At 46.8% G+C, this 287,388-nt stretch overlaps 4 protein-coding genes, 3 long non-coding RNA genes and 1 pseudogene across 32 annotated transcripts; 3 read left to right on the top strand and 5 right to left on the bottom strand.

Moving 5' to 3' along the window:
• Positions 1-26,819: 26,819 nt before the first annotated feature.
• On the bottom strand, positions 26,820-27,670 carry LOC125118712 (40S ribosomal protein SA-like; annotated as a pseudogene).
• Positions 27,671-28,917: 1,247 nt separating this feature from the next.
• IQSEC2 (IQ motif and Sec7 domain ArfGEF 2) lies at positions 28,918-113,119 on the top strand. 10 transcript variants are annotated; one of them, XM_047764338.1, is made up of 17 exons: positions 29,052-29,868; positions 56,142-56,171; positions 69,364-69,459; positions 90,071-90,332; positions 91,207-91,608; positions 94,012-94,907; positions 96,609-96,770; positions 97,245-97,367; positions 99,217-99,383; positions 103,113-103,252; positions 104,275-104,400; positions 106,496-106,595; positions 106,815-106,943; positions 107,201-107,362; positions 109,474-109,647; positions 110,155-110,204; positions 110,808-113,119. In XM_047764338.1, exons 1-17 carry the CDS (start codon positions 29,162-29,164, stop codon positions 111,771-111,773), a joined length of 4,692 nt encoding a protein of 1,563 aa, XP_047620294.1. In that variant the 5' UTR covers positions 29,052-29,161; the 3' UTR covers positions 111,774-113,119. The 10 variants fall into 10 exon arrangements, with proteins under 10 accessions (XP_047620293.1, XP_047620294.1, XP_047620291.1 ...); XM_047764335.1 differs by lacking the exon at positions 69,364-69,459 and having other exon boundaries at positions 29,064-29,868; XM_047764336.1 differs by lacking the exon at positions 106,815-106,943 and having other exon boundaries at positions 29,065-29,868.
• An 8,461-nt stretch (positions 113,120-121,580) lies between these two features.
• Positions 121,581-156,267, top strand: KDM5C (lysine demethylase 5C). 11 transcript variants are annotated; one of them, XM_047763927.1, is made up of 26 exons: positions 121,581-122,248; positions 126,431-126,508; positions 128,755-128,877; positions 129,186-129,356; positions 129,889-130,023; positions 130,749-130,872; positions 130,982-131,163; positions 132,404-132,562; positions 134,335-134,454; positions 134,587-134,745; positions 135,624-135,805; positions 135,905-136,067; positions 144,546-144,665; positions 144,775-144,969; positions 149,342-149,523; positions 149,613-149,737; positions 149,864-150,011; positions 150,596-150,701; positions 151,413-151,771; positions 152,380-152,518; positions 153,009-153,188; positions 153,347-153,484; positions 153,669-154,268; positions 154,553-154,631; positions 154,762-154,961; positions 155,067-156,267. In XM_047763927.1, exons 1-26 carry the CDS (start codon positions 122,099-122,101, stop codon positions 155,430-155,432), a joined length of 4,683 nt encoding a protein of 1,560 aa, XP_047619883.1. In that variant the 5' UTR covers positions 121,581-122,098; the 3' UTR covers positions 155,433-156,267. The 11 variants fall into 11 exon arrangements, with proteins under 11 accessions (XP_047619883.1, XP_047619892.1, XP_047619893.1 ...); XM_047763928.1 differs by having other exon boundaries at positions 121,771-122,248; positions 129,892-130,023; positions 154,550-154,631; XM_047763925.1 differs by having other exon boundaries at positions 121,771-122,248; positions 154,550-154,631.
• Positions 156,268-177,251: 20,984 nt separating this feature from the next.
• On the bottom strand, positions 177,252-204,156 carry LOC125118772 (uncharacterized). Of its 2 annotated transcripts, none has more exons than XR_007132888.1 (4): positions 203,834-204,155; positions 203,641-203,714; positions 200,704-200,815; positions 177,252-177,863 (listed from the first exon to the last, which is right to left on the bottom strand). It is a non-coding gene; the product is annotated as an uncharacterized LOC125118772 (long non-coding RNA). The 2 variants fall into 2 exon arrangements; XR_007132889.1 differs by lacking the exon at positions 177,252-177,863 and adding an exon at positions 188,882-189,729 and having other exon boundaries at positions 203,834-204,156.
• A 5,113-nt stretch (positions 204,157-209,269) lies between these two features.
• TSPYL2 (TSPY like 2) lies at positions 209,270-216,477 on the bottom strand. Its single transcript, XM_047764983.1, has 7 exons — positions 215,527-216,477; positions 214,136-214,213; positions 213,896-214,007; positions 213,652-213,797; positions 213,427-213,524; positions 212,314-213,125; positions 209,270-210,038 (listed from the first exon to the last, which is right to left on the bottom strand). Exons 1-7 carry the CDS (start codon positions 216,328-216,330, stop codon positions 209,869-209,871), a joined length of 2,220 nt encoding a protein of 739 aa, XP_047620939.1. The 5' UTR covers positions 216,331-216,477; the 3' UTR covers positions 209,270-209,868.
• Positions 216,478-220,196: 3,719 nt separating this feature from the next.
• On the bottom strand, positions 220,197-245,761 carry GPR173 (G protein-coupled receptor 173). 5 transcript variants are annotated; one of them, XM_047765308.1, is made up of 5 exons: positions 244,755-245,761; positions 244,063-244,150; positions 234,248-234,334; positions 222,170-222,266; positions 220,231-221,721 (listed from the first exon to the last, which is right to left on the bottom strand). In XM_047765308.1, the coding sequence occupies exon 5, from the start codon at positions 221,622-221,624 to the stop codon at positions 220,503-220,505; it is 1,122 nt and encodes a 373-aa protein (XP_047621264.1). In that variant the 5' UTR covers positions 221,625-221,721; positions 222,170-222,266; positions 234,248-234,334; positions 244,063-244,150; positions 244,755-245,761; the 3' UTR covers positions 220,231-220,502. The 5 variants fall into 5 exon arrangements, with proteins under 5 accessions (XP_047621267.1, XP_047621264.1, XP_047621262.1 ...); XM_047765306.1 differs by lacking the exon at positions 244,063-244,150; XM_047765309.1 differs by lacking the exons at positions 222,170-222,266; positions 244,063-244,150.
• A 132-nt stretch (positions 245,762-245,893) lies between these two features.
• Positions 245,894-258,670, top strand: LOC125118676 (uncharacterized). The gene is made up of 3 exons (XR_007132872.1): positions 245,894-246,069; positions 249,525-249,632; positions 258,580-258,670. It is a non-coding gene; the product is annotated as an uncharacterized LOC125118676 (long non-coding RNA).
• LOC125118675 (uncharacterized) lies at positions 249,176-273,879 on the bottom strand. Of its 2 annotated transcripts, none has more exons than XR_007132871.1 (4): positions 273,447-273,879; positions 271,243-271,320; positions 254,027-254,122; positions 249,176-249,754 (listed from the first exon to the last, which is right to left on the bottom strand). It is a non-coding gene; the product is annotated as an uncharacterized LOC125118675 (long non-coding RNA). The 2 variants fall into 2 exon arrangements; XR_007132870.1 differs by lacking the exon at positions 249,176-249,754 and adding an exon at positions 250,513-250,879.
• Positions 273,880-287,388: the final 13,509 nt, after the last annotated feature.

The following is a 287,388-nucleotide window of genomic DNA, read 5'->3' as shown; positions in this document are numbered from 1 at the left end:
CACTTACAAATAGTAACTATAGTATGATTTTTTTTTTTTTGGCTAAAGGAAAATATTTATTTTTTTTTCCATTAAAAAAATTTTAGGGGAATTCTCGTCGTGGCGCAGTGGTTAACGAATCCGACTAGGAACCATGAGGTTGAGGGTTCGGTCCCTGCCCTTGCTCAGTAGGTTAACGATCCGGCGTTGCTGTGAGCTGTGGTATAGGTTGCAGACGCGGCTTGGATCCCGCGTTGCTGTGGCTCTGGCGTAGGCTGGCAGCTACAAGCTCCGACTAGACCCCTAGCCTGGGAACCTCCATATGCCGCGGGAGCGGCCCAAGAAATAGCAAATAGACAAAAAAAAAAAAAATTAGGGAATTCTCCTGTGGTGCAGTGGGTTAAGGATCTGGCATTGTCACTGCAGCAGCTTGGGTCAGTACTGCAGCACAGATTTGATCCCTGGTCTGGGAACTTTCCCATGCCGTGGGCTTGGTCAAAATATATAAAAAAAAAATTAAATTAAAGCATAGTTGATTTACAATGTTATGCTAATTTTCTGCTGTACAGAGAAGTGACCCAGTTACACACATACATATATTCTTTATTTTTCCCCTTTCCATTATAGTTTATCCCAGTGGACTGGATATATATAGTTCCCTATGCTATACAGTAGGACTTTGCTCTCTATCCATCCTAAATGTAATAGTTTGTATCTATTACCCCTAAGCTCCCAGTCCATCCCTCTTCCTCTTCCCTCCTTGGCAACCACAAATCTGGTCTCTATGTCTATTTTGTAGATAGGTTCATTTGTGCCATATTTTAGATTCCACATGTAAGTGATATCATATGCGTATTTGTTTTTCTCTTTCTGACAATTCATTTAGTATGAGAATCTTTAGTTGCATCCATGTTGCTGCAAATGGCATTATTTCATTCTTTTTTATGGATGAGTAATATTCCATCATATATATGTACCACATCTTCTTAATCCATTCATCTGTTGATGGACATTTAGGTTGTTTCTAGCTATTATAAATAGGGCTGCAATGAACATTGGGGTGCATGTATCTTTTTTTTTCTTTTTAGGGCCACACCCAAGGTATATGGAGGTTCCCAGGCTAGGGGTCAAATCAAAGCTACAGCTACCAGCCCACCCCACAGCCACAGGAACTTGGCATCCAAGCTGCATCTGCAACCTACACCATAGCTCACAGCAATGCCGGATCCTTAATACACTGAGCAAGGCTGCATCCTCGTGGACACCAGTCAGACTTGTCTCGGCTGCACCACAGCAAGAACTATGCATGTATCCTTTTGAATCATTGTTTTGTCCAGGTACATGCCCAGGAGTGGGATTGCTTGATCATATGGCAATTTTTTTTTTTGTCTTTTTTAGGGCCGCACCCGTGGCATATGGAGGTTCCCAGGCTAGGGGTCTAATCGAAGCTACAGCTGCCAGCCTACACCACAGCCACAGCAACATGGGATCCGAGCCACGTCTGCAACCTATACCACAGCTCACAGCAACGCCATATCACTGACCCACTGAGTGAGGCCAGGGATCAAACCCGAAACCTTATGGTTCCTAGTCGGATTCGTTAACCACTGAGCCATGACAGGAACTGCTGGTAATTTTATTTTTAAAATTCTGAGAAATGTCTGTACTGTTTTCCTCCCCCCGCCCAACATCCATGGCATCTGGAAGTTATTGCGCCAGGTATCAAACGCCAGGTATCAAACCCTTGCCACAGCTGTAACCTGAATCACAGCAGTGACAATGCTGGATCCTTAACCTGCTGAGCCACTAGGGAACTGTTTTCCATAGTGGTTGCACTAACTCACATTCCCACCAGCAGTATAGGAGGGTTCTTTTTTTTCCATGCCCTCTCCAGCATTTGTTATTTGTAGACTTTTTAATGATGGCCATTCTGACTGGTGTGAGGTGGTACCTAATTGTAGTTTTGATTTACAGTTCTCTAATAATTAGGGATGTTGAGCATCTTTTCATGTGCCTACTGCCCTCCATATGTCTTTGGAGAAATATCTATGTATGTCTTCTGCACGTTTTTTGATTGGGTTGTTTTTGTGCTGTTGAGTTGTATGAGTGGTTTGTACATTTTGGAGATTAAGCCTTGTAGGTCACATCATTTGCAAATATTTTCTCCCATTCCATAGGTTGTCTTTTTGTATGTTTTTTTCAATGTCTTCCTTTGCTGTGCAAAAGCTTGTAAGTTTGATTAGGTCCCATTGGTTTATTTTCGTTTTTATTTCTATTTCCTTGGGAGATTGACCTAAGAAAACATTTGTATGGTTGATGTCAGAGAAAGTTTTGCCTAACTCTCTTCTTGGAATTTTTTTATGGTGTCAAGTCTTTAAGCCATTTTGAGTTTATTTTTTTGCATGGTGTGAGGGTGTGTTCTACTTCATTGATTTACATGCAGTTGTTCAACTTTCCCAGCACCACTTGCTGAAGAGACTGAGTATGATCCTATTTGTTGATGTTACTATTAGCATAGAAAATGTATAGAGAAAGACTGTATAAAAAACTATTAATAGTCATCTCAGGGGTGTGAGATTATGATGGGCTTTTCACTGCTTATATTAAATGTTTAAGTAATGTTCAAATTTTAAAATGTGTATGTATAACTTTAATAATCAGGAAAAATGAAAATTAATATATATATATATTTTAATGCCCTAACCACCTATATCCTTTACTAGTAATGGTTCTTGATTGCAAACAATGCATTGTATCAGCAATGGCTTTGGTTAACTGTAGCATAAAATGAAATTACTGGAAAGTGTGGCCGAGTCACTTACTGTTTGCTGAATATCCATGTGCTCCCCCACATTTCCAGTCCTTTTAGCGTTAGATGGGACCATGTGACTAGTTCTGGCCGATGGGCTGTGCATTTAAGAACTGGTACTCAATCCTGCTCTCTCTTCTTCTGCTATGGCAACCAGGGGGCCTCAGCTGCTAGATGAGACAGTCACAAGGTGTCAGCCTGTGTCCCTGAGTTACCTCTTAGAGAGGGGCCGTCTTGAAAAGCCACTGGACTTGCAGTAGATTTTACAAGAGCAAGAAATAAATTTGTATGTATTAAGTCATTGAGATTTGGGATTTATGTATTATCAAAGCATAAGCCACCCTATCATGACTAATACAAAACGGCATAAGGTAATCCACAGGATCCATGAGAGGCCTGGAGAACCAGGCAGGGTCAGGAACCGAGTGGCATGATATGACACAGCAAAGATTTTGCTGCCAGAATGGTTTGATAGGATGACGCTGTTGCCTCCATTGCTAACTTTACACCACAGCTGGACTCTGATATCCCTTGACACTACTGGTACACTATCAAATTTTTAACTCTGCAGTAGTAGGTTGAAAGTATCATTAATTAACCCTGCATACCTTTGTATGCCTCCTTCAACATTGAAAGTTCCAGGCTGTATCATGTAATTTGCCATGCTGAGATCATGTGCCCATTCACTAGCCACCTGGGGATGGGGAGAAGAAATATAAGCCCCCTCCACCTGGTTTAAGTAGTGCATGGCAGGGCCCTGCCTCCAAAACTATCTTGGGATTCCACCCAGGTAGGAAGAGTGTTTGAATGCTGAGCAGCCAAAATACAAATGTTCACTCCAGTCTTCAGATCCTTCACTGACCAACTTTCACCTCCTGACTTAACTGAAACTTGCCTCCCTCTCCTGAAAAGTGGAAATCTACCCAATCTGCCATTCTCCAGCCAATAATGTCCTCAGTCACATGCCTTGTTGTTTTTCCAGCACATCCCTAGATCAATACAATTCTCCACCTCTCGCTGTCAATCCTAGGCTTATGCAATTGCTCAGATGAACACCACTTAAAAATCATGGTCCCCAACCTCTACTGGGTCCTGAAAGTCCTATTTCCTTGCTCTGTTCTCCAAGTCTCAACAGTAGGTTTGCTAATTCCTCATTTCCTCAGTTCTCCTACATCTTCTCCTCTTTTTCCCCCATCACTTCACCTCCTACTGCACTTAAAAATAGAAAACACCCAAAGCAACATTACCACTCCTCACCACAAGCTACCTGCAAACCCATGAACATCACCACTTGACCTATCCTTGCTCTTTCCCTCCCATCACAGTGGAATAGATGCCTTTTTTCGTGCTGTCTGACACTTCCATTGGTACTCTTTGCCCCATTCCTCACTCAGGAGAACCTCGATACATGTTTCCCCTCTCCCTCGTGTTTCTTAAGTCTCTCTCTTTCTCAATTCAGCCTTTAAACATGTTCAAGTCTCTTGTACCATAAAAAATTACCATATTTACAATAGTATCAGAAAGAATCTTTAGGAATAAATTTAACCAAGGATGTGCAAGACTTGCATACTGAAAACTACAAAACACTACAGAATAAAGAAGACCTAAATAAATGGAAAGACATCCTATGTTCATGGATTGAAAGATTTAATATTAAAATAGCAATACTACCCAGAGCCATCTACAGATGGAATGCAATTCCTATCAAAATCCTACTAATCTTTTTTTCAGAAAAGGAAAAGCTGAACCTATACTCATTTGGCTATGAAACTCACATAGCCAAAACAGTCTTGAAAGAGGAAAACAAAGTTGGACTTAACACCTCCCAGTTTTAAAACTTACTACAGGAGTTCCCGTCGTGGCGCAGTGGTTAACGAATCCGACTAGGAACCATGAGGTTACGGGTTCGGTCCCTGCCCTTGCTCAGTGGGTTAACGATCCGGCGTTGCCGTGAGCTGTGGTGTAGGTTGCAGACACGGCTCGGATCCCGAGTTGCTGTGGCTCTGGCGTAGGCCGGTGGCTGCAGCTCCGATTCAACCCCTAGCCTGGGAACGTCCATATGCCTCGGGAGCGGCCCAAGAAATAGCAACAACAACAACAACAAAAGACAAAAGACAAAAAAAAAAAAAACTTACTACAAATTGACTAGTCAAAACATGTGGTACTGGCATAAGGATAAACATATAGATCACTGGACTAGAACTTAGAGTACAAAATAAACCCAAACATCTATGGTCAATTGATTTTCAACAGACCTGCCAGCACCATTAAATGGAAGAAAGAACAGCCTCACAACAATAGTTCTGGGAAAACTGGTTAGCCACATGCAAAAGAATGAAGTTGAATCTTTTACCTTACACCAGAAACAAAAATTCACTCAAAATGGATCAAATACCTAAATGTAAGAGCTAAAACAATAAAAATTTGGGGTGAAAACATAGGGGTAAATCTTTGTGGCCTTGGATTTGGCCATAGATTTTTTTGTTGTTGTTGTTGGGGGGGGGCTACACCCATGGCATGTGCTAGTTCCTGGGCCAGGGATCAAACCCACACCACAGTAGTGACCCAAGAGTGTTGCAGTGACAATGCCAAATCCTTAACCATCTGTGCCACAAGGGAATTCCTGGCCATGGATTCTTATATATTACACCAAAAGCACAAGCAACAAAAGAAAAAGGATAAATTGGACTTTATTTTTAAAAAGTCTTTTTTTTTGCATCAAGGGACACCATCAAGAAAGTGAAAAAAATGACCTAGGAGAAAATATTTGTAAATCATCTATCCAATAAGGGACTTGTATCTAGAAAATAAAGAATTCCTGGAGTTCCCATCGTGGTGCAACGGAAATGAATCCAACAAGGAACCATGAGGTTGTGGGTTCAACCCCTGGCCTTGCTCAGTAGGTTAAGGATCCCACACAGACGTGGCTCGCATCCAATGTCACTGTGGCTGTGGCTGTGGTATAGGCTGGCAGCTGTAGCTCTGATTGAACCCCTAGTCTGGGAACCTCCATATGCTGTGGGTGTGGCCCTAAGAAGCAAAATAAAATAAAATTCCTACAACTCAACAACAAAAGACAAACAACACAATTGAAAAATGGGCAAAGAGCTTGAGTAGAAATTTCTCCAAAGAAGATATACAAATGACCCTGAAGCATAGGAAAAAAAATGTCCAGTATCAATTATCAGGGAAATGCGAATTAAAACCACAATGAGATACCGCTTTATACCCACGAGGATGGCTGTAATAAAATAAAGGAAAATAAGTTCTGGTAAGGATATAGAGAAATTAGAACTTTTGTACATTGCTAATGGGAATGTAAAACAGTGTAGCCACCATGGAAGTTGGTTTGACATTTTTTCTAAAAGATAAACATACAATTGCTACATGACCCTGCAATTCCACTCTTAGGCATATGCACAAAAGGATTGAAAAAAGGTATTCAAACAAATACTTGTACATAAGTGTTCATAATAGTACTATTCACAATAGCCAAAAGGTGGAAACAACCCAGATATTCATCAGCTAATGAGAGGAAAACAAAATTGTGGTATATCTATAATGAAGGAATATTATTCAGACATAAAAAGGAATATAGTAGTGATATCTTCTTAAATGTGGATGAACCTTGAAAGCGTTATGTGAAGTGAAATAAGCCAGACACAATAAACCATATATTGTATGATTCCACTTACATGAAAATGTCCAGAAAAGGTAAATTTTTATAGACAGCAGAGTTTGGGCACGGGGAGGGAATGGGAAGTAACTGGATAATGAATATAAGGTTTCCATTTGGGGTGAGAAAATGTGTAACTAGATAAAAGTGATGGTTGCACAACATTATCTATGTACTTTCAGCGAACTGTACACTTTAAAATGGTTACTTTTAGACACCTACGGTCAATTAATCTTCAACAAAGGAGGCAAGAATATAAAATGGGAAAAAGACAGTTCTTTTGAGAAAGTGGTGCTGGGAAAACTGGACAGCCGCGTGTAAATGAGTGAAACTGGAACACAACCTCACACCATGCACAGAAATAAACTCAACATGGCTTATAGACTTAAACATAAGACAAGACACCATCAGACTCTTGGAAGAGAACATAGCCAAAACATTCTCTGACATCAAGCTTACAAATGTTTTCTCAGGTCAGTCTCCCAAGGCAACAGAAATAAAAGCAAGAATAAACCAATGAGACCTAGTCAAACTGACAAACTTTTGCACAGCAAAGAAAACCATTAAAACAAAACAAAACAAACAAAACAAAAAGACAGCCTATGGAATGGGAGAAAATAGTTTCAAAAGATGCAACTGACAAAGGCTTAATCTCTAAAATATACAAACAACTTATACAACTTTTTTGCTTCTTATACAACTCAAAAGCAAAAAAGCCAACAACTGAAAAACGGGCAAAAGACCTGAATAGACATTTCTCCAAAGATATACAGATGGCCAAAAAGCACATGAAAAAATGCTCAACACCACTGATTATTAGAGAAATGTAAATCAAAACTACTATGAAGTACCACCTCACACCCGTCAGAATGGCCATCATTAATAAGTCCACAAATAGCAAATCCTGGAGAGGGTGTGGAGAAAAGGGAATACTCTTGCACTGCTGGTGTGAATGTAAATTGGTACAACCGCTATGGAAAACAGTATGGAGGTACCTCAGAAAACTACAGATAGAACTACCATATGACCCAGCAAGCCCACTCTTGGGCATATATCCGGACAAAACTTTCCTTGAAAAAGACACATGCACCCGTATGTTCATTGCAGCACTATTCACAATAGCCAAGACACAGAAACAACCCAAATGTCCATCGACAGATGATTGGATTAGGAAGATGTAGTATATATATACAATGGAATACTACTCAGCCATAAAAGAACAAAATAATGCCATTTGCAGCAACATGGATGGAACTAGAGACTCTCATACTAAGTGAAGTAAGTCAGAAAAAGAAAGACAAATACCATGTGATATCGCTTACATCTGGAATCTAATATATGGCACAAATGAACCTCTACACAGAAAAGAAACTCATGGACTTGGAGAAGAGACTTGTGGTTGCCAAGAGGGAGGGGAAGGAAGTGGGATGGACTGGGAGTCTGGGGTTAAAATATGCAAACTATTGCCTTTGGAATGGATAAGCGATGAGATCCTGCTGTATAGTACTGGGAACTATAACTAGTCACTTGTGATGGAGCCTGAAAATGTGATAATGTGAGAAAAAGAATGTATGTATGTGTGACTGGGTCACTTTTCTGTACAGTGGAAAATTGACGGAACACAGTAAACCAGCTATAATGGAAATAAAAAAATGGTTACTTTTGTGCATTTTACCTCAATTTTTAAAATAATTTCCTCTATTTCTTAAAAAGTTAAACATAAATTTACCATGTGACCCAGAATTTCCACTCCTAAATATTACCTAAGAGAAATAAAAACATATGCCTGCATAAAAAATTGTACTTGGATGTTCATAGCATTATTTATAATAACTCAAAGATGGAAACAACCCAAATGTCCACCAACTGGTGAATGCAAGAACAAAATGTGATATATCCATACTATTCGGCAATAAAAAACAATGAAGTGATGATACATGCTACTCTGTGTATGAATCTTTAAAAAATTTGCTCAACAAAAAAAGTCAGGCATACACACACAAAACCATGTATTATGAGTCCATTTATATAAAATTTCCAAAAGTTGCAAATCTATAGAGGCAGAAAGTAGATTAGTGGTTGCCTGGGGCTGGGGGTAAGGATGAGGACTGACTATAAATGGGCACAAGATACCTTTCTGGGGAGATAGAAATGATCTAAAAGTGGACGGTGGTGATAGTAGTACAATTCTATAAATATGCTAAAATTAATTGAATTATATACTTAAAGCAGGTGAATTTTATGCTATGTAAGGCTGTTTTATTAAAAAAACAATAACAATACAATAACATTCCATCCAATAGAAGTGAAATACATATTCTCCTCAAGCCCACGTGGAACATTTTCCGGGATAGGTCATATGTTAGGCCACAGAAAAGACTTGATAAATTTAAGATGATTGTAATCATATCAAGCATCTTTTTCAACCACAATGGTATGAAACTAGAAATCAATTACAAGAAGAAAACTGGAAAATTCACAAATATGTGGAGATTAAACAACATGCTAGTGCTTGTTCTCTTGTGGCAGGGCAGGTTAAGGATCTGGTGTTGTCACTGCAGTGGCTCAGGTCACAGCTGTGGTGTGGGTTTGATCCCTGGCCCAGGAACTTTCACATGCAGCCGGCACAGCTAAAAACAAAAAAAACCCACCGTGCTGCTGTATAATCAATGGCTCAAAGAAGAAACTGAAAGAGAAATAAATGTCGTGAGACAAATAAAGTGGAAAGACAACATACTTTATGCGATACAGCAGTTCTAAGAAGGAAGTTCATAATGATAAACACCTCCATTAAGAAAAAAGATTGTGGCGTTCCTGTCATGGCTCAATGGAAATGAATCTGACTAGCATCCATGAGGACGCAGGTTCGATCCCTGGCCTCGCTCAGTGGGTTAAGGATCTGGTGTTGCCGTGAGCTGTGGTGTAGGTCACAGACACGGCTCGGATACAGAGTTGCTGTGGCTGTGGCTGTGGCTGGCAGATGCAGCTCTGATTTGACCCCTAGCCTGTGAACATCCATATGCCACAAGTGCAGCCCTGAAAAGACAAAAAAAAAAAAAAAATATCTTGGGAGTTCCCATTGCAGCTCATTGGTAACAACCCCAACTAGTATCCATGAGGACATGGGTTCAATCCTTGGCCTCACTCAGTGGGTTAAGGCTCTGGCATTGCAGTGAGCTGTGGCATAGGTCTCAGACATGGCTTGGATCCTGTGTTGCTGTGGCTGTGGTGTAGGTCGGCAGCTGCAGCTCTGATTTAACCCCTAGCCCAGGAACTTCCATATGCCTCGGGTATGGCCCTAAAAAGCAAAACAAGAGAAAAGAAAAAGAAAGAAAAAAAGATCAAAGATTGTAAATTTTAAAATCTAACTTTACACCTCAAAGAACTAGAAAAAGAAGAACAAACCAAGCCCAAAGTTAGTAAGAAGGAAGGAAATAACAAAGACCAGAGTGGAAATACATGAAATAGAAGCTAAAAAGACCATGAAAAGAACCAATGAAACTAAGAGCTGGTTTTTGGAAAGATAAACAAAATAAACAAACCTTTAGCTAGACTTACCAAAATAAGAGAGAGAGAAAACTCAAATAAGTAAAATTAGAAATGAAAAAGGAGTCAGATGTGCACAGGATAAGTGACTACTATGAACAAGTATATGCTAATAAATTGGACAACCTAGAATAGATAAATTCCTGGAAACATACAATTTACCAAGACTGAATCAGGAAGAAATATAAAATCTTAACAGTTTAACTACCAGCAAGGGAATTGAATTAGTAATCAGAAACCTTCACCAGACCAAACAGCCTCACTGGTGAATCCTACCAAACATTTAAAGAAGAATAAATATCAGTCCTTCTCAAATTCTTCCCAAAAATAGGAGAAAATGCTCCCAATCTCATTTTATGAGGTCAGCATTACTCTGATACCTGTCCAGATAAGGACACTAGAAGAAAAGAAAATTATATGTCAATACCCTGAATTCAACACTACATTAAGAGGATACTACATGCTCAAGTGAGATTATTTCAAGGATAAAAGGATGGTTCAACATTCACAAACCAATCACATTAACAAAATGAAGTATACAAGTCATATGATCATCCTAATAGATGCAGAAAAAGCATTTGACAAAATTCAACATCATTCATAAATAAAAATTTTCAATAAACTGGGTATAGAGAGAATGTCCTGCAACATAATAAGAGCCACATATGACAAGTTCACAGATAACATTATATTCATTATACTCTTACAGAAAAAGCTTTCAGTTTTTCCTCTAAGATAAGGATGATCACTTTCGCCACTTTTATTCAACATAGTACTAGAAGTTGTAGCCAGAGCAATTAGGCAAAAAAAAAAAGAAAGAAAGAAAGGGTATTCATATTGGTAAAGGGAGAAGTAAAACGGTCTCTATTTGCAGGTGACATGATAGATCCAAAACCCTAATGATTCTACACACACAACAACAACTATTAGAATTTATCAGCAAACTCAGTAAAGTCTCAGGATACAAAATCAATACACAAAAATATTCAGCTATATTTCTATACACTAACAATGAACTATCAGAAAAGAAATTAAGAAAACAATTCCACTTACTTTTTTTTTTTTTTTTACACCATGCCTGCAGCAGGTGGAAATTCCTGGGCCAGGGATCGAATTCATACCACAGCAGTGACCTGAGCTAATTTAGTGACAATGCTGGATCCTTAACCTACTGCACCACAAGGAAACATTCTCATTTACAATTGCATCAAAAAATAAATAAATAAATAAAATACCTAGGAATAAATTTAACCAAGGAAGTGTAAGATCTGTACCCTGAAGGCTATAAGACATCTATGAAAGAACTAGAAGAAGACACACAAAGAATGGAAAGATATTCCATGCTCGTGGATTGGAAGAATTACTATTATTAAAATGGTGATACTGGAGTTCCCGTCGTGGTGCAGTGGTTGATGAATCCGACTAGGAACCATGAGGTTTCGGGTTAGGTCCCTGCCCTTGCTCAGTGGGTTAAGGATCCGGCGTTGCCGTGAGCTGTGGTGTGGGTCGCAGACAGGGCTTGGATCCTGCATTGCTGCGGCTCTGGCGTAGGCCGGTGGCTACAGCTCTGATTGGACCCCTAGCCTGGGAACCTCCATATGCCGTGGGAGCGGCTCAAGAAAAGGGAAAAAAAAAAAAAGTGGTAATACTACCCAAAGCAATATACACATTCAGTGCAATCCCTATCAAAATTTCAATGGCGCTTTTTTCATGGAAACAAAACAAACAATCCTAAAATTTGTTGGAACCGCAAAAGACTCTAAATAGCCAAAGCAATCTTGAGAAAGAAGGACAAAGCTGGAAACATCACCCTCTGTCATGGGCAAACAACTTGAGAACATTGTTTGCATTCCTGTCCATATTTCTTGTTCACTGTTTTCTTCTTTATCTTTTTTCCCTCTGGTCACATCTTAACTCTTGCATTTTGCCATCCACTCCTTCCTTCTTAACCCATTGTAATTTGCCATCCACCCCCATCACTCCATGTTCTCTACAAGACTGCTAGTGTCCTTGTTGCTGCATCAGCCTTATTTTTATGTAATATTTGGCACGTTGACCACTCCTTCCATTTTGGAAGATGATTTGCCCTTGGTTTCTATGAAATTACACTCTCCTGGTTCTACTCTTTACTCTGTCTCAGTGAATTGTTCCATCATTCAGCCAGCCACCTCAGTCAAAATCTAGGCTTTCTCTTTGACTATTAACTACCACATGCAATCCATTCACTAATCATGCTGATTTTCACCTCCTAAATATTCTCTTATTCAGAGATTCTACCAGGGGTTCATGGACTCTGGAAGGTTTCAGAGAATTTACGAACATACTGAATTTTTAGGCAAAATTTGGTAAGACTGTGTGTGTTAGCATTTTTCTGGGCAGAATGTGAAAGACATAGCTTTCATTACATTCTCAGACAGGTCTGCGACTCAACAAAACAGTTAAACACCATTGCAATAACCTCATTCATTTATCTTCACCCATATCCCCTCCACTCCACTCTGACCAAATGTAGTCACTACAAAGAACTGTTTTTTTGCAACTAGAGATTTTCATACTAAGTGAAGTAAGTTGGAAAGAGAAGGACAAATATCATATGATATCACTTACATATGTGGAATCTAAAACATGGCACAAATGAACCTATCTACAGAACAGAAACAGACTCACGGACATAGCAAACAGACTTGTGGTTGCCAGGGGTGGGCGGGGGGTGGAGGGAAATGGACTAGGAATTTGGGATTAGTAGGTGCAAACTATTACATTTAGAATGGATAAACAACAAGGTCCTATTTCATAGCACAGGGAACTATTTACATTCTCCTGGGATAGACCATGATGGAAAATAATACAGGAGTTCCTGTAGTGGCTCAGCGGTTAACGACCCCGACTAGCATTCATGAGGACCTGGGTTCGATCCCTGGCCTTCCTCATTGAGTTAAGGATCTGGCGTTGCCGTGAGCTGTGGTGTAGGTTGCAGATGAGGCTCAGATCCCATGCTCCTCTGGCTGTGGTGTAGGTTGGCAGGTGTAGCTCAGATTCAACCCCTAGCCTGGGAACCTCCACATGCTTTGGGTAGGGCCCTAAAAAGATAAAAAAAATAAATAAATAAAAAGAATTACTTAAAAAAAAGAAAATAATATAAAAAAGAACGTATGTATATGTATAACTGAGTCACTTTCCTGTATAGCAGAAATTGGCACAACATTGTAAATTGACTATAATAAAAATATTTTTTAAAAGAACTATTTCTCCATATAACAGTCTCTCTGCTCTCTTTGGTCCACAAATAAGGAGGGAATATTGCTGAAGACATGGACCAAGGCTAGCAGGGATGGATGCACTCTGTTTCAGGGGGCTCCTGTGTGCCATTGTGGCCTGCTCCTCTCCCATCTTTCTTCCAACAGATCATTTACTCTTTGTCTTTTCCTCCCTTCCCCTCCTCCTTCTTCAACTTCTCCTTTTCTCTTTTATGCATTCTTTCTCTTCCCCAGATTCTCCCTCATGATTTATTAACCTGTTAATTATAGGATAATCATATCTTTGACCACAGTGCTTGAAGCCTCTTAAAATCAAGACTAGAGAGGCAGCATTCACCTTGCTCATTAGCTCTTACATGCAGAATCCCCAGCACACTCTCCATAGATGAGGAAAGGGGAGTTGAGGTGGGGAGTGCTGAGCTTGGAGATATGAGGTCAATAAGTAGGGAGATCCTAGGAGTTCCCGTCGTGGCTCAGTGGTTAACAAATCTGATTAGGAACCATGAGGTTGTGGGTTCGATCCGTGGCCTTGCTCAGTGGGTTAAAGATCCGGCGCTGCCATGAGCTGTGGTGTAGGTCGCAGATGCAGCTTGGATCCTGCGTTGCTGTGGCTCTGGTGTAGGCTGGCGGCTATAGCTCCGATTAGACCCTAGCCTGGGAACCTCCATGTGCCTCAGAAAGGGCCCTAGAAAAGGCAAAAAAAAAAAAAAAAAAAAAAAAAAAAAGACAAAAAAAAAGTAGGGAGATCCTAGCCCCAGGTATAGCTGTAATGAGTTAGGAGAAATATGTGGGCCAGGTCAAGGAATCATAGACCTTATAGCTTTTTTTTTTTTTTCATAGAACTTATAGCTTTTAATTCAAACTTAAAATCTGGAAGAAATTTTAAAAGGTATCTAACCCAATCTTCCTCTCATCTCATCCTTCTTTATTCCTTTCTTTTCTTCACCCCATACATCCATCAACAATTTTTTTGCTCTATCTTAAAATTTATTCCATTCTGTTCCTTTGATTTATGTGTCTATTCTTTCTTTAAAACCATTGTCCTATGTACTGTAGTTTTATAGTACTGTAGCTATCTTAAAAATTGGGTAGAGTGAATCCTCCAAATTTGTTCTTCTTGAGTATTGCTTTGGTTGTGCTAGGTATTTTGCTTTTCCATATGAACTTTAAAAGTATTTTGCCTATATCTACAAAATAGCTTAGTGAGGTTTTGACCAAAATTATGTTGAATCTGGAGTTCCCGTGGTGGCTCAGTGGTTAACGAATCCACCTAGGAACCATGAGGTTGCGGGTTTGATCTCTGGCCTTGTTCAGTGGGTTAAGGATTAGGTGTTGCCGTGGCTCTGGCGTAGGCCGGTGGCTACAGCTCCGATTCAACCCCTAGCCTGGGAACCTCCATATGCCGCTGGAGCGGCCCAAAAAAAATGGCAAAAAGACAAAAAAAAAATTATGTTGAATCTATAGATCAAGTTGGGAAAAACTTATATTTTTTTTGTTTTTGTCTTTTGTTGTTGCTGTTGCTATTTCTTGGGCCGCTCCCTCGGCATATGGAGGTTCCCAGGCTAGGGGTCTAATTGGAGCTGTAGCCGCCGGCCTACGCCAGAGCCACAGCAACTCGGGATCCGAGCCGCGTCTGCAACCTACATCACAGCTCACGGCAAACACCAGGTCCCCAACCCACTGAGCAAGGCCAGGGATCGAACCCGCAACCTCATGGTTCCTAGTCGGATTCGGTAACCACTGCGCCACGACGGGCACTCCGAAATTTCAAATTATAATTTTTATTATTGGCATATAGGAGAGCAATTGATGTTTGTGTATTGGCCTTGTATTCTGTAGCCTTGCTATATACACTCTCATTAGTTGCAGAGAGGTGTTTTTTCATAGATTGTTTGGAATTTGCCATAATCCTACATATTTTGATAAATTGCATTTTCATTTAACTCAAAATATTTAAAAATTTCTCTTGAGACTTCTTCTTTGATCCATATGTTATTTAGAAATATGCTGTTTAATCTCTAAACATTTGGGAATTTCCTGGAAATTTTTGTTACTGATTTCTAGTTTAATTCCACTGTGGTATGAGGGCATACTTCGTAAGATTTCTGTTCTTTTAAATTTGTTAAGATATGACCATTTCCGTTGTTGCTCAGTGGTAATGAACCTGACTAGTATCCATGAGGACACGGGTTTGATCCCTGGCCTTGATCAGTGGGTTAAAGGATCTGGTGTTGCTGTGAGCTGTGGTGTAGGTTACAGATGCAGTTTAGATCTAGCATAGCTGTAGCTGTGGTGTAGACCAGCTCCAATTCTACCCCTAGCCTGGGAATTTCCATATGCCATGGGTGTGGCCCCTCCCCTCCAAAAAAGACAAAAAAATTGTTAAGGTGTGTTTTATGGCCCAGAATATGGTCTTTCTTGGTGAGTGTGTATTACAAGCTTGAGAAGAATGTACATTCTGCTGTTGTTGGAGGGAGTCTATAATTGCCAATAAGATCAAATTGATTGATAGTGCTGTTCAGGTAAAAATAGATACCAAATCTTTCCTCTTATCTTTCTCTATCATCACTATCCTAGCCCAGGCTATCATGGTCTCTTGCCAAGACCTCCTAACTGGTCTCATCACTAGCTTCCTAACCTGTTTCCAGTTTTGCCCCCACTATAATCCATTCTCCAGACATCAGACAGAATGATCATAGTCAAGTCACTCTCAGTTCAGAACCCTCCAAAAACTTGTTATTGTACCTAGAATAAATACCTTGCCATGCCTGACGTGGTCCTACACAGGCTCGCTCCAGAATTTCTCTCCTACCTCATAGTACCCGTCTGCCCTCTTGCTCTCTCTAGTCAGACTTCTTGAAATCCTTGAATACATCAAACTCATTGCCACTCTTGGGCTTTTGCTCTTGTGTTTCACCCTCCCTGGGATGGTGTGCCTCTGGATCTTCCTGCCTTCTTGTCATTCAATCTAGCCTTAACTGTCACCTCAGAGAGACCTTCCTTGACTACTCTATTTAATCTTCTAGCCTATAAGTGCCAATGCAATCAAGTTGATTGATAGTGCTGTTCAGGTAAAAATATATCCCAAATCTGTCCAGGGATTTTCCCTGACTATTCTATTTAATCTTGTTCCCCAGTCACACTACCTTTGTACATCTTTTTTTCATTCGTCTTCAGAGCTTTCTGAAATGATCTCATTCCTGTCTTTGTTGGTTGTTTGTATCTGTCATCTTTCTCTAAAATGTGAGCACTGGAAGAGCAGAGACCCTCTTCAACACTGAATTGTCAGCACCTAGAACAGTCTGGCACCTAAATATTCACTGAATGGCTGCACTTCTCTTTGAACATTTCCAGTAACTTGGAGCCGATTACTTTGATCCATGAGGCAGCCAACGCATCTTTGGATGATTTTGAATGTTAGAAATTGTGTCTTTCTACTGAGCTAAGTACTGGATTCTTGACCATATAAACAGATTAGAAGAGGGGGAAAAACGTATGATCATTACAAAAGATGCTAAGGAAGCCTCTGATGAAATTTAACATCTGAGAGTGACTGAAAAAAGCTCTAAGCATATTAGGAATAAGAGGGAACTTCCTTAAGCAGATTAAAAAGCATCCTCTAAAATCCTACAGCAAACATATGTAATGATTAAACATCGAAACTTCTCCTTTTACGATAAGCAACAAGACAAAAATACCCATTATTGGCCCTTTTGTTCAGCATTGAATTGGAGATCCCTCATATTAAAGGAAGGAAATGAAATAGCAGGAATAGGGATTTGGAAGGAAGAAACAAAACTCTCATTTTATTTTATTATTTTTTTTTCTTTTTTAGGCCTCACCCGCAGCATATAGACATTCCTAGGTTGAATCAGAGATGCAGCTGTCAACCTATGCCACAGCTACAGCAACTCGGGATTTGAGCCGCATGTACGATCTATACCACAGCTCATGGCAACACCAGATCCTTAACCCACTGAGCAAGGCCAGGGATCGAACCTGAATCCTCATGGATATTAGTCAGGTTCTTAACCCGCTGAGTCACGACGGGAACTCCAAAACTGTCATTTTAATCTGCTTTCTCATATCTTTCACCCACTGGTCTTTGGTTTCCTGGAGGCCCACAGACCAAAGCTGTCCCTTCTTCATGACAGTCCAGGTCTTCTTCTGGCTCTGGGCCTCAGTCACTTCATCTTGAAAATGAAGGGTTGGACAAGGTTATCCCAAAAGCTCCTTGTGGTTCCATCTTTCCATAATTCTTTGAGCCCATACCGTCTCTCCTGCAGGCTAAACATCTCTGTTTTCCTCAACAGTCACCAATAGTGATGACTTCCAGAGCCCTCCTTTTCTATCAACACACTCCATCTGGGGGAGGGGACAGACACCCGGAGGCATATGGAGTTCCCAGGCCAGGGATCAGATCTGAGCTGCAGTTGTGACCTATGCCTTAGCTGCAGCAAAGCTGGATCCTTAACCCACTGTGCTGAGCTGGGCATCAAACCTGCATGCCAGTGCTCCAGAGATGCCACCAATCCTGTTGTGCCACAGCAAAACCTCCACAATCCATTTTTAAAAGAATATATGGTACCCAAAACTGGGGCAGAAAGTGAAAAAAGGATAGGGCCCATGAAGATTGAAGTTGAGGGAGTTAGATTGAAAACACAGTATAGGAATGAAATGGTAGAGAGAGGCAGCAGAGGGAATGGATCAGGATGTGGGGGTGCAGAGGACAGCATCTGAGGAGAAGTTACCTGGTTGGGGGAGAGCTCCTTGACCTCTTTCCCTGGGGTAACAGGAGGATCCCCGGCATGGTTTGGGGGACAGCAATGGGAACCGAACTTGTGCTTCTGTGGCACTTGGTGGTTCTGTCAGTCCTTCCTTCCAGCTACCCTTGGGCTCCAGGACCCTCCCTCCCCATAGCTGGGGCAGAGGGAGAAGGAATGACAAAAGCCAGCTCAGGATGGGAAGGGAGGCTGCACAGAGCCAGGTCCCTGTCCAGGAGGCAGGAGCAGCCGCCACAGTGGGAGGGAGCAGCAAGCCAACAGCTGAGTGAGACAAGGCCTGGGTTATTTTTTTTCCAGTTTGTTGGCATGTGGGTGGATTTTTCTCCTTTTTTCTTCTCTCCTGCTCTCTGCCGTTTCCACAGAGATGTGGGAGTTTGCAAATTTGTCTCAGTGGAGGGTAGAGGCAAGAGCTGATTTGGGGGGTCCTTGTTAGGGACCAGGGGAGCAATTCAGGCAGCAAGAAAACTAGGATCCATTCCCTGATGATATCACTGGGGCGAGAAAGGCTCTCACTCCCTCTCTCCTTTTCCCGTGAAGCAGCAGGGGTGGCTTCTCACCTCTGTTCAACTCTTGGCTCTAAAATCCATCCCACTTGGTTATTGCAAAAGGCTCTCTCCACTTCTTCCCTTGCTCTGCAATGCCAAAGGCCCTTTCCCTCAGGGCCTTGGACAAACTATGGGCACACCTGCGACTCTTCTGCCTCAAGGTTCCTTCCTTTCCAGTATGACCAGGGATTGGGAGTGGGGGCTGAGGAGCTTTCCTTTCTTCCTAGTTATACATTTAAAGATTAAAAAAAAAAAAAAAGTACTTATAGCACATGCTAAGTGCCAAATGAGTGTTTCAGGCTTTCAGAATTAAGGGCTGAAAGAATTGAGGTCTGGGTAATTTACGAAAGGCTTCTAGAAGGATGCAGGACCTAGAAAAACTGAGACAGTATGTGAGGGCATGCCAGGCAGAGGCAAAGAGCACAGGGCTGTGGGTCTGGATACCTAGATGCTGATCCCGGTTCTGCCATTAACTTGTGATGTGATGTTGAAAAAGGAAGTTACTTCTCTTCTCTGGGGCTGTCTTTCCTCATCTGGAAAACAGGCTGAATCTCTAAAGCTCTACAGATTTGTGGAGTCTGAATCCTGATTCCTGGCTTGGGGGTTATGCGCCATCTAATGAGATCATGTGTATCCAGAATGTGTTGAACACTGTCGAGGGGTTATACGACCAATGGTCGCAGTTTGCCTGGGACTCAGAGGGTCCCTGGGAAGCAGAACTTCAGTGCTGAAACAATCCTGGGCAAACCAGGATAGTTGATCACCCTTGCTAGGAGACCCCATCCACTACCTGTTAGGATCCTTATTGCTATCAGTATCATCATTATCATTATCATTACCACTAGAGGGCAACACTCTCTTATGCCTGAAAACAGGTCTTGCCCCCCCCCCCCCCCACCGCCAGCCAAAAGGTACAGAACTATCCCCTCATTCCAGGACCGATCAAATCCTCTCAGTCCTTCTCCTGCAAAGAAGAACACGGAGGAACAGAGAGATCTGTGACCCTTGAATCTCAGGAGTCTCCTTTTGGCCTTGCCAGCTGCTTGTGCTCTGATTTTACCAATTGTGAGCTGGCTTTCTCCTTCCTAAAGAATTGATTTCCATATTAACCTTCCAGCTATTATTACATCAAATTGTAGTTACAATTTACCTATCTACGTACTCCATTCAATTGTTGATTCATGCATTCAACAAACTTGGAGTGCTTATTGCTTACCTACCATTTTGCAGGCTTTTCGCCAGACTCGTGGTACTGTGTGTGGGGGGCGGGGGGAGGGGGCACAAAACAGACGGAATATCTGCCCTTGTAGAGCTAACAGTCTAGTTGAGGGAGGTGGGAGGGAAGCAAACAAAGAACCACACAAATCAATACGTAATTACACGCTTGCTAAGTTCAAGGAAGGAGAAGGACTCACCGAAAGCGTATATCAGAGGGATCTGCCTCATCTGGGAGTGAGAGAAGGTACCGCTGATGAACTGACATTTGAACTGAGATCTGAAGAATGAATAGGCGGTAAGTAGGCAAAGGCAGCAGAAAAGAGCTTTCTATGCCAAAAGAACAGCAGGTGTGCAGGGCCTGAAAGGGGAAGAGCCCAGCTCCCAGGAGGAGCTGTTTGCTTCTTGAGGGCACAGCCTGTCTCTTGTTCATCTCTTGTTATAGCTCCAGGCCTGGCATACAGACATGCCAAATAAATGTCTGTGGAATTGAATTGGATGAAATTTTGTCATGGAAATTATCATAGGTTGGAGGTCAAAAGATGTAACCTCTGGTTCCACCTGTTCTGGGCAATTTGATTTTCCAACTGCTTACGGTACACAAACCGTGGGCTGGGACCTGGGTCCAGTCCAGGTGGGGGGACTGAAAGGCAAACGAAAGGGTTTCTGTCCTTCAGTAGACAGGCTCCTTCCACTCTCTGGGCCTCTTTTTCTTTGGTTCTAAAATGAAGGGTTGAGGAGTTCCCGTCGTGGCGCAGTGGTTAACGAATCCGACTAGGAACCATGAGGTCGCGGGTTCGGTCCCTGGCCTTGCTCAGTGGGTTAATGATCCGGCGTTGCCGTGAGCTGTGGTGTAGGTAGCAGACTTGGCTCAGATCCGATGTTGCTGTGGCTCTGGCGTCGGCTGGTGGCGGTAGCTCCAATTGGACCCCTAGCCTGGGAACCTCCATATGTCGTGGGAGCGGCCCTAGAAAAGGCAAAAGGACAAAAATAAATAAATAAAATTCCTAGAAGATAACATAGGAGAAAAAACCATAAAAACTATAAAATGAAGGGTTGAGGTTATGGACCTCTAAGGCCCCTTCTAGCTGTCATAGTCTTGACCTGCCCCTCCCAGAATACCTGCCAGTTAGATGGGGTTAGATGGCAGTGGGAACAGTGGAGCAGATGCTTCCATTTCTCCTGCCCTCTGGGGTGCCACATAGAATAGGATGGGGGAAACACAGACTTGGGTTCTGTTTATGGATCATTCTCCCTTTTACAAAGCTCTCTTGGGAGCAGTTAGGGTTCACTGCTTTTGGTCAGAATGTTCCAGAATTCCATGAACTTTTGGTCCTTTCTTTCCTGTTTTCTCTCCCCATCTGCCCCCCTCCCCAGCCTTCTTTTCTACATCTAGAACTGTATTTTGCAGATGTCAGCTTATCCAACCAGTATTTACATTCCCTATGCAATAGACCCTCCAGATGAGGCTGTCCAGCCACTATTCGAAGACCTCCATTGACAGTGAACTCACCCTCCTCACTAGGCTTTGCCTATGAGAAGTTACTTCCCTCTGGGAATCTGTCTCCCTGTAATTTTCACCCAGTGCTTCTGGCTGTGCCTTTCAGAGCTAAACAGAATAATTCCTCTACATTGCCCCCGCTCCCGGACAGCCTATTGGACATTTGAAGCCAGAAATCACGTCTTCATAAGCCTACTCTCCTCCGGGCCAAATAGCATCTGTTCCTTCAAATGTTCTTCATTGGTTCAAATCCCCTTAGCATCTGTAAATATAGTTTAGTTTATGTAAGATTTATATCCCACCTACTTGATGGAGGATATTAGGCGACTCATCAGTTACAACATGAAAGAAAATTAGGGATAAAAATGTGGAAGAAAACAGATCAGAGACCATGTAAAGGAAGCACGAATAGATGTTGCCAGGTACCTAAAATGAACTGGATTATAATTGGACTCTGAATTTGGCTCGAAGTTTTATGGCAGCTAGGACAAAATTGGAAACACATTGGGTTATGTGGTTTTATGTTCTGACAGAATCGAGCTTACAAATCATCTTCAGAGAGAAATTTTTTCCTAAAACGAAACCCAGACTAGCCTATTAGGATTGCTTTCTGTGAGACTGTTGGAGACTGACAGGCACTTTGCGTACATCTTGCCCCTTCCCCCACTAGGGAAAAAGGGGCTAGAAGGATAATTAATTAATTAGTGAAATGCTGTCTCAGTTTTAAGCACCGCTCTCTTTAGGGATCCCCACAGGGATGAATCTTTCTTTTCTGTTCCTTTTTTCTTCTTCTATGTTCCTCACAGATGGTCACTTTCCTACCGTTCTGCTCTTTACAGTTGTCAATCTTAAGTCCCTTTGGAATACCCATCCTCAGGAAATAGCCCAAGTAAGGACTTGTAGCCTAGTGGTCACACAGCAATTATGTGCGAATCATTTCTCTCTGGTCCCAGCATCCTCATCTGAAAAATGAGGTAATATCTAAGGTCCCTTAAGCTTGAATAGTCTGAACTGTAAACTCTTCGAGGGAAAGACCAATGATTTTTTAAAAAATTTTATTTTCCCATCTTGTGTCTGGCAGCTAACAGTATAGGAGGAGATCTGCTTGTGGATAGAGCTGTGAGAATCCAATAGGAAAAACCAATTCGAACAGATGCCACCTTTGAATCTGAGGAAAATATTTCATGGCTTTCACCATCATGAGGAGTTCTTGTTGATTTGTTACTGGCAGCGGTGAGGTGTGGTTTTGGGGGTTCTTTCCTGCTTTAGCTCTGCATTCCTTGACAAAGCTGGCCCTGGGGTAAGGGAAATTGGAACAATCACACCGGGGGCTGAGGCTTCTGGGAAATGGCTCTGGGAGGCAGCAGGCAGGAAAAGAAGCCAGTGCCACAGCCTCTGCTGAACAACAGCTCACCAATACAAAAGTCACCGTATAGTGTGAAATATTCGGTACACCTAATATCCATGTGGAACCCCCATCTCCTCCTGCTCTAAAACCTTCCATGACTTTTCATAGCCTCTAACAGAAGGTCCAGATGCTCTAGTTTGGCTTGGGTGTCTTCTCTAAACAGAATCAACCCATCTCTTACAACGCACACACATGCACGCAGGCAGGCACGCATGCATGTGCTTCTCCTTCTCTCCTCAGCCAAACTACGTGTGGTTCCTTAAGCGCACAATTTTCCCGACTCGGTTCCTTTCGCATTCATGGCACATGGCTCCCTTCAATAAGTGTTTCTCAACTCTACCACTTCTACCTGTAGAAATCCTAAGCTCAGCTCAAATACCTTTATGTCTATAAAGACCTCCCAGCACCTCAGTCTTGGCGTCTCCAACACCTGTGCTTTGCATAGTCTGTCTCTTTGTGACTTACTATTGTAATTCTCTGACTAGACTGGGAGCTCCCTTAGGGCACGGGCTGTGTTTGATTCACCCAGACATCTCCATCTTCCTTCCCTGCTTTGTCTTTCTCCAGAGTGCCTACCACCATCTGGGTTAGTTTCCTGGGGCTATGGTAACAAAGTACCACAAACCGGCTGGCTTAAAACAACATTCACTCTCACAATTCTGGGGGCTATAAGTCCAAAATCAAGGTGTTGGTAGAGCCATGCTCAGGTCTATGAAAGCTGTAAGGAAGAATCCTTATTTTCCTCTTGCTTAGAGACCCCAGTCTTTGCCTCCATCTTCACATGGCACTGTGTGGGTGTGTATGTGGGTGTGTGTGTGTGCCCAAATTTCCCTTTTCTTTTTTCTTTTTTTTTTTTTGGTCTTTTTGCTATTTCTTTGGGCCGCTCCCTCGGCATATGGAGGTTCCCAGGCTAGGGGTCGAATTGGAGCTGTAGCCACCAGCCTACGCCAGAGCCACAGCAACGCAGGATCCGAGCCGCGTCTGCAACCTACACCACAGCTCACGGCAACGCCGGATCGTTAACCCACTGAGCATGGGCAGGGACTGAACCCGCAACCTCATGGTTCCTAGTCGGATTCGTTAACCACTGCGCCACGACGGGAACTCCCCCTTTTCTTTTAAGGACACCACTCATTAGATTAGGACCTATGCCAATAGAGTAGGACGTCACTTTAACTTGATTATATCTGTAAAAACCCTAATTTCCAGAATAGGTCACATTCATGGGGCAGACATCAAATTTGGGGAGATACTATTCAACCTGGTACATCATATGACATGTTCTGTGGGTCTTATTCTTTATTGTCTCTCTCCCCGACTAGAATGTCAGCTCTATGAGGTTCAGAACTGTTGCCTATTTTCTTCATTGCTAGAATACTGATTGACACATAGCAGGCAGTCAATAAATGTTTTGTGACCAAAACTTTGTACCTATCTGCCTCTGACTCTGCAAGGGTATCTGAGTGAGAGAAGCAGGGATAGGGACATGAATGCAGGCATTGCCTAGAACATCATAAATGCTCTGTAAATGTTTGCTGGATAAGAAGTTCCCTTGTGGCACAGTGGGTTAAGGACCTGGTGTTGTCACTGCTGCGGTTCAGGCCACTGTTGTGGTGCAGGTTTGATCCCTAGCCCAGGAACTTCCACATGCTGTGGGCTTGGCCAAAAAAGAAACGTTTGATGGATGAGTATTAGTATTTGATTGATATGTCAATTTAACCTTTATGGAGCACCTATGTTGTACAAGGTATTGGGGAAAGATACAGAGAAGTGAGAAGGAAACATCTGAGCATCCTGGCTATGCATATGTATGACCTCTGGGTTTCACTTTCCTCATCTGTAAGATGGAGGCAATGCCATTATCTACCTCATAAGATTCTCATGCAGATTAGGCATGTAAAGTACTTAGCACAGTGCCCAGCACAGGGTAAGCACCATAGATGTGATATTATTACTATAGTTACTGTTACATGCTAGACTCTATGCAAAGTGTTTTTAAAAATCAGCTTTATCGAGACACAATTCACAGACCATAAAATTCTCCCTTTTAAAATGTACAATTCAGTGGTTTTTAATTAACAGGGTTGTGCAACCATCACCAGCGTCTAATTTTAGAAAATTTTCATTCTCCCTCCTCGAAACCCCAGAGCAGTCACTCCTCTTTCCCCAACCCATGCCCTCACCCCTGACAACCGATACTCTACGTTTTGTCTCTATGGATTTTCTGATTCTGGAATTTTGTATAAATGGAATCATGCAGCATGTGGACTTTAGTGTCTCTTTTAGCATAATTTAGCATAAAGTTTTCAAGGTTCATCCATGTTTTAGCATGTATCAGTACTTCATTCCTTTTCTTAAAAATTGGGGTATAGTTGATTTGTAATATTATATAAGTTTCAGGTGTACAATACACTGATTCACAATTTTTAAAGCTTATACTCCATTTATAGTTATTATGAAATATTGGCTATATTCTCTGTGATGTGCAATATATCTTTGTTGCCTAGTAATTTTATACATAGTAGTTTGTATCTTTTAATTCCCTATCCCTATCTTGCCCCTTCACCCTTCCCTCTCCCCATTGGTAACCACTAGTTTGTTCTCTATATCCGTGAGTCCATTTCTTTCTTGTTATATTCACCAGTTAATTCTTAGGTTTTCTATATAAGCGACATGATACAGCTTTTGTCTTTCTCTGTCTGACATTTCACTAAGCACAATACCCTCCAAGTCCATCCATATTGTTGCAAATGGCAAAATTTCATTCTTTTTATGGTTGAGTAGTATTTCATCTTGTATATATCCCACATCTTTTTTTATCCGTGCATCTGTTGATGGAAACTCAGGTTGCTTCCCTATCTTTGCTATTGCAAATTACACTGCTATGAACATTGGGGTGCATGTATCTTTTCAAAGTAATGTTTTTGTTTTCTTTGAATACATACCCAGGAGTGGAGTTGCTGGATCATGTGGTAGTTCTATTTTCAGGAACTATATTGAGTTTTTTGAGGAACCTCTATATTGTTTTCCACAATGGCCGTACCAATTTACATTAAAGAAAAGGGTTCCCTTTTCTTTAAAATTTTTTTATTATAGTTGATTTACAATGTTCTGTCAATTTCTGCTATACAGCAAAGTGACCCAGTTATATGTTTATATACATGCATTATCTCCCATCATGTTCCAGCACAAGTGATTAGGTGTAGTTCCCTGTGCTATTCAGCAGGATCTCGTTGCTTATCCGTTCCAAATGCAATAGTTTGCATCTACTAATCCCCAATTCCCAGTTCCTCTCACTCCCTCCCCCTTCCTCTTGGCAACCACAAGTCTGTTCTCCCTGTCCATGAGTTTGTTTCTTGGGTTCCCTTTTCTTCACATCCTCGTCAACATTTGTTATTTGTGGTCTTTTTGATGATAGCCATTCTGACAGATGTGAGGTGATATCTCATTATGGTTTTGATTTGCATTCCTCTGATGATTAGTGATGTTCAACATCCTTTCATGTGCCTGTTGGCCACCTGTATGTCTTCTTCGGAAAAATGTTTATTCAGGTCTTCTGCCCATTTTTAATGAGGTTGTTTGGTTTTTTTGATATTGAGTTGTATGGGCTGTTTATATATTTTGGAACTTCATTCCTTTTTATGACTGAATAATATTCCACTGTGTGTCTATACCGCATTTTGTTCATCCATTCATCAACAGAGGAACATTTCATTGTTTTCACTTTTTGGCTATTATGAATAATGCTGCTATTAACATCATGTATAAGTTTTTGGGTGGACCTATGTTTTCATTTCTCTTGGGTATATTCCTAAGAGTTGATTCTAGGGTTACATGGTAAACCTACATTTAACATTTTGAGAAATTTCCAAACTGTTTTCCAAAGCAACCACACCATTTTACATTTCCACCAGCAAGGATTGAGGGTTCCAATTTCTCCATATGCTTGCCAATACTTCTCTTTGTCCTCTTTTCTTTTAACTATCTTTGTGGGTATGAAGTGGTATCTCTGTGTGCGTGTTTGTGTGTTAAGAAACTGATGTTTATTTTTCAACAGCTTTATTTCCATTTTCTGTTTAAGAACCTGTGGAAGACCAGCCTAAGACCACCCAGTGGTCGTTCCTACCCATTCAGTGGCTTGGGCAGCAGGAGCAGTCTTCAGTGGAGGGCTGAGCATTCTAATCTTCAGCAGAGAACTGCTGGATAGGCACAGAGGGCACTTACATGCTTTCAGACCAGCCTGTGCTCTCAGGATGGGTAGCAGTAAACTCAGGAGCTGGAGCGGTCCGTTTACCCTGAAAATCCTGCTCAGTCACAGCCATTCCCGCAGTGGCCTGTTTATCTTTTTCCATCTCTTTAGGGTCTCTGTAGAAGCTGAGATCAGGCTTGACCTCCTGTGGTGCTCACGGGAGATGATGCCACACACACGCAGAACTTCTCGGGCCACCATCTACCACATCAGACTCGCTGAGCGGGCTCCCTTGTCGTTGCATGGGGTGGCAGTGTCCACATGGCACAGAGGAGAATCTGTGTCACACAGAGCAACGGTGGGCATGGTAATATAAGACGCCTCTGTGAGAAGCTGGTGGTCAGCCGTGATATCAGTGACCACTGGAAATTGTGGCTCACAGAAGGCTGCCTGGATCTGGTTAAGGAAGATTCCAGGAGTGAAGTGGCCAGCAATAGGAATGGCCCCGGTGGCAGCAGCAAACTTCAGCACAGCTTGCTGGCCAGTATTCCTGGAGGATATGACACTGACATCAGCTGGGTTTTCAGTGGTACAAGCCACCAGCAGAACCTTCAGATTTATGATGTAGATGCCATCACTTTGCCTTTTGTATACATACTGTTCCATTTGTCAAAGTTGCTGCCAGCTAAGTGGGTTCCTGCTGCAAGGAATTTAAGGACTCCCTCCTCCTTCAGCTGCAGGACATCAAGGGCATTGGACATTGTGAAAGTTTCCCTTTAGGTTAGAACGGAAAGCTTGTGGTTTTGCTCTGCATTTGCCTGATGGCTAATGATGTTGAGCATCTTTTCCTGTGCTTACTGGTCATTTGGACATCTTGGAGACTAAATCTATTCAAATCCTTAAAGGGGCAACATTTTAAAAAACGGGTTGTCTTTTTGTTGTTGAGCTGTAAGACTTCTTTACATATTCAGATACCTCATTTGCAAGTATTTTCTTCCATTCTCCAGGTTTTCTTTTTTATGCCAAATGTTTTTGCATGCTTTTTTCCCAAGACCACCCCTGTGAGGTAGATGCTATTGAAAAGGAAATGGAAGTTCGGAGAGAAGCTGGAATTTAAATCCAATTCTGCCTGACTGAAAAACTCATGCTTTCTTGCTTTCTCTTCTACCCCGACCTGTTCACAAAGATGAAGGAAGACATGTTTCTGGCTTGGTCTAGCAGAGGACATGAAACAAGAACAAAAACGAATGCGCTATAAAGCAGAGTTCCACTTGTCCCACAAGCGTGGAGGAAGCGAGCACTTATGGCTAGGGAGATCAGGGCTGGCTTCAGTAAGGTGGCATTTAAATCTTGAAGGATGGGTACAGTTTCTTTGCATGGAGGTGAGCATTTCCAAAGGAGAGCAGAAAATGCGAGTTGAGCGAATGAAGGGAGCTTTGCTCCTAAGACTGGCTATGATGGGGAGTTCCAGGGCTTATTGGGGGGGGAAGATCCCGGGACTGCCTGTGATGTGGGCTAGAGAGAGGTCACCTGAGATAGGAGGTCCAGGAGTTGGACGGGATGGGGAATCTGACACTTGGAATTGGCAGAACTAAGGGATGGGGAGTCTGCGGTATGCCTGGACCTGGCATGGCGGTTCCTGGAATGTTTTAGAGGAGGATCTTGGGCCTGGTGGACCCTAGGGACATTGGAACAGAGTGGGATGGAGGGCTTCTTTAGGCTGCATTAAGTACGACCCTGGAACCGGTAGAATGGAGAAATCTCCCGCAGCCGCAGCCTGTGATGCGGCTGGCCCGGGTGCCTTGGGGCGGGTCCGGCTTCGAGTGCGGGCGGCGGCGGCGGCGGCAGGTGGGACGCGCGGGGGCGGGCCGGGCGCACGGGGTGGGGGCAGGGGTGGGGGCAGGGGCGGGGGGCGGGCCGGCGGCCGGGGCGGTCCCGCGCGGCCGCGCTGCGCAGTGACTCCGCAGCGGGCGGAGCGCCGTGGGCCGCGTCCTCGGGAGCCGCGGCGGTGGCGGTGGCGGCGGCGGCGGCGGCGGCGGCGGCGGCAGCAGCGGCAGCCTCAGCTCCTGCTCCCCGTGCCGCCGGCCCCAGCGCTGTCTCCCGGGCCCCCCCGGGCCCCCGGGCCCTCGAGCCCGGTGCGCGCCCTCGCGTCCCGCCGGCCCCCTCCCCCGGCTGGGCCCGGGGGAGGGTGGCGCCGTGAGCGAGCGGGGACCGGGCTTTCCTGCCCCTTCCCCTGCCCCTGGGCCGCCAGGATGGAGGCGGGGTCGGGTCCCCCGGGCGGCCCGGGATCCGAGAGCCCTAACCGGGCGGTGGAGTACCTGCTGGAGCTGAACAACATCATCGAGAGCCAGCAGCAGCTGCTGGAGACCCAGCGGCGGCGCATCGAAGAGCTGGAGGGCCAGCTGGACCAGCTCACCCAGGAGAACCGCGACCTGAGGGAGGAGAGCCAGCTGCACCGCGGGGAGCTGCACCGGGACCCCCACGGCGCGCGGGATAGCCCGAGCCGCGAGAGCCAGTACCAGAACCTGCGCGAGACCCAGTTCCACCACCGGGAGCTGCGGGAGAGCCAGTTCCACCAGGCGGCCCGGGACGTGGGCTACCCGAACCGGGACGGCGCCTACCAGAACCGAGAGGCTGTGTATCGGGACAAGGAGCGGGACGCCTCTTACCCACTCCAGGACAGTGCCGGCTACTCTGCCCGCGAGCGCGACGTGACCCAGTGCCACCTGCACCACGAGAACCCAGCCCTGGGTCGCGAGCGTGGCGGGCGGGAGGCCGGGCCAGCGCACCCGGGCCGCGAGAAGGAAGCCGGCTATTCGGCGGCGGTGGGCGTGGGGCCCCGGCCACCGCGGGAGCGGGGCCAGCTGAGCCGTGGCGCATCCAGGAGCTCCAGCCCGGGGGCCGGCGGCGGCCACAGCACGAGTACCAGCACCAGCCCGGCCACAACCCTCCAGAGAAAGTAAGGAACGCGTGTTTGTCTCCCCCGGCTCTTCCCCGCTAGTTCCCTCTCTAACTTGTACGGCTGGTAAAGTAAGAACCCGGTGCCTGATTCCATGTCCACCTCTCCTGTCCCAGCCTGTCGGGAGAAGCCAGGTCCCTCTCATGCAGCCAACACCCCTTAGCTCTTCCAGAGAGGGTTGGCCCGACGAGTGCAGGCATCTCTTCTTTCTCAAAACCGTGGCCAGTGAGGGCCAGGAGCAGTCATCACCCCCTCCACTTCTTCACCCTCTCGCTGTATCCTTGCCAGAGGATGGCTTTTCGTTTATTTATTTATTTATTTAGGATGTTCTGGTCGGGATTTTTATTGTCTGCGACGGTGTAGGCTCAGAGCCCCAAGGGAAAGACACCCCCCTTCCCCCCCCCCTTCCGGTTCAGGTCTCCTCTGCGGGTCCTGAGCACAGGCCTGATCTTATCTCCTCGGGCGGCTTCAGCTCCATCCTTGCCCAGAGAGGCAGGTGGGGACTAGAATGGCTGCTGGAGGCTGAGACATCTCTCTGAGGGGAACTGCAGCACATCCTGGCTGGGGCGGGGGGAGCAAAGATGGAGGCCTGGCCCTTGGCTAGTTTCTCAAAGACCACCCCCTCTCCACCCTCAAGAAAAACACCACCCAATTAAAAAGCGTGCCAGAAAAGGAAGTCTACAGAGCTTCCTTCTTGTTGGATCAGTGCCAGTTTCTGTGCTGGGGTCTGCACGTCTGCCTATTTGGGACACCTTGGCAATATCTCTTGTGTTGATGGGGCATGGGCTGGGTCCACTTCTTCCATGCAGATAACCGTGGTGAGCTGGTTGGGATAAATGTCAGGTTGAGAGAGTCAAGGACATGCGGGCTCACAAGACTGCCCCAAAGGCTCCCCGATTTCTCTTCTGCTGGATTGGAAAGAATACTGAACTGGGAGTTAGGAAACCTGGGTTCTTCTTCCAGCTCTGCTGCAGGTTGGCTTTGTGACCTTGACTGAGTCCCTTCCTCGTTCAGGTCCCTATCTTTTTAAAAGGCAAGGTCTGCCTTGAATGCTCTTTAAGGGCCCCTCCAGCTTAGATTTGATGGTTCTGTGACTAATCCAGCCACACTACAGAGCAAGTCTGAAGTCCTCTAGCGAATGGACAGCTTTCCCCCTCCTCTCACGGCTCAGCTGGTCCTACCATGTGCCACAACCAGTGGAGTGTCTCCTGGAGGCTGGGCTGGGGGTGGGGAAGCCTTCTGCCTCAGGAAATCTGCCGGGAGACAGCTCTCTGCAACTCCCCCGTGGTGAGGCAGCAGGCTGGGGTGCTGGGTTGAGATGGCTGGGCCCCAGGAGCAGCAGCTGCAGCTCAAGGGCTCGGCTGGGCTTCACTGCAGCGCACCCTCAGCTGAGGTTTGGTGTGGGCTGCCCCAGAGGGAGATGGGCTCTTCTGCCCAGGCGGAGGGTTGCTGGGAGCCCATTCCTGAAGGACTGACTGTGCGCAGCTTGGGGCCCCACACTGGAGGGAGGGGCCAAATGGACCAAGCAAGGCTCTTTCAGGAGAGGGCCACGGTGGGGTGAGGGCAGAGGGAGACTGGATGGGCATTGTGGTCCTTGAGCCTGGCTGCAGAAGACTTTTCTAGAGTGGTGAAGCCTGTGACAGAGGAAGCAGCCTCATTATGGGTGGCTCCAGGGAGCAGAACCAAGAGCAATGGGAGATTTGGGGGGATATAGCAGGAAGAACTTTCCAACCTGGCTGTCTGGTGATGCAGTGGACTGCCTCCAGGGGATTGGGGAGGGCTGGAGAAAACATCATTCTGGAATCAGTGTAAAACCCAATGAAATGACCTGGGTCTTCCTCAATTCCAGGATCCCATTCCCCTCAGATTGCTCCATCCTGCAGACATGGGTCTGAATCTCTTGGCTGGCTGGAAGCCTGTTTGCTCTTGAGCTCTATGTTTCTGCCATCCGGGCAGGCCTGCCTCTCAGTCCTTCCCTCTTTTTGTGCATCCTTCAGGCTGTTTGTTGCGTTTCCTTGCTTCGCATTTCCTACTGGATTACGAACAGGATTGAGATAGTACTTTGAATCTCTCCTAACCATATATTAAATATTTGTATGTCCATTGTAATCTCTTTTGGGTCCTCACAACAGGCCCTGTGCAGTGGGCACTGGCAACTCCATTTTAGAAATGGGGAAACTGAGGCCCCCCCCCAAAAAAATTAAGGGACCTTGCTCAAGGTTACACTGCCAGTTCCTAATGCAGCTGGGACTAGAACCCGAGTCCACCTGTCTCTGAGGCCTGTTATTTTTCCACTTGAGCTTTTCCAGCCCACAGGAGTCTCTTGGCCTCAGGACCTGGCCAGGTCACCCACTGGGAGAGGCCAGGAGAGCCTTAGGTATCTAGAGGATTTGAGCAGGGGGAGATGGGTCTGGGATGAGTGATAGAGGGGGAGTGGACAGGGGAGGGCAAGAAGCCTTGTCCTCCCTCCTTTCTGCACCCCCCCCCCCTCATTCCAAGGCATCAGGAGGGCCTGTTGATGCAATAGCCATTGTTGTCACCAAAGCTGCTGCAAGTGACTCCCCTGCCAGGCCTGTTCTGGGTTTGTAAGGAGTGGGTGAGAGGCTGCCGCTGGAAGCCAGGGCAGGCAGGGTGGGAGTTGAACAGCAGAGGCTGCAGCATTGGGGGAGGATAGGTAGAGCTGGTACAGGCTGGGCGCTCCTGGTCCCCCGGCTCCCTCTGGTGGAGGAAGAGGGGAGAGAGGGGCCTGGGCCCAGCTGCCGCTTGTTGAGGGGCCCCTCTGCTCAGGGACTTGCTCCCGTCCGCCCAGTGACCCTGTGCATCTGTCACCACCATCCACATTTTATAGCCCAAGCAACCGAGGGCTCAGACGAGGGAAGTAACACACCAGAGGTCACAGTAGCCGCGAGACAGACTCCCTGAGCCTGGGAACTTGTCCTCTACCGCAGTTGATAGCAGCTGTCACGTCCACCCCCACCCATGTCATCCCCCCAGGATTCCCACATCCTCCAGCACTGTCTCTTCTGGACAGGTTCCCGGATGCCAGTCTGCCTTCTGCTGTGCTCTGGGTGTGGCCTTTCTAGTGCAGCATAGAGCAAGATGAGGCCCGACCTCCTTCTGGCCGCTGGACCTCGGTACATGAGGTCTTTGCTTATTTGTTTGTTTGTTTGTTTGTTTAGCAGCTGCTGGTCTCTGCTGATGCTCAGATCTTTCTCCCTGAAATTGTTGACACCCCCCCTCCCCGTGATTAGCGAAGAGCTGTGTTTTCCTTGTTGATCTTGGCCTGCCCCCCCGCAACCCCTTGCGGTTCTGGCGCCTGGAATGATTTATAGGCGTGCTGGGGGCCACTGCCGAGTGGCTCCACACTGAAGAGAGCTGCATTTCCCACGCCTTTTGCCTGGGCCCAGCTCTGGCTCTGCCGTAGGCGATGGTGGGCTGAAGCTGGTTTGGTGGTAACTCTCCATCCTTGGCCCACCTCTTCCCCCCCCCCCCCGCCCCCTGCCCCCGGCCACCCACCCCAGCAAGCTGGCTTGCGTTGGAGGATAGCAACTAGCAGGGCCGGCCTGGCGTTCTTGACAGCCAGGGCAGTGCGTGGTCTAGGCACAGCTGCCCGGCTGGCTTCCTGTGCTGGGGTGTCAGTGCACTCCCTGCGGGGGGGATGAGGGCCCTCGGAGGGAGGGAGCCAGCCCAGGGAGGGGCTCTGGGGAAGTCTGTCTCCATTGGGGTCTTGGGTACTTTTCTCTCCCCTCCAGTGTGTTGGGAGCATTATACTCGTGTGGGAGGCAATGATAATGTCAAGTTGAATGAGAATTAGAGGAGTCTTGCTTCTCTGTCTAGATCTGGGGCAAGAATGGGGCTGTTGTCATCCACAAACATTTCTTGGCTGTGTGCACGGAGCAGGAGGGGCCACCAGCCTGAGCAAATACCATACTCTCTGGGCTTGAGAGCTCCCCCACACCCAGCTAGAGACATGGGTCAGGGGCAGGCCTGACCCACCATTGGTGCTGGTGCTCAGGACAAAATGAGTAGCAGGGTTTGGTGAGGAGCTGGGAGGGGGGCCTTGAAGAGACTGGGTATCTCCTGATGTCCGATGGAGGGGGAGGTGGGAGGAAGCCTAGATTAAGTCCTAGGCTTGCCCTCTGCAGCTCTTTCAGCTGTCCCACCTCTGCCTCCCGTGGCTTCTGAATTTGTTAGGAGCACGGGAAAGGTCTGGAGCATGGAGAAGGGGCTATACATGTGCTGAGTGAGCCTCAGCCTTCTATGTGCCAGGCACCACCCTGTGTGGCTTTATGTAACAATAGCTAACATTTTTTTTTTTTTTTACTGCATTTACTGGGTGCCAAGCACTATTTGTTCTAAGTGCTTTCCATGTATTAATTCATTCAATCTCCACACTAATCCTTTGATGTTTATATTGTTATTAAGTCCATTTCACAGATGAAGAAACTGAGGCCCAGAAAGGTTGGATAACTTCCCCAAGGTCACTCAGTGAATAAGTGGCAGAACTGAGAAGGGGCTAGAAGGAGCCCCGGTGGCTGGGCTCCAGAGTCCATCCACAGCACTCTCACCCAGCCTTCAGTACTGCCTCTTATCTCATTTGCATAGAGTCACTGCCAGGTGGGTGTTTGTATTATCCAAAGAGGTACGGTGACCTGCCCAAGGTTACACAGCCATGTGGGGCCCAGAACTATCTGGCTCCCGAGCCTTTCGTCCACTGTTGCCTCCTGCAGGCAGGCAGGGTATGAAGATGTTAAAGATGCTCTGGGCATGGCTCTCAGCTTTCTCCAGCAGAGCTCCTAGGATCATGGCTGGCGTCCGGCTCCCTTTCCTGATCCCCTCCTAGATTTTGACCACAGTCTTCTAATCCGTGTTCTCCTGCTCTCATTCCATCAGGCCCTTGATGAGACACAGCCAGGCCAAGCTTTGTGCAGGGCGCCCCCAGCACTTTCCCTCTGTCTTGGCCTGCAGGAGAAGGTTCAGACTCCTCTGCCTGCCACGCACAGGCTCCTTAGGATCTCACCTTTCTCCTTTCATTTTTTTACAGTCCCCCTCACGCAGGCCGTGTTCCAGCCAGACTGGTCGATTGTGCCCCATTGTCAGCCCACTCAGCCTCCTGAGAGCCTCTGGGTCTTTGCTTATGCTGTTCCCTTCTCCTGGACTATTCCATCCAGTGCCTGAGCTGCACTCTGCTGTCACCACCTCTCCCGGGTTTGCTCACTGCTCTATTCCTGACCCTTGAAATGAGCACTTTGTCCCCCTTTTATACCACTATTTATTTCCATCTTGTGTTGTGTCTACTAGCTTGAGGACTCCTCCAGATGGAGTTTTCATGCACATCTATCAAGTGCATGTTGTGTCAGTCCCTCTGCTAGGTGCTGTGGGCATGAATGAAGGAACGAGAAGCTTGGAAACACATAGCACAGCACACAGTGGCTGCTCAGTAAGTGTTGCGTAGACAGATGAACGTCAGATTAAGTCCTGGTGTGTTAATGGTCAGGGGTGCCTAAGGTTTCTTCCTTCCAGGACTCCTGTAGAGAGACATGACTCAACCTCAGAGTTCTCTTGGCTTCTGCATGGCTTTTTCCGCCTGTTCCCTGGAGCTGTTTTGGCCTCTGCCCTCTGTGATCCTCCCACTCGCCAGCCTCCCAGTTCACAGGATGTTGGAGTAGCAGAGTCAGATGAGACTTTAGAGACGTTTAGGCCAGTCTGCGCATCATTACCTGTCCTTCCCATGCCTGGCCATGTCGTACCATGGTCTTCTCCCTCCATGCAGGATCTTCTGTCCTGAAGGGAGCAGAGAGGGGTGCGTAGGACCTGTGTGTCATCAGCCCCATCCAGTGGGAGGTTACTTATGTATCCATCAAATCTTTATTGGGCTCTGACCCTGGGCTGGGCACAGAGTCTTGGAGCCAGAATAAGAGGTGGTCCCCCTGGCTCATTCCCTGCTGTGTTTCCTGGCAGAAGAATCAACACTGGTCACGGGGAAGAATGATGAATAAATGACTTATTCCTCTTCTGTGATAAGTCATGTAAGGTGGTAAGTCATTTAGGGCAAGATCATTTGCTAGTTACTCTCACTTCCTTGTGAGTGACAAGGTCTCTCCAGGCATCCATATTGAAAGCACTCATACAGGGACGCCTATTCTTTTTTTTTTCATTTTATTTTTTGTCTTTCTCTAGGGCCGCACCTGCGGCATATGGAGGTTCCCAGGCTAGGGGTCTAATTGGAGCTGTAGCTGCCGGCCTACGCCAGAGCCACAGCAACGTGGGATCCGAGCCGCATCTGCAACCTACACCCCAGCTCATGGCAATGCCGGATCCTTAACCTGCTGAGCGAGGCCAAGGATCGAACCCTCAACCTCATGGTTCCTAGTCGGATTCGTTAACCACTGAGCCATGATGAGAACTCCAGGGGGATACCTCTTCTTAAGCCCTTAGGAGCTGAGCCCTTTGGGACATCTGCATTTGGAGAAAGAGGTGTCGTGGGAAGGAGTACTCTAGGCAAGACACTTAACATTCAGAGCCTCAGTTTTCTCAAGTAGTAAATGGAGGTAAAACTGTATTTCCTGATATGTAAGATTCCTGTTACCCATCCCACCCCCCGTCCCCCTTCCCCATAAAAATCTATCAGAAAGTTTCCCGGCTGCCTAGCACATCCAGCAAGGTCCTGATCAGGATGGAAAGCTGAGGAAGAAAGATGACAAATAATATGTGAGGCTGCCCTGCCCTCTAGAGGTGGAAAGTAGCTAACCAAACAACCCAGCCGAGACCTGTCGTTGTATCCCATCCTTTTCAAAACAAAGATGACAAGCCAGGGCCACATAACAGAGCAGGGTGATTTCTATAACATCTTAGAGAGAAATTTATCACAGTTATCACCTGATGTGTGCCATTTCACTAATATCAAATGTATTTCTGTGAAGCTACGTGATTTTTATATCTTTTGTTGTGGTTGTTGTTAAGGGATAATAAGATTGCATATCTGGGCTTTGTGATTTCCTGGCGGTTCTAGGATGTAGTATACTGTATTCACCAAGTGAAACCAATGTTTTCCTTTAGAGGACCACTTCAGAATGATTGCCATTATGTCTGGGATACAAAGTATCTAATTCCTTCCTTCCCCTAAGTTTCCTTATAAAAGCAGGAGGCATCTCACACGGCTGTACATCTGATATGCTAGACAATTCATAAATGACCCATCTTAGGATCGTCGGGAGATTTCAGTGAGATGACATATTTAGAAGTGTTCAGCAAAGAGTGTGTGTTTACTCAGTGATAGGCACTCGTGTTATTACTAATAACTTTGCAAAATTCTGTGCCATAGACAGGCAGGAGGGAGAGGCCATGTGGGAGCTCACTACATTTCAGAGCCAGAGGGGGGTCTGTCCAGGGAATGTTATGCCCCAGGGATGTTCCACGGCTTGTGCTGTTGCAGGCAAGGAGTTAGTTCTGTGATTGATACACACTTCCTGGCTTCGGGGTGCTCACGGTCGTGTGGGGAAGACACATGTGACGTGGTGTCCTGTGTGCTGTGCCCGAGAGGAGTACGACGGGCCACAGGTGCCCAAAGGAGGGTCATTTACCCGGACTGTTGGGGAGGGCTTCCCGAAGGGAGTGGCACCCAATCCCAAGGCTTGGAGGATGGGTAAGGGTTGGTTAGGTGAAGAAGGATGGCATAGGGAAGGATGTCGGTCAGTGGGAATTGGGAGCAAAAGGGAGGTTAAGGCAGAGGGGACAGCATGAGCAAATGAACAGCACCGTGGGACCAGCAGGGTGTGTGAAGCGGGTGGCTGGGGAGCATCCTTACCAGGTCAGTACAAATAAGAGCACAAACAGGGAGACAGGGAGGGTCCGGAGAAGAGTCTGAAGACTTGGCCAGCCCAGGTGGTGAGGACACTTGAGTAGCGAGATAAGGAGGTTTATTCTGTTGGGAATAAGGAACCAACACAAGAGTTTTAAGCTGAAGGGAGAGATATGAATCATAGAGTGTGGAGTGATACATTGAGAGCCATGTTTTGGAGAGATCCTGCTAGAAGGCAGTGTGGAAGATAGACCAGAGGGCATCCAGGGGTGAGGCCAGTGCGACAGTCTAGATGAGAGGTGATAAGGTCTGAACTCGGGTGGTGAGAGTAGAGCTACAGCAGGGAGAAAGACAGTGACCACACATTGTTAAGCGTTGTGACAGAGGGGAGTGTAGCCATTCGTGATCAGTAGGGTTTTAATAATACCCAGCATGAACGTCAAGAACCTACCAGCTGGAGGGACCCTTCAAAGTCACCCAGCTGAGGAGTTCCCTGGTGGCCTAGTGGTTAAAGACCTGTCATTGTCTCTGCTGTGGCACGGGTTCAGTCCCTGGCCCCAGAACTTCTGCATGCCTCAGGCACCGCCCCCCCCAACAAAATCACCCAGCTCATGCTGTTCATTTTACAGATGAGAAGACTGAGGCCCAGAGAGAGAAAGGACTTGCAGGAGGCCATGCAATGTGTGAGCAGGAGAGCTCTGATTAGAAAAGTCCCTCCTAGTGTTAATGCCAGTGTTTAAAGCATTGTTCCTTACATGTGCTATTTTATGCCTTGAAATTCTATGAAGAGGGAGTTCCCAGCTCAGCGGTAATGAACCCAACTAGTATCCATGAGGATGTGGGTTCACTCCCTGGCCTTGCTCAGTGGGTGAAGGATCTGGCGTTGCTGTGAGCTGTGGTGTAGGTCACAGACGTGGCTTGGATCTGGCATTGCTCTGGCTGTGGCGTAGGCCGGCAGCTGCAGCACCGATTCGACCCCTAGCCTGGGAACTTCCATATGCCTCAGGTGCAGCCCTAAAAGAAAAAAAAAATTCTGTGAAAGTTGTAAGGATCATTATCTTTGCCCCACAGATGAGAACACTGGGCCTCAAGGAGGCTGGGTGATTCTCTTGGGAAGGAAGCCAGAAAGAGGAGACATCACCTTAAATAAAGGATCTCTTGCTTCACCGGCAGCTAGATCCTCTGCTCTGGTTCAGCCCCTCAGAAATCAGATCAGCTAGATTCATAGCTGGGATCTATGGTTTACTTTTCTTGACGCAGGCCCAGCCTTCTTTCTGCTGCTTCCGCCTTTGAGGTCTTCATTTAATGTAACTGAGGCTGCTCAGAGGCAGTTTCTGGCCTAACAGCCAGGCCTGCCATCCCCCTTTATCTGTTTTCATAAAAGAGGGCAGGCCTGTGTCTGTCATCACTGTGTCTCCATTGCACTGGGCAGGGTGTCTCCAGCCTGGATGCCTTTGTTTGGAGGCCTTGTGGCATGATATGTAAAGAAGGAGCTTTGGAGACAGACAGACCTAAGTTTGAATCTAGGCTCTGCTGCAACCCACTGGATCACCTCAACTAGGTCATCTTACCTTCTTCTCTGAGGTTTAGTTTCTTCATCTGTAAAATGGGATGACAATGCCCATCTCTTAGGATTGACTGAAATCATTTGAATGGCATTCCCTGATACTTTTAGGTGCTCAGTAAACAGTTATTTCTGGGGGAAGAAAACCAACGACATAACCCATGATTTTTGCTGAAACATGTGCTCTTATACCTCATTCCAAAATCATATTACCTGGGATTCTTTAGTTTTTATAGGCGATAACTCATCCAAATATTTGGAGAGCTCATCATTAAAACAGGACAACTCAAAGTTTAACAAAACAAAAACAAAGCAAATCAAAACCAGTCATTTCCTCCTCCTTCAGGAAATCTCACGTGGACAATGACTTGAATAATTCAGGGCTCAGCAAAGGTTTGCTTCCCCTGAAAACCGGTGTATTTCCTCCTTCCTAATATGATGCTGTCATGGCTCATTGTATCTTGCTCTCTGCCTCAGCTACCAGTTAATTTGAAGTACAGCTCTAGCATCTTTGTTGATCTCTTTTTTCTGAGTGCCTATTTTCTAGTTCAATTTTTGTTCTTTCCTTATCCGTGTTATTAGAGTAAGCCACCTCAAATCCTTTGTGACTCAGGCAGGTATAAATAACTAATGGGTGTAAATAGTTGGCTGAATGGGAGGCTGGCGAGGCTGGACCTGTGATGATGGGGTTTGAAGACGACCAGAGGGTGGGGCAGGCTGGGGCAGCCGAGAAGGCATTTGTAATGGATGATTGTGGTACTGTGAGGAGTTGAGGGGTTAGTTAGGGGAGAGTTGGTCCTTCAGGTGCCTGTCTTTTTTTTTTTTTCCTTACTTTTTAAAAAAATTAAACTGTATAGTTGATTTACAGTGTTGTGCCAATTTCTGCTGTATAGCAAAGTGACCCAGTCATACACACACACACACACACACACACACACTCCCTTTCTTGTATTATCTTCCATCATGGTCTATCCCAAGAGATTGGATATAGTTCCCTTTGCTATACATATACAGTAGGACTTCATTGCTTATCCATTATTATTATTATTATTATTTTGCTATTTCTTGGGCCGCTCCGGCGGCATATGGAGGTTCCCAGGCTAGGGGTTGAATCAGAGCTGCAGCCACCGGCCTACGCCAGAGCCACAGCAATGCAGGATCCGAGCCGCGTCTGCAACCTACACCACAGCTCTCGGCAACGCCGGATCGTTAACCCACTGAGCAAGGGCAGGGACCGAACCCGCAACCTCATGGTTCCTAGTCGGATTTGTTAACCACTGCGCCACGACGGGAACTCCTCTTTTTTTTTTTTTTAAATGGCCACATCTGAGGCATATGGAAGTTCCCAGGCCAGGGGTTGAATCAAAGCTGCAACTGCTAGCCTATGCTGCAGCCATGGCAACACCGGATCCAAGCCACATCTGGACCTAAGCCACAGCTTGTGACAACACTGGATCTTTAACCCATTTGGTGAGGCCAGGGATCTAACCCACATCCTCACGAAGACACTATCCGGTCTTTAACCTGTAGGCATAGCAGGAACTCTGCTGATCCATTCTGAATGTAGTAGTTTGATTGCCTGTCTTGCTCCTGCTCTAGAAAGAAGCATGGATTGGAGAACAAGATCTCACATGGCCTAGAGTTATCAACCTCCCCATTTTGTATGGACCGTGCAGGAGACTCAGGTCCAAAGAAAGAGGTGGAACTTCTTTTTAATAACAAAAAAAAATTTTTAAATAAATAAAAAATAAAAAAATAAAAACTAAATCAGGAATTCCCATCATGGTGCAGCAGAAACGAAGCCGACTAGGAACCATGAGGCTTTGGGTTCGATCCCTGGCCTCGCTCAGTGGGTTAAGGATCCGGCCTTGCCGTGAGCTGTGGTGTAGGTGGCAGATGTGGCTCGGTTTCTGCGTTGCTGTGGCTGTGGTGTAGGCCGGCGGGCTACAGCTCTGATTTGACCCATAGCCTGGGAACCTCCATGTGCCGTGGGTGTGGCCCTAAAAAAGCAAAAAAAAAAAAAAAAAAAAAAAAAGAGGAAAGAAAGAAAGAGAACCTATCTGCATATCTCTGTGTAGACCAAATGAAAACCTACTTCTGCATAGACCAAGACAAAGTCCAAAGGGGGAAAAAAAAACTAAATCAAAGCAGTACATATACATAGTTTTAAAAGGGCAAATAGTACATAAGGACATATATAATAAAAAGCCAATATCTCCCTGATACTTCCCAGCCCCCAGAGGTGACCACTTTGAGCATTTAAATTTTCTGGTGGTAATTTCATATCTCTAAATAAACATACTTTGATGGTTATTTCTTCATTTATCAACTTTAAACATCATCTATCTGTTGACTTCTTCCCACTATGTCAAATGAGAATTTAGCTTATTTACAGCACTTGACTTTTTCTCTCCCTCCCAAACTTTAATAATTATGTTGGTATTTTGGTTCCTCTGTTAGTTTCCTTTGTAGCTCTGTTAAATACTATTGGGACTGTAATTTCTTATTCCATCAGTTTTCCATTGGTATATGTTGATCACTCAGTTTGTAAGACATAGTTATTAGTGCCCCCATCCTTCCCTCTATCTCTCCTCTACCTTTCCACGTTCCACTTTCTGTGTTCTGTACTCTTGAGTCCAAAAAGGTTGATTCCATTTGCATTCTGTTTTGTAACAATAATTAGGTCTTCAGTGCTTTATCTGGACAAATCGATTTTAAAAGTTGACCATAATACACGGTGTTTATGTGATTCTGACTGTGTCATATTATTCATTGCAGAGCCAAATAGTGTACTATAATCATACCTCACTTCCCGCAGGTCTACTGTCCCCACCTCTGTACTTCCAGGAAAATGTTCCTAGCATCAAGGTCAAGTGAATTTTCCTTTCTTAGGCTCTACACATTGTTCAAAATCATGCCCCTTTTTACTTTGTCTCATTTTTGGACCAGGACTTACTTTCTTTCCACCTTATTTATTTACTTAACTCAAACTTACTGTTGTGTGGAGTTCCTTGTAACCACAGGATAATCATAGTACATCTTCTGGGGACATTTTACTTGAAGATTCTTCAGGAGGGGGATTAAAAAAAAAAACCCACTTCATTCTGATATAGAATACGTATACAGAAAAGTGCTCATATCACTAATGAATATAGCTTGGTCAGTTTTTATAAGCCAAACACACCTATGTATCCAAGCACTCAGCTCAAGGTTTGTTTTTCATTCACCCTAGTGGGTACTCAGTGGGCCCTTTCAACCTAATGTACCTTGTCCTTCCTTATACAGTTTCTTTGGTGGTTTCCTCCTCTTCATTTTCTCTTTTTCCTCTTTCTGGGATGTCTCTTAATTGGATGTTGAACTTCCTTGATTGATCTTCCAGGCTGCTTACCTTTTCTGTCATATTTTCTATATTCTAGTTTGTTGAATGAGTGAGATGTCTGTATATCCAGCTGGCTTGTCCATTTGCTGGCTTTATTTTAGGTGGACCACCTCCTGGCAGTTGTTAATAGGGGCCCCTCAATGCCGCAAGGAAAAGCACTTTATTCAGAGAGCACCAACATCCACTAGGTGCCTTAAGTAATCCCAGAATAGTTTAATTCTTTTAGCTGGGAGTTCTCTGATATTTTACCTAGGGATGAATTCTAGGCAGTTTTGTATTTTGGATACAGGAGTTGGGGGGGGGAGGGCGGGAGGGCACAGGGGAGGATTTCATATGCTTGCCTTCAGTTTATCCTCCTATTTTAAGCCCCTGATCGCTCCTATCCTCCCTCTACTATCTCTAAGTCTGGACTCACTCTGGGCCTCTGCTGGCCTGACTGGCTCCCTCTCTGGCTGCAACCCCCTGAGTGGTGTTGCTGGCTCTCCTTTAACTGTGAACACTCTTCTCTTTGTTTTTTGCTCCCAGAAATTAGTTAAAAATCTCTCACCCTCTCCCATCCTCTTCACTGTTACCATTTCATCCCTTATTTTATTCCTTCACATTCATTTTAGTGGGGTCCGGAGAGAGGGAGGAGATAAACATTTATGCTCTTAAAGTCCAAACTAAGGCTAAAGCTACTTTTAAAAAGGGTTGTTTTGCTTTCTCAATCCAGATTGAGCATGGAAGTCATTAGTAAACCTCCAAAATACCCAACCCTATATGGCCTCATTTTGGAATGTGTTGCCTCTGGCTCCAGCCCTGTCCTGAGCATTCCTGTGGCAGCCTCGCGAGCAGCCCTTTTCCTCAACCTCTGCCATCTAGACCATGCAGCCAAGAGATCCCTCAGCTGAGGAACTGGAGACCTGTGTTCTGACCCCTGCCCTGCCACTGCCTCCATCTGAACCCTCCAGCCAGCCCCTCCACCTCTCAAGATGACCTCACCCTGGCTTAAGAGGGTCTGGGTCTGCTGTGAGCTGTGCTTTGGCAGGATTGGGTGGGTGCTTAGAGAATAGCCTAGCCTCCTTTGCTTAAGCAGTGGGAGCAAGTGGGCCCAGGACAGGCCCCAAGTGCACAGGAGGGGGCTCTGAGGCTGAGCTGAGGCTTCGGCAATAGCAGGCTGCTAGAGCTGCAACCCCTTCCACCCACTTTCTTTCCCATCATGGCTGAACCTCCATCCTTCTGCCTCCAGCAGAGGGAAGCAAGAAGGGAGGGCTGGAGAGCCAGTTCCATTTTCCTCCTCTTCTCTCTCTCTCCCCTCCTCTATCTCTGTGTTATAGTGCTGGGCTGCTTTGGCCTGTAGTACCTGTATCTAATGCCACCTTCCCTTTTTGGTGACCCCCGCTTCCATCCTTCAATGATTGTCTCCTCCAGCAGCATCCGCTGGATGCTTATGCTGTGTGCGTGGGGGAGATCAGAGCCGGGTGAGGGAGAGAGGCCAAGCTCGCGGGCTGCTGTGGGAGACGAAGTGCTGCCTAGATCTGGCATGACCAAAGGAAGCCACAGCAGGAGCAGTGAAAAGCATTGGTTTTGGAATCAGACAAGCCTAAACTTGAATGTCGGCTTCACTACTTATTGGCCATGTGACTCTAGGTAAAGCACGTTGCTACTCCGAGCTCCAATTTTCACATCTACGTGATGAGAAGAAGAAAAACGACCTTGCACAGCTATTATGAAGATAACACAAGTCCTGGACCTGGACTGTCGGTGCTTAATAAATAATCACTGAATTCTTTTTGGATTATGAGAAAGCAGAAATGCCAAGGACCAAATAAATCCTGCTTTGGTGATCGAAAGGAGTGGGAGGTTAGGAAGGCAGCATTTGACCTCCTTGGGCCGGGCCCCCCAGGGGCTCCCTGGCAATTATACAGTGAAGGTCACACTATTGCCTGGTGTTTCAAGGCTGTTTTTGCTGTAGTCTCTACCTGTATCTTTTCCTTAAAATAAAAGCATGAAGTGATACCTGCCTCTTTATTTTCTGAAAAAGACACTTTAAAAGCAGTGGGCAAATGTTTCCTTGGAAGTATGCAGCAGTCTTTATCATCATCATCATCATCATCATCATCATTATCATTGTCCTCCCAGGACTTTTCCATGAGTAGTGGTAATGAAGGGCTCTAGGACGACTAATCATCAGCAAAAAGATAACTGGCAACTGCAACCACCATGGCCTTCATTTTGTTTCCCCACCACCATCTTGGCCTGGGGATCATGTAGCTCCAGATCCATTCAATGCTGTGTGGATCCATGGCTGAAAATGGTTACATTATCCAACAAGGTTTCTGATTTGTCCTGTGTTTGATCTAGTTGTTCTTCTCTTTAACACTCATTGGTAAGATTTTCTTGGCTGTCACCCTTACCTCATCCGCATGACTTCTGGACCTGCCTGTTTGTCATTTCTAGGTCGGATTCTTGGCTCCATGGGCCCCTGAGGAAGGAGGCTTCCTCTCCATCTGAATTATCTTTCAAATGATTTTATCTTTCGCCTTCACATCATCATGACTGAGGTGGCAGTTGAACTTGGGAGGCATCTTTCTAACCACTTTATTCCCTTCCTGACCCTGCATTCAAGCTGTACTGAACTGTCTGCGATACCTTCGGCAGAGTGGACTTCTTTATGGTTCCATGCCTATATTCTGGCTGTTCTCTTGGCCAAGAATACCTTTCTTCTCCCGGTTATGTAGCAACTATATACTTGACTGTTGAGGAACATCTTCACTCTCTCACTGTTCTGGGCACTTGGAAACAGGGAACAAAACAGACAAAACATCTGCCCTGCAGAGCTGGCATTCTAGTGTATGAGTGTAGGGGGCGGGAACAGAAATAAACAAGAAGATACAAAATGTGTCACATAGTGGTAAGTGCTATGGAGAAAAATAAAGCTGGGCAAGAGGATGTGCAGAAGGCTCGGTCAGCCCTATCACAGCCAAAATTTGCATGGCGCTCTTATCAAGTAACCTTTTCTTACTTAGACATTTTCTGATGTTATTGTGTATTCATTATGGTCATAATCCTTCCAACAACTTTATCAGTTTAGTGCTATTATTATCTTGCTCATATTGGTGAGCAAACTGTGCCTCAGAGATATAAATCACATAATTAGGAGGGGCAGAGCTGGCATGGTCTGACCCAAAGCCTGTGCTCATAACCACTAAGCCACTGGGCCCTCAGCAAGGCTCACAACAACTCTCTGAGGTTGGAATTATTATACCTACATTATGTTTGGGGAAGCTGAGCTTCAGCGAGGGAATGGACTCATCCATGGTTGCACAGCAAATAAATGGATTTGAACCCAAATCTGTCCAACACTCAAGGCTAGGCCTTTCTAACAATGTTGAGACCTAGGGACCTACGGCTTTCCCTGCCTCTGTATTTGTGCAGCCCATGCAAGGTACCCCGTTGAGGCCACTGGCCTTTCCCCCTTCTCTTTCCACCTATAGTTCATATGGAACCTTGAGATATGTGTATGGACACCCAAGCCCACATTCAAGCCCTGTCTATTTTCCCTTCCCATTGGCCTTCCATCTGCTAGGATGGACCTGGATAATAAGATCACACAATTCCTGCAAGTAAGCTCAAGAACCATAGCCAGGGGAGTTCTCTTGCGGCACAACAGGTTGGGGATCCAACATTGTCCCTGTAGCAGCTTAGATTGCTGCTGTGGCTCGAGTTCAATCCCTAGCCCAGAAACTTCCACATGCCATGAGTGTAGCCAAAAGGAAAAAAAAAAAAAAAAAAAAAAAAAAGAACTAGGAGTGGCCAGGGAATTCTAGGTACTTGGAGTGCAATCTAGAAGGGAGAGGGCCAGAGATCCTGATGGTCATGTTCCCATGGCCCCACAGACTCATTACCTCACAGAGGGGGCCTCTAAAGTGTGGTGTCCAGGAATTGCCATTGTGGCTCAGCGGTAACGAACCTGGCTTATATTCATGAAGATGCAGTTTTGATCCCCAGCCTCGCTCAGTGAGTTAAGGATCTGGCATTGCCGCGAGCTGTGGTGTAGGTCACAGATGCGGCTCTGGTTTGACCCCTAGCCTGGGAACTTCCATATACTGCGGGTGCAGCCCTAAGAGTAAAAAATAAAAAATAAAAAAAAAGCATGGTGTCCAGCGTAGGGGTTGATGTTTCCCAGTACAGTCTATGATATTGCAATCTGTGATAAGCGGGGCTCAGTGACCCTCCTCCTTTGGCTTCCCAAGCTGGATCCTGCTTTGCAGTTGGGGTAGGGGCAGGTGCAGGGCTGGTGTTCCATGGGCCTGGACCTTCCCAGCACATGCTGTTGCAAATGTAGACAGACCCTTAGGTCTCCATCACAGTATTTTGCTCCTAAATACCTCAGGATACTTATCCTCATTTCTTAGGAACTTAGGAAAAGTTATACACTTTATGCATTCTTCCAGTTGAAAATTTAGAGAAACTTGGAAAAGTAGAGAAGAAACACATTACCCATAATTAGGACACACGGAGGCAGCTACTCTGAACATTTGATGTATTTCCCTCATTTTCTGCATTCTTTTCATGTAGTTGAAATGATACAGCACATATAATTGTTTCTCACTTTGTTTGTTTGAGCATTTCCCCATGTAATTGCATATTCTTCAGAAGCATCATTTTTCATGGCAACTGATATACCATAATGTACTTAACCATCCTCTCAACGTAGGACATAGACACTGCGCTCATTTTTTTCACTGGTTTAAATCATGCTGCAGTGGGCATCTTTGCACACATAGCTCTGAGGGAACTTACAGCTTTGAGGGAACTGACCTTGTATAGGAACAATTGTATTCAACTCATTTCCTTTTCTAGATGGTCCCTCTGGCTGGGTCTGATTCATACTTATAGTCATTCATTTATTCATTCATTCCATCACCGCTTGTTTACTCTGTACCTCTGTGGACCAAACCCTGGGAACTGGGGACACAGGCATGACTAAGATGCAGCCCCACACTGCCAGGAGGTTCCAGTCTGCAGGGAGAGTCAGGGATGGAAACAGACACGTTCAAGACAGTTTGATCAGGGCTGTGATGGGGGCAAGAAAAGGATCCTGTGGGAGAACAGAGGAGGGGCTCTTCATCCAGCTTAGGGACATTACAATAAGCTTCCTGGAGGAGGTCTTGCCTAAATGAGTCACAGAGGATGAATAAGAGTTGGCTGGAATAAGAAGGGGAACTTCCTGTTAAACACAACAAATTGAATAAACTTATTTATCTCTGCTGCTTCCCCAAATCCCACTGAAATATGAGTAAAGGAATAAAAAGGGTAGAAACACAAGGTCTGGGATGCTGACCAGAAGTAAGTGCCTTCCACCCATAGAGTCCCAGAAATGCTCAGGAATCAGAGGTATTATGAAATGCAGAAGGCACAGTGAGGCATAGAATCGAAAAGAAGGAGAATATTGAAAGTCTGTGAACAGATCCTTTTGGCCCCTCCACGATGAAACCCCATTCAGTCTGGGACACCCCTCCCTCCCTGCCCCCACCAGCTCTATTTCTCTAGATGGAGGTTGATTCTTTGGAGAAATCGAAGTTAAGAGGCTCCAGGCTTGGAGATACCAGGTACAGTGGAGGATGGAGTGAAATGGCTGCAAGCGAGGGGACTAAAGCAGTGGAACCTCAACCTCCTCCGGCTTCCCTACTTCTAGCACACCAGTCAGGAGGACACGGGAGAGAAAAGGATCCTTCTCTGGGGAAATGGAAAAGCCCCCAGAAAAAAGCCTCCAGAAAGCTGACATTTGGGAGTCTTCCAAGAAAAGAACAGGCCCATTAACTGTAGTGAGGACCACCACCTGGCCTGCTCCATCTATACACAGAGCTTCCCTTCAACTTGTTAGTGTCATGGGACCTGATCACCAGGGATCACCAGCCAAGGACTCTTAAGATAGATATGTTTCATTTTATGTAGATTAAACTTCAATGTTACTGGCATTTAAAAAAAAAAAAAACAACCTGGGCATCTACCCAGAGAAAACCACGACTCGCAAAGACACATGTACTCCGATGTTCATTGCAGCACTATTTACAATAGCCAAGACATGGAAACAACCTAAATGTCCATCAACAGAAGAGTGGATCAAGAAGATGTGGTACATATACACGATGGAATATTACTCAGCCATTAAAAAGAATGAAATACCAGCATTTTTAGCAACATGGATGGACCTAGAAACTATCATGCTAAGTGAAGTCAGCCGTACAATGAGACACCAACATCCAATGCTTCCACTGACATGTGGAATCTGAAAAAAGGACAGACGGAACTTCTTTGCAGAACAGATGCTGACTCACAGACATTGAAAAACTTATGGTCTCCGGAGGAGACAGTTTGGGGGGTGGGGGGATGTGCCTGGGCTGTGGGATGGAAATCCTGTGAAATCAGATTGTTATGATCATTATACAACTACAGATGTGATAAATTCATTTGAGTAATAAAAAATTAAAAAAAAAACAACAACAAAAGAACAAGCCTAGGTAGCCAGAGATGATCAGATAGTACAAGGCTATTTGGGGAAGGCCATCATCCTGCAAGAATGACCCAAAAAGCAAGGAAGCAAGCAAATAAACGAAAACTTGGAAGGAACAGAGGTAATGAAGGGAGGAGAAGGAACCTGGGGAAATTAAAGCTAGTGAGAGCCAGCATAAAAATTTTGTCACCAGGATTAGAAAATAAAAGGTCGTAGGATAACAAGGCGAAGAGATGGACAACAGAAAAGATGAGAACATGGGAGGATCAGTTGAGGAGCTCCACCGTCCAACAATAGGAGTCCCAGAAATAGAGAACGGAGGAAATGACAGGAAGGACAGGGTTAAAGACATGACACAAGAACATGTCCCAGAACTGAAGGAATGAAAATCCCACTGAGTAACCAGCAAAATAAATGATAAAGAGACCCTCACCAAAGTTCACCGCCGTGCAGTTTCAGCATACCAGGGATAAAGGGAAGATTCTAAAAGCTTCCAGAGAAAAAAACCTACCATACACAAAGGATCAAGAAAAAGAAGGGCATTGGATTTCTCAACAACACTAGAAGCTAGGAGACAATGGAGCGGTGTTCTTAAAACGATGAGGGAGCATAAATTCCAACCTAGAAGCCTATCCTCACTTGAATTATCAATCAAGGGTGAGGGCCTTATAAAGACAGTTTCAGACACTGGAGGGCTAAAGATTTTCCATCCTATGTCTTTCTCCCGAAGCACTTGGAGAGTGTGCTCCAGCAAAATGCCGGTGTAAACTCAGTAAAAAAAAAAAAAGGCCAGTGAATCTAGGAAGCAGGAAATGAATACGGAAGAGAGGTGAAGGAGAAGAGAGCAGATCTTAGGGCAACCATTCTGGATTGCATCGAGGATCATGTCTGGAAGGAAAAAAAAAATCTGATGGATTACCTGATATGTCAGAACTTTTAGGAGGGGTTGCACTTCTCGCAGGGTTTGGGGGGAATTGATCAGGTCTTTGAAGAAAATTGATTGAGCAAAACAAAACAAAAAACCAGTCATCAATATCAGGGAAAAGAAAAAGTTATATGGGAAAGGAAATGTATTTCTAGCATATGATGTGATTTATTTATTATTAGTATTGATGCAGTCATAATAATGTAAGCCACTAATATTGATTTAACCAAAACTTTATACTATAACTACAGTGGTAAGAATGAGAAGAAAGGACATGTGCACCTGCCTAAGAACTGGGGGCTGAAAGTGGTGGTGTGTATAAAAGAGCCTCATCTTCTCCCTGCATATAGGAATTCAGTACGTGATATACAAAACTAAAAAAATAAATCAAGAAATAGAAGTATGTATGTATTCTTTATTTTATTTTATTTTTGGCTGTGCCAAAGGCACGTGGAAGTTCCCAATCCAGGAATGGAACCCGTACCACAGCAGCAACTCGAGCCCCTGCAGTGACAACTTAGTGGGATCCTTAACCCACTGAGCCACCAGGGAACTCCATCTTTTTTTTTGCATATGTTCTTTAGAAATGAGGAGGCAGGAGCTCCTGTCATGGCACAGCAGAAACGAGTCCGACTAGGAACCATGAGGTTGCAGGTTCTATCCCTGGCCTCGCTCAGTGGGTTAAGGATCCGGCGTTGCTGTGAGCTGTGGCATAGGCTGGTAGCTATAGCTCTGATTAGACCCCTAGCCTGGGAACCTCCATATGCCATGGGGGCGACCCTAAAAAGCAAAAAAAAAAAAAAAAAAAAAGAAAGAAATGAGGAGGCAAATCCCCCCCCCAAAGTAGTTAAAAGACTTGAAAACAGAGTTCCTGTTGTGGCTCAGGGGTTAGCAAGCCCGACTGGCATCCATGAGGACGTGGGTTCGATCCCTGGCCTCGCTCAGTGGGTTAAGGATCTGGTGTTGCTGTGAGCTGTGGTGTAGGTTGCAGCTACAGCTCCAATTTGACCCCTGGCCTGGGAACCTCCATATGCCGCAGGTGTGGCCCTAAAAAGACAAAAAAAAAAAAAGACTTGAAAACAATTGTATGAGAGTGGGAGCTGAGGGTGAAGAAGGGTAGAGTGGGGAATTTGTGGGCGTTTTTTGTTTTAATCTTTGCAGTACTGTGTGACTTGAAAACCTATCTACATGTATTACTTTGGTAAAAAAAATTTTTTTAAGGGCACACAAAAATATTTCAAAAATGGATTAGCAATGTGAGCATATACTTTAGAAATATGGAAGAAAACTCAGAACAAAGAGTTGAAAAGGCAACTTTCATTTTTAAGATCTTTTCACGTTTCGACTTTTAAAACTATTTCACATATCCCTTTAATAAAATTTAGAATAATTTTTAAAAACATAAAGAGGGGTGTTCCCATCTTGGTGCAGAGGAAGCGAATCCAACTAGGAACCATAAGGTTGCAGGTTCAATCCCTGGCCTCCCTCAGTGGGTTAAGGATCTGGCGTTGCCGTGAGCTGTGGTGTGGGTTGCAGACACAGCTCGGACCTGGTGTGGCTGTGGCTGTGGCATACACCGACAGCAACAACTCCGATTAGGCCCTTAGCCTGGGAACCTCCATATGCTGCGGGTGCGGCCCTAAAAAGACAAAAGACAAAAAAAAAAAACAAAAAAAAACCAACCAACCAAACAAAAAAACATAAAGAGGAGGAAGAGTGTTCCAGGGAACAAATGTGCCAAGAAAGTGGATGGGAGGGCAGAGTGAGATTTAGACTTTTGGAGAGTTTGGGCTTGACCAGCATGGAAGTCAGTGGGAAAAGTATTGGTAGGAAAATTATTGAATGTTTGAAGCAGCAGAACCACATAAACTGATTTGCGCTCGAGAGATGTTCCCTTCAGCAACCAGGTGGTTGTCCCTTGAAGAGAGTTGCAGTTTGGCAAGTTGATGCTTGGGAGATAAGGTGCCTGGCTGCCCCCCGGCTGGGTCTCAGCTTTTAGAGAGACTTGAATGATGGGCCAGGATACCCACCTCTTAATCCTTAGGACACTTCCAGGAGGAAGCCTGTACACAGTTTCTCTTCAAGTTTCCTTGTAAAAAAATCTACTTTCATTCGTGTCAGATCCCTTTTCTGTTGGACACTTGATTTTGTAGACATGTTGCTCAAATTCGGGCTTGAAGACGTCTCTCTTTTTTCAGGTCACTTTGCATATCTCGTTTCTGATGCATTTTTTTTTGCTTACTAGTTTAGCTCTCAGAGGACAACCTCGTTTATCTAATTCCAGATTCTTGGGAGACAGGCCCCTTATTGTTTTCTCAGGTACTGTTTATAAGTGGCTTGGAGGATCAAAACGAGAGGCAGGGAATCTAGTTAGGAGGCAAGAGCAGAAACCCCAGTAGGGCAACTCGAAGGCCTGTATTCTTTTCAGTTATTCTGCCCTGTTGTCTGCCGAAGTCCCCCAAAGTTTTGAGAACTGTTGATATTTTACCATTTATTCTTCCATCTGCCACCATCTGCCAGATTGCCCCCCTTGTACCTGGAAGCAGCAATTTCAAAATACTTGGTCTCATTACATGTTTTTGGTTCAGAAAATATGGTCACTATACTCATAGGCTTGGATGGGCATAGGCATAGCCAAGGTTTTTGAGAACCCTGGGGTTCAAAGTGGCCTCCCATTAGGAGAGGCCATGGGAATAGCAGGAGAAAGGCATCTCCTCTCCTGACATAGATTGATAAAGGGAAGCCTGGTACTCTGGGCCTTTGCTTTTACCCATAGACAGCTGAACCTGGTTAGTAAAAGAGGAAAATTTGGTGTTTTGTTTTGTTGCTTTTTAGGGCCACAGGTGTGGCATATGGAAGTTCCCAGGCTAGAGGTCGAATCAGAGCCACAGCCACAGCAATGTCAGTGTCTATGACCTACACTGCAGCTCATGGGAATGCCGGATCCTTAACGCATTAAGCGGGGCCAGGAATCGAACCTGCATCCTCGTGGATACTAGTCAGGTTCGTTTTTGCTGAGCCACAATGAGAACTCCCAACTTTGGGATTTTGAAGAAACTAAATATCTTAGGGCCTGAAGACTGGAACTCAGCTAACACAGCTGCCTTGTTTTATAGACGAGGAACCAAGGTCCAGAGAGCAGTGATTTGTCTATGTTGCCAGTTAGGGGTGAGCCATAACAGAACCCAGCATGCTTTCAACATCTGTGCTACCTCCCAGAAGAAGAGCGGCCCAGCTTCATGGAGTAACAGGTGGATTGACCATTGGGCATTAGTTCTGAAGTAGGATAGCACAGTGTCAATGATGATTGCTCTCTGGATGTAATTAATAATTTGTATACTAAGCACATAAGGGCCTGGAAAGCCCAGAGGTGGCGTGCATCCCCACGTTGAGGGTCATAGGATGCCTTGTACCATCAAACTAGTAAGAATCTGTCCACAGTGAGGAGAACTGGCTAATTCACTCTGCCTCATGGCTCGAGCTCTTTTGCTCCCCTTAGCTGCCATCTTGAGGACTGTAACATCATATAGAAGTGCTTTGGGGGAGTTTCCGTCGTGGCACAGTGGAAACGAATCCCACTAGGAACCATGAGGTTGTGGGTTCGATCCCTGGCCTTGCTTAGTGGCTAAGGATCCAGCGTTGCCGTCAGCTGTGGTGTAGGTCACAGGCGTGGCTCGGATCTGGTATTGCTGTGGCTGTGGCTGGCAGCAACAGCTCCAATTTCCAATTTGACCCCTAGCCTGGGAACCTCCATATGCGGTGGATGCAGCCCTAAAAAGACCAAAAAAAAAAAAAAAAGAAAAAGAAATGCTTTTGGGAGCAGAGGTACATATCTGGTAACCTCTCCTGAGAAAGAGCCTGGGCGGCAGGGTCTGTCTTGACATTGGAAATAGGGTAAGGGAACTCACCTTAATGGTGCACAAGTACCTGGCCCTGAGCTACTGGGGCAGTGGACCGTGGTGGTGAGCGCATGAGCTTTGGGGCTCAGGCCAAGCTCCCCTACTTGTGTGCTGTGAGGCAAATCATTTCAACTTCTCTGAGTCTCGGTTTCACCTTCTTCCAACTGGATGAGTAATTCCTGCTTTGCCAGGATCGAAGGAGGTAATGTATGGAGTTCCCTTGTGGCGCAGCTGGTTAAGTGTCTGATGTTGTCACTGCAGCAGCCCCAGTTCGATCCCTGGCCAGGGGATTTCCACATGCCACAGGTGCAGCCAAAACACCCCCCCCTCCAAAAATGAAAAAAAAACAAAGGAGATAATGTACAAAAAGAGCTGCCACTGTACCTGGTACATAGTAGTACCTGGTGGTTGTTCATGTCCTAATGGAGATGATTATATATGTGGCTTATGTTCTAAGGTAGATTGGGCAGTGGGCCAGTGTGAGCAACTGAAGGGTTTATATTTCTGAGTCAGGGCCTGGTAGAGATTGAATAAGTGTGTGCTGGGGGTGTGGGGGGTGGTGGTGAGGAGACCAGCCTGCTTGGAGCAGAGGGTTATCTTAGGGAAAAAGGCTGAGAGGCTTGGCCTCAATTCTGTGGACAGTTGGGGAGTCATCGAATTAGGCTCCTCTGATCTGGTACGTGCGCACTATTGAGCTAGGTCTCCAAAGCAATCTTGTTGCTTCAGAGCGAGATGGAAAGTTTTAATAAATGTGAAAAGGTGCTCTGAGGCCCCGGTCCCCTGTCCCTTCAGGGCCTGTGAAGGCCCACTGTCATTGGCTGAGCCTCTCAGCCACCCCACTCCCATGCCCCCTCCCATCCCTGTCATGTCATTTTGCAAGTGAAAAAGCTGAGGCCGGCCTTGGGCCATCCTTCAGGGAGTGCCTTCCCCAGGATTATATGGCTAGTAAGTAGCAGAACTGGAAGCACGGGCCTCACCCACTGTCTGCACTCCTGCACCCCATGGGCTGGGGCAGGGGTTGGGGTGGGAAGGGGGATCAGGGTGTGGGGCGAGATGGGGGGGGCACTCCATTCATTCTGAGCTCCACCTCCCCTCCCCTCTCACTTTGCGCACAGCATAGACGACTCCCCCGACTCAGGTCCCCTCACTAAGGTCTCTCCTTGGTTCTCTCACCTGAGGACCAAGCCTGTGACGTCTTCATCTCTGCTTCCTCCACAGTCCTCAATAGGGGAAAGGAGGAGGAGGAAGAGGACAGAGGGAACAGGAACGCTGCTTCACACGCTCTCCCCGCTCCTTCCAAGTGCCCTGGTCCTTCTTCCTCCCCTTCCCACCCCCACTCTCCCTCTCCTACACACACACACACACACACACGCACACGCACACGCACACGCACACGCACACCCTTTTTAGGGAGGAGCAGCCAGAGGGCTGTGGTTCTGATTTCCCTCATTTGCTCAGTCCCCTCAAAGCTGTCCCCAAAGCCATTCTGTTCTCTTGCCCTTCCTTTGCCTCTGAGGTAGGGGCTCACCATGAAGAAGGCAGACCAGTGTAGTAGAAAGGAGCCCAGCAGCTGACTCACTCACCCTCTCAGCCTCATTCTCTTCATCTGGAAAATAAGCAGGTTGGACCAGGCAATTGGCAAAGCCTTTTCTATGTTGTTAATAATACCTGGCATTTGTCTGCTGGGTTCCAAAGGGCTTAATCATCCCAACAGCCCTGCGAAGATTGGCCTTGTGTTACAAGCGGGGAGACTGAGGCTCAGATTCCAGGCAGGGAGGTGACTTACCCAGATCTGGTAAGTGGCAGAGCCACTATCTGAGCCGGGTCTCTCTGTGTTTAAACCTCTGGCTCTGCCTCTTCCCGCAGCTACAGGCTGCCTCTCAGCCACTCCAAGGAAGACCCCTCACCATGAGCCCACGAGGCTAGAACATGGTTGGTTCTTGGCACCTACTCGACCTCACCCCCAGCCACCCTTCCCCTCACTCACTCCACCCCAGCCACGCTGTCCTCCTCTTTGTCCCAGCAACTGGCCAGGCCCTCCGCCATCTCATGGCCTTTTGCACTGGCTCTTCTTTCTGCACGAAATGCCCTACCCCCTCATTTTCACGATGCATATTAGCTCTCAAGGCTGCTGCATAGGGCAGAGGGAGAGGGGGAATAGAGGGTATATGCTGACTCTTGGTTTTTTCCTCTATTTCTCTTTCAGATCTGATGGTGAGAATTCCAGAACAGTCAGGTCAGTACCTCCTTTTTTTGGTAGTAGTTGGGAAATGGGGCAGGGACTGGGGTGGGGACCTCTGGTTTGTCACTTCAGGATCCATGGGAGGGGTAGGGGGGCCAACTCCAGGGGTTTTGTCCCACTGGCATTAAGGGTGGAGATGGAGAGGAGCGGGAGGGCCAGGGTGAATGTGGCAGGTGCGGGGACGGGGTCGTAAATGGTTTCTTAGTCTTTCTGACCCTAGCCGACTCGGGGGCTTGGTTGGACACTGAAGAGGCTCATGTGAGCTGCCCAGATGGGAAAGCTGACCTGCAAAGAGGTCGGCTCTGGACCCAGGACCTTCTCCATCTCTCCTCCCAGAGGAAGAGGGCACGATAGAATTGCCGTTTCCCTGATCTGGTGTTTGCCCTCTTCCCTGAACTGTGCTAGCCCTGAGTAGTGCGATTCAGATGGGCTTTTGATGTGACACATTCTAGGCATTAGAAATATGCATTATAGTAACGAGTGCAGTTTTTTTTTTTTTTTTTTTGCATGCTTGGTGAAAAAGGCTTATAAGCTTCAGTGAGTTTACAGGGTGTGATCGATCTGCCATTTGAAGAGGTGGGGGTAAAACTGGGGTAGAGACAAGGGCTGTTAGTCGCATTTCCCAGGCCTTAACCCATCAGAAGCTTGGTGAAAACACAAGGGTCAAGGATAGGGACTATGTGGGAGTGATGGGGGGCTCAGGATAGAGCCCAGTTGGCCAGCATCCAGGCCAGGGGCTATGGACTGGGCCTGTGAAATGAGATGGGTCCAGGCAGCAGCAGCATGAGAAGGACACACTTGGTCCCAGCCAGGGCTGAGACCGAAATACAGCACCGATGTGAAGAGTAGAATCCTCTGAGTGGATCAGTTGGAGGCATGTTCCCTTTCCACCAGGCTCCTGCAGCCCCTCATCAGGGTTCCCCGGCTTGGTAAGCTGAGCACAGATTGAATTTCAGCCCAGACTCATGCCCTCTCAGCTGCAAACCCTTGTGTAAGGCACAGCTTGCCCGGCCATATGCAGCGGCCCAGGTCCTGGCATCCAGGCAGTGGATATGGGAGGGGGGCCGAGGAGCTCAGCATACAGACGGTGATGCGTGATGAGACACGCCGAGTCTTAGCATCCCAGGCAGAAGGGACGGGATGAGCACACCGGTGCCCTGGGCCAAGGTAGGGGCTGTGGAATGGGAAGCATGCTCTGTTAGGCCAGCAGGAAAGCAGGGGAAGCGTGATAGATGCCAGTCAGGCCCAGTGTTCCAGGCAAGGGGTAGATGATGGGATGTGATTAGTGTGGCCTGGGCACAGCCTGTCCTAGCATTTAGGAAGGCATTAACCTAGCAGAGGACACTGATCCCAATGTCCCACTGTGGGTTTGGAGAAAAGCAAGTTGAGCTGACTCCAAGCATAGGCCCCCAAGGCACCCCCGTTGACATGCCTGCTACTTATCCAGGAACTCGACTGACGATGTCTCTAGCCCTTCCCAGCAGAGGAGTTACTAGGACCTAAAGCTCAGGGTGTTTCATAATTATCATAATCCTAAATCATATGATGACATACTTTACAATTTACAGAAGTTGCCAGGGGAGTTCCCGTCGTGGCGCAGTGGTTAACGAATCCGACTAGGAACCATGAGGTTGCGGGTTCGGTCCCTGCCCTTGCTCAGTGGGTTAACGATCCGGCGTTGCCGTGAGCTGTGGTGTAGGTTGCAGACGCGGCTCGGATCCCGCGTTGCTGTGGCTCTGGCGTAGGCCAGTGGCTACAGCTCCGGTTCGACCCCTAGCCTGGGAACTTCCATATGCCGCGGGAGCAGCCCAAAGAAATAGCAAAAAAAAAGACAAAAAAAAAGAAGTTGCCAGGGACTTTCTTTTGTTTGATCCTCCCAGTGACACTGTAGGTGGAACCTGGACTGGCCTTATCATCATTATTTTACAGTTGGGGAAACTGAGCCCCGGGCTCAGTTTTTGGCGGAGGCAGGATTCAAACCCAGGTCTGCCTGGCACCAAGCCCAGAGCCCTGCCCACGCCCATCCCTGCAGGAGCTCTCGACAGCCTTGCAGATAAGAATAGTCCTCCTCATCCTCACCCTAATATTAGTAGTCATAGCAGTTAGCATCTCCTCTTGATATACTAAGAACTCTGAACATGATCTTATTTAATGCTCACAAGAGTCCAATTAGACGCGGATTGGGATCCCCGATTTACGAATGAGGAAAATGAGGTTCCCCAGAGGGTCAGTGTCTTGCCCAAGGAAGGAAGAGCAATGGGGCAGGGCGGCATCACTCTGACTCATACCCTGGACTGTCTGCTTCCAAAGCCAGCACTTGTCTCACTAAGATGTACTTCCCGACAGCCACCCTGGACTCCAGTCAAGGAGGCTACAAGGGGCCTTGAGGACACAGCAACTGCGGGGGAGCAAGTGTCAAACTTGAGCTGTGGAAGGGGCCTAAGATACCACTCATGGGGCAAAAATCTTGCAAACATGGTGGGATAGATCCTTTACCTTGGAACCAGGGCTGGGTGGGGTCTTCTGAGGAGGCTCTCAGGACCTGCATGGAAATTCTTGAGCTCACTTCAGTTAGGGCTCAGGGAGAGCTTTCTGGAGACAGTGGGTGTCTGAGCTGGGCTGTGAGTGACTGTCACGCAGACTTTGTAGAAGGAGGGTGTCCCTGGAAATGAAACAAGCAGGCATCGGGGGCGGGGGGGAAGGAGAGGGGGCCAGTCAGTCAGGCTAAAACAGATCTGGGCAGGAGAGGAACAAATGTCAAAATTCAGAACGCTGGTCTGGTCAGGCCTGGGCCACAAGACACCTTCTGTCATCAGTGAGAGCTAGGGGAGGCTGGGCTCTGCAGCACAGAAAGGGCAGCACCTGAATCTAGGCAAGGGATTCCAGGGTCCTCATCTAATAAACATCATGTGTGTGGAGGGGAAAGCTTAAGAAGGTAGAAGAAACACCAAGTAGGAGTTCCCGTTGTGGCTCAGCAGTGACGCATCTGACTGGTATCCATGAGGACGCAGATTCGATCCCTAGCCTCCCTCAGTGGGTTAAGGATCCAGCATTGCTATGGCTGTGGTGTAGGGGGGGCAGCTGCAGCTCCAATTTGACCCCTAGCCTGGGAACTTCCATGTGCCGTGGGTGTAGCCCCCCCCCCCCAAAAAAAAAGGACCAGAAGAAGAAGAAGAAGAAGAAGAAGAAGAAACACCAAGTAGAGGAGCTATCCCTCCACTGTCGTGGCAGTAGAACAGCAAGGAGTGGTCCCAAGCATGAGGGCTTCCAGGTATGGGGTGCCAGGGGAAGTGTGGAGTCTAATTAGAGCTGAACAGCTGGTATCTCGAGAGGACTGTGAGCAGAGGAAGGTGTCTGGACCTCCTATAGATCCATGAGAAGTTGTCAGACCTACAGGCACCTTAAACCCAGGTCCAGAAAGGGACTGGCTATGGCTCAAGGTCACACACTAGCTCTCAGCAGGGCCTGCTTCCCAGCTGTCTGTTCTTTGCCAAGTCACTTGGCTTCTCTGATCCTAACTTTCCTCATCCATAAAATGGAGTCAATAATTCTGACTTCTTTGGGTTGAGGAGAGAACTTAAAGCGATGCTCAGCATAAAATAGTGGCTCAACACACGGTAGTGCCCTGCCCTCCGCTGTCTCTGTCCACTAACCCAATCCTTTGTCATTTATGGGATAGTCAAGCTTGAGAAATGTGGAGAGGGGTAAAACTTGGAAACGGAGGGGCAGGGGCTTCTGCCAGCAGCAGAGGAGGTCAGTCCAGTCCTAAAGGCATTGCTGATGCAGTGAGAGTCAGGCTGGGGTGCTGGGGACTGGGCTGGGGTTGCCAGCCACGCAAGGATGAGAGCCAGAGGAGGTGGCCTGTTGCTAGGGAAGGAGGGAGGGGGTGGGGGAGCTGCTGACACCCGCAGAGCCAGGGACGTCCCCATGGCAACGGGAGCCGCTGCTGCCTGAGGAGAAGTGGGAGGAGGAGCCAGCGCTGGCTCAGTTCCCAGAGGAGGCCTCCCACTCTGGGCCTCAGTGCCCCCATCTGTCCAACGGGAGTTTGGATTCGATAGTCTCTAAGATTCTTCCTTGTTTTGACCTTCTGGCAATCCGGGGTGGCCGAGACCTCACGGACCTTCCGTGGCTCCCCCATCCACATGTCCAAGACACCACCAGTCCCCAGGGCTGCCCCAGCTGCATCCAGCTTTTCCCTCCCGTGCTGCCTCCTGTTCTGCGCAGCTTGCTTGCCCCTCCTGCCCAGCTCTCTGTTCCCACCTCTTCCTTTGCCTGGAATTTTGTCATAGTGCCTGCTGAATGCTCTCTGCCCCCCCCCCCGGGGGGGGGGTTGGGAAGGGAAGCAACCTGGGGAAGCCTTCCCTGAGTTGCCCCCTGTCCACCCTGACTGCTTCCTCCTTCCTGGGTTTCTTTGGCCCCACAGGTCTGAGCTCCTCCTGTTCTCCTCAGTGATCGTTGCTGCAAATGCATTGCGCTGCTTCTGAGAGCTGAGCTCCCCTTGACAGGCTCAAACCTTTACAGAAAATCTATGGTGTCACATCGCGAATCTCTGTTTTTCCATATGAGCCAGTGCTCTGGGAGCTTGTGTGGCTGGTCTGAGCTCCCTCAGGTCCTAGGTGGTGGAGCCAGGCTTGGAACTGTGTAATTGCTGCCTCCTCAGGCCTCGGGTGGGGTATGATATATCAGCGTCAGCAGCCATTTGCTTAGTGACAGCTAGAGCCCATATATGTCGGCCACTGTGCTGGGCACTTTACCTGTATCCTCTCATTTCATCTTCACGATAATCTTATAGGCTATATAATCTAGTCACTTTATAGGTAAGGCAACTAAGACTCAGAGAGTTAAAATAATCCTCCCCCGCCCCGATAGAACTAGGATAGGAATCCAGACCATTAAAGATGCGGTCATGGTCACCGTGCTATACCAGTGTTAACCCAGTGGTATTCCAGAAGCACGTACAGAGCATTCTCTCTGTACCAGGCCTGTGTTGGCTGATCTGTGGGGGAGGGATGGAAGCAGGCTACAGACATAGATGAGCCAGCTCTGGCAAGCCCAAATGGGAGTTTGTTGATGAGGAGAAGCCAATTGTAAGGACGAGAGGCTGGAGGGGGTAGAACTGGAATCTGACAGTGGGACAGAGGAGGAGGGAAGTGGGGAAGTGGCGGGGGTGGGGGGGAGATGGGTAATTTTCCCAAAGGAGGTACCTTTCCAGGAAGCTCATGAGGGGGAAGGGGGTCCTCCTTCCCCTTCCTGTTTGCATGCCCCTGCCCCTGCCTTGTCCAGCCCCAGGAAGTGGGTGACCCCTAAGCTGGCTGCATGCCTGGTTGGCACCAAAATAAACTTGCCTTCTCTCTTTTCCCCCTCCCCTCCTCTCTGTCCCCTCTGTCCTGGCTTTAATTAGCAGCCCTAGGGATGAGTCACTTGGCAGCTGGGGAGGGAGGCTGCTCAGAGCCCAGCCGAGCCTCTCTTGACTCCTGGCCCGAGCCTGGAGCCTCGCAGGCAGCACCACTGTGTTCTTGCCGTGGCTCCAAGTCTATGCAGGTGTGAGGAGCGCAGGGGCAGCTCTGCATGCTGGCGGGTGTCCATGCCCGGCTGGATGTCTGCATAGAAGCATATCCGGTTGCTGCTGCATTTGTTTCAGTGTCCACTGAATGTCAGTGTGTGTGCGTGTGTGGCTGTCGCATATGTCTGTGGTCGCAAGTGTCAGGAAATAAGGGAGCATTTGGGTGAACAAACACAACGCTTTATAATTGCATTCGCCACCCCCCCCCATAAGTGTTCTTTATGCGTTTTTGCTTATGCGAGCCCTGCACTTATATCCCCAATTTTCCTTTGTCTTAATTTGAGTACATTTCATTGCAGGGAACAGAAACCTACTCAAACGCACTTGAGAATAAAGGGTGGGGAGGGGACTGTCGTGAGGCCACATCTCACAGAATCTAAGAGCAGTAATGACGTGTAGCCAGGTCTCACGCCAACTGGAAGTAGGACCAAGAAGTCAAGGACCAAGATTGCTTTCTCTGTCTGCTGTCTCTCTCTCTCTCTCCATCCCCTGGACCCACATCTGTCTCTCTCCATCTTTCATGGCTAGCGCTAGCCTGGTCCCTTCTCACTGACTCCTCTCTCTAGACTGGCTTCCTCTGCTCTCAGGCGGCCTGATGTGGCCATCAACCTGGAAGTTACATGACCTTCCAGCTTTGGGGTCCACCTGTATATGACTGCAGCGTTTCTGTCCATCCTATGGTAACACAAGGCAGCAAGGGGCTTGTAGGTGGCAGTGGATTCTCCCAGAAGTGGGTGAGGGTTGGAGTTCCCGTCGTGGCTCAGTGGTTAACGAATCCGACTAGGAACCATGAGGTTGCGGGTTCGATCCCTGGCCTTGCTAAGTGGGTTAAGGATCCCACATTGCTGTGGCTCTGGTGTAGGCCGGTGGTACAGCTCCGATTAGATACCTAGCCTGGGAACCTCCATATGCTGCAGGAGCGGCCCAAGAAATGGCAAAAATACGAAAAAACAAAAAACAAACAAACAAAAAAAACCAAGTGGGTGAGGGTAGAGGTCAAATACTTAGTAGCTGGTGTTTCTTCTACAGTGATTGCAGCTTTTATGTGTTCACAAGTGAGGTCAGAGTCTGGGGAGCAGTCTGTTTAGAGGCCCACAGTTGTAAGCTTGCCTTGTCCATCAAGGTTTTTGTTCCTACTCTAATGCAAGCCGACCTTTGCTCACTGTGCTTTTAGGTTCCATGCTCTTGCATCAAAACATCTCATTTTATCTAAAAATTTCCCCTCATTTTGTGCCAAAATAGCTTTTAAGTGTACTGCGAATATTACCATCACTATCAGTGTGCGGTGGTTTTCAGAGCCTCAGAACAACTGGCACAATGCTATTCATGGTACAGCTGCTACCAAGTTCTTGGTTGTTTCAGGAATTTCCACATTTTATTAGTGCAGTGACCACATTTATAGTTATCTCTAGTATATAATTACAAGCACACATTATCAATATCATCAGCTTGACGCTTGAGCTTACTTTTCCATTAATACAAACCCTGCAGTTTTTACATTAATTACAGAGGGAATTAATGACCCCTTAGACAAATTTTCACCTATGAGTAAAGAGTTTGGAACCAGCTGTGCGCGTAATGACTATTCTCCAGACGCAGAGGCAATGCCCATGGCTCTGACCTCGGCCCTGGCCTCGCATCCTCTGGCTGGCACTGGAGGCTGCCCACCACCTCTTTGCAGAGCTCCTTCTTCTGGCCTGGCACATAGCAGGTGCTATTGTTATTTCTTAACACACATGATAATTTTCTCATTATCATTAAAGCCATCTTCCACATGTAGATAGCAAACCTGAGTGGGAGAGATCATCGCAGAGTCAGGGCAAAGCCTCCTTCAACTCTTTCAACTAATAATGGCTTTGATTCAGAAAATGTGTACTATGTATCAGGTACTGTTAGGGAGCAGACACTGTGTTATCTTTAATCTTCCTGGCAGCTCTGCCAAGTAGCAGTGATTGTATCCATTTTAAAGTTGGGGAAACTGAAACCTAGAGAGGGAAAGTGCCTTGTCTGAGGTCATCCATCCATCCATCCATCCATCCATTTAGTCATTCATTCATTCACTAAAGGATAATTTCTCATATGCCAGGTACCGTGCTAAACTAAATGTGGTTGATACAATGATGAATAATGGAATCCTGCTCTGAGGAAGCTCATCATCTGGTAGGAAAACAGATAAGGAAACAGACAATTACAGGGAAGTGTAGGGCATTGTGGGAGAACCTCAGAAGTGTACCCAGCCAGCCTCTGGGTCAAGGAGGCTTCTCCAAGATGACTTCTAAGCTGAGACTTGGTGGATGAGTAGAAGCTAGCCTGGTAGAGGGTGGGGCGAAGTGGAGGGTGTTGAAGGCAGAGTTAAAAAAAAAAATATGTGCCCGGGCTGTGGGGGCAGTGTTTGGTACCTGCATTCGTGAAGAACTAGCTGTATCTGCAGTGGGATGGGGCTGTTATGAGAAATAGTGTGGAAAGGGGGCAGAAGGTGAATTGGGAGGCTGAGATCAGGACCCTGGTCAGTTAGATGCAGAGCCGAGGAGCTACAGGATCCAGGAGCAGAGTATTCGTGCTTCCCTGCCTACCTGGTCCCAGGGCCTGCCTGGGTAGGCATGGCCAGCGGCAGACTGGGATTCCAGTGGCCACAGTGCCCTCTAGTGTCCACCAGCCCATCTTGCAGCCTCCACTTCAGGGTGGATTGTCTGACTACCAACACCTGCTAACCTGTGTGACTGGGTGCCCTGTGCCAGATGCTGGGGACCCTGGGATGCATAAGACACGGCCCCTGTCCCTACCAAGCTCCTGGCCCAGAAGGAGCAACAGCATGTGAACAGAAAGCACTGGAGAAACGCAGGGTGGGAAGGACACAGGGGAGGCATCCCAGAGGCAGGTCCCCAGAGGGCACCACCTCTGAGTAGACTCGTTTGGAACAAGGGGGAGCTAGTGAGGTGGTGAGTTGGCAGTGGGGCAGAGTGGTGGTGAAGGGCCTTTGGAGCAGAAGCAGAGATGAGGGTGGACAGCAGAATGTGGCAGAGAAAAGCAGACACTTCTGTCTGCGTGGAGCACAGGTTGAAGATGGTAGGGGGGCTGAGACCAGCTGGAGGGGGCTGAGGGGCAGCTCACAGAAGGTCCTGGGTTGCCTAACCCTAGCTCATAGTAGGCACTTGGTGAATGGAATCGCCCAAGGAGCTTTTGTGTCCTTTTGGGATCACAGACCCCCTCTGGGGATCTGATGAAAACAGTATTCTTAGAATCGTGGCACAGCAGAAATGAATCCGACTAGGAACCATGAGGTCGTGGGTTCGATCCCTGACCTCACTCAGGTTAAGGATCCGGCGTTGCCGTGAGCTGTGGTGTGGGTCGCAGATGAGGCTCGGATCTGGTGTTGCTGTGGCTGTGGCATAGGCTGGCAGCTACAGCTCCAATTGGACCCCTAGCCTGGGAACCTCCATATGCCACGGGTGCAGCCCTAAAAAGCAAAAAACCAAACCCCAAAAAACAGTATTCTCTCCGGAAATACGTTCTTACTAATATTTTTTCATACAACCTCAGGGGCTTCAGAGATACTCCCCGCCCTGGGCCTATCCACGAACCACAGGCTTCCAAATTCCTCTCATCAGGGCCTCCGAGAACTCCGTGTGATTGAGCCCCCGCCTACACCCCCAGTCTCCCCTTTGCTTTTTCCACTCAGCCATTTCAGCCTCCTTGCAGTTCCTGGAAATACCACCTCAGGTTCTTTGCCCAAGTTGTTTCCTCTGCCTGGAAGGCTCTCCCCCTGCCACCTCCACTTTTTTTGTCCAGCTTCATTCCATTAGCAGTTGAAGAACATCTGTCTCCCGTCACTTGGATCGGAGCTCCATGAAATCTGGACATTGTCTGCCCTTAGCCACTGCCCTGTCGGCCCCCAGCTTAGTACCTGACTCACAGTGCCTGCCCTGTGTCTGGGTCATGCTCCTCACCCTTAACTCCTTCTTTCCTTCGACCCCTAGTAGGTTATCACACGAATCTACCCAACAGGTTCAGATATGTCTGAATTCCAAGAGTGGCCCGGATGAAGAGATTATCTTCCTAGAAATCTTCCCCTGCCTGAAATAAACAGGCTTGCCAAGAAGAATCTCCCCTAGCCTCCCTGAGAGTGGATCCTCCTCTCTCAGGCTCAGCCGGAGGCTCTTCAACATGTGCGTATCTGTCTCACTGAAACCTCACGAGAACCCATGAGGCAGGAATTGCCACTCCCCTTTTACAGATGAACAAACTGAGCCTCAGAGGGGTTACCCAGCTGAAAAGCAGTAGTGCTGGGACTTGTACCCTGGCTCTGCCAGGTGCCAACGTGTGAGTTCTTTGCCTCACCAGCGAGGGCAAGCGGCTTGCCCGAGGTCACACAGCATCAGTCTTAGGGCCGGGCCTAAGTCTGTTTCTCGACTCTAGCCAGGCTGAGGTGAAGGTTTGGGCACAAGGTGCAGCTGCCCCAGGAGACAAGAGAGTTAGTGAGGGAGAGAGGGGGGGAAAAAGCAGAGGATTAGACCAACACCCTGAGGACCAGGGGGCTTTAGGGGGTGGGCAGAGGAAGAGGAGGCCAGGAAGGACCCACAGATGCCAGCTTTGTGGTGATTCAGAGGACCTATCTCTCTCAACAGCTTTGGCTTTCTTGAGAGGAACCAGCTGCCCCGGCAGGGAGGCAGGAAGACAGGAAGGCTGGCCTATTGCTTGTCAGCTCCTATTCCTTCTAGATCACTGGCCCCCTGGCCCCTCCCAGGGCCGCCTTCTGCTCAGAACCACCAGGGGCCGCCAGGGGCCGGGGCTCTGGGGCCATGAAAGGACAGGAGCCCTCTGAGCTGGATCTGGGGTACTCTTAAGGAACCCTGCACCCTTCAGATCCTCAAGCCTCTCCTTTCTCCAGCTTTTCACATAAGGAGGTGAGAGAGATTCCTGTGGTAGGTCGGTGGGGAGTAGGGCACCTGGATTCTAGTCTGACTGGCTATGTGAACTTTAGTAAGACTCTTCCCCTCTCCAGGCCTCAGTTTCCCCCCTCTGTAAAAATCAGGTGGGGCAGTTTCCTCAGAAGAACAGCCTCTTGATTGTGAATGGCGTTTCTTCTGATCTTTGCTTTTGTCTTCAGGGAGCATTTCTCTTAGCCAGCCCAGAAAACAAGAAGAGAGTGAGAGCTAATTGCAATGGTCAAGAATATGGGCCAGGGCCTCATCTTCATTTCCCAAACTGGGTGATTTGAATTTTACTTGATCTGGAGCATCCCAGCATAACCACCACACCGAGTTTCTTTAAACTGGGTGGGAGATGAGAATATTTGTGAAAAGCTTCTATGGAAAGGTTTCTATGTGCCCAAAGCAGCCATATGGCTGAGGGGGCCAGAGTCCAGATTTGAGAATGGCCAGACCAGGTCCCGATCTTGGGGTTCTGCTGTTTAATAGCTGAGTTGAGTTACTTAATGTTTCTCCGTCTCAATTTTCCCTTCAGGAAAATAGGACCAGTGACATGTCCTTGCCAGGGTGCTTGGGAAGGATCCAACAGAGGTGCATGTAGGGAGCCCAGCCTGAGGTTTGGCCCAGGGGAGTCACTTCGAGCTCTCAAAGCTGCTTCCTCTTACTAGGAGTTCCCAGCCCTCCTGGGGGAGCAGGGGAAAGAGCAAAGTTTCCAGTTGCAGTCTGGCGGGTAGCCCAGCAGGCCTGGCCCCGCCTCCTTGGTTCCTCCTTCTAGGGAAGGGCTGGGGAGGAGGGGGTGGTGACACGGTGGAGGCACCGCCCTGGCCAGGGGGCCTGCCCTCGGGACAGGTCCAGACCCATGGAGCCCCCCGGGAGGAGTAGCAGGTAGGAACCTGGCCCCCACCCCCAACACTGCACTGCAGCCTGACCCCCTCCTTGCTGCCCAGGCCTGGATCTGGTCCCTGGGCTGCTGATTCAGCAGCCTCCTGGCTTCCTGGTTCCTGGCTCCCCTCTTGGCCTCTTGGAGGCCTTTGGCTTATGGGAGGGAGCCAGCTCGAGTGGGTGAGCCCAGGGGCATCTGGGTGCCCAGCTCGGTAAGGACCCTAGAGCCCTGAGCAGCGCAGTCCGTGGCCCACAAGGGGTGTGATTGCTGGCTGCCCTGGCACCTTGCCTGGCTGCGAGGCAGCCCGAAGCAGCTGAGATTCTCTGATACTAACATTCCAGCAGCCTAAGGGTCTCGGAGTCTCAGGTTTAAATGAGTCAAGGACTTGGGCTGGTGACTGGCACCCAGATAGCACCTGAGAAACATTCTGCTGGTGACGATTATTCTGATAAGAAGAGTGTCAGATTCCAGCATTCTCTGTAAGGTTCTAAGATTTAGGCATCCTTCAGTTCGCAGCAAGTGAGATAGTGGGGCAGCTGGCCTGGCCTGCAGCCACATCTCCCAGCCTTTACTTGGGCTCTTGAATGGCCAGGCCCTGACCATGACTGCCTTCGGGGGTGGTGGTGGGGGGCTTGTGAGGGACAGGGTCTGGCCGACCTGGCATTCACTGCCTGCATCTGCCCTGTGCCGGGTAGGGCAGGGACCAGGCACTTGGCTTCAGCACCCTGTCTCTCCTCCTCCTTCCCATTCTGCTGGCTTTAATCGCAGGAAGCAGGAGGCAGAGGGGCCTTTGGACCCTGCACTAGGGGTGGGGGCACAGCGCTGGGGAGGGGGTGGAGCTTGGGTCCTGCCCCAGGCTGGGGGCGCAGCACTGGCCTTGGAAGCAAAGAACCACCCCATTCCTCTGGCTCGCTGGGCCCCGCTCGCCCACTCAGCCCATCCTGTCACCAAGACCACTGAGACCTTGTCAGCTCTCCTCCGCCCTCGCCTCTCCTCTCCTTTTCTGGCACTCTCTGCCTCTCCCCGTCTTCTCTCTGTGTCTTTTGTCTCACCCTTTCTCTGTCTTCCTCTTTCTCTGTCTTTCTCCTTTTCTGTCTCACCCTTTCCTTGTCTCTTTCGGTTTCTCTCTGTCTCTCTCTCTCTCCTCCTATGGTGTCTCCTGCACCCTCTGCACCCCTCACCCCGCCCCCATGCCTGGGTTCTTCCCCTCTTTGGACCCAGAGCGGCTTCCCTCCCCATCCTTCCCTGCCTTCTTATGAGGGGTCTTATTCTATAAGGGGGGGAGTCCCTCCCTGTACACCCATTCCCTTTCTCTTTCCTCCCTCTCCCCGCTTCCCTACCCGTGTGGCGTCTGGTGTGAGGAGGGCTCCCTTCCCCCTTCCCTACTGTGGTGTCCCAGTGTCTCCGTGGCCGAGCTCCCCACGGAGTCACCTGGAACACAGGAGGCCCAGCCCAGCTCTTTCGTCTCTGCTGCCCCCTGTTGTCGTTGTGTTCTGTTTGTGGTTCGAGTGCCGTCCTCTCTTTCTTGACTTTGTGGTTTTTTCTTTTTTTCTTCCTTCCTTCCTTCCTTCCTTCCTTCCTTCCTTCCTTCTCTCCTTCCCGCTCTCCCTCCCTCCTTCCTTCCCTCCGTCCTTGCCTCCCACCCCTCCTCCTCCCTTCCCTGTCCTCTGCCACCCATTCCTCCCAGTTGTCCCCTTTCCCCTACCCCATTCACTTTCACCTCCTTGTTCCCATTCCCCACCCCGCCTCTCCCCTCCCTCCCTGTCTCTCTCTCTGTCTCTCTTTCTCTCTCTGTCTCTCGCTGTCTCTCAGGTCCACAGCGTCTCATACTCTACACCAGTATTGCTGTCCTACTCAGGTCCTTGACTCCATGAAGCTTACCCCCTCAGGCAGGCTGGCAGAGAGCAGGTAAGAGCTAGACCCACCCCTCCCCCGAACCCTCCCCCCCTCCAGACAAATATGAATATCATTGCCAGCCCCTCCCCTGTCTCCCTCTAGCCCCTGGAGTGATTGTGGAATGGGTGTCTGAGCGAGTGAGGAGAGTGACTGGGGGACCAGGCCAGGAGACCAAACAGGACATTCATAGTGTGCTTTTGTAGTTTGTCCTTCCTTAAGAAAATCCTTGTCTGGATACCTTCCCCCCCAAAGAGGGAGTGGTTGGTCCTAGAATATGTAACATCTGAGGTTTTTCGAAGGATGAGTAAGAGTTTGCCAGTTGGATAGGATGGGGAAGGGTGTTGAGGCAGGGGGAACAATCTGCCTACACTCTTGGAGAATGAGATTATTTCCAAGTTAATTTGAAAACACATTTTACAGTTTCTTATTACAGTGCAATAAAATGAAATATTAATAGCAATGGCAAAAAGGCTAGGCCCATTTGAAAGTTTAAAAATACTTGTGTTAGAGAGGAAATAAGAATGGAATTTAGAATAAATGTCAATGAGAATATTATAGATCAAAATCTATGGGATATGACCACGGGGGTTCCAGAGAAAAGCTGGTAGTCTTAAATGCTTTTATCAGAGAACAAGACAGTTTAAATTAAATGAACTAATTATTCCACTCAAGAATCTAGAGAAAAAAAAAAAAGAACAACTGAAACACAGCAGAATCAAGTAATTACTATAGATAAAACCAGAAATGAATGAAATAGAAAACAAAAGGTTCGATAAACTAAGAGGTGGTTTTCAAAAAGACCAGTGGACTAGACAGACCATCCTCTGACAGATATGATGGAGAAAAAGGCAAGCAAACATAAATCAGATAAGGTATGATGAAGGGGATTTAACCATAGAGTCTGAGGATATGAAAAAGTCATAAGAAAATGCTTTGTGTAATTTTCTACCAATAAAGGTGAAAATATAGATGAAATGGGTGGTTTTCCAGGAGAATATACATTACCAAAGCCACTTAAGGAGTGGCAGCAAACCTGAATAGAGTAGAACAGTATAGGAGAAATTTAAAAAGTGGTCAAAGTTTTCTCCTCAGAAATGGTACCAGGCCCATTTGGTATCATGCAAGTTCAGGTATCATGGAAGTTCTATCCAGTCTTTAAAGATCAGGTAGTAAGAAAAGGTGGACAGCTTCGTAGTTCCTTCTAGAAGGCTGGACAGGTTTAGACAAAAAAAGGAACACTGTAGCCTAACCTCACATATTAATAGAGCAACACATATTTAAAATTACAGATTCTCCAACTGAATCCACCAGTGTATTGAAAGAAAACTGTATTGTGACAAGTGAAGGTTTGTCCCCGGAGTGCAGGGATTGCTCAACATTAGGAAAGCTGTTATTGTGATCGATTATACTAATAGTTATGCAATCTTTTCTTTTTAATCTATTTCCTTAAATATGAAAAAAATAATCTGATAAAATTGCACATCCAGTCTTGTTTTAAAACTCTTAGTAAGCGCCTTCGTTACCTCTTGTTGCATTGGGGTAATTTTTTTAGACAGCCGTAGATAACTAGCACAATAAGCTAGGAATGAATAAAAACTTCCTTGGTAAAGAATTTCTGTCAGAAACCAAAGACAATCATCAAATATAACAGTGAAGTGCTAGATAAATTTCCATTTAATTCAGGAACAAAATAAAAATGACTGCCATCACTGTCACTAACAAACGTTCTTCTGGAAGTTTTAACCAGTGGCATTAAAAAGAGAAATAAGTGGTATAAATATTAGAAAGAGTAAGAATTAGCATTATTTGAAGATGATATGGTTGTCTAGTTAGGTAATCAAAGAGAATAAAAGGAAAGGAGTTCCCAGGTGGCACAGTGGTTTAAGGATGTAGCGTTGTCGCTGCTGCAACAGTGACAACTAGGTTTGATCCCTAGCACTGGATGGAACTTCTGTATGCCACATGCACAGCCAAAAATAAATAAATAAATAAAGGAAAAATTATTAGAGCTAATAAGAAGATTCAGTTAGAAGGGTAGACACAAGATAAATATACACCCAAACCATTAGCTTCTCTGAATGCTATCAATGACTAATTAGAAGACATAATAGAAAAGGATTCCATTCACAATAGCAAGCAAGGAAGCAAGAAAGGAAATTCCTAGGAATTTATAAGAAATTTAAAATACTTCTCCATAGAAAATTATAAAATTTCATCAAAGTCTATGAGATGAATAAATCAAGCGTCATATCACATTCTTAGATGGGAAGAATTCAATATGGTTTAAAATGACATTTTCCCTTCAATTTGATCAAAAGATTTCTCATTAAAATTTCAGTGCTATTTTCTTTGGGAATTGGGAAATTGGATTTTAAAGTTCATTTGGAAGAGTAAATGCCCATGAATTACTAAGAAAATTTTGAAAAAGAAGAACAATGGGAGAGGGGACTTGCCCTATTAGATAAAGCTGTAGAAATTACAACTATTATATCATCACAGAAACAGAGGAATACATAGATGAGACAGAATAGAGAATTCAGAAACAAACCCGTATACTCATATGGGAATTTAATTTATGACAAAAAATACATTTTAAATCAGTGGGTGGTCAGTAAATGGGATAGGACCATTAGCTACCATTTGGGAAAAAATTAAATTAAACCCCTGCCTTGTACAAAAACAAATGCAAAAAATAAAGTCGTAAAAGTGCCAGAGGAAAATGCAGAATATTTTTATAATGGGGTAGAGAAGCCTTTTGGAGCATGTCTTAAAAGCCCAGGAGCCATAAAATAAAGAGCAATAATTTCAACTACATTAAATTTAAGAACTTTTGTGTGGAGAAAGATATTATATACAAAGTTAAAACATAAACAACAGGCTAGGAGAAAGTATTTGCTACATTGATATCAGGCAAAGGTTAATATCTCTATCTATGGCCATGTCATCTTTTGGAAATCAATAAGAGAAAGATGCACGACCCATTTAAAATGGAGAAATAGCCTAATTTGACAGTTTAGAGAAGAAGTAGCTAAGGAGTGAGAAAGGATACTCAAGCTTACAAAATAGCTAAAGAAATGTAACTAAAACAACAACGAAACAGTAATTTTAAAGTACCAAAATTTAAAAAATTGAAAGGGTTGTGAGGAAACAGGACCTCTCATATTCCTTGATTTGGGTGCACATTGGTCCCATTTTCTCACGGGACCAATTTGTTAGCTGCTACCAGAATCTTCAATGTGCACATCAAGCTGAGGGCTATGTCTTGGAGCTAGAGTTCCCTGGAGTTTTACTACCAGGATAGACCCCAATTTGGCCAGCCAGAGGCCTTTTCTGAAACACCTCAATCCCAGCTGCCAACATGAGCCATCTTTTATCACATGCCTTGTAGGATAGCATTCTCAACCAGCTCTTTTTTTTTTTTTTTTGCTATTTCTTTGGGCCGCTCCCGTGGCATATGGAGGTTCCCCGGCTAGGGGTCTAATCGGAGCTGTAGCTGCCGGCCTACGCCAGAGCCACAGCAACGCAGGATCCGAGCCACGTCTGCAACCTACACCACAGCTCACTGCAACGCCGGATCCTTAATCCACTGAGCAAGGGCGGGGACCGAACCCGCAACCTCATGGTTCCTAGTCGGATTCGTTAACCACTGCGCCACGACGGGAACTCCTCAACCAGCTCTTAATGAAAAGGTTGCATGATGTATGCTTCTCAGAAAAAGACAGGATTATATGAGTAGGAATAATCTTTATTTTTAGCTGGTCTATAAAAATGTTAAAAGCCACGGAAATAACTTTTGTCTGCATTTTAAACAAAATGTGCATTCCTTTGCCCGGCAATTCAACTTTTAGGAATCTATCCTTCAAACTACTTTCAGACATACGCAGCATTGTTTACAATAGCAAACAATTAAAGCAACCCGTATATCCATCAGTAGGGAATAGCTTTTTCTTCATGATCCACCCATACCATGGGTTGTTCTGAAGCAGATCAAAAGAGAAAGATAGATCTCTCTCTCTCTACTGTCATGGAAGGACCTTCAAGGCTTATTATATGAAAAAAACAAATTGCAGAACAGGTCTTATAGTATGAGCCCATTTTTTGTAAGGAGAAAAAAAAAATAAACCCATAACAACCCTGGAAAAAAATGTCATACATACCCTGTCACAATTTCAAAGTTACTGGCCTTTTTTCTCCGTCCCATTTCCTTGCTTTTATCCAGTCACTTCCCTCCTCTTCTGTACCTTTTTCCTGTATCCACCTGTTCAGATGTTGCTTTTCCTTTTAATAACTTGTTCAAATACCCCCTCATTCATCCAGCAATACAGGAGGGGACATGTACAGAGTCTTGAAAGAGTAATAGCTTTCCTTTATCCCCCAACCCTGCCAAAAATGGTTGCCTACTTTTTGGCTCTTCCAAGCAAGATGACCTAATGGGGGAAAAAATAGTTGGGTCAGTACCTTTATTCAAGTCCAAGTTCAGCTACTTAACAGCTCTTGATTTTCAGCAAGCCTCTGAGCTTCTGTTCCTCATCTGTGTAATGAGGATAATGCCTATTTACCTCTCAGGGCTGATTTTAGTATTGGAGATGGTACATGTAAAACTTCTGGATGACTATCAACTCTTGAAGGGCAGGGACTAGCCACGTCTTGTTTTCTTTGTAGCCAGTGTGTAGCCTTGGATTGGATTGGATTGGATTGGATCTAAAAGCTGTACGTGTCTGGGGATGGTTCTAGAGCAAAGGATGGGCCTGACCATGGTGGAGCTTTGGGATGAGGAAGCTTAGAGTAGTATGTGGGATGGAGGGGATTGAACCCTAAGAAGAGACAGCTAGGTCCCCTAGTCTTGGCATGAAGATGACACAGGAGGGAAGATAAGAATAGGTGGCACTGGGAAATGGAGCCCAGGCAGGGCATTCTGGCCCTGGTTCTTGGTCCTGTTCTGCTACTGATACCATCTCCCAGTCGCACAGTCCAGTGCAGGGAAGCATGGTGGATCAATATGTGCATTGGTGCCAACATGTCTCAATTTCAATCCCACCTCTGTCACCTCACTGACAGGGTGACCTTAAACAACTCTGAACATTTGAACTCTGAACTTAAACATCTCTGAGCTTAGTTTCTTTCCTATTATAAAAGAACACACTACCACCAACATCCTGGGGTTTATTTATTGAGTAGTAGAAGCAATCATAAATAGAAGGCACCTTGTTGAGTGACTGGTACATAATGAGTACTCGAGAAAGGGTAGCTGTTATTAGCATTCATTTCAGTAGACCCTTGGGGAGTTCTCCTGTGGCCAGAGCCTGTGCTGGGTAATGGCTCTTGCTTTCCACAAATTCCCAGTCGCGGAGACTGAGCAGGGCTACGACAGAGGAGAACATAGGGTCAGGGGCTGTGGAAGCCCAGTGGAAGGGATCTGGCCCCACCTAGGGCTGGTGCAGGTCAATGCAGCCCAAGAGCTGAGTCTTAGAGGATGAGTAAGAGGTAGCCAGAGATGGAAGGGTCAATGTGGAAGAAAGTTCCAGGCAGAAGGAACAGCATATGCAAAAGAACCTGAATGTTATAGAGCCAGAGGTTTGTTAAGAACCTGAGTTGCATGGGTCCCAACTGGCTTCAGGTGACCCATGAACCTCCTGAAACTGAATGCAAAATGTTGTGTGTATATACCTGTGTGCATTTTCTACTGGGGAGATGGCCCATGGCTTTCTTGAAATGCATAAAGGGTTTTGTGTTCCTCCAAAAAAGATTAAGAACCAGTGCTGTTGGTGACAAAGTATCATGTGAATGGATTCTTAAGAGGAGAGAAATTTGGTAAAATTTGTGTTTTAGAAACATCACATTAGTAGTCAGTAGGAAAAATGCATTGTATGCATGGAGGCCAGCTAGAAGGCCTAAACTGGGATATTGGCATAGAAGAAATGGATTGGAGCAGGGCTCCTGTGTTGGACTACTTGGGTGGGCATCATTCACAAAGAAGCATTTTAATTTCAAATTATGGAATCTAAACCCTTTGAGAGTTATTAATGAGATAGACCTAACAGAAGGTGAGAGAAAGGGAGGAGGCAAGGAAGAATCAGAGTTAGCAGAGGGCCAGAGGGACATGAGTCCTGGGTAATAGTGCAGGAGGAAAAGGGAGCCTCTGTTAATGCTCACCCAGTACCCGAAGCCCGTGGTCTCAGATATAATTAGCAACTTCCATCTTACTCCTGGTTCTCAGAGATCCTGAGTGACCCTGGAGACACTTATTTCTATATATTTTGGAGAGGAATTACTTCTGGCTTATGAGTCAGGTAGTTTCCTGAAGAAAGTAGTATTTGAGCCAATCATCCAAAGTCCATAAAGAGTTTGAGAGGCAGAGATGGGAGAGGATGCTCTGAGAGCAAACACAAAGGCCTGGAGGTGAGAAATGGTGAAACTGAACGCTGGAGGGTACAGCGGCTAGACATACCTCAAACAGCTGTCTGGGGAGCCCAGGCTCCTTTTTAAAATTTTTAAATTAGATGTTGGGATGCACCTGGAGATTCTCATATCAAGTGAGCTAAGTCAGAAAGAGAAAGACAAATACCATATGATGTCACTTATATGTGGAATCTAAAATATGGCACAAATGAACCTACCTACAGAACAGAACCAGAGTCAGACATGGAGAACGGACTTGTGGTTGCCAAGGGGGAAGGGGAGGAAATGGGATGGATAGGGAGTTTGGCAAACGATTATATTTAAAATGGATAAACAACAAGGTCCTACTGTACAGCACAGGGACCTGTGTCCAGTCTGTTGGGATAGAAAATGGTGGGGGATGATATGAGAAAAAGAATGTTTGTACATATATGACTGGGTCACTTCACTGTACAGCAGAAATTGACGCAACATTGTAAACCAACTGTACTTTAATTAAAAAATTTGTTTGGGGTATAGTTGATTCACAATGTTGTGTTAGTTGCTGGTATACAGAAAAGTGATTCAGTTATATATATATACGTATATCCATTCTTTTTCAGATTCTTTTCCCATGTAGTTTATTACAGAATACTGAGTAGATTTCCCTGTGCTGTGCGGTAGGTCCTTGTTAGTTATGTATTTTATATATAGTAGCATGTATATGTTCATCCCAAACTCCTAATTTATCCCTTCCCCCCAGGCTCCTTTTTTTGTGGTAGGCAGCTGGAGAGCCACGAGCAATTCTTGAGGAGGGAAAGTAACAAGGTCAAATTAGCATTAGAGGGAGAGGTAAGCTAAGGTAGTGGCCGTGGGGATGGAGCAGGGGAGGTGGATTTGAGAGGTGATTGGGAGGAAGAGAGGGCTGGAGTCAGAGACTGAGGAGATAATTGGGGTGAGGGTGGAGATGACTGAGGGTGGAGCTCAAGGTGAGTTGCCTGTGTTCAGACCTGGCAGTGGATTCATTCATTCAACAAATATTTGAGTGCTAGACACTGAGCTGGGCATTAGGGATAGAGCACTGAACAAAACAGATGCCTGTCCTGTTGGATCTTACGGTGGGTATGACAAATAACAAGCGATTAAATGTATAGAGTGTGTTTGATGCCACACCTCTCTGGAGGATGATGTTCCAGCAAGTGCAGAGGCCCTGAGGCAAGAGTGTGCTTGTTATGTTTGAGGGGCGGCAGGGAGACCAGTATGACTGGAGAAAGAGTGAACGAGGGGCGAGAAGAGGAGATGATGAGTAGCCTTTTAGAGCTTTTTAGGGGGTAGAATCAGCAAGATTTGGTGACTGACTTGCTAAGGGAGCAGGAAGAATCTAGGGTGACTCCCAGTTGTGTTTAGGGCTTGGGCCACTGGGTGGTGGTGCCTTTCACGAAGGTGAGAAATGCAGGTAGACTGGTTTGCAGTGGTGAGATGCTGGGTTAGACGTCCCTGTGAGCTCTGAGGGCCATCTTGGTGGAGTTTCCCGCAAGCATATTGGGCTTGATGGGTCTGGGACCCAGGAGAGAGACCCATGCTAGAGAGAGAGAGAGATGTGGAGGTCCTCAGCCATACCTGAGGTTATGGAATGGAATGAGCTCACTGACAGAGAGTGTGGGATGAAAGAGAAGAGGACCAGAGCAGAACTGGGGAAGAGGTACCAACACATAAGGACTAGAGAGAGGAAGAGGAGCTGGGGGTGGTCTGAGAAGTAGGAGGAACACCAGCAGGGAGTGGGCTCACGGAAGCAGAGGAAGGAAAGAGCCGTCTGCACACAGGAGGGGCTTGTTAAGAGTGGCAAATGTTACAGCTGGGGGAACCAAGATGCAGGTGGGAGAGAGTCTATTGGCTTGAACCAGTGGGAGGTCCTGGGCGACCTTACTAAGAAGAGTTTCTGTGGCATGGTGGGCGCATGAGGCAGATTGCTGTGGGTTGAAGAGCCCGTGGGAGGTACTGAAGTGGAGATGGCCAGTGTAGACGAATTTCTCAAGAAGCTTAGCTGTGAAGAGGAGAGAGGGACACAGTGATTTCTAGAAGGAGATGTGGGGGCAGATAGAGGGTTTTTTTATTCCCAGATGGGAGAGACTTGAGCTTCTATAAATGTTGGTAGAAAGGAGGCAACAGAGAGGGAGAGGTTGAAATACTGGAGGGAGAGGGGATGATTGTTATGGAGGAGGTAGCAGGGGTGGGCTCCAGATCCTGGATGGAGAGACAGCCCTTCATAGTATAGGGGCCCTTCCTTTCTCACAGAAGGAAAGCAGAGGTATTGGTGACTGGGGGAATAATACAAGGGCATTGAGGGAGTTGGTGAAAGAAATGCTTTGGAAAAGTTCAAAGCAACGAATGGAGATCCCTGACTGAGGGCATGGATGGTGGAGCTAGGAGGAAGTAAAGAAAACCTCTGGTTGGAAGTCAGGGAGGGCTTCCTGCAGGAAGCAGCATTTGAACTGGGTCGTGACGTTCAGACAGAATTTCAACAGGCAAAGCTCTGTACAGCAGGAAGAAACAGAGTCAGCAAAGGCATAGAGACATGGAAAGGCTGGACATGCTGATGGAACAACAAACAACTGGTTGGATGAAGGCTGGGCAGGAGTGAGCCAGATAACATGGATGCCACTGATACCGACAGTAACAATAATCGTTATGTTGTATCAAGCACCAAACCTACCCTGTGGCAGGTGCTTTACATACCTGAATTCATTTAAATCCCATCACACCCTGCAGAATAGGTATTTCCTCATTTTTTACGGATAAGGAAAATAAGTCTCAGAGAGGTGAAGACATGGACCCCAGTTCACCTAGCCGGTAGGTGGTGGGACTGATATTCAAACCCAGGTCTGTCTGACACTGAAGCCAGTGCTTTTTCCACCTGACAGGAAAGGCCAGGTGAGGCCATATGGTGGGGGAGCCTTGAATGCCAAGTTGAGGAATCTGAACTTTATCCAGGAAGCAATGGGGAGCCAAGGTGGGTGTCTGAGCAAGAGATTCACACTTGAAGGTGGACTTTAGGAAGTCCAGGAGAGCAGGGAGAAGAAATCAGGAATTGACTGCAGTGGCAGGGTGAAGGGTAGCAGGGGCCTGGCCTGGATACCAGGGGAGTGAGCAGAGGACTGGAAGATCATTCGTTCCTTGTGACGGCCTTGAGAGGTGTGGAGTTTCCTTCTCCTTTTATAGATGAGGAATGGGAGACTCAGAAAGGGGGAGGTACTTGCCCGGGACCTGAACCCTGGTTTTCACGTGGCTTTGCTGACTCAGTGACTCAGTGGAACAATGTGTCAGAGGGAGCTCTGAGTATGAGGAGGGTGTGCGTGCGTGCGTGTGTGTGTGTGTGTGTGTGTGTACGCGTGCGTGCGTACGTGTGTGTGCATGTGTGTGTGTGTGCATGTGTGCGAGCGCGTGCACGTGTGCTTGTCTGTCAGATGGACAACAGTGCTTTCCCTTGCCTGTCCTCTTTCCTTCCCTTGCCTGTCCTCTTTCTTTCCCATGTCTTCCCAACCCTCCAGTATCCTGGATTCCATATTTCCTGCCTCCCCATGAGCCAAGGGGGTCTGGGAGTGGGGTGATACTGTTTCATTGACTGTCTCCAGGAGATCAGCCTTTTCACTCCCAAGACATCTGATCCTGTCCCAGTCCTCCCACCCGTCCAGCTCCAGTGACTGCCACAGGCAGACCAGCCCCTGGTACTGCTCTGCAGGACCCTAAGAACAGGGGTTTGTTGCTGCAATGATTCCTCCCCGCCTCTGTTGGCACTTCTGTGTGGATGCAAAGGGTCACCTTGGTAATTAGGTCCAGTTCACGAGCAGTTAACAATACCCACTACCATGTTCCTGTGGCTTTTGTTGGCCAGCCACTTGACACGTGTTCCAGTCCTTGCAACCGTCATGTAGGGTAGGCATCATAAGCCCCATTTTTACAGATGAGGAAACTGAGGCTCTAAGAGGGGCATTATTAACATGCCTGGGGCATGGCCTGGAAGCACTTGTAGTGCTGGCCTTGGAACCCAGGTCTGTTTGCTTTCAAAGCTGTGGGCTTTTCACACTCCCTTTCTAAGCAGCTCCTATATTCCTTACCCTGAAGCCTTCAGGAAATACAAATCTTTGTCCTTCAAGGGCAGGGTGGATTTCTAGAGACAGTGCCTAGTTCACCCAAAGGACCTGCTGGGGTGAGTCCGAGTCTTGGAGCTCCAAGAACTCCGGGTTTAAATCCTGACTCTACTGCTTACCCAGTCCTGTGACCTTGGGCAGATAGCTAACCTCTCTGAGTTTCAATTCCCTCATCTTTAAAATGTTGCAGACTTGTTGCAGGAGTTAAATGAGATGATGCATGCAAAGTGCCAGCACGGAGCTGGTTGCTACTATTTAAATTAAAATGAAGGTTGGGCACCTGTCGGGTCAGAAAGGGAGTTTACATTCTCTGGGTGTAACCTTAAGCCTGAGCCCAGCCCTAGCATCGGGGAGGGCCATTCCCCAGGGGACCTGCCACAGGCTCCTTGGAGGCTGAGATGGGTGTGGCCCTGGATCATCAGTCACACTGGCCTCCCCATTCCGAACCCCATCCTAGACCCGCCTCCCTGGTTCCAGCCCTTCAAGTATCTCCCCTGCTCTGCAAACTAATGCCTCTGCCTCTCTCTGTCACCCGCCGCCTGTGGCCTCTACCCTGCCCTTCCTGGCCCCAGGGAAGAGGAGGAGGAGACTGAGGAAGAGGAAGAGGAAGATGCTCATCAGTTCTGCTGTCCGGCCTCCGAGTGCAGTAGTCCCTCCTCTCGGTAACTGAGAGGACAAGGGTCATTTTCTATGCAGAAGCAAAAGCCTTAACCAGCTCCCCCCGCCCCGGCCTTGCGATCCCCCCTGGGACCCCCTCCCTGCTTCAGGAATCAGACAGGCAAGCATCGTGCCCTGTCCTCCTCCACCCCCTTCTTGGAATCCACCCCCCGCTCCCCACTGCTGTCTCCCCTGGACTCCGGCCCCTGAATTATAAAGGCTGGAGTCCTAGGTCTGACTAAAACATGGGAGCAGCAGAGCTTGGAGCTTGGAGCTTGAAACCTGGACCCTCCCGCACCCGCACCCCACTTCCCAGGCACCCTGGAGCCTGCCACTCCTGGAGAGGTCTCCAGATGACATCCCAAGGACCTACCTCTGTCCTCTGTGAGCACAAACAGAGATGCAGGGTGCCTAGGGCCTAGAGGACCAGACGGGGGCGGAACCCAACCTGCTTGTTCCCTTGCTGTGGCCATCGCTGCCATCTCTTCCAATGCTTGAAGGCCTCATCCCTTGCCCCCTGCCACTCCCATAGTGCTCTGTAAATATGATCAGGAGGAAAAGGCCTTTCAGAGTGTGTGTCGCTGTGTACAAAAGAATTTCCATCAATAAAAGCTGATCTCTTCTCTCTGTCTGATGTATGTTCTACCCCATCCCACTTCCCTCTCCCCATCCCCACCAGGGCCTTACCTTCTTTCCTATCGAGGGCTGGGAACAGGGGCTGGGAGAGAGTAGGGTTGGATTTCTGATATTGTCAGTACCCAGGAGGCACTCAATAAATGAATGAATGGTGTGGCGCTCTCACCACGGGCAAACAGCGCCTTCTTCAGCTGAGGTGGTGCAAGATGGCCAACGTGGACACTTCGCTTGGCCTCTCTGCTACCCAGTTTTCCCATGTGCAAAAGGAGGAAAGGGGAGAGGGGGTGGACCAGAGGACCTCCAAGGGCTCCTCCAGCTCTGACATTCTGTGAATCTGAGATGCTACAATTTTCAGAAACTATGATTACATAATTTTAGGATAGGATAATTCCATGACACATTCCATCCAATTCTGCGGTTTCTATTTCGATAATGCTGTGATTTGGGGAGTCTACAATACTGCGGTTTTAAGATTTCATAATTCTACCATTTCAAAAAATTCTGATGGTGCGGTTTTAATATTCTGTAATGTTAAGAGTCCTTGACTCTATATGTTCAAGGATCTGAATGATTCTCCAACTTTTGAGCTCTCTGATTCTGAGGGAAAGCCATTGCCCCCAGATGCAGTGATGCTAAATATTTCCAGTGCCTACCAGAAGCTGTTTCTAAGCGTCCCTGGAGGCTGTCAGCAGGAAGGTCGAAAGTGTCCTTTATGGGCTGTAGGACTCAACGCCTTCCGTGATGAGTCTGTGTTAGGAGCAAAGCCAGAAGACTCCCAAGTGGGCTCATACCCCTGCTTTCCCTTTCTGAGCTTTTGGCATTCTGCGTTTACCTTCTGGTTCTGCCGCTTACTCTGTGTAGCACCTTGAGCTAGTCTTTCCTTCTCCTTGAGCTTCATTTTCTTCCCGAGGACAGTGAGACTATATCTACCTCTCTGGGTTGTCATGAAGACTAGCAAGAAACACACACGCGCGCACACGCGTGCACACACACACACACACACACACACACACACAAGAAGCCCAGCAAAGGGTCTAGTGCATGGTTGGCAGAAGTGCAATGACTGGTGGCTCTTGTTTTGATGAAGGTCCAGGTGAGAGTCCCTCCTCTCCTTTCATTCCCTCCTCCCTTCAGCATCCCCATCCTTTCCAGAGGCTCGCCTCACTCTTCACTTACTGCTTAACCCACTTAGGCACTCAAGGCAGCTACTCACTCACTCATTCAAATTCTCATTGATTTCTCCCCTCTGTCTGTCCTTCCCTCTTTCTTCCTCTCTCCCATATTTACTCTTCTAGAAGCCATTGCTCAAGCACCTACTGTGTTCCAGGCTTCAAGCTAAACGCTGTGAGGGACCAAAAGTAAGACAGTGGCTGTGTTCTCCATAAGTTCTCCGTCTCCTAGGGGAGATGAGAATTCCTTTGGGAAAGTAGGCAGGTGTGAAGGGCAGAAATGATTGAGCAGGGATGGTTTCAGTAATGAGCCAAATATGTTCCTGGCCCAAAGAGGAGGGAGATGTTCAAGATGAGCTGGGGGCGGGTGGTGTCCAAGGATCGCTGGAGGAAGAGGGGCACGAGTGGATGGCTGGGAAGGCTTTGAATAGATGATTTGAGAGGTGAGGAGGCGTTAAGGAGTCAGGGACAGCATGGACCAAAACCTGGTGGAGAGCTCCAAGATCGTGTTTGGGAATGGTACGTAGATTGCTCTGTTGCTGGGGGTTTGAGTCCAGGTGACCCGTGACTAAGGAGGGGGCGACCATTCTACTCTTCAGTTGATTGGAGATAGAAGGGAAGTTGGGCGGCACGGGGGCGCAGCTGAAGGTCAGATAGCCATCGTGGGAGGCACGGGGGCGTAGACTCCTGTGTGGGCAACTGAATTGGCTGAGGGCCTGCGTAACGGGAAGGGAGAAAGTTCCTATTAGTTGTGAGGGAAACATGCGTGCCTGTGCACGCATGCACCTGTCGGCGTGAAGCCGGTGGGTCGAACAAGAGGGCGAGGCCATGCTTTCTTGTGTATCTGAGGGAATGTGATTTTGTGAGGCTGGGCGTGAGGGGTTCTGAGTGTGTGAGGTGGCTCGTGTGAGGTGGTGACTTTCTGTGCCTGGCAGTTTCTCTGCATGCGCCCAGTGGAGATAATCACCAGAACATACATGAGGGGCTTTGGAGCATGTGGGGGCTCTGGCCTTGAGGGTGACAGTTGGCCAGGCAGGATGGTCACACAGGCACGGATGACTGCCACCTGTGCTCTTAGGGGACCGAGGTGGCTGCTGGGTCCTGGCCTGGCCACAGGTAGGGTTCCACAGAGATAAGTCATACCAGGCCACTACGCATGGGAAACAGAGCAAGGTAGGGAATGAACACTTCAAGAGAGAATGTCAAGTTGGCTAGGGCTGAGGATGGCCTGTGACGTGAGTGTGCACAAAACATAGAGTGGGGGCGGGTAGCTGACCCTGTCAGGTTCTGTTGGGGGTGGGAGTGAGTCAGAACCAACTTCCAAGGAGGACTGGCCTGCTCAGGGCACCGCAAGACGTCAATGAGCTCACCCAAACGGATGAGGGCTACAGGTGAAGGGGAGAGGAAGGACGTGCTGGGCAGAAGCAACCAAGGAAGAGTTTGGACACAGGTGTGGCGATGTGGATCAGCTCGCCATAGCCTGGGAGGCGCAAGGAGCCCGCTGTTGCCGACATCCAGGAGCTTAAAGGTGCCAGGGGTGGAGTGGCTTGGGGGACTGCACAGATTCAGTTGAAAAGCGACAAGTGGGACCTCGTTCTGGAAGATAAGGGATTGGGGTCCTGTGTGACCCTGGGGAAGTCACTTTGACTTTCTTGAGCCTTCATTTGGATCTGTGGGAGTAGATGGTTAATAAAATCCATCCCGGTTCTAGCCTTGGACAGCCAAACCCATGAGTCATTGCTCTCAAAGTCAGGCACTTCTCCCATCTAACCTCAGTCTTTCCCGCTTCCTCCTGGGTTGCTTCCTTGCTCACACACTCCACAGATATTTACTCAGCATCTGGCCCTCTGTGTGCCACTGTGGGAAGGCACAGGGAGCTGGAGAATGCAAGGACTTGGCCTCAAAGGGGCTGCTCAGTGCTGAGCTGGTGGTTATGAGCGTGAGTGGTGATTTGACTCCTGGCTTCCCCACTGCTGGGCTTTGAGACTTTAGGCAAATTACTTCATCTCTCTGCATCTCAGTTTCCTCATCTGTGTTTTCCCCTTCAGGGAGAACCACCCGGACCTTGCAGAGTTGCTGGGCCTCCCTAAAAGTAGGTCCTCGGTTAATGACAACTATTATTTTTAGGGCTGCCAAGAAGCAGAACCAGGATTCAAACCCAGATCTGTGTGCTTCCAAGCTTGTGACTGTCCGCTGGGTACCCAGTCAGCCCCTCTGATAGCTTTCTCTTCCTCTGCCAGCCCCTGTGCCAAGCTGGGCTGGCCTTAGGTTTGGAGTCTCTGTGACACTGGGATTGGGCAGTGGAAACAGCTTGCCAAAGAGCTATCAGAGGAGAGGGAGGTGACTGGAGTCCCTCCACCCCTCTGCCCGCCCCCCCCGCCCCCCGCCACCGGGTCGAGTCTCCTGTCCAATCTTCCCCCAGAACCCAACGTCCCTGGCCTCATCTAGGTACACTGACCTCCTCATCTTGTTTTCTTGTCTCTCACTTCCGGTCCCCCCCTTTCAGCCCAAGTTGTCATGGGGATAGTCCTCAGCATCCCTAGCTTCCTCTTGCCCTCATCTTATGGTATCCATAGCAACAGCCCCCATTCATTTCCATGGCAACTGCATCCTGATCCCATCCCCTGCTGGCTGCCTGGCTCCGGGCAGTGCCAATAAAGAGAAGGAGGGAGAGAGATCTCCCATTAGGAGCAGCAGCTGGGGTGGGCCAGTGCCCCTGCCAAGCGCAGGCCACCTTGAATCCCTACAGCCCATCCTGCCCCGCTTCTCCCCATCTTAGTGCCTTGGCTCACAAGGTCCCTCACTCCTCATCCCTACTTACCTCCTAGGCCAGGCCCCATTCAATAGCTCCCTGCTCCCCCCTACCCCGCAGGAAGCCTTCAAGGCAGCAGCGAAACTAGCACAGGCTCTGGGCTTTGAATCCGTGTTCTGCCACTTGCTAGCCCTGAGACCTCTGGCATCTCTTTTCCCCTCACTTCTCCTCACCTGCAAAAGCAGAATCCTAATCTTCACATTTGCCACGCAGTTAAAATAACGTGTGGAAAATGCCTGATGCAGGGAAGGTGCGCTTATAAGTGCGAGTTTATTTTTATTCTGCTCAGCGCCCCCCCTGCCCCTCCCCCCCCAGCAGGAGGGAGCTCTCTCCTGAGCACCCCCAGCACTTCTTCCGTTCCCCAGCCCTGAGAACTTGCAGCTTTATGCTGTGATTATTTGTGGAATGTGGTTTATTTCCCCCTCCACAGAGGATGCTCTCCAGTTTCCCTCACAGAATAGCCCAGCAGACGGTGCCCATGGGTGCTCGGGTGTGCATGCGCGAGTGTCAGTGTGCGTGTTTTCTTGGCTCCTGCTCTGGGCTAGAAGGAGTCCAGGGGAAGGTAGGTCTCCCCGGCTCTTTCTGAAGTCCAGGAATTCAATGAGGGAATTGTATTTTGAGCTCTACGCAGGTGAGAAACTGAGTTGCATAGAGGTAAAGGGATATGCCCAGGCTCACACAGCTGGTGCATGGCTGTCAGGACCTGAACCCAGGTCTGCACAACATGTTGCGTGTTGGGAGAGGGGAGAGGGAAGAGAGGTTTTCCATGTGGTCGGCATGTTCCTGAGTTGAGGGATTCCACAGCCCAGGTCCTCTTTCTTCGGCCATGGGTGTGATGTCAGGAGCAATGCCCTCAATTCTGACCTCCCTGCCACTCGTCCCTTTGCAGCCAAAACAGGGGGGAGAGCTCTTGAGGGGGAAATTGCCAACAAATAGAGAGCAGGGGGCAACACGGGGCCAGAAATGGGAAGAAGCCAGGAGATGTTATGAGAAGACAGCCCAGGCCCAGGGTTTGCGTCCTGAATTTCTCCGTTAATAGCTGGGTGACCTTGAGCGAGTTTACATCACCTCGCAGCCTCAGTGTCCTCATCTCTAAAACGGGGCTAAGTGTGCCTGCCTCAGTAAGGGCACACCTGAGCTAAATACTGAAGGGTGAGCAGGAAGTAGCCAGGTTGGGGTAAAGGGGCAGAGGGTATATGAGGCAGAGATTGGGTCAGGAGAACTATTCGTGGCTATGGATGGTAAGGAGTTGCAGGTTATCGTATGGATAATGATGCCTGTAAAACCTAAGTTAGATCACATCCCTCCTCTGCTCATCTCAATCAGAGCCAAAGCCAAAGTCTTTATCATGGGCTCAGTGATGCCCTTCAGGATTTTGCCCCCATCACCTCTCTGGTCTTATCTCCTGTCACTCCCCGCTTGTTCACTCCACTCCAGCTATGCTGGCCTCCTGGCCGTTCCTCAAACAAGACTGGCACAGTTCTACCTCAGGACCTTTGCACTGGCTCTGCCCTCTGTCTGGACTGCTCTTGCCTCAGATAACCACGTAGCCTCACTCCCTCACTTCCATCGCGGCTCTGATTATATGCCATGTATTCAAAAAGCTCTTCCGTGACCACCCCATCACCCTGCTGTATATTCCTTCCTAGCACCTCTCTCTACCTGAAATGATAGTATATATTTATAGTCTCCTTCTCCCACCTCCCTGAGGGAAGAAAGCTTATGCGTCTTGCTCACGATTATATTTCCAGCACCTAGCACTGTGCCTGGCACGTATAAAATGCTCAGCTGTCGTTTGCTGAATGAGTTATGAGGAGCTGTGGAAGAGTTTTTGCGGGGAAGCAAAACAATCAGATTTGTACTTTGGAAAGCTCTCTCTGGCCACAGGATGGAGAATGGACTGGGAAGAGGAGACTGAGGTCAAAGTTTAGGTGAGAGGGTTTACTAGTGCAACCTCCAGAGCTCATTCACTTACTTCTTCCCTCCAGAAGCTTTTATTGAGCAGCTACTCTGTTCCGGGCCTTGTGCTCGGTGCTAACTGGGAGACAACCAGATTCTCTTCCTGTCCTGGGATTCTGGGAGTCGTGAACACAAATAGCTGTCATGCTTTGCCAAAGCTAACCTGCTCCATAAAAAGAAGGACAGACATGTGCTGTGTGTGGGAGCCCTGAACGGGATCAGCAATCATTTTTGGCTGGAGGCGGGCTTCAGGAGGGCTTCTTAGTGGTGGTGTATGACCTGAATCTTGGGAACTAGGGTGTGGGGCGGGGGGTTTCTCAGATTTCAGATGGCAGCAGATGATAGGGACAGCATTCCAGGTGCAAAGTACTGTATGAGCAGCTTGGGAGGTGGAAAGTACAGGAGTGTTGGGGAGAAACAGGATTTGGGCCAGGCTGGAGGGAAGGGTGGATGGGGTGGGGGGCTGGCAGCCAATTCTGCAATAAATGGTTTAATGTTTAAGAGTCTGAGCTCTGGAATCAGAGTGCTTGGATTTGAATCCTGGCTCTGCCATTAATAGCTGTGTGACCATGGATATGTTACAAACCTCTCTGGGCCTCAGTTTCTTTCTTTCTTTCTTTCTTTTTTTTTGTCTTTTTGCCATTTCTTGGGCCGCTCCCACGCCATATGGAGGTTCCCAGGCTAGGGGTCCAATTGGAGCCGTAGCCACCGGCCTACGCCAGAGCCACAGCAACGCAGGATCTGAGCCGCGTCTACGACCTACACCACAGCTCACGGCAACGCCGGATCGTTAACCCACTGAGCAAGGGCAGGGACCGAACCCGCAACCTCATGGTTCCTCGTCGGATTCATTAACCACTGGGCCACGACAGGAACTCCAGGGCCTCAGTTTCTTGATGTGTAAAATGAAGATAAACAATACCTACCTTACAGAGTTGTTTTGAAGAGTAAACAAGTTATTAAATGTGAAGGGATAAGAACAGTGCCTAAACGTGCGAAGTGCTCTCTAAGCACTAGCTCCTGTATCTTGGAGATGCCTCAAGACACCACAAGAAGGAATCTGGGCCGTTTCGTGTGGGCAATGGGAGCCATGGATGGTTCATGAACGAAGGAGACAGTTGATCAGTCTGGAAGCCATGTGCTGGGGTGGGGGGAGAGGATTGAAAGGTTGGTGGGCAGGATCCTGTAGTCCCAAGGGGGGCACTGGGCTGGGTCTGACCCCCAAAGGGGGACTTCACAGCCCCAGAGACCCAGGAGGAGAGAGAAATTGGGGTGCAGGGCAGCCCCTCATTCTGTTTCTGTGCTGCTCCTGACGGTGTTGCAGATTAACACTGGGGAGGAGGCCAGTGAGTGGGAGCCCACACCAGGGTGGAGCCAGCACCAGCGGGCTGCAGCCCAGGACCCAGTCGTGGATGTAGCCTCCCCACCATACCCAACCCCCAGCCCAAAGTGCTCTTCCACCAGGCTGACAAGCCTGTTGTAGCTTAAGCTCCTGAAATGGTACAGAGCTCCCCCCTACATCCACCCCAGCCCCCCCAACATCCTTCCAGCTACCCCCCCACTCTCCCCACCCCTGTTCTGTGCCCTGGCCTCTGTCGTGGGAGTGGCCCTTTTACCCTTTCACCAGCCATGAGCCCCCTCACCACCGTGCCTGCCCAAACCCAGACCCTTCTCTGGGCCCCAGGCACACCCATTCCCCCCACAACCCCTCCATGCCTCCCCTGCCTGTCCCCCGGCTCCCGATACCCCCCTCCAGTGTTCCCGGCTTTGTGGCTTCTCACCGCACCTGCCTGCCGCCTGGCTCAAGGCGCCTGGGCTCTGTCGCCACCTGAGTTCCCTGGCAGCCTGGTTGCCATGGCACCGTGGGAGCAGGTCTGACAGAACAACAGCTCTGGATTACCAGGGCGGGCAAGACCCAGTGCTCAGCTCCTACCACTCTTCAGCCTCGAGACCCCTGGCCCCACCTCCCCCAGCTGAGCAAAGGAGGCCATGAGGAGAAAAAGGAAGTTGCCCCGCAGGGCAGCTCTTTACCTGTGAGGATGCTGGATGGGAGCTGCCTCCCACTGTCACTGAGCCCGTGCCCTGGCAGCTGGGGAACTGTGGGAACTGGCCAGGCTGAAAGTCCAGGCTGCTGAGGGCAGGGGCGGGGCTGAAGGGGGCAGGGCTGGGTGGCACGGGAGAGCCTGGCTGTGCAGGATGCAGGACTGGGCCTCAGGCCTGGGGACAGGGCTGATCTAGGATGGTGCTGGGGATCGGGCTGGGAGGGATGCACCTCTGGGGGACCAAGCTGTGAGCGGAAGAGGTCTGCGGGGAGGGGTGGAGGTGTGAGGGAACTGGTCCATCAGGGGAGGGAGGCTTTGAGGGTGGAGCTGTTGGGGGCTGGGACCATTAGAAAAAGGGGCTTGAGGGACAGGACTGGGAGGAGACCCGTCTGAGGATAAGGCTGTGAGGGAACATGGCTATGAGGGGACCAGGCTGTAAGAAGACCCAGCCTGAGGGAAAGGCGTCTAAGAGGATGGAACTGTGAGGGGATGGGGTCTGTGAAGGGGCGGGGGGGAAGAGGGCATTTGAGGATGGAACTGTGAGGGGACAGGGCTGAATGGGAGAGGATAGGACTGTGAAGGCAAAGGGCCTCAAGGAAAGGGACCATGAGCACAGTGAGGAGTCAGCTTGGTGCGTGGGGGAGGGGGGGAGGCACGGTTAGGACTCCCCTCTGGCTTTTAAGTATTGGGGCCCCTGTGTCTGTGAGGAGGCTGGGGGAGGATGGGGTTGTGGGAGGGAATCTGGTCCACCCACTCTCAGTCTGGCCTAGCAGGCCTGTCTCCTCTTCCCACATCCTGGCTCATCTTATCTCATCCCCACAGTGTGGAGGGTGATGCCCCAGGCAGTGACCTGAGCACAGCGGTTGATAGTCCTGGGAGCCAACCCCCCTACCGGCTGAGCCAGCTGCCCCCCACCAGCAGCCACATGGGGGGCCCCCCTGCTGGGGTGGGCCTACCCTGGGCTCAGCGGGCTCGCCTCCAGCCAGCCAGTGTTGCCCTGAGGAAACAGGAGGAGGAGGAGATAAAGCGCTCCAAGGCCCTGTCGGACAGCTATGAACTCTCCACGGACCTGCAGGACAAGAAGGTGCAGATGAGATGCTTCTGGCCGGGAGTGGGAGTGGGAGTGGGGTGTGATAGGACCAAGGGAGGGATTTGGGGACATGGCACTCGAAGGTGGTGGCGTCCAGGGAGAGACAGTGAGACTGGAACAGGAGAAGACTGGCTCCAGGACCCTTCACCCTCCTGGGGCCTCACTCCCCCATTCACCATCCATCCACTGAGCCTTGTATTCACGCTGCAAATATTGAGCTCTGTGCCGAGCACTGGAGATATGGAGATGAATGAGACCTGGACCCAGTTCTCAAAAATCTCAGTCTCATGGGAGAAGCACACACCTAAGTTGACAATTTCAGAACAGCGTGTACCATATATCACATATATCACACGATACTGTTTAGCCAAACTGGGGGACACAAAATATTATGTACAGAAAAAAAAATTGGGAAGACATTCCGAAATGGTAATTGGTAATTGCGCTTATGCCCAGGTGTTGGGACTTTAAACGAACCAATTTTCCCTCTTCCCTTCCTCCCTCTCTTCCTCCCTCCCTCCTTCCCTTCCTTCCTTCTTTCTCTCCCTCCCTTTCTCCCCCATCCTCTCTGTCTTCCTCCTTCTTCCTCCTTATATTCAATTTTTCTTCCTTCCTTTCTTTTTTTTTTTAAATACTGAACATCTACTCCTTGTCAATTAAAAAAAGAAAGGAAAGCCACACTCCAGTCCCGTGTGACACATGCTGTCTGAGCTTTGAGTGAGAACATGACACTGAGAGCCCAGCCTGCCGCATGCAGGCAGCTGTTAGCAGTTAGCTGGGACTTGGGCGGTGGTGTGGTTGAGGCCCAGGGAGATGAGGCTGTGGTGAGTTTCTGACCTTGTCCCCCGCCTCTGCCCTCCCCTGCCAGGTGGAAATGCTGGAGAGGAAGTATGGGGGCTCCTTCCTGAGCCGCAGGGCCGCCAGGACCATCCAGACAGCCTTCCGCCAGTACCGCATGAACAAAAACTTTGAGAGGCTCCGCAGTTCAGCTTCAGAGAGCCGCATGTCCCGCCGTATCATCCTTTCCAACATGCGGATGCAGTTCTCCTTTGAGGAATACGAGAAGGCACAGAATCCCGCGTACTTCGAGGGCAAGCCTGCCTCGCTGGACGAGGGTGCCATGGCTGGTGCCCGGAGCCACCGGCTTGAACGGGGGCTCCCCTATGGAGGCTCCTGTGGAGGGGGCATCGATGGTGGGGGAAGCTCCGTTACCACATCCGGAGAATTCTCTAATGACATCACAGAACTTGAGGACTCCTTCTCCAAACAGGTCAGCATCCCTGAAAGGGGCCTTGTCCTCCCCATCGCCGTGCTCTGGCAACTCCTACGCCTTTCCCCCTATACTCTGCAAACCGAACGAAGCTGCCCGACAAGCCTTTGATAGTAACAAATAGCTACCATCTGAGTAGGGACTTGTGAGGGTGATGGGGAAGAGTTGGCGAGGAAAAAAAAATGGTATCATATAAACAAGCAAGGTAAAAATCTGGGTGGATCGAACCCATAAGACCATCAATATTGTCACTCTTTGGAACATGAACCACTATCAGATTAAGGCCTAACAGGTGATGAGCTCCTACTCTGTGCCAGGTGCTGTATATGCTTCATAATGACCTGCGAGACGGGGGTCGTTATCCTGGTTTTACCGATAAAAGTGTGGCCAGGAGAGCGTGGCCCTGAGAGGTGAAGTGCCTTTTCCAAACTGGATGGGAACTCAGCTCTGTCTGGTTCCAAAGCCCACCACCTTTCCCCTTTCACCACCTCTCACACACCTCTGGGGGAGACAGATGAACCAGCCGGGATCCTGGTTCTCAAGGATCACCCAAGCCAGTAGGACATAGCAGGCATATGCACACGACTGTCTCCTGAAAGAGTGTGCTCAGAGTCGTGAGAAGGAATCACATTTGGTACCGTGGGAACCCAGAGGAGGGAGAGGAAACTTTCTTCCCTCCTTTCAGACTTTGTGAAAACAGCATTGGAGCTGGGCTTGAACAGTTAAGAGTTAGCAAGTTAAAGGTAGTCAGGAGAGTGTGGCTTGCATGGGCATCACATCAACAAAAGCAGGGAAGGGTGGGGATGTGACAGGCAGTGATAGTGGTGGGAGATTGTTCTAGCTTGGGGTGTGTTAGCATAGCTGATCAGGTACACATCCCAGTTCTGCTGTTTTCCGGCGGTGTGACCTTGGGCAAACTGATGAACCCCACTGAAACACAATCAATAGAATGGAGATAAGAAACCTTTTTAGAGCTGTTTGGAAGGGTCACTTCAGCTAGGCAGTATATCTGAAAGCACCTAGTACATGGTAGCTGCTAAGTGCATGATAGTTTCCTTCCTGAATCCAAGGAGGTATTTGGCAAAAATTGTTGAATGAGTGAATTAATGAAGGAAACCTTATAAAAGAAGAAATCATTCTGCTCTAATCTCTGTGATCTGGCCCTGCCATCAGCCTGGGCATGCTTCCCTGGAGTGAGTGAAGGGATGTGTGGGGCATGCGGGGGCAGGTAGAGGAAAAGAAAGAAGTATTAAAAGGAAGATCTAAATCACTCATCTATTCATTCATACAACACATTTAATTGAACATCTTTTCTGTGTCAAGAGATGTGTTGAGCTGAGCGCAAAAGAGAGAAACCTAGACTGGACCCATCTGTCAAGGGGGTAATGCAAGATTGGGCTCACAGTCTGGTGGAGACATCGGAGGAACCAGGCCTGGGCCCCACCATCAGCCTATTAGTTATCTACTGCTGCATAACGAATGATCCCCAAATTTAGTAGTTTAAAAATGAACGTAAAGACCGAACTTGAACCACAAAGATTTATTATCTCATATATAGTTTCTGAGGGCCAGGAATCTGAGAGCAGCTTGGCTGGTGGTTCTGGCTCAAGGTCTCTCACGAGGCTGCAATCAAGCAGTAGGGTGGGACTGTGGTCTCTGAAGACTTGATCGGGGCTGACTGGTCTGCTGCCAAGCTCACTCACTGTTGGCAGGAGGATTCAGGGCCTTACCACATGGGCCTCTCTATAGGACTGCTCATGGTGTGGCTTCCTTCAGAGTGAGGGGTCTGAGAGGGAGCGCAGCAATCGAGAGTGCTCAGGATGGAAGCTGCAGTCCTTCATCATCTAATCTCACCAGTGACATCCCATCACCTCTGCCAGATACCGTCAGTGCCACAGACCAACCTCGGGCAGGTGTGGTACAGGAGGGTGCGAGTACTGGGAGGTGGGGATTATTAGGGGCCAGTTTGGAGGCTAGATACCAGTGGAAGGCAGAGTTACCAGCTGTGGTCCAGATTCTCAAGGCAAAATATTATGAATTACCTAAGAGAACCAGACAGAGGACTCCAGGAGCCCAGAAGAAGCTGGAATTTGAGTTTACCCTGGTGAATGGCAGAGGCAGGGACGTGGATCAAGGAGGAGGTGGCATTTGGCTTGGGTCTCTATGGACATGAAGGAAGTATTGAGAGAAGGGAACTTGTGGGCTTTCCTCTCAGCTCCTGTGAGCTCGCAGTGGCTCCCTGGGAGTTATTTTATATCCTGCAGAGAATCTGTGGAGGTGAGGGAGGGGAAGCCATCTTCTTGGCTGCCTCACCAGGAAGCTTTCCCCTTTTGCTTTGCCTCCCTCCCTCATTCCCACCCTTCCACCATCCCACCATCCCTCATCTTTCCTTCCTTTACACAGGTAAAGTCTCTGGCTGAATCCATTGACGAGGCCTTGAACTGCCACCCATCGGGGCCCATGTCTGAGGAGCCGGGGTCAGCCCAGCTGGAGAAGCGAGAATCGAAGGAACAGCAAGAGGACAGCTCGGCCACATCCTTCAGTGACCTTCCCCTCTACTTGGATGACCCAGTCCCCCCACCATCCCCTGAGCGACTGCCCAGCACAGAGCCCCCACCCCAGGGCCGGCCCGAATTCTGGGCCCCGGCCCCTCTCCCACCAGTTCCTCCGCCAGTGCCACCAGGGACCCGGGAAGATGGTAGCCGTGAGGAAGGCACTCGCAGGGGTCCTGGGTGCTTGGAATGCCGGGATTTCCGGCTGAGGGCTGCCCACCTTCCCCTGCTTACCATCGAGCCTCCTAGTGACAGCTCCGTGGACCTGAGTGACCGCTCAGATCGCGGCTCTGTCCACCGTCAGCTGGTGTATGAGGCTGATGGCTGCAGCCCCCATGGGACCCTGAAGCACAAGGGGCCACCAGGCAGGGCCCCGATCCCACACCGCCACTACCCAGCCCCGGAGGGCCCAGCCCCAGCCCCACCAGGGCCCCTGCCCCCAGCCCCCAACAGTGGCACTGGGCCCAGTGGTGTGGCTGGGGGTCGGAGGTTGGGGAAGTGTGAGGCAGCAGGCGAGAACTCTGATGGTGGAGATAACGAGAGCCTTGAGAGCTCCAGCAATTCCAACGAGACCATCAACTGCAGCTCTGGCTCCTCTTCGAGGGACAGCCTGAGGGAGCCTCCCGCCACCGGCCTGTGCAAGCAAACTTACCAGCGGGAGACCAGGCACAGCTGGGACTCCCCAGCCTTCAACAACGATGTGGTGCAGAGGCGGCACTACAGGATTGGCCTCAACCTCTTCAATAAGTACGTGCTCCCATTACTAGCCCCTAGCCCCTTCCTCCTCTCTGCTGTGGGCACTTTGACCCCTGGAGGCAGTGATCCTGCTGCCGCCATCCTCTCATCTTCTGAATGGTGTTTCTCTCCAGCAGCTCAGGGAAAAGGATTGGCCACAGGGTGGCAGGAGTAGAAAGCTTCCCCCCAACCCATGAGAGGTAGTTCTGATCCTAGTACTGCTTCTGACTGGCTGTGTCATCTTGGGTGAGATGCTCCCCTCTCTGGGCCCTAGCTCGCTGTCTATAGGATGGATTCTGAATCTTAGGTTGCCTACCTTCGCTTTTTGGTGGGGAGGTGATGTGGTGGTTAAAGGACCCTGCTCTGAGAAACAGGAGAACTTGGACCAGATTCACTGGGTAGCCCTGGGCAAGGTGTGTTCCTTCCTTGGGTTTCAGTGTTTCTCTCTATTAACTCGCAGGATGTGGCTATTTGAGGTGCTGGGGGCAGGGTACTGTGCTGGACTAGTCAGTGACCGGGACCAAGGTCTTTCTAGGTACCTAGTCCTATGCCAGGTGCTGCTTAGCAGTGGAATGGAAGTGTGACATTTGATTAGAAAATGAGGAGTTCCTGTTGTGGCTCAGCGGGTTAAGAACCCTACTAGTATCCATGTGGGTGCGGGTTCGATCTCTGTCCTTGCTCAGGGGGTTAAAGATCTGGCGTTGCCGCAATCTTCGGCATAGGTCGCAGATGTTGTTTGAATCTGGCGTGGCTGTGGCATAGGCATAGGCCAGCAGTTGCAGCTCCAATTCGACTCCTAGCCTGGGAACTTTTTGCTAAAAAGGAAAAAAAAAAGATTAGAAAATGAATGCCTTACATCTTTGTAGCCTATTAGACACGGCCACCTATATTTAGATCTCACAATAACTCAGCAAGGTGGGTAGTAGTGTCCTATTTTATAGAGAAGAAACTGAAGCTTGGAGAAGTTAAGAGAATTGTCCCCAAGTCACGCATGGTAAGTGACGGATCTGAGACTCTGATGGCACCAAAGTCTTCTAGATTCTAGCCTCATGGGGCCCTAAGGCTCTGGGGTTCAAATATGGGACCACTCAGACCTAGATATAGCCTAGTGGGAAGTAAGGAGCAGCATGTCCACAGACACACTCACAGAGGCCGGGTGATAACCAGTCTGGGTGGTATGTAAGATGCAGACAAAGCAATCTTTTCATGCTTTCCTACTCTGAGGGTCTGTGACTCAGAGAGAAGAGCTTAGCCTGGAGCTGAGTCCTTCTCCCAGGGGTCCTCTGTGCCTGTAGGGAATATCAAAGTTCCTGGCGTAGAGCAGACTCTCATTAGATCTTAATTTTCTTTCAAAGGCCATGACTGGACCCAAAATTAGTTCAAGGAATGGGACAGAGGGAGTTCCCATCGTGCTCAGCGGAAATGAATCTGACTGGTATCCATGAGGACGCGGGTTCGATGCCTGGCCTCACTTATTGGGCCGGGGATCTGGTGTTGCTTTGAGCTGTGGGTGTAGGTTGCAGCTCGGATCCCGCGTTGCTGTGGCTCTGGTGTAGGCCAGCAGCTGTAGCTCCGATTCAACTTCTAGCCTGGGAACGTCCAGATACCGCAGGTGTGGCCCTAAAAAGCAAGCAAACAAAAAACCGGAATGGGTCAGAGGGCAGAGTTCCAGGAGGACAGTAGTCATCTCATATGCCTCCCCTCTTTCTGCAGGAAGCCAGAGAAGGGTATCCAGTATCTGATCGAGCGGGGCTTCCTGTCAGACACACCAGTGGGAGTGGCTCACTTCATCCTGGAACGGAAAGGCCTGAGCCGGCAGATGATAGGGGAATTCCTAGGGAACCGGCAGAAGCAGTTCAACCGAGATGTGTTGGAGTGAGGACCCCAGGCTGGGGCAGGCTGGGCCAGGGGTTCCTGGAAAAAGAAGGCAGGAGGGAGGGAAGGGGCAGCCTGTCTTTGTTGCTCAGATAAACTTTGCAAAACAGGATGAATAGACCTTCCTGCTCCCCTGTCCCTCTGCCCTAAAGAGATCTGATCTCTCTTGACTCTAATCCTAAAGTCTTCCGGGTAGCCCCAGGCAAGGCATACTTGTCCGATGGCCTGCTTTGAACCTCAGTTTTCCCATCCCTGATATGAATGGGTTAATGGAACAGACCCTTAGTAACCATGTGTCTGGCCTGGATTTTCTGGGATGGATGCCATTGCAAACGTTCCATCTTCATAAGTACCAAGCAAGTCCAGATTTTGGAGGTCTCTCTGTGGAGATATTTGTTCATTGGAGAAGATCAGGGTGGGTCAGAGGTTTTCTGCAGGGGAATTGAGTGTCACACCACCTTCTTTGGTCCTCAGCTGTGTGGTGGATGAGATGGACTTCTCCTCCATGGATTTGGATGATGCACTCCGGAAGTTCCAGTCCCATATCCGGGTTCAAGGCGAGGCCCAGAAAGTGGAGCGACTCATCGAAGCCTTCAGGTGTGCTTGCTACCCCATCCTGCAGCTGCCCTTCCTTACTTTGGGGGGCAGTATAGGATGTGTCTACAAGTCACCTCTCTGGGCCTCGTACTTGCCTTACCAGAAAATGGAAATTAGAAATCCCATCTTGGGAGTTCCCATTGTGGCACAGTGGAAACAAATCTGACTAGTATCCATGAGGATGCGGGTTCAATCCCTGGCCTCGCTCAGTGGGTTGGGATCTGGCTTTGCAGTGAGCTGTGGTGTAGGTCACAGATGCAGCTCAGGTCCCGTGTTGCTGTGGCTGTGGTGTAGGCCAGCAGCCATAGCTCCAATTTGACCCCTAGCCTGGGAACTCCCAAATGCCGTGGTATGGCTCTAAAAAGCAAAAAAGAGAAAGAAAGAAAGAAAGAAAGAAAGAAAGAAAGAAAGAAAGAAAGAAAGAAAGAAAGAAAGAAAGAAGGAAAAGAAAGAAAGGAAAAGAAAGATTTGGAGTTCCCGTCGTGGCGCAGTGGTTAACGAATCCGACTAGGAACCATGAGGTCGCGGGTTCGGTCCCTGCCCTTGCTCAGTGGGTTAAGGATCCAGCATTGCGTGAGCTGTGGTGTAGGTTGCAGACACGGCTCGGATCCTGCGTTGCTGTGGCTCTGGCGTAGGCCAGTGGCTACAGCTCCGATTGGACCCCTAACCTGGGAACCTCCATATGTCGTGGGAGCGGCCCAAAGAAATAGCAAAAAGACAAAAAAAAAAAAAGAAAGAAAAAAGAAAGATTGATTCTATCTTGCAATAGGATCAGAGACAATGTGCCTAAAGTATCCAGCTCATGGAGTTTTTGTCATGGCTCAGCAGAGACGAGTCTGACTAGCATCCATGAGGACGCAGGTTCAATCCCCAGCCTTGCTCAGTGGGTTAAGGATCCAGCATTGCTATGAGCTGTGGTGTAGGTCGAAGATGTGGCTCAGATCTGGCATAGCTATGGCTGGGGTGTGGGCCAGCAGCTGTAGCTCCGATTCAACCCTTGGTCTGGGAACCTCCATATGCCATGGGTGTGGCTCTAAAAAAAAGGACAAATAAAGTATCCAGCTTGGCATCTGGAACATGGGGATCCAATTAAGTGATGACAACATGAGCAACAACTAATGTTTGCTGAGCACTCACCAGGTATAGGGTACTGAGCTGGACACTTTACATGATTATTTTACCGAATGCTCACAACGGCCTGGTGAGGTAGGTGCTTGTATTATTACTCCCATTTTGCAGATGAGAAATTGGAAGTTTAGAGAACTTAAGTAACTTGCCCAGGGTCATACCAGGATTTGAACACAAGTGTATCTGACTCTATGACCTGGGCCCTTAACTATTATCCTCCTCTTTGACTGCTTCAGGGATTGGGCATTTCAGACCTGTGTATAAATCCTGGCTCCACCACTTTGGGTGTTTTTAGAGGAGAAGCAGAAGTTACTGAGAACTTGTTTCCCAACATGGGGGAAGGATTCGCTTTGTAGTCAGAAAGATCTAGATTTTCATCCTGGTTTCATCACTTAGCAGCTCTATTACCTTGGGTGAGTTACCTTACCACTTTGGGCCTCAGTCACTTCACCTGTAAAATGGGGCTGCTGATAGTCACCTTGCAGGACTGTGATAGGATGACATGAGGCAATGTCCATAAACCCCCTGGCAAAGCTCCGTGAAAGGTAACCGTTGTTATTTATACCTACTAGTCTTGAGGAAACTCTAAAGACAGAGGACAGACCCAAAGGGTTTGGGGGTATGTCTCAGAGGAGAGAGTTGGTGGTGTCAGGTGGGAGGATGGTGAGTAGGTGGAGATTACTGGTGCCTGACTGTGGTCCTGACCCTTCTTGCCCTGCAGCCAGCGGTACTGTGTGTGTAACCCAGCCCTCGTGCGCCAGTTCCGGAATCCAGACACCATTTTCATCCTTGCTTTTGCCATCATCCTCCTCAATACTGACATGTACAGTCCCAGCGTCAAGGCTGAACGCAAGATGAAACTAGATGACTTCATCAAGAACCTGAGAGGTGACCCTAGGCCTCCCCATCACCTTTTCCTCTTTCGCCTGGGAAGGGCAAGTGGGCTGGGTAGTGGGAGTGGGGAAGGATGAGGGAGATCACATCTGCTCCCTGGAAATTTTTTTTTAATTTATTGTTATTGATTTACAACATCCTGTCAATTTCTGCTGTATAGCAAAGTGACCCAGTCATACATATATATATATACATCATGGTCTATCCCAAAAGACTGGATATAGTTCCCTCATTGCTTATCTATTCTAAATATAATAGTTTGCACCTACTAACCCCACACTCCCAGTCCACCCCACTCCCTCTCTTCTCCCCCTTGCCAACCATAAGTCTGTTCTCTGTCTGTGAGTCTGTTTCTTTCCCTCTTTCTTTCTTTCTTTTTTGGCTGCCCTGTGGCATATGGAGTTCTTGGACCCATGATCAGATCCAAGCCACAGTTGCAACCTAAGCCACAGCTGCAACAACACTGGATCTTTAACCCACCGTGCCGGGCCAGGGATCAAGCCTGTGTCCCAGGGCTCCCAAGACACTGTCGATCCCGTTGCACCATAGAGGGAACTCCCTGTTTCTATTTTGTAGATAGTTTCATCTGTGCCATATTTTAGATCCCACATATAAGTGCTCTCATATGGTATTTGTCTTTATCTTTCTGTCTTACTTCATTTAGTATGAGAATCTCTAGTTCCATCCATGTTGTGGCAAATGGTATTATTTTGTTAATTTTTTATGGCCGAGTAGTATTCCATCATATATATATACCACATCTTCTTAATCCATTCATCTCTCAATGTGCTTGCTGGAAATTAACCTCACTTTCTGCCAAGGCTGGATAGTCCTACAGCAGTCACTTGCTAATTCACTTGAATAGTCATTTGTCCATTCACTCATTCCCTTACCGAATATTGACTGAGCAACACCCGAATAGGAGCTAAAAGCCCTGGCTCTCATAGAACTTACACTAATTCACTCAGTCACTCATCATTCCCTCTCTCCCTCCCTTCATTTATGCCCATAAAGACTCATTTAATTATTTTAGGCACCCTTTTCTCCAGTTGTGCATTCATTTATTCACTCCACCAACCAGCCATCCAGGTAGCTGACACTGAGTGCCTCATGTGTGCCCGTCCCTGTGACGGGTGCCGAGGACCATGGAGGGGCATCTACCGCAGTCTCTGCCCCAAGAGGGCTCCTGGTTTGTGGGAGAGACTGTCTAATAGTACAAGATAACCCAGCACAGACAGGAAGCAAATTGTGATGTCAGGTAGGCCAAAAGTACAGTCAGAGCTCAGAGAAGGGGGCGCCCACCTCCAACATGCTTCCTTGAGGAACCGGTATTTTCATTTTAAGGTGGGTCTTGAAAGCACAGATAATGTGACTGAATGGTGATAGAGGAGGCTTACTTAGCAGGAAGAATAACAAAGGCATAGAGGTAGGAAAGCGTAAAGTTGTTTGGGGAACAGTCCAGAGTGGGTGGACAATCCAGATGGGAAGGTCAGTTGAAACCAGCATTTGAGGGCCTTGAGTGCCAGATGAAAGATGTTGCTTTAACCTTTTTTCTCAGTTTATTGTATTGATGTCAAGCCCTGCCTCTCATCAAAGAGCAGCCTACTAAAAAATGGCACAGATGTTAGAATTACTTATTTATTTAGTCGTTTTAGGGTGGCACCTACGGCATATGGAAGGTCTCAGGCTAGGGGTCAAATTGGAGCTGCAGCTTCTGACCTATACCACAACCACAGCAATGCCAGATCCGAGCCATGTCTGCGACTTACACCACAGCCCACGGCAAGGCCGGATCATTTAACCTGCTGAGTAAGGCCAGGGATCGAACTCACGTTCTCATGGATGCTAGTCGGTTTGTTACTGCTGAGCCACATCGGGAACTCCTCGAATTATTTAAACCAAAACGAAAGGTGGAAGTATAATTGAAGAAAAACAAACAGACAAGGCAAATTTGCTGACTGTTGGGGTTTGCATGATTGGGCTATAAGCTCTCTGGCAGCTGAGGTGGAAAGGCTGTTCCTTTAGCACCTGGTGTCCAAGGAGGAGGCATGGCATTTCCAAAGGAGAAAACATTTTCTCTAGCAGAAGGTTAGAGAGAAGAGTGAGTGGGTTTCACTCAGCAGCCACTCAGGAGTGGAGAGGGAGTTAAACAGATCAGAGGCCATCTGGAGCTGTCTTTCAGAATCCTGCCATTAGTCATACATTTGTTCATTCATTCATTTCGTCCATTCTCCCTTCCCCTCCTCGTTTCTGTGTTTGTATGTGTGTATACATATTATTTATATACACACACATATACATATTTTATATGTATGTATGTATATCTTCCCCCCTCCAATTATTAAGTAAATAAGCAAACAAGTGAAATAAAAACCTGCTCATTCCAAAAATTTTACAAATATAAAAAATTATTTAGGAGTTCCCATTGTGGCCCAGTGGTAACGAATCTGACTAGTATCCCTGGGAATGTGAGTTCACAGCTGCTGCTTGGATTCAGTCCCTGGCCTGGGAACTTCCATATGCCTTGGGTGCATCTATTTAAGAAGAAAAAATAGAAAAAATTTAACCATCCAGGAGTTCCCGTTGTGGCTCAGCAGATTAAGAACCTGACATAGTGTCCATGAGGATGCAGGTTCAATCCCTGGCCTTGTTCACTAAGTTAAACATCTGGCATTGTTGCAAACTGCAGTGTGGGTCACATCTGCGGCTCAGATACTGTGTTGTTGTGGCTGTGGCTGTGGCTGTGGCCGGCAGCTGCAGCTATGATTCAACCCCTGGTCTGGGAACTTCTTTATGCAGCAGGTGCAGCCCTAAAAAGAAAAGAAAAAAAGTAATAAAATAAAAAATTTAACCATCCTAAATCCTGCCTCTTAGAGGCAGCCATGGTGGATATTTTGGTGTATTCTAGCCTTTTTTCCTGTGCATATGTAACTTTTTATTCAGTTAAGATTATGCTGTCCATGAAATTTATTATCCTATTCTCTTCATTTACTTTGTGACAGGAATTTTTTCATGATTTTTTCGGTAAACATCAAATCTTTAATAGCTGTAAATTATTAAATGGATATACTCAGTTTTACTTAACTATTCCTGTGCTGTTAGAACTTGGGTCATTTCAAATTTTTCCCATAAGTGCATTTGTACATATATCTTTGCGCATATTTCTGAATAATTCCATAGGGTGAATTCTTTGAAGAGGAATCACTGAATATTTAGGCTTGCCAAACTACCTTCCAAAATATTTATGTTAATATATATATGCCCACTTCCCTGAACTCTTACTAACACTGGATATTATCATTTAACGTTATTTTTACTAGTTAGAAAGGCCAAAAAAAAAAAAAAAAGTCTGTTTCCATCACAGTGTGCTCTAAGTTGTTTAGGCAAAATTCCCACCCAGGAGTTCCTGCTGTGGCACAGTGGGTTAAGAATCCAACTACAGTGGCTCGGGTCACTGCAGAGGCACACGTTCGAATCCCCAGCCAGGCACAGTGGGTTAAAGGATCTGGTATTGCCGCAGCTATAGCATAGGTCACAGCTGTGGATCAGATTCAATCCAGTCCCTGACCCGGGAACCTCCATATGCTGCAGGTGCAGCTGTTAAAAAAAAAAAAAAATCCCCATCCTGGGGTAGAAAGCAACTGAATGTGGGGTGTTGTGGAGAATCCCTGCCACCCCTCCCCACTTTTATGCTCTGTATTCCTGTGTATGCCCTCCACCCAGGAGTTGACAATGGTGAAGACATCCCCCGAGACCTGCTGGTAGGCATTTACCAGCGCATCCAGGGGCGTGAACTACGCACCAATGATGACCACGTGTCCCAGGTGCAGGCTGTGGAGCGCATGATTGTGGGCAAGAAACCGGTAAGTGCCTTTGGGAGGCTGCAGAGGGGACAGGGTTTGGGTGGGGAATCTGTGCCCTTCTCTGAGTCCCAGGCTCCCCTCAACTGCCAAATGGAGTGGGTGGTGATGCATTCCTCACGGGCGTGGAGGGTCAGATGGGGTGAGATGCTTTATGGGGATACATCTAGCACCTTGCAGGGCATATTGCGGGTGCTATATAAATATTAGCATTCTTCTCACCTCTAGTTTTGCTTGTCCATCCAAGTAAGCAGCCAAGATAATAGTTCACGGATGGCCAAAGCCAAGAACGCACTCTAATCTTTCTAATCAACAAACATTTATGGATGCCTTTTCACTGAGCCCAGCATTTCACTTGGCAGTGGTGACACAGATATGAATCTGATGTGGTCTCTGGCCTTAGAAGTACTCACGGACCTGGTGGGGAGTGTCAGACAAAGACACAATATCTTTGCCTTAGGAGTTCCCTTGTGGCTCAGTGGGTTAAGAACCTGACTAGTATCCATGAGGATGCAGGTTTCAATCCCTGGCCTCACTCTTTGGGTTAAGGATCTGGTGTTACTGCAAGCTGTGGTGTTGGTCGCAGACACAGCTCAGATCTGGTGTTACTGCAGCTGTGGTATAGGCTTCAGCTGCAGCTCAGATTCCACCCCTACCCTGGGAGCTTCCACATACCACAGGTGCAGCCCTAAAAAGAAAAAAACAAAAAACCTTTGCCTTAGAGTTAGGTTAGTTTAGGGGAGAGGTCATTTTCATTCTCCCTGGGCTGATCAGGAATGGCTTCTTGGAAGAGAGAACCCTGGAAGTGAGATTTGGAGGAGGGGTAGAGTGTGGCCATACAGAGCTCAGAGAGAAAGGCATTCCAGACAGAGAGAGAGCCGCAGGGACAAAGATAAGCATAGGCTCCTTGTCACGGAGTGACAGTGATATGGACCAGAGGTGAACTTCCTCTTGCAGTGAATGTTAAGATGCCTAAAGCTGGTGGGCTGGCCTTGCTGATACCTTATTTCTTCATGCCCGTCCAGGTCCTGTCTCTTCCTCACCGCCGACTGGTTTGCTGCTGCCAGCTCTATGAGGTGCCAGATCCAAACCGCCCTCAGAGGCTGGGGTTGCATCAGCGGGAGGTCTTCCTCTTCAACGATCTCCTTGTGGTATGAGCACTGAGGGGAGGAGAAGGAGGGAAAGTGATGAGCTTGACCTAGGGTCTGGGGTGAACCATGTTAACACTGGTAGGTGGAGGCGTGACGGGTAAGGAGCCCTGCCATGTGATCTGGGTGCCTCTGCCCCTCCTTTCCTTCGCCACTTGGAGGATCCCTTTGGAAGTAGTGACAGCCACACGAGGGCAGAAAATGTGAGGACCAGGGCTGATGACTGGCTTACAATCTGGGAAATGAGAGAAAATGTCCCTGCGCATCTCAGTAGCCCCGAGGGTTGGCTGGAGGAAGGTAAACCTGTATCCTGGGGTCTGTCTGAAACCTGCTGGTGGTCAGGATGCTTGAAGTGATTCTTAAAACCGAGCTTATCACCAGGGTAGATGTGTCTTTTAGAGCTGGGACTCTTAGGAGTCTGCAAGTGATAAGAGAAGTTTGGGGGTCTTCTGTTCAGCCTCTTTCCCAAGGCAGGAGCCAGCTTCCTCTGCTTGCACAAGTGCAGGCACAGAAGGCTGCCTTCCTCCAAGGAAGCTCTGACTGCTAGAATCTGTCTCCCAATGGTTTTCCTCCAATAACCTTCACTCAGCTGCCCTTGGGATCACTGAGACCAACTGTTCTCCCTCTGCTCTGAGACAGCTCCTGAGGGGTTTGAGGACAGTGACCTATCCTCCCTTCATCTTCTCTCCTTTTTTTTTTTTTTTTTTGCTTTTTAGGGCCACACCTGCAGCATATGGAAGTTCCCAGGCTAGGGGCTGAATGGGAGCCGTAGCCGCTGGCTTACCCCATCAGCCACAGTATCACTGGATCTAAGCCGCATCTGCGACCTACATCGCAGCTCATGGCAACGCCGGATCCTTAACCCACTGAGTGAGGCCAGGGATCGAACCCACGTCCTCATGGATACTAGTCGGGTTCATTACTGCTAAGCTACCATGGAAACTCCTTGGTCTTCTCTCCTTTAGAGCAGGTCTCTCAACCTTGGCACTGTTGACATTTGGGGCAGATAATACTTTGTTGTGGGAGCTGTCCTGTGCATTGGGGCAGGTGTAGCAGCATCCCTGGTCTTTACTTACTAGATAGCAGTAGCGCTCTTTCAACTAAAAACGTCTCCAGACAGTGCTGAATGTCCCCTGGGGGCAGAGTCACCCCTTGTTGAGAATTGCTGCTTTAGATGAAGCCCCTCCAATGCCCTGAGCCTTAATTTCCTTTTCTGTGGGGAAGACCTAATCCCTATCTCGGGGTTGTCAAGGGGATGAAATAAGAGGTCAGAGGTGGACTAGCTTAACCCAGAGGAGGACCTGGCCCACACAGGTGCTGAGTGAATGTTTCACCATCCATTGTGCGCTGACACCTATGGGTGTCCAGCCCTGTGCTAGGCTCTGGGTTCACAGAGATGAGGGAGACTTGGCCCTTGTTCTGGGGAGCCCACAGTCCAAAGGGCTAAGAAGATGCTTCACCTGTGTACTGTAAGCATCCTGAGATAGGATAATGTCCTTTGAAACAACACTTGCAGATGGTCTGAAGTGTTTATAACCCATGTTAGCTGAATCTGGAGTACCCAAGTACTTGATAAAGACCTTGGGTTGTTGAGAAGACTCGTTAACTCTATACATTGGTTTATTGGAGATTGCTAATGTCGATGGGTCTGGTTGAGGTGGGCGAGACGCATGAAAACTAGATTCCCCTGGGCACCGCCAGTCCAGCAATCACACACTCAGAGCGCTCTCCTAAAGCCTCATGGTGAAAGACACTGAACCAGCACTCTGGAAGCTCAGAGAATGGGGTGGGGTGGGAGAGGGTGTCTATGTGACATGTTAGAACAGGCTTCCTAGAGGGAGCAGCATTAAGTTAGTTCCTGTTAAAAATCCTAAGTGCCTGTTGCGCATCATCATTATATCAGGAACTTGCATTTTTCTCCCGTCTCTCCTGTTCTGCTCTGCAAGCTTCAGTTCTCCCCAACTTGTGGGTATGTGTGTTTGTGCGTACATGTCTGTTTGTGGTGGTGGGAGGGGAGGACAGCTACAAGAAATAGGTGCCATGTGGAAATTCCCCACCCCAAACCCTGCCTCTTGTCTTTTTCCCACCCCTGCCAAAGGTCACCAAAATTTTCCAGAAGAAGAAGATCTTGGTGACGTACAGCTTCCGTCAGTCCTTTCCTCTAGTGGAAATGCACATGCAGCTCTTCCAGAATTCATGTGAGTCCCTTTTTGGATCCCAGCATCCCAACAGTCTTTGCCTTGCCCCCCCCCCCCCCCCCCCCCCGCCCCACGCACCCCATGCTCATCCTTCCTCCACACCAACCTCTCCTTCTTGGACTCCTTTATAACTGGGCTAAGGTCTCCAAAGCACCTACTTGGTCCCGAGATGCAAGGCAGGCCAGGGTGGAGTATGACTTGGGTCTCTGCCCTGGGAAGCTCATGGTCTGGCAGAGAACCTCAGCACGTACGTTTTCTGGTGGGCCGGAGAGATGGTGATCCCGCGGCGCATTGAAGGACTGAGCCAGAGGAGCTTTGATGGGTGGCCTTCTGGGCAGCAGAAGCAATGTGAGTAGAGGCAGAGGTGTGAAGGAAGGGGTTCCAGAGAGCAGCAAGAGTTCAGTCTGCGTTTATACCTGGGGTGTAAGGAAGTACCAGGGCCATGACTCCCAAGAGTTTGGGGGCTTTGGAGCAAAGCGGAGCTGCTGCTGCTGCTTATGCAGAGAAGAGGCTGGATCAGAATTGGACATGAGAAAAATTATTTCACGTATGAGCCACTTTGCTTCAGTTCTGACAGAGGTACCTCACCTCCCCCTTCCACACAGATTACCAGTTTGGGATCAAGTTGCTGTCGGCGGTACCCGGCGGGGAGCGCAAAGTCCTCATCATCTTCAATGCCCCCAGCCTCCAGGACCGGCTGCGCTTCACATCTGACCTGCGCGAGTCCATTGCTGAGGTGCAAGAGATGGAGAAATACCGGGTGGAGTGTGAGTAGCCCAGCCACGTCTCCTTCCTCGTCGCCTGAGACCATGCCTTGCAGACACTGGGAATCTTGTCCTTTGTAAAGCTCAGAGTTGAGGGTTAGCTTGTCCAACCTTCCTGCCCTCATTCCAGGAACGCTTCAGCCTCTGCTTGAATACCTGGAGTGGTGAGGGGCTCATTACCTCTCAACCTCAAATTATTATTCCAAGCCCTCATTTTGAGCCAACTCTTCATTCTATTGAAAGGCAGCAGGGAGAAGAATCAGGGTATTGGAGGTAGGAGTCGTGGTTTCAGATCCCAGGTATGCTACTTATTATCTGGGTGAACTGGGGCCTGTTGCCTGACTCTCTGAGCCCCGATTTCCTCCTACATGGAATTGAGGTGGTGAAATCCTCTTCATAGAGATGTGGAGATTTCAATGGGATAAGGTGGAGAATTTATCCTACATGTTTTGTTTTGTTTGTCTTTTCTGCGGCATATGGAGGTTCCCAGGCTAGGGGTCTAATCAGAGCTGTAGCCTCCAGCCTACACCACAGCTACAGCAACGCCAGATCTGAGCCTCATCTGTGACCTACGCCACAGCTCACGGGAACGCCAGATCCTTAACCCACAGAGCGAGACAAAGGATCGAACCTGCATCTTCATGGTTTCTAGTCGAATTCATTAACCACTGCGCCACGACGGGAACTCCGATTTATCCTACATGTTCATTGGACATGTGTGTTGAACATCCTAGGTGTCCAACAAATGCCACTCCCCTTCCCAGCCTCTCTTCTCTCCACACATTCTGCATCCCAAACTGAGTTCCGGTGGACCCATCCTCCTGGCCTTCAGGGACTACCTTGAACCATTTCAATCCTATATAATGGAAATTAATAGGAGTTCCCATCGTGGCTCAGCGGTAACGAACCCGACTGGTATCTGTGAGGATGTGAGTTCGATCCCTGGCCTCGCTCAGTGGGTTAAAGGACCCAGTGTTGCTGTGAGCTGTGGTATAGGTCGCAGATGTGGCTTGGATCCTGCGTTGCTGTGGCTGTGGCGTAGGCCAGCAGCTGCAGTTCCAATTGGACAGCTAGCTTGGGAACTTCTATGTACCGTGGGTGCAGCCCTAAAAGGCAAAGAAAGAACAGAAAATAGGGATTACATCTCATTCCTCCCAGTGCCCTCTACGTTTTCTCTTCTCAGGCTAAGCAGTGGAAGTTAAGTAATACCGTATTAAGGAAAAAGAGGCAGGTAGAGAGAGACAGAGACAGAGAGAGACAGAGGCAGCTGACAGCTCCTTGGTGAGAGGCCTTCACAGCTTCAGGGTCTGCTCTGCTCCTCAGCAAGGCAGGGACACTCATTCAGCTCACCAGATCCTTGAGACCCTGGAGACCTTCTGAGAGAGGGGTGAGCATGCTAGGCTGAGGGGAGGGCGATAAGTAGAAGTCTCTGTGACCTCCACAGGGAGGCACAGGCTCTGACCTGCTTCCAGGGTGTGGGCTCCCCCATTTCCAGCTGTATGACTCTGGGCAAGCTCTGTGTTTCTTCCTCTGAAAGCTGTGGCTGCTCATACTTACCTCTGAACTGGTGTGAGGATTGAGAGATCAGATATGCATCGCCCCCAGCACACTGCTGGCACATAAAAGAGGATCTGATTCCTGTTGCTTTTCTGCTCCTGTCCTTCCAGGAGCCCCCTGCTCTGGAGCAAGGTATCTGAGAATGGAGCAGGCTCTGGAATGACTGACTGCCTCTTGCCATAGGCTTGAAGGGCCTTCCTGCCCCTCCTGGGAACAAAGCAGCCGCTGTAACACTCTGTTTTGAAAGGCAGGAGTGGTTTGGGAGACTAGGCAGGGGAGGGGAGATGCAAGGGGACACGAGCTGGAGGAGCAGGCACCGAGAGGGACAAGGGAAGATTGAACCAGAGGAGATGATGCATGAAGGGCTGGGCGCTGCAAGACTTAGGAGATGTAACTGAGGTTGGCTGTCCAGGGGGCAGAGCAGGACTCTAGTTTAGATTTTTGGCTATCTAGAGCGATTGAGGAGACGGGAGGCTCAAAGAGGGCTGGGGTCAGTCAGGTGGCCTCTCACTCCTGTCCCTGACCTTTGCTTCATGTCTCCCCCCACTGCCACGCAGCGGAGCTGGAGAAGCAGAAAGGTCTGATGCGGCCTAACGCCTCACAGCCCGGAGGGGCCAAGGACTCCGTGAATGGCACACTGGCCCGAAGCAGCCTGGAGGACACGTATGGGGCAGGCGATGGGCTCAAACGGGGCGCGCTCAGCAGTTCCCTGCGAGATCTCTCTGATGCAGGCAAGTCTCCCGGGGCCCCCTGCCCTGGCTGGGGAGCCACGGGACTGGGTGTCCTCTTTGCCTCCTATCACTGACTGCCAGCCTTCCTTGCACCCGCCACACATGCACACACCCTGCCTTCATCCAGAGCCCTGGGCACCACGCCGCAGGGGGCCTGGGAACCAGGTCAGAACAGGTGGAGCCCAGGGTTTGGGCCAGGGAGTGCAAAGTGGGGCCACAGTCTCAGCCCCCCTCTCTCTCTCTCTCTCTCTTGCCGCTCCACCTCTCCTCTCTTTCCTCTTCTGTCTCTCCTCCTCCTCCTCCTCCTCCTCCTCCTCCATCTTTTCCTCCTCTCGCTCCTCCTTCTCCACCTCTCCTCCTCCCCACCTCCCCCTCTTCAATGGGGGAAAGGGAATAGGGGTGTCTGTCCCCGGGAGGGGCCCAGACCTGGTGCCCAGCTCTGGAGCCCAGCAGGGTGGGGAGGGGGGGTTGCTGCTCTGACGCTGGGCTCCTTGCTTGTGGGTGCAGGGAAGCGGGGGCGGCGTAACAGCGTGGGATCGCTGGACAGCACCATCGAAGTAAGTGCCAGCTCCTGCCCCACTCGTCCTCTGCATGAGCCCTGCCCCCGCCACCCGTGGAGCCCCAGAGGAGGAGGGGACCAGTTGCTCCCCCCTCTTCCCTGCCGGGACCCCTGCGGCTGCCTCTCCCAGCCAACCACTCTCTCCATCTGTCCTCAACTCTGTCTGTCCTCACTCTGCCTGTCTCTCAGTCTGTCTTCCACTCTCCCAAGCCCCCTCTCAACCCCAGGGCCGACTCCGAGTAGTGATGTCTTTGGAGTTGGGCCGAGAGAAGCTCTTACCGCCAAGTCCTGCTCTTTGAGCCTGTGCAAGTCACTCTGTCTCTCTGGGCCTAACGTGCTCCCTGCCTGCAAAGTGGGGATGAGGAGGCGGTACTGCTAATTCTTCCTCTCCCAGCTGAGGCTCAGATGAGATAGTGGATGTGACAGCAGAGCTCTGCAAGCTGGGGTGCTCCATGTACAAGTACAGGACTGTGACTTGGTTTTCATTATGCCGTGGGGGGTCCTGTCTCCCCAGCTCCAGCCCTCAGGGACCGGGTGGAGTGTAGGGTTGGGGGTTTAGGACATCTAGACTGGCCTGACTTCCCCCCCTCCCCCCTTCCAGGGGTCTGTTATTAGCAGTCCACGCCCTCACCAGAGGATGCCACCTCCGCCCCCACCCCCGCCGCCAGAGGAGTACAAGAGCCAGAGGCCCGTCTCCAACTCCTCATCCTTCCTGGGCTCCCTATTTGGAAGCAAGCGGGGCAAGGGGCCCTTCCAGATGCCACCACCGCCAGCAGGCCAGGCCTCTGCCTCCTCTTCATCTGCTTCTTCCACCCACCACCACCACCACCACCACCACCATGGTCACAGCCACGGTGGCCTGGGGGTGCTACCTGATGGGCAGTCCAAGCTCCAGGCCCTGCATGCCCAGTATTGCCAAGGACCAGGCCCGGCCCCACCGCCCTACCTCCCACCCCAGCAACCCCCTCTCCCCCCTCCACCTCAGCAGCCCCCGCCCCTGCCACAGCTGGGCTCCATTCCACCACCTCCCGCCTCGGCTCCTCCTGTGGGGCCACATCGCCACTTTCACGCCCATGGCCCAGTCCCAGGCCCCCAGCACTATACCTTGGGCCGGCCAGGCAGAGCTCCCAGACGGGGGGCCGGAGGACACCCTCAGTTTGCTCCACACGGCCGCCACCCCCTGCACCAGCCCACCTCCCCATTGCCCCTGTACAGTCCTGCCCCCCAGCACCCTCCCGCCCATAAACAGGGCCCCAAGCACTTCATCTTCAGCCACCACCCACAGATGATGCCAGCAGCAGGGGCCACTGGGGGCCCTGGATCCCGGCCACCAGGGGGCTCCTACTCCCACCCCCACCACCCCCAGTCACCCTTGTCACCGCACTCACCCATCCCACCCCACCCCTCTTACCCACCCCTGCCCCCACCCTCACCCCACACCCCGCACTCGCCCCTGCCGCCCACCTCCCCCCATGGTCCACTGCACGCCTCGGGGCCCCCTGGCACGGCCAACCCACCCACTGCAAACCCCAAGGCCAAGCCAAGCCGGATCAGCACCGTGGTCTGATGAACGGAGAGTGTGAGCTGGGGACTAGGGAGGTCTGGGGAATCCGCAGGAGAGGGCCCTCGCACCCTCTCCGCTTCCTCAGTTTTTCCAAAATATATATAGACATAGAAATGTCCTCCTCCCCACTTCCTCCCTGCCTCGGGACCCCTCCTCTAACCCCCAACAGTCTCCATGGGGTTTCCTTCCAGATTCTAGGCTCCTTGCCACTTGAAGCCTGAATGCAGGGCTCTCGAGCTCTGGGGAGTGGTGAGGACCTTTCGGAAATCCTTGTCCTCTTTTTCCTCTCCTCACCCTCCCCCCTCCTCTCCCCAGAGGTCTAGTTGGGGTGGCCTCAGACCTCCGAGCCGGTGTGAGCTCCCCCGTCAGCTCTGGCTGGTAGGGAAGGGCAATGAAGGCGAAGGCTTCCCCAGGGCGCCTCTGGCCGCGTGGGGGCTAGGAGGGAGCTCTGTAGAGTTGTGGCCAAACCTCAGCTGGCTCGGCCCTCTCTCTGACCTCAGGGCCAGGCCACCCACCTCCTCCATGTGTGTCGTCGTCTCCACCTGCTGGAGGATGTGGAGTGTCAGTGCACTTGGTGGGTGGGCCCCCACTTCTGCTGGTCCCCAGGACAGGCAGGGCTTCCTCTTCTGGAGCCAATCTCTGCCCTGTCTTCCGTGGGCCCCAGCCCAGACCTCTTCAGCTTCAGGACCTTGCCTCTCCTTGCAACGTTCCTATCCTGATCAAAGTCCAGACAGGTTTGGGGTGGGGGGCTCAGGTCTGGGATGAGAAGGGCGCGCTGCCCTCCCTCACCCATGTTGCATGCCCCCCATCCCCTTACACCTACCCCCACCTACAGCTGAAGACAATGCACTTTACAGATATTGCCCACACACACCTCGCTGGGGCAGGGCACCCAGCATCAGCCCTGGGGAGAGGGGCTCCCAGAGGGCCACCACGAGCCTGAGATGTCCTTCCTGAGGCAGAGATGGAAGCCATCAGAGCAGGGGCTGGGAGCCAGGATGCCTGAGTCCTTCTGTCCGTCAAACTCTCCGCTGCCTCTCCAGCCCCTTTACAGCCCTGTTTATTTATTATAAATATATTTTTTACAAGCCCCAGCTCCTCTTCTTGCCCCGCATATCCAGCTCCTTTCTCAGCTCCTGCCTCCCTCTCCCCTCTCCACCATGGGCTGCAGTACAAACAGACAGACAGACCCTGGCTGTATGAAGGGCCAGGGACCCCAGGGCTTGGGGGCGGGGGAGGGCAGCAGTGGGAGGGGCTGTATGGAGAGGAGCTGGGGTTTAGGCATTGTCTTTTTTCCTCCTTGTACATAAGAATGTATATTTGATGCCTCATAAAAGACCTTGTGCTCACCTCCCGCCTCTGCCTCCTACTTGTGCCCCCTCCCCCCACAGCGGAGCCCCGGAAGAGAGAGGCCTTAGCCCAGGGAGGTGAAGTGCTGATGGTGGAAGCTCAGGCAGCTGGGTGGGTGAGATGCTGTGGGTGGGTGGGTGGGAGTTGGGATGAGGGACGTTTTCCTGTTTCATTAACGATCCGTGTGACAGAGTTGCAAGGGTCTGGGCGTTGAAGCTGATCCAATTCAAATTGTGGGGTTTTCCCTTCCTAGTGCACTCAGGAAAGGCACTCTCTCTGAGTCTCCATTTCCTCAGTTTAAAATGGGGTGATAAGCCATTGCCACACAGGGTTGTGATGATGGCGTGAAGTGACAAGTGTCCCGCAGCCAGCATGGGGTAGGTGCTCAGCAAGTTAGTTCCCTTCTCGTTCTTTCACAGGTTGGATACTTCCTCTACGCTTGTGGTATCTATTCTCACCCTTCCTGTGGCTGGCCTGGCTTTGCCCTGGAGCCCTCCCCCGCTCCCCACAGCTGGCCACATTTCTGTCCTTAAGGGCATGATGGGTGGGGGTGGGGGTGGGGGGGTGACCTGGGCCAGGAAGCTGGGGCTAGAATCATTCATTTTAAGAGCTCTGTGTAAGATGGGAGTTCCCACTGTGGTGCAGCAGAAATGAATCTGACTAGTATCCATAAGGATGTGGGTTTGATCCCGGGCCTCTTTCAGTGGGTCGGGGATCCAGTGTTGCCATGAACTGTGGCGTAGGTTGCAGATGGGGCTTGGATCCTGTGTTGCTGTGGCTGTGGCATACACTGGCACCTGCAGCTCTGATCCAATTTGATCCCTAGCCTGGGAACCTCCATATGCCGTGGGTGCGGCCCTAAGAAAAAAAAAAAAAAGCCGAGCTCTAGAGCTCTGTCTATGTATTTGGGATGTTAGATAACAAGTAGCTGGGCTCCCTTTAGTCTACTGAGGAGGGATCAGGCCCAGAGAAGGGAAAGATCTTCCCCAAGGTCACACAGCAAAAAGGCAGGTTGGGGGGATGGTTCCTGACTTCTAGTCCAGGCCCTTTTCCAGTCCCCAAAACTACCTCCCCGTGAAGTGGACATGTTCCCAGCACCACTGATCATGTCCTGGATCTCAGGAGCGCCTGGGAGGAATGGGGTGAGGGGATACTGGCTCTTGGTTAGGATCAACAGTGTCCCCAGAAGCAGCAGTCAGTAAATATCATGGGGTGGGGGGGAATGGCCTCTAAGAGGGAGCAGTTTGGATGGCCCCACTTTAGCAGCTTGTTCCAGTGCCTTTGTTTTCTCCCTCATGTGCCCATTTAAGCAAAAGCAGCAGCTGGGGCTATCTAAGCATTTGGTCCGGAATCAAGTCCAATCAGCGCTTTTTGTGTTTCTTCCCTGGTGGACCAGGCTGGACTGCCTTTGGTTGTTCCCACTTCTCCCACCTTCAGCTTGCTGCTGGTTTTGTCATCCAGAAGCTCAGCTTTTACTCAGTCTTGACTGTGTTGCCTTTGGCAAGTCACCTTGTCCCTCGGAGACTGGTCTTTCACCTATAAAATAGGGATAATAATCTTGCAGGGCAATTGTTTATCCATGCATTATGAAATGCCTCCCCCCTGCCAGACGCAGTCAGCCACCTACAGAAACGAATGCAAACTCCTTGCCTTGACTTTGGAAGTCCTCCAACATGTGGCCCCAGCCAATTTCTGTAGCCCCCTCATTTTTCGCCCACACTTTGGCCGTCTACTCACCATTCCCTGAAAAGACCTGTATCTAATTTCCAAGCTCAGTATTTTACCTGTGTCTCCCCCTTGCCAGATGTACTCCCCCCAACATCCCTGATTTTCTCACTCTGGTGAAATGGGCTTAAAGGACCTCACAAAATGTACCCTTGCTCACATTCTCTGAGATCCCACACGTCATTATCTATCTTCCCTGCTAGGCCAGAGCTGGCACAAGCATGACGCTGGTCTGAATCACTTCCGTCCAGAGTATTGCCCAGCACAGCGCATGGCACATCACAGATGACGCTAAAATTCTGTTGATTTGAATGAATGACTAATTCTTTCTAAGCTAAATCTCAAAGTTATCTTTGCCTTGGTTGATTTAGTGATTGATGCGACCTGCAAGCTTTTGGGCCCCTCTGGTACCTCCTCATGCTTCTCTTGGCTGTTTCCTATGTTCTCCTCCTCCTTCCTTCCTCACTGCGGTCCCAGCATTGGGCTTCCCTGCCCCACCCTCCCTCTCTCCCTGGAGACTCACCATCCAGACTGTGGAGGGATGTTTGGCTCCTCGGCTCCCTGTTTCCTGGAGGATCTGAAGACAAGAAGTTCATGTGCTATCCTCAGAGTTCTACTGCCAATCTCTTTGGCAATGTGGATGAGGATGGATAACATAAAACAAAGGACAAAAGTCCTAGGATCTCATGGGGTGCTTACCTTTGTCTTAGACCAGTGCTATCTGAGAAGTCTCTCTGTGATGGTGGAAATGTCCTAAACCTGTGCTGTCCAGTAGGGTAACCCCTAGCCACATGTGGCTACTGAGCACTTGAAATGCAGCTAGTTGCAAATGAAGAACTGGATTTTAAAGTTTAAATTTCAATAGCCACATGTGGATAGTGGCTACCATATTGGACAGTGCAGGACAAGACTCTCAGAAATAGACAGCCTGGGGGAATAATGTCAATACGATATAAGCATAGGCCCAGAAGGGGGGCACAAAGAAAGGGGAAGCCAGAGTTCCCATTGTGGCTCAGTGGGTTAAGACCCTGACTAGTATCCATAAGGATGTAGGTTCAATCCCTGGCCTCTCTCAGTGGGTTAAGGATCCGGCGTTGCCGTGAACTGTGGTGTAGGCTGCAGATGCAACAGGGATCCCACCTTGCTGTGGCTGTGGTGTAGGCCAGCAGCTGCAGCTCTGAGTCAGCCTCTAGCCCAGGAACTTCCATGTGCCCCAGTTGCATCCCTAAAAAGAAAAAAATAAAATAAAGGGAAAACCCCACTTAGGGCCGGTGGTAGGGGATCAGGGAAGTGTTTCTGGAACTGCTCCTTTATCTTGAGTCTTGAACGGTGAGTAAGAATTAGCCCGGTAGGAGTCCCCGTCGTCGCGCAGAGGAAACGAATCCTACTAGGAACCCTGAGGTTGTAGGTTTGATCCTTGGCCTTGCTCAGTGGGTTGAGGATCTGGCGTTGCCGTGAGCTGTGGTGTAGGTCACAGATGGGGCTCGGATCTGGCATTGCTGTGGCTGTGGTGTGGACCGGCAGCCGTAGCTCTGTTTGGACCCCTAGCCTGGGAACCTCCATATGCCGAGAATGCGGCCCTAAAAAGACAAAAAATAAAAATTAAAATTAAAATTAAAAAAAAAAAAGAGCCCAGTAAAGAAGGGCATTTGTCAGAGGGAGCAGCACATGCAAAGGCCTGGAGATATGCAACTATGTAATGCTAGTGGAATAATGAGAAAGAAATGGGAGAGGGCAGCCCAGCTAGCTAGTGGGCATGTCACATCCCAAAGCAGAGGCGGGTAGTCCTCATCCTCATTCCTCTGTTACTAACAGGGTTTCTCACCCAGGCCAGACCTCCGGGCCTGGGTAGGAGCTAAAGGAAGGCCAGGTAGGCACACATTGGGCTACATAAATGTCTCCATTGTAAAGTTACTTTTTCTCTTTGTAATTTAAGAGTGTCTTGAGGAGAGATGAATTGAAATTATGTAACTATCCTGTTACTCCTCAAACTTTCACCCACCAGTTTTAGCATTCGCTGATGATTCCTGAGGTTGCCAAATGGTGATTGTCAAATGCCATCATTCTTTTGACATGGATTAGTCGGCTTTTCAGTATAAGAGAGCTTTCCCTTCTAGGTTTATTTATTTATATTCTCATGAACTCATGGCTGTCTATCATATTCGATGGGTTATAGCAAGTTAATATTATTTATTTTGATATTCAAAATGTCCCAGATTTGGCCAGCAAGAGGCTCTCCAAGCTGGCTCTTTTTGGCAGGTCTCCATCTTTCCTTGAGTGCTTCCTTATTTTCTGGCACCACAAGATGCTCCAGGCGCATCTTGTACTTTCCTACCCCAGTCTGGAATCAGCTTTTTTTTTTTTTTTTTCAAGGAGCTCCTGTTCTTTTTGGTTGAGAATGGAATTTAGGGACCAAGATTTGGTCACCAGGTGTTATAGCTATGTTTTACGGAGAGTTGCTTTTTTTTTTTTTTTGCCATTTCTTGGGCCGCTCCTGCGGCATGTGGAGGTTCCCAGGCTAGGGGTCCAATCGGAGCTGTAGCCACTGGCCTACACCAGAGCCACAGCAATGCGGGATCCGAGCCGCATCTGCGACCTACACCACAGCTCATGGCAACGCCGAATAGTTAACCCACTGAGCAAGGGCGGGGACTGAACCCTCAACCTCATGGTTCCTACTCAGATTTGTTAACCACTGCGCCACCACGGGAACCGGAGTTGCTTTTTTATTTGGAAAAAGTATGAGCATCTATTGAGTTTCTAACACCATCATTCTTTCTAAGAAGAGCTTTCCCTTTTCCCCCATTTTATTTATTTATATCTGTGTGGAGTCATGGATTTTTATTTTAGTCAATGAGTTATAACCCACTACTACCCTAATTCATTTAGAATTGTTATTTTTGAATATATCATTTTATTGTTATGCATATGTATTAAGCATATAATATTCATATATATTCTCTCTGTACATATATATATTCATATAGATTATCTTGATATCTTGAGGAGGCTCTTTTAATAATCTAGTATAGAGATAGTAAATGGCTATCATGGGGAGCAGAAGATTAGAAAAAGGCACGGGGAAGAGGGGATAAATTCCAGAGCTCTTTAGGAGTTAGAACTCACAGCTCATACCTATTTCAGAACTGGAAGGGACCTTACCTTATTTTACAAATCAAGAAAGTGAGGCACAAAGTCACTCTCATCCAGTTCATCTGGAAAACTTGGGTGGGGTGAGCATGGTCGAGAGCACAGCCAAGACTTCCAATCCCTGCTCTGTACCGGTTCCATGCCAGACCCTCTCTCCCAGGTGGGTGAGTGAAGCCAACCCAGCTCTCAGTCCAGGGTGAGGTCCCTGCTGCTTCCCAATTCTTAACCCTGCAGTGCCCAGACTCAGGCTGGCCCCCAGAAAGATCCAAGGGTTGAGAAAGGAGCCCATTTCCTGAGCACCTTACTATGGTCGTGGGCAGGGGCAGCATCTGAGACTTTTACAGGCAGAATTGTACAGCGGTCAGACCTGGGTTTGAACTCTGCCACTTACTAGCCATGTGACTTCCGTTAAGTTTATGCTTCTCTGAACTTCAGTCTCCTCATCTGTAAAAGGGGATAACAATACCTATTTCATAGCACCTGGGCTTTGATGTATGGTAGTTATCATCATCCCTAGTCTTCATAACTACCCTGTCAGGAAAGGATTACATAGCCTCATTGGGTAAATGAGAAAATCAAGGTTCAGGGAGGTGAGGTACTTGGTAGATCTCAGTGGGTGAATGCCAGCTACAGGAAAGCAGGGATCATGTCTGTTTTCATCGCCATTATATTCCCAGGGTCCATCAAATTGCCTGGTGAATAGTAAGAATTTAGTAAATGTTTAAGAATGAATGAATTGGATCTGACTGGCTTTCAAAGACTATACAATTTCTATTTACCCTTCCAGGATGGTGGGAGTGGTACCTGGACTAAGGACCTCAGAAAAGGCTATGGGAAGGCTAAGCTTAGACCCCAAATCTGGGTCCCCTGATGCCTAATTCATGCTCTTTGCCCTTCACTGAGGCCCAACTTCTTTCAGCCTAGGATATGGCATATTCTCTCGCCTTCTTTATTCTCACCTTCTCCTGCCTAGTTCTGTTACTGGTGGGAGCAAATGGTAGGAAGAGCATTTAACCAAGAGTCAGCAACTTCTCATGTAACAGTGGGCAAGTCGTTTAATCTGTCTGGAACTTGATTTCTCATCTACGGAATGGGTAAATTGACCTACATCTTTCCCAAGGCAAGTATTAAGGGAAATAATTGGTATGAAAGAGATATGTGGGCTGTTAGATGCTTACACACTTGAGAGGGTAGTGTTACTGTTATTAGCATCACCTCATCTAGCTTTATTTCCCATCCAAACAGTTGTTCAATTGGGTCATTCATCTGTGTTTCTGGTGGAGAGGGGCTGAGGTTTCCCTGACACCTAGAAGACTAGATAGGAGATGTCACTTCCTATTTGTATTATTTGGGACAAGCTTCCTCATAAGCCAAGTAGGGATAAAGATTCCAAACATTCAAGACAATCTAAGGATTCAGGTGATAAAAAAAAAAAAAATCTGGGAGTTCCTGTCGTGGCGTAGTGGTTAACGAATCCGACTAGGAACCATGAGGTTGCGGGTTCGGTCCCTGCCCTTGCTCAGTGGGTTGACGATCCAGCATTGCCGTGAGCTGTGGTGTAGGTTGCAGATGCGGCTCGGATCCCTCGTTGCTGTGGCTCTGGTGTAGGCTGGCGGCTACAGCTCCGATTCGACCCCTAGCCTGGGAACCTCCATATGCCGCGGGAGCGGCCCAAGAAATAGCAACAACAACAAAAAAAAAAAAAAAAGGAAAAAAATAAAGAAAAAAATCTGAAATCATGGGGCACAATGCCTAGCACAAAGGAGATTCTTTTTTTTTTTTTTTGTCTTATTGCTATTTCTTTCGGGCCACTCCTGCGGCATGTGGAGGTTCCCAGGCTAGGGGTCCAATCGGAGCTGTAGCCACTGGCCTACGCCAGAGCCACAGCAACGCAGGATCCGAGCCGCGTCTGCAACCTACACCACAGCTCACGGCAACGCCAGATTGTCAACCCACTGAGCAAGGAAGGGCAGGGACCGAACCAGCAACTTCATGGTTCCCAGTCTGGTTCCTCAACCACTGCGCCACGACAGGAACTCCCACAAAGGAGATTCTTAATGAGTTTTGACATATTGTTTGTCAACTCTCAGAAATAAAAATAACAGTTTACAGATACTGAGGGCCTTCTCAATGCCAGGTTCTGTATGACAATCCCACAAGGTAGGTGTTATCAGCCCCATACAACATCATTCAGTTTCAGAAGTTGGGACTTACCCAAGGTCACATAACTAAAAATGGCAGAGCTGGTGGGACCCCAGGATGTGAGCTCCTACCAATGTTCCCTGCTCCTTCGGAGAGGATACCCTTACCTCAGTCCTGAGTTGGCAATATGATATATACCTAACTGGGAGGTGTACATGATTAGGAACAGTTAACTAAATGAAGGAATGACACTCTCCACCTTCTTCAAACATATTCAAGCTTACAGCAGAAGCTTAAATATACATGGGAAATGTTTGCAAAGAATATATAGTATTTTCAATATATACCAAGGCTGCTCAAAAATATATTCATTTTTCTTTTTTTTACTCAACATTAACTTTCTGCTTGCCATGCCAAGTGCTAAGGATGTATAAGGGCACATATTCCCTGCCTTTAAGGAATTCAGTCAGATGGGGAACACAAAATAAGCACTTAATCAGCATGTACACAAGCACTCTAATATGTGCACAGTAGGTGTTCGAGCTGTACACTGTAGGCCCACAACTGATGAATAACTTGATGACCCTCAAATGCAGTAGATGCCTGATGTATGAGCTAAGTACTGGTTTGATACTCAAAGTAGTTAATAATAAACCTACTCAGAAACCGCTCACAAACATGTACACATAGTAGGTACTCAAATTCACGACAGGAACTGTACACAACAAATAAAACCCCCTTGCCAAATATTTGCTAAGTACACTGTAGGCTCCCAAATGGGCAAACACTAAGTCTTCCCACGGTGGGCACTGGTAGGTGATAAATATACTGTTGCTAAAATCCGATAGTTAAAATATATATAATACTCTCAGACTATTTTGTAGGGGGATATGTCATAAATGCGGACACAATAAAAGAGCATACAGAACAGTTGAAAGTGTTCATTAAAATGCTGACAATGACTCTGGGGTTGAGAAATGGAAGCCCCATCTCTGAGAGCCCCATCTACACGCAAACTCGGACAAAATAAATATTTCCTTCCTCTCCTCGGGACCCAGGATTCTAAAAATCCGCAATCCCTGGGGAGGGAGCAGCCTCCCGGCTTTCTTGTTTCAAAGCCCTAGAGCTATCAGCGCCTAAAGCTGGGAGCTCTGTACGTTTTTCCCACCCTGCCGGCCGGCAGAAAGGGGCCTCTTGCAATCAGGTGCCCGAAGCCGCCCACTGGGGGCCACACCGGAAAGACCCGGGAGAAGGAGAACATGTTGGGGCGGGGCTCGCTCCAGGGCTGAGGTCATCGAGGAGGTACCAGTTTGGGTCCACCACCCACAAACGCCAGCTCCTCTTCCGGTTTGCTTTTATAACGCGCATGCGCACCACTGGCCTTTAAACGTGCACCGCCGGTCCATCCGGAAAGAGGATCCGGCAGTTATTTACAACTTTGCTCCTCCGCCGCTGAGGCGGACTATTTTCTTTCAGTCTGGGAGTCACTTTTGAGTTCCCCCTTCCCGATAGGGAACCCACGCCTGCCTATTCAGCTCAGTCCCCAGGAGATAAAGGCTTCCTAGGGCTCGGTCTCACGCAAGGTAGACGAGGCTCGGAGGGCCACCCCGCGGAGGGATTCGGTTTGTTGTGGTGAGGGGAGGGGGGGAGACGCTGACAAACCAAGATGGCGGCGGCGGCGATGAAGGCCCCGGCGGTTGGGAGGTAACTGTGGTGGTGAAGGCAGTGGTAGTTGGGAGGCAGCGGTACAGTTTGGAAGGAACGGAGCAAGACGAAGAGGCGATAGCCGTAGCGTCAGCCTGAGCCTCTGAGAGCGTGGCAGCTACACGCCCCCTGGGCCCTCGGCGGGCGGCGTCCGCCCCGCTTAGGGCCTAGTCTCCGAGCAGTGCCTCGGCTTCATACAGCGGTGTCCGCCATGAGCCCTTAAGGGCGGTCCGAGCCTTCCAGTCCTAAGACCCACCATGGAGCCGGGGTCAGACGACTTCCTACCGCCGCCGGAGTGCCCAGTGTTCGAGCCTAGCTGGGCGGAGTTCCGAGACCCTCTCGGCTACATCGCGAAAATCAGGCCCATAGCCGAGAAGTCGGGCATTTGCAAGATCCGCCCACCCGCGGTAAGGCCCTGGGCTGGTGGTTGCGGGCGGACAGGCCGGGGATGAAAAACTAGGATAGCGGGCGGAGAAGTTTTGGGGCGGAGGGCAGCTTGAAGTGTGAGGAGATAGGGTGGCCGGGACCGTTGTGGATGCTACGCAGGTGGGAGAAAGGGTACTGGGGCCAGGGGTCCTTTCGTGAGCTGAGGGCCCCTAGTCAGAGACCCACACCCCCACTCCCACCTCGCCCTTCAGAATCAGTGAGATTCAAGACAGGGATGCTTAGTGGCCCGGGGAGAGTTCACGGAGAGGCTCCCCGCACATTTCTTGGTTATCCCAAACTGCCTAGGTCAAGGCTGCACTAAATAAGGCTTTTTTCCCATTTACTGGTATCACTTCTCTTAAGGCAGGCAGCATGGTGTAGTGGGAAGATCACAGCTCTGAGTTCAAAACTCCATTCTGCGGCTTACCAGCTGTGTGACCTTGGACAAGTAACGTAATCTCTCAGAGCCTGTGAAATAGGTCCCGTGAATGCTTATTTCGAGAATTGGATGAAACTAGGTAGCGTCTGTGTGTAATAGGTACTAGATAAGTGGTAATTATTGTGACTGTGAAGGTGTTTGATGTGGTCATTGGTTTGCTCCTATGTGGGTTGACTCATATTTATTCAAACCGTGCCAGGCCAGTTCAGTCTATTTATGATAATATTCTGGCCTGGTAGACCAGTCAGGAAATCAGTCTCACAGGGAATATTCTGTCTGGCTCCCCTGAGATGGTTCAGGGAATTGTCCCCTTCTTTTCCCAGTTGAAGGTGCTATCTGGGCCCTTCCTGCACATCACTTCTCTAGGCTTGACTTCTATGGAGAGTCTTGGATCAGTCAGCTTGGGGTGGGGTATGATTTCTACTCGGATCTGTCCCAGGATGTAGGAAGTCCCAGAGGATAAGCTATTCTTGGTCTCCCAGAAACAGAATGGACCTATGGAAGTCTGCCTCCTTTAAAACACTTGATTCCCAGAGGTCAGGGACAGAGGGCATATCTTTGCTCCTAGGCCTGGCTTCAGGCCAGGAGGAGTCCCCCAGGGGCTAGGATAGGCTGCCACCTTGCTAGCATGGAGGGGAAAGGATATATGTTGTTCAGTCACCGCTTGGGGTTCCACCGGCAGGAATTGAATTTGTCTGGAACAGGGTGTTTTTGAGTGGGTGTCTCCTGGCTGAAACCGGATGGGAAACCTCACTGCCACCTGAGGAGGGCACCACAGGCCTTTTTATTCAGCTTGGTGCTTTCTGGTGCTCAGCCATAGATCTAGGCTGGTTTCAGATGGATCCTCTGGGAGGTGTTGGGTAAGCTAATTTCTTCCTTGTTGGAATCTGGCCACAGTTCTCTGAGGTATCCTTGTCCATGGTGAGGGAGTGGCAGTGGGTAGTGAGAGGTCAGTAAGGCTAGCAGAAAGGAGAGGCTGGAGTCCTGGGCAGCCTCAAGAAGGTACTCCCTGAAGTGGCCTGGCAGGCGTGTGGGAAAGAGGCATATCTGACACAGGGGACAGTTGAGATTTGAATTTCCTATCCCATTTTTCTATCTTGGACTTCTTGGGGCAGGCTGGCCTCATGCAGGTATTGTTACCCTTCCTTGGGGGACTAGGATTGAGAAGTGTGACATGTCCCCGGGGTGTGTGTGTTTGTGTCTGTCTCTGTCTGTCGTCCTTCCTGCAGGGGGCCATCCTTTGTTATGCTTCTCTTCTCTCCCAACACCGTGTTTCCCTCCAATCCTGGAGACCTGGCTCTCTCTCCGGTTTTGTTCTGTTTTCCCCTCCCGTGGGGCTGCTGCTAGGCCTCCTTTAGGCATCTGGGACTTCTGGCTGGAATTTAAAGCACTCACCCAAGTGGTGCTTGGGCCAGGGTGGGAACCTTTGTATGGGCGGGTGCTTGGAAATTGGAAGTTTGCCTGAGGAAGGGTGGGAGAAGGGTGATTGAGTTCTGAATTGCTGGTCAGGTGACTGCTACTCTTGAGGAAGATGGGTGCAAGGAGAGTGTTATTATCCTGGAGTAGACCCAGGGGAGCTTGGAAGGGCCTTGAATGTAGCCAACCTTTTTATCACCATTCTGATAATACTCACATACTGAGTATTTGGCACACAGGAGTATGGGACTAAAGGCCCGATGAGTGAACTTTAGGTCCCAGGAGAGCCAGGCAGGGAGATTTGCTGGACCTTCCCCAGCTGTCTGTTGCAAGCATAGCTCCTGCTCTAGGAGTCCAGTCCTGCCATTTCCTGTCAGGTTGCTTGGTGGTTGCACTCATTCTTACCTAGAATTTGATTCAGCAGTTAAGAAAGGTGCCTGGAGTTTTGGGTCTGAGCACCTCTCTACCTGTTTTACCTGTACTGAGGGGAGTGAGTGCCTTACTGATGGGAGGCGAGAGGGCATGGGGAGCTTGTCTGGGCTTGAGCCATATCATTTTAGGGTTTTATTTTGTTTTATTTTGAGTTCCCTGTGTTTGCTACCCGCTTTGGGGAAATGGGGGTGGGGACTATGTGTGCATGCAAGTATGAGTCCTCTGGCCCTTGTTCTAAAAAGTGTGCACACAGAAGACTCCAGCTTTTTTATTCTCTTTTACTGTCCCCCTCCCCCCTTCTATATGTATACATGTGTGCATGAACACTGATAGCCTGGTGTAGTGCAAAGAGCCTTGGACTGGAGGTCAGAAGACGGGTGTTCTAGTCTTGACTCTACCACTAACTCAACGTATGATTCTGGAGAAATCACATTACTTGTCTGGGCCTCACTTCCCCATTTATTAAATGAGGGCAGTAGGCTACGTTACTCCGGGTGCTTTTTATCACCCCATCAGGAGTCAGGGCTCTGGGGAGGAGAGGACTGACTACATGGGAGGTTGTGGGGGTGGGGTGGGGGACGGGTGGGGAAGGCATTGGGGAGGAGGCTCTTCACAGCTGCCCTTTGGGCAGGACACAGCAAGCTCCAGCTTGGCAGGGCAGAGTCTCCCTCACCTTTATTATCACCTGACTTCTCTCCTCCTCTCCAAATCTTCCCAGTCTTTATCATGGCAGTCAGTGGGGCATCCCAGCACTTAGGATCCCCCCCTTCCCACTTCTTCCCCTTTCTCTTCCTGTACTGGGCAGGTGTTTGAGAGAGGACCCCCAGGAAACCTTTCTGACCAGGCAAGTGGTGCAGATTCTTGCTCCTTGTTCCTTGCTCTTCCCTGTAGTGTCTGTCCCAGACCTTTAAAACTGAGAGAACAGACATTAAAGACCCAAACCTTTAAATCTTGCCCAAATTGGAGCTGAGCTACCCTGTATGTGTATTGAGTAGTGGGGTCAGCCTTAGATGTCAAGTCTTAGTGATGGTTCCTTTGAATAACATTTTCATTTGAAAACTAGTTTAACTTTTTCATATTAATCTTATGAGGAAACCAGGGCAAGAGTTCACATTCCTATCTTATAGTTGAGAAAACAGGTTCAGAAATGTAAAATTCCGTAACTAGTAAGTAGTGGAGCTAAAACATGAACCCAGGGAGTTCCCGTTGTGGCACAGTGGAGACAAATCCAGCTAGAAACCATGGGGTTGCAGGTTCAATCCCTGGCCTCAGTCAGTGGGTTGAGGATCCGGCATTGCTGTGAGCTGTGATGTGGGTTGCAGACGCAGCTTGGATCTGGCGTGGCTATGGCTGTGGCGTAGGCTGGTGGCTCTGGCTCCGATTGGACCCCTAGCCTGGGAACCTCCATGTGCCTTGGATGCGGCCCTAAAAAAGACAAAAACACACACACACACACACAAAAAAAACCCATGAACCCAGGTCTTCTGACTCTAGGTCTGTGTGCTTTCTGGTACTTCCAGACTGTGTGTCCTACAGCACATGCCTAGGGAACGAGTGGTTAATGTGAGCATAGGGAGAGTTTGAGGTCAACTGTTTTGGGCCCCATCTCTCTGTTTCTTAAAATCTTCGTACTGTACTGTGAGGAGGGACTCAGACATTTCCCATAGTATGTGTGTGGGATGTTGGGTATGGTCTTGAGGGGCTCCTAAAGCCCAGTTGTGAGTTGTGTGCTGGGGTTGAGTGTTTGCTAGGTTAAAAGATCTGGAGTGGCTGGAGGTCTGGGAAGGCATGAATGAATGCTGAGCTGCATTCAGTGTCCTCTGGTCTTGCATTGTGCTGGAATAACCCTACTGCCCTTCCTTCTGTACCCACTCAGGACTGGCAGCCACCGTTTGCTGTAGAAGTGGACAACTTCAGGTTTACTCCCCGAATCCAGAGACTGAATGAACTAGAGGTGAGAAGACTAGCAGCTGGTGGTGGGGTTGGGAGAATGGGTACCTGAGCTCTGATCCCACTTCCCTCCCACCTTCTCCAGCTACAGTACTTTCCCTAACTAGGCCTTTATTCTGTCTTCTGTGAAATTGCCTGGAGGGCATGGAGGAAGCTTTAAAGCTCTGAATATAACCAAGAACAGGGGCATTTAGCATCCCTGATCCCAAAGCAGAGTATGTACCTTTTCCACAAAAGTTTCCTTCTGACGTTCCCTTTTAAACTAACCTACCCTACTTGGGTCAGCAAAAGAGAAATATGGTTATGAGACTAGCTGAGACCCTTTCTTGCTTGGCCAGCTGAATGTGGCCTCATCTGTCCAGTTCATTTATAGCCTTCTGCTTCCTACCTTCCTTCCATGGTGTTTGGTAAGATGGGAGATGAGGTGGATGGGCGGGAACAACGTAAGAATTGGTCTGTCTGTGTGGAAGCTGGAATGCTTACAAACTTGGATAGAGTGTTAGGCAGGTAGGCTCTTCCCTCTCCCTTGTGTTCTGTGCAGGAAGTCCAGGCCCTTTGCATGGGTATGGTGTGGTTCTCCACTAAGGGCTTGATAATGCCACAGGGTAATGAGAGTAGATGCCCTTAAGCCAGTTCCAGGTAAAGTTCTGGAGTTTTCCATGGAAGATGTAGGTTAGAATTATGCTATCACTCCTCTCCCTCATTAAAATGTATTCACAAGCCTTACTATATGCCTGGGGATGTGTTTGAGTATTAAGCCCAACCGAATACCCATAACTTAAAAGTTTACTTGTCTTCTAAACCACAGTTCCTCAACTTTGGCACTATTGACATTTTGGGCCAGATAAGTTTTTTGTCGTGGAGGCTGTCCTGTGCATTGTATGATGTCTGTCAACATCCCTAGCCTCTACCCCATTAGATGCGTTGGTACCCTCTCCCGGTTATGGCAACCAAAAATGTCTCCAGGCATTGCTGAAGGTCCCCTGGAGGGTGAAATCACCCTTCATTGAGAATCACTGTTCTAGAGTCAGTCTAGGTGCTCTTCTGGTCAGGGCAAAAACCTCTTATAGAGGATACAAATTCCTAAAATAAATGTATTTGACTAGATCTGTTAGGGGTATAGCTAGGGCAGGGTGTCACCTACCATGGGCCAGGGACAGGTTTTCTAGAGATCATGCTGGCTAATGAGGGGGAAGGCCAGAAATGAGACCAGGGTTGGAAAGCTAAGGGGTTGAGAGAGAGCAGGGTTCCTGGCCCCTTAGGGGTTCACATAGCAAAGAAGCCATAGGATGTTTCTTTCCTCAAATAGACCTTACTTTTTCTCATCTGTGAAAGAACTGCCCCTGTTTCCCCCAATGGGATCAGAGCAAGGTAATAAATGTAATGACTTACTTATAAGTTCTCCCCAGAACTAAGACTTCTTGAACAGGGTGAGGTGGTTATAGACTTGGGGCCATGGGGAGCCCTTCTTGGGTCGGTCACTGAGATTTCAGAAAAGCATGGTACACATGCCTTGTTCCTAGGGACCTTTGGCCCACGTTGGGTCCTGGATAGGGCAGATGCCAGTGCTGCTTTGGTACACACTTTTAGTTCTTTAGGCCACTCTGGCGTTAGTATGCATTCCCACCCTTCAGCCACCATGGAACAAATTTAATGGCGTATATGCAGAGCTGAATGTTCTCTTTTGGAGCCTTCATTCTCTGAAACATGCAGAGCTTAAATACAGTTCTAGAGTTTTCAGGGGGCCTTCACTGTTCCTCTCATAAGTCTGCCCTTCTGGGGTAAGTGGACTGGACAGTTATTTTATTTCTCTTGTAATCAGAAAATGGTCCGAGAGTAGAATTGACTTACTCAAGACTATACAGCAAATCATTAGAAGAAAAGCAAAAACTTGAGGTATCTTAACATTCTTGGTACCTGCTATGTGACTTGAGGAAGCAAGGACTCTCTGTAAAAGAAATTGATGATACTCACACAGCCCCGTCAGGGAGATTGAAAGAGTACATATGTAAGGTGTTGGCTGTTGTGACCTGACCTGCTCTGTTTGGGGACCATGGGCTTCTCCTCTTGACTGGAAGGTGGCAGAGATGAAAGGTGGGCTAAGCACTGCCTAGAGTTGGGGATCCAGTTCACTGGGAGAGGCCCCGGGTAGTAGACTGCTCTGTATCTCTTCTCCTCCCCTAAGATTAGGCCAGAAGACAAGGGTCAGGTAAAGGGGAGGCCAGCCTCTCTGAGCCATTTCTTCTCCAGGCCCAGACGAGAGTGAAACTGAACTACTTGGATCAGATTGCCAAATTCTGGGAAATCCAGGGCTCCTCCTTAAAGATTCCCAATGTAGAACGGCGGATCTTGGACCTCTACAGCCTCAGCAAAGTAAGAACAGGTTTTTCTCAAACCCTTCCCCACCCCACACCTTAATATCCTTGGTATTCTGGGGGCCCCCTTGGTTTGGATATTGGATCTCTAGGCTGCAATGGAAGGGGCACAGCCCGGTAGCACACAAGCTGTCATCAGAACTTCTTGGCATCTCTTGCTGCAATTTGAGTCTGAGTGGTGGAGGTAGGAGGGGGTAACCCCCAATGAAGTGAGGGGCTGGAGTTGTTTTCATGTCCTTTCTGCAGGCCTACTCCCTCATGTACATACACACAGCACATCCATGTCCTTCCTGCTTGTCCTTACAGATCGTGGTGGAAGAAGGTGGCTATGAAGCCATCTGCAAGGACCGTCGGTGGGCCCGGGTGGCCCAGCGCCTCAACTACCCACCAGGCAAGAACATTGGCTCTTTGCTACGCTCTCACTATGAACGCATTGTTTACCCCTATGAGATGTACCAGTCTGGAGCCAACCTGGTGGTAAGGATGCCAAACCAGGGTGGGGTGGGAAGAGGCTTTCCCCTACTAGATGCAGATTTCCACACTTGTCCTTTTTTTTTTTTTTTTTTAATTTAATTTATAATATTGTATTAATTTCTTCTATGCAACAAAGTAATTCATTTATACATACATATTCTTTTTCATGTGCTTTTCCATTATGGTTTATCACAGGATACTGAATATAGTTTCCTGCCACACTTGTTCTTAGTGGAACTGGTTCTGTGGACTGGAGACCTGGAGAGGTCTGGGAAGAGATGAAGTTTGATTTAGTTGGGGAGATGGTTGAGGGGAGGTGGTTGGAAGGAGGGATAGCATAAATAAAGGCATGAGAATTCTCAAAGTGTGTGCTGGTATCTGTGGTAAACACCAGTTGAGTAGGACCTATTGGTGCAGGTTGTGGGGAGGAGGGTGAAACCAGAGCTTTGGTTGCCATTGGGCGAGGGTAGAAGAAGTCTTTGCTGTTAGGGGCTGGGGCCCCCTGCCCTGACCCTTACCCCTTACCTGTCCCCAGCAGTGCAACACACGTCCATTTGATAATGAAGAGAAGGACAAGGAATATAAACCCCACAGTATCCCCCTTCGACAGTCTGTACAACCCTCCAAGTTCAACAGTTATGGCCGACGGGCCAAGAGACTGCAGCCTGATGTGAGTATTTCCCTTCTTCTAACTTAGAACTTTGGAGGTAGAGTCCTTGCCCTCCCTGTGGCCGAGGCCCTGTTCCCTGGTCCACTCTCCCTTCTCTCGGTTCTAACAGTAGTGTGCCTCTCTCAGGCTTCCCTCTTGTTCTTCCTCTATTCTCAGCTGAGCGTCTGGGCTGGGTTTTGTTCGTATAATATCTTTTCTATGTCTGCTGTTCTTGCCTGTCTTGTTCCTTTCTTGACTCACTCTGCTCAGAGGGGTAGAATTCTTTCTCCTTGTACTATACCCTAGCTTCAGGCAGAAGCTTATGTGCCGGCATTCTTCTAGACACTGGAGATACAACAGAGAACAAGATAGACACTGTCCTTGGGCTCAGCAAAGCATGTAATTTACCAGATCATATTAGTCACTGCCGCTTAACTGGTAGCGTCAAGCACTTAGATTTCTTTATATCCTCAAATCCCCTTGTAACTGTAATGTGGGAGTTAATATTCTCACTTTACAGTTGGAAAAACTGAGATCCTCTCTTATTTCCTTTCCAATAGAGGGATGAGGAGGGAGTTCACTTATCCCAGTCTCCAAAAAGCAATCTGAATTCTTGCTCTGGCCCACCTATGCCCCATACCTGCCATGAGCTCAGGTGATATATGTAGTCCCAAGCTATTGTTCTTTTAGGATGGGGCAATCTGCCCCAGATAGCAGTCTTGATTCATCTCCTTCTTTCCTTACAGCCGGAACCCACAGAGGAAGACATTGAAAAGAACCCTGAACTGAAGAAGCTTCAGATCTATGGGGCAGGCCCCAAGATGATGGGCCTGGGCCTCATGGCCAAGGATAAGACTCTGCGGAAGAAAGGTGAGGCCTGGCAGGCTGGGCAGTGTGAAGAATGGCCTCTCATAGGGAGAGGAGGTGGCCCTGACTATTCAGACCTCCTGAACTGTAGAGTCATTTCTCTCTCTCCCAGATAAGGAAGGGCCTGAGTGCCCCCCAACAGTAGTGGTGAAGGAGGAGTCAGGCGGGGATGTGAAGGTGGAGTCAACTTCACCCAAGACCTTCCTGGAGAGCAAGGAGGAGCTGAGTCACAGCCCAGAGCCCTGCACCAAGATGACCATGAGGCTGCGGAGGAACCACAGCAATGCCCAGTTTGTAAGGACCCAGCCCTGACTTCCTAATGTTCTGCTTCTCATCCCTTCAACGAGCCTTTCCCCAGCATGGCATTGGACCAGGTTGCATTAAGCAGAAAAGTGGGCCTGGTGGGCCCTGCCCTCAGGTAGCTCACTTAATTGGGGAAACAAGGCCAACTCACATGGAACAAAGAGCAAGAAAGGGTGATCAAGTGCTGTCAACATGAAGTGCTGGAAGGGTGCGGAGAAGGAGACTCCCTCTCCATTGCTTCAGGATAAAGTCTAAGCTTCTCATTACCATGCATGATCCAGTCCCTGCTGACCTCTAGCCTCATTCCCCAGCACTGCCCACCTCACTCTGCTATAGCCACACTGAACTACTTGTAGGTATGTTTGTTTTTTTTCCCCCAAGATGTGCCATGCTTTCTTTTTCCCATCCTATGCACATGCTGTTTCTTCTGCCTAGAAGCGTTTCCCTTTGTGCTCTGCCCCATAGCCAAATTTCAGTTTACCATTAGGTTCCAGTCAGTTTCGAACGTCACCTTTTCAGTGAAGTTCTTCCTCGGGGCTGTCTCTACTTATTTCCTGCTGATTCAGATGCTTCCTCCTTTAGGTTCCCATAGTACCCTTTTGTAGGCTGCTATTGGCAGTGTCCACACTGTCCTTTAATTTTTATGAACGTGTGCCTCTAGAGTACTGCATGCCTTTAGAAGGCAGATGCTGGAGTTCCTGCCATGGTGCAGTGGGTTACGAATTTGACTGCAGCAGTTTGGGTTGCTGCGGAGGTGCAGGTTCTATCCCTAGCATGGTGCAGTGTGTTAAAGGATCCAGCGTTACTGCATCTGTGGCTTGGGTTCAATCCCTGGCCCAGGAACTTCCATATGCCACAGGTGCAGCCATTTAAAAAAGAAAGAAAAGGCAGATACCATGTCTTATTTATCACTGTACTGCAGAGTCTGGCATAATGTTGAGCATAAGTATTCAGTGTTTATTGAATGAATAAAAATGAGGGATTCAAGACTGAATGATAGACTCTGCTGTCAGAGCTCTCCCAGTTTATTTGGGGGAGATGGTACATGCACGTAGTTAAACTCCAGAGCTAGCATGACTGACCTGTATAGGGCCATGAATCAGCCAGCCAGCAAGTACAGTGGGTTTCTAATGGAGATCTCTGTGGACTAGGTTACTGTCTAGAGGAGTCTGGTGGTTGAAAGGCTGCGCAGGGCTTAGGTTAATGAACTGTTGCCTCCCTCCCCTGGCAGATTGAGTCGTATGTATGCCGGATGTGTTCCCGAGGGGATGAGGACGACAAGCTCCTGCTGTGTGATGGCTGTGATGACAACTACCACATCTTCTGCTTGCTGCCTCCTTTGCCTGAGATTCCCAAGGGTGTTTGGCGGTGCCCAAAGTGTGTCATGGCGGTAAGGACTTCCTAGCCCCAGTCTTTGCCTCATAGGCTGTCTTTGCCTTTCTTCATCTGGTCTTAGAGCAGCCTCCTAGCTCAGCCACAGGCTTCTGTTTGGGTCCCTAGGGTGGGGCTAGGATAGAGGCACAGCTTTGGGAGAAAGAAGAGGAGGACACTTACCCTGTGTTCTCTGGGAGCTCTCAGACCACCTGGGGTTGTGAGAGTAATGATTAGACATTGTATGTGAAGATGTATAATCAAATGTTAAGTTGTGTGTTCAAAAACTCAGGTGTAGAAGTCCAGAGGAAGAGGAAGATGACTGAGGGTAGTAATAAGAGAAGGTGTCAGCAATGAGATTTGGAGGACAGGAATATGAAGGAAAAAATGTTATTTTGATTTCCAAGTTCTGTATTCTTTGTTTCTTTTAGAAAGCTTGGAAAATAGACAAATTACGTATCATCACACCACCTAGAGACAGCCATTATTAATAGTCTGGTATATTTTCTTCTCATCTTTTCATTATTGCATATATATAACTATCTTATATAACAAGTTTGGGATCTTATTGCACATTTTCATTTGTTACTTTATAATCACTTTTCTGTATAATTAAATTATTCACGGGTATGATTTTTTTTTTTCCTTGTAGGGGTCCCATCATGTGGGTATAATGTTTAGTCGTTTTCCTTCTGTTGTGATAATTAGATTGGTTTGCAATGCTGTAGACTTTAACTACATGAGATGGGCAGGCTTTCTAGAGCCCTTGGTGGGTGGAGGGTTGCAAGAGCAAGGGTGGATGGGGAGAATGTACCTAGTACAAGAGAGGCAGCGGGGAAAGCAGGTGAAGCAGCAGTGAGGGCTAAGAGCCTGGGAAGTCTGCCAGGTCTGTTTCATGAGCCTCCTACCTTCCTTCATCCAAATTCCGGGTGCTCATCTCTATCTCTCTGGATTTCTGGAGAGTAGACATCGATATAGTCTCTTGCCCTATCTTAGAGAGACAGCTGTGGTCTTAGAGACCAGGTGTGCATGTGCATTCACACAAACACAGACAGATGAGGAAGGAGACCAGGGCAGTGTGTAATGGCCTTAGTGGTGGGGATTCCTTTAGGGAGGAGTTTGGATACCAGCAGTATCTTGACAACAAAGACTATCAGCTCTTCTTGGTTTTCTTCTCTAAGTGGCGGTGGGTCAGTGGACCAAATTGGCATTGTTTTCAGACAGGAGCAGGAGGTCTGCCTGACTCTGGGGTACACATACCTCTCATCTAAAACCGTGAGCTTTGGAACAATTGAGTTAGACATATCCTGTCTACTGAGACAGTAAAGAACAGGAATAGTGTGGAGTTTGACACTGGAAGCTAGTGCATTAGTTTCCCATCCTCCAAGCTACTAGAGTATTTGGTGACATGTTCCCAGGCCTGTAGTTCCAGTCTGGGCATAGAAAAACCTCTCTAAGCATTGTATAAACTCACATTTTATCTCGAAAGAAAAAGTGGCAGAAGAGCATAGGGTAGTATGTTTAAGTCAGAGCCCGTGGTTTAGATACTAAAACCCTGAAGGAAGAGTAAAACCATGGTAGAAATACGTGTGGGGAATGAAGAGACCGGCTACACAGAAGTGCTAGGAGAAAAAGGTAGAGCTATGACATGAGGCCTGCCTCAGGGGCCTTCAGTACAGACCTAGGGCTGTTCTCCCTCCTTATTCCTACCCCCCATATTCTAGCTCCGCTTTTGAGGATTCTCCACCTCTATGCCTCTGCCTTGGTGACATGTTCTCCTTTGGGTTTCAGGAGTGTAAGCGCCCCCCCGAAGCCTTTGGCTTTGAGCAGGCTACCCGGGAATACACTCTGCAGAGCTTTGGCGAAATGGCTGACTCCTTTAAAGCCGATTACTTCAACATGCCCGTACACGTAGGTGATGGAGGGCTGGGGTAGTGTCAGGGCTAGGGTCGTAGGTGTTTGGTGCCTGATGGTCTTAGCTCTCCTGGGTCAATGGGGCCAGGACGTGATGAGCCGTGGTCATCTGCTACCCTTGTTTCCTAGATGGTGCCCACAGAACTCGTGGAGAAGGAATTCTGGCGGCTGGTGAATAGCATTGAGGAAGATGTGACTGTTGAGTATGGGGCTGACATCCATTCCAAAGAATTTGGTAGTGGTTTCCCTGTCAGTGACAGTAAGCGGCACCTAACCCCTGAGGAGGAGGTGAGTAGATGATTCATGGTTATATGTGAGCTGTGTAAGCTTAGGCAAGTTATTTTAGTATCTGAAAAACGCAGTATCTCTATAGGATAGGGACAGTTATACCTGCCTTGTGTGGTTGCTGTGAGATTTAGATGGGATGACGTATGTAAAGAACACAGTCTAGTATCTAGTATAGAATCTCTTGATATGAGATTGGCTTTTTCTTTTGTTTGTAAAGTGGGGATAGTAGTCACCTCATGAATTTTATAACAAAAGAGGGAGTTGCCATTGTGGCACAGTGGCAACAAATCCAACTAGGAACCATGAGGTTGCGGGTTCGATCCCTGGCCTCACCCAGTGGGTTGGGGATCCTGCATTGCCGTGAGCTGTGGTGTAGGTTGCACATTTGGCTCGGATCTGGAGTGGCTGTGGCTGTGGCGTTGGCTGGCGGCTATAGCTTCGATTCGACCCCTAGCCTGGGAACCTCCATATGAAAAAAACCCAAACAAACAATTAAATGAGAAAGTATGCGAACGTGCCTGGCAGGGTTCCTGGCTCATTCATAAAAAGTGTTCAGGGACTGGGATTATAAATGCAGGGGAAAAATGAGGGCCTAGGCCTGTTTTAAGGGGAAGTGTGCATTTTTGTCCAGAGCAAGGGCTTTTAACTTGCAGGTATTTGGTGGATAGGTATATCTGTAAACCTCCCTAAAATTGAAGTAAAGTGAAGTGAATTGAAATTTTGTGTGTATGCATTTGAGAGAGGCAGGGAGAAAACCTGTAGTATTTCTTAGATGTTTCAAAAAGGTCTGTGGCTTCAAAATTAAGGTTCCCTGGGCTAAAGATCTCAGCATCTTAGCAAAACCCTCATCCCTTTTCCACAAATACCTCACCTGACAGGAGTATGCTACAAGTGGTTGGAACCTGAATGTGATGCCAGTGTTGGAGCAGTCTGTACTGTGCCACATCAATGCAGATATCTCTGGCATGAAGGTGCCCTGGCTCTATGTAGGCATGGTCTTCTCAGCCTTTTGCTGGCATATTGAGGATCACTGGAGTTACTCCATTAACTACCTCCATTGGTGAGTTGGGGTCCTGGGAAGCCAGGGAAGCAGTCAGGGTGGGGCTCCTTCTGTACCACAGGTGTGCCCACTCTGACTGTCCCCTTTCTATTTGGCCAGGGGTGAGCCGAAGACCTGGTATGGGGTACCCTCACTTGCAGCAGAACATTTGGAAGAGGTGATGAAGAAGCTGACACCTGAGCTCTTTGATAGCCAGCCTGATCTTCTGCACCAACTTGTCACCCTCATGAATCCCAACACCCTCATGTCCCATGGTGTGCCGGTGAGTACCCAGGAAACAGGAGCAAGGGGTAGGAATGAGTTAGTGATGACTTGTGGTGGTAGTGGTGGTGATTGTCTGGAATCTACCCCTGTCTCTTTCTCATTCCTGTTCTTTCTAAATTGGACTATAGGTTTGATGGCTCTAATAGAGACCCAAAATAATAGTGATTAGATATACAATGTGATGATGTGAGCTCTGGGCCAGGTGTTTGAGAGCAGCGCCTTAGGGAAGGCTTCTTATCACATCTACATTCCAGTCAGTGGGAGAGGGAAATGTAGGGGGGACCAGGCAAGACAAGTCGTCTTAACTTCTAAAGGCATACATCATTTCCATTCATCTCCTGTTAGTTACAGCTTAGTCACATGGCCACATCTAGCTATAAGGAAAACTGGAAAATCTAATTTTTATTAAGGATGGTCATGTACCAGCCACAAATTGGAAGTTATGTTATTATGAAAGAGGGTAAGAATAAATATAGGAGGACAACTACCAGTCTTTGCTGTACCCTCCATATTGTAGCCATTCTCCAAGCAGTAGGTAGGTCTTTTTACTTATTTAACAGATCACAGGTCTGTGGTGGTAATTATTTTGCAATATATAAGTGTATTAAATCAACATGTTGTATACCTTAAATTTACACAGTTATTATATGTCAATTATATCTCAGTAAAGCTGGGGTAAAAAAGTAACCTTTAAAAAAGTGCCAGTATCTTTCAGCATTTAAAAAAAGAAAAAAAAGCTGAACCCAGAGTCCTGGCTTGTCCTGTTCTCCTTCTCTATGGACTTCTCTCCCATTCAGGGTATACAACCTGGCTACCTATAAAGGGCTTTATATTCCAGGGAATTTCTAAAATTGAATAGCATCAGCCAGTTTTCTAGTATGAATCTTAAAACAACCTGATCAACAATCCTGTAAGAACAGGGGTGAGTACCTCTGCTTTGAGTCTTATTCTCTGCTGCTAATCCTTCCCCATCTCCCTCAAACATGCCTGCCCCAGCAGCCTTGGCTGTCCTGCCACTTAGTCTACTTAGTCTAATGCATGGGACATGGTAGATAGTCAGTACTCTCTGAATTAATTTCTCCTTGAAATCCCTGGTCATCTGTACAGTAGGACTGTGGACTAGCTCAAGTGGTCCTCACCTGAATTTCTTCTCACCGTCAGCTTGTTTTGGTATACTATATAATCTGTGAGTAGTATTTTTTATTACATATCTTAGTGTTACTAATCAAAGATTAGGGTATCTAGGTATTTAGAAGAAACAACATTCTACCACAGTTGTGGCCACCTTCCTCAAGAGGAAGTGAGGGGGAGTATCCTTTCCCTTTCCACCTCACTCCATTCAGTAATTACAGGGTTCGAGATGTGAAAATGATCAAGGACCATGAGCTTCTCAAAAATAGACACTGAGTCTGACCTTCCCTTAGACTCCTTTCTTCCTGACCCACAGCATAGCATCAGTTCTTTTCCACAATATCAAGGAGACTTGTAAGAGTAGAACAAGGTTCTCCTTAAGGATCCATACAGCTAAGATCCATATATTTATACATAATTATAATTATATAAATATGTAGCTATTTAATCCTTACCACATTTCAAAAAAACTTTTATCACAGACTTTTAGATATGTGTCCTTTGTTTCCACCTCCACAGCATTTCTCCTGCTCATGGCTCTAGCCAGCTGCTGCTTTACCACCCTACTCTCTGTCTGCCCTGCCCTTCCTATAGGTAGTTCCCAGCATCTCCAGGCTTTTTGGACCTCAGAGTATCCCCTCAATCCAGGGCATCTGATTTTCATATTCACATGTTGGCAGATTTCAATTTAGCCAGCTGGAGCTCCCTCAGAGCTATCTTTGGCCACCTACCCCCACCTCGCCTGCCTTCCCCTTTGGTGAGAGAAGGCCATTTCTTTTTATAGATATAGATATATGGTGTGGGTATTAATTTCAGTATCAAGGAAACATCCCTCTTTCCAAAAAAAATGGAAATAGATTATCTCTACTTCTACATATTGTTATGTTTCCATCTTTTTTATGTAGATTTTGACATAGTAGTGATCAGTGTATGGAATTTATAACCTCTTTTGTTAAGTTTAATGATTTAAAATGGCACTAGCCAATTGGTAGCCGCTAGCCACATGTGGCTCTTGCACACTTGAAAAATGGCTAGTCCCAACCGAAAGGTACTGGAAGTATATATAAAACAAATGTTGGATTTCAAGATGTAGTATGAAGCAGAGAATGTAAAATATCTCATTAATACTTATAGTATAGAAATTACATATTGAAATGATAATATAATGGATATATTAAGCTAAATAAACCATATTGAAGTTGGAGTTCCCATTGTGGCATAGGGGAAATGAACCTGACTAGTAAACCATGAGGCTGTGGGTTCGATCCCTGGCCTCACTCATCTTTAACCCTGGGTTAAGGATCCAGTGTTGCCAGGAACTGTGGTGTAGTTTGCAGGCGTGGCTCGGATCTTGCAGTGTTGCTGTAGCTCTGGCATAGGCTGGCAGCTGTAGCTCCGACTCAACCCCTAGCTTGGGAACCTCCATATGCCACAGGTGCAGCCCTAAAAAAAAATATTGAAGTTAATTTCACCTGTTCCTTTTTACTCTTTTGACGTGACTACTAGAGAACTTAAAAGTACATATGTGACTGACACTGTAATTTCTTTTGGACAATACTGGTCTAGAATGATTTTTGCTTCCTCTCCATGAACTGTTTATAACCATCTTTTTTTGAAAAACACCTTTATTGCAATATAATTTCTATACCGTAAATCACGCATTTTAAGTGCATAGTTCAGAAAATTTACAGTTGTACTACCATCACCACAATCCAGTTTTAGGACATTTATGTCACCCCCAAAAGATCCCTTTTGTCCTTTTGCAGTCATTCTCCATTCCAATCCCTGGTCCCAGGCAACTACTAATATGCTGACTCTAAAGATTTGCCTTTGATAAATAGTTTATATAAGTGGAATAATATGTGGTCTTTTGTGTCTGGCTTTTGACTTAGCATGCTTTTGAAGTTCATCCATGTTATAGCATCTTTCAGAACTTCATTCCTTTTTATAGTGGAATAATATTATGTTGTATGGGTATACTACATTTTGTTTGTCCATTCACCAGTTGATGGACTTGTGGATCACCATTTAATAGCTGCAGAATGTGAGTAGAGCTTTTTTTAAAAAAACTGCAAAGGAAATAGTAACATTGTCGAAATGAGGGTGCCAGGAACAATAGGTTCTATTTCTTGCTCTGCTACTTGAGGTCTCTCTAGGACTCAGTTTTCGCATCTATAAAATTAAGGCCAGGACTGGATCATTCACCACATATTGCTACAACTTCCTCTGTGTGCAAGGCCTCTGGTCAACACCCTGAAAGCAAATAAAATAATCCTTGCCTTTAGTCATGTATTGAATACAGGACAGAGGTGAGTAAACGACTGGAATAAAATGATAGAGGTGCTACAAAAGAACAACAGACTGAGTAATTAGGAAGGCGGGGGTGGAGGGAGGATCAGGAAAGCATTACAAATGTAGAGGTGGTGGCACTTGAAGGAAGAGTGAGAGTTTGCCTGTTGGGGCCATGACTTTTATCATGTGGACATGGGAATTCAAGTGAAGAGTTCTCAACAGGGGCATTACATGGTCAGATTTGTATTTTGGCGGAAGACAATTCTAGTGGTTGGTAATGGGGTCTAGTATGGTAATATAAGCAAGAAACGTTGATGTTGCTTCTAAGTAGGAATAGATTTGAGAAGAAAATATATTGGAGGTGGGAACTGATGCATGACCCGAATAAATGTGGGGATTGATTCATGAATGGGAAGATTCAATATTGTTAGGATGTTAATTGTCTCCACATTAATCTAAAATCCTAGCAGAGGTTTTAAATCAACTATATTAAAAAAAATGTAAAAAAAAAAATTAAAATCCTAGCAGAGGAATCATTGGGTTGAAGGGTGTGAATGTTTTAGGTTCTAGGCATATATTAGCAATTTTGCTTTCCAGAGAGCAGGTTATTGGTCCCCTTCCAGCACTGTACTTATTTCACTGTGTCTTCTTCAGCATCAAATGTTCACCTTAAAAAACTTTGTAAGACTTTTGAGTGAAGATGGCAGATTAAACATATACTTAGCTACTTGCATTCCTTACTGAAACTTAGTAAAATGGCACAAAAGGTTTTTGTTTTTTTTTTTTGTCTTTTGAGGGCCGCACCCGCAGCATATGGAGGTTCCTAGGCTAGAGATCGAATCAGAGCTACAGCTGATGGCCTACACCACAGCCACAGCAACGCCAGATCCGAGCCACATCTGCAACCTACACCACAGCTCACGGCAACGCCGGATCCTTAACCCACGGAGCGAGGCCAGAGATCGAACCCGCAACCTCATGGTTCCTAGTCGGATTCGTTTCTGCTATGCCAGGACGGGAACTCCGGGTTTTTTGCTTTTTTTTTTTTTAAAGGTAAAATAATTACAAGGTAGGGAAAACAAGAAAAGAAAATGATAAACATGATTCTTTTTTTTTTGGCTGTCACCGTGGGCTATTGAATCCAAGCTGCATCTGTGGCAACACTGGATCCTTAACCTACTACTCCTGGCCAGGGTTCAGACCCATGCCACTTCAGAGACAGTGCCAGAACCTTAGCCCACTGTGCCACAGCAGGAGCTCCCAATAAACAGAATTCTTGAAACTAGAAAACAATTCCTGCTATGGCACAGCAGGTTAAGAATCCAACTTCAGCAGCATGGGTTTGATGCCCAGTCTGGCGCAGTGGGTTAAAGGATCCAGCATTGCTTCAGCTTGGATTCAGTCCCTGGCCTGGGAACTTCCATAAGCCACAAGTACAGAAAGAAATTAGAAAACAGATAAGGAAACTAAATCTTAAGCCAGTACTGGAACATTGGAGAACCAATCTGATTTATACCTCAGAATCCTCCAAAGGTTCAGTTATCAGTGGTACCAGGCATTGGGGGAGTAAAGATGAAGGGGTAAAGAGAAAGATTTTACTTTTTTATCCCTATATAAGCTGTGGGATCCCCTCCCATTCTGGGCAGCTGGAAATGTGACCCTCCCTTACTCTAGCAAAAGACTGGAGGTTTATTTTTGAAGAGGTTAAAATAGAACATCTCTGGATTGAGGTCTTCTAGGTACAATTGAGGGTGGAGGTGTAGTGAAACTAATAGGATTCATCATTGTATACATACTGAATGCTGAGGTTCCTAGTCATCATCCTCCACTTGGCTCTTAGAACACTGGCAGCCAGACCTTTTGCCTTCAGGAAAAAAAAAATGGGAGAGTTTTTTTTCCAGGCAATCTAGCTGGCTCAAAAGGAAAGACGTTGAGTTTCCAAACTAAATAGCTTCACCCTATAGTGAAGCTCACAGTTGATAAACTTCACCTGTGTACTCAGAACTTCCATTTAGCCTTTTCATTTCTTACTCTTATATATAAGTAGACAGCCACAGAGTAACAGACAACTGAGAAGACTCTAGAAAACAAAATAGAACCAAACAGTAAAAAAGCAGCTTGGACAAACAGAGGCTAGGTAGGGAGAAGCAAACTTCAAGAAGAAAAGGAAAAGAAACCTCAATAATGCCTCCAGAAATGAGCATATATTGCAGACATGAAATAAGAACAAGATACTTGAAGTTCCCGTCGTGGCGCAGTGGTTAACGAATCCGACTAGGAACCATGAGGTTGCGGGTTCGGTCCCTGCCCTTGCTCAGTGGGTTAACGATCCGGCGTTGCCGTGAGCTGTGGTGTAGGTTGCAGACGCGGCTCGGATCCCTCGTTGCTATGGCTCTGGCGTAGGCCGGTGGCTGCAGCTCTGATTAGACCCCTAGCCTGGGAACCTCCATATGCCGCGGGAGCGGCCCAAGAAATAGCAACAACAACAACAAAAAGACAAAAGACAAAAAAAAAAAAAGAAAGAAAGAAAGAACAAGATACTATTTATTTAATTTTTCAGCCACATCGGCAGCATGCAGAAGTTCCCAGGCCAGGGACGTAACCTGAGTCACAGCAGTGACAATACCGAGTCCTTAACCGCTAGGCCACTAGGGAATTCCCAGGATACTTTTTTTCTTTTTAGGGCTGCACCTGAGGCACATGGAGGTTCCCAGGCTAGCAGTTGTATTAGAGCTGCACCTGCCGGCCTGCACCATGGCCATAGCAGTGAGGGCTCTGAGTCACATCTGTGACCTACATCACAACTCAAGGCATCGCCATATCTTTAACCCACTGAGCAAGGCCAGGGATCGAACCTGTATCCCCATGGATACTAGTCAGTTTTGTTATCACTGAGCCACAGCAGGCACTCCCTTTTAGTATTTTAGTATTTTAGAAGAACATACTAAAATCAAAAAAGAACTTTTGAAAATTTTGTGGTAGCAGAAGTGAAAAATTTTTTAAAAAGAGTTTAGAAGATAAACAATTAAGGAAATCTTCCCAAAAATAGAATAAAAAGATAAAGATGGAAAAAGGTAGAGAAAAAATTTGTTTGGGGTTTCAATATTCAAATGATAGGAAATCTGAGAAGAGAAAATAAGTGAAAACTAAAAGGATCAAATCCTTAAGGAAATTGTTCAAGAAAATTTCCATGAACTGAAAGTTTCCACAGTCAAATGGCATACCAAGTACATGAAAGAAAATAGATCCACACTTAGGTATGGCTGGTAAATTTTCATATCAAACACTGGACCAGGAAAGTCCTGCAAGCTTCCTGATAGAGAAAATAGGCTTAATTGAAAGCATTAGAAATTAGAATGGCTTCAGATGTTTCAAAAGCAACATTGGAATCGAAGAGTAAAGCCATGCCTTTGAAATGATTTTCAACTTAGAATTCTACGTGCAGTCAAATTACCAAGTTATGAGAGTAGAATAGAGACACTTAAAAACAAAAATTCTTGGAGTTCCCATTGTGGCGCTGTGGAAACAAACCCAACTATCACCTATGAGGACGCGGGTTTGATCCCTGGACTCACTCAGTGGGTAAAGGATCTGGCGTTGCCTTGAGCTATGGTGTGGGTCACAGAAGCAGCTCAGATCCCTCATTGCTGTGGCTGTGGTGTAAACCAGCAGCTACAGCTCCGATTTGACCCCTAGCCTGGGAATCTCCATATGCCCTAAAAAGACAACAACAACAACAAAAAAAAGAGTGTGGTGGTTGTCAACCGTTAGGAGGCCCGGAGGGAGGTCTTCCTGGATGGAAAAGCACATAGGGAGATAATTCAGATAGAGGAAACATACAGCCGAATGAGGCTGAAAATGTAGACTAAGATTTATGGTCTGAAGACCTTGGTTCAGGGGAAAATATAGAAAGAAGTCAGACTAGGTAGATTAGGTAGGCTCAAGGTTCTAATTGGTATACTAGTTGAAAAATGTCCTAGGATGACCAGATGGATCTTAAATGACAGTCTCTGGTTGGACCCCTAGCCTGGGAACCTCTATATGCCGTGGGTGTGGCCCTAAAAAGCAAAAAAAAAAGAAAAAAGAAAAAAAGAAAAAGTTCTTCCCACCGGTTCTCAGGAAGCTGTTGGATGATATGCTGAAACATAGCAAGGAATAAACCAAGAAAGAGGAAGACATGGGATCTAGGAAACAGGAGATCCATTGCAGGATAGTGGCGATCCAGGGAGGGCAGCTGGTCCTAATTGAAACAGATCATAGGACTCCATAAGAGACTGCTACAGAAAGGTGAAAAGTGATAGGAGAGAGGAGAGTTGGACTCTTGTCCAAAAGATTGGGATTAAATTACTAATACATGCATAGAAAACTAAGCAAGTTGAAAAATAGGAGACTTTTTTTTTTTTTTTTTAACATAGTCTAGAGGCATTTTAGAGTTGTTAAGGTAAATGCCAAAATAATCAGTAGAGGGGAAAGTGATTGGTTCTGGAAGTTCCTGTGGTGGCTCAGTGGTAATGAACCCAACTAGTGTCCATGAGGACACGGTTCAACCCTGGTCTTGCTCAGTGGATTAAGGATCCAGCGTTGCTGTGAGCTGTGGTGTAGGCCAGCAGGACACACCCCCCACCCCAAAAAAAGAGTGATTGGTTCTGGGCAATGGAGAATGACAGGACCTGCTGATTTTATAACAAGTCTCGTAGATCTGCTTGGCTCTTAAAACGACTTATATGGCTGGTAACAATGATTATTAATAAAAAAAGCTTGGCCAGCTTAATGAAGAATGATGTTTTGAATTTTTAAAAAAATTACTAAGAAGGTTGAAATATTTTGGTATGTACATTTCCTGCTTTTGACTCAGATTCTCCTATCATCACAAATCAAAACTTTGAGCGCAGAGACCACTGGTCCTTTCTCTCATAGTTGGAGGGTCTGAGAATCTTGTCAGACTGTTTTCCTTAAAGCTTTTCTTCATCTGCTTAAGGATGCTGCACTTAGATCAGGTTTTTGCAGACTGTGGAAAACCACTGTTTCAATGACCTTGGGCTTTCTTCCTCAGGTTGTCCGCACAAACCAGTGTGCAGGAGAATTCGTCATTACCTTTCCCCGTGCTTACCACAGTGGCTTCAACCAAGGCTACAACTTTGCCGAGGCTGTCAACTTTTGCACTGCCGACTGGGTAAGTCTGGAGTGTGGTGGGCTGGCAGGGAGAAGCAGGAGGGTTGTGAAGAAGCTGAGGCATCATGGCCTCAAGACTTGGCCATACTCAATCTTGAACCTGTCCACAGCTGCCAGCTGGGCGCCAGTGCATTGAGCACTACCGCCGGCTTCGAAGATATTGCGTCTTCTCCCATGAGGAGCTCATTTGCAAGATGGCTGCCTGTCCAGAGAAGCTAGACCTGAACCTGGCAGCAGCTGTACATAAGGAAATGTTCATCATGGTGCAGGAGGAGCGGCGTCTACGAAAGGCCCTGCTAGAGAAGGTAGGTGGTGGGTAGAGTGCCCTGGATTGGGCATCCTTGTCTGGCAGAGGTAGGGGGAGAAAGAAGTAGAAGATACAGTCTCTACTCTTGGGGAGTAGTGAAAAGAACTAGACACATCTGGATTGGAAACCACATTCCATGGTCTACCATTTACCAATAACCGTTAGCAAGTTAATTTACTTCACCGAGCGTGAGTAGTCTCCTCTGAAAAAATGGGGATTATAATAGTGCTTACCTTTTAGAATAGTTGAGTGGATTTAAGATATGATATTTGTTAAGTAACTGACCCATAGCAGGTGCTGGTATCACTGCTCTTCATCATTATTTAAATAACCCATCATTGTTTAAATAAATATTGACTGGCAGGTGTTCCTGTTGTGGGGCAGAGGAAATGAATCCAACTAGTAACCACGAGGTTGCGGGTTCAATCCCTGGCCTCACTCAGTGGGTTAAGGATCCAGCGTTGCTTCGAGCTGTGGTATAGGTCGCAGGCACTGCTCGGATCCTGCATTGCTGTGGCTGTGGTGTAGGCTGGTGGCTGTAGCTCCGATTTGACCCCTAGCCTGGGAAACTCCATATGCAGCCCTAAAAAAAAAAAAAATAGAGACATTGACTGGCATATGAAACCCTCACTTGCTGGTTAGCTGGATAACCTTTTCAAGTTACTTAACCTCTCAGTCTCACTTTCCTACTCTGTAAAGTGGGAATAAATATCTAACTTGCAAGGTGGTTGTAAAGCTTAAGTAAGGTGGTTTATGTCGAAGCATCTATTGCTGCACTTGCAGTGTAGCAGCTGTTGTTATTGGTAATATATGAAGAAAATGATTGATACATGGAGCATTTCTTAAGAAATGCCATTTTTTTACATTCATATGCTTCAGTAGCTCAAATTAGTGTAATATTACCAAATAGAATGTGGTCTTCCTTCAGTAGATTTCTCATAACATGTGTCAGTTGTGTTTGTGGATGAGTGCGACTGCTACTAATGTAATTCAATTACCTTCTTAAAGCGCCAAACTTGAAATTCTCTTGTGGCACAGCCAGTTATGGATCTGACGTTGTCACTGCAATAGCTCAGGTTGCTTCTGTGGTGCAGGTTTGATCCCTAGCCTGGGATCTTTCGCATGCCATGGGTGTGGCCAAAAATAAATAATAAAACCTGTACCTTTCCCCAACATTTAAAAAAAAAAAGCTTTAAACTTGCCCAGTTAGGGAATTGACTTAGTGAGAGTCCTACATAGGATTACAAAGGAATGCTAGTTCTGAGGGATCCCTTGCTGCTTGTATCCGGATAATACTTTCTTATTTTAAAGAAAAGCTCATTTATAACTTTTCTGTGAGCATGAGCTATAAGGAGAATTGCAGCTATGGTAAGTGTTGGAAGTCTGGGGCCTAGCAGTCTATGATATTAGTTTGTGAGCCCTTGCCTTTTTCCAAGGATCATTTTCTCTATTAAGTGCTATTATTGAATGATGACCCTGGAGCCAAAGCAAGGTGGGAAGAGTAGATGTTCTCATCCTGACCTTCAGAGGTCTCTACACTTGGCCCTTACCTAAGAGAAGGGTTCTGGACCCCCTCATCTTGAAACTCTGTAAAATATTGTGTGTGCATGTATGTGAGTACTTTTTCTGGGGAAAGGCTTCATAGCTTGCATCCATTTCTCAGAGAGGTCCATGATCCAAGGATACCTGGGGCCTTCATTCTTAAGAGCAGAATTCTCTGGCTTGAGAGTAGAAATACGCTGCAGTCATATTCTTATTTTGGGCAAGTTACTGACTGACTCTCTGAGACTTAGTTTCCTCAGTAAAATTGGCCTGTGAGATAAATATCCTGAGATAGGCCTGTGAAATAGATATCCTTATCTAAAAATTAGAGCTAATAACAATGAATATTTGTTGAGCACCTATCCCATCCTCCCCACCCCTACTCCCCAATAGTCACCATACTGTACATTAGATTCCTCAAACTTATTCATCTTCTAACTGGAAGTTTGTACCCTTTGACAAGCATCTCCCCATTTCCCTACCCCCCGAGCCCTTGGCCACCACCATTCTACTCTTGTTTCTATGGGTTTGGCTTTTTTAGATTCCATATATAAGTGATATTCTGTAATATTTGTCATTCTCTAATTTTGAGTATAATATGCTCAAGGTTCATCCATATTATCACAAATGGCAGGATTCCTTTCTTTCTTACAGCTGAAAATATTCTTAGACCACCCCCCACATCTTTATCCATTCATCTGTTGATGGACTCTTAGGTTGTTCCTATATCTTGGCTATTCTAAGTAATGCTGCAGTGAATGTGGGAGTGCAGATAACTCTTTGAGATCCTAGTTTCATTTCCCTTGGTTATATACCCAGAAGGGAGATTGTGGGATCTTAAGGTAGTTCTATTTTTAATTTTTTGAGGTACCTCCGTACTATTTTCTAAAGCAATTGCACCAATTTACATACCTGCCACAGTGCACAAAGATTCCCTTGTCTTCACATTGTCTCCAGCACTTGTTATCTCCTATCTTTATGATAATAAGCCATTCTAACAGGTACGAGGTGATATTGTGGTTTTGATTGGCATTTCCCTGATGATTAGTGATGTTGCACATCTTTTCATTTACCATTGGCCATTTGTATGTCTTCTTTGGGAAAACATCTATTCAGGTCCTCTGCCTGATTTTTAATCAGGTTGGCATTTTTTTTTTTTTTTTTTTGCTATTGAGTTGTATGAATCCTTCATATATTTTGGATATTAAGCCTTTATTAGATAGATGGTTTGCAGATGTTTTCTCGGTTGTATTTTCATTTTGTTAATCATTTCTGTTGCTATGCAGACACTTTAGTTTGATGTAGTCCCACTTATTTATTTTTGCTTTTGTTGCTTGTGCTTTAGGTATCAGTATAAGAAATCGTTGCCAAGACCAGTGTCAAGGAGCATTTTCCCTCTGTTTTCTCCTAGGAGTTTTACAATTTCAGGTCTTATGTTTAAGTCTTTAATCCATTTCAAGTGAATTTTCCTGAGTGATATGGGTCCAGTTTCATTCTCCTATACGTGATTATCCATTTTCCCCAGCACTATTTATTGAAGATGCTACTCTATTAAGTATTCTTGGCTCCCTTGGCAAATATTATTGACCATGTATATAAGAGTTTATTATTTCTGGGCTTAATTCTATTCTACTTGTCTATGTGTCTTTTTTTATGCCATTACCATAGTGTTTTGGTTACTATAGCTTTGTAATATAGTTTGAAATCAGGAAATTTGATGTTTCAGTTTTGTTCTTCTTTCTCAAGGATTGCTTTGGCTATTCAGGGTCTTCTGTGGTTCCATATCTAAGTGCTAAAATACTTTTCTGAGTCCTTAGTTGCTTTGCTTTTGTTAATCCTCATAATCCAGTGAAGATAATACCATTATCTCCCATTTTACAGATTGGGAAACTGAAACCCAGAGGTTTAAATAATTTACTCAGTATCAACACAGCTAGATTTGTAATGTACAGAGCAGCATTTGTAATGTGCAGTGGATTTATGCAGGTTCGGTTGGTATAGAAGACAAAAGCTGTTAGAATCAAAATTTCCCTCTAAAATCCCTAAATGTGTCCATAATGTATAGTATTGTATTATTTTTCAGTTACTCCAAGATAGCTGGCTTTTCTTCCATTTTTGGAATGGATTGCTTTTTCTTCATCTATTCAGCAGATGAAGTTATTGGCTTAGGTTTGGAGGCCATGTTTTTTGGGGGAAATATTTATCTTTAAACACTGTACACAAGGACATAGAGTTTTATTTGTCTAAGTTATAGGTGTGTGTGCCGAGTGTCCCACCTGCTAAGTAGCCAGCAACACTTTCCTGGAACACAGTGGGTGCTGAGTACCTGGAAGCCAGCATTATTCCCCCGTACATGACACTTTTCTTGGTCACTTTCACATATTGCCACCTTTTTGGTGCCCGGGTCTACCACTTTCCTCACCTTCTCTCACCTGAAGGCACTTTCTGATCTGAATCTTACCTGATTTTTCTTCCTCTCGGCCCACACTGATGTTGCCCTGTTTCATATGATTCCCCTAGTCTGAACTTCACAGAGGAAGTGTGCTCTGTGGAGTTTTGTCTCCCCAACAGCTCTCTTTTTTTTTTTAATTTAAAGAAAAGTTTTGGCTGTGCCTATGGCATAGGGAAGTTCCTGGGCCAGCGGTTGAACCCCCCACCACAGCTGTGACCCAAGTCATAGCAGTGGCAACACTGGATCCTTAGCCCACTGAGCCACCAGGGAACTCCATAGCTCTTATCACAGATTTGAGTCTAACGTGGGGCTCATTGGTGGCTGAGTTAGGGGTTTCTGCAGCCCTGTTCTGGTTCTATATAATGAACACCCCCAGGGCATCACGGAAGCTGAGCGAGAGGCTTTCGAGCTGCTCCCGGATGATGAGCGCCAATGCATCAAGTGCAAGACCACATGCTTTCTGTCAGCCCTAGCCTGCTATGACTGCCCAGACGGCCTTGTCTGCCTTTCCCACATCAATGACCTCTGCAAGTGCTCCAGTAGCCGGCAGTACCTGCGGTGAGCAGGGGGCCTACCTGGAGGAAGTGGGCTGAGGAAGGGGATGCAGAGCTGGTCCAGATGTGCTCTTCCCTGCCCTCTTCCTCCAGGTATCGGTACACCTTGGATGAGCTCCCTGCCATGCTCCATAAGCTGAAGGTCCGGGCTGAGTCCTTTGACACCTGGGCCAACAAAGTGCGAGTGGCCCTGGAGGTGGAGGATGGGCGGAAGCGCAGTGAGTGATGGGGGGACGGAGGGACTCCACAGGCAAGTTCTAGTCCCTTTTCTTCTGTACCCCCACCCCCTTCCTCTGCCTTTACTCAATACTGCCTACTCCTTGCTGTTCTCATTCTCTCTGCAGGTCTTGAAGAGCTGAGGGCACTAGAGTCTGAGGCCCGTGAGAGGAGGTTTCCTAACAGTGAGCTGCTGCAACGACTCAAGAACTGCCTGAGTGAGGCAGAAGCTTGTGTGTCCCGGGCTCTGGGGCTGGTCAGCGGCCAGGAAGCTGGGTATGGCAGCATGAGGTGTTGGGCACAGATAGCCTGCTGCGGAGCCAGCACCTAGGAAAAGGACTGTCGGGGGTGGACTCTGAGTACCATTAGGCAGGAAGCTGACAGGCACTGCAATAGGAAGTGTTGGGGAGGGCAAGGAGGCCAGGCAACTAGAATGGAGAGGAGCACCTCAGTGCTAAGAGAGCTAGAAATGTTTCTTTTTATCAGTATTTGAAGAAGAGTTCAGACAGGACGGTGGATTTTGTAGGCAGGGAGGAGTTGTGCAAGGTTTAGGGACAAGACACAGAAGCATAAACCTGATCATAGAGTTCACAGTAGAAGATGAATTAAAAAGTCCAGCTTCTGTTACCATCAGTTCTAAGCTTTCCTGCAAATAAGTCCTATGTTCCTCTCTGCTAATTCTTTCATCATATGAACATGCATGTATCTTAAACCCTCCCTCTAACCTGGGCATTTGAAGGGAAATGTTAAGTGTGAGAGATCATAGTGTACAGATATGAGGAAAGGTGTTGGGTCTTAGCACAGAGATGGAGGGAGGGGACTGAGTTTGAACTTGAAACCCCACATGTGAAACTCCATAGCCCCCACAGGGTGGCTGGTCTACAGATGACCCTGGCTGAGCTCCGGGCCTTTCTGGACCAGATGAACAACCTGCCTTGTGCCATGCACCAGATTGGGGATGTCAAGGTGAGGAGGGGTGGACTTGGAGTGCTGCTGAGGGATCAGGGGGATTGGGGAGCCTGAGCAGCAGGCCAGTCCTGGCTTCTTTCAAAAGTATCAAGTATTTGGGCAAGACAGGATGCACATGTGAGAATGGGAGGTAGGAAGCAAAGAATTTAGCAAACTGTTTGTTAGAAATGGGATTTGAGGGGCAATTGGCAAGGGTACAAGTACAGGATACAGAGTTGAGGGAAGGTTTCCTGGTGGAGATGGAAGAGCAGAAAGGAAGTAACAAGGGTGTTTATGGGCCTGGAAAGCTGAGTCAAGTTTAGGAAGGCAGAGAAGTGGGATGGAGAGGGCAGTGGACACCAGTGTGAGTGTAGAGATTGTGAGAAGGCCAAGAATAGAGCATTTTTAGGGCAGAGGGTCTCCTGATGCTATACATCAAAATCCTTTGGGGACTTAAACAAAGCACAGACTCCTGATTAACCTCTATTAAAAATCTCAAGGGGGTGGACCCAGTGGTCTTCATTTTAACAAATGCCCCAGGGTACTCTAGCAGGCAGTGAGTGTTAGGAACCGCTGCTTAGGGCACAGTGAAGGAGGAGAGCCCAGCCCATGCTAGGCTCTCTTCCCAAATAGTGGAGGGTAAGAAAGTAGGTAGGGCAGGGGTATGTGGTGGTGGGACCTTTATGTGGGCCCTGCTGAGGAGTTTGTTCTTCATCTATATCCTGGTAGGGTATTCTGGAACAGGTGGAAGCCTATCAGGCTGAGGCCCGTGAGGCCCTGGCCTCACTGCCCTCCAGTCCAGGGCTCCTGCAGTCCCTGCTGGAGAGGGGGCGGCAGCTGGGGGTGGAGGTACCTGAGGCCCAGCAGCTGCAGCGGCAGGTGGAACAGGCACGATGGCTGGATGAGGTGAAACGCACGCTGGCTCCCTCAGCCCGAAGGGGCACCCTGGCTGTCATGCGGGGACTGTTGGTCGCGGGTGCCAGTGTAGCCCCTAGTCCTGCTGTGGACAAGGCCCAAGCCGAACTGCAGGAACTGCTGACCATTGCTGAACGCTGGGAGGAGAAGGCCCACCTCTGCCTGGAGGCCAGGTAGGTCCAGCCTCTTCCCCTCTCTGCTCTACTTTGGCTTTCAGAATTTACTGGAGAGGCTAAAGGTGATTCCCATGGGTGCCCTTGGGCACCAGACTCTTGTGTTGGTGTATGATTATCCTCCCCTTTTTTGTCTCTTGTCTTTTTTGTTTTTGTTTTTTAAATCCGTGTTACACATAAAAGCAAAGATAGTCTTATGGAGAAGTAGAGATGGACAGACATAGGCTGTATAAAGGACTAGCTCTGCAGGCTGAGCGTGCACACACTCATGAGCAAGTACCAACAGACAGATGGACAAGTGTCAGTGGAAACACACCATGCATGGAGCATCCTGACAAACTGCAGCGCCAGATTAATACTGCAGATTGTGTGTTCAGGCACTGCCAGCAGTCAGACTGGTGAACAAGCAGAAGCATGGGGGCTATGGCAGAAGTTGGGTGCATGCAGTCTGGAGCAAGCAGGGACTGACAGCCACCTGTGGGCAGAATACAAGCAAATGGGCCCAAGTGGCAGGCCCAGGGGCTCATGTCACTTTATCTGATTGTCATGCTGGGTTTCTGGTCAGGTAGACCACCCTAGACTGAGGCCTCTTTTTTCCCTACTTTTAGGCAGAAGCATCCACCAGCCACGCTTGAGGCCATAATTCATGAGGCAGAAAACATCCCTGTTCATCTGCCCAACATCCAGGCTCTCAAGGAGGCCCTTGCTAAGGCCCGGGCCTGGATTGCTGATGTGGACGAGATCCAGGTGAGGACCTTGTTGCCCCCGCCCCTTCCCCCTGAGACCTTCAGTCCAACTGGGAGAGATGGCATACATTGTGTTTTTCTGGGTGGAGTTGGGTTGGCTAGAGAGAGGAGATAGGCACAGCACGTCATGAAGAAGCAAAATGTGCTTGGTGGGCAGTGTGAGGAAAGAGTGCAAGGCTGGCCTGAGGGAACATAGGATGCTGGTTAAAATGAGAATGGTGGGGTCAGGGAGGATTGAAGGCATGAACTGCAACAAAATAACTGGTCTGGTGGGCCTTGACTGGATATCTGGGGGCTGAGCCAGTGGATGTAGGAGTTGTCAGAGAGTCAGGTGGGCGGGTGTGCCTTCCTTAGGATGATCTCTGGTTTTTGTGGGGTTTCTTTGCTTCAAGACTGTGAGTCCAATCCATCTTCCCAGCTTAGGACCGGCACAGAGTAATATCAGTAGGTGTTGGCAAGTTGAATTGAGCTTTCTCTTGCCCCTGTCCCAGAATGGTGATCACTACCCCTGCCTGGATGACTTGGAGGGCCTGGTGGCTGTGGGCCGGGACCTACCTGTGGGGTTGGAGGAGCTGAGACAGCTCGAGCTGCAGGTACTGACAGCGCACTCCTGGAGGGAGAAGGCCTCCAAGACCTTCCTCAAGAAGAATTCTTGCTACACTCTGCTGGAGGTGAGGCCTGGGACCCTGACCCATAGCCTCCCTGCCTCTGGCCCAGCTGTTGTGAGACAGCTCATATGAGAACATGGGGGTTTTAGGGGGAGCTGGGGAGGGGCGGTGGTGGGAAATAGGGGAAGCCGGGACATTCCCCCTCTGTCTACCTGCCTCAGGTGCTCTGCCCGTGTGCAGACGCCGGCTCAGACAGCACCAAGCGCAGCCGGTGGATGGAGAAGGAGCTGGGGTTGTACAAATCTGACACAGAGCTGCTGGGGCTGTCTGCGCAGGACCTCAGGGACCCAGGCTCTGTGGTAAGGAGCTTGGGCCCAGATGGAAAAGAAGAGCCTGGCAATGATAGTGTCTGAGCCGGGTGATCATGGGCAGACCGCTTGCTCCCTGGGCCTCAGTTCTCCTCGTTTGGGAGTGGGGTGCTCATGGTGCCAGAGAAGGAGGGATGGGCTGCTGACCTCTTCTCCCTTGTCCTGGGCATGGCAGATCGTGGCCTTCAAGGAGGGGGAGCAGAAGGAGAAGGAGGGAATCCTGCAGCTTCGTCGCACCAACTCTGCCAAGCCCAGTCCGTTGGCATCACCGACCACATCTTCCTCTGCAACCTCCATCTGTGTGTGTGGGCAGGTGCCAGCCGGGGTGGGAGCTCTGCAGTGTGACCTGTGTCAGGACTGGTTCCATGGGCGATGTGTGTCGGTACCCCGCCTCCTCAGTTCCCCAAGGCCCAGTCCCACCTCATCCCCACTGCTGGCCTGGTGGGAGTGGGACACCAAATTCTTGTGTCCGCTGTGCATGCGCTCACGGCGCCCGCGCCTGGAGACCATCCTGGCACTGCTGGTAGCACTGCAGAGACTGCCTGTGCGGCTGCCTGAGGGCGAGGCCCTGCAATGCCTCACAGAGAGGGCCATCAGCTGGCAAGGTCGTGCCAGGCAGGCTCTGGCCTCTGAGGATGTGACTGCTCTGTTGGGACGGCTGGCCGAGCTTCGCCAGCGGCTGCAGGCTGAACCCAGGCCCGAGGAGCCCCCTACCTACCCTTCAACCCCTGCCTCTGACCCTCTCAGAGAAGGCAGTGGCAAGGATATGCCTAAGGTGAGCTGCGCAGCCCAGCTCTTTTACCCTCAAATTCCTGTCTCCTAGCCCTCACCCTTACCTAGGCACCAGCCCTGTCCCTGCTCTCTGACTTTTGGTCTCCTTTGGCCTGGCCTCCCTTCCCCTTTCTGCATCCTGTCCAGATCCCTGGAATGCTCCATGCTGGCAGCCTGTGTCTGCCCTCCTCCAGGAGGTGGAGGGTCCCAAGTCTGAGGTTGAGGGGAAACAGTGGGGCCTGGTTTTTCAGTTCAGTTACCACTACGTGTTCTTGCTCTCTTTGGCAGGTGCAGGGGTTGCTGGAGAACGGAGACAGTGTGACTAGTCCTGAGAAGGTAGCCCCGGGGGAGGGCTCAGGTAAGAGAGGTAGGTCGAGGTATGGGTAAGCTGTTTATTGGATCTCACCAGAGTGACCCATGTGGTCCTTGGCTCTGTCGTGGTGATGGGAATATGACTAGGAGTAGCCTCTAATCTGGCCTGTCCTTGCAACCCCCAGACCTGGAGCTGCTGTCCTCGCTGTTGCCCCAATTGACTGGCCCTGTGTTGGAGCTGCCTGAGGCAACCCGTGCCCCCCTTGAGGAGCTCATGTTAGAGGGGGATCTGCTTGAGGTGACCCTGGATGAGAACCACAGCATCTGGCAGCTGCTACAAGCTGGGAAGCCTCCAGACCTAGCACGGATCCGCACACTTCTGGAGGTGAGGAGAGGGATCGTGGACAGGGCCAGGAGGTCAGGCCAGGCCGGCAGGGACCCCAGGCCTGACCACTGTCCTGCACCTCTTTTTTCCTATCTGTGGTCACAGCTGGAGAAGGCAGAGCGCCATGGGAGCCGAGCTCGGGGCCGGGCGCTGGAGAGGCGGCGGCGGCGGAAGGTGGATCGGGGTGGGGAGGGCGATGACCCAGCCCGAGAGGAGCTAGAGCCAAAGAGGGTACGGAGCTCAGGGCCAGAGGCCGAGGAGGCCCAGGAGGAGGAGGAGCTGGAGGAGGAGACTGGGGGTGAGGGGCCCCCCCAACCCCTGCCCGCCACCGGCAGCCCCAGCACCCAGGAGAACCAGAATGGCTTGGAGCCAGCGCTAGGGGCCAGTTCAGGCTCCTCTGTCCCTTTCTCCACTTTGACTCCGCGGCTGCACATGTCCTGCCCACAGCAGCCGCCTCAGCAACAGTTGTGACAGTGACTGAGCCTAGCACAGACCCCAACAGAGACCCCTTGGCCTCAAGGATCCTCTTTCTGACCATCAAGCCTGCTTCTTGGGAGGTCGGCGAGTAGGGGGGATGGCCACCCCCCCACCCACCCCAGTCCAACCCTGAGTCCCTTGACTTTTATATTCTGACTCCAAGGTATTGTTCAGACCTCAGCTCCTGGGGGCCGGCCCCTGGAGTCCCCCTCCCTGGTAGCCTCTAACCAGCATTCCCAGACACCTGAGGCAGATAGATGGATGGGCAGGTGGGCAGGGGGGTGGCTGGGGCTAGGCCAGCACCATTCCAGAGACACGGCCAGTGCATATGCAAACTGGGGGAAATCTCCTCTCCCTTCTCTCCCCAGTTGTGGCCCTGGCCAGGCCATGCTACACTAACCTCACCTCCCTGTCTTACTCTTTCTCCTCCTTCCCCCTTTCTCCTGCCACCCTCTTCCCTTTGCCTCCTTCTCCTCCCGTCCCCTGACTATTCCACCCAGGAGGAGGAAACTTCACATAGCTGTGCTCACAGTTTTTTATTTTAAATGAATTTGGTTGGGGAGCTGAGCAGGGCTCCCTGTGATCTGAAGAAAGCTTTTGGTGCTTGTCCTCACTACCACGTTGACCTTCCCTCCCTATTCTGCCCTGTCTCCTTTCCTCCTCCTGGGTTCATGTTGTAATAAAAGAAGATTGTTGGTGTGTAATTAATTTGTTCAAAGGAAAAAAAAAAGCAAAACAAGAAACTTGGTTCCAACTGAAGCCTATTTTAATTTTATTTTATTATTTTCCTCTTGTTAGAAATAAAACCCTTAGCAACATTTTTTGGAAATACGTTTCTGAGTGAATTTCTCTTTGGAGGGGGTGTCTCCATCACCTGTCAGTGGAGCAGCTGCTGCACTGGCGGAAGCACACCCAGGGAGCTCTGCGTTCTGAAACAGTCCTACTAGGTTCTCCTTAACTGTGGGCAAGACATCCCTGAGTCTCCCCCCGACTCCACCCCGAGCCAGTTTCCCCCATCTCCCAATAGATAGGCCCTGGCACCACTCACCTGAACTCGGCAGCATAGCCACCTCCAACTTTATGCCCTCCAGTCTATCCTCTTCAAGCCCTGAGAGGGATTTTTTTCCCCCTCTGGCTTTATTGAGATATAATTTAACACACCATGAAATTTACCCATTTTAAATGTACAATTCAGTGATTCCAGAGGAAAGTTTCTATCCTGCTTAAAACTGTCCGTGATACTTCATTGCCCTTGAGACACACACACACACACACACACACACACACAGTTGACCCTTAAACAACATGAGTTTGAACTGTGAAGGTCCCCTTAAACAGTTTTGTTTTGTTTTTTTCATTAAATACATAATACTATACTATCCACGGTTGGTTGAATCTGCTGAGTGAAGTCTGGGGATGTGGAGGGACTGGTTTTAAAGTTATATGCAGATTTTTGACTGCACAGGGGGTAGGTGCCCCAACCTTGCATTGTTTGACATAATCTCATCCTGGAATGCTTTCCTGTTGGAACTATTTGCCACATTTGAGGACCCTTCCCTGGTTTTTCTCTACCCTAAAGGGTTCCTCCAGCCCCTGTGAACAGGAACTTAAAGGTAGGTGTATGGTCCTTTGCAATCCCTGAGTTCACTTTTTAGAAACAGCTTTATTGTAATGTAATTTATATGCTATACAGTTTACCCACTAAAAGTATGCAATTTAGTGGCTTTTAGTATATTCTACTTGTGTGATCATCAGCACAAAAGATTTTAGACCATTTTTGTCATTCCAAAAGGAAACTACATTCCTTTATACCTCACCTTCGTCCCCTGGTCCCGCCTCCTAGGCTACCACCTAATCTATGTGGATTTGCCTATTTCAGACATTCTATGTAAATGGAATCATATGTGAGTCTTTGAGACTGCTCTTTCAGTTGGCATAATTGTTTTGAGTTCACTTTTTCTTTTTTTGACCACACCCATGTCATGTGGAAGTTTCCGGCCCAGGGGTGGATCTGCTGCAGCGATGAAGCCAGGTCCTTAACCCACTCCACCACAAGGGAACTCCCCAGTTCACGTAAATGGAGATATAATGGTGCCTTTACATTGGACAGGTTTTTTTCACCCTCCTAGGCCCCAAAGTCTTTAAAATGAGGATGTCAGGGATCCTCATGAGGGTTTGTTTACATGTTTTTATGAAGGGATTTGTGTGCATGTATTTTACTGGCAAGACCAGCCAGGTTGCATCAGATTCATAAAAGGGATTCTTATATCTCCAAAGGCTTAAGAACCACTCTTTGTAGTCAAGAATGTTGTGTGTTCAGAGTCTGGCCATGATATGAGGATACAGAGGAGGAAGCAAAAATGCTGAAACCCGCCTAAGACAGCCCACCAGCTTCCCATCATGCCTGGCTCTGCAAGGGCTTTCGCTTCTCTCAAGGTGCTGCACTGAGGGCTTAAGGGCTAATGGCCAGACCCTGATGCCCAGCACACGGTCACTGTGCTTTTTCTCATCAGAATGCTCAGTGGGTGCATTTTGCTCTACTTCCCTTAAGATTTCCAGTTGATGGGAGCCTAGCCATGAGTGAGAAAGTCCCACTTCTGGCAGCTTTGGCGGGGCCTTTGATTTCCGGATCAGCCCTGCCGCCTCCAGTTTTCCAGTCAGGAGGTGCTGGGCTGTGCAAGTAAGGGGAGGCAGGGGCCTGTGGACACCCCTGTCCAGGGCCCAGTTCGACAACAGTCCATGGGGAATGGCTGGTCTTTTGTTTGCCTACCTATATGAAATTGAGCATGGGCTGGCGGAGACCACCTCAGAGACTGGGACAGGGACAAGGGACTCAGTCTCAGCACTTCACAGTCACTCCCGCCCTGAGGCAATCAGCCCCCAGAAAACATGGCCTGACAGGAGAGAAAGAGGGTGCCTATGACCTGCAGCAGCTCCCAGGCTTGAGAACTAGCCTGAGGTCCTCCAGGGTGAGGGGCTCACCAGTTTCCAGGCAGCCTTCCCCATTCGGGCACCGTCCTGCCCCATCCCTCATAGTGAGTGATGTGCATCCCATGAGCTCTGCAGAAGTGCTAGCCCCCATCCTGTAAGACTCAGCTCAAATGTGACCTCGTCCAGAGAGCTTGCTCTGGGTGCAGATCTGTCCCCCTTTCTAAGACACTTACCTAGAATGGGAGGAGTGACTGGCTCAGGGAGGTGGGGGGGCACAGATAAGTGGGAGATGGGGAGAAAGAGGATTGGGGAAGCACAGTATCTTCACTCCAAAGTCATTTTCTACTGTAGAGACACCTCCTTACTGCTGCATCCTCCCTGAGGTTGCCATATCCCTAAGAATGGCTCCTGAGTCTGCAGGTGACACAGGGATGGGGAAAAGACATCACTTTTACTAATGACTTTCCACAAAGTCCCTTCCCTTCCCTCGTGCCCCCACTGTGCCTTAGGTGGCACCTGAAATGCTCTAGGATTAATGGGTCTGTCTCTTCTACCCTGAAGCTCCCCAAATTGGGAGCTCCTAGAGGTAAGGTAAGGCCTGGGTTTGAGCCCTCTGCCCCTATTTCCAGCTCAGGCACCTGTATGGTCTGGGCTCAAAAGAAGGGAGTCAGGAAGAGCAGTTGGAGTCCCACTCTGTCCCCTCTGCATTGCATAAAGCTCAGTTAAGGGTGCTACCCCATGGGAGTGGGGCCTGGGGTTTGAGGTCCATGGTCATTGGGGCTCTGAAGGGGTAGACACCATGCTTCCCAGAAGTCCTGAAATCGTGATGATGGGAGAAGAGGGGTTGGGAGGCAGATGGGTTCCCTGCCTCTGGGGCTCTCACGTTCTAGGAAAGGGAGAACAGCCTCTTGCAAATCTTTCTGGGTGCCATCTCCATGTGAGATATTTCACGAAGTCTCTGTCATATACACAGGAAACAGATCTCACGAAGAACATGTCTTGCTTAGGTAATACCAGCCCCGATTCCTACCAAGTCTCTGTGACCCTTACAGCCTGTGCCACATGAGAGAAAGTGTACAAAGTAATAAGCCTGCCCCCTCAGGAAATATTCATAGCAGGGATTCAGTGTTACTCTCTCCTGTTGGCAGGTGGAACCTCAGCAGTGCTATGGCCAGATTGGCCTTGGTAGGCAGTAGTGCATATTGCCAAACTTTTACATAACTTCCATGCCTACCTGTATTAGTTATGAATTACTGCATAACAAACACTTGAAAAAACTTAATGGCTTAAAGCCATGACGTTTATCTCACAGTTCCTGGAGGTCAAGAATCTAGGTGCAGTTTAGCTGGATTTCTATTTCAGGATCTCTCACAGGCTGCAATCAAGGTGTCAACCGAGGCTACAGTCATCTCAAGGCTCGAATGGGGAAGGATCTGCTTCCACGCTCAATCATATGGCTGTTGGCAGGATTTAGTTCCTTGTAGGCTGTTGGACTGAGGCCCTCAGTTTCTTGCTGGCTGGTGGCTGGAGGCCATCCTCAGTTTCCTTGCCATGTGGACCTTTCCATAGCTCAACTTATAACATGGCTAATTGTTTCAAAAGAGTGATCAAGTGAGGACAGACAAGGAGGAGTTGGGGGAGCAGGGGGAGAAAATAGCGCACATGCAAGATAGAAGTCACAGTCTTTATAGCCTAGTCTCGGAAGTGACATGCTACCACTTCTGCAATATTAGTCACTAGGTCCAGGCCACACTCACAGGGAGGAGTTTACACCAGGATATGAATACTCGGAGGTGGAGATCACTGGGGGCCATCTCAGAGAGTCACTACTATAGTTTGTCCTCTGGCCCCCAATGATTCATGTCCCTTCCACATGCAAAATGCATTCACCCCTTCCCAAGGCCTGTAAAAATCTCATTCCATTCCAGCACTGCCTCAAAGTCTAGAATCTCCTCTAAATCAGGTCCAGGTGTGAACGAGGCTCTTTCGGTATATTCCTTAAGCATAACTCCTTAAGTACTATTTTTTTTTTCCCACCAATAGATCTGTGAGACTTGAGACAAGTTATCTGTCCCCAACACGCCCAACATACAACAGTGGAACAGGCACGGGATACTGCTATAGACATTCCATTTCAAAAATGGGGGAAATGGGAGACACCAAAGAGTCACTAGGTCTATAGCAATTGTGAAATCCAGTTGGGCAAATGGAAGTTCCTGGATTAGGTTTCAAGGCCTGGGAATACTTCTCCATGGCTCTCAGCTCTGCTTTCTGGGCTCTTGATCCCACCCTTGGTGCCCTTCTTTCTATGTGAAAGGTAGCACGTACTTGCAGCTGAGTAGTTTCCCCAGTCTGCTTCCTGCCAGGAAAGTTTTGGGGGACCACTGGTTTCTTGTCATTTGGTACTGTCTCTGTAATCAGCTGCCACTGGGAAATGATTCCAATAGCAGGGCTTCGTGGCCTCTGCTGTTGGTAAGTGGGGCACTCAGCAGTTGCTATAGCCGGACTGGCCATGGTGAAAGTCTGTATGGTGGAGCCTGTGAATAAGCTCCATGTGTGCTGCCATTTTATTCAGGAGTCCATTGGGTAAGGAACTGAGGTGGGCCGACATCCACAGGACAGGATGTCTTGTGCATCTTGTCGAGCTCTTCCTCCACAGTGCATTCTCTCGGGTGCTCATGTATATGGGACGTGAATATCTTCACATTCTGTGCCCATTTCCAAAAGGGACATCCATATGCCTCCTCCCCAGACCTCCTCCTTGAACAATATTTCAATCCTGTTGTTTCCAAGTCCTTGACCACCTAGCCAAATCATTACTAACTACTATAATGTAACAGTAGATATAATCAGTAGATATCTATACCTCTCACCATATATGTGATGAAGCTGTGAGAATTTCCCTTCCCATTGTCCTTCAGGATCAACTCTAAGTGGCGCTATAACACTGCAGCTAGCCACGTCCAGCTGGTGCCAGCATAGTATGCAAAACCATCTGTGAACTAAATTTGAATATTGTGTCTCTTAGTCACCTAATCAGGGGGAATGCCCCATGAGACTCAGGTATGAGTGAGAAAGGGACAGCAGTGCAGCCAGTGGGAGTATGAGCCACCTGCTCAGGCAGCTTGCTTTCTCTGTTTGGTGGTGGAGTGCTGTTGCACACAGACGACCTCATGGTTTGACGGGCCCATCAACACCTGCTGCCCTGGCAGCTCAGCTTGTGCAGATCACATGGTGTCCTGTGGTCAGGCATTCATTCACAAAATAAATTCGTTTTTCCATTTTCATCTTTCTCTGCGTCTGGGACTCCTATTATCACAATGTGGCCACCTCCAATTTTACCCTCCATTTAGTTTTTTTAAGAAAATGTTTTCTTTTTCTTTCTTTTTCTTTTTCTTTTTTCTTTTTTTTTTTTTTTTTTGGTCTTTTTAGGGCTGCACCCGCAGCATATGGAGGTTCCCAGGATAGGGGTCCAATTGGAGTTGTAGCTGCCAGCCTAGGCCACAGGCACAGCAATGTGGGATCCGAGCCGCGTCTGTGACCTACACCACAGCTCACGGCAATGCTGGACTTTAACCCACTAATCAAGGCCAGGGATCAAACCCACAACCTCATGGTTCCTAGTCGGGTTTGTTAGCCGCTAAGCCATGACGGGAACTCCTAAAAAAATATTTTCTATCTCTTTATTCTTTCTTGTTGATATCCACAAGAGGTCCTCAAGCTGATCTTTCCACCACTCACACATTTTTCTTCGTCTGTAGCCCTCATACCCTTTATGCCATCTATTCCATATGTATTCAATTTATGTGTCCAGGCACTGGGCACATCACAGGATGGGATTTTGGATCCGCTGGGCCCAATAGGAGAAGAACTCAGGCTGACACTTTATGTAAGGCTTTATCCCGCTCTGACCAGTGGACCATGATGACAGTCTAGGTCAAGGAAGTTTAACTCAGAACCAGTAGCCAGTCTATTTCAAAAGTTCTGGGTACTTCCGGGTCCTCAAAGCACAATTACGTTGGCTGCAGGCTCCTGTGGGAAAAGCAAGGTGGGAGAGTTCCCCACACACTCTTGTGAAAAGTGTAGCAAGGTCCTTCTACAAGCAGATCCTCCCCTTCATCCAAAGGGATCTAGTCCATGAACTGGGAGAGGGGCTGGGACTCTATATTTGGGGGACTAGATCAAGCCTCCATTTGCTAGACTGTTTTTTGCTTTGTTTTGTTTTGGTTACATAAATCAAGTAGGACCTTAGTAGGCTGTCCATCTATTTTGGCCCTAGGGTAACCACGTTTAATTTGCCACCACTACAGATCCACACAAGTCCAACCGTTCTGATTACTGCTATGGCTCTGCTGTCCATTATAGGAACCAGATCCCACTTGTCTTGGAAGGTAATCCTCTTATCGCCATTGGTGATAAGCCCAGCTCTCACCATGACCCCAAGTTGCAGAAAAAAAACCGCTGCGATGTTTTTTAAGGAGGCTGGTGCTTAGTCAAGTATTAGTTAAGGTAAAGTTAGCTTCTGGGACAGGACAAAAACATCTCCGTGAAATTCAGGATAATAAATGTACTTCTTGCTCCTGTAGTCGTCCAAAACATGTGTTAATAGCTGGGCTGCCCTCTTCTGAGTGGTGACTTGGGGTTCTAGGCATCTTCTGTCTAGACAGTCTGCCATCTTCAAAACGTGGTCACCATTGTACTATTGTCATCTCCATCCCAGCCGACTAGAAGAGGAAAAGACCATGTGGGAGGTGTTTTTCGTTGTTGTTGTTTTTTGTTTTTGTCTTTTTTTTTTTTTTTTTTTGCCATTTCTTGAGCCGATCCCGCAGCATATGGAGGTTCCCAGGCTAGGGGTTGAATCGGAGCTGTAGCTGCCAGCCTACGCCAGAGCCACAGCCACGCGGGATCCGAGCCACATCTTGGACCTACACCACAGCTCACGGCAATGCCGGATCCTGAACCCACCGAGCAAGGCCAGGGATCAAACCGGCAACCTCAAGGTTCCTAGTTGGATTCGCTAACCACTGCGCCACAACGGGAACTCCCATGTGGGAGGTTTTAATGAGCTAACTCTAGACATAGTCATATCACTTCTGCTCACATTCCTTTAGCTAGAACTCAGACAGTGGTCATATTCGCAAATGATGCCAGAAAATGTTGTCTGAATTTGTCCCAGAGAGGAAGAGGAAACAGAGATAATGAATATTTAGCTAGTCTCTGCCACAGCTCATAATGTATTTCTCAAAGCCCTTGTGAAAAGAGCGTCCACACAGTTAAAGGGTGATTTAAACAGGTTACGCGTGATGAATGAATTGAACCCAACATTCTTTTTTTTTTTTTCTTTTTAGGGCTGCCCCCACACCATATGGAAGTTCCCTGGCTAGGGGTTGAATCAGAGCTGCAGCTGCCAGCCTACACCATAGCCACAGCAATGCTGGATCCAAGATGCATTTGCAAACTTCACTGCAGCTTGGGGCAAACCAGATCCTTAACTCCCTCATCGGGGCCAGGAATCAAACCCGCATCCTCATGGACACTAACTGGGTTCTTAACCTGCTAAGCCACAATGACAATCATTCCTGATTCCAACATTCTTATTGCCCTAAACATGTGGAAGGCAGCTACCACCAACGCCACTAGCATTTAGATCCCTCCCTCTACATTGTACATCTGGCATCTTAACTTCAATTAACATATAGGGTACTGTTGAGTCCAGGTTTCAACCAATCAATAGGAAAAATCTCAGAAATACTCCTGGCTGTTTCTGCTAACATAGAACATCCAGGAATGCTGATAAGTGCAGGCATACTGAAAATCTTGGCGCAGAGCTCCTGCTGTGGCACAACTGGATGGGTGGCATCTCTGGAGCACTGGGATGTAGGTTCGATCCCCGGCCTGACACAGTGCGTTAAGGATCTGATGGCTGTGGGATAGCAACCTGGACTTGGATTTGATCCCTAACCCAGGAACTCCATATGCTGCGGGGTGGCCAAAAACAAAGAGAAAGATTAGAAGGGATTTGAAAAGTTTGGCCCTACCACACCCGATAAAGACATCACGAGGTAATTACAGACCAATATCCCTTATGAACATGGATGAAAAACTTCTCAACAAAATACTAACAAACCAAATCCAACAGAATGTTAAAAGGATGACACACCATGATCAAGTGGGATTCATCCCAGAAATGCAAGAGTGGCTCAACATCAGAAAATCAATCAATAAAAACAACAACAACAACAACAACAAAATGGTGAGCTGCTGCCTATCCTGAAAGGAGAAAACTAATCAGTGTGGGACTTGGTGCCCAGCTACTGCAGGAAGGACCTCACTCCACTGAGTGATCCAGTCCTCTGAGGTGGCCGAGGAGTAGAAGATGCTCATCCCTGGTTAATGCTTTGTGTATTTCACAAGGCTGTGCCAAGTGAATGTATGTGACTTTTTTTCCACCAAAATTAGAACGCAATAAACACCTTCAAGTTCAATTAAAAAAAAAAAAAGAGAGAGAGAGAGTTCCCGTTGTGGCTCAGCTGTTAACGAACCTGACTAGCATCCATGAGGACGTGGGTTCCATCCCTGGCCTTGCTCAGTGGGTTAAGGATCCGGTGCTGCCATGAGCTGTGGTGTCGGTCGCAGACTCGGCTTGGATCTCGAGTTGCTGTGGCTGTGGCGTAGGCCAGCAGCTGTAGTAGTTCCAATCAGACCCCTAGACTGGGAACCTCCATATGCTACAGCTACGGCCCTAAAATGACCAAAAAAAAAAAAGAAAAAAAGAAAAAGGAAAAGAAAATCAATCAAGTTTAATAGAACAAAGGAAAAAAACCTATGTGATCATCTCAATTGATGCAGAAAATAGCAAACATCAGAGAGGATGTGGAGAAATTGGATCCCTTCTATGTCGCTGGTGGGAATGAAAAATGATGCAGCCACTGCTTAAAAATAGTCTTGTCAGGAGTTCCCGTTGTGGCGTGGTGGTTAACGAATCCGACTAGGAACCATGAGGTTGTGGGTTCGATCCCTGCCCTTGCTCAGTGGGTTAAGGATCCGGCGTTGCCGTGAGCTGTGGTGTAGGTCGCAGACGTGGCTTGGATCCTGAATTGCTGTGGCCCTGGTGTAGGCCGGCAGCTGTGGCTCTGATTCGACCCCTAGCCTGGGAACCTCCATATGCCATGGGTGCGGCCCTAAAAATAAAAAAAAATTTAAAAAGTTTTGGAATTAGATAATGGTGATGGTTGTACAACATTGTGAAGCGTAATTAATGCCAACTAACTGCACACTTGAAAATGTTTAAAATGGCAAATTTTGTTATATAAATATATATTATATAATATATAACACATATATATTACTACAATAAAAATGTTTGGCCCTATATAAAATTACATTTATTTCTCTGACTTTCTCCTGGGGCATGCAGGAATCTGAATCCAATAATGAGTAGGGAGTCACCAAAGGGTGATAAACAGCCACACCTGCGGCATGTGGCCATTCCCAGGCTAGGGGTCGAATTGGAGCTTCAGCTGTCGGCCTACACCACAGCCACAGCCACAGCAGATCCGAGCTGCATCTGTGACCTATGCTGCAGCTTGCAGCAATACGGGATCCTTAACTCACTGTGCCAGACTAGGGAGTGAATCCACAACCTCATGGCTACTAGTCGAGTTCTTAACCTGTTGAGCTGAAACGGGAACTCCATGAATGGATCTTGAGAAAGATTCGCCAGATCATTAGAGGGTCTCCAAGCCATTCAGATCTAGCCATATTAGACTGGAGAGGAAGAGCTGCCTCTGCTGCCAAGGGAGGGTCAGTGGAGGCTGGGGTTCAGGGAACTCAGGGAAATCAACCCTGATGTTTCAATTTCCAGGGTCCCACTCTTCCTGCAACAGTGGACTTTTGGTTTCACATAAGAGACCTGGAGATCTTGTGCATTTAGCCTGTATTGTAATTCAGCAACGTGCAGGATTTGGCTTTATGTCTGATTTCAGGCTACATCAGTCCGGTGATTAGAAGAGATCCAGAGATCTCTTGTTTTTTGATACAGACTTTATTTTTTAGAGCAACTTTAGGTTCAGCAGAGTATAACAGGCCATGATGTTCTACATCCTTACCAATCCTTGGCACTGTCCACTTCTAACTTTTGCCAATCTGAGGAACATGAAATGGTTTAAATTGACATGATCTTAATAACTAATGAAATTGAGCACTCTTTCATATACTTACTGGCCACTTGGGTATTCTCTCATGATATGCTCATTCAACTCTTTGGAATATTTTTTCTATTGATTTTTTTTGTCTTTTTGCCTTTTCTTGGGCTGCTCCTGCGGCATATGGAGATTCCCAGGCTAGGTAGGGGTCGTAGGCCGCCAGCCTACGCCACAGCCACAGCCACGCAGGATCCGAGCCGTGTCTGCAGCCTACACCACAGCTCACGGCATTACCGTATCCTTAACCGACTGAGCGAGGCCAGGGATCGAACCCTCAACCTCGTGGTTCCTAGATAGATTAGTTAACCACTGAGCCATGACGGGAACTCCTATTTTTTTCTATTGATTATCCATCTTTCTCTTTCTCTTGTTGAACTGTAGGATTTCATTTTATAATCTAGACATGACGTCTTTGATGGTTTCAAGTGATACAACTATATCTTTTCCCATGATGTAACTTATCTTGGCATGGTTTATGGTGGTTCTAGGTAAAAAGAAGTTGCTTCCTTTTCTTTTTTCTTTTTAGGGCTGTACCTGTGGCATATGGAGGTTTCCAGGCTAGGGGTCGAACTGGAGCTGCAACTGGGCCTACGCCATAGCCACAGCAATGTGGGATCCCAGCTGAGTCTACGACCTACACCACAGCTCACAGTCATGCTGGACCCTTAACCCACTGAGGGAGGCCAGGGATCGAAACTGTATTCTCAGGAATACTAGTCGGATTCATTTCCGCTGCGCCACAATGGGAACTCCAGACTCAAAGATTTTAAAAACAAATTATGGTTACCAAAGGGGAAACGTGGGGCAGGAGGGATAAATTAAGGAGTTGGAATTGACATATACACACTACTATATATAAAATAGATGAGTAACAAGGACTTACTGTATAGAACAGGGAAATCTACTCGATACTGTGTAATAACCTATATGGGAAAAGAATCTGAAAAACAATGGTTATATATATATATGTATAACTGATTCATTTTGCTGTACACCTGAAACTAACACAACTTTGTAAGTCAGCTATACTCCAATAAAATCAGTCGAGTTCCCCAAAACAATGACTACCCATTAAGGCCATTTCAACCCCTCACCTACTGCCAGGAGGGGTTCCGAGTTGGAGTCCTTTCCTTTCTTTACCTGCTAATCAGTCCTCATTCTCTTCTAAGGACCTCTCTTCCAGAACATCCCTGTCCTGTGGACAATGGCATCCTCTGTGTTGCCCTGTGATCAGCTCCAGACAGAGGTGTAGACCAAAAGCCAGGTCTTTCCTTAAGACTGGGGCTTAGGGTCAGGCTGGACCAGGGGTTGGTGCATCCGTTCCTCTATTACTCAGCCGGGTCTGTCCTGCTGTGTGGTCACCCTGTTCAGCTTGTAGCTTGACCTGGGACAGCCTGATATCGATCCTTCTACACAGCCAACCTTTGCGGGTGAAAAGCTGAGGCCCCAGGGGAGCAGAAAGGGGCCCAGAAGAAGCAGGCACATTGAAGGATGCTTGGAGGGGAGGAGTCATCCACCCAGGGGCTGTTGAACTGCCTGGGTGCAAATGCTGCCTCCATCTATTACTGGCTGGGTGGTTTTTGGCAAATGACTTATTGTCTCAGGGCCCACATCTGAATTTTTTATTTTTATTTTTTGTCTTTTTTAGGGCCGCATCCATGGCATATGGAAGTTCCCAGGCTACAGATTGAATCGGAGCCTTCGAATTGGTGGAATCATTTTTATTAGAATCCATGTATAAGTGATCCCATATTTATATAGGCATGAAAAAGGCCAAAAATAGCCATGAATGCTGAAGAACAATGTCAGAGGTTTGGCCCCATCAGATAATCCGATTTTTTTTTCCTTTTTAATTCCACACCTGCAGGATATGAAAGTTCCCCGGGCTAGGGGTCAAATCAGAGCCACAGCTGCCGGCCTATGCCAGCCCAGCAACGCCAGATCCCAGCCGCATCTGTGACCCACACCACTGCTCACGGCAACACCTTAACCCACTGAGTGAGACCAGGGATCAAATCCAAGTCCTCATGGATACTAGTCGGGTTTGTTACTGCTGAGCCACTCAGGGAACTACTATTTTTTATTTTTATTTTTTATAGATGCACCTACAACATATGGAAGTTTCCAGGAATCTGAGCCACAGCTGCCACCTATGCTGCAGCCACAGCAACACTGGATCCTTTAACCCACTGAGCTGTGCTGGGGATCGAACCCATGCCTCCACAGCAACCCCAGCCACTGCAGTCGGATTCTCAACCCACTGCAGTGCAGAGGGAACTCCTGCTCAGAAACTTTTGAAAATATTCTTTCTTTGGATCAGCTCACAAACTCATGAAACAGCAGAGAATGATGTTCTTGTCTTTCTACAAAGCTGAAAACAGGTGGGAGGCCTTGTATTTAATTAGACTCAACAGACTGACAGGACCACTTCCCATGGAAATCAGATCAAAAGGCAAACTCTTAACAGATGAAGGCTCCTCTGTATAAAACAATAAATATAACAATGTATTACTTGAATCTCAGGGTGTTCAGAACAAACTCTAGATGCAAAGCCTTTACATCTCCCTATCACTGTGGCCTCACTCAATACACAAATTTATTTGTTTCAAAATATTCATAAGGAGTTCCACGGTAGCAGTGGCGTTTCTGCAGTATCAGGATGCAGGTTTGATCCCTGGCCCAGCACAGTGGGTTAAAGGATCTGGTGCTGCAGCTGTGGCATAGATCAAAACTGTGGCTTGGCTCTGATCCCTGGCCCAGGGATGCCATATGTCGAGGGGCAGCCAAAAATGAAAAAAAAAATTCATAAAAATGCAATGCATGATCTGAATTGAGTCCTTTTGCTATAGATTATAGGGATATTTTTAGGATAGTTGGTGAAATTTTAAACGGGATGTGAGGATTGGGTAGTAGTGTTTGAATCAACATGAACTTCATGTATTGTAGTTATTTAGGAAAATGTCCTTGTTGGTAGAAAAGCGCACTAAAATACTCAGGAGTGATGGGGAACGAGGCCTGCAACTTGCTCTCAAATGGTTCAGGAAAAAGTTCTATGGGAGTTCTTGCCGTGGCACAATGGGATCAGTGGCATCTCTGCAGCACCAGGATGTAGGTTTGATCCCCAGTCTGGCACAGTGGGTTAAAGGCTCCAGCTGCAGCAACACTGGTGTAGGTTGCAACTGCGGCTTGGGTCTGATTTCCGGCCCGGAAACTCCATATGCTGTGGTGCGGCCAAAAGAGAAAAAAAATTCTCTCTGCTCCTCTTGTAAACTTTGTGACTGCTCCAAAATGAAAAGCAATTCATGAAAGATTTGCTTGAGTATTTTTAACCTAGAATAATCTGTTTGGCATTGTTGCTTCTCTCCATCATTTTGCAGGCATATATCACTTTTTGCCATCTGCAGCAGGTGAACCATAGTTTGTGAAATTCTGGTGCATTTCAGTGACCCAAAGAAATATTTGCAAAAAAAAAAAAGTTGTCGTTTTGGTGGAAATTTTACAAACTTTAAAGAAATGTTCCCTCCCCATGATATCTGTCAAGATGCCATCTCTTTTCCAAGTATGTCAGACCGTGGATTATTGTGGTAGCTTAACTAGGTGGTAACTCCAACTGCAGCTGCTACACCAGATGTGGTTGAGCTTGAGCTAATTAACACATGTATTTAGCAAATGCTTTTGTTTCTGCATCCCTGTCCTTAAGGCCCACCAGAAATAGTTTGCTTTCAGCTGGCAAAGCCAGAAATATACCTTACACAGCCCTACCTAAGGGTTAGATCTAGCCCTATGTCATAATCTAGTTTGCATATTTCTTTATTACTTTTCCTTTCCACATGACAGCACACTGGTCCATTACATTGATATTATGCTGAGTGGATCTAGTGAGCAAGAAGTAGCAGCTACCCTAGACTGATCGGTAAGAAGACATTTTATTGTCAGAAGGTGGGAAATAAGTCTGACACAATTTCAGGGGCCTTCTACCCCAGTGAAATTTCTAGGGGTCAAGTGGTAGGAGCATATTGAAATATCCCTCCTAAGGTAAAGGATGCACCTTGCCCTCCTACAATCAAGAAAGAGGCACAATGCCTAGCAGTGCTCTTTGAATTTTGGAGGCAACATATTCATTTGGGTGGGCTATTCTGGTCCATTTGCCAAGTGACCCAGAAGGCTGCTAGTTCTGAGTGAGACCCAGAACAGAAGGCTCCTCAACAGATCTAGGCTTCTGTGCAAGCTGCTCTGTCACTTGGGCCATGTCATCTAGCAGATCCAATGCTGGAAGTGCTTGAAGTGTCAGTGACAGATAGGGATGCCGTTTGGAGCCTTTGGCAGTCTCCTATAAGTGAACTGCAGCACAGGCCTTTAGCAGTTTGGAGCAAGGCCCTACCATCTTCCACAGATAACTATTCTCCTTCTGAGAAACAGCTCTCGGCCTGCTAGAGAATGAACACTTGACCATGGGCCACCAAGTTACCATATGATCTGAGCTTCCTATCACAAACTAGGCATTATCTGGCCCAAGCCACAAAGTTGGGCGTGCACAGCAACACTCCAACATCAAATAGAAATGGCAAATACTCGGGAGTTCCCATTGTGGGTCAGTGGTAACGAACCCAACTAGTATCCATGAGGATGTGGGTTCGGTCCCTGGCCACGCTCAGTGGGTTAAGTATCCGGTGTTGCCGTGAGCTGTGGTGTAGATTGCAGACTTGGCTCAGATCCTGCCATTGCTGTGGCTGTGACGTGGGCCGGCAGCTGCAGCTCCGATTCGACCCCTAGCCTGGGAACTTCCATATGCCACATGTGTGGCCCTTAAAAAATAAGCAAAAAAAAAAAATGTGGCATATATGTGATTGGGCCCATGTAGGCCCTGAAAACACAAGTAAGTTACATAAAGAAATGGCTGAAATGTCCACGGTCCCCACCCCAGCTACACCACCTTCTCTACCCCTGACTGCACCTGTGGCCTCACAGGGCGCTCCCTGTGACCAGCTGACAGAGGAAGAAAAGTCTCAGGACTGGTTTACTGACGGTTCTGCACAACCTGCAGGTGCCACCCAAAAGTAGACAGTTATAGCACTACAGCCCCTCTCTTGGGCATCCTTGAAGGACAGGGGCAAAGGGGCACTTTGCCAGTGGGCAGAACCCTGCCCAGTGCTCCTGGTGCTTCACTTTGCCTGGAAGAAGAAATTGTCAGACCTGTAATTACATATCAACTCATGGGCTGTGGCCAACGGTTTGGCTGGATGGTAGAAGGAACACGATTGGAAACCTGGTGACAAGGAAATTTGGGGAAGAGTTATGTGGATAGACTTTAATAAAACATGAAGATAACTGAATCCCATGGCAATGTTCACTGGATCGTGACCCTAACAGAGGATTTTAATAATCAAGTGGATAGGTTGACCCATTCTGTGGATACCTGTCAGCCTCTTTCCCCAGCCACCCCTATCTCATTGCCCAAGGGGCTCATGAACAAAGTGGCCACGGTGGCAGCAATGGGGGTTGGGCATGGCCTCTGCAACATGTACTTGTATTCATTAAAGCTGACCTGGCCACGGTTACCACGGAGACTACAGCCAGCAGCAGAGACCAACACTGAACCCTTTATATGCCACCATTCTCCAGGGTGATCAGCCAGCCAACCTGGCGGCAGGCTGCTTCCCATCACAGAAGGGGAAGCATTTTGTCCTTACTAGATATGGACTTGCCTTCCTTACACACAATGCTTCTGCTAAAATCATTACTCATGGACTTACAGAATGCTTTACGCACCATGATGGTATTCCACACAGCATTGGTTCTGATCAAGGAAACTCACAAAAAGTGCAGCAATGGGCCCATGCTGATGGAATTCACTGGTCTTACCATGTTCTCTACCATCGTAAAGCAGCTGGCCTGATGGGACAGTGGAATAGCCTTTGGAAGAGTCAGTTACAGGGCCAGTTAGGTGGCGATACCTTGCAGGGCTAGAGTAATGTGTCGTGCTGTTTCTCTCATAGCTGGGATTCAGGGGTCCAGGAATCAGGGGGTGGAAATGGGAGTGGCACTACTCACTATTACTAGTGACCCACATGCAAAATGTTTGCTTCCTGTTCCCACGACCTTATGCTCTGCTGGCCTAGAAGTCTTAGTTCCAAAGGGATGAGCGCTTCCACAAGGAGACAAAACAATGATTCCATTGAGCTGGAAGTTAAGACCTGCCACTCTGGGCACCTAATGCCTCTGAATCAAATAGGCCAAGAAGGGAGTTACTGCACTGGCTGGGGTAATTGATCCTGACAACCAAGGAACATGGGGCTGCTACTGTATAACAGAGGGAAGGAAGAATATGTCTGCAATACAGGAGATGCCCTGGGGTATTGTATGTCCTGAGGCTAAAGTAAATGGAAAACTAAAACAACCCAATCCAGGCAGGATTGGTAGTGACCCAGACCCTTTAGGAATGAAGGATTGGGTTACCCCATTGTGTAAAGAACCACAACCACAGCTACCTGAGGTGCTGGTGGAAGGCAAAGGAAATACAGAATGAGTAGCAGAAGAAGGTGGTTAAAAATAACAACTATGAGAGTTCCCATTGTGGCTCAGTGGCAAAAAACCCAACTAGTATCCATGAGGATGTGGGTTCGATCCCTGGCCTCGATCAGTAGGTTAAGAATCTGGGTGATGCCATGAGCTGCGGTGTAGGTCGCAGAGGTGGCTCGGATCTGGTGTTGCTGTGGCTGTGCTGTAGCTCCCATGTGACTCCTAGCCTGGGAACTTTCATATGCCATGGATGCGGCCCTAAAAAGAAAAAAAAAAACTATGACCATTTACAGAAATGAGGACTGTCATGTCATGACTACTATGGTTTAAAGAGATGCCTATGAATGTCAACTTGACAAGGTGTAAACTTGTGATAATTAATTCTATGTGTCAGCTTGACTGGGCCACTGACTGCCAGCTGTTTAGCCAAACATTATCCTAGGTGTTTGTTTGTTTGTTTTGTCTTTTTGCCATTTCTTGGGCCGCTCCCGCAGCATATGGAGGTTTCCAGGCTAGGGGTCAAATTGCAGCTGCAGCCACTGGCCTACACCACAGTCACAGCAACACCAGATCCGAGCCACGCCTGCGACCTACACCACAGCTCATGGCAATGCCGGATCCTCAACCCAGTGAGTGGGGTCAAGGATCGAGCCCGCATCCTCATGGATACTAGTTGCGTTCATTACTGCTGAGCCATAACGGGAACTCCCAAAACATGCTAAAATTGGCACAAAAGCGAGGTCTTAAATAGTCCAGTGAGTTATTAAGGAAACTGAGATGGTAATCAAGGAACTCTCCTCCTCCAAACCCCAGTTGATTTGCAGGTGAGTTGTAGCAAACTTTCAAGTTTCCGATTTTATGCATGATAACAGAAGAGTAAAAATTATCCATTTAGTTTTTTGGGCTTAGTGAAACTGAGATTGCAAAAACAGATAAGGAGAACCCAAGAAAAGAAAATCCTAGGACCGTTTCATTTATGAAACAAAAATCCACAATAAAATGTTAGCTAAGACATATTAATAGTGTATTCAAAAGTACAGATGATGACCCAGGAATATAAAAATGATAAGGTTCAATATCAAGTCACCATATATGTGGCCTAAAGGATAAAAGTCTTAAGATTAGTTTGACTGATGCAGAATAATTTGCTATATTCCTTTTATGCTGAAGTTAGTGCATTTTCTTGATTTTTTAAGAACTGTGTAAGGTGGGTTCCATTAGTAGCGAATTCCATTTCAGAACAGTTAAAGGTATATTGGATGTGATGAGTCTCAGGTGACACTGAGGCATATGGAGGATCAGCAGAGCAGTCTAGTTTCCTTAGGGGCGGTGGGGCCTGGGAAGGCAGTCCAACTTATTTGTTGTTGATGATGGGTGAAGGGAGAGTTTTGAGTAATTGGGTTGCCCCAAGACAGAGAAAAAAGTGTTGCTCAGATCAACCTCAAAGAAGTCTGAGCTGGGTTCATGGAAAATGAAAGGAGTGACATATTCATTAACAAGGTGTGGCTCCTGAATGTGGTGGCAGACCTATTTGTTCTTTGAAATAAATTTGCTTTCCTTCCTTCCCTTCTTTTTTTCTTTCCCTCCCTTCTTGCCTTCCTCTCTTTGCCACACCTGTGGCATGCAGAATTTCCTGGGCCAGGGAGGGATAGAACCCATGCCATAGCAGTGACCTATGCCACAGCAGTGACAACACCAGATTCTTTAACTGCTAGGCCACCAAGGAACTCCACAATTTTTATTCTAATGGGAGTGTCCTAAGCAGCTGTCCTCCCTTGTTAAAGTCAGCTGTCTGCAAGTTGACTGGGATGCCTGCAGGAGCCCTACCCAGAAAGCTGGCTACTGTGGGTCAGATGAGGTTGTCACAGAGGGCACAGGGAGGTCCAATTATACTCCCAACAGGCTTACACCATATTACTACGCTTAATTTGAAAGGATTAGTTCTACCTGATATGTTAGTAGATACACAAGGGTTAGGCAGGAAGACACATACATACCTTAGTGAAGCATCCCACGGTAACAGGAAGCCATTTCACAAGATTAGGGATAACTAGTTTGATCTCAATTTCAATTCTAGCAAACAGACCTAATGAGGCAAACTCAGCATGAGGACACAGGGTAGAACAGGTGGCCTTGATGTCAGGGGGGAAATGCCCATTTGCCCATCAAAAGAGACAGGGCTCCTAGGATTGGGAAACAAAAGGAGGCAGTTTGGCTAGGAGTGATCTGAGTATACTCAGTGTAACCCTCATGATTCATTTCCAGGCTGAGGATGGCTGAGATTTACTCAAGCACTCAGTTTTCCAATCTCCAGGTTTTTGTTTGATTTTAAAATCATAAAGGCAAATTCCAAGACACGATCCAACATGGGACTGTGCTTCTTCAAAGTTATGAGGGTTTGATCTTCGGCTCTTTCATTTCCTGCTTTCGCTGCTGGTTTTTCTGGGGGTTTTTGTTTGTTCGTTGCTTTTTAGGGCTGCACCCGTGGCACATGGAAGTTCCCAGCTGAGGGTCCAATCGGAGCTACAGCTGCCAGCCTACGCCACAGCCACAGAAACTCAGGATCCCGAGTCACATCTGTGACCTTCACCACAGCTCATGGCAATGCCAGATCCTTAACCCACTGAGCGAGGCCAGGGATTGAACCCACAACCTCAAGGTTCCTAGTCGGATTTGTTTGCAATGCACCACAATGAGAACGCCTGGTTTTTCTGTTTTATTGTGAAATTGGCTGATGTGCCAAGGGCTGCATTGGAATCCTTCTGGAATGCTGGGCAGGAGCCCACACATACAACTTTGCAGAGATGACCACTCAGAGAGGCCTTCCAAAATCCTGCACCTTGGGAGACTTTCTGTAGTTTATTGTAATAATCTATTGGGTCCTTGTGTAACTTGACTTTGCACCTATTAGTTTTAGACAAATCAGATTTATAAGGCCCAGATGCTTAGTCACTATTCACTGAATAGTCACTATTCAGGTGAAGAAAGTAGAAGAAACTGTCCTCCACGGGTCATATCTTTCCTTATTATCTTTGACTATTAGAACATGTATTATCATTTATTATTATTTTCTTTCTACAGATGCACCTGCAGCCTATGGAAGTTCCTGGGGGACTAGGGGTTGATTTGGAGCTGCAGCTGCTGGCCTACGCCACAGCCACAGCACAACACCGGACTCGAGCCACATCTGCGACCTATACGGCAGCTTGTGGCAACGCCAAATCCTTAACCCAGAGTGAGGCCAGGGATCCAACCCGCATCCTCATTGACACTATGCTGGGTTCTTAATCCACTGAGCCTAAAGGGGAACTCCCTATATTATTTATTTATCTATGCATTCCATTTTAATCCTCCACTCCCATTTCCGACCCTCTGTCCCCACAGGCAGATATTCTAACATGTTTATATGATTCTTTTTTTCTTTTTGGTCCTTGTCTTTTTAGGGCCGCACCCGTGGCATATGGAGGTTCCCAGGCCAGGGGTCTAATCAGAGGTATAGCTGCCAGCCTACACCACAGCCACAGCAATGCCAGATCTGAGCCACATCTGCGACCTACACCACAGCTCATGGCAACGCCAAATCCTTAACCCACTGAGTGAGGCCGGGGATTGAATCCACCACCTCATGGTTCCTGGTCAGATTTGTTTCCGCTGGGCCATGAGGGGAGCTCTTATTATGATTCTCTTTGAGTCTATGTGTTCTGTCAGGTGTAAATGTTATTAGGTTTGAAAACGGTTTCTTCTGATGTTTTAACTGCATTCAACACAGAAAAGTTTCTAAAACTTATTTGTACAGTTTAAGGAATAATAATACACCCATATATCCACCAAGCAGGTTCAGAACTAGATAGAACTTTACAGAAGATGCCTGTGTATCTTTTTGCATACCCCGCTTTCCCTGCCCCAGAGGAAAGCATTATCCTGAACTTCATGTTCTCATTCCTTTTCTTTCTTTCTTTTTTTTTTTTTTTTTGCCATTTCTTGGGCCGCTCCTGAGGCATATCGAGGTTCCCAGGTTAGGGGTCGAATTGGAGCTGTAGCTGCCAGCCTATGTCAGAGCCACAGCAACGCGGGATCCCAGCCGTGTCTGCAATCTACACCACAGCTGGATCCTTAACCCGCTGAGCAAGGCCAGGGATCGAACCCACAACCTCATGGTTTCTAGTCGGATTCGTTAACCACTGAGCCACGAAGGGAACTTCCTTTGCTTTTCATGACCGTTTACCTAAATACTCTATTGTTTTGTTTTGAAAACCTGAGTGGCATGCACATACCTAGCTGGTTACTAAAGTTACTATTAGGTATAGCTGCCCAGGAGGGGATAAGTGGAACAGAGTCTCTCAGGCATAGTCTGGCTCCAGCCTCTCTGTGAGTTTATGAGAGCTGAGTCTGGAGAAATCAGTGAGTGAGGTCACACTTGAGTCCAAGGAAACACACAAAGCTCACCACAGTCAGGGCACCAGCAGGCCTGTGTGAACCAGAAAAATTAGTTGTCTGGTAACAATATGGTTTGATGGGAGTGGGCCCCTCTGTCTTTTCTACTTCTCATCTCCCCATGACCCCTCCCTGACCCAAGAGTAGAAGACAGCAGAACTTCTGTTGGGTGAAATGCGTGTCCATGCGCGATCCAGGCTGTGCAGAGTTTGGAGGGAGGGTGTGTAGGCGCTTCAGCAGCATGTGGTCAGATTAGTCAAGTACTGAGACTGAGCCAGGCTCACCTGGGCGTCCTGTCCTCAGGTGCTGCTGTTTCCTCCTTGGCGAAGAGCAGAGCCTAAAGGATGAACACCATGGAGAGTGGGTGACCCAAGACAAAGGAATAGAAGCTTTCTGTTTTTTTTTTCTTTCTCTCTTGTTTTGCTGATGCTCTATGATCCACACTCCTGTTCCACGCCAAGCCCTGCCACATAGGCATCTCTTTGAATATGTTTAACCTCTATCGTTTTGTGTGCATTCTTTTTTTTTTTTTTGTCTTTTTGCCATTTCTTGGGCCACTCCTGCGACATATGGAGGTTCCCAGGCTAGGGGTCAGATCGGAGCTGTAGCCACCGGCCTACGCCAGAGCCACAGCCACACAGGATCCGAGCTGTGTCTGCAACCTACACCACAGCTCACGGCAACGCCGGATCCGTAACCCACTGAGCATGGCCAGGGATCCAACCCACAACCTCATGGTTCCTAGTCGGATTCGTTAACCACTGAGCCATGATGGGAACTCCCATGTGAGCTCTTGTAAGACGTATATTTGGCGTCTATGTGCACGTATTGGTAACTTACATGAATAGCGTTTTGTTATATGGCTTCTTATTTTTCACTCAGTGCTATGTGCAAAGATCATCAGTGTTGCTCTGTGTGTATCTAACTCAAGTGATCTAACTGCTGAAAGGGCAGCTATGGATGGCATCCCTAGCTTTCTCCCTGTGCGTCCTTTGGTGATGAACATTCAGAATGCTCCCAATGCCCTACCGCTGCAAACGACACTGTACCGAACATTCTCCGACATGACTTGTTATGGATCTGTGTGAGAATTTCTCTAGAGGGCATGTGGGGATACTGAATCAGACTATGTACAGCCACATTCATCTCTGGGGTGGCTGCCCACGTTCCTTCTGCCACAAGAAGTGCATGAGGGTCCCCATGCCCCACATCCCCATTACAGGACTTGGCAGGATTGAATTTGCTAAAATGCTGCCCATCCATGAGATTTAAAGTGAAACCTCAGGAATTCCCGTTGTGGCTCAGTGGTAAGGAACCCAACTAGTATCCATGAGGATGTGGGTTTGCTCAGTGAGTTAAGGATCCAGCACTGCCGTGAGCTGTGTGCATGGTGTAGGCCAGATGTGGCTTGGATCCCGCGTTGCTGTGGCTGTGGCTGTGGTGTGGGCCAGCAGCTGCAGCTGCAATTCAACCCCTAGCCTGGGAACTTCCATATGCTGTGGGTGCGGCCCTAGAAAGACAATAAATAAATAAATAAATAAATAAATAAAGTGAAATCTCATCGTAATTGTATTTTGTACTTTCCTGATAACTAATGCCTTTGAGCATCTTATGCCTGTTACCTTTTGGGGTTTTCCACTTGAGAAAATTGCTTGTCCATAGCTCTTATAGACCTCTTCGTGGAGGCCCCCTCCATTGTTTTACCTTTCTTATGTGTTCCACAGTCCTGATCCTGTGGGAAGGGTGGACCCTAACCAAAGCTTTGGTACTCCGTGTCAGGTTCTGCAGTACCTTTGTATTTCCACATGAATTTTAAGATCACCTTGTCAAGGTGTTAAAAAAACCTGCTGAGACTTAGAAGGATTGTGTCGAATGTTTATGGAGAACTGACATCTTAACAATATGGAGTTTTCTGACCCAGGAACAAAGTGTACCTTCCATTTGTTTTGTTTGTTCTTTCAGCAAGAGAGGTATATAGGTCTGTCAGATATATTCATAATTCATATTTTTATTTATTTTTTGCTTTTTAGGGCTGTATCTGCCACATATGAAAGTTCCTGGGTTTGGGGTCAAATCAGAGCTGCAGCTGCTGGCCTACACCACAGACAGCAATGTGGGATCTGAGCCACGTCTGTGACCTCCACCACAGCTCATGGCAATGCCAGATTCTTAACCCACTGAGCAAGGCCAGGGATCGAACCCCTATCCTCATGGACACTAGTCAGGTTTGTTACCACTGAGCCACGATGGGACCTCCCCTCATTCATATTTCTAAATGTCGTTTTAGCTGGAATTTAAAAAGTTTCCATGTCCAACTGTTCATATTCAGTTGGTATATACAATTGTTTTGTGTATATTGATCTTGGGTCTTGCAGGAGTTATTATTAGTTCTATTAGTTTGTTGTTGTTTGGTAGATTCAATTGGATTTTCTCTTCTTTTTTTTTTATGGTTGCACCCATGGCATATGGAAGTTCCTTGGCCAGGGAATGAATCTGTGCCATAGCAGTGACCTGAGCTGCCACAGTGACAATGGTGGTCCTTAACCACTAGGCCACTAGGGAACTCCGCAACTGGATTTTCTACATATACAGTCATGTCATTTTCAAATATAGTTTTACATCTTCCTTTCCCATCTAGAGGCCTTTCCTTTCTTTCTTTTTAAAGGAGAAAAAGATAACTTTATTGCTTTGCCAGGCAAAGGGGGCCACTGCAGGCTAATGCCTTAAAGACTGTGCCCCCCTTTTCTTTCATTTTCTTTTTCGTCTGATTGCACTTGCAAGAACTTCTAGTACAATGCTGAACAAATGTGGTAAGAGGATATCCCTATAGTGTTTCTGATGTTGGGGGTGAAACATCGTTTTTCCCCATTAAATATAGTGTTAGCTGTGGGATTTTTGTAGATGCCCTGTATCAGGTTGAGCAGGTTCCCTTACAGTCCTAGTCTGTCAAAAGATTTTCTTTTTAAATCGGGAAGGGATATTGGACTTTAAATGCTTTTTTGCATTTATTGTGATAATCTTTTTTTTCCCCTTATTTTTTGGTTTGTTAACATGGTGAGTTGCACTGACTGATTTTCATTTTTTTTTCATTTTTTAGAAGTATGGTTAATTTACAATGTTTCTTCAATTTCTGTTGTACAGCAAAGTCACTCAGTCATACACAGTTCCCTGTGCTGTGCCACAGAGCCCCATAGCCCATTCATCCCAAATAAAATTTTCTTAAGGTTAAACCAACTCATATTCCTGAGATAAACTCTACTTGGTTTACCTTTTTAAATACATTGTTGGATTTGCTTCGATAAAATTTTCTTTACAATTTTTGCATATCTCGAACTTTCACTTTTGACACTTGTTTCCTCAAATTTGACTTCCATCAAGCATTTTTTTTTTCAGTGTGCCCGACTCCTCCTCTTCCTATCCTCTAGATTGTGTCTGAGATAGTTACCAAGGCTGGGAATTTCCCTAAACTCAGAGACGGCCCAGAAGAATTTAGAATAAAGACTGAAAGCATTTGTGATGTGCTCAGTCCTACCTCTGAGAGTGTGAATCAACTCCTGGCAGCAGACGTGCCCTTCAACAGACTCACTGCCCCAGCCTGAAGAGCCATCATACCCTGTAAAGATGCTCAGTACTTCACAGGTTAGATCCAAAGAGAAAATCATTATAAATTGCTTAGGAAATCCCTTACCCTAGAGTAACCCTCACTGTCTTTGCTCTACCAGTTGGTATTGTTCTGCTCCAATGAACAAAATAACAATATGGGTCACCTTTCAACGGGAGCCTACCCGTAAACACTGCATCCCATTTTCCCACTGAAGAATCCTACCTCATTCTGACTACCTAATGAACTGGATATCCCACACCTTTTTTTTTTTTTTTGCTTTTTTTAGGGCTGCACTCTTGGCATATGGAGGTTCCCAGGCTAGGGGTCCAATCGGAGCTACAGCTGCCAGCCTACGTCACAGTCACAGCAACGCAGGATCTGAGCCGCATCTGCAACCTACACCACAGCTCACGGCAATGCCAGATCCTTAACCCACTGAGTGAGGCCAGGGATCAAATACGAAACCTCATGGTTCCTAGTCAGAATTGTTTCCGCTGCACCATGACGGGAACTCCAAGAACAAAGGCACTATTATTTAACGTCCTCAGAGTGACAAGAAAAAATATGGCATGCATGAAGCAAGATCAGGAAGCTATACAAAGAAAGGAACAGTCAGAGAACAATAACAACACAAAGCCCTTAGAGTCAAGCAACAATCAAAGGATGATCTTCAGGGAGTTCCCATTGTGGCTCAGTGGGTTAAGAACTGGACTAGTATCCATGAAGATGCAGGTTTGATCCCTGGCCTCTCTCAGTGGGTTAAGGATCCGGCGTGGCCATGAGCTGTGGTGTAGGTTACAGATGCATCTGGCATCTGGTGTTGCTGTGGCTGTGATATAGGCCAGCAGCTGTAGCTCTGATTCAACTCCTAGCCTGGGAACTTCCATATGCCGCAGGGGCAGCCCTAAAGAGCAGGAAAAAAAAGGATCTTCAAAGCAGCCAGAGAAAAAGAACACCTGAAATAAAAAAAGACAATTAGACTGATAGCAGACTTATCAACAGCAACAGTGGAAACCAAAAGAAAGTGCCATAATATAAGTGTTAAGAGGAAAAAAAAAAAAAGGTAACTCAGAATTGGGTACTTGGCAGACCTATCTTTCAAGAAGAATAAAGTAAAATAAAGGGATTTACAGATAAATGCAGATTCAAACATTTTCCTTTTAAGAGATCTGCATTAAAGGATCTTCTAAAGTACATATTTCAAGATGGAAAACTGGCCCAAATAAAGAGGTCTAAGGCTTCAAAAGGAAGGTGCACAAATAAAATGGTAAACAAGTATTTAAACACTGTCTGAATAAAATAATAATGTTAATGTCCATTTAGTTGACATTAACATAAAATAATAACATTGTTAAGGTCCATTTATATGTTGATATCTTCCTCAGAAAAGAACTAAAATAGTAGACAACCATTAACATGTAAATTGGGAGACAGTGATATTTTATAAAGTCTCTGTATTGTTTGGGTAGGGGATTATGTAATGTTCAACTTTCGACTTTAGGTTAAATATGCATGGTAAATTTTCAAGACCAACCAGTAAAGTATCTTTGGCGGGACTAATGAAGAAAAACAGAGAGAAGGCACAAATAAATAATATGAACAATATAAAAGACAAAGCAGAAATCATAAAATAAGAGGATACAGTTAATTTGAAAACTTAGATGAACTGGACCAACTAATTTATTTATTGGATGTGTCCACTAGTGACCTTGACCAGACCACTATGGCAGATGACCAAAGATGCAAAAATACTAAACAATTTATTTACTTAAAAAAAATTTTATTTTTGCTGCACCGCCAGCATATGGAAGTTCCTGGGCCAGGGGTCGAACCCGAGCCACAAGCAGTGACCCAAGTCACTGCAGTGACAATGCTGAATCCTTAATCTGCTGCACCACAAATCAACCCCAAATCCAGGATGAGTAAAAAAAATTTAATATAACATGAAAGTGTGTGGTTTATTCCAGAAATGCAAGAGTGGTTTAACATTAGAAAGCTCCCATAACAACGTGGCCCTGTGACTGTGATGGGCAGCTCAGCTCGGTCTTCTTTGTTAGCCTTAAAGAGAGGGGGAGGCTAAAGGTAGGTCCCCTGGGGAGGGGGAGGTCTCCAGGGAGGGAAGGCTGGGGAAAGGCCTGTGAAGGTCCCCAATTCCCATCTATACCCTGCTACAAGAATACAAATGATAATTGAGGCAGGTACAGTAACTTCATTTTACAAATGCTCAAACTAAAGGTAAGAAAGGTTAGGAAATTTGACCAAGGTCACGATGCTAGTAAGTAGTTGAGCTACAATCCAAATCCAGGTGGTCTGGATCTATGGCTCATGTTCTGAACCACTATGCCATTCTCCCTTTAATATTGATAGTAGTAGGTGTTCAATAAATGGTGGCCAGGTGCCAAGTACCTTACATACGCTGTAACACCCACAACTATCCAAAGTGGGCATTCCGCTGATTTTACTGATGAGGTAACTGACATTTAGGACAGGTGACATGGCTAAGGTCACGCAACCAAGACACTGGGGAGCTCTATACTTTGAAACTGGGCTTGCCAGACTCCACAATTAACTCATTTTTTTTTCTTCTTTTTTTTTGGCGACTGTGCAATACATGGAGTTTCCGGGCTAGGGGTCAGATCGGAGCTGCAGTTGCAACCTATATGGCAGCTGTAGCAATGCTAGATCCTTTAACCACTGTGCCAGGCTGGGGACTGAACCTGCATCCCAGGGCTCCAGAGATGCGCCCCACCGTGAACTCCACCTTGTCTTAGATTGTTACAGGTATGAATGAATGCCAGAGGAGGTGAACCCTAATATCTGAGGACAAGATAGGCAGGCTCTGTCCATTCCCTGAAAGATGAAGGTCTTTATGGTATCAGGAGTCAGAAAAACTCCTCTCCACAAAGAGACCTCCACACATGGAACTGAGAAGAGACTTCATCACCTCCAGGAGAGTGGAAATGACCCCAACCCCGGGGGGTGGGGGTGGGTGGGTTGGATATAAAAGAAGCAGGTAACATAAGCACCATCATCTAGATAAGGAAGGCAGGGACACTGGAAGCTGGTATGGCCAAGTTTGTGGACAGTCATGTCCAATCAACTTTTCATTACCTTTCTGAAGAGTTAACAGATTAGCATGTCAGGGGAGGTCACAAACTCATGTCAGAATTTTGGTATGTGCCAGTCTCCTAGAATGAACTTGTAGAAAGACAAATGAACAGCGAAGGCAGTTAGTGAGGTTGGCGTACATCATGTGGCTTCCCATCTTTGGGCCTTTGCCCATGCTGTACCCTTTGCCTGAACTGCCCTCCTCTCCCCTTATGAGTCATCCAAAAGGTTCCTACTCATTTTTTTAGCTTCAGGTCATATGCCATCTCAACCAAAAAAACCCTCCCTGGTCCCTTGAGCTTGGTTGTGTGTTCCCTAGGGGCTCTCACACTCTGTCATACCCATCACTGTTACTGCATTGACCACCGGAAATTATGGTCCTGTGTCTGAGAACACACCTTGTTCATCTCTGTGTCCTCAGTGTGGATCAGGAGGCCTGACACATAGTAACTGGTCAGTCAGTTTTGCTCAAGTAACTAGTTGGCTAGTTAAACCCAGTGTGGTAACGATTAATGAACTGATGTTGGCCCGCAGAGGGAAGTCTCTAGGGGAATGCCACAAAGACATGTGTGTACTGATGGCATTCTGACAAAACTAGTGGGTGACAAAAAACCAGGGGAGTAGGCCATATATTAGACAACAGAATTAGTATCCAAACAGTCATGGGCAGATGGAACCCACTGGAGTCTCGCTGGCCCCCAAGGGGGTTAGAGAAAAAGTCAGGAAGAAAACTCACATCCACTGCAGCCTTGACAATGAAAAAAGTTTTTCTGAGCTAAAACTTACCTCCCTGCAGTGTCCACATTATGACAGCATTTACTATGTGCCAGTCTTTCTACCAGCTCTCTCCCTATCCAACTACCACAGAAAAAGTCTAATTGGGGTGATCTGCTTGGCTTTTATTGGGGAACCAATAAACTGTTTCTCACAGGACAGGAAAAAGGGGAAATCCTAGCTGGGATTAGAAGGCCTAATGAGAGCTAGGGCTTTGGTGTTCAGCAAGTAACAGGCAGGCATGACCACACAGCAGTTTGAGGGCTGTTTGAGAAAGAGGCAGGTCCATCTTCAGGAGCCCAGGGTACCGAACATGTTCAGGAGCCAGTCATGAATACAAGGCTTTGTCATCACCCTATCAACTCTAAATTTGCTACTCAAAAGACCCCAGGAACTACCCTCATGGCTTCTTCACAGCCCCCGCCCTTCTGAACAATGATGCTCAAGCTCTTTTGCATGGAATGAAAGGCCTTCATGTCTAGCCCAGTTCTCAATGTATTTCTCCCTCTATCCTCCACATTAATTAGTTCATTAATTCATTCAGTTTATTCCACAAATATTTATTGAGTATCTACTCAATATTACTATGCACTGTTCTCGGCACTGGGGATACAGCAAAGAACAAAAACAAGAGTCCTGCTTTGTGGAGCTTACAGTCTATTGGGGACAGACAAACACTAATCACAATAAATAAATAAATATATCAGGTGGTGATCAGTGCTCTGCAGAAAAACATAAGCCATAAATAGGATAAGGGGATGATGAAAGTGCTGGTGAGTGGGGTTATTTTAGATATGGTGGTCAGGGAATGCTTCTCGAGGGAGGTGACATTTGAGCATACTACAAGTGGGTGGGCAAGTCATCAGATTATCTACAATGAAGAGTGTTCCAGACAGTGATAACAGCAAGTACAAAGGCTCTGAAAAGGGGGGATATCTGGCATGTTTAAGGGACGGCAAGGAGGCCAATGTGGCTGGAGAAGAGTGAGTGACGGGAAGAGTGATATGAGGCCAGGTCAGAGAGGTTATGGGGACCAGCTTGTGTAGAGACTTTGGGGCCATGGTGAGGGCTTTGGCTTTTATTCTGAGGGAGATGGGAGTTATGGGAGAATTTTGAGCAGAGGAGGGACACAGCCTGATAGGGATTTTTAAAAGAATTTCAGAGAAGACCTAGTAATGGTATTAGAACACTAGGCAAAAGAAAAAAACAAAAAAAAAAAAAAAAACAAAAAAACGAGGGAATTACTAGGAAAACAAAAAGGTATGTAACAAAGGATATGTCATTAGACTGTACTATGTAGTCTGGATGTGAACAATATTTACAATGCCATACTCAGGCAAACAGTGATACTGGTTGAACAAAAATTGTATAAAATGTTTAAAGAAATAACAGAGGCAACCACAAAGATGAGCAAGCAATAAGAAACTATTAAGAGATGACCAGGCAGATTGGTAAGTGAAATATATGAAGGCTGTACAAATGAAAAATACCATTGTTGAAATAAAAATTCTGTGGACAGATTAAACAGCAGATCAGACATAGCTGAAGAGAGAATCAATAAGCTGAAAGATATATCTGAAGAAATTGTCCACAATGAAGTGCAAGAAGACAAGATAGAAAATATCAATGAGATGTTACGAGATATGGAAGATAGAATGAAGAGATGCAAAATATGACTAACTGAATTCTGAGAAAGAAAACATAGAAATAATGGAGGAAAGGCAATATTTGAAGAGATAATGACTGAGAACTTTCTAGAAATTATGAAAAACATGAATCCAGAGGCATGAAGCACATTTCCAAAGTACAATAAATGAAAAAGAAATACATACCGAAACACTAGAATGAAAGTGCAGAACCCCCTGAACATTCTCCTCCATGAGAGAGAGAGAGAGACCTTAAGAATACCCAGAAAACAAAAACACCTACAAAAATAGTAATTAGACTGACAATGGACTTCTAATATTACCTATAACAATCTATCTTTTAAGAATGAGTATAGAATAAAGACATTTACATATAATAAAGACTGGGAGAATTTAACACCAACAAATCTGTACTAAAAGGGCATCTCAACACTGTATTCATAATGAAGGAAAATGATCCCAGAATGATGGTCTGAGATGCAAGAATATATGCATGAAAATCCAAACACACACCATCTACATAAAATAATACTAAGGATGATATAGAATTTGTGAGGTTAGGGGGGGAAAGGGAAGAAATAAATATACTCAAAAAAATAACACGTGGTCCAAGAGAGGAATGACTAGAGTTGAATGTTTCTAAGCTTCTCGCATTCAAGAAGGATGTTAAAGTACTGTTTAACTTTATTGATTGATTGATTTATGTTTGCTTTTTAGGGCCATACCCATGGCACATGGAGGTTCCCAGGCTAGGGGTCGAATTGGAGCTACGGCTGCAGGCCTACACCACAGCCATAGCCACATCAGATCCAAGCCATGTCTGTGACCTACACCACAGTTCACGGCAATGCCGGATCCTTAACCCACTGAGCAAGGTCAGGAATCGAACCCGCAACCTCATGGTTCCTAGTAGGATTCGTTTCCACTGCACCATGATGGGAACTCCAGCACTGTTTTAACTTTAAAACTTATAAGTTATATGTGCACAGCAAAACCTCAAGGATAACCACAGAAATAATGGGAAAAGAATAGGTAAATTCCAAACCGCAATGAGGAAAAAAATAGAATAAGGAAACAAACAAATGAAAAAAGCAGGCAAAAAAAGAGAAAAATGAAGCATCACAAAGGTGGTGGTAGGAAATAGAAATAAAAAACTATGACAGTAGAGAAAAATCCAAATATTTCACAATATATGTAAACAGACTAAACTTGCCCATTAAAAGATAGAGAGCATTAGATTCGATTTTTTAAAAGGTCCAGCTGTATGCCATTCCCAAGAGACATAATTAAAGTATTAAGGCATGAAAATGTTTCAAAGTAACACAAATCCTAACAGAAGAAAAGTCTGTGTTTCTATATTACTGTAAGATACAATAGACTTCAAGGAAAAATGCATTATCAGGAATAGAGAACGTCATACATGTTTACCAGGAATATATAACAATTCTTGATTTGAATATTCCTAATAAAATACCCTCAAAACATGTAAAGAAAAAGAGAATTACAAGAAGAAACAGATAAATCCACCATCAGAACTGAATATTAACACACCTTACAATTCATGGTATAGTACGACCCCCCGAAAATCAGTAGATATAGAAAATGTGAACAATACAATTAACAAACTTGATAATAGACATATGTAGAACTCTGTATTCAACAATTAGAGAACATACATTCTTATAAATCACATAGGAAACATTCAAAAATACTGATCACGTACTAAGCCATAAAACAAGTCTCAATAAATTTCAGAGCTTTTATCACACAGATCACATCCTCTGATCATAATGCAATTAAGACAAATTCCAATAACAAAGAGGTAAAATTTTAAATCTCCAAATATTTAGAAACACACTTCTCGCAGGTCAAAGAAGTAACCACGATGGAAATGCTGAGTACGTGGAACCGAACAATAATAAAATACGACATGTCTGAACTTGAAGAAAAGCAGTAGTTAGAGGGAAAGTTATGTCCTTAAATGCACAAAAATTAATGAGCTCTGTGTCCAATTTAAGAAATTAGAAAAAGAACAACAGAATAAATCCAAAAAATGTGGAAGGAAGGAGATCAAAAAAGATAAGAGCAGAAATTAAAGAAATAGAAAACAAAGACACAATAGAGAGGAGCAACAAAGCCAAAAGCTGGTTCTTTGAAAAGACTAATAAAATAGACAAACCTCTGGAGAGATTGATCAAGAAAAAAAGTGAGAAAGCACAAATAACCAATATCAGCAATGAAAAAGGAGACATAACTACAGATAGAACAGAGAACAAAAAAACAAGGAAACTTTATGCCAAGTTTGAGAACACAGACAAAATGGACCAATTCCTAGAAAACTATAACTTACCAAAATTAACGCAAGAAGAAAAAGAAATCCTGAATAATCCTCCAACTATTAAAGGAACTGAAGCAGTAGTTAAAACTCTTCCTACCAAAAAACAAATAAAAGAACAGAAAATAGCAGGAGGCGGAATTTTCCAATGGATATGTGGGTTACAGGTAGGCAAAAAGATATTAATCCCCTTAGCCCTGGAAGTGTCCACGTATGACCTAAGGCAGTGGAGACCCTAGGCAAGCCACCTCTCTCTATGGGTAGCCTCCTGTGGAGATTCTTAGGGAGTGGCCTTAGGGTGAAATGGGGTCTGACAAATCCCTCTGAAGTCCCTGCAGGTGGTAAGCGCAAATGAGTAACAGCCAGCACTCGGTTACTGCTCTGTGGTAAGTGTGCTAAGCAGGGCCAAGGAGGAGCTCTAAGACTTGGACAGCTTCTTCAGTAGCCAGCTTCTGTAGTCTTCTGCTCAGTGAGGACAAGGGGCCTGTGGAGCTGCTGGAGGAGTCTGTGTTCCAGTTGCCAAGAAACACCACACACGACCCAAGCTGTGACTGGTTGGGGTGGGGTTGGGTGCAGAGAGGCCAAGCAGGGGCTTCTGGAGAGTGTAGCTCCAGGCAGAAGCCCTGAAACTCTGTCTTCACGAATATCAGATACTTCTATCCGTTTGCAGTTGATGAGCCCTTTTAATGGTGTCCAAGCTAGCTGCAGGGTGATGATTCTAACAATGATGTGTGTTCTGCAAATAAGAGCTTCATCATTATTTTGAAATAGTTAATATGAAAGAGTTCAATTGGATTCGAAGTCTAATCACATTCTCAGAAGAAATTTTAACAATATATTTGTCAGTGAAACAAAAAGGTATCATTTCACTTGTTAAAACATTTTTGAACAATTCAAAAATTGGTTTCAAATACTTTATCACCTAATTGTACAAAGAAAGATTTTTATTGATGGTGACTGTTAAGAATTTAAAGAACACATCATTAAAGTCTTGATTGGGATTTGTGTGTAATCACTTTGAGCATAAAACCTGATATAAAATAAACATGTTATGGGAGCAGGTTTCAAGTTTCTCATTGAAATTTCTGAAAATATTTTATTTTGAAGTTTAATATTAACTTAATATTAAAATGGAAACACCAAACCAAGGTGGTTTTACCAAACAGATCATTCCAAAGTCATACAGCGTATTCCAGAATACTGTAAATGAGGGAACACTGACTCATTCTATAATACCAGCAGAACTTGATGCCAAAAGAAAATACAGACAGCATGAGGAAGGAAAATTAAAGACCAGTTTTACTCATGGACACAGATACAGATATCCTAAACAATATATTAACAAACTGAATCTAGTACTGTGTAAAAAGGAAAAGATCATGACCAAATTGTATTTATACCAGAAATACAAAGGTGGTCTAACATGAGGAAAATCTATAAATGTCATTTACTACATTATCAGATTATTGGAGGAAAAAACCATAATCGTCCCAAGCAAAGGTATTTGATAAAAATTCAACACCCTTTCATGAGTTAAAAACAATAATTAAAACTTCTTAGCAAAAAGGAATAGGAAGGAACTTGCTTCATTTGATAAAACCTGTAAAAACCAACAGCAAATATCATTCTTACTAGGGAAAAGTTAGTTACTAGGGAAAATCTAAAATATTCAACAAGATAAGGATGCCCACGGCCATCTTTTCTATTCAACACTGTACTGGAGGTCCTGGCCATCTCAGTGAGACAAGAAAAAGAAATGAAAAGCATCAAGTTGGGGAGGAAGAACACAAAACTGTCATTATTAATAGCTGATATGGCTGTCAACGTAGAAAACACAAAGGAATATACAGACAACTTAAAAGGAACCAGGGCTCCTTGAGAAATGGTTGGTTCTGGTTGGGGTTAGGGCAGGAAGAGAAAAGATGAGTGGGAAGCATCGTGCAATGCTGGCAAGTAAGGAGGTAATCAAACACAGAAGGATGGGGCCATGTCCAAGGGACACAGAAGCCAACCTAAAAGAGTCCCCATTGGCCAAAGCCAGAACAATCTGACCACAAGACAAGTAACAATATAGGATTTATAAGTCAAATTATTAAACAAATATAATCAAGAAACTGAATAACTACATAAATACAGGAGAAGAAACATCTTTTTTACAGAAGGATTCCAAATAATATATGTAAATACACCCTCCTCCAGAGGTGGAGCTTAATTCCTCTCCTTCTCCTTGAGGATGGGGTAGATTCTTCCAAAGAAGAGAGTGAAACGGGGAAAAACAGCAAATTTACAATGGAGAAACCTGGCAAACCCCACCTTAACTAAGTGGTGAAGGTCAACATCACCAGTGATGTCATAGGGATATCACATGCCCCTGATGTGATGAAAGGGTACTTCAACTCTGTGGGATTCTTTCCAAGAACAACCCCAGTCTAATTATGAGGAAAACTTCAGACAAATCCAAATTGAGGGACATTCTATAGTGCATCTTAAAACTGTTAAGGTTATTAAAAAAAAAAACCAAGGAAAGACTGAGAAACTGTCATAGACCAGAGAACACTAAAGAGACATGACAACTTAAATGCAATGTGATATTTGGAACTAGATCCTAGAAAAGAGAAAGGACATTAGTGGGAAAACTGGTACAGCTATAGAGAGTCTGACGTTTAGTTAATAGTAATATACCAATGTTGTTTTCTTAGTTTTGACAAAAACACCACAGTGAAGAGTATACAGGAACTCTCCATACTGTCTCTTTATTTACTTTTCTATAACTTAAAATTATCCTGAAATTAAGTTTGCTTAAAGGTAATGCAAGTTTAGCAAGCTGGATGGCTATAATAAAAATATAAAAAATCAACTTCGTTTCTATGCACCTGCAAGAGAGATGAAACACATTAAATAACAAGATCTCATTCATAATCGCAGTAAAAGCCAAGAGTACCATGGAATAATTCTAACACAAGATATGCGGGCCCTTATACAGAAAATTATAAAGCTCCACACCAAAAGACATTTGAGAATTTATTTAAAGTAAAAGGATATATCATGTTTATAGCTAGGAAGATTCAACATCATAAACATACCAATTCTCTTCAAATGGATTGATAGATTTATTCCAGTTCAAATGTTCTGGTAGAAAATAACAAGTAGATTCTGAAATGTATTAGAAATAACAAATGGCCAAGAATATATGATACTCCTGAAGAAAAACAGGATGAGAAGATTTTGCTCTACCAGTTATCAAGATTCTTTATGAAGCTAAAGTAATTAAGTAGTGTCATACTGGTTCAGGGGCAAAAAGCTGGCCAATAGCAGAGATCCCAGAAACAGACTTATGCAGATATGAAATTCTGATACGTGACAAAAGTGGCACTTCAGATCATTAGGCTATCTATGGGGAAAATAATACAATTGGCTCCCTACCTTGTAACTTACACCACAAAAAATCAATTCCAGTTAGATTAAGGGCTTAAAAGTGAAAGGCAAGCCTTTAAACTTTTATTAGAAGAAAATAAAGAATATCTTTATAACCATAGGTTAGGGAAGACAACACAAAAAGTGCTGGCTACAGAGAAAAAAACTGAATTGCTCAACTCATTTAAAAGCCATATAATTGACAAATAATGAGTATCCAAATAATTAACTTCTATAAATCAGTAAAAATTTTCAAATGGGCAAAAGACATTAATAGTCATTGTACAGAAGAAGAAACATGTGTGACCAATAAACATTAAAAGATGCTAATTAAGTCCACGACTCACTATAATGACAAAAATTAAAAAGTGGGACAATATCAAGTATTGATAGGGTACGAATCAATGGGACCTCTTATAAATTGCTGAAAGATGTGTAAATTGGTACCAACAGTTTAAAATACATTTTGGCATAATCCCATCATGATGAATGTTTACATTAACCAGCAATTCCATTCCTAGGTATATAACTTAGAAAAATGGGTGTGCATGTGTGTCAGGAGATATGTACAAGAATGTTCATAATAGTACTTATTATAAGAGCAAAAATCTAGATATGACCTAAATGTCTCTCAATAGGCAAATGGGTGAATAATTTGTTTTAAGATCACCTGATGGAATATTATACAGCACTGAGAATGAACAAGCTACAGCTACATGCAAAACAGGGAATCTTGGAAACACAACAATGAGTGAAAAAAGTAAATCACAAAAGACCATATACAGTATGATACTATTTTTTACAAATCTCATAACCAAGTCAAATAAACAATGTATTGATTAAGCAGCTCCACAAATATGAAAAAAATATATATCAAAAAGAGCAAAAGATCGGATCCCGCGTTGCTGTGGCTCTGGCGTAGGCCAGTGGCTACAGCTCCGATTCGACCCCTAGCCTGGGAACCTCCATATGCCGCGGGAATGGCCCAAGAAATGGCAAAAAGACAAAAAAAAAAAAAGAGCAAAAGAATGTTAAACACAAGACTTAGGATACGGGTAATTTCTGGCAGAGAGTTAGAGAATGGGACAGAAAACGACATAGGGAAAGATACTATCATTAATGTTGTCCTTGGGTGGGGTTGTAAGTTCCTGGGTTTTCATTATTATTATTATTACTATTATTATTATTATTATTATATTTATAACTCACATATATAAGGTATATATTCTTTTACTATATGTCTAATATATTTTGTATGAACAAACGAGGAATGGGAAAAGAATAGGAAGAATTGAGGAATGACAACTCTTTTGAAGAGTTTTGTTGTTAGAGGAATAGAGAAACAAAGTCGTATTTGCAAGGGGACATGGGATGAAGAGTTTTAAATTTTTTAAAGATGGGAGCAATAGGAGACCGATGGAATGGCAGAGTGAGGACTTCGGTGAACCAGCTCTCTCTCTAAAACAATGAAAATATGGGCAAACCAACTAAAATCAACCAGTTCAAAACTCTGGCAATTAACAAAGGCATAGAATGAAGTGAAAATCAGCGATCCAAGAGAAACAACTGAATCTTGGCAAGAGAGCAGATTTTATGACATTTTTGTGTGTGTGACATTTTAACTTGTGGCTCTTCCCACCCTCCCAACCCTCTCCAGCTTAGTGGTTCAATAGCCAAAAGCTGAACAAATTCCAGAAAACAGAGCCATGCTTTGGCTGGGAATTTAAAAGAAAATCCTGGAGGATGAGACAACTATAGGGAACTCTGAAAAGCTCTGACATACTCCTGGGTATCTAAAGGGCTATATACATGGTTATGTGCATGCCCAAGAAAGCTGGAAAAGGAGAGGGACTAAGTCATTACTTCTGTCTGACTGTGAGGTCCTGTGCAAGCAGAAAGTGAAAGCTAAGACTGCCTTGCAAACTTACTGAAGTTTGAAGGCATGTCTTCTCACACAGATCTCCTTGGCAGAGGGTGGAAGACATATAGACAAGGCATTTAAGGAAATCTGACCAATCACCAAATCATACTTACCAGGTATGACCCCTAGGAATCCAAGCCTAAAAACAAGATCTTTTTTTTTTTTTTTTTAAAAGGTTACCAGAGAACTCAGAGGCCACATAATGCAGGGAATATAGAATCCACAGACTTAGTCAAGTAAAGTTACTAAACAAATTAACAACAAGAAAAATAACAATAATGACAACAACGCAACACACACACACACACACACACACACAAACCAGAACAACAAACCTTGAGGGTGGAAGAGTCTAAAACTAGAGTTATTAGAGCAGAGTATCTAAAATGTCCAACTTTTGACAAAATAAGTATGAACCAAGAGAAGAAACAGGAAAGTATGTTACATATACAGGGGAAAAAAATCAGCCAAAAGAACAACATGTCCCTGAGGAGGCCAATGTCTGGGACTTAACAAAGACTTTAAATTAGTAATTATAAATATTTTCAAAGAACTAAAGGAAACTGTATTTAAAGAGTTGAAGGAAAGTGTGAGAACAATGTCTCACCAAATGGAAAATATCAATAAAGAGACAGAAATCATTTTAAAAAATCAAATAGAAAATCTTGCGCTGAAAGGTATAATAACTGAAATGAAAAATTCACTTAGAGGGGCTCAACAACATATTTGAGCTGGCAGAAGAGAGAAAGGGTAAATTTTATGACAGGTCAAACAGATATGATCCATTCTGAAAAGGAGAAAGAAAAAAGAGTAGAAAGAAGAAAACAGAAAAAGCTTCACACATCTGTGGGACACCAAGTGTACCAACATATATATAATGGAGGTATCAGAAGGACAAGAGAAAAAGGGGCCAAAAGGGGCCTCAGAAAAGGGCCAAAACATCACAAAGTTGATGGAAAACATAATCTATACTTTCAAGAAGCTCAAGTAAAATAAACTCAAGTAAAATAAAGAGATACACACCTAGACACAGAGTGAAACTGATGAAAGTCAAAGACAAGAATATCTTGAATGCAGCAAGAGAAAAATGACTTATTGCATTATAAGGGATCCTTATTAAGATTAACAGCTGATTTGTTATCAGAAACCACTGGAGGCCAGAAGACAGTGTAATGACATCTTTAATACATTGAAAGAAAGAGATAGATAATTCTTCTACATCTAGCTAAATTGTCCTTCAAACATGAAAGAGAAGATAAAAAAAAAAAAAGAAAGAATTTGTTGCTGATAGACCTATCTTGCAAGAAATACTAATTTCAGGCTGAAATTAAAGGACACTAAATAGTAACTTAAAGGTAATTACACAAGTATTACAAATGGTGTTTTTGTTTGTAACTTAAAGGAATTACATAGGTATTTTTGTTTGTAACACTTTTATTCTTCTATCTGTTTTAAAAGATAACTACATGAAGCAATAATTAAAAAAACTATGTTGGCAAGCTTATAATGTATAAAGAGGTAATTTGTATGATAATAATACTATGAAGGAGGTGAAAGGGAACAGAAGTATATTGGAGCGAAGTTTTTATATGCCATTGAAATTAAGTTAGAATTAACCCAAAGTAGATTGTTTCAAGTTAAGATGTTAGTTGTAATCTCCAGGGCAACCACTAAGAACTTAACTCAAAAATATATAGTTAACAAGGAAATAAAAAAGTTATAATAGAAAATATCTACTTGATATATAGGAAGAGAGCAATTGAAGAACAAAAGAACATAAATGACATAACACACACACAAGGCAAATATCAATCCTTTACAAACTCTTCCAAAAAACAGAGGAGGAAACACTTCCCAATTCGCTCTATGCAACATGTATTATTCTGATACCAAAAACAGACAAAGACATAAGAAAACTATAGGCCAATATCCCTTATGAATAGAGGTGTAAAAATTCTCAACAAAATACCAGCAAAACAAGTCCAGGCACATATTATATATTGCATTATATAACATTAGGATCTATTTCAAGAATGCAAAGTTAGTTTATTATCTGAAACATAATCAATGTAATATACCCTATTAAAAGGACAAACAAACTCCACACAATCATCTTGGTAGATGCAGAAAAAGCATCTGACAATATCCAACACCCATTCATGGCAAAAACACTCAGAGAACTAAAATTAGAAGGGAACTTCCTCAACCTGATAAAGGGAAACTATGTAAAACCCACAGCTAACACCACACTTAACGGAGAAAGATTCAATACTTTCCCCCTAAGATCAGGAACAAGACAAGGATGTCTGCTCTCATTACTTCTAGTCAACACTGTAGGTCTAACCAAGGCAATTGGTCAAGAAAAGTAAATAAAAGGCATCCAGATTGGAAAATAAATGTAAAACTATCTCTCTCTGTAGATGATGTGGTCTTATATACAGAAAATCCTAAGGAATCTACTAAAAACTACTTGAACTAATAAACAAGTTCAGCAATGCGACAGGATAGAAGATCAATAAACAGAAATCAATTGTATTTCTACACACTAGCACTGAATAATCAGCAAGTGAAATTAAGAAAACAGCCCCATTTATAATAGCAGCACAAAGAATAAAATACCTAAGGAATAAATTTAACAAAGTAAGTGCAAGACCTGTACACTGAAAACTATAAAACACTTCTGAAAGAATGAAGCTGTAAATGCAAAGACTTCTCATGTTCATGGATTGGATGACTTAATATTGTTCAATGGCAATACTTCCCAAATTGATAAACAGAGACAATAAAATCCCTATAAAAGCTTCAGCTGATTTTCTGCAGAAACTTACAAGAGGATCCTAAAATTCATATGGAAGTGCAAAGGACGTAGAACAGCCAAAGCAATCTTGAAAAAGAACCAAGTTGGAGGAGTCCCATTTTCTGATTTCAAAATTTACTACACAGCTAATGTAATCAAGACAGTGTAATCTGGCATAGTGACAAATATATAGATCAATGGAATAGAATTGAGAGTCCAAAAATTAACCTTCACATTTATGATTAATGGTTAACTGATTTTTCATGAGGTTGTCAAGACAGTTCCAATGAAGGAAAAAATACTCTTTTCAACAAAATGTGCTGGGAAAACTAAATGTCTACAAACAGGAGTTCCCATTGTGGCTCAGTGACAACGAACCCAACCAGTATCCATGAGGATGCAGGTTTGATCCCTAGCTTCCCTCAGAGGGTTGAGTACCTGGCATTGCCATGAGCTATGGTGTAGGTCACAGATATGGCTCAGATCTGACGTTGCTGTAGCTGTGGTGTAGGCTGGCAACTGCAGCTCCTATTCAACCCCTAGCCTGGGAACCTCCATATGCCACAGGTGCAGCCCTGAAAAGACAAAAAAAAAAAAAAATTTAAATATCCACAAATGGAAGAATAAAATTTGGACCCCCACCTCACACTATGCACAAAAATTAACTCAAATGAATCACCAGCCTAAATTTAAGAGCTAAAGCCTTGCAATTCCTGGAAGAAAGCAATGGACTAAATCTTTGTGACCTTGGTTTATGGAATGGTTTCTTGGATATGACACAAAAAGTCAAGAGATAAAAGAAAAAAAAAAAGCAAATAAACTGAACATCAAAATGAAATCTTTTGTGCATCAAAGGACACCATCAAGAAAGTGAAAAAACAACCTGAAGAATGGGAGGAAAGATTTGCAATTCATCTATCTGACAAGAGACTTGTATCTGAAGTATATAAAGAATTCTTCCTTTCAGCGACTGTGAAGCTAGGAGATCCCGGCTGGGAGGACGTTGGATCTCATTGTTCTCCCAATCTTTCGACCCTCCCCCAAAGCCCCTCAATAAAGTGCATTGATCTCAAAAAAAAAAAAAAAAAAAAAGAATTCTTACAATCCAACAATAAAAAGACAAATAATCTAATTTTTGAAAGGCTAAGGATTTGAATAGACATTTTCTCCAAAGAAGACACGAAAATAGCCAATGTGAAAAGATGTTCAACATCATTAGTTATTAGGGAAATTCAAATAAAAACACAATGAGATACCACTTCATACTCATTAGAATGGCTATAATTAAAAAAAAACAATAAAAGGTTTTGGTGAGGATATGGAGAAATTGGAACCCTCATACACTGCTGATGGAAATGTAAAATGGTGCAGCCACTTTGGCAAAGTTTGGTAGTTCCTCAAAAGTTAAACATAGAGCTGCCATATGACCAAGCAATCCCACTGTTAGGTATCTACCCAAGAGAAAAGAAAACATACATTCACACAGAAACTTGTACACAAATGTTCTGAGCAACATCATTTATAATAGCCAAACACGAAAACTGAAATGTCCATTGACTGACAAATAAATGAACAAAAGGTAGTATATCCATACAATGGGATATCATTTGGCAATAAAAGGGAATGCCACATGCAACGACATGGATGAGCCTCAAAACGGTTATGCTACGTGAAAGAAACCACTCATAAATGCCAATATGATCCCATTTATATGAGATGTCTTGACAAATAGAGACACAAAGTGGATTAGTGGCTGCCTAGGGTTGGGGGGAGAGGAGTCATTGGGAGTTAACTGATAATCAGTATGAAGCTTCTTTTGGGGGGGAATAAAGATATTCTAAAATTGATTGTGGACAATGCTGTCACTATATTAAAGGCCACCGAATAGAATAGTAAGTGCCCTTTTAAAGGGTGAATTTTATGCTATGTGAAATAGGTCTCAACAAAGCTATAACAAAAAGATGCAAGCAATAACAAGATGTCTGTGTGTTAATGGTAATGACCTCGCAAGACCAGGAAACTGAGGCAGGAGAGAGGGGAAGGCTGCTGGAGCAATGTACTCAAGTAGGTCAGAGGATGGGATCTAGTCCCAAATTGGAGAGGTAGGGTTTTGATGACAGCGGGGACAGTTTATCCTTAATAGCAGAAAAGAAGGCAGAGTATGTGAGTACAGATGCTGTTTGGTGGGTGGATGTGGAAGTGGGAATCTGTGTTGGTTCTCTTCGATGGTTTAAAATTTTTAGTCAAGCAGGCAGCCTGAACCTAGGATGGGAGACGAGGTGTTAGAGATTTGAAGAGAGAGAAAGTCTGAAATAGCCATCAAGAAGGGTAGGACAGTGAATGGCCTGGGGAAGTACAGTGGAGCTGGCAGAGTTGGATTTAAGCAGAGCCAGGGTTCTGCCTGCTAAGTATGCTAAAGTGGCAGAAGGCAAAGGAAGTGAGGATGCATGCAAGGCAATGAGTATTATGACGGACCAGAGAATCTAAGCTGATTAAAGAAAGGACATGGGAACATGGAAGAAGTAAAGGGTAGTGAAAATGTTCAGTCCCAGTGGCACCGAAGGATGGCTGGAATTGGGGTGCTAGAGGGAGTGCATCAGAAGGACAGGTACTGGTTGGATGTCAGGAGGCCTGAAACTGTGATTATGGAGGTGATGCAGTCACAGGTACTGACAGGAAGGCTAAGACCACTGGGGTACATGCCTGAGGTGGGGCTGAAAGGCCAAGAGTACTGTAGAAAAGCAGACCACAGAACTGAGAGACAAGACTATTGGAAGGGTCATCTATTAGGATGTTAAAATCACCAAGTGGTAGGCTGGAGTAGTATTATAGAGAGAGACAGATAACTGGTAGCTAAATTCTTTTAGGAATGAGATATGACATGGGCAGGTATGTGTGTATGTCTACACCTGACTATAACAGACGAGTAGGTGATTCGAGAGTTAAAACAAGGTGGTTGATATTTACATAATCTTTTTTTTTTTTTGTCATGTTCATGGAATGTGAGGATCAAACCTGAGCCACAGCAATGATAACACCAAATCCTTAACTGTGAGGCTACTAGGGAACTCTAGATATTTACATAATCTTACTGGATCTCTCCACAAATTACCTACTAATTTCAAAGGGAAAAAGAGTATAATGGAGAAACCTGGAGACACCAACTTAAACAAATAGTCAATGTGAGCAAAATTAGTATTGGGATAAACTGTTATCATGTGTTTCCTGATACAAAGCACTGAAGACGGAGTTCCTGCTGAGCCTCAGTAGGTTAAGAACCTGATTAGTATCCACGAGGATGCAGGTTTGATCCCTGGCCTCACTCAGTGGGTTAAGGATCCAGCATTGCTGCAAGCTGCAAATGTAGGTAGCAAATGCAGCTTGGATCCGGTATTGCTGTGCCTGTGGTATAGGCCTCTAGCCTGGGAACTTCCATATGCCACAGGTGGAGCTGTAAAAAGGAAAACAAAGCACTGAAGACACATCTCTTCTGTGGTATTCTTGACAAATTACATAACTATAATCACAAAGAAACATAAGGCATCAAATTCTATAAAACATCAAATTCTATAAAATACCTGGCCAGGACTCTTCAAAAGTTTCCAAAGTCATGAAAGACAAAAGGACTGTCCCAGATTGAAAGGGCCTAAGGAGATATGACAAATACAATGTGGGATCCTGAATTAGATCCTAGAAGAGAAAAATTTTATTAGTGGAAAAACTGATGCAATTCAAATAGGTTCTGTGCTGTCATTAAGAGTGCTGTACCAGGAGTTCCTGCTGTGACACAGTGGGTTAAGGATCTTGTGTTGTCTCTGTGGCAGCATGGGTTTGATCTCCAGCCCAGCACAGTGGCTTAAGGACCCGGTGTTGCTGCAGCTGAGGCATAGCAGATTTGACCCCTGGCCTGGGAACTTCCATGTACCAAGGGTGCGACCAAAAAATGAGTACTGTACCAATGTTAATTTCCTAATTTTAATAACTGAGCTGCAGTTGTGTAATTTCTTAACACGTGGAGAATCTGAGTGAAGGATATATGGAAATTCTTTGTCCTATTTTCATAACTTCTAAAAAGTCTGAAATTATTCAAAAATGAAACTTTTCTTTGGCCATGCTTGAGGCATGAGGAAGTTCCTGGGCCAGGAATCAAATCTGAGCCAGAGCAGTGACAATACCAGATCCTTAACCCACTGAGCCATCGAAAAATTTTTAATTCTAAAAAAACAGAACGTTTAAGGAGGCGAGAGAGAGAATGTCTGGGAAGGACATATGGCAAGAGCGGGATTGAGGGGGCTGCTGGGGGAGCCAAGTGCTTAGGGGAAAGCCAGATTTCTGTTCAAGCAGTGGTTCTCAGTTGGGGTGGAAGAGACAGTCAAGAGGTGTTTGGGGGCGTTTTCGGCTGTCACAATAATTGGACTTACTTGTGAAATTTAGTGGGCACAGCCCAGGGATGCTCAGCATCCTGCAGTGCACAAGACAGCTCCACACAGCAAAGAATAGTACTGCATCCCATATGACTTTAGAATGTTCCACCATTCTAAATGTTCACCAATCATGTAGGTGAAAAAACCTGTTCATTCACTCATTTATTCATTCAACAAACATTTATTGAGAGCATCTACTATGTCCAAGCACTGTTTTAAGTAACAGGGATACATCAAGGCACAAGAAAGACAACTACCTCTGCTCTTCTGTAGTTTACAATCAAGTAGGAGAGTCAGAAAATAAACAACAAATGCAATAAAGATGTAAGTCATATATTATGTAAGGGGATGAGGAGTGCTAGGGAAAAAATAGAGCAGGGTATGTGCTGGGGAGAGCCAAAATTTTCAACAGGGTGGTCAGGGTAGGCCTCACTGAGAAAGTGACATCTGAGTAGAGGCCTGGAGGTGAGGGCATAAGCTTTGTGGATACTGTGGGGGTGGGAGAGCATTTTTAGTACAAGGGATGGTCCAGTACAAACCCCTGGGGTGGACATGTGCCTTATATGTTCAAGTAGCAACAAGGAGGCCAGGATGGGTGAAACACAGGGAGCAAGTGGGGATAGTGGTTGTAGGGGCCAGATCATGGATTTTAATATATAAAGACTGCTCCAGAAATTCAATAACCATATAAATTGAGGGAAGATTGCATTTTGTTTTTAGAACTTTCTGAAGAACTGTTCATCATCTAGGAAAATTGCATCACCCTATCTGCGGTGTCTGAGTCATAGTGTAGCTGTCACCTTCCCAGGTACAGGCATCATCATGTGAAGGCAATTTCATTATGTCTTCTAATGGAATTATATCCTAGCCTTTACATATTGAAATACATACTGTTTTATTATAAATTATTATTCCTTTCCTTCTCCCTTGTATTCAATTTAGGACATTATATTGGTTTTGGAGGAATTATGTATGTAGACAGATTCTCTTATCTATGCACTTCAATTCAGAAGAGTGAAGGGAGTATTTCAAAATATACATTATAAAAATGGAGTGTTGTGTCCAAAAGGTATGAGAACCACTAAGGCATGGCAAGAAAACAACAGGACTATTCAGAAACCAGGGTGAGAATGAAGGGGATTTTGCTCTGATGATTTTCCAAAGGCCTGGGAAATTCCACGGCTGTAAGGGAATGTAACTAGGAGACCTCTGGTCTCTGGTCTTTGTGTGGTGATTAACATGATACAGAACAAGGACCTGATCCACTCTTTCATCTAAGCTGCTCCCCACCCTGGGGGTCTCACCTGTTTAACACAGTAGGGTGGGGAACAAAGAGGACAGTTCTCGCCTCAAAGAGGCCAGAAGAAGCCTATAGGCCAGGCTTCCCCTCCGCCCCCCCCCCCCCCCCCCCCCCCCCCCCCCCGCCTTCCCCGGGCCACAGAACAGTCCAGAGCCACAGGCTAAGCTCAAAGGTGCTCTCAGGCCAAGCTCACTGCTATAAACAATGCACTACTAACCTGTTTAGGGATGGGAAAAAGACAAGCAGAAAGAGGAAGAGCAAAAACAGAGAAAGACAGAAGCAGTCAAAAAGAACCAATTGGGGAGGAGGAAGGGTCAGAGACAGCAGGGAGAAAATAAAGCCAAAGGGAAAGACAGATTATATTCTTTTCAATCAATAACAATTATTATTTATTGAAACTTTTCCAGGGGCCAGGTGCTGGGCAAAGTGATGCGTACGTATTGTCGTAGGTGGAGATTATATTAGACTTCCATTTGACAGATGAGGAAACTGAGACACCACTGGGTGAGGCTCAAGGTCTTACGGCTAGTTTAACTAGAAGGGTCAGGATTCAGCCTGTAAGGTCTCTTAGAGAGGGAGCCAGACGGAAAGATGGAGACAGACAGAAAGATGGAGACAGAGACAGAGGAAGAGGGGGGTGGGTGTGGGCAGAGAGAGAGAGACGGAGACTTACAGACACGCAAGCAGACGATCACATGAGCTGCAGACCTGCACAGTACCGTTTCCCAAGAGACAGAAATGGGGGGAGCGCGGAGGGCGGGCATGGGCGGTGGGCTCCGCAGGGTACTCACCTGGTTGCCGTCTGGGGCCGCAGGAGCACTCGCCCTCCCTTTGCTACCCGCACGATCCTCCGCAACCCGCTGACCTAGGGTTGAGAGGCCGCCCGGGTAAAAGCTCGCCGAGGTCCCACCCCTCACGCGCTCCGGCCCGGCATCTTTCCCCTCGCCCTCCGCCCCACCCACCCCCGTCTTTACAGCGTCTCACCGGGAACTTCAGACCGTCGGCGTCGCCGCTGCCTCGCTCGACCAGGATCCAGCGGCCGGCAGCAGGACCTCGCGAAAGCACTGGACGCGTCCCTCCCGCCTGCCGGAGCTATTGCGGGGTCGCTGGCCGCCACCGCTACCGACGGCTCCAGGTTCCCATTGGAGGAGTGCCCTCCTGCCTTTCCTGGGATTGGCTGGAAATGGAAACACTTTATTTTTACCCCCCAAGGCTGGATCCAGGCCGAAGAAAACCCGCCCCTTTGGGGGTCTTTGATTGGTTTACGTGCCAAGCCCACCCTTTATTAGCATTGGCCAGGAAGAGGACTCGTCATCGCTCTTTGCCAGTCCATTCGACAGGCGTTTGGGAGGTTAGTTGGAAGCACGCAGGCGCGAAGCCTAAAGTGAGGCCTGGCGCGAGTCAGTAGAGATCCGCGGCTTCTTGACGTCTTATTCTCCGTAAGCCCCCTTGCGCAAGCCATCGCTCCGCTAAGAGACACGACTCTGCCTCCAGTTTCCCATAGCTTACTCCCACCTGCAGAGACTTCTCGAGCAGAGATTTCTCTCGCTCAAAAAGAACGTGGTTCCTAATTTTATCCCTGGAGGATGATCTGGTTATAGGGGTCTGGCCAGTCACCCACCAGCCCCTGCTACATATTGATTAAGACATTGGTCAAGTGGCCACTTTGCTTGGAGCCTCAGTTTAACTGTCTGTGAAATGGGAAGATAATTTTAAAAATCTTTCCTGGAGTTCCCATCATGGCTCAGTGGTTAACAAATCTAGGAACCATGAGGTTGCAGGTTTGATCCCTGGCCTCACTCAGTGGGTTAAGGACCCGGTGTTGCCGTGACCTGTGGTGTAGCTCACAGAAGAGGCTTGGATCTGGCATTGCTGTGGCTGTGGTGTAGGCTGGCAGCTGTAGCTCTGATTAGACCCTTAGCCTGGGAACCTCCATATGCTGCGGGTGCAGCCCTAAAAAGCAGAAGAAGAAAAAAAAATCTTTCCTGACAATGCCATTCCTTCAATGGAGGATTCATGAGAGAAGGTAAATTAGTTGTCTGGGCATAAAAAATGGTCTCCTCTCCTTCTTGCCATTGCCATTGTTTCAGCCTGAGGGAACCATGGCCCAGAGAGGCAAACCGATTGGCTTGAGGTCATACAGCAATAAGACCCAGCATAAAACCCAGGCTTCTCTCCTCCAAACGAACGCTGTCTAAAAAGGAAAGGGGGGTGGTAGGAAGGAGAGACAGGAAAGGAAGGATCTTTCTACTACCAAGGGTTCTTAATTTGGGTTCATAGATCTCCAATCCAGTCCAGACACAGGGTTTAGAGGGGTCCATGAATTTGGATGGGAAAAAAATTACATCTTTTTTTTTTTTTGTCGTTGTTGTTGTTGCTATTTCTTGGGCCGCTCCCACGGCATATGGATGTTCCCAGGCTAGGGGTCGAATCGGAGCTGTAGCCACCGGCCTACGCCAGAGCCACAGCAAGGTGGGATCCGAGCCGTGTCTGCAACCTACACCACAGCTCACGGCAACGCCGGATCGTTAACCCACTGAGCAAGGGCAGGGATCGAACCCGCAACCTCATGGTTCCTAGTCGGATTCGTTAACCACTGCGCCACAACGGGAACTCCAAAAAATTACATCTTTGTTTTCAGTCTCCTAATTGAAATTTAGCATCTTTTCGGTAAAGAATGTAACTCACTATAGTAATAGCAGTACCTGTGACTCTGTCACTAATAGAAATCACAGATTTTCATACCATATTACAGATGTTGCACATTTCTTGAAATATCCTGTAATCTCTATCTTAAAATCATGGTTGACATTAGACCTCCCCAGTATATCTTGTGATTAACAAAGAGCACATATATTACTATAGCACATATTTGCTTTTCCATGTTTTAGTAACTATATTTCAATACAGTCAATATTGTATAGTGCTATATATTTTATTTTATGCATTTAAAATATATTGTTTTCTGAGAAAAGGCCCAAAGCCTTCACCAGATCACCAAACAGGTCCATGGCACACACAATAAATGTTAAGAACACTTGTATTTGACTCTGGGCTCTGGGAGGACAAAGATTTGGTTGATTGTGTTTCTTTGTTGTATCTGTGTAACCCAGTTTCTATCAGGCACACAGCAGGTGCTCAATAAGTGTTTACTGAATGAAAAATAGGATGCCTCCCTAACCATCCTCCACACCTCCAACTGAGGGAACCAGTGCTGGTCTTTTTGGTCACCACAGAGGGATCTAGTTTTCTGAATTTAGTTTTGTCCCTACCAATCTGCTTTTGTTCACAGAAGTAGGTGGCACTTTAAAGGTCTTTCCCTAGGAGATCCTGTGAACCTCACCTTCAGGAGCAGGGCCCTCTGCTGCAGGGGCGTGGGGTGAGTTGTGAAGGATACAGAGACAAGAAGCTTCAGCATGGGAAGAGACCCTGGGGGGCATTGGGTCCACAACTCCTCATCTTCCTCCTGGTTTCTGTTTGGGGTCCCAGCAAATGGCCCTGTCTTCACTGGTCTTCAGCAAAGATTATATTTTGGAGTTGGATGTGACCTTCTAAAACAGTCCTCCCTTTTGGAGGACCAGACTAGGCAGGACCTGAAGCCACACCACATACTGAGGAGTGAGGGCACAGGGAACAAGATGTCACCCTAGGCAAAGAACATCCTCTTATCCCATACTTAAGTCCAGGACATGAGCACCCTGGCCAACTGTATTAGAATCCCGTAATTGTGTCCTAACAGTGTCCCTGAAGTCAGAGGTCCTCTGTGACAGGGTAGGTGAAGAGGAGCCACAAATGCCAGGATGAAAGGCTTGGGATTTGAATAAAGGGACAGAGAGGACGGGCAAGAGCATGATGAAGGCCAGGCTTCAAGAGGTCTGCTTCAAGGCTAGACTCCATCTTGGGATCTTAGCCTGGTTGCTTCGCCTGGGCTGATTCCCTGGCATGATTAGCCTAAATTTGCAGATGGGAAAACTGAGACCGTCTAGAAAGGATGAAGGAGCCAGTGCAGATAGAGGCAAGGATACCCAGGCCATCTATCTCTCAGACTGGCTGGGAGCTTCTTGCCAGGCTGATCCTTTCCTGGCCCAGTTCAGGCCCTTTGCCTCTGCTGCTTTCCCCTCCCCTCCACTTCACCATGTGCTCATTGGGAGTGGCTCCAAATACTGCACATAGGTGTCTCTTCTTTCTGCACAAGATGACTTGACTCAGCATCCTGCACTCTCAGCTCTGGCCCTGGGGCAAGGTGTTCTCCTTTCTGGGCCACAGTCTCTTCTACCCACTTCTGACAATGTTGTCCCATGCTCTCCCCCAAACATTTACCAAAATCTGGAATATATGCAAGATCTGTGGTTTTTTTTTTTTTTAGGGCCGCACTCGCGGCATATGGAGGTTCCCAGGCTAGGGGCTGAATCGGAGTCATAGCTGCCGGTCTACACACCACAGCCACAGCAACGACAGATCCAAGCTGTGTCTTCGACCTTCACCACAGATCACGGCAACACCCGGATCCTTAACCCACTGAGTGAGGCCACGGATCGAATCCACGCTGGGAACTCCAAGATCTGGTATTATGACCACTTCACAGAGGAGGTCCCATAGCAACCTGGAAGCTATCCCTGACTTCTCTTAATCTATCTTTTCCTATACCTAGAGCCTGTTGATTCCATCATCTTAAACTCACTCATAGAATAGACATATTTCTTGTCCAGGAGAATTCCAATTAATTTATGTAGCTACTTCCCCCTCAAGGAGTTGGAGTGTAATTCCCCATTCTTCAAGCGTGGGCTACACTTAGTGGCTTCCTTCCAAAGAGTATTGTATGGAAGGAGGCGGGTGGAGCAATTCTACACTGGAGAAACCTGACAGAGGCTATCTCAGCCAGGTGATCAAATTAACATCAGCAAGGATAAGGCATATTGATAGCATTTACCTTTGATATGAAGAGAGTGGTACTTTATTTCTGTGATCTTCCTTTCCCAAACCCATAATCCCAATCTAATCATGAGGAAAACATCAGAAAAATTCCAACTGGGGGACATGCTGCACAATACCTTACCAGTATTTCTTCAAATGTTGATGACTCCAGGTCATCAAAAACAAGGAAATTCTGAGAAACTGTTACAAAAAAGAGGAGTCTCTGGAGATGTGATGACTAAATGTAACGTTGTGTCCTGGATGGCATCCTGGAACATAAAAAGGAAATTAGGTTAAAAACTAAGGAAATCTGAACAAAATATGGATTTTAGTTAATAATAATGTATTGATATTTGTTCAATAATTGTGATAGATGCACCATACTAATGTAAGTTGTTAGCAATAGGAGAAACTGGCTGTAGGGTATACGGGACCTCTCTGTATTATCTTTGAAGTATTCTGTAAATCTAAAACTTTTAAAAAAACAATTTTTTAAAAACCTCCCATGTCTACCCCCATCACTGCCACTCTCACCGTAGGTATAGTGTCAGCTTCCTCACTGCTCTCCCTCCCTTCCAATCCATTCTCCTGGCAGCCAGCAGAGGGCATTCTGTAAAATGCAAATCTGACTATATCTGAAGCCTTCCAGCAAAATATGGCTGTTGGATGGAAAGTTCGGGAGGGATGTTGCAGAAGACAGACCAGGATATCTGTATAAATTATCATTATAATCCAGAAAGAATCTGGGAGGTTTTTCTGGTGTTCGTGAAAGTAAAGTTACCGTATCCCAAATTTAAAGTAACTCTGCCTTTCCAAGTTCTCCCAGATAAAGCCTGTTTTTCAGATGCCCAACTTCCGACCATCACACGGTTACAACAATAAAATTTTCCTTTGCTTTTCCTTTATTTCTATGCAAACGCCTCAGCCTGGGCTGTATTTTCTTGCCATTTCTCCCAGGCCCAATTCCAAGGATCCTGCACCTCCTTCCTAAGAGAGCACTCCTGCATTACTGGGTTGTGTAAGTCTCGACCGCTATCATTTTTATTTTACTACAGGCGATTGAGAAAAATGGACTCCTCAGGCTCCCCCACGCCCAAGCTCACACTAGGCCCGAGGAAAGGTGTGACGCACGATAAATAAAAAGATGAATCACTGAATAAATGAATGTTCTAGGGCGCAGGGCGTTTTTTGTGCGCGTGCGCGAGAAGGGAAGGCGTGGGAAGCTGTTTGCTACCTGCCCTGGTCTACTGCAGCCGCTGGGGAAGGGAGGGGCTTCCCCAGCCTCGCCCTGCCATTGGCCAGGATGGTCCGCATTGGCCTGACGCAACACCTCTGCGGCCCCCGCGGAGCTCGCCCCCACCAGCCGCCCCCACTCTCACCCCCAGCAACTACCTTCTTTCAGGCCACTGTGTAGACAGACGAGGCGGCTACTTGCGGGCCTGTGGGAAGGGAGACTGGCTGTTGGGGACCGCGCAGCAGGCGGGACAAAAGACTCAAAAGCAGCACTTTGAATTTGCTCAGTATTTTATTAGGATTATAAGGGTTCACAGGGAACGAGGCGGGACTTCTGGGGGAGGGGGACAGGAATACCGCAATGGCGAAGCGGCCTTGCATAGACACCGAGGCGGGCTAGCGGGCACAGCAGGGGAAAGGCGAGGAATGGAGGTGGAGGTGGGGGGAAAGGGAGGGAGAGAAGGGGAGAGGGAAAGAAAGAGAGAAACGTGGGAGAACAGGGTGGCAACAGAGCCCCCCAAGGCCACAGCGGCCCTCCCCGCTTTGGGATTAAGGGTGTCCACTCCACACAGCACGAGGAGGGGGATAGAGGGGCCCTGACCAAGGCATCACAATAAATACGTTTAGCAGCACACAGAAGCCTGCGGGGGAGGAGGGCCAAAAGGAAGGGGGCAATCCCCCTTACCCTCCCCCCAAAATAAGAACTCTGCAATTACTAAACCATAAAAATAAACTTTAAACCCGTGTACGAAGTGAAGTCAGTCACCCCCCAGAAGTGCAATGTGGGGCCGCTCGGCCCTAGCTGATAGGGAGGGCAAGTGGGGCAGGGGGAGAGGGATACAGAGAGGCAGCCCCCGCAAGGGTAAGACGTTTTATCCCATTTTGCCCCTCTTCCCAGGGTTGGCCCAAGGATTTTGGACCTGAAGCACCTCCTCCATGTCAGAGTCTTCTGAGTCTTCCCCTCCTTCTGAATCTTCTTCGATTCCTTCCTCTTCCTCACTTCCTTCCTCATCATCGCTGTCTTCACCTTCCTGCTCGCTGGCTGCACAGGGAGAGAGAGAACCAAGGAGGGGGAAACAGAGGATGTTGGTTAGACAGGCAGGTAGATGTTACTCTTACAGGGAACAGAGCCCACAGTCAAGGCTTTGCGGGGCCTGGGACCACTCACCAAGTATCTCTGCTTGAACAAGCAGCCAGGTGTGTATGTGAACTCCAGTAAGGGGAGTGAAGGGAAGCAGGAAGGCAGAGCAGGCTGCCTCTGTCCTATCAAAACTGATATATCTCTCCAAGTAGTGTTTTCTCCCCCAGTATGCAATGTGTGTCTCTTCCTGTGCTCTGACCTCAGCTGAATAAAACTTCTATTCATCCAAAGGCAGCTCACTCACTCCTTCTCCCCAGTCTGATCCAAAGAGGCCTCAGTGTGTCTTCTTCAGCCCACCTCCCCACCCCCACTCCCACCCTAGAGTTGTGCAGATAACTCTGCCTACCCTTTTCAGCAAGAAGAGATGCCACCGGGTAGGAGGGGATGGGGCCAGCAATTCCTTCAGTTTCCCTACCTAAAAATATGTGTAGATTGAGTGGACTTGCTCTTTCATTTCCTCCTTTAGTGCCTCTAGAAGTCTGTCAGGTATCCTATGGCCAAAACCCCCAGGAGTGTTTGGTTTTCCTGCTCCTTCCACCTCCTCCAAGGGCCTGCCTCTCCTGCGTCTGCTTACCTATAGCCAGGCTCAAACAGGCTCCCTTGCCTGCTCTCTGCCATCCTCCTCCTAAAAGGTTTGACTCTATTACCTTACCTCCTGCTCATTCCCTCCCCCTCCCTACTGTGCTATGGCTCTGCCCCCACCAATTCACTGAAACTACTCTTCCCAAGGTCACAGATGATCTATTCAGCCCCCAATCCAATGGACACATCCCAGTCCTCATTTTACATGACCTTTCAGGAGCACTGGACACTGCTGACAATCCCCTCCTTCTTAGACTATTCCACGACCTGGTTCTCCTCCTAACTCTACTCTCTCAGAGCCTCAGTTTCCTCATTTATAAAAGGTTACCTCATAGGAGTTGACATGAGGATTAAATAAGTTAAAGCTAGAAAATCACTTAGAATAGTGCCTGGCATATGCTTTACACTTTATTAATGTTAAGGGAACCCAATTAACCTTAACTGGCCCCAGGATCCAGAGCTAGGATTCTGCTCTGGCTTGTTATCCCTTCTTTACCACTCCCGGCTTCCCAGACATATCACCAGCCACCTGGCTTTGGGCCCACCTCTGCTTTATGTCCATCCAACAAGCCCTTCCAACTCCATGTTCCTCCCTGCATCCCATCAATCCCACCACCACACCCTTCCCCATCCCAGGAAGTGGTGCCTCCTTTGGCCAGTCATCCAGGCCGGAACCAAACCTGGCTGTCACCTTAAACACTGCCTTCTTCCTCAACCCCTCATGTGAACCCTTCCTCAGCACTTCTCAAAATGAATTATTTGGTGGACAGTGAAAAATAGCTTCTGTGATCAAGATATCTGGGAAATGCTGGCTTCTATAACGTTTAAATAGGATTTTTAGAGCAGGACTTATCAGAGCCTGTAAGGTGCCAACATATATGTGACTCTACATGAGGATATTATTGTATGCAGTTATTTCCTCAACATATTTGACCACTGAACCTTTTTGTAAGCAGTTTTTGGAACTGGTGAAGGATCCTCAGAAGACAATTTGGGAAAACACGCCCAACACATTTTCACCCTTTCAGGTCCTTTTACATGTGATCCCTTCCACCAAGAATGCCCCATAATGCTGCTTAATGTGAAAGCAGCCACTAATTCAAAGGTCACTTCCTTTCTCTAGTTCTCTCCTTCCCAATCCTGGAGACAGAATTAGCGCCTCCCTCCTTTGGCCTCACTGTTCATTTCACCCCCAGCTCCCCAAACAAGCCTGGGAGTTCCCAGAAGGCTAGTGCTGGGTACAGGGTGTGCTGAATTGCAATGTGTTTGCCACTTTTTCCCCCCTCTGTGTGTGTGTGAATCTATCTTTCTTAGTTCCACCCACTGTCTCCTATCTCTCCTCTCTGTTTCATTTTGTCTTGTGCTCTGTTACAACCTATATACCATCACCAAAAACTGAAATTTATTTCTCTGGTTTTGTTACATCTGTAAATTAAATGTTCCCTGGCTTTTCTTTGTTGAAAAATTTACACAGAATGCTCTCCTCTTTCCTCCACAAGAGCAGATTGTGCTCATGCCTTGATATTCTGACCCTGGGCAGCTTTTCTATGAGAGAAGAGAAAGGAGGTAAGACAGAGGTGAGGGTCTAGCTCACCTTCCTCACTGCCCTCCTCCTCTTCTTCCTCCACTGATGATTCTTCTTCGAAGATGTTCTCTACCTCGTCGTCATAGGTGCTGTTATGGTGATCCTTGTCAGAGTCTTCAAAGTCATTTTCGTAGTCTTCAATGTCTCTGTCATCGTCATCACTACCTTCATTGTCACCTTCATTGCCGTCATCACTGCCTTCATTGTCACCTTCATTGCTATCATTATCTTCAATGTCACTGCCATCATTGTCTCCGTTGTCACTGCCACTGTTGTCCTGGTTGTTGCCATTGCTGCCATGGTTGCCACCCTTGGGGTTCTCATCACCACTGGGGTTCTCGTCACCATCAGCATTCTCGTCGTTGTCATCAGTGTTCTCTTCATTGTCATCAGGGTTCTCTTCATTGTCATCAGTGTTGTTGTCTTCAGGGTTCTCACTGTTGTCATTGGGATTCTCATTGTTGTCATCAGGATTCTCATTGTTGTCATCGGTACTCTCATTGTTGTCAGTAGTCTCGTTGTCATCAGCACTCTCATTGTTATCAGTGGTTTCATTGTCATCAGGGCTCTCGTTGTTGTCGGTGGTCTCATTGTGGCCAGGACACTCGCTGTCACAGAGGCTCTCGCTGACGTCAGTTATCTCGTTGTCGGTGGTCTCAAAGCAATCAGTGGTCTCCATGAAGTCAGAGATCTTGATGTCATGGATGGTCTCATTGTCGGTGATACCATCACTGTCTGAGGTCTCGCCAATAATGTCTTCCATGATGTGATAGTCATCAGAGTCTTCTACGATCACCACCTCATATTCATCCCTGTTTTTACTGAGGGGAAGCCTGGGGTTGAGCATAGGGTTGGTGGGAGGTAGTGTACTTGGGGCAGACACTTTAGGTAAGTAACTGGGGAGGTAGTGGGCTACAAGAGTTCCCAGGGATGAGGGGAGGTGGGGAGAGTCCCATTTCTGCCCCTGACTGCCTAATTCCAGGCATCATTCCCCACTTATAAAACATATAGGATTGGATTATCTCAAAGGTCCCTTTTGGCTCTACAAATCCTGTGTGACACTAGACTAGTCTTTGCGCCATCCCTAACCAACCACCTCACAGCCATCAGTCCCCTCATCACCTTTCTTCCTTTTCTTGTTTCTTTCTGCTTGCCCTGTAGCCCCCTTCTCCCATCATGTAGTAACGCACAGGGTTAACCCACAGGTCATTCTTGATAATCTGTTGAAAGAGAGGCAGGGGAGGGGGGGAGGAAGAGAGAACAGAGTACAAGCCCAAGTGCCTACTCCCAATACCCCAGGGGCAAGCCTAGCAAGGACTTCCCTGGCAATGCCAGGAGGGGCCCTACCTCAGCAATCCTGTCGGCCTCTGGGAGGCTATGGTTTGAGAACCAGCTGAAGAAGCTGTGGCTGGCATCCTGGTTCCTGTGCCTGTGGGCCTGGGGTTCCTGGCCCCGGTGCCAGCGAATTGGGGTGGAGTGAGACACCAGCCGGCCTGGGGTGGGGGGGGGGGAAGAAGGCTATGGAGAAGGCAGGCACTGGACAAGGATAGATTTGAGGGGGGCATGAATTTGCCCTGAGACTGCCTCTTACCCGAGCGGTTGCGCTGGAACTCCTTGACAATCACCATATTTGTGAAGTAGGGGTTTGTCTGGAAGTACAGCTTCATTTTATAGCCCATGGAGATATGTCTGAGATCCTGTACCTGCTCAGGGTGGGGGTAATGGTGGAATTCCCCACCACACCGTGACCCCTCCCACCCAAACCCCCCTCACCTCCAAGGACCAGATTCCTTGCCCGGTCCTAGTAGAAAAGATATCTCTTTGGCCTGACCTGCAGATTGGTCAAGTAGCGGAAAATGTCTTCATCACGTTGGTTGATCAAGATTGAAATTTTGGGGTGGTTGAGGAACTGATGGAGGGAGCAGTTTAGGTCAAGGAGTGACTATTCAATGAGAAGGAGGGAAGGAAGGCCAGGCAGGGCCGGGCAGGGCTGGGCAGGGCAGAACAAAAGAGAGGCTGGAGCAGGAGAATTCCTTCTGTGTTCATGTGATATGTGTGGAGCAAGTGGATCATGAGACATGACCCATACTTTTATTCCAACTATATTATGTGGTGAGAATCTGTGTTTATAAAATGTCAAACCTGTGTATTAGGTGGTTTTGCCAGTTCATATTTGCCGTGTTTGGGTGCTGATAGTCTATGTCCAAGTGACGTGTCTCCGGGTGCTGAGGGCTTGTGTTCATAAGCCATTGTGTGTCTGGGGGTTGAAGGCCTGTATCCAGATGCTGCTGTATCTGGATGCTGAGGGACTGTCGTCATATAATGTAGTATTTTTGGGTGTTATGGGTCTCTGTCCACATGATATTGTGTGTTTGGGTCTGAGGGTTCGTGTCCAGACCATGCTGTGGTCTGTGTGCTGAGGACCTGTTGCCACATAATACTGTGCCTGGATGCTGAGAACCTGTGATCATGAGATGCTTTGTATGAGAATGCCAAGGGTCTGTGTCCATGTAATTCTATTAGGATGTTAACCCCCATGTTCTTAACATGTTGCATGTAAGTATGTGTATCCCCCAGGGACATCACCCAGAGATCAGTTTAACAATAGTGAAAAGGATTCTTTTTATTCTTCTCTTTCCTTCATTTAACTCCTTAATCTCCATTCCTAGGTACTCCTTCTCCTGATCTTTCAGGGCTCCAGCCCTTTTCTGGCCCCCTCCTCTCCAGCCAGGCTTGGGGTCTCCCTGGCATCTCAGCAGAGACCTAGGCTATCACAGGCATATATGACTTGGGCACCCCTTCTGGGCCATTTCTGTGTGCTCTTCCCCTCCTTCTTCACTGTCTCCGAGTCAGTTTATTTTTTGTGTGCCCCTCCCCTCCTCCTATCATCATCTCTGGTCGAATTTTTCTGCTGTGTGCCCCTCTACTATCCTCCCCCTTCCACCGTCCGTGATCCATTTTTTTATGTTATGCTCCTCCTCTCCCCCCTTTCCCATCTGTGGTCCAGTTTTTATGTTGTGTGCCTCCCTCCCCCTTCACGATCTCCAATCCAGCTTCTCTGATGTTTTGCCACACTCCTTCCATCCCTCCTCCACCAGACCACGTCATTCTTCCAATAGGGGCCCGCCCCCACACCCTTTCACCCATTCTGTCCCTCCCCCCACCCCACCCCCCATTTCTGGTCATGGGCTCTTGGCCCATGAGTATAGATGACAAGGATACTGCTTTGACCCAGAAGCCTGGGATATGCTGGATGATGAGATCTCTGCGCTCCAGGAAGGGTCTTCGCATCTGAATGAACTTGCGCTTGAGACGGAGGAAGGCCTTGCCCGCCTTGATATTCACCGCCTCCAGGTCCAGCTGAATGTTTTCCAGCGCCTGCAGGATGCACTCTATCTTCTCGGCATTCTTCTCTCTGCTTTCCTTCTTCACCTTCCTGGGCTTCCTCTTCCTCCTCCTCCTCCTCTTCCTCACACTCTCCTTTTCATCCTCGTCGTCGTCTTCCACGATGATGACGGTCTCTTCCCTCCCCCGTGGGCCAGCTAACCTCTGGTACCCCCGCCCCCTTGCGCTACAGGTTTCTAGGGCCTTCTCTCCTGCAAAGCTGCTGGGCTCCGTCACCTGGAAGTCAATCTCCAGGCTTCCCCCAGCAACCTCCGAGGGAGAGAATGTTTCCAGGCTCTCCGTGGGAGGGGGCGCCCCCCCATACCCTGACTCCATCGCGGGCTCCCAGCCGGGACCCCCAGCCCCCAGGGTGAAATACGCGCGAATCCCCCCCTCCTCTAGAATGACATAGGGCGGCGGCGGGGGCAGAGTGGGGCCCAGTCCCACCCCCCTCATGTCAGCCAGCACCTGTGCTGCCTCGGTTTCCTCCCGGAGCCTCGGGCGCTGCTGAGGTGGAGGCAGGGGCAGGCGCAGGAGAGGCGGCGGCGGCGGCGGCGGCGGCGGCTGCAGCTCGTTCTGAGGGGGCTCGGAGCCACTGAGGCGACGGGCCTTGGCTGGAGGCCCTTCATCCGGGCGGTCCATGGTGACCGCGTTCGCAGCCCAGGGGCTCGCGCTCAACCCTTCGCTCTCAGCCCGGCCGCCGCTGCCTGTCACACCTGAAGCAGAGCCGCCGCGCCTCACGCGACCAGCTCTGCTCTCAGCCTCGCTCTGGCGCTCCCTCCCACAGCGCCTGCCCTACTCCCTCCGCGCCAAGCACCAGGCCCCGCCCCCTCGCTGACGCCAGGAGCCGTCCAGGCTCGCCATTGGCTGCCAGCCGCCGCGGCGGCGCTCGCGCTCCCCCGACCCCTGCCGCTCGCACGCAATCTGCTTGCCAACACTGCACCTCATCACTTTCCCATTGGCTCCCCTCGGGCCCGCCAATCAACGTGCCGACTCCCTCAGTGACCAGAGGGGCAGGGCGGGGTGATTGGCCGCGGAGAGAGCTGAGCAGAAGAAGCCCCTGTCCCTCGCCCTTGCAGACGTTTTATCCAATGGGAAAAGTACCAGTGGTTCTGAAGATCCAAATGCAAAACAAAAAACAAGCGCAGGCCTTGAGCAGGATGTGCTCGGATAGACTCGGAGAGCCTCGCTGTCATTCTCCCCCTCCTCTCCCCTCCCCTCGGTTACTACGCACTTCTTAAATCTGCCCCTTCCCCTCGCCCAGGCTTTTGCTCCTTTGGCGGGGGCGAACTCGGAGGCGATCTTTTGGGGCTTGGGTGGCTCTAAAGGAACCTGGGGTTAAGGAACCTGGGGTCTTTGGTTGGGGGCCAGGTTTTGACGTGGCGTTTTCCATTTCGGCAAGATGGCTCTAGAAATAATAATCGCACCAAAAAAGTAACTTCCTCTGCGTCATGAAAATGATTGTGATTCGGTTTATCTGCTAGATCTTTCTAGGACTTTCCGTTTCTTCACTGACTCCGTACTTCTTCCCATCCTTTCCTCTCCATTTCCTCAATGTATGCTGTTTCCGAACTGCATTTTTGATTTTGGGAGGGCCAGCCGGATGGTCTCTCATGAGGCACGGTGGTGGGGTTCTGGCTTTGGTCTGGGATTCGCGTTATGGGTCTGCTCCTCACTTTTTAACCCTGAACAAATCACTGCCTCTCCCTGAGCTTGTTTCTTCTCTTGTAAATTAGGAGTCCCTAAAAAGACATGTAGGCAACTGCCCATTGCAGCCTTGTGGTAGCAGAGAATTGGAGGCAATCTAGAGACCCATCACCCAGGGGAATGGATAAGAAAAAATATGATATATGTATAAGATGGACTAGAATGAATTAGATCTACATAGGGCAACATGGCTGGATCTCTCAAAAACAGAATGTTGAGTGAAAAAAGAAACAACAAGATTTATAGTACAACACTGTTTATGTAAATTAAAACACACAATACCATACATTTTTCACAGATACACATATATGTAAATAAACATATGAACGATGGACTGGAAGGACATACAGTAAATACACAAGAGTGAGTGCCTATGTGGGAGGGGGGATGGAATCAGGGATGGGTAGTGAAGAGGACAAAAGAAAACAAAACAAAAAAACATAAGGGCCTCGCTTGGACCAGCATGATACAGCATGCCAAGAACTGAGGAGTATGGTCAACTCAATTCTGTGCACCTGAGAGAATAAATAAATAAATGGTAAAGTAATTGAGTGACCAAGGAACAGGCTGGCTGGGTAGACTTATAGGCTTGGTTTGTTTTTTTTTTTTTCCCTTGTGACCTCCCTCCCTTTGAATTTAGTCAAAGCTTACCCCAAATCCCAGCTGTATACATTGGATCATTTGGAAGGGCTCCAATCCCAGACGGGGCAGTCCCTCCAGAAGCCATTACTTTGCATGTGGGCCGCGGGGGGGGGGGGGGGCACTTCCTAACCCCAACAGTTCCCCCCAAGTTTGATCCCCAATTCCCGTCCCTATTCTCCATGGTGGTCCAGTTTCAGGAACACATTATCTGGGTTTTAGAGAGGAGACTGATACAGGAGTTCGAAGTGGTACCTGGGGAGAGATGGGGTTCTCAAGTATCCTGCTTGCTCAGAGCCTGGACCAAGGGAGGGAGATCTTATGAGATGGGAGTCAACCCTCTTGCTACGTATATACGTACCATTTTCAAGTACAGTTTTCAAGTTCCATCTCTCCGATCACTCTACTTCCTGCTGCAGGCACATACTCTATTTTGTCTCCTCTCAGGTGCGCATGTGTGTGTGTGTGTGCGCGCGCGTGCGCGCACGCGCCTGTGCCATATATGTCTCCACGTACAGGCATTTGCTCACATGTGTGCACCAGGCAGGGCTGCCCATCCCCAACAAAGTCACACAGACACCATACCTCCCCATATGTGGTCACACAGACAGGACACACACACACAGTCAGAAAGAGAAAACATCCAATATAGCATTGTTCATTTCAGTTTTCCATTTACAAAATCCAATGGTGAATCCAGGCAGTTAGAAAAAAGAAATGGAGGAAAACCCTCCTGCATGTTCCCTATCTACCCCCACCCCTGTCGTCCCCCCATCCCACCCCCTGGGAAAGGCACCCCCATCACCATCACTGAGAGAATAGGTACCCCCGCCAACCCCAGCCTCTCAGCCACTCTGGCCTGCCTTTCCAGGGCCACTCCACAGCCAGGCTCATTAATGCCTAGAGTGCCTTCCCCATTGCCCTTGGGTCAAGGCTTGCCCAGTTCTGGGGCTGTCTTGGGGTAGGGAGGGAGCTTGGGACAAGGGCTTCTACGGGGAAGGGAAAGGGGGTAAATACAGATCTCCTCCTCCCTCAGGAAATGAGAGGGGGACAGAGAACCTGGGCAAGACCAGGCAAAGAAATGCCAACTTGGCTCACCTGTCCAAAAGAACCAGTCTTGATGTGAGCCCGGAGTGGACTACGCCCTGGGAAGGAAGCTTGGGATCTCCCACTGGGGAATCTGGCTGCAGGCTGCTCCACTTGGGGGTGGAAGTTATGGTGGAGGAAGGAAAGGGGGAGGGCTGTTCAGGGTAAAGAAGTTGGGGGCTGAGGGTCCAGGCAGCCAAGGGCTACCACAGAGGAGCTTGAGGCCCCTGAGGCTTGACGGGGGCAAAAGAGGTCAGAGAGGAATGGACTCAAGTCCATAGTGCCTTGGAGCTTATACCACCATAATTTACCAAGTCCCTCAAAGAATTTTCATCTTTAGGAGAGCAGCATGAACTCAGGAGACAATTCTGGATTGAATTCCTCTCTGACCACAGGCTTTGAGATCCAGCCACTCTGGGGAGGTGAACTTTCTCCCTACACTTCCCTGGGCTGATGGAGGGAGGGTGCTGCTCCTAACTGCATGGCACCCACATCAACTCCAGTGGGGTTGAAGTGGATTTCCATCCTCAGGAAGAAGAGGTGGGAGACAGGGATCCAGGAGGCAGCTGGATTCGAGAGGATGCAGCCAAGCTGGGGTCTCTTCAGCGCAAGGTGTGTAGCTCACATCTTGCTCTTCACCTAACTTGAGCCCATCCCAGAGGCCCATCTCCCTTCCCTCCTGGCTTCTCAAACAGATGCTCAAGAAACACTTGGGAGGTCTGGACATGGTGGGGAGGGAGAGGAGACCGGGCTTGGGATCAGGGTTAGCCTAAAACAACATTGCACACAACATAGCAATTAAACATTCCTTGCTCCCTGGGGACCCAGCACCCCCTTCAGTCCTTCTTGTCAGCAGAGCAATTTCTCCCTAAACATCCAGGCCTTGCTAAAGGACTTGAAAGAGGGAGGGTGCGTGGGAGCAGAGGGGACAGTAAGAGCTCTGGAAATCTATTTTACAGGACAAATTTCCCCCTTCTGGACAATGTCAGAGGAGAGACATTAAAGCAAGAAAGCCTGTCTCAGCTTTTAGTAGAAAAATCTGCATTTTCAGTTGTTGTTGTTTTTTTTTTCTGAATTGAGAGAGAGAGAGAGAAAAGAGAGAGTGAGAGAGAGAGAGAGAGAGAAGGAGAGAGATTGTATAAGTGGAGAAGGAGGCAGTGGAGACAGGCCTCACAGGACTAGAGATGCCTCTTTCCCAGTCCCCACCCAGTCCCCAACACTGGGGAGGTATTGGCAAAGGTGCCTACATTCCGAGTGGTTCAAGGGGCTGGGGCTGGAGCTCAGAAAGAAAGGCTCCTGTATGGGGTCCCATCTCTCCCCTTCTGTTGGCCGCATCGCTGTGGCCATGACCTTCTGCCTGCCTGTCTGCCTACCAGCCTGCTTCACATGACACAGTAGGGTTCTCTAGGAGCCGGGGCACCTCCTGTGCCCCAGCAGGGGGCGTGAGTCCTCAGGCACTTCTTGAGGTCCTTGTTGAGCAGGAAGCAGACGATGGGGTTGACGGCAGCCTGGGCGAAGCTCATCCAAACAGCAGTGGCCAGGTAACGGTGGGGCACGGCGCAGGCTTTCACAAACACTCGCCAGTAGCAGGCCACAATGTAGGGTGACCAGAGGAGCAGGAAGAGCAGTGTGATCGCGTAGAACATACGGCCCAGCTGCTTTTCACCCTTGACCTCGTCCATGCCCAGCAGCCGCCGGCTGGCTGCATGCCCATTCTGCCGGATACCCAGCAGGGTTGGTGGCATGGGCCCACGGCCAAAGCCGGCGATCCAGTTGGCAGCAGCCTGGCCGGTGGCACCAGGACCATGGAATGTCCAGTTCTGGCTGATGGCTGGCACCATCTGAACGGGCTTCATCTTGCGGTGACGATACTCAAATAGGAGCAGCTTGCCATAGACAGCATGTGTGGCTGCCATGAGCACAGCCAACATAAGCATGAAGCCCAGCGTGTCATTGGCCTTGAAGTAGCGATGCTCAAAGATGCACTGGTCCTCCTCACGGATAAACTTGTAGGTGCCCACGTCGAAGACAGGTGGGAAGGCCATGGCCACAGACAGGGTCCAGGCCATGCAGATGACAGCTGCACATGTCCAGAGTGTCATGCGCTTGGCGTAGAAGCGGTGGTGGGCAATGGCCATGTAGCGGGTGACGCTGATGCAGAACAGCATGAAGGCCGCGTGGAAGCAAAAGAGCACGGCCATAAAGGCCACAATCTTGCAGCTGAGTGCACTGAAGGTCCACGAGGAGCCGTGGCGCACAGAAGCTAGCACAAAGGGGAAGCAGACGGCAGAGCGTATGCCGTCGGCCAGGCACAGGTCCAGCAAAAAGTAGTAAGGAGCCTTGTGTAGAGCACGCTCCTTGAGCACCAGCAGGGACAAGATGGCGTTGCCCGCCAGGCTCACGCACATGATCAGTCCCAGCAGCACCAGCTTCACGTAAGCCGATGCTGATGGTGGAGACAGTGCGCCGCTCACCTCCTCGGGCTCTCCAGTGGTGTTGGCCATACTGAGGGGCAGAGGCTGCTCCCAACCCTATGGGGTCAGCCAGTCCGGTACTCGATGGGCACCGGGGGACTCCATCAGTTGTCCTGCTGGGCTGCACCTGCAAGTGAGGATAATGGGAGAGACACAGACACAGAGAGACAGAGATTTGAGGGCAGGAGGGAGACAGAGAGAAAAATACCCATAGACAGAGACAGAGTGAGAAACGACAGAACAAAGAGATAGAAAATGGATACAAATTGAGACAGAAATGGAAGGGATAAGAAAGAATGAGAAGAGATAAGGAGACAGAACCAGAGAGACAAGAAGAGGGGGAAAGAAGGAGGGAGGAAAGAGAGGGAGGGAGAAAGAGAAACACAAGAAAGAGATAGCGAGAAACAGGTGGAAAGGAAAGGTGAGGAAGAAACAGAAAGGGCAGTGTTAGTGTATCTACGGCGGCCTCCCCACTTACTCCCCGGCTGGTGTCAGGCCCTGCCCCTGGCCCACTGCTGCTCCTCCTCCCTCCTTGCTGGTGAGGGAGCCTTGTCTCTCTGGATGTCCTCAGTTACCTGTTTCCTCCAATGGTGGGTCTGTGGAATAGGGATGTTGGTGTGGTTCTTCTCTCCCTTTGCAAAGCCCAAAGTTGTGTTCTTCAAACTTTTTAAACTGCCAGCCATAGTAAGAAATACATTTTATATCACAACCTGGTACACATATGTATGTGGGCATATAGCTGAAACAAAACTTTCACAACACAGTACATATCCTATGTGTAATGTATTTTATTAGTGTCTATTCTATTTCATGGTTTGGGGGGTTACTGCTGGTAGCCACTCATTGGTTTCTTTATTCATTATCAAGAATATGCTTATTAGCATGCTGGAGGAACAGTGGAAAGACCAATGTGATTGGAACAGGGAAGGTGAGGGAGACAGTGGAAGGTGAGTTCATAGACGGGTCCAGGGCCAGACTGTGTAGGGCTGTGGGCCATGACAAGGACTTGGGTTCTTACTTTAAGTGAGGTGGGGAGTATGGGTGAATATAAAGATGTAGATATGCTTGTGTGTATTCATTTGTTGAAAAACTATCTGAGCATCTACTGTGTGCCAAGCACTAGTGATACAGCCGTGAAGTAGACAAAGATCTTTGCCTTTGTGAAGCTGACATTCTAGATAATAAAGATACATAGGTGAAGTATAGTAAGTCAGATGATGATAAATTCCTACAAATAAAAATTAAGGAGGGACGGGAGCTAGGAAGTGCTAGGGGTGAGAGAAGTACAGTTTCAGATGAGGTGGACAGGGAAGGCTTCATGGAGGAGATGTCCTCCAAGAAAAGACATGAAGGAGTTGAGAGAGCGAGCCATGTGGATATCCTGCGGAAGAGAAGACCAGGCAGAGGGAACAGCCAGAACAAAGGCCTCGAGGTGGGACTGCACGTGGTGCATTGGAGGAAGAGCAAGGAGGTGGGTGGAACAAAGTGTGTGAGGGGAAAGTGGTGGGAGGTGAGGTTAGCAAGGTGTTGAGGCTGGATCACATAGGCCATGGTGAGAAGGAAAGAAGGAGGGAGGAGAGGGAGGGAGGGAGACAGACTTTCACTTTGGGAAAGATGGGAGCTGTGTGAGGGTTTTGAACACAGGCAAGATGTGACATGACCCAGGACTGAATGAGATCCTGCTTGCTGCTGTAAGAAGCACAGACCATGTGAGGCAAAGGTGAAAGAAGGGAGACTACTTAAGAGACTCCTGCAGCAATCCAGGGGAGGAATAATAGCAGCCCCATGCTCCTTACCCTGCTTCATTTCTCTTCCTATAATTTCTCTCTTCTAATGCACTACATAATTTACTCTTTTTTTTTTGTCCGGGGGGGGGGCTGCACCTGCTCCTATGGAAGTTCCCCAGGCCAGGGATCAAATCTGAGCCACAGCTGTGACCTACACCAACAGCTGTGGCAATGCTGGATCCTTAACCCACTGCACCACAGTGGGAATGCCATGAATTACTTTTTAAATAGTTGTTTTTATTTATTTTCATTGACATGTAGTTGCAGTACAATATCCTATAAGTTACAGTTGTACAATATAGTGATAACACAATTTTTAAAGGTTATACTCCATTTACAGTTTTTATAAGATATACTTTTAAATTGTGGTTTATTTCTTTTTCTTTCTTTCTTTTTTTTTTTTTTTTGGTCTTTTTTCCTTTTTTTAGGGCCACTTCCCATGGCATGTGGAGGCTGCCAGGCTAGGGGTCTAATCGGAGCTGTGGCCGCCGGCCTATGCCAGAGCCACAGCAACATGGGATCCGAGCCGCTTCTGTGACCTACACCACAGCTCACAGCAACGCTGGATCCTTAACCCACTGAGCAAGGCCAGGGATCGAACCCACAACCTCATGGTTCCTAGTCAGATTTGTTAACCACAGTGCCACGACGGGAACTCCGTGGTTTATTTCTTGACTCTCCCTATCAGAAGGAAAGCTCCACAAGGGAGGGGATTATTGACTCCCACACTCTCCTCTAGAAGAGCAGTGCACAGCCCATGGCAGGCCTCAGTCAAAAGCTGACAAATCAATTGCTTGAGGGACTAGGTGGGCTGGTGGCTCAGGGAGGGCTGCCAGGAGGCGTTCAGGTAGGACTGCTGAGAAAGTAGTCTGGGCACCAATCACAAGAACTGAAATTGAAACTGTGATTAAAAAACTAAAAAATTTCCAACAAACAAAAGTCCAGGACAAGATGGCTTCACAGGTGAATTCTATCAAACATTTAGAGAAGAGCTGATACCTATCCTTCTGAAACTATTTCAGAAAATTGAAGAGGGAGGGATGCTCCCAAACTCATTCTATGAGGCCACCATCACCTTGATACCAAAACCAGACAATGATACCACAACAAAAGAAAACTACGGGCCAATTTCACTGATGAACATCGATGCAAAAATCCTCAGCAAAATACTAGCCAACTGCATCCAACAATACATTAAAAGGATTGTACATCAGGATCAAGTGGGATTTATCCCAGGGATGCAAGGGTTCTTCAATATCTGCAAATCCATCAGTGTGATACATCACATTGACAAACTGAAGAATAAAAACCATATGATCCTCTCAATAGATGCAGAAAAAGCCTTTGACAAAATCCAACACCCATTTCTGATAAAAACCCTTCAGAAAGTGGGCATAGAGGGAACCTACCTCAACATAATAAAGGCCATATATGACAAACCCAGAGCTAACATCATTCTCAATGGTGAAAAGCTGAAAGCATTCCCACTGAGATCAGGAACAAGACAAGGATGTCTGCTCTTGCCACTACTCTTCAACATAAATTTGGAAGTCCTAGCCACAGCAATCGGAGAAATAAAAGAGATAAAAGGAATCCAAATTGGAAAGGGAGAAGTCAAACTATCACTATTTGCAGACGACATGATACTATACCTAGAGAATCCTAAAGACTCTACTGGAAAACTGTTAGAACTCATCCATGAATTTGGCAAAGTTGCAGGATACAAAATTAATACACACAAATCGACAGCATTTCTATACACTAACCATGAAAGAGCTGAAAGAGAAATTAGGGAAGCAATCCCGTTTACCACCGCATCCAAAAGAATAAAATACTTAGGAGTAAATCTACCTAAAGAGACAAAAGACCTGTACTCTAAAAACTATAAGACACTGATGAAAGAAATCAAAGAAGACAAAAATAGATGGAAAGACATACCATGCTCTTGGATTGGAAGAGTCAATATTATCAAAATGAATATACTACCCAAGGCAATCTATAGATTCAATGCAATCCCTATCAAATCACCAAGCACATTTTTCACAGAAATCGAACAAAATAAAGTTTGTTTGGAGGCACAAAAGACCCAGAATAGCCAAAGACATCCTGAAAAAGAAAAATGGAGCTGGAGGAATCAGGCTCCCTGACTTCAGACTCTACTACAAAGCAACAGTCATCAAAACCATGTGGTACTGGCACAAAGACAGACATATAGATCCGCAGAACAGGATAGGAAGCCCAGAATTCAACCCACACACCTACAGCCAACTCATCTATGACAAAGGAGGCAAGGATATACAATGGAGAAAGGACAGCCTGTTCAATAAGTGGTGCTTGGAAAACTGGACAGCCACATGGAAAAGAATGAAATTAGAACACTCCCTAACACCATACACAAAAATAAGCTCCAAATGGATTAAAGACCTAGATAAAAGACCGGACATTATAAGACTCTTAGAGGAAAACAGAGGCCAAACACTCTCGGACATAAATGACAGCAACTTCTTCTCAGATCCACCTCTTAGAGTAATGACAGTAAAAACAAAAATAAACAAATGGGACTTAATTAAACTTAAAAGTTTCTGCACAGCAAAGGAAACCATAAACAAAACGAAAAGACAACCCACAGAATGGGAGAAAATCTTTGCAAATGAACTGACTGACAAGGGATTAATCTCCAAAATTTATAAACACCTTCTGCAGCTCAATACCAAAAAAACAAACAGCCCCATCAAAAAATGGGCAGAAGATCTAAACAGACAATTCTCCAAAGAAGACATATGGATGGCCAAAAAACACATGAAAAGATGTTCAACATCACTCATCATTAGAGAAATGCACATCAAAACCACTCTGAGGAGTTCCCGTCGTGGCGCAGTGGTTAACGAATCCGACTAGGAACCATGAGGTTGCGGGTTCGGTCCCTGCCCTTGCTCAGTGGGTTAACGATCCGGCGTTGCCGTGAGCTGTGGTGTAGGTTGTAGACGCGGCTCGGATCCCGCGTTGCTGTGGCTCTGGCGTAGGCCGGTGGCTACAGCTCCGATTCAACCCCTAGCCTGGGAACCTCCATATGCCGCGGGAGCGGCCCAAGAAATAGCAACAACAACAACAAAAAAGACAAAAGACAAAAACAAACAAACAAAAAAAAACCACTCTGAGGTGCCACCTTACACCAGCCAGAATGGCCATCCTCAAAAAGTCTACAAACAGTAAGTGCTGGAGAGGGTGTGAAGAAAAAGGAACCCCAGTACACTGTTGGTGGGATTGTAAATTGGTGCAACCACTGTGGAAAGCAGTATGGAGATTCCTCAGAAAATTAAAAATAGAACTACCATTTGATCCAGCAATCCCACTCCTGGGCATCTCTCCAGAGAAAACCATGACTAGAAAAGACACATGTACTCCAATGTTCATTGCAGCACTATTTGCAATAGCCAAGACATGGAAATAACCTAAATGCCCATCGACAGAGGAGTGGATCAAGAAGATGTGGTACATAAACACAATGGAATATTACTCAGCCATTAAAAGGAACGAAATACTGGCATTTTTAGCAACATGGGTGGACCTAGAAATTATCATGCTAAGTGAAGTCAGTCATACAATGAGACACCAACATCAAGTGCTTTCACTGACATGTGGAATATGAAAAAAGGACAGAATGAACTTCTTTGCAGAACAGATACTGACTCACAGACTTTGAAAAACTTATGGTTTCCAAAGGAGACAATTTGGGGGGTGGGGGGATGCGCTGGGGTTGTGGGATGGAAATCCTATAAAACTGGATTGTGATGATCATTGTTCAACTATAAATGTAATAAATTCATTGAGTAATAAAAAACAAACAAAAAGAAAGTAGTCTGGGCAGTGCATGAATGGAAGGGCACAGGCAAAACTTGGCAGGCAGCAGGAGATCTCCTAGTGTATGCTGGCTGGGGTAGGGGGTGTGGGGTGGGGGATAGCTGACTTATCAGGTAGCAGGGAAGGTTCCTGAGTAGAGGCAGCAAGGCAGAAGCTGGAGAAGCTCAGATCTCCTGTTGGGGACTCGTGGTTGCCAAGGTGGAGGGGGAGGGAGTGGGGTGGCTTGGGAATTTGGGGTTAATAGATGCAAACTATTGTCTTTGGAATGTATTAGCAATGAGATCCTGCTGTGTAGCACTGGGAACTATATCTAGTCACTTGTGATGGAGTATGATAATGTGAGAAAAAAGAATGTATACATGTATGTTTAACAAGGTCACTTTGCGGTACAGTAGAAAATTGACAGAACACTGGAAACCAGCTATGATGGAAAAAACAAAAATCATTATAAAATAAAAAAAAGAACTCCTGTTGGGGCTGCTATGGGCTTGAGGGTGGGGGAGGTGGGGCTTATGTGGATGTCTTTCTACCTCTTCCCAGGAAAATGGCTCCCCTCTCTACTGTTTCCCAACTCAGTCCAACCTGGCCTGCCACAGCCACCTGGGGCGAGGCTTTTTTGATGGTACCCTTAAGTCTCAGAGTCGATGCCCCGGGGGTCAAGAGAAGGTGCTAGGGCGAGGGCTTGGGAGAAGAAGAGTTGGGGGGCCCCTTCGGCCCCTCAAACTGCTACAGAACTGTGGACCAGCCGATAGCTGGCTGTGTTTTACACATGCACATACACATATACACTCAGCCTTGAGGAGAGGCAGGGGAAGGGATAGAGACAGAGACTGAATGTAAGAGAGAGTCAGAGGGACACATGAGTGACAGAGGAGAGAGGAGAAAGAGAGACAGAGACATAGGAGGGAGGGTGGGAAGGGGTGGGAAAAATAAGCAGAGAAAGGAGAGAGCCTTACACAGAGAGGAGATAGAAATAGAGACAGAAAGAGGATGAAGAAAGTGAGAAAAAGAGAGACAAGCCACATGCACACAGAAAGAAACAGAAATAGAGGCAGAAAGGGAAAAAATAGAGACGGAGAGAGAGAGATAGAAAAAAAATAGAGCGAGATGGAGAGAGGAAAGCGAGAAGGGAGACAGAGACATAGAAGGAGAGGGCTACTGCCAAGAAAGAGAGACATATAGAGAAACAGAGAGAGAGGGACAGGGACAGAGAGACATATATAGAGAGGGGATAGAAACAGAGCAGAAATAAAGATGGAGACAGAGAGAGGGAGATACAGAGAGACACTAAGACTGAGAAGGTGGGTGATGTGTAGCCCAGAGTCTCAGCAAAAACAAAAACAAACACTAAAACAAAACACACAAACCAATAGCAGCAAGCAAACAAAACCCTGATGTTGCCTGGAAAGCTGAGGAGCCCGGGACCATCTGAAGCTAAGGCTGTGTGTGCATACACGTAACATGCACACACCTGCTTGTGCCCCAGATGCCCTTAGAGAAGCACAGACACCTAGGGACACACTCATAGACGCTTAGGCTTCTGCTATGGAGATCCACAGACAGCAACCGGTTCACGCATAGGGACACTGGCATGCAGCCGCGCACGCACACACGCAGTCTACCATACATGTCGCCTCATTCACACAGGCACAGTGTACCCTGCTTAAACGCCAGAGCTCTGTCCTCAACAAAGCCATTACTGCCCCCTAGGGGTCATCTTGGAAAGCTGTAGGAGTCGTTTTGGTTGCCATGGTGCTGGGTGTGTCCTTCTAACATCCAGGGGTCCTCCGCAAGGATGCTGGCCAGCATCTATGGGACAGTCCCACACAGGCAACCTATGTCTTGCATCCCATAGGATTTTGGATCTGTAATGAGCTGAACCTAGAATCTAACTCTATTTCACAAACACAGTTGTTCCCTTGATTTAATATACCCTGAATTATCCAGAAATGTGGCTGTCATGAACACCCAGAGACTGTACTTTGTTTTGTGGAGCACTTTCCTTGAGTTGTTCACTATTTCACAAAATCTCACCCTTAGGCCTTTGCCTGTCATTTTCCTGCACTTCATGCAACAGAGAGCTTCTGATTTTTCCCCTTCTCCTAAATCCCTGTTTACTTGTTATCAGACATTACAAGCCTCTGATTCACTGTATCTCCTGGGGAGTGCCATGCCCAAGTATTTCCATATTGAAATACAAACTATTTTCTTATAAATCACTTTTATTTCTTATTTATTTGTATTAGAGTTAATATAATATGGATATTATATAAAATACTATATGGATTTTCTTTTGAAATTATATATGCAGAGAGATTATATTATCTAAGAAATTCGTGTCCAGACAGTAAAAAGGTGTTGGAAAATATGTTACATAAAAGAGGGTGTTGGGTATGAGAGGGCTGAGAATTGCTCTTATGTACAGACACACTTCGACATACACAGACACATAATGTGCAATGGCCCACAAACCCACAATTTTAACTCCTCTAACACATACACAAACACAAACTCTCAAATACTGACAGATGCACACAGGCTAATCTATTCACTGTCACTTTCATATAGACTCATACATATTCTTTGTCCCAATATACCCGATTATTCAAATCCTCTCACATATTCAAACTCTTGCAACACAGGTATGTAAACAGTGTCATACCCATATCATCACATATACAAACACTGTTACACACATTAACAATCAGATTCAGGGAGTTCCCTCTGCGGTGCAGTGGGTTAAGAATCCTACTGCATTGGCTCAGGTCACTGCAAAGGTGCAGGTTCAATCCCCTGCCTGGCACAGTGGGTTAAAGGATCTGGTGTTGCCACAACTGTGGCATAGGTCTCAGCTGATGCTTGGCCCAGAAACTTCCATAAGCCACAGGTGCAGCCATAAAATTTAAAAAAAATCAGATTCAGTCACTTACATACACCAGCATGCTCACATGCGCTTGAACCTTGCCACAAAAATATACACACAAACACACACGTATGCACACACAGACAGAATGCTGACACAGAAAAAGTAGACAAGTAAAAAATTGCTCACGTACATACACATACACACTCTAACACACAGAAACCAACTGATCCAAAACCTCTCACCTACATTAGGCACACTCACCAACGCAAGTGTATACGTCCTATAGCACATGTACAAAAGATGCCCATAAGTGTACATACTTGTGCAGTGGAGTAGACTAGCTCTAACACACATGAACACACACCCCTTAAAAATATGCAAGCACAAGCAAACTGAAAGAGAAAAGCCATATACAGTATATACACACTCGCACACAGAAACTTGCCTACAACTCACAGATACACTTATTTGACATACACATCCTACATACACGTATATACCCAGAGACAAACCCATGCAGGTGCACCAAGAGCCAATTCCTGAACCCAGGTAGAAATATTTGCAGAGCTGCCCAGCTGGTGGGCACCTGCCAAAGCAAGAGGTTGGAGCAACAGGGAGGTCAAGGGGGCTATGTGAGAAGGAAGGTTGTAAGGGAGGCTTGCTTCCTGTCAAAACACCCCAGATAGTCAGATTGTTACTTTGATTGCTACTCATTGTTCATTATTGCGAGGTTCTTGGTTTTGACCATTCGTGCGCAAGTTTTGGTTTTCTCTTAAAATGATCTAATTCTTATTTTACCACATTTTTTCCCTACAAAAATAGAAGGACTGCATGACTGTTGATGTTATTACTATTCTATAGTATCAGGTGTTCCTAAAGAGAATATAACTTTTGTTAATTTCCTTAATTCCTGATTCTTTATTTTAAAAAAGTTTTCTTCTAGAACATTTCAAACATAAAAAATATAGAAAGAATCCTGGAATGAACCTCATTGCACCCATCACCCAGGTTCACCAATGATCAACACATAGGGTCTTGTTTTACCTATAACCTCACCCACTTCCCCCACTTTCAGAATATTCTTAAGCATATCTACTATGCTATTTCATTCATAAGCATTTCAAGAAGTCTGTCTGTTTCTCTCTTTTTCTCTTTCTTTCTTTCTTTCTTTCTTTCTTTCTTTCTTTTTTCTTTCTTTCACTGCACCTGTGGCAAGAGGAGGTTCCTGGGCCAGGGATCTAATACAAAGCAGTGACCTAAGCCACAGCAATGACAACACCAGACCCTTAATCCACTGTGCCACAAGGGAACTCCTTCAGAAACTAGTTCTAAAAGGTAAAGACTATTTTTTTTTTTGTATTTTCTTGGGCTGCACCCGCAGCATATGGAGGTTCCCAGGCTAGGGGTCGAATCGGAGCTGTAGCCACTGGCCTACACCACAGCCACAGAAACGCCAGATCCAAGCCGCATCTGTGACCTACACCACAGCTCACGGCAATGCCAGATCCTTAAACCACTGAGCGAGGCCAGGGGAGGCCAGGGATCCAACCCGCTACCTCATGGTTCCTAGTTGGATTTGTTAACCACTCAGCCACGACGGGAACTCCTGGACTCTTAAATACAACATTTTTATTGTTTATTTGCTTATTTATTGATTTACCTGCTACTGGCTTTTAATATTTAAAATTAGGCAAATCTGATTCTTGGTGGGATTTCATAATTAACTTCATAATTAATTACTATCTTTTGTTTTTAGGTTAAAATATTTGTTAGTAAATGAGTGCAGCCTGACTATAGTTGAATTGAACTACCCATTAAAGGGAAATCTAGGGGAGTTCCCATTGCGGCTCAGCAGTAACAAACCCGACTAGGATCCATGGGGACACGAGTTTGATCCCTGACCTCGCTTAGCAGGTTAAGGATCCGGCGTTGTGGTGAGCTGCAGTGCAGGTTGCAGACATGGCTCAGATCTGGCGTTGCTGTGGCTGTGGTGTAGGCCGGTAGCTGTAGCTCCGATTCGACCCCTAGGCCTTTCTGACTTTGTCTCAGAGTGCTGCTTTAAAATACAAAACACCTAAAATTTGCTTTTTGAAAAAAAAAATAGTTTTCAGAAGTCACAAAGGTTTGCCGACCCCTTCAATACTTTATATTCAAGTAGATTTAATTAAGATACTTCTTTTCCCATCAAATTGGATTTTTTGATTAAAGCTAGAAAATCAGGAGACTCATGAGACAAACTTAGTAGGTCTGCCCTCCAAAATAATCCAGGATATCCCTAATTTAAGCAATTTAATGAGAATTGTCTCAAATTTGGACTCAGGTGCCCAGTTAGCCCTTTTATCCTAAATGTCCAATTTGTGTGAAAAAGTTATCCAAAGCAGCCTTCCTAGTAGGCTATGGTGATCAACAGAACACAAAACACTTTATCACACAGAGAGAGATTTGGACTTTTGGAAGCATCTGGAAGAGCAAATGAAGAGTTCCTACTGTGGCACAATGGGTTAAGAACCTGACTGCAGAGGCTTGGATGGCTACAGAGGTGCGGGTTTGATCCCCGGCCCGGTGCAGTGGGTTAAAGGAGCCGACATTGCCACAGGTGTGGCTCAGGTCACAGCTGTTGCTTGGATTCATTTCCCGGCCTGGGAACTCCATTTGCTGTGGGTGAGGCCTTGAAAGAAAGGAAGGAAAGAAGGAAGGAAGGAAGGAAGGAAGGAAGGAAGGAGGGAAGGAACTGGGCTCTTTGATGAGATGAGTTAGAACATTCATAGATGGAGTTCAACGAGCTAGTGACAGGGTTATACAATGAACAAGTAAAGCTAAGATGCCTGCCCAGTAGAATCTCATATGTTAGCAGTCTGCCGGTAAATTATCCACGCTATATTTGAGACCAACGAGGTAAAAAAAATAGGAAAGGGCCCACTTTCAGTTCTTGCTATTAGGAGACACACTGATGACAGATCAAAGGACATCAACCCAGAAGACTGTTGAATTAAAAGGGTTTTCATTTTATTTTGATGTAACTCCGGATGTTGATTAACTGTGCTCGGTTCATAGAACTAGTCAAAAAGCCTGAAGAGAAAAGCCAGAAACACCAAAATAAACTAAGATTGAAATATTCAAAGTGATACATAAATATTTAGAAATACCGTGGAAACTCTGCATAAGTCTGTGGACTGATGCTGCTGTTGTGATGGCAAAGAAGTATACAGCTGGAATTTGTTCTGAAAATGCTGAGAGTCATTCACTGAGGCGCCTTCACCTATAAAAGTTTGCCTGAAGGTCTAACTTCCACAGTAAATGGTGCCAGGTGAATTTTATAAGATCCAAGGCACTACCCACCCAACTTGTCAGCTTTCTGTGAAGCACTGGAATTAGTCCACCCTTCTCTATTGTTTTAAACCTAAGTGTGTAAGGATTTCATAAAGGATTTATGAGCTAAAAGAGAGATCTCAACATTCCTTTGTGAATGATTCTCATTTTGCAGATTTGATGCTTACTGGCTTCAACAAATGGCTCTTTGAGTACATGAAAAAATTACATCAAAAATTTAAGACACTCAAAGATACATGAAAGTATACCAACAACATTTATGGATTTAAAGTCAAGCTTCAACTTAGAAGAGGTTAGGTCAAGAATGGTTCCCTGGATGACGTTTAGTTAGTGTTATAAGAAGACTTAGTAGGATGAATAGAACAAGGTATACTTGGGGGGAAACTTCATCATTATTTTTAAATACTCAAAATGAAAATTTCCTGTTGGATTCAAAATTTATGAGCATTTGTTAAAAGAAATTTCAACAACAAATTTGATTGAAAGAAAAGAAAGAGGTGTTAGATTTAAATGCGATCTCCCGCTGTATAGCACAGGGAACTCTATCTAGTCACCTGTGATGGAATGTGATGGAGGATAATATGAGAAAAAGAATGTATATATATGTATCACTGGGTCACTTTGCTGTAGAGCAGAAATTCACAGAACATTGTAAATCAACTATAATGGAAAAAAATTAAAATCTTGAAGGATCTCGACTTCAAAACACAAAATTCAAACACTAAGGATTATCCAAGTTCTGATTATTGATGAGAAAGGAGTTTTAATCAATAAAAAAAAATAACCTCTGACCATTTGCTACCACTTACTTATGCAAGAAGTTTCCTGTTGATGGTGACTTCCTCTTGGAAGAAGAGATCTTGTAGCTATTCCGGACATAAAACTTGGGTCTCTGCCTGGCGTGGCAAGAACAAGTGAGTTATAAAAGGGAGGTAGAAAAGGGAGGCAAGAACAAGCAGTTAGTTGTTCCATTTCTTAAGAAATGTTGGTATGGTGTGAAAGCATCAGCCATATTCAACATTAGAAACTGCACCTGATGCTTCAGAGAAACCAAAATGGTACCTGATGACCCCAAAGCTCATGATTTTAAGGGAAGCTTTGCTGACCTGTAGAACCATGCTGCTACATTTCATACATTCAAACTAATTACAAGAACACTAGGGCAAAGTACCCTAAACAACCTCCATGGAATGGGTCTTACCATCAACAACATGCCTTTCAATATCAAGAAGAGGCAGGCCACGTGGAAGTTTATATCTGTGTCAAAAGTACTGGAGTTCCCGTCGTGGCGCAGTGGTTAACGAATCCGACTAGGAACCATGAGGTTGCGGGTTCGGTCCCTGCCCTTGCTCAGTGGGTTAACGATCCGGCGTTGCCGTGAGCTGTGGTGTAGGTTGCAGACACGGCTCGGATCCCGAGTTGCTGTGGCTCTGGCATAGGCCGGTGGCTACAGCTCCGATTCAACCCCTAGCCTGGGAACCTCCATATGCCGAGGGAGCGGCCCAAGAAATAGCAACAACAACAACAACAACAACAAAGACAAAAGACAAAAGACAAAAAAAAAAAAAAGTACCAGTTGACAGACGAATGGATTAAGAAGATGTGATATAATGAATAAAAGGAATGAAATAATGCCATTTGCAGCAACATCGATGAAACTAGAGAGTCTCATATTAAGTAAGTCAGAAAGAGAAAGACAAATATCATATGATATCACTTATGGAATCTAAAATATAGCACGAATGAACCTATCTAGAAAACAGAAACAGATTAGTAGACATAGCGTATCTGTGAATTCAGTGTTTATCCAGTCTCTTGGGGTAGACCATGATAGAAGATCATACAAGAAAGAGAATGTATATATATGTATGACTGGGCCACCTTGCTGTACAGCAGAAATTGACACAACATTGTAAATTAACTATAATCATTTTTTTAAAAGGGCCATCTGGTGGGCAAGGGAAAAAAAGTACTGATGGTTATTTGCTTAATTTGTTTTGTTTTTTTTTTTTTTACCAGGAAACATACTAACTTGATATAAAGGATCTAAAGCACCAAGTGACTTACCAAATCGTGATGAAAGTGACCATAAAATAAATCAAGACAGTTAAGACCAAAGGCTCAGAAGAAGTGGGCATGACATTGACAACTACAAATTTGTATGCATGAATTAAAAAGTGAGCTCAAGTGTGCTATGAAAAAAAATAGGAAAAGATTTCATTTGAAAGTCACATACAAATTCAATATTTAATAACTCTCCTAAAACTTGGCATTTTTGTTTTTCTTATCATAATTTCTATAATATAACAAATATATAAGGCATTTTTTTCACTAAACTCCAATACCCCTAAATCTTCTTAAGTTTACTCCAGTGTACCATACAAATATTTCACCTCTGTGTGCCTAACACATTCATATGTAGTCATATTATGTAGACACTTGCACACCCGAACAGATATGAGCACACAAGCATATGTGTACATGGAGATATGAATGTGCATTTCACATCCACATTTACCCCAGCTGATGAGTGCAATCAGGTCCTCACACACACACACCTCCCCTTTTACACATAAAGAGTTAGGCCTGTGTGTAGATATTCACCTACCAGCAAATCATATAAATACAACATACACATATATAACCACCCTTCTATAGAAATACAGGCCTAGGCACTGACACATTCACCATTCACATGGGCACATGCATACACACACACCTACAAGCCAAACCATATGGACCTATATGCTTTCAGACACAGTCATGCATGACTGAAAGAACTAAAATTCAGATGCAGAGCAAGTCCTGTACATATCCTACAGATCCAGGTCCTTACCCACCCCAGGCTCTTACGCTAAGAGATTAAAGCCTACTATCTTATACAGACGCTGCCCTGGCACAGGTACATATGCACACAGTACAGACATGCTCCCATATACAGGCACATTGCTCAGGCTCACTGCCATACACACAGAGGCAGGCAGGCATGTGGAGCAATGCAGATTCACACATACACACCCACATAGCCACCACTGCTTATTAATGCGGACACATTCATTCACATCTACACATGCATGCACATGACACAGATACATACATCCTAGTACATGGCCATATAGGCATAAATCCTTTACACACACACACACACACACACACACACACACATGTCCACCCACATCATCACATATAAACCTGAATATCTTACATTTACAGACATTCACAGCACACACCCATTTACATCCTGACCACTACAAACCAGTTTACATATTCAGATAAAAACACACTGCCCCTACCACAGGTATAGGTATATGCACTCATACGCTCAGATGTGTGTATGCTGGGAAACATACACATAAGGCCAAACCCCCTCCATCAACCTCCTAGACCCACACTTCCATTCTCATACACCCATGGTTTTAGATACAAACCGGGGCACGTATGAGTACAAACCCACTTTTATGTAGAAACACACTCTCACATACACACGGGATCTGCTCATTTTCTCACAAATACACATGGATACTGATAATGTGGCAAGTGTGTACATAGGAATTACTCTATTTACATTTGCAGACAGATACACACTGTCACCTACACATAGGTGCATGTGACAATTTTAGTACTGGGTAACATCTTACATGACACAGAGGACTCAGTATGTACCAGGCACTGTCCAAAGCACTTTTTGCATACTAACTCATCCAATCCTCACCCAGTGAAATATTAGTATTATTACCCAACTTTACAAGTGAGAAACTAGGGCTTAGCTGAGGTTAGGTGACTTGCCCAAAGCCATCCAGCTAATAAAGGCAGAATCAGGATGCAAATCCAAAGCCTGGCTCAAGACCTTGCAGATCCAACTTACATGTAGAAACACACTCACCTCATACACACTACTCTACACAAGTATATACACACACAAACACACTATAACTCAGACACACTACTCTAGCACAAGTATATGCACACACAAACCATGTACCGATACACTCGGGTACAAACAGTCTCACACACACACACACACACACACACGGCCATGCTCACATTTATAGACACTCCAGCAGAGGTAATCTTGCCCTAGGAAAGATATACACATTCATACACATGCCCACAATCACATACCCACCAAGACATACCCCACTATTAAACACAAAAACATCCATACAGACCACCTACACACTAGATAAATCTACACTCACATACAGAGGCATCCACATTCTCAAATACACACTCCACCCAAATATACCCAAATGGTCTCACACACTATCCACATAGATTCATATGCACACACACACACACACACACACACACACACCCATCTCTCTCCCATACACCATCCATAGATAACCCCATACAACCTACTTAGGTATAGCCCTCCCACATGCCCCAACCCAGGTAGGTGCACATTCTCTTTTTCACACGCAGTATTCAGATGCACCCATTCTCACACACACCCAATACTGAAACAGCCACTCTCTCTCATGCACATTCCATCTAAACACACCCATCCTCAAATGTACATACATCAAAGGCACCTACAGCCACATGCACTCCACCCAGATACAGCCACATTTATGCAAACTCCCAATTCAGTACACCTACACTCTCACATACAACATTCAGATACACTCAAACTCACACACACTCCCAACCTAGAGCCCTCATACCCAACCCAGGCACGCCTACAATCTCTCTTACACATTGTATCAAGACACCCACAATGACAGACACACATCATTCAGACACTACACTTACACACACCCCACCCAGATACTCACACTCACCCACCTCAAATACATCCACATGCACAGATACCTACCTACACATAATCTAGAGACACCCACTCACATACAAATCCTAGCCATATACGCCTACACTTCTCATGTTCCTTTTGTTTCTTGTCTCTCTCTATGTCTATATCTGTGTCTCTGTCTCTCTCTCAAACACACACACACAAACACAAACAGAGCCCCGCTCACACAGCCTCAGCCAGATGCACCCACCCTCTCATGCATATACACAACATCCAGATTCATCCCATGTGGACACTGAGATAGACTCACACCCACACACATTATCTTGATACATTCCACTACTATCTAGATACATTTGCTAAATCACACACACACATCCCACCCAGATACATCCAACTTTCACAATGCTATCCAGGTACACCTCCCCAGACACACCACTGGCCAGACACATTCAATGTTCTCATCCTCTCCATACCACTCAGGTGCACCTATATCCAAACTCACATTTCTCACCCAGAAATGCCCCCCAAACTCTCTTTCACACACCCCATCAGTTATACACACACTCACAACATACCCAAGTACATATACTCCCAGATATACAACCACAACTCTAACAACACACCATCCAGATATACCTAGTACGCACTCCACCACCCAAATAACCTGTGTTTTCACCCACCCACCATCCAGACTCACTTACATTCAAATACCCTCCACCCAAAATACACTCACGCACTGTCTTACAAACAGCCCAGGTGTACCACACTCTCTCACACACCATCCAGATATATCCATTTCTCACACACACATAATCCAGATATACCCACTCACACCCCCGAAGCACTCGCTGACCCAATTAAACCCAAATACTTCTACCCCTATCAGATACACACCTCCCACCAGATACATTCACGTTCTCACATCCCCACCACACTCAGAAACACTCTTACATATGTGCATGATCCAGCTCCCCACTCTCTTAATCACCATCATCCAGAATATCCACACTCCATACACACCATTCAGATATACTCAGACTGTTTCACACACACTACATACACCTCACCCACATATACCCCCACAGCATCTACAGATATCCTCAATTACAAACACACTTACATATGTCCCCACCCTCACTCAGATGTTCCCAAATTCTCTCTCTTACACAGACATAAAAACACACACACCAACTAGATATATACTCTATCACACACTTCCATTGCCCAGATACACTTGTGTTCTCACCCACCTACACACCACCCAGACATGCCCACACTTGACTGCCCCCACCCCAATACACTGAGACTCCTTCACACATTTACTCTACCCAGAAACACCCACAGTCTCTCTTATACACATAACAAATAGGTCTACACTGTAAAACATACATCATCTAGATAACCCACATTCTCTCTTGCACCATCCAGATACATGCATATACACATGCCTCTCAAATATACACATCCTCACACATACTCCCACACAGCCACACCTAAACTGTCACTCATACCATCTTCCACCCATATAGTCCATTTGTGCCTCACAAATGTCCCATATACACCCCCTACCCAGAAACACTGACTTTCTCGTATATACACACAACCCAAATCCCTTCTCTCCATCTCTCTTTCCCTCTCCCTCTCTCTGTCTCTGTGTAACTCTCTCTCTCATCCAATATAGCACCCCCTCCACACACACACCCCACTCTACCCAGATATACTTTCACTTTTCACTTATACATTCAGATTTACACCTAAATTTCTGCATGGATGGCACAATTTGGGCGTTGTGTGTGAAAACAATTTACATAATGGTTTATCATTACCCTAGATACCATACAATACATTTTGTCCTGGGCCTTTAATGGTGGGGGAAAGGATGCGAAAGGAGGTCTCTGTGCCTCAAGAAATCCTTTTCAAAAGAAGTCACAGGCCCCCTTCCTTAGTAGGATTTTAGCCATGACTGGGTCTCACTTCTCGAATTATCGTGAGACCCTCACAAAAGCCCAGTACATGCTCAAGGCCGGATGGGGTCATGGGTTGCTCAGGTGTTATGGCTTGCCATCCTGTAGGATGTCTACACAGTTAGAGCCAGACATGGACTAGCAGGATACCACTGACTCTCAGACACACACATAAATACATGCTGGGATGCACATAGCATCATGTAGACTCATAAGTACCCTCCCTTGTCACCTGCTCAATGATAAGGCCTATCTGCACAGGCCCAAGGCCGAATCTCTCTCTCTCCCTTACATACATACCATGAGACAGGCACAAATACCTACACTCATCCTTATACAGGTACACTCACAACAGTGCACACTCACTGCACTTGGTCCCACATTTATTCTCAAAGATATATATGCATAGCATACATTCACATGGCATAATGCCATGAAAGACATACAGTCACAGTGTATACATACATACATAAGTACATATATACAAACACAGTGTATACACAGGCATATTCACATATGTCCACAGACAGGCAGACTCTATCATACTCGAGACAACGAACAAACATGACACACACAGGTAAGCTCTAAAATGTATACACATATAGCCCCAGACATGACCACATAAGTATGATCACACACACTCACACGTGGATGTATTCATACACACAAACATCCAGATGTGCACATGCTTGTCAGTTAGATGGTATATTCATACATGAACCTTCTAACACACACAACTTGTACACAGCGCTGGGCTTTTACACCTATAAGCACATTCACATACACACAGGCTGTACATCATTTATTCCTACATGCACGGAATCAGACATGGAGACACAAATATATTTACAAAACACATTCAAACAATTACACACACCAGGTACACACATTCGTACACCCGTAGGAGAAGCTATGCAAACAAAAGAAGACTCATGCACACGTGGAAGAACAGTCACATATTCTTACACACTTGACCATCTGCACAAAAAGAATTGATAATGTTCATCAGAGACACACACATGCAAAGACATCCTCACACATACACTAAAATGCATTTATAGGTCAAGAGTGACATGCACATACATTAATGTACACTGTTCTACAACATATGCTCCAGAACAAGCAATAGTAGATACATACAAATACACATATGTAAATAACTGGAACTATACAAACTGGTACAGTTCAGACACCTGTACATTCAAACAGGCACTTACACAGGCATAGTCACATACACATATACTTAGATGTGTGTGAATACACAGGCAAATATATAGACATGTTCATTCAAATGCACACACAGCCAGAGTTCCCGCTGTGGTGCAGCAGAAACAAATCCGACTAGTATCCATGAGGATGCGGGTTTGATCCCTGGCCTCACTCAGTGGGTCGGGGATCCAGCATTGCCATGAACTGTGGTGCAGGTCACAGACGCAGCTAGGATCCCACATTGCTGTGGCTGTGGCGTAGGCTGGCAGCTGTAGCTCTGATTTGACCCCTAGCCTTGGAGCCTCCATATGCCACAGATGCAGCCCTAAAAAAAAAACAATGCACACACAGCCAAATGTTCACACATACTACCATATACGTACATATTCACTCTAGTCACTCACAGGTATTTCCACACTCACACATTGACACTCACGCCCAGAAGTTCAAATAAGATACATAATGAGATGTTCATCACGTATCACAAGACGTAGTTACTCATGCACACCACACTTAGACATGCACTCACACGCAACAGTGTACCCATAAACACAACTAGACATATATACATGCATCAATTTACCTATGCACACAGACTTTTGTTCATATACTTAAAGGCATACTCCTCCACAGCCATACCCATATATATAATCAAATGTGCACACATAGGCAAACTCACAAAATATACTTTCATGCACAAAACATGTACTTACACACTTTTCCCTACCCACACAATTAGTTCTCCTTACACTACTGTGACCATCTACAGTAACATTTCCCTAATCATATGTGGACTAATGGGTTTGTCTACAGACAATATGTACTCTGTCTACAGACAATATGCACACGCAGACATATACATAATTCAAAATGTTGGAGGGTCCACAAAGACATTCACACACAGGCCTACTCATACACATACATGACAGGCACACCCACACAGAAGCATGTTCACACAGTTACCCTCACATACATGCATGGACACACGCACACCCTTACACTTGCAAACACACCATATAGATGCACCTATACTCCTATGCACACATGGGCACACGCAAATGTACATAATCAGATACACTGAGGCAATCACCTAATAGGACATGCACACCCAGGCATTCAGTAACCCTCACATTCATACACATGCAATCAGACATATACACTCAAAGACAAATGGATACCACAGACATGTACAGTCAGACATTCAACAGGCCTCTTGGCTCAGAGAAACACACCCTCACTCAGGTTCAGAATCAAACATGCCCATTTACTCACTCAGACAGACATGCTAAGTCATACCCATTCCCTTGTACACACACCATCCTACCCAGACACCCACACATTTGCGTACCATCATGTGACCTGCTCACTCACACACACACACCCATGAGCAGACATGTGCACACAGACTGCACACACATCCATACATTTTCAGTTGCCCATGTACCCTCACACTCAGTCCTAGATGCCTCTAGACCACAGGCAGGGTTCTCTCCCTTCTGCACCAAATGTTTCTTCAGAAAAGTCTATACCTCAAGACCCCACCCCTCCCTGCTCCCACCGAGGAGGTCTTCTGGGTCTCAGTCTTTCCCCTCCACCTACTCCTCCCCTGGCTTTGAGGATTCTCCTCCAGCCACTGACCTCTCACTCAGTGTTCCACCACATCTCCACATCCAGAAACAAGCCAGGAGATCCAACCAACCCTCCAGCCACCAGATTCTACGTTAGAAACTCCCTGAGAACTGTCCCCCACAGGTCTAGCTGCTGCATGGGCCACACCCCAGCTCTACCCAAAGCCCTGTGATCTCAGAAGCTTCAGCCTTGTCACTAGGCCCTGCCAACCACTGACCACAGGCCTAACTCTTGCCAAGTCTCCCCTCAACAGGGAGACGCATACATCACCAGGGCCAGGAATGCTGCAGGCTGCAAGCCAGGCCTCTGCGAGCTCATGGGGGCTCAAGCCTGTGTGTGTGTGTGTGTGTACAGACAGGGGCAAGTGCAGGGAAGGAGCCTGGAGGAGAGTAAGGGCAGGAGGCTATGTCCTCAGCTACCACTTATAAACAAGCAGTTAAGAATAAAGAGTTGTTCCTGCCTTGCCTCCCCACCCCTCTCCCATTTACCTACCTGCTGCCCTCCCCAGATCTCAGCCAAGACTCTGGAGAAGAGGGACCAGTCCTTCCCCCAGATTATCAATAACAATATTAATCATGAATCTTCAGCAACAGTATTGACCATGAGCTTTGCTAACATTGCCCCAGGGCCACTTCTATACACATCATTTACTTACATGCACCAACTCATCTAGTCACTAAACACACCATGAAGGAAGGGTTACCAGTCTCTTTGACAGATGAGAAAACCAAGGTTCAATAAGTAGCACACTGTCATTAAAGTTGCTGAGCCAGTAGTTGAGGGAGGTGTCCCTGGAGAATCCATGTTCTCCATGTACCAGGCACTCCTGCCTCTCCAGACATAGGGACCACTGGCCACTGTGGACAAGACCATAATATCTGGGGAGTCCTACACACAACATGGACATCTGAAACAGAGATTGAGAGGGTTGGATGAAGGCTTGGGCTCACACTGTGGGGACAACCATGTTGTGTCTAGTCCCTGCAGGGTGGTGTGGCATGGTCCTTGTTCCCACAGAGGCATGAGGCAGTCTAAGGCCTGGAAGTGCTCCCCATCCCCACCTCACCTTCTTTTTAGCCCTACAGTGGCTTCCTTCCCCTAGCTGGGAATTACAGCTGTACCTTCCGTGGTGAATGAGCAAAAGTCTGGGCTACCTGTCGGGAGAGACAGGGGAAGGAAGGAAAAGAAGGAAAAAAGGAGTGGGGGGTGGTCTGGGCTGAGAGTAGCTTTTCTGTCATGTCTACCCACCTGCCTGCTCACACACACGGGCAGATACACACACACCCTGCATGCCGGCCAAGCAACTTGGCGGAGAGTGGAGGAGGAGGAAGAGGGAGAGGAGGCAGCTGCAGGAGCCTGAGCCTGCCCAGGGTGCAGGCATCGTGAGGGGAACACCGCCGGGCTCCAGGCATGCCTTCCACAGATAGCACACAAGGAAATATGAACACAGCCTCATGCTCAAATGCAACCATAATGATAAAAACAGACCCTTGTACGGGGATGGGGGGGGGGGGGGGGAAACAGGTGGTGGTTCCCTTTCTCATGGGACATGTGGGATTGAGGAAGATGGAGATGGCTAATAGACTCTCCAGGTTTGGGTGCCCAAGTAGCCCTTGTATGGAGCAGAAAGAGAGAGAGACTAACAGAGTCAGAGAGAGACAGAGAGCATGGCAGTGATGGAGACTGTGAAATATGTGTGGGGAGGCAGAAGAGAAGTCCCAGCCCCCCACCGTCGGTGGAGGGAGGCTGACTACTTACCTGGTCTCTCTCAGCAGGGCTGTCTTGGAATCCAGGGAAGGGGCTCACGCTGTCTCACCCAGGATAAATCACAGCCCAGGCCACATTGTGGGACCCTCAAGTGATCTGGCCGCCAGTGACACTCCTGCTTCTGTTGCCGTGGATACAGCCGGGCTGGTCTAAATCTCAGACATCAGAGGAAGCAAGCACCGGAGGGGTGCACTGGGCAGGGCTGTGGGTGTTGGGGAACACCAGGTGGGCAGCACACAGCCTTGGGGTGCCCAGCTAGCTGGCAGGTGAGGGTCCCGGCAGGTGCTTCCCCAACTATACACTCCCACCCCCATCTTCATGCCACCGCCAAACTGGGAGGGGGGCCAGCACTGGTCCCTGCTACCCGTCTGCCCGCCTGGCTGCCGGTCCCCCCCTTCCCCCTCCCTGTCTGCCTGCTGGCCGCCGCCTTTTGTCCTCAGAAGACACGGTCCCCACGGGGCCTCTGCCAAGCCTCTAGCAGATGCTCAGGGTCCGGGGCTCCTCCCTGGGAGCACTTGGGCCATGGCCTGGGAGAGCCCCAGGTTGGGGGAGCTCTCATCCAGGCTCACTCTGCTCCCCAGGCCTGTTGGGGATGGGGAAGAGGTGTAGGTCCACAGCCAGAGGCAGCAGCAGAGGTGGGGTTGGGGAGGGGATGGACGCCAGAAAGAGGGGGTGGGGTGGAGAGAGAGGCTGGCCTGATAGCTCTGTCCCAGGTTTTAGATCCGGGTTGAGGAGGGTGGCTCAGAGCATCCGAGGGGGGGTCCTGAAGCAAAACGGGGGCACCGTGGACCTACCGGAGGGAACTCCCCAGCCTGGGAACCACCCAAGCTCACGCAAATTTAGGCCCCAAGATGCTGGAAACACCCAGCGTGGAGAGGGCATCAGGAGGGAGCCCAAGGCACTAAGCTGGACCCCATCCGGCCTGTCCGTCCCCCCTCTCCTCGATTTGCACGGTCCCTGCCTCAGGGGCGGGCGGAGGAGGGAGGGAGGCAGGGAGAGAGAGGGAGGGAAGGAGGGAGGCTGCACAGGCAGGGAGACTCCCAGCCGCCAGCCTGGTCCTCCCTGGGGCGGGGCGGGGAAGAGGAGGGGCCGCTGACGAGGTCCGGGAGCAGCCGGCTGGCTGGCTGGCCGACTGGGTGGGGATGCTGGCGTGGCGGCTGTGCTGCCAGGACAGTAACAGGCCGGGGAATTCAGACCTCGGCCTTTCTGAGATGCTGGAGAGAGGCAAGCGTGGAGGTGGGGAGAGGTGGCCAAGAGGCTGCCGAGGGAGCAACTCACATAAGCTACAAGTGGAGAGGAAGCAGGGGTAGGGGGATCTGCGGTCGGGGTCAGGGCAGAAAGGTCCGGTGGAAGTTTTTCAAAGCTTTGGCACGGCGGGGAGACTTAATGCTCTGAGAGGTGGGATAGGCAACCTTATTTAGAATGGGTTCTGTGGGCATTTCCCCAGCAAGACCTGCAGGTGGATGAGGGTGGGATGGGGTGGGGCGGGGGCGGGGGCGGGGGCGGGGCAGGCAGAGCTGCCCATCTCTGAACAGCTCTTCTCAGGACCTCATCTCGGGGCCACCTCTACTTTCTCTGGGCCAGTAGAGAGACACGCACCCATACTTAAGGCCACATTGCAGCACAGCGGAATGGGACAGGCAAAGAGAAAGTCTTGTAGACAGAGGTTCGAAGGCAAGGAAAAAAATATTTCCATCCGGAATAAATTAAATTGGGACCAAATGATACCATAGTATTTCCCCTAATTTATGACATTCAAGAATTCCAATTTTCTTGATGTAAGCAATTTTATTTCTTTTCTTCCTCATTCATTGGTTTTACCCATTTCTTTCTTTTTTTTTTTTTTCCGGCCACACCGTAGCATGCAAAATTTCCCTGGCCAGGGATTGAACTGGCACCACAGCTGTAACCAGAGCCACAGCAGTGAAAATGCTGGATCCTTAACCTGCTGAGCCATGAGGGAATTCCCAGATTCTTCCTTTTCTTTTTTCTTTTCTTTTCTTTCTCTCTTTTTACTTTTTAGGGCCACACTCGTGGCATATGGAAGTTCTCAGGCTAGGGGTTGAATTAGAGCTGTAGCTGCTTGCTACACCACAGCCACACTAATGCCAGATCTGAGCTGCATCTGCGACCTACACAGGAGCTCACGGCAATGCTGGATCCTTGACCCACTGAGCGAGGCCAGGGATTGAACCCACGTCTTCACCGATACTATGTCAGGTTCTTAACCTGCTGAACCACAATGGGAATTCTTCACCCTCCGCTTTTTTTTGGTGGGGGTCTTCTAAGGGCCCACTGTGACATACAGAAGTTCCTGGGCTAGGGGTCAAATCAGAGCTTCAGCTCACAGCAACACTGGATCCTTAACACACTGAGTGAGGCCAGGGATCAAACCTGCATCCTCATGGATACTATTCGGGTTTGTTACTGCTGAGCCATGATGGAAACTCTCCCTCACCCATTTCTTAAACTTAGCTGTATGCTAGGTCCAGTGATGAGCACTGGCAATACAGGTGAATCTTTTTTTTTTTTTTTCCTTTTTAGGGCTGCACCTGCAGCATATGGAAGTTCCCAGTCTAGGGGTTGAATTGGAGCTGCAGCTGCCTGCCTGCCACAGCCACAGCAACTTGGGATCTGATCTGAGTCTGCCACCTACACCACAGCTCACGGCAATGCCGGATCCTCAAGGATACTAGTCTGGTTCTTAACCCAGTGAGCTACAAGGGGAGACTGGTGAGTCAGACTTACTCTCTGCCCTTAGTAAATGCTTGCTCCACAACCAAGCTGTGGTCCTGCAACCCACCTGCATCTGAACCCCCATAGAGTTTGGGATCCCCAGGGCTAACTCCTAGAAATACTAATTCGGGAGATTTGAGGAGTTCCCTTTGTGGCTCAGCAGAAACGAATCTGACTAGTATCCATGAGGATGCAGGCTAGATCCCTGGCCTTGATCAGTGGGTTAAGGATCTGGCATTGCCATGAGCTGTGGTGTAGGTCATAGATGTGGCTAAGATTTGGCATTACTGTGGCTGTAGGCTAGCGGCTACAGCTCCAGTTTGAGCCCTAGCTTGGGAACCTCTGCATGTTGCAGATGTGGCCCTAAAAAAAGAAAAAGAAAAAAGAAAAAAAAGTCATATACAATAACATTTATTTCATAAGAAACTACACAGAAGCCATTAACAGAAGAATGATAAATTGTAGTATATTCACATAATTCTATACTACACATCGATGAGAAGAAATGCCCCCCAACTGCATACAACAATATGGATGGGTTCCACAAACATACTGAGGAGACTAACCAGATACAAAAGAACACATAGTGCATGGGTCCATTTATACAAATGTCTAAAACAGGTGAAGCTAAATTATGGTGATAGAAGTCAGAATCTTGATCGTCTTTGGGGTCTGAGTAGGAGGCGGGGAAGACTTTCTGGAGTGCTAAGAATGTTCTGTTTCTTGATTTCCGTGTTTATTAAATGTGTGGTTACTTAGTACATTGAGAGCTGTACATTTATTCCTCCTTATGCCCTTTTCTTTATGTGTTAAACTTCAATTTTAAAAAGTTTTAAAAAATGAAATTGTAAAATAAGCAGTAAGAATGTTTCATTTTAACAGAAGACAAAGGTGGAGACTGAGAGCTGTGGGAGCTGGAAGATGCCATGGGTGGTGTGGGGAGAGGTGTTGATACCCAGGGTAAGTGAGGAAGAAGTGGAAGTGAGTTGGAAGAAGTTTAAGAGGCCGCATAGTGGAGTTCCTGTCGTGGCTCAGTGGCTAACGAATCCGACTAGGAACCATGAGGTTGCAGGTTCGATCCCTGGCCTTGCTCAGTGGGTCAGGATCCGGCGTTGCCGTGAGCTGTGGTGTAGGTCGCAGATATGGCTCAGATCCCACGTTGCTGTGGCTGTGGCACTGGCCAGCGGCTACAGCTCCGACTGGACCCCTAGCCTGGGAACCTCCATATGTCGAGGGAGCGGCCCCAGAAATGGCAAAAAGACAAAAAAAAAAAAAAAAAAAGAGGCCACGTAGTGTAGTGGCTAAGAGCACTGACTGGCTCCAGGCTGCTTGGGTTTGAATACATGACTCTTCCCTTCCTTGCACCTCAAGTTTCTTCCCTTCCTCCCTCCCTCCCTCTCTCCTTCCTTCATTTTTCTTTCTTTCTTTCTTTCTTTCTTTCTTTCTTTCTTTCTTTCTTTCTTTCTTCCTTTCTTTCTTTCTTTCTTTCTTTCTTTCTTTCTTTCTTTCTTTCTTTCTTTCTTTCTTTCTTTCTTTCTTTCTTTCTTTTTTTCTCTTTCTTTTTCTTTCTTTCTTTCTTATGCCTATGGCATGAGGAAGTTCCCACATCAGGGATCAAACCCGAGCCACAGCAGTGACAACATCGAATCCTTAACCACTAGGTCACCAGGGAACTCCTTAAGGTCCTTAGCTATTAAATGAGGTAATAATAGTGCTTACAACATAGAGTTGGGAAGATAAATGAGGTAATATTTGTAAAGTGTTCATAGTAAAGCCAAGACATAAAATTACGGCTTGATGAAATAAAAAATAGCGCCTAGGCAAGTGAAACAGCTTGTACAAAGGGTTGAGGGTCCCAGAAGGCAAGGTGAAATCGGAGCATGGTAGAAGCAATTTATTGTGGCCTGGATGAGGGATGCTCTTCCAGCATGAGCTACACACTGAATGCCAGGCTAAGGATCTCCGACTTTCTCTTAAACACAGAGATGTTGACCTGGGCTCCTGCTGTTCTTGATTTACCCTTAGCCTCCAACCAATGTCCTTTTAAGGCCCTCTGGAGAAAGGATTGTTCTGGTGAGGTCGCTGGAGATGGCAGAGGAACAGCGATGAGGAAAGAAGGGCTTGCAAAAGAAGGTAAGAGAGGACAGCTGGACCCAAGCTCCCTTCCCTCCTCTCCCCCCTTTGCAGGGGGAAAAAAGAGTTCTCCAAAAAGGCACTTGTCTATGAGATAAATACATTGGATCCAACAGGCAGAGCTGTAGGGGAGAAGACAGGGGTAACTGAGTCATACACTTGTAGCCACAGTCCCCCATTTATTTTTTTGGCCCCGCCCACAGCATGTGGAAGTTCCCTGGCAGGGATCAAACCTGCAGCAGTGACAATCCTTAACTGGTAGGCCATCAGGGAATGCCTGATTCTTTTGTTTTAAAAACAAAAAGTTTCCGGGATTTCCCGCTATGGCAAAATGGGATTGGTGGCATCTTGGGAGCTCTGGGACACAGGTTCCATCCCTGGCCAGGTACCATGGGTTAAGGATCCGGTGTTGCTGCAGCTGCAGCTTAGGTCACAACTGCGGCTTGGATTTGATTCCTGGCCTGGGAACTCCATATGCTGTGGGGAGGCCAAAAAAGAAAAACAGAAAACAACCCCACCACCACCACATTTTTATCATAAGGAATGTTCTACTTGGTGTCTAAACAGTTGGGAATGGTTTGGTACATTTCTCACTCATGTTTAACTGTCCTAGTTACTGAATGTAAACAAGGCTTTTATCCCAGGCTTGAATAAAAATGCTTCTTTCCAACTTATTCTGGGATTTGTCATAGCCCAGGGCCCCTTTCATTCTCTCAACAAACTTTAACTTTTTTATTATGAACATTTCAAACATATGAGAAGAGAGTAGGTAGCCTAAACACACACACACCATTAAGATTGGACAATGAATAAGATTCTGCCATATTTAAAGTATTCCATTTTTTTCTTTTATTGAAGTATTTAAAAGCAAATCCCAGACACTAAATCATATCCATATATACTTCAGTATGCATTTCTAAAAAAAAGGACATAATTAAATAAAACCATCATTCCATTATTACACTTAGGCATAGCAATAATTCCTTGGTAATGACTAATAATGAGCAAGTCCACAATCACTTAGTTGTCTTCATAATCAAATGTCTTTTTACAGTGGGTTTGTTCTAATCAGAACATATTTCATTGCTTAATATGTCTCTTGAGGGTCGCTTAATTTAGATCAAGTCCTCTCTTCCCACTTTTCGTGTCATGCCCTTTACTTATTGCAGTAGAAGGACTCATCTTCTGAATTAGTCTGTTTGCTCTCTTGTGGTGTCATTTAACATGTTCTTTACTCTCCATTTTTCCTGGAGATAGAAGTTATTTCTGAGGGTTGTATTGCATTCAGATTATTTATTATTATTATTATTATTATTATTATTATTATTATTATTATTATTTTGTCTTTTTAGCTATTTCTTGGGCCGCTCCCGCGGCATATGGAGGTTCCCAGGCTAGGGGTCGAATTGGAGCTGTAGCCACCGGCCTACGCCAGAGCCACAGCAACGCGGGATCCGAGCCACGTCTGCAACCTACACCACAGCTCACGGCAACACCAGATCGTTAACCCACTGAGCAAGGGCAGGGACCGAAGCTGCAACCTCATGGTTCCTAGTCAGATTTGTTAACCACTGCGCCACGACGGGAACTCCATTATTATTATTATTAACACTTCATAGGTGGTTCTGTGAGATTCCTATTTCATCATACCAGGAGGTGTACAATATCAGGTGGTCCTGCTTTTAATAATGTTAAGATTCATCGGTGGGTTAAGCCAGATCCTTCCATGAAAAATTTCCCCATCAACCTTTCCTTTAATGATTTCATCTATTGATGATAGTTGCCTGAATCAGTTATTTTATTAGGACTTGAAGAGTGATCATTTTTCTAAAATTCTATCACTTTTCTACGTTTATTAACTGGCATTTTTATGTAAGAAAAAACTTTCCTGGAGTTCCCATGTGGTGCAATGGGTTAAGGATCTGGCATTGTCACTGCAGTGGCTCAGGTCACTGCTGTGGCATGGGTTTGATCCCTGGCCTAGGAACTTCCACATGTGGGAGTGGCAATAAATACATAAATAAATAAATAAATAAATAAATCCATCCAACTTTCCTTCATCAACTCAGGCTATTGTGTCACCCAAAATACAGAAAAGACAAGATAAAGATGTAATTCTGTTATTACAAATGCCAGGTTTTTTTTGGCCATACCTGTGACTTGTGGAAGTTCCTGGGCCAGGGATCAAACCAGCACCACAGCAGCAACCCAAGGTGCTGCAGTGACAAGGCTGGATTCTTAACTCACTATGCCCTAAGGGAACTACACAAATGCCAATTTTAGAGTAAGGAATTGATGCCCTATAGTTCCAATGGTTCAAATGAGGTTTTCGTTTAATCTTATCTTGTTTCCTCTTGTTTTTAGTGTCATTATTAACTTATAGTTTTTGTTTTATAAAAATGCATTTAGTATTCAGTCCGTTGCAATTATTTTATTTGATGTTCAAATTGTCCCTCATTTGGCCAGTGGGAACCCCTTCAAATTTGATTCTGTACATTTTCCACATAACATGAGTAAAACTTTGATAGTTTTCATGGTTTCTAGGGAAAAAAAGATATTTCAGGCTCATTCTAGACATTTCCTGCTCCATATCTGAAATCAGCCACTTTTTCAAGGAGTCCTGGTTCTTTTCAGTTGGGATGTTTTTAGACAAAAAAATAAGGGTACTAGGTGTGCACATTGATAGTGGGTGTCCCTGCTTCTAGGTATTTTCAATGAACAGAGCAAGACTTTTTTCTTTGAGAGAAACAAAAAAGTCATTGGATCATATTGATATTTCCAATTGAAAATTAGTGTTCCAGTGTTTATGCAATTTAAAAATATTATACTTCAAAAGTGGGAAAATCTTGGTTCCTAACAACATTTATATAATGGCTTCTTTGCAGTAAAGTAATAAAAACCAATATTTCTACCAGCAATTAGACCCTGTAAGAGGTCTAAGATTTCTTAGCAGTTCTATTTGTCCTTGGAATATATTCCATTAAGGGCATACATTCAAAACACGGTGTTCTGGGAGTTCCCGTCGTGAGGCAGTGGTTAATGAATCTGACTAGGAACCATGAGGTTGCGGGTTCGGTCCCTGCCCTTGCTCAGTGGGTTAACGATCCGGCGTTGCCGTGAGCTGTGGTGTAGGTTGCAGACACGGCTCGGATCCCGCGTTGCTGTGGCTCTGGCGTAGGCCGGTGGCTACAGCTCCGATTCAACCCCTGGCCTGGGAACCTCCATATGCCGCGGGAGCGGCCCAAGAAATAGCAACAACAACAACAAAAAAAGACAAAAAAGACAAAAAAAAACCCAAAAAACACGGTGTTCTAAAGTTGCTGGAAATAATATATTATCTTTGTAAGCTATGTCATGAATGTGATATAGTTAGGGCTTTTCATTCCAGTTTATTTTCCAGTTTTTAGGGATTGCTTTAAATTTTTAACTGAATTTAAATTTTTGAATAGGTAAAAACATTTTTATGTTTCCAACATATAGTCTAAACTACATAACTTCCATCCTGTCCCTACATCCTGTTACACCCTCTCCCTCATAGGTCACTTTTTAAAACTTGTTTTTGGTTTATCCTTCCAATGCTGCTTTTTGAAAATATAAGTATCTACTTAAATGCTTATATATGTACCTATGTATATTTATAGATCATATTTATACTTTGTATGCCCCCCTTTCTTGTGCAAGGGTATTGACTGGATATGCTGTTTTACGCCTTATGGAAGCTTCCACTGAATGCTTATTATATTCCTGGCACTGTGCTGAGGTATTCAGGCACGAGTGATCCCACTTATCACCATGTTCTAGTGTATTTTTTCGGTATTACAGTTAATTAGAGCTGTTGCTCTTATCTCTGTCTCTCAGGAGACAGTGCTCCTGGGTGCTGCCTCAGTGCGACTTATTTATCTCCCACTATCTTGCAGCAAGCACTGACAGTGACAAACACTTGTCCTTCAGCGTGTCAAAAGAATAAACATATTTTTAATTACACAGGTGATGCATGAGAACATGCACACTCGTGAGATGCTCAAACAACACAGAAGTATATGGAATAATAAGCCATGGTTTGCTCACTCTCTCAGTCTCACTGCACTTGGCTGAAACAATTATTCCTATGGTGGTTGCCAAATGGTGATTTTCTAATTCTATTTTTCCTTCTACATTTATTTGTTCACATTCTACAATGAGGAATAACTGTCTTTTTTCCTTCCTTCCTTTATTCATTCATTTAGTTTTGTGATATGGTTTGTGAATTCTTATTTTACCCAATGGTTCATAAACGGCTACACTCTTTGTTTATTTTGATTCCCAAATTGTCCTAGAATTTGACAAGGGGAGTCCTTTCAAGCTTGCTTTTGTGTCCTTTTGATATGCCTATCATCTTTTGAGCCTTTACTTACCTTCTGGAACATCAAGATGCTCCAGATGCGTCTTGTACTTTTCCTGCCCCAGCTCTGGAACCAGCCATTTCTCCAAGAATCCAGCCTTGGTTCCTTCTGGTAGAGATACCAAGATAGGGGCACTTAGTGTGTGATCATTGCTGCAACTAGGGGTCATTGCTTCTAGTCCATCTCAGTGGACAGAGCTGGTGTATACGTATATAGTTTTAAACACATAAACATGTCTATCTATCTATCTAGCTATCCATCCATCCATCCATCTACCTATCTATCTATCCATCTAACTATGAAATCTCTGTGTCATCTTAAAATCCTGAATTCATACTGGTACTCCAATTCTAATCTCAAACCACAAGATTCATTCTGGCCTCCCCCACCCTTTTCTGCATTTCTAATTCCCTTCTCTGACAGTGAGAAATCTGTTTCTCATTATCCACAATATATTTACTTATTTGCTCAATCAATATGCATGTAGTAGTTTCAGAACAGCCAACCTACTACTGTGAAAAATAAAGCTACTAACTTAGGTTTAATATTTGTTTATAATTTTTTTCTCCTTTACTGTAGTTATGTTATTCATTTGAAATAGACTCATTTGTTCATATTTGTATTTCATTTTCTTTCTCCCCCATACTTGTTGACTGATTGACTATATAAAACATTAACATGATTTTTTAAAATTGAAGTATAGTTGATTTACAATGTTGTATTAGTTTTAGGTGCATGGCAAGGTGACAGTTATACATGTATACATTCTTTTTCAGATTATTTTCCATTATAGGTTATTATGAGATATTGAGTATAGTTCCCTGTGCTATACAGTTGGTCCTTATTGTTTATCTATTTTATATACAGTAGAGGGCATCTGTTAATACTAAACTCCCAATTTATCCCTTCTCCTTTTCCCCCTTTGGTAACCCTAAGTTTGTTTTCTGTGTCTGTGCATCTATTTCTGTTTTGTAATTTCTTTTTTATCATTTTTTAGATTCCACATATAAGTGATATCATACAGCATTTGTCTTTCTCTGTCTGGCTTGCTTTATTTAGTATGATCATCTCTAGGTCCACCTATGTTGCCACAAATGGCATTATTTCATTCCTTTTTGTGGCTAAGTAGTATTCCATTGTATATATATATGTACCACATCTTCTTTATCCATTCATCTCAGTGGACATGTAGATTGCTTCCATGTCTTGGCTATTGTAAATAGTGCTGCTATGAACATTGGGGTGCATTTTTGAAATAGAGGGTTTTTTTGTTTTTGTTTTCGTTTTTGCTTTTTAGGGCTGCACCCTCAGCATATGGAGGTTCCCAGGCTAGGGGTCCAATCGGAGCTACAGCTGCCGGCCTACGCCACAGCCACAGCAACGCCAGATCTGAGCCATGTCTGCGACCTACACCACAGCTCAAGGCAATGCCAGATCCTTAACCCACTGATCAAGGCCAGGGATTGAACCCGAAACCTCATGGTTCCTAGTGGGATTCGTTTCCACTGTGCCATGACAGGAACTCATCGAATTAGAGTTTTCATCCTTTCTGGATATATGCCCAAGAGTAGGATTGCTGGATCATACGGTAACTCCATTTTTAGTTTTTTAAGGAACCTCCATGCTGTTATCCATAATGGCTGCACCAATTTACATTCCTACCAACAGTGTAGGTGGGTAACATGATTTTAAAAGTCAAAACCATACAAAAAATTATACCCAGAGAAATGTCACTCTCCCATGCCCTGTACCTTATTTGCATCCTCCTTCCCATCCTTTTCACCCTATTACCTTTTCACCCTATTATCCTATGAGAGAGAGAGGGGGAGATATATATATATATATTCCAGTCCAGGCAGGGGGAGAACACGGTGAGGAGCTAGGAACTGCTACCATTTTGGGAAGTCTGGGTCAGAGGGCACTGCATTTAGAGGTGGAGGGGAGAAAATAAAGTTGTAGAGTAAATTAGTGAGGCAAAGAATATGTCACACAGAAATCCTAGGGTGCTGGGTTAAGAAGATGAGACTTTATCCCTTAGGGGACTGGGGCACTAAGGAAATTTTTTTCTCTTCTCCTCCTCCTCCTTCATTTCCTCTTTACTTTTCAAGAAGGGGGATCATAAGGCCTATTTTGCAGTTTAGAAGGATTCCTCCAACAGTGGGCAGGGAAGATGGATTGGCTAGGGGATGAGCAAGAGTCAGGGAGGCCTGTGAAGAAGCTACAGCAACATTCATGGAATGATATATTTTGGTGGTTATGCTTGGAAGTCCCAGAGTCAGACTTCCAAATTTTCACCAGCCCAGTTCTCTCTTCTTCTCCTTCCCTTCTTCTTCCTCCTCCTCCTCCTTCTTCTTCCTGTGCCTGCAGCATGCAGAAGTACCTGAGTCAGGGATCAAATCTGAGCCATGGCCAAGACAATACCGAATCCTCAACCATTAGGCTACCAAGTAACTCCCTCAGTTTCCCCTTCTGATCTCCAGTTTCTCATATCCAGCTTTCTAGTAGGCATCTCCACTTGAGAGTCTAATAGGCATTCTCAAACTCAACAAAACCAAAACCAAAACTAAACTCCTGACTTTACCCCTAAACCCAGCTCCTCCTGCAGTCTTTCTCTTACCATGTTGGCAATTCCATCCTTCTGGTTGCTCAGGACTCATTCTTAGAGATATTCTTCACTCCTCCCTCTCTCTCTCTCTCTCTTTTTTTTTTTTTTTTTTTTTTGGTATTTCTTTGGGCCGCTCCCACAGCATATGGAGGTTCCCAGGCTAGGGGTTGAATCGGAGCTGTAGCCACCGGCCTACGCCAGAGCCACAGCAACGCGGGATCCGAGCCACGTCTGCAACCTACAGCACAGCTCACGGCAACGCCGGATCGTTAACCCACTGAGCAAGGGCAGGGACCGAACCCGCAACCTCATGGTTCCTAGTCGGATTCATTAACCACTGCCCCACGACGGGAACTCCCAAACTCCTCCCTCTCTTTCACATCCCACATCCTGAAGTCTAATAATCTATTCGTTTGCACTTTCTTCATATGAATGGAATCATACAGTATGTTTTCTTCTTTTTCTTTTATTTTGGTCTGGCTTCTTTCACTCAGCATAATTAGTTTGAGATAATCTTTTTGGTTGTGTGTCAATAGTCCATTCCTTTTAGTGCTGAGTAGTATTCCATTGTATTTATATACCACAGTTTCTTTATTCACTCACCTGTTGATGGATATTTGGTTTGTTTCCACTTGTGTCTATTATAATAATTAAAGCTGCTATGAACATTTGCGCACACATCTTTGTATGGACATATGCTTTCTTTTCTCTTGGGTAAATACACAGGAATGGGAAGTCTAGATCAAATGGTAGGTATATGTTTAACATTGTAAGATACTGCTAGATCTGTTTTCCAAAGTAGCTGTACCATTTCATTCCTACCAGCAGTGTATAAGAATTCCAGTTCCTTCATATCCTTGTCAAAACTTGGAATGTTCAGTCTTTTAAATTTTAGCCATTTTAATAAGTGTATGGTAGTATCTAATGATGGCTTTAATTTGCATTTCCCTAATGACCAATGCTATTGCACATGTTTTCATGTGCTTATTTCTCATCTGTGTATTTTTTTTAGTGAAGTATCTGTTCAGATCTTTTGTCCATTAAAAAATTGGGTTGTTTGATTTCTTATTACTGAGTTTTCAGACTTCTTTACATATTCTGAATACAAGATCTTTATCAACTTTTTTTTTTTTTACCACACCCTCAGCGTACGGAAGTTCCTGGGCCAGGGATCAAACCTGCGCCATAGCAGTGACCCAGCCACAGCAGTGACAATGTGGGTTCCTTAACCCACCAGGGAACTCCACAATCCTTTATCAGATATATGCTCTACAAAATTTTTTCTTCCATTCTGTGGCTTGCCTTTTAATTTTCATAGCAGCCTCTTTTTGAAGAAAAAATTTCTAGTTTTGATAAAGTCCAAGTTATCAATGCTTCTTTTATATCCATGCTTTTTGAATCCTAGTTAGGAAATACCTGCCAACCCAAAGGTGATTAAGGTTTCCTTCCGGAGTTCCTGTCATGGTGCAGTGGAAACGAATCCAACTAGGAACCATGAGGTTGCAGGTTCGATCCCTGGCCTTGATCAGTTAAGGATCCGGCATTGCTGTGAGCTGCGGTGTAGGTCACAGATGTGGCTCAGATATGATGTTGCTGTGGCTGTGGTGTAGACTGGCAGCTGTAGCTCTGATTGGACCCCTAGCCTGGGAACTTCCATATGCCATAGGTGTGGCCCTAAAAAGCAAAAAAAAAAAAAAAAAGTTTCCTTCTAACTTTTCTTTAATAAATTTTGGTAATTTTCAGTTTTACATCTAGGCCTATGATCCATCTTGCATTAATTTTTGTACATGTTTTGAGGCAGTGTTCAAAATTCAAAATTTTTTCATATGGCTATTCAATTGTTCCAGCACCATTTATTGAAAATATTATTCTTTCCCTTATTGAATTGCATTTATACCTTTGCTAAAAATCAATTAGTCATTTATGTATGGGCTTATTTCTTGACTCTCTTCTTTTTCAGTGATCTTTACTCCAATACCACTTTGTCTTGATTACTGCAGCCTGAAACCATGTAGTGTAAGTCCTCTAACTTTGTTCTTTTTAAACATTATTTTGGCTATTCTAGGTCCTTTGAATTTCCATATACATTTTAGAATTGGCTTGTCAATGTATGCACCTTAGCAATATTGAGTCTTCCAGTCTGTGAACATAGGATATTTTTTCTTTTATTTAGATCTTTTATTGCTCTTAGTAATGTTTTGTAATGCACAGCATGCAGGATTTGCACATCTTTCATCAGATTATTCCTAAGTATTTTATATATTGTGATGCTATTATAAATGATATTTTAATTTCAAATTCCAATTGTTAATGCTAGTTTATAGAAATACATTTGGTTTTGAATATTGACCTTTTTTTATCTTGCAACCTTGCTAAACTCATTTAGTAGTTTTTTTGGTATGTTTCTTAGGATTCTCTATAGACAATAATGTTATATGCAAAAAAGATAGATTTATTTCTTTCTATACAATCTGGTATGTTTTATTTCTTTTTCTTACTATACTGCAAGGGCTAGAACCTCCAGTACAATGTTGAATAGAAGTAGGGTCAGACCTTCTTGTCTTGTTGCTGATCTTAAAGAGAAAGCATTCAGTTTTTCCTCCATAGGGTGTGATGTTAGCTGTAGGTTTTTCAAAGATGCTCAACATAAGTAATCATCAGGGAAATGCAAATCAAAACCACCAGGAGATATCACCTCACACCTGTTAGGATGTCTATTATAAAAAGAAAAAAAAAAGACATATAAAAAGAAAAAAAAGACCTGTTGGCAAAGATGTGGAAAAAGGGGAACACTTGTACACTGTTGATGGGAGTGTAAACTGGTGCAGCCACTATGGGAAAGAGTATGGAGTTTCCTCAAGAAATTAAAAATAGAACTACAGGAGTTCCTGTTGTGGTGCAGTGGAAACGAATCTGACTAGTAGCCATGAGGATGCAGGTTTGATCCCTGGCCTTGCTCAGTGGGTCAGGGATCTGGCTTTGCAGTGAGCTCTGGTGTAGGTCACAGGCACAGCTTAGATCCCGCGCTGTTGTGGCTGTGGCCAGCAGCTGTAGCTCACATTTGACCCCTAGCCTGGGAACTTCCATATGCCAAGGGTGCAGCCCTAAAAAGCCAAAAAAAAAAAAAAAAAAAGGAACTACCATATGATCCAGCAATCCTACTATGGAGTATGTATTCAGAGGAAATGAAATCACTGTCTCAAAGAGATAATCTGTACACTCATGTCACTGAAACATTATTCACAATAGCCAAGGTATGGAAACAACTTGTCTGTCAACAGATGAATGAATAAAGAAAATGTGGTATTTTTATACTCACACAGGAATATTATTCAGCTTTAAAAATAAGGAAATTCTGGGAGTTGCCATCGTGGCTCAGTGGTTAACAAATCCGACAAGGAACCATGAGGTTGTGGGTTTGATACCTGGCCTTGCTCAGTGGGTTAAGGATCTGGAGTTGCCGTGACCTGTAATGTAGGTCGAAGATGCAGCTCGGATCCAGAGTTGCTGTGGCTGTGGTGTAGGCTGGCAGCTACAGCTCCGATTAGACCTCTAGCCTGGGAATCTGGCAAGTGCAGCCCTGGAAAAGACAAAAGAAAAAAAAAAAGGAAATTCTGCCATTCGCGACAACATGGATAAACTTGGAAGGCATGGTGGATGGTATCACTTACATGTGTAATTTTTTTTTTAAGTTAAATTCAACAGGGAGTAGAATGGTGATTGCTAGGGAGAGGCTGGTAAAAGAGTACAAACTTTCAGTTATAAGATGAATAAGGTCTGAGGATCTAATGTATAACATGGTCACTATAGCTGCATTATATAATTGAAATTTGCTAGGAGCGTGGAAGTTAAATGTTCTCACAAAAAAAACCCACAACCCAAAAAAGTTAATATGTGAGGTGATGGATGTGATGGTGGGGATACTTTCATAATGTACACATATAGAATTATGTTTTACACTTTATTTTTATTATCATATTCTTTGCTTTTGCGGGCTGCACCTTTGGCATATGGAAGTTCCCAGGCTAGGGGGCGAATTGGAGCTGCAGCTGCCAGCTACAGCCACAGCAACACTGGATCTGAGCAGCCTCTGTGACCTACACCACAGCTCACAGCAATACTGGATCCTTAACCCACTGAGCGAGGCCAGGGATCGAACCTGCATCCTCATGGATGCTAGTCGGGTTTGTTACCGCTTGGTCACAGCAGGAACTCCATGTTTTACACTTTAAATATATTACAATTTCATTTGTCAATTATACCTCAATAAAGCTGAAAATTTTTCTATTCCCATTTTTTATTTCTTCTTTGACACAACATTTAGTAGTGTTATGTTTCCAAATACTTGCATATTTTGCGAATACCTTGAAATTTTTATCTCTAATTTAATTCCATTGTGTTGAGAGAAAATACTCTGTATTATTTGAATCTTTTAAGTTTATGGAGATTTGTTTCATGGTCCAGAATATGGTTGCATTTGTTTCCCAAGCCTGCCGTAAAAAATTACCACAAGCTTGATGGCTTAAAACAACAGAAATTTATTCTCTCACATTATAGAGGGCAGAAGTCTGAAATCAAGGGGTAGACAGGATTGGTTCCTTTTGGAGATTCTAAAGGAGAATCTGTTCCATGCTTCTCCTCTCCAGCTTCTGGTACCTCCTGGCAATCCTTGGCATTCCTTGGCATTCCTTCCAGTCTCTGTCTCTGCCTTTGCAATGCCTTCCTCTCTGTGTCTCAAATCTCTTTCTGCCTTTCTTTTATAAGGGTGCCTGTCATTGCATTTAGGGTATACCCAAAATTCAGCATGATCTCATCTTTCATCTTGAGATCTTTAACTTAATTACATCTTCAAAGACCTTCTTTTCAAATAAGGCCATGTTCACAAGTTCTGGAGGTTAGGATTTGGACATCTTTTTGGAGGCCATTATTAAACCCAGTACTATGGCCTATCTTGGCTGTGTGCACTTGAAAAGAATGTCTACTCAGAGTTCCCGTTGTGGCTCAGTGGTTAACGAATCTGACTAGGAACCATGAGGTTGCGGGTTTGATCCCTGGCCTCACTCAGTGGGTTAAGGATCCAGCTTTGCTGTGAGCTGTGGTGTGGGCCGGCGGCTGCAGCTCCGATTGGACCCCTAGCCTGGGAACCTCCATATGCTGAGGGAGCAGCCCTAGAAAAGGCAACAAGACCAAAAAAAAAAAAAAAATGTCTACTCTGTTGTTGGATGATGTGTTCTATAAATATCAGTTAGGTAAAGTTGGTTGATAGTGTTCTTCAACTTTTATGTTCTAATTAATTTTTTTGTCTACTTGTTCTATAGATTACAAGAGAGATGGGTTGAATCCTTCAACTGTAATCATGAATTTTTATATTTTGCATTTTAGTTCTATCAGTTTTTGCTACATGTATGTTGAAGCTCTATTATTAGGTGCATAAATGTTCAGAATTGCTATATCCTGCTGATGACTCCTTCATTATTACAAAATGGCCCTTTTCATCCCTGGTAACATCCTTTACTCTGAAATACTTTTCTACTTTTTTGTTTTGTTTTGTTTTTGAAATTTTTTTATTTCAGTGAATTTTATTACATTTGTAATTGTACAATGATCATCACAACCCAATTTTATAGCATTTCCATTCCAAACCCCCAGCCCATCCTGCTCACCCCCCCCAACCTATCTCCTTTGGAAGCCATAAGTTTTTCAAAGTCTGTGAGTACTTTTTATGATATTAATATAGCCACTCTGGCTTCTTTATATTAGTATTTGTATGGAATATCTTTTACCATATTATTACTTTTTTCTCTTAAAAAAAAACCTTTATTGAGGGACAGTTTATGTTCCATAATATGTATTCATTTTAGGCATACACTTCAGTGAGTTCAAACCAATATATACACTCAATTATAATACCACCACAAGGAGTTCCTGTTGTGGTACAGTGGAACCAAATCCAACTAGTATCCGTGAGGATTCGGGTTTAATCCCTGGCCTCGATCAGTGGCTTGGAACCTGCGTTACCGTGGCTGTGGTGCAGGCTAGCAGCTGTAGCTCTGATTCAACCCCAAGCCTGGGAATTTCCATATGCCAAGGGTGCGGCCCTAAAAAAAACAAAAAAAAAACCACCACAAGATGCAAACATTACTGTCACCCCAAACGTCCTATCATGTCCTTTAAAAAACAACAGCTTTATTGAGTTTTAATTCACATGCCATACTATTTATTGTTTTAAAGATACGATTAAATTTTAAAATTATATTCACAGAACTATGCAACAATCACAATTTCTGAACATTTTCATCACTACTCCAAAGGGAAAAAAAAACCTATGCACATGAGTCCCCCTTCTATCTCATCCCTAAGCAATCACTAATCTACTTTCCATCTCTATCAACGGTCCTATTCTGGAATTTCATATAAATGTGATTTTTTTTAGGGCCTCACCTGTGGCATATGGCAGTTCCCAGGCTAAGGGGTCTAATCAGAGCTGCAGCTGCCGGCCTACACCACAGCCACAGCAACTTGGGATCTGAGCCTCATCTGTGACCTACACCACAGCTCACAGCAATGCTGGAACCTTAATAAAATGAATGAGGCAAAGGATGGAACCCACATCTTCATGGATACTAGTCAGGCTCATACTGCGAAACCATGAGAGGAATTCCTGAATTTCATGTAAGTGGAATTGTACAATATGTGATTTTTCGTGATTGGCTTCTTTCACTTGGGATACTGCTTTCAGGTTTATCTATGTTGTAGAATGTGTTATTATTTCATTTCTTTTTATTGCTGAATAATATACCATTGACCGGATATACCATATATTATTTATAAATTCATCAGTTGATATACATTAGAGTTTTTTCCACTTTTGGGCTATTATGAATAATGCTGCTTTGAACATTTGTGTACAAATTTTCATGTAGATATATACTTCCAGTTCTCTTGGGTATATAATTAGGAGTGGAATTACTGGGTCACATGGTAATTGCATATGTAATCTTTGAGGAATTGTCAGATTGTTTCCTAAAGCAGCTGCACTATTTTACATTTTCAGCAGTGGATGAGAGTTCCAATCCTCTACATCCTCACCAACATTCCAGTGGATATGATGCAGTCATTCATATAGTTTTGATTGCATTTCCCTGATGGCTAAAGATGTTGGCATCTTTTCATGTGTTTATTGGTCATTGTATATCTTCTTTGGAGAAAGGTCTACTCATATCTTTTGCCCATTTGAAAACTGGGCTCTTTTTTTTTGGACATGCCCACAGCATGTGGAAGTTCCTGCAAGGGATCGAACCCACACCACAGCAGCAACTTGCTGACAGCACTGGATCCTTAACCTATGGTACCACAACTCCTATGGGTCTTTTAATTATTAGTGTAGGAGTTCTCTCTGCAATCTAGATATCAGATACATGACTTACAAAAAAATCTCCCATTATATGGGTTGCTTTATCACTTTCTAATGGTGTCCCTTGCAGCATAAATATTTTTCATTTTGATGAAGTCCAATTTATCTATTTTTCTTTTGTTACTTGTGATTTTGTTGTTATACCTAAGGAACCTATGTTATGGTCATGAAGTTTTAGGTCTACATTTTCTTCCAAGATTTTTATAGTTTTAGCTCTTAATTTAGGTCTTTGATCCATTTTGAGTTACTTTTTGCATATGGTGTGAGATAGGTATTCATTCTTTTTTTTCCATTGTAATTATTTAGATTATGTTTTCAGTGTGATAATGCCTTTTTAAAAATTTTTATTGGAGTATAGTTGACTTACAATGTATTATTTTCAGACATACAGAAAAATGAATCACTTACACATATACATATAGTCATTCTTTTTTCCTATATAGGTTATTACAGACTATTGAGTAGATTTCCCTGTGCTTTATGGTAGGTCCTTGTTAATTATCTATCTATCTATATTTTTTTGGCTTTTTGTCTTTTCAGGGCCACACCCACGGCATATGGAGGTTCCCAGGATAAGGGTCCAATTGGAGCTGTAGCCGCTGGCCTACGCCACAGCCACAGCAACGCAGGATCTGAGCCGTGTCTGTGACCTACACCACAGCTCATGGCAACGCCGGATCCTTAACCCACTGAGCGAGGCCAGGGATCAAACCCGCCACCTCATGGTTCCTTGTCGGATTCATTTCCGCTGCACCACAACGGGAACTCCTAATTATCTATTTTATATACAGTAGTGTGTATAGTGTGTATATGTTATTCCCATCAGCCTAATTCATCTGCCCCACCGTGGTTTCCCCAATGGTAATCATAAGTTTGATTCTGAAATATGTGTTTATTTCTGTTTTTATAAATAAATTTTTTTTTTTTTTGGTATGCTTTCTTAGGCCACAGTCGTGGCATAGGGAAGTTCCTAGGCTAGGTGACTTAGGTCAGCCTAAGCCACAGCCACAGCCACAGCAACGCAGGATCTGTGCCACCTCTGAGACCTACACCACAGCTCAAGGCAACATTGGATCCTTAACCCACTGAGTGGTGCCGGGGATCAAACCTGCATCCTCACGGATACTAGTTGGGTTCGTTACAGCTGAGCCACAGTGGGCACTCTGCTTCATTCATTTTTAACAGAGCTTTCTTTTTCCTTTTGTGCTCCATTTTGGATGTTTTAAGAATTTCATTATGTTTCAAGTTCACTAGTCTTTTCTCCTGAGATGTCTAATCAGCTGTGAATTTCTTCCAGTGTTTTTTTTTTTTTTTTTTTTCCTCAGACCATGTGTATTTATCCCTAGAAGTTCAATCTGGATCTTTTAAAAATAACTTCATGTCTTCTATTAACAAACTTAATCTTCCTTCTATCTTCTTCAACATGTACAATACTTTTATAGTAGCTCTTTTAATATCCTTGTCAGTTAACTGTATCACTTGTGTTATTTCTGAGTCTGTTTTTATTGATTGACTTTTGTCCTCATTATTAGTTATATTTTCTCTTCCAGTGCATGCTTAATAATTTTTTATTGGTGCCAGACATTGTGAATTTTCTCATGTTGGGTTCTGAATTATGTAATTACACTAACAGTAATTTCTTTACATTCTGGGAACTTCATCCCAGGACATAGTTAAGTTACTTGGAAAGAGTTATATCCCTTTGAGTCTTGCTCTCAAGCATTATTAAGATAGGACCAGAATAGTTTTTAGTCAAGAACGAATTTTCCTAACGACTGGGGTAAAAACTAGCTGAGAAATCTACCCAATATCTTAACTATTTTGAGGTTTTCTTACTTCTGGTAGGTGAGAAAATAAACTATTTCTATCCTGTTGAGAGCTCTGTACTCCCACTCCTTTTTGGTGGTTCTTTTCCCAGCCTGAATTTAGCAGGAGAGTCCCAGGGAACCCTCTGCAGAACTCCAGATCCTTGCTCACTCTCTCTTTCTCTCTCTTCTATCTGCAGCCCTCCCCTGTCCATGCAGCTCTCTTTTCCCTGGTCCTCTGCTCTAGGAGTTCTAGCTTCCTTGGCTTCACTGAATGCTAAACTCTATTTCCTCACCTGGGAGAAATTCTGGCCTCTGTTCAGCTTTCCTCTCCCTGCACCGATGTCTGGAAACTCTCTCCAGGAAGTAAGCTGGGGGAAACTGTAATGCTCACCTCATTTTCCCCCTTCTCTCAGACATCAACATCCTGCATGGTTTGAAAGCCATCACTTCCAAAGTTTTAGTTATTTACAGTGGGAGGATAAATCCAAACCCATTCATTCATCATGGGCAAAACCAGTTCCTAAGTAAGTCTTAACTAGTCCCTGAATGCTGTGTTAAAAGGATCTGTTATCTTTATCATGAGGTGTGTGTGTGTGTGTGTGTGTGTGTGTGTGTGTGCGCGCGCGTGCGTGCACACGCGTGCGCTGAGATGAAGTGGTTGAGGGAAACTCTTGAGGTCTTGTCAGGATAGCTGTTGCTATTCTGGCAACTACCACTATTAATGATGAGGAGGAGGTTGTCGTGAGGGTCTGGGGTCTGCACCAGTCCCATCTTCTCTGTTGTACCCACTCCGGAAGCTGATTGGTAGGGAACATTTACCATATTCTGCTCTTCCTCACCTTCCCCAGAGCTGGGTTCTCCTGTGCACATTAACTGCCTGGCTCTGGGGCATGTGAGTTTGAGAACCCTGTCCTGGACCATGCAGATGCCCTCACACAAATGCTCTGTGGCACAGGTATTGTTTTCACCACACGACTTTGTTTTATAAAGAGTTATTCAATGATAGGTGAGTATGGGGTTGCTGTGAAAGATTCCATTAGTACATCAGTACATGGAATACACAGGTCATCCCTTTCCTTCACATTCTTTTTCCTGTGCCTAGGGCTGGGGTTAGTTACAGGTATTTCGTTGTTCCTTTCAAACATATTTCTCTGTACTTAAACAGCAACAACAACAACAACACACACATGCACATACTAGGCTCCACCGTGAACATTCCCCATTTGCTTCCCTTCCCCCCCACAACATGCCCTGAAAAAGATGCCTCTGATCAGTACACACTGGTCTCCTCATCCTTTTCCATGGCCAGGGTGTGCTCTGTGGTATAATATGAACCCATTGCTGTTCACTTATCATCCAATGATCACTGACTATTAATGGACATTTAGTGGTTTTTCATGATCGCTGCTACCTTCCTTGTACACACAGATCTTTGAATGTGTGTGTTTATTATACATTTTTTTTGTCTTTTTAGGGCCGCACCCACCACATATGGAGGTTCCTAGGCTAAGGGTTGAATCCGAGCTGTAGCCACTGGCCTGTGCCACAGCCACAGCAACAGAGGATCCGAGTCGTGTCTGCAACCTACACCATAGCTCACAGCAACGCTGGATCCTTAACCCACTGAGCGAGGCCAGGGATCGAACCTGCGTCCTCATGGACACTAGACAGATTCGTTTCCCCTGAGCCACCACGGGAACTCCTGTTATACATTTTTAGGTGGGATTTCTGAGTCAAAATTCAGTCATTCATCAATCATCCAGTGAGTGCCTACTCCGTGCTGGGCACTGGGGAGATTGACTACATTGGATGGGAAAAAAAGTCTCTGCCCTCACAAACCGAGCATTTTCAGTTTGACAGCTGCTGCCTGAACGCTGTCCATCAGAGGTGCAGGAGAAGAAAAACTTGTTACAAGCTCCTCACACCATTCTTGGGGCAGACGCCCTTCTGTAGTGAACAGAACTTTGCTTAGAACTTTGCTCCCTTCAAGATCTTCAGGGTCTGGCGATAAGATTGTTCATTTGGGTGTGTTAGGGGGCGAAGAGGGAGGGAAAGAAGAGAAGGAACAGTTCACTAGTGACATGGTGAAGGGACGTTGGGATCAAAGACTCCACTTAATTGTGTAGGAGGGGGCTGAGACTGGTTGGAAACGCAAATTCTCAGGCTCCACCCAGGACTTAACAGAATCAGAAACACAGCGATGGGGTGGAGTCGGGGGCATCGATGGGGCGGGGTGGGGGCAGCGGCCAGAGTTTTAATAAGCCCTCCAGGTTTCTGGGATCTATGGTAAAGTTCCACATTTGCATTAAATCCACCAGAATAACCCACAGGGCTGAAGTGAGAAACAGCCCCCCACCCCGCGGGTCACACCTCCTGGAGGTCGGGGTCGGAGGGGGGAAGGGATGGTGGAGAGGATGAGGTGTGAGGACAGAACACTCCACTGCTGGAACGTACCATTGCAGGTGCGGGGCTGGAAGGCACCACTACTGGAGGTACCATAGTGGAGGAGCTTCTATTGTGTAACAATGCAAGTACTGTGTATGGAGGGATGAGAACATCCGCCTGACCCCAGGGGAACCAGCCCCTAGCTTTTGACAGAGGTGGGGAGGACGCTGTCTTGGTACCCCATCCTAGGTGGACCCCCCACACTTTCTCAGACAGCCTGGGAGTTGGCTCCAGTCCCATTTTGGCCAAGCTCATCTCCTGCAGATTTGAATGCACTGGGAGCCAACCAGGGGGTAGTTGATTAGCTGTGAGACGTGGGAGGAGAGGAATCCTGGACCACTCTGCATGGCCCAACCAGAGACACCTGGCTCAGGCTCTCACTGGGTACAGGAACAGAGCCCCAAAGCCAGACCCCAGGCTCACACAGTCAGATGCTGAGGTTGAGGGGTGGGAGCTCGAAGTGGGGGCCTCTGCCCTGAGCACCGCAGTCAGTGGCCAATTTAGTGATGTCCCTCTAGGAGTCAGCTGGCACCCACGCACCAGGCTCTGAGTTTTAGATAGTCAGTGATCTGATTTGCAGTGTCCTAAGCACTTCTTAGGTAGCATCTCAATTAATCCTCACCAGGTCTCTTGGAAGAAAACCCTGTCACCCCGTCCCTATGAGGACACTTGGGCCCAGGGAGGGCACGTAAGTGGCTTGCTTAATCTTCTAACTCCAGTGGGACAGAGCTTGGCCAGGTGCCAGAGCCCATGAGGACAACAGCTGAGGCGGGCAGTCCTGGTGCTCCTGCTGCCCCAGGCCCTGTCAGGGCCCCTTCCCTGTCCTCACAGACCCAGCCCTACACTGTGTCATCCCACCTCCTGCAGGGCACTCAGCTAAGCTCTTGAGAAACCCTATCCCTTTCCCTCCAGCCCTGCAGGAACTGCCCTGGACTCCTAGTCTGGGTCTGGATTTCCCCTGGATCCTGTAGAGATGTTCAATTCCACCCTAACAGGGACTTTATGACCAATCCCTGTGTCTAGGCAGGAGAGAAGTGTCCTGTAGAATGTTGTGCCCTTGCAGGGAGCACGGAGCAGGGAGGGTCCTGAGGAGATCCTCTGAGGAAGCCCTGGGTGCTGGGTGAAGGGACTCAATGGGGGTGAGGATATAACTGATGTCCTGAGAATGGGGCTGGGGGAGGGGGCTACAGAGGCACCTGGGGTGGAAGGGGAGGCCTGGTGGGAGGAATGTGGGGAGAGAGAGGAGTTGTGGCAGTTGTACCAAGAGAGGGAGTGTGGGAAAAGACAGGGATGATCAGAGGGATTTAAGGGGGTTGCCATAGGTGATGAGAAGGGAAGACTTCACATCTCCAGGATCCAGTATGCAAAGTGGGTGCTAAGAGATGGCAGAGATGACCAGCTCCACAGGTCTCCCCCTGGGAAGCTAGGATTCACCCTAAACCCCTTGTGGAGTAGGATGCAGTGTCATGACCAGAGGTGACAATAATGGGTCAGACGATGGCCATGCCCAGGACCCAGACCTGGGACGGCCCTCTCAGAACCTTCAGCCCCAGGTGCTCCTCATCCCTGGACTGAACCTGCCTTTGTCACAATGAAATGCCGGTGATGGCAGACTGCAGGGATGGCAGACACCAGGCCTCTCCTCTGGACTGTTGGAACAAAGACTCACTGTCACTGCCCACACAGCAGCCCAGAACTGGAGATGTGTGGCTCTGTGTCCCAGAGTGCAGCCTCTAGGCTCTGGGGGGAGGTGTGTGAGGCCTCTAAGCTGAAGGGGACCTGTTGCCTGGAGTAGTGTGCACATAAAGCAAAACACACAACTTGAGAGTTGTGGGCTTAAGTTTTACTCGGAGTCGTCCTGAGGACTACAGCCTGGGAGACAGCTCCTCGGTTAGCTCTGGAGAGGTAGGGGAGAAACCGAGATGATCTGGGGCTAGAAAATGCTAGCAGTCAACATGCATATTGGTAAAAAGATTCCTGTTAACCACAAAAATCAGATAGCTAAGGTTAAGGAGGTTCACGCTTTTCTGTGGATGGAAGAATCTTGGGTCACTGAACTTCTTCCTGAGACATGCACATAACTAAATAAGGGCCTGCTTGTCCAGAGCACAGAGGGCCTCATCCTGTTTTTCACCCAGAATTCCTTCGGAGTGCACTGTTGGTCAGCAACTGCAGGGGTTTTACAACTTAACCCTTGTAGAACCCGTGGGGGGTGAATGCCTCTCCTTGTCTGAGGGATCCTAATTTTTCTGCATCCACAGTCAAAACTGTCTGAGCTGCTTGGGGACTGTGCAGCCAGGTGTAATGTATTTGAGCTGTTTGTGGGTGGTGTCTAGGATGTGAGATGTCTGCACTCTTTGGGGGACTCTGTATCAGGGCATGAGGTCTCTGAACTGTTTAGGAGGGGGGTGTCTTTTTCCCAGAGGGTTGGTTCTCTGAGCTGTTCACGTATCTGAATCCAGAATGTTCTGGAGAGGAAGGCAGGATGGGCCTCACTCTCACAGGCCCTAGAAGAAGGCGTGAGATCTCACGTTTGCTGTGAGTCTCCCATGCCTGCCCTGGGACCATGGAAATGAAAGCTTAGGGTCCCCATCCTCAGGGAGGGCACGTCCTCAGTCATGCACACCTCACAGGAGACCACGGTAATGATAAGGATAAGGACAATATATTCTGGCATCACTCCTACCCTTGCTAGGGGGCCTGGGACAAAACCTATGTACACATATTCACGCAGTTACTCTGCCCAACCCCCAACGAGGAGGTCACCGTTAGCAGATGGGGAGCCCGAGGCCAGGGTGGGTGGGAGTTCTCAGCTCAAGAGGACGGGAGGAAATGGGTGCAAACTCGGGCTCCTGGGAGGAGGCAGGAAAGGCTCGGCACAGCCCAGGCCAGGCTGTGGGAGTATGGGCAGGGGGAGATTTGGCCTGAGACAACAAGGACCCTGGGACCGACTCACCGTCAGGATATGTTTCTGTGTCTCTGGATCAAACACCCTGCTTGACTCCTGGTGTATGGAATGGAACTCTCACATTCCCTGTGGAGAGGGTGGTGAAAGTACAGGTGAGCCTCCAAGCAGGTTGGGAAATACATCCGATTCATCACTGCGCCCAAGGACCCACCAAAAATGCAGAGATCCTTCACTCTTCTTTCCCCCTCAAGCCCTTCTTGGCACTGAGATCAACAGGAGGCCAGTCAAGGGCTAGAAGGGAGGTGGGGAAACTTGCGTACATCATGAACCTGCCTATAACGGGAACATGTCTTTGTCCTGAGGGGCAGAGGGCCCTGATGTGTGTCAAGGTAATGTGACTGAGGCCAGGACACAGGCAGCTGAGTCATTCCCTAGAGACAGTCCCTCGGGAGGGGCTTCTCATCCCCTGCAGAGCAGACACCACATCCAGTGACAAGGCTGCAGGCCACGCGAGGGTGGTAATTAAGTGGGGACACTGTGTTCCCAGAAATAGTTTCTACGTCCCTGTCTCTCTAATGCTTTATCTTTCCTTCTGTCTTCTCTGTGCCTGTTACATTGTCCCTCCTGTGCTTTTGTACAGGACAGGGTGTGACCTCGCTCACACCATGAGGGCCCTTGCTTTTCCCCACATGAGCATATCATCTTTGGACATGGATATTCATGGGGAGCAGTTGGGGGGATTCCCCTTGAGTCCACATAATCTTCCAGGAAAGCATGTTCAGCTTCCCCAGAGAGGCTGGGGAGGGGGCTCTTCTTTGGGGTAAACCAAGAGCTCCACCTCATCAAGGGGGCGACTTGGGCCTCTGGCCTCAGAGAGACACACGGGAATTCTCTGCTAAAAGGCCCCTGGAGGCTCAAGACAAAGTCCTCACCATGGCCCAGAAGGCTCTACAGGACCTGGCCCTCATGACCCCTTCACCAGATCTCCTACCCCTCCCTCCATCATGCTGAGCCAGCCAAATCAGCCTCCTCACCTTCTCACACATGACAGACTGAGTTACACCCCGGAACTTTTCCACTGACCCGTACCGAACTCGGGGCGGGGGGGGGAAGGGGCGGGCATCTCTTTCAGATGTTCCTCTCCTCTAGGTTTCTGCTCAAATGTCACAATCTTAGAAAGACCTTCCTTGACTGCTCTTTCTAGATAGGCCCCCTCCTCTCTATTTGACGATTCTGATTTAATTTTAATCACAGCAGTTACCAACGCCTGACAAATCACATACATTTGGGGGCTGAATAGAATAGACCCTCCATGAGAGCAAGGGTTGTTTTTCTTCTCTTTCCCAACACCCATAATTGTGCTTGACATATACTTTGGAGAGAAGGAATGAATGAGGTAAGGAATGAATAAACAAATGCAAAGTTCTTGAGGGAGGCATAGCTAGACAAGCCAAGAATTCTGCCAGGGAACATGTTCAGAGGTAACAGGATGGTGACAAATCCTGTGGACTTTATCTCACGTCCTCAGGGACAGAGAGACCACTGGGAGATGGCATTTTTTTTTTTGTCTTTTTGTCTTTTTGTCTTTGCTAGGTCTGCTCCCGAGGCATATGGAGGTTCCCAGGCCAAGGGTCCAATCAGAGCTTGTAGCCACCGGCCTACGCCAGAGCCACAGCAAGGCAGGATCCGAGCCACCTCTGCAACCTACATCACAGCTCAGGGCAACGCCGAATCCTTAACCCACTGAGCAAGGCCAGGGATCAAACCCACAACCTCATGGTTCCTAGTCGGACTCGTTAACCACTGCGCCACGACGGGAACTCCAGGAGGGCCTTTTCCTAACAGAACCAAAGGTCCTGCTCTCTTTTTCCCCTAGTACTCACAGTCAAGGACAGAGGCCTGCCCCTCACCGGGGCATCAGAGCCCCGTCGGGACCCTTCTCCCCCCTGCCCCTTGAGGAACCCTGGCTGGCTTGCCGCACTACACCTATTCTATATTACCCAGGGAGGTGCAAGCAAGCCCAATGCCCAGCACAGAGAAAACGCTTGGTGCCACTACAAAGAAGTACATTTCTGTTTAGCAAGACTTTTCGCCGGGCCCAAGACTCCAGCGAATTGTGAGGTTTTCATACTAACTTGGCCCTCCCTCCCTTTGGGGACCGCCCTGGAAGAGTCCACTAACATCTGCATCGGCTGTTCCCCGATGACACCACCAAGGGGCGCGCGAGATGGAACACCTGTCATGGGACGTACCACTGACAGGGCCGGAGGTGAGACCATTCACTCGGAAGGTACCATTAGAGGGTAGGAGGCGGTCGTTCTGGAATAATCCATCGTGTTCCAATACTGAGGGTTCACGTACACTGCGGAGGGCGTTAACCACAGTTCCCGGAGGAGGCTCTCGTGGAGCCGCTGGGTCCATCCCCACTGTATCCTCTCTGTCTTCCTGGAGCATTCGAGCACGAGTAGACACGGAACATCAGGATGCGGCCTTCTTTCTACCTACTCCAAGTTCACCCCTTCATTTCTATATGGTCACCTCTAGCTGGGGCTGACGGCAACGGGGCAAGGGATTGGCTCCCGGAGGCGGTGGGAGGGGTCGGAAAGGATTATGAGTGATGATTGGTCAGGGCGAGATTGCTCTTCCGTTGTCCCAACCAGCGACGGAAGTCCTCTACTCCCACCCTCCGTAGTCGTCTGCCCAGTTCCGATTGGCCGTCTGTTTGGGGGGGGGGGGGGGCCCGAGGTCGCAGAGTTGAAGCGCTGGGTGAGAGGTGAACGTATGCGTCTTTGCGCTTGCGCGTGCGTGCGTGCATTTGCGTGCGCTTGCGCGTGCGGGTATTTCACGCTACATTTTCTCCGAGCGGGTCTATGCTGCTGACTGTCCCGAAGGGGTATCATAGCTGCCCGGGTCAGTAGCGCGGTTAGGCTCAGTCGCTGGTTGTGCGGAGTGACGGTGCTGTCTTCACGTGAGCTCTTTCAGTCTTGTCGAGCCCACATTCTGGAGCTTGTGGTTCCCCATGGTCAATCGCACAGATTCACGTCAAGTCCAGAGAGAGGTCTCTGAGTTTGTTTGGTGTCTCTCCCTGGGAAGTAACGTGTGTCATGCACTTCGAAGCTATGTATCGCTACGCCCGACACCATAGATGCTAGTTGGGTGCATGTGATGTCTTTGAGCGCTTTGGGGAGTTTTTGGTGAACGGAATAGTTTATCTAACTGGATTTTGGGAGCGATGGTTCAAAGAGCCTTAGGCTTTGTGTGCTTGTATATTTGGGTGTGCGCTTTCTGAGCTTTGGAGTCACTGGGTTTTAGACTGCTCTGTAGGCGTGTGCACCCCGGACTGTGAGGTGTCTGAGCGATTTGTGAGTCTGGCTACCAACTTATGAAGTCTCTGAGCTGCTTTGGGAAGGCTTTGTCCAAAGGCGTAGAGGATCTCAGCTGTTTGGGGTTTGGGTGTCAGGAGTAACGTCTCTTACCGTTTTGGCCTTAAAGTCTCTGTCCAGGAACGGAGGGGTTTGGAACCTGGTAGATAGGATTCCAAAGCCTGGAACCCCACGTGCTGGTTGTGTGTCTGGAGCAAGTCACTTCTCTTCTGGAGTTGCACTATGTATCATAATGAATTAAATGGGGCCAATGGCCATCATGGACAGTACCTGTGTAACAAGGTGTGTAAAGGGCTGATTCCCAGCCATGGCTCAGCAAGTGTTTTCTGAGTACTGTTCCAGGAGTTTCGGACAGGACAGAACTGACAGAGCCTCTCCTTTCATAGAGGTAGGTGCTCGGTAAACACATTAGAGCACGTCAAAGGTGGCAGGTGCAATGTAGACAGAAAAGGCTGGATCAGGGGAAGGGGCACGGGGTGAGGATGTTTCTGTTTTCCTCGGGGTAACAAAGGCAAAGGCAGGTCTATCTGAAAGGTGACGATCGCGCAGAGACCTGGAGAAAGCGAGGGAGAAGGCCATGGGATTACCTGAAGGAAGAGCATTCCAGGCGGAAGAAGGAGCAGATGCAACAGTCCTGGCGAGGACATCTACTTGAGGTGCTTCTGGATCTCAAGAAGGAGTCCTGTGATGCACTGGGTTTGGCTCTGAGCACTCATTGAACTGGTGTCTGGTGCTGCTCTGGCTCTTTGTCCCACAACCTGTGGTCCTCCCCGTTTCACAGATGAAGGACCCGGGGCTCCAAGGTGTGCCTTGCACCTTCTCCCTGCTTATGCTTGACATTACCGAAGAGGGGTGAAACCTTCTAGTCCGTCATGAGAGACAGAGGGCTTGAGTGGTAGAGCCACAGGGAGGACACCATCCACACTGAATGTCAGCCAAACAGCCAACATCACTTATAACACGGGAGTCCTGCCCCTCATAACGTTTCTACTCTTGATGGGGGGCAGGGCTTTAGGAATGAGAAAGGGACTGGGGCAAAGGAGAGGGGCAGGAAGGAGAAGATGGAGGACAGTGAGAAAAAACCCACTGGCTTCATCATATTGCTTGGATTTGGCCCAGTTCACCTTGTTTAACTGATCATATGAGGATATACTCACCTTTTCCCTGTCTCTGCCATTTCTTTCCTTCCCTCTCTCTTGGGCCTGAGCCGTTCAGTCCTAAAGCCATTTGGTGCTTGAGGGCAAGACAAGTGTAGGCGTGTAGGGACATTCAACTTGCAGAGTCAGAGCGCAAGGCAGTAAGGAGAATACCCCTGGGTTTGGGCGAGGGTGCAGGCTAACTGGCTCAGGGATTCAAGCTTGAGTGGGGTGAGGACGTCAAGGCCAAGGGATGGGTCAGTGCAGCATGTGAGGAGGACCTCAGTGGAGGAGGGATGGCTTGTTTACGTTGGGAATTCATCAACTCAGCAAATGTTTGAGGATAGTGGGCGCCACGTCTGCCCCTTCTGGAAAAGGGAATTTCTGATATGGAAAAGAAGTAAAGCAGAACACATTCTGAGGTGTTCTGCTGGAATTGAAGTTCTCCATGAGAACGCCTGGTTTTCAGTAGATAAGTGTGCACATGTAGACAGATACTTACATGTAGTTGTGGAAGCAGCAAGATCCCAATGGCAATAAGTACACCCCGTCCCAGATCCTAGCTTCCAAAGTCCATTCTCCACTAAATGCTGGGTTCCCAGGCTGAGGAGGGAGAGTATAAATGAGGCTGGCTCCACTTGTCATGTCAGCAGTAAGGAAAAGTTCAAGGAATGAGGAGGATGTGTCAAGGGGACAGAGAATACAGCTTAAAGGCAAAGGCAATCCCACTTGAAAAACCAGAGACTCTTTTATTCTTCCAGGTTTATTGAGGTATTACCGACTCAAACCATGGAAGTTTCAGGTGCTCAATATCATGATTTGATACACATATATGGCAAAATGATTACCACAATACGGTTAGTTAGCACTGTATCCACTCACATCATTATGGTTTTAAGAATTTTTTGGTGATAACATTTCAGTTCTTCTCTCTTTTCCTTTCTGTGTGTGTGTGTGTGTGTGTGTGTGGTTTTGTTTTTGGCTGCTCTGAAGGATGAGGAAGTTCCTGGACCAGGGCTCGACCCCACTCCACAGCAGCCACCCGAGCCATGGCAGGGAAAACACTGGATCCTTAACCCACTGCGCCACTTAATTTTCAGTATATGACACAATATTAAGTATCGTCACCATGCTCTACGTTAGATCCCCATAACTTACTCATCTTATAGCTAGAAGTTTGTACCCTTTGACCACGATTTCCCCCAGCCCCTGGCAAGCACCATTCTAAACTCTATTTCTGTGACTTCGACTTTGTTCAGATTCCAGATGTAAGAGAGAACATGCATTATTTGCCTTTCTCTCTCTGACTTCTTTCACTTAGCCTTCAAAGTCCATCCATGTTGTTGCAAAAGGCAGGACTCTACTTTTTATGGCTGAATAATACTCCATTGTGTATGTCACCACGTTTTCTTTACCCATTCATCCTTACTTGGACACTTAAGTTGTTAACATATGCTGGCTGAAGCTGCATGGTAAATGTTAAAGTTGGTGTTAGTCCTCCAATTTACATTTCGAAAATTAATTTGGCTATTCTCGTTCATTTGCCTTTGCCTTACCACAGAAAGTCTGTAATCAGTCTATATGTACCAAAACATCCTGTTGGCATTTTACGTTGGAATTGTATGACATTGATGGATCTTTTGGGGGACTGTTGACATCCCAATTATATTGCATTTATCAACCTATGAACACAATATGTGTCCCCGTTTTGTTAGATCATTTTACGTTTACATCTGTGTCATTCCTCATATTGTTGTGTCTTTTTATCATTCTTTAAGATTTTTATTTTTTCTATTGTAATGATTTATACTGTCCTGTCAATTTCTGCTGTACAGCAAACTGACCCAGAAGTATGTGTGTGTATGTATATATGTTCTTTTCCCAAATTATCCTCCATCATGTTCCATCACAAGTGACTAGATATAGGACCCTGTGCTATGAGGCAGGATTTATCCTTTTCTGTGTCTCTCTGGGTACAATTTTATGAATTCGTACTGCTCTTTTCAAAGAAACAACATTCGGTTTCGTTGATTATATTTATTCTTCTTCTACTCTCTGTTCCAATCTCTATTCGTTTCCCTCCTGTGCTTTTGTACAGGACAGGGTGTGACCTCGCTCACACCATGAGGGCCCTTGCTTTTCCCCACATGAGCATATCATCTTTGGACATGGATATTCATGGGGAGCAGTTGGGGGGATCCCCCTTGAGTTCCAGGAAAGCATGTTCAGCTTCCCCAGAGAGGCTGGGGAGGGGGCTCTTCTTTGGGGTAAACCAAGAGCTCCACCTCATCAAGGGGGCGACTTGGGCCTCTGGCCTCAGAGAGACACACGGGAATTCTCTGCTAAAAGGCCCCTGGAGGAGTTCCCGTCGTGGCGCAGTGGTTAACGAATCCGACTAGGAACCATGAGGTTGCGGGTTCCGTCCCTGCCCTTGCTCAGTGGGTTAACGATCCGGCGTTGCCGTGAGCTGTGGTGTAGGTTGCAGACACGGCTCGGATCCCGCGTTGCTGTGGCTCTGGCTTAGGCCAGTGGCTACAGCTCCGATTCAACCCCTAGCCTGGGAACCTCCATATGCCGCGGGAGCGGCCCAAGAAATAGCAACAACAACAACAACAACAAAAAAGGCCCCTGGAGGCTCAAGACAAAGTCCTCACCATGGCCCAGAAGGCTCTACAGGACCTGGCCCTCATGACCCCTTCACCAGATCTCCTACCCCTCCCTCCATCATGCTGAGCCAGCCAAATCAGCCTCCTCACCTTCTCACACATGATAGACTGAGTTACACCCCGGAACTTTTCCACTGACCCGTACCGAACTCGGGGTGGGGGGGGGGCATCTCTTTCAGATGTTCCTCTCCTCTAGGTTTCTGCTCAAATGTCACAATCTTAGAAAGACCTTCCTTGACTGCTCTTTCTAGATAGGCCCCCTCCTCTCTATTTGACGATTCTGATTTAATTTTAATCACAGCAGTTACCAACACCTGACAAATCACGTACCTTTGGGGGCTGTATGATTTCAAAAGAATGTAAGCTCCATGAGAGGTTTTTTTTTTTTTTTTTTCCTCTCCTGACACCCATAATTCAGTTTGACGCATCCTTGGAGGGAAGGAATGAATAGAGAGATTCAAAGTTGTTCAGAGAAGTAGAGCTAGACAGGCCTAGAATTCTGCCAGAGGACATGTTCAGAGGTAACAGGATAGTGACAAATCCTGTGGACTTTATCTCCATACTCAGGGGCATAGCAACCCCTGCGAGATGGACTTTACCTAACAAGCAAAGGTCCCGTTGTCCTTTTCCCCCAGTACTCACAGTCAAGGACAGAGGCTTGCCCCTCATCAGGACTTCGGAGCCCAGTCGGGACCTTTCTCCCTCCTGCCCCTTGAGGGACTTTGGCTGGCTTCCGCCAGTAGGCCTGTTCTGTATGACCCAGTGAGGCATAAACAAGCCCGCTGCCCAGCACAGAGAAAACACTTGTTAAAGCTCCCTGTTATAGTGGTGCCACTTCAGGGAGGTAAGTATCTGTTTAGGAAGACTTCTTGCCAAGTCCACCACTCCAGCGGATTGTGAGGTTTTCATCCTAGCTATAGCCTCCCTCCCTCTGGATCAGCCTGGAATGGTCCAAGGGCATCTGAATGGGCTCTTCTGCGATGCCACCACCACGGGGCGCGCGAGATGAAACAGTTCTGTCCTGGGATGTACCACTGAGGGGCGGAGGTAAGGCCATCCACTCAGGAAGGTACCATTAGGGAGGCGGCTCCATTATGGAATAATGCGTTATGTTCCAACACTGAGGGTCCCCTTACACCACCTAGGGCATCAGCCACAGTTCCTGGGAGAGGCACGCATGGTGCCACTGGGTCCAACTCTCTTTGCTCCACTCTGTCCTCCTACAGCATTCGAGCCGGAGCGGACACCGAGTCCCATGCTGCAGCCTTCTTTGTATCTGCTCTAAGCTCACCCCCTCGTTTCTAAATGGTCACATCCTACTGGGGTCAGCGTCGGAGCAGGAGATTGGCTCCGGGATGCGGGATCAAGATTCGTTTTGGGTTATCGATTGGCCACGACGAGAGGCCAAAAATAGGTCTCGGGGTCCCAAAGCGGGGCCTTAAGTCCCACGTGCCACATTCCCATTGGCCGTCTCTCTGGTACTGGTCGCAGAGTTAGAATTTTGAGAGCTCTGTGTGCTTGTGCGTGCATGCGTGTGTGGCCGCGGTGATTTTTCAGGTTGTCCTTTTTTCTCCGAGTTGTATTCCACACCTAGCTGTTCTGCGAGGCATAGCTAGACGGGCCCAGGATTCCAACAGGGTACATGACAAAGCCCATGGACTTTATCTCACGTACTCACTGTCCTTGCGACCCCTGGGAGATGGCCATTTTCCGAACAGTACAGACGGTCCTGCTGTCCTTTTCACTTGTAATCACATTCAAGAACAAAGGCCTGCCCTGCACCAGGATCTCGGAGCCCAGTCCTGCCTGTTGAGGAACTGGCTGGCTTCCCCCACCAGACCTATTCAGTATTACCCGGGGGAGGCACAAGCAAGCCCAATGCCCGGCACAGAGAAAACCCCTTGTAAGGCTCCCTCTTTAATGGTACCACTAAAAGCAGGAAGTTTTCCGTTTAGGAAGCCTTTTCCCCAAGTCCAAGACACCACTGAGTTGTGGGGTTGTCGTCCTATCTCGGCCCTCCCTGCCTTTGGGGACTAACGTGCAATGGTACGCGAACGTCTGCATCTGCTCTTCCCCTATCCCACCACCAAGGGGCGCGCGAGGTGAAACATCCGTCATGGGAAGTACCACTGAGGGGCGGAGGTGAGACCACCCCCCTCAGGGAGGTACCACTGGGGGTAGGAGGGGTCCGTTCTGGAATAATCCATTATGTGACAACACGAGGGTACCCTTTCGCCGCGTAGGGCATCAACCGCATTTCCCGGAGAGGCAAGCATGGCGCCGCTGGGTACAACCCCATTCCTTCCGCGCTCTCTTCCTGTGGCATTCGAGCACGAGTGGACAGCGAGTCTCAGGATTCAACCATCTTTGTACCGACTCCAAATCCACCCCTTCGTTTCCATATGGTCACAGCCAACTGGGGATCGCAACGGGGCAAGAGATTGGCTCCCGGGAATGGGAGACAGGGTCAGAAAGTATCCTGGGCGGTGATGGGCCATGGAGAGATTGCTCTTCCGGGGTCCAAACCGCTCCGTAAGCCCGCTACTCCCACCCTTCCTAGTGGTCGGCTCGGTTCCGATTGGCAGCCTGTCTGGGACTGGCACGGTGATCACAGAGTTGGAGGGCGGGGTGAGAGGTGTACGTCTGCGTTTGCGTCCCCGCCCTTTTGCGGGCTTGCGTGCGTGTACGGGGGGCGGGGATTGTCTCTGTGCTTTTTCTCCGAGTTGTCCGACGCAGCTGACTGCCGAGAAGTGGCTTCGTAGCTGCTCCGGTCAGTGGCGAGGTTAGGTTCAGTCGCTGGTTGTGCGGCGTGACCGTGCTGTCTTCACGTTGAGCTCTTTCCGTCTTGTTTAGCCTTCAGTCTGGAGCTTGTGGTTCCACACCGTCAGTCGCACCGATTCGTGTAAAGTGCAGAGAGAGGTCTCTGAGATTGATAGAGAGGTAACGTGTGTCATGCAGTTTGGAGATGCGTACCGTTACGTCTGACATTACAGATGCTGTTTGGGTACAGCTGCTATCTCTGAGGGTTCGCGGGAGTTTTTGATGAAAGAGGTATTTTATCTGAGTGGGTTTTGCGAGCCATAGTACACAGAGCCTTAGCCTTGATGTGCTTATATACCCGGGTGTGTCTTTTCTAAGCTTTTGGGTCGCTGGGTGTTAACGGTGTATAATCTCTGGAACCATATGTGTAAAGGACTGCTTCGCAGCCATCCTTCAACAAGTGTTTTCTGAGCACCTATCACGTACCTGAGTGCATCTGGGAGTTTCTGACAGGACAAAACTGACAAAGTTTCTCCTTTCCTAAGGTGCTCAGTAAACACATAGAGCACATCAAAGGTGGCAGGTGCAATGTAAACGGAAAAGGCTGGATTAGGGGAAGGGGCATGAGGTGAGGATGTTTCTGTTTTCCTCGGGGTAACAAAGGCAAAATGATTACCACAATAAGGCTAGTTAGCACTGTATCCGCTCACATCATTATGGTTTTAAAAAGTTTTTTGGTGATAACATTTCAGTTCTTCTCTCATTCTTTTCTATTCCTTTCTTTTATTTCTTTGTGTTTTCGTTCATTTATTTGTTTGTTTTGTTTTGTTTTTGGCTGCTCCTGAAGCAAGCGGACATTCCTGGGCCAGGGCTCGACCCCACTCCACAGCAGCCACCCGAGCCATGGCAGGGAAAACACTGGATCCTTAACTCACTGTGCCACTTAATTTTCAGTACATAATACAATATTAAGTATCGTCACCATGCTCTACGTTAGATCCCCATAACTTATTCATCTTATAGCTAGAAGTTTGTACCCTTTGACCACCATTTCCCCCAGCCCCTCGCAAGCACCCTTCCAAACTCTACTTCTGGTAGAGCTTCCATGCCTGCCTGCTTACATCTCTCATAAGCGTCCTATCTTAATAAATCTATTTCTTGCCTATCAAAGATAAATAAATAAACTCTATTTCTGTAACCTAGACGTTTTCAGATTTCACATGTAAGAGAGAACATGCATCACTTGTCTTTCTCTCTGACTTATTTCACTCACATATATATGCATATATATAAAACGTAGCAGGCTCGAACCGATAATCCTTAGAAACTGCAGCTTGTTGACCTTACCTTGCATCCGGGAACTTGGATTTCAGGTGGTTTCCCACCATTCCCTCCCTGAGAAGGGTAGGTTCCTCTTCCGAAACTGTCCAAACAATATGTTCGATGCTAAACGCCTGCTTGCCTCCCGGGACCCTGGAATCCTGGTACGTGCTGGGCAGAGAGTGTGCGAGGGACCAGTCCCCAGTTAAAAGCTTGGGCCCTGGGTTTCTCATGAGCTTCTCTGGCAGACAGTGCTTGAAGGAGCTGTCATGACTCGTTGCTGGAGGGACAGATTGTGTGACTCTAGGGAGAAAGGACTCTCGAAAGCGTACGCTGGTTTCCTCTGGATGATGCCCAGTGCACCACTCCCCCTGGCTGTTTGTCTTTCTATCCTTTTGCAGTACTGATTCCTAGCCATGGGGATGACTGTATGCTGGGTCCTGTGAGCCCTCCTAGGGATTCACCAAAAGCAAGGGTGGTCTTGGACGTCTGAAACAGTGGGGGAAGCCATGAGATTCACTAGTGAGCTCCTGCCTCATTGATATGCAGTGAAAGCCTCGTTTGAAGGGTGGACGAAGCGGTAGGATGATGATCCTTGCATGTTCGGTGACTATGGATGTACCCATGCTATAGAGCAGCACTGAGCCACTGACAGGTGTGAGAGGTAACCGTTCCTTACTAAGTTAAGAGGAAAAGACCCAGAAGTTCCCTGGTTGCTCAGCGGGTTAAGGCTCTGGTGGTGTCACTGCTGTGCCTCTGGATACAGCTGCGGCAAGGGTTTAATCCCTGCCTGGGAGATTCCAGGTGCAATGGGTGTGGCCAAAAAGAGGACCAAGAAATCCCGCATCAGAGGGTTAGCTCACTGCATCCCTGGGCTGCTTTGCTGAGCTGCCTGATGTGAGGGGGTACCTGTCATGAGCACCGGACTTTGGTGTTTGTTATTTCCTCTAGGCCCCGGGCGGGGGGGGGGGGGGGTCCAGGCCTTGGAAAGGTGACCTTCGTGTCAGCCAAAAATGTTAAAAGTTTGACTTGCTGTCTCCTACAACTGGGAGGACACAAATCTGTTTCTGGGACGGTGAAAGCTTCAGATAAACCCGAGGCAAGAAGGGAAAAAAGCTCTCCAGCCTTTTCTTCAACGTGGCTGCTTCTGTGGCAGCTTCTCCCAGCATTCCCACCAGATCTGCCTTGGCCAGGTTCATTCAACAGCCCATCCACTGGCTACATGCTTGCAACACCCACGCTGAGCACTGGCCGCTTGATGCTTAGGAAACGTTCAGTACAGGTGCTCCAAGCATCGTGACCCAGGTTCAACTGTGAGGGCAGAACTGCGGGCAATGGAGGTACCAGAGTGACACACACGTGTGTAGTAGACATTGGGGCCGCGTGTATTAGGAGTTTCCGGAAAGAGGCGGGTATGACAGATGCAGTCCTCCTCCCCTCACAGGGAAGAGACTGACTCCACAGATGTCCTCGTTACCCCATTCTCCCGGGTCATTTTTACACAGAAATAACTGGCTCAAGAAGAGCCGCCTTTTATTAACAATAGACCTGGAGTCAGGGTCCTTTGTTCATTGAGGAAACAGTCTCAGCACTGCCAAGACACTACATCTCAGCCTCCTGGGCCTAGTTTGGGGATGTAGGGATGATGTGGGCTGGAACCTGCAAGCAGATGACAGCCACCTGTTGTGTGAGTGATGGCGGGATTTAAGTCCTAGAAACCTAGGAACACGGAGGAGGGCGCTGACCCCTGCCAAAGTATCAGGGGGAGGGGTTGTGGGTGTTTGGTCAAGGGTGGGGAGGTTCCTGAGGGAGGCACCGTGATCTTCCAGTTTACAGACACACAGGCTGAAGGGCACCGACAGCAAAACCAGCGCAGCCATTTTCCATTCTCAGTCTTTGGGCTCCAGACCACCATGGCGGCTGGGTCACCTCCCGAGAGGCCATGCGGCCACTGAAAGCACCTCCTCTGCCTCTGCTCGCCTCTCAATTCCTAGTATCTGCTAAACAGAGGGAGACGGGTCGAGTCCTAACTGGGCCGTAACCGGGCCTGGGGGGTGATGGCAAAGCCTCTCTGGCATGGTGCAGTGCCTCTCCACAGGAAAAGTCAACGTCCTGCCTGCCTGTTGGCTCTGAGGCAGGCCCTTCCCACCAGTGGACTCCGGGTCTCTGGGCTTCAGAGCAGCTCCCCTGAAGGCGACACAGAGAGGGTCTGAGAGCCGTTCACGGTGCCTTTGCCCTGCTGGGTGCCTGGACGTCACCTGCCCATCATGGAACAGTATCTGCATCTCAGCAACAAAAACCCAAACCAAGTTTGTTGTGAAGTGACGGCAAAGAAGACTGGCTCAGGAGTCTGACAGACCCGGGGCGTGACTCCCAGATCCACCCTCCACTGCATCAGCGACTTAACCTCTTTGAGCTTATTTCCTTGTCTGTGGAAGGCAGTGGGTTGATACTTACCTCTCTGGCTCTTGGGGAAATAAAACCGTGTCTGCCCTGCTCACATGAGCTCAAGAGCCAGGCTTGAGGAAGAGCCGTTTACACTGCACCCCTGTTAGGGACACATCAGTGTGGAGGGATCCAGGCCACGGCCCCAGGAGTCTACTCCACCCTCTGACTGGGGTGGCTGTGGGGTAGGGGGGTGGTGCCATTTCCATCTTTTTCTTTGACCTTACGTATCAGAGACACACGCTTCATTTCATACTTAGGTGTGTTCTGCTTAGAGGAGTTGTAGTGAATGAAGGGGATCCTCACAGCTGAGTGTGTAGCTGGTAGAACCTACACACTCTCCCGGACCTTCCAGGAACTGGATCGTCTGGGTGCCTCCAGGGGTTGACAGCACCCTGTGCAGACACCTGAGGAGCTGCAGGAAGGCACTGGCACATGACCTTGGAGGGTCCCCCCATCCTGAGCAGGCAGCTGATCCCTGCCACCCTCAGGGCCCCAAGAACTAGAAAATCAGCTCCACTGCAAAGAGAAGAAAGTTACTGTACTTTCTGTGGTCCTAACAGAGAACTCCGACTATAAAATCGAGTGGGAAATAGTGAACGTGTCATCAAAACAAAGTCCATGGGCAGAGCAGATCGGGCCTGTTCCATTTACTGGGTCACAGACACCATAAAGTGACAGGTATCTCCCATGTTCTGGGTTATCCCTCCTCACTGTCAGGCAGGTGGTCACCCTGGATCCATTGATAGTTCCAAAATTGTGATCTGATTCCAAAGTCCATGCTCAAAGGCAAAAGTGGGCCCAAATATAATAAGCAGAGAGACCTTTGCCATCTGTCCCCTGTGCTTATTAGCAAGGAAGCTTTTCCCAAAAAAGGCAGGCATCAGATTGCATTTCAGCTCAGCTCACTGTGAACCACAGTAAACCTTGTTTTGATTTGGGGAATTCAACAGGAAATCCCCACCACATCCCATTCTATAAAAGTAGGAGTTAACTGACTTTTCATCCAGGTGCGGCCCAGGTAAAATGGAAATTGCACCACCCAACGTGACACCGAACCGAAGAAGGAAACCAGCAGATGAGGAGGGTGGGTGGGCATGCAGGATGGCGGGAACAGCACCTGTGAGGATGTGCAGTCTGGGAGTGGTCAGCGGGAACGATTGTGAGCACACTGGCCATGTGAGGTACAGAAAGGGGTTTGGGGTGGTTGGAATGTCAGGTGGGCGGAATGGAGCAGGAGGGGTCCGGTGAGGATCAGGCACTCAGGGGCACGCGACTCCTGATGTGCCTAGTCCAGGAGGCCAGACACTATCCCTAGAGCAGCGGACAGCCCCCACAGAGGTTTGAACAGGTGTGGCGTTCCTAGATTAGGACTTCAGAAAGGTTCCTCGGGCAGTGGAATGGAAAAAGGGTGGCAAAGGATCAGGATTGGTGGTGGTCGTGCAGGGTAGAGCTGAGGGTGACCTGGACTAGCGATCTCACTGTGGTGATGGAGGGAAGTGGCAAGATCTTGCCTAGACTTAGGAGCAGAAAGGCGGGGCTTGGTGCCTGAGGGGATGGTGAGACAGAGGCGGCAGGCACAGGTGGCTGTAAGGGTCTCTGGCCAAAGCAGCCGGGGAGAAGGCGGCCTTGCACTGAGTCAGGCAAACACTAGAGGAGGTGCAGATGTGTGTAGGGACTCGGGGTGGATGGCTTAGTTTGGACAGGCTGAATGTTCCTTGCCTTTGGGATTCAAACAAGTATGACCTGAATGACGTGGGGGAGCTGACCTAACCTCTCTGTGCCCAAGACACCTCATCAGTGAGAGGAGAATGAGTCTGATGATGAAGAAAACTGACTGCTTTCTGTGTCATTAATTTAGTCTAGGGGCATTTTCTTGTACACCACAAAGTACCGTTTGACTGTCAGTTACCCCCCTAGGTACAATGGCAACGTCTCTACCTGTACGCATGTCTGCTGGGCTTTACATATGTGCTTTGTGTCTCCTCTCCGTGTGGCCACTGTGCATCATGTATTGCCAACTGTAAAACAAACAAATAAATAAATTTAAAATAACAAGTGTTTATTGTCACATGCATGTAGTGTGCCAATCCATCAGCCTGTCTCCCGAAGAAAGAGCTCCCTCAGACCCTCCAGTCTTCCCCCTGTAGCCCCTCACTCCCGTCAGATGACCAGGGAGGTCTGTGATCTGCAGGAGGGGATTAAAGGGGAAATGTGGATCTGGAAACCATCAGTGTGTGGCGGCATAGCAGGGAGATGAGGAAGCCACAGACAATCCAGATTTGAAACAAGGACCACGAAAATAAAACCTTTTGATACCTATAAAGTGTTGTTCAAGTGTCGATGACTTCCAGGGTAAGAAGGGACCCTCTCTTCTTATCCACATATCTGCTTGGACAGGCATGAAAGATGCCTGGCTCATCTTTACCATTTGACAAGGCTGAACTTCACCTGAGCCCCAAAAGGGCCACAGAAAAGACATCT

This window comes from Phacochoerus africanus, chromosome X (genome assembly GCF_016906955.1).
Source record: "Phacochoerus africanus isolate WHEZ1 chromosome X, ROS_Pafr_v1, whole genome shotgun sequence".
Classification (NCBI taxonomy): domain Eukaryota; kingdom Metazoa; phylum Chordata; class Mammalia; order Artiodactyla; family Suidae; genus Phacochoerus; species Phacochoerus africanus.
Note: the sequence above shows the minus strand (reverse complement) of the source record. Positions and strands in the feature narration are given on the sequence as shown.

What these genes read in the sequence shown, in the direction of transcription:
- IQSEC2 (XM_047764338.1), top strand. Translation starts at nt 29,162, where the DNA reads ATGGAGGCGGGGTCGGGTCCCCCGGGCGGCCCGGGATCCGAGAGCCCT. An exon ending in GCCACAACCCTCCAGAGAAA is followed by an intron (nt 29,869 to 56,141) that starts GTAAGGAACGCG and finishes TTTCTCTTTCAG; the next exon opens with ATCTGATGGTGAGAATTCCA. An exon ending in GGAGAAATACCGGGTGGAGT is followed by an intron (nt 107,363 to 109,473) that starts GTGAGTAGCCCA and finishes ACTGCCACGCAG; the next exon opens with CGGAGCTGGAGAAGCAGAAA.
- KDM5C (XM_047763925.1), top strand. Translation starts at nt 122,099, where the DNA reads ATGGAGCCGGGGTCAGACGACTTCCTACCGCCGCCGGAGTGCCCAGTG. An exon ending in AGTCTGGAGCCAACCTGGTG is followed by an intron (nt 129,357 to 129,888) that starts GTAAGGATGCCA and finishes ACCTGTCCCCAG; the next exon opens with CAGTGCAACACACGTCCATT. An exon ending in ACCTAACCCCTGAGGAGGAG is followed by an intron (nt 134,746 to 135,623) that starts GTGAGTAGATGA and finishes CTCACCTGACAG; the next exon opens with GAGTATGCTACAAGTGGTTG.
- TSPYL2 (XM_047764983.1), bottom strand. Translation starts at nt 216,330, where the DNA reads ATGGACCGCCCGGATGAAGGGCCTCCAGCCAAGGCCCGTCGCCTCAGT. An exon ending in AAACAAGAAAAGGAAGAAAG is followed by an intron (nt 213,126 to 213,426) that starts GTGATGAGGGGA and finishes GCTTCCCCTCAG; the next exon opens with TAAAAACAGGGATGAATATG. An exon ending in GGAGGAGGGCAGTGAGGAAG is followed by an intron (nt 210,039 to 212,313) that starts GTGAGCTAGACC and finishes CTCCCTGTGCAG; the next exon opens with CCAGCGAGCAGGAAGGTGAA.
- GPR173 (XM_047765311.1), bottom strand. Translation starts at nt 221,624, where the DNA reads ATGGCCAACACCACTGGAGAGCCCGAGGAGGTGAGCGGCGCACTGTCT.